A 288,358-nucleotide genomic window follows, 5' to 3' on the forward strand; every position below is an offset into this window, starting at 1 on the left:
GATTCTGGCTAGGGAAACCGTAGAGATGTCCCAGGAGGAGCTGGAAAATTGTCCTTGAAATGGTTGGTTTTGATGTTTCCTGGATGGATAGATGGATAGATAGAGGTACGCAAAAGTGATTATGGTAGCCTTTTTTGAGTGCTTTATGCTTTTATATAACACAAGGGGTAATTTAGGTATTCCTGAAGTGTCCAAATGGATGATTTCTTTTGGATAAAGGCTTTCTTAACATTACTTTGTTATTTCTACCTGCTTTGAGGTTTTTACTTTACATTTACTGAAACAGAACAGTCGTCTTAAACATATCTATATTAAAAAAATAAACGTTTCATCTGCTTTAAGTTCATTTGCAGCTTGAGAAATGTGTCCTTCTGTGCCAAATAATGACAATTAAATCCACATTTCATGATCTAATTGTGTGTTCAGTGTAGCCCCAAAGGGATTTAGAAGGGATGTGATCAAGGAAGGCTTGCTTGTCAAACTGAAGTGTCTGAATGCACTTTTGATCCACAAGCAACACGACATCTTGCTCTACTATTCCTTAGAGATCCCTCCTCAGCCAGCAGTGAACATTAATTAGCAGTGAGCTTACTATTTCTATTCTGTAGTCTTATCCTATACCCTACTTTGTTATTTTTGTATAAAAATGGTTAGATATAAGGTGAAGAGATTGAGGATTGCATGTATTAAAAAAACAATCTGGTAAGAAATGCTCAAGTGCGTTCCATAAATCAGACTTCCAAAGGAAAAACTGACAATGCTGATCAATTTAATTGAGTGTGAAGTTGGAAAAATCTGTTTATATTAAAGCAGATAAAAGCTGAATTAGAACCCAGCTTTTTAAATGAATAGCACTAATAGACTCATCGTGTGAAGCATGTTATTTTTATTGCTCATTCTATTAGCCCCTATATTTTTTTTCTAGAGCTACATGTGAATTATCTCTGTGAGGAAAAGCTAATTTAATGAATTTAATATCGCAATTTTGTAACTGTGACAATGACGATAGCGATCAGAAATTTTCAGCTTCATATTTTCTGTGAACGCAAAAAATAGATGCATCACACAGCTGTCAGCCTCAGTGTTTAACTGACTTTTACAAATTCTAACTCAAGTGACTTTAAAATTGTATACAGTACAAAAGCTGGTTTTCAGCTGGAAACAAATCTAAAAACCTCAACTCTGCAGTGCCAACGCTTCAGTGTTTCATTTACTTTGTTCATTGTGCTTCTTCCTCAAAGTTTCTACTAGACACGTTGGAACTTCAAGACTTCAACACTTTTTTTTTTTCACGAGATAAGACTGATGCCAAAAGTCTGCCTTTGAGATACAAGCTTATACTGTCTACAAGCTGATCAGTGCTCCACTAATGGATTTCTGCACACATACACACAAACACGTAGATAGATAGCGTGGGATTGAAAGAGACGGAGAGAAAAAAAAAACACAGAGAGCCGATCAGTGTTTCGCTAATGGAGTTCTGCAGAGTCATAGCTCTCTGGTCTCCTAATTGACTTCCCGTCATCTGCATGTCATTTACATAATGTTACCATGGGTGACGAGGTGCATGAGGGCCCGACGTGTGTGGGAGTGTGTGCGCTGTTGAGTGTGTACGTCTGAGCTCCTGTGTGTAGTTAAGTAGAGATGAGTGCGGTGTAAAAGCAGTTAGATAGAGCCATTAATCATGTGCTTAACCTCATCAGGAACTCCATACACATACGACACAGATGCACAGCAACAAGCAACAGGAGAGAAAGAAAAGGAAGAGAACCAGATAGACCCACTCACAAAGCAAGAAAGAGATGAGGGTGGGTGCAGCTTAGGTGGTACTACCAAAGGTGTTGTTTCATCCCTGCTTCCCTCTGGCTGTATATCAAGTGTCCTCGAATATTCTTTCAGTGTATTCTTCCTTATAAAGAATCTTTGTTGCTTTAAGGTGCAATTTAATTTAAATTTAAATAATTTTTTACTGCATTAAGTCATTTGAATATGCTCGTTAATCTATGTTACCAGAGAAAGCCAATCGAGCTTCTTTGCATATTTTTTTCAGACCATAAAAGGGAGTAGAAGAAAGTTCAAATACTGTACAAAACAAACATATCAAACAATCCTGCTTGATTAAACCATTGAATACCGGTATATTACTTGCTAAGAAAACTTGCATTTACACCTTTGTCCTTTACAGTTACGTCCAATATGTAAGATATCTAATGAATGAAATCGTAAAATGACCTTAATATCATTAGATTACTATATCTTTAGACATTAAGGAATCATGTTGAAGTGCTGGCTTCTCTGACAACAAAGCAGCAGCCAGTATGTCCTCCTTCTAAAGTTTAGAGTCCAGTGCAGAATGGTCTGTATTTTGTTTTGTCCAGAGAAGGTATAACCTCTCGGTTTGCCTTGGGAACGGCAAACCAAAAGGTGTTGCAACTATGAAAGTGGGCAAGAGAAATGGTTCAGATATAACTGATTCTACCCGACCTAAAAGCCTCTGCAGTTTTCTAATAATCTCAACAACCATTACATGGTCAAACTAGGAGAAATATTGGAGATGCTTTAGAAAAATGGTGAGAGGTTAGAACACAGAAGGGTTTCAAGACCGATGCAGAGCAGGCTAAACACTGAAGCTTCAGTGTCCACTAGGTGTCAGGAGTTACATGTGCTTCCTTTAAGCAGCTTTGTAATAAAAGTTCTCACTTTTTCTTTCATTTTGGCAAAAAAAAACTTTTTTTTTTTTTTTTTTTTTTTGCTGTTTAATGTAAAATAAAAGTGATTCAATCTTAGAAACTAAAAACTTTTTTTTTTCTTCAAATAAGCGATTAGCAGTTATTCAAATTCAAATACCTGAGACATAACTTATAAAGGGCATGAGTGTATTGCTACTTTTTCTTCTAGATATTGATAATCATACTGGAATTGTGTAGACAAAAAAATATGAAAAATAAACAACTCCACAATAACAGGATGATGTATCAGTGTTTTACCTATTTTGAACTTTAAACATCAACTTGTGTTGTTTTTTTGAAAAGGTTGATATGGTAAAATATTGCTTGTTTTATAGCATGCCTGAAATGGTGAACATAAAGACATAATGTTTCAGCTGAATGTAGTTTAGGCGGGTTCACCTATAATGCAAGTGAAGATAACATCAATACAAAAAGTATTGAATGAGTTCACTCTCTTCTCTGTCTAATTTAGGAAACATTTTCATCACTGCGAGCAGAGACAGGAAGCAGAAGTGACAGGGACTAATGAGAGGAAAGCAATGAAGACCACTATTTTGAAGAAAATGGAGAGAGAGACAATGATGATCAAAGACAGAGAGCGAGAGAGAGATCTGGATATAGAAGAGAGGAAAGCAGGGTAAAGTAAGGTAAGTGAGGCGAAATTACAAATTCAGTGAGGAACCTGTTCCCTGCATCCTAAAAAAAGAAACTAAATCCAGCCTGATCCCATTCCTGTGTTAATCTGCCAACAAAGCCAAGATGAGGCAGAGAATAATGAGATTTGGAAACAGGAAGCTGTCTGAGCAATGGAACACACACTTAGAAATGTGGACACAGTAGACCTTGTTTTGTCACCTTGTAGCCTCAAAATAAACAACTCTGTATCGAGGCATCTGCAGCGGATAATTACAGGGCACAGTACTCTGGTCTGTAGATACTTACATGGGCAAACAGTGACAGCACGGAGATACTTTTTATGAAATATTATACCATGAATTTTATCTTGTTATTCACCTCTTTGTTGCAGTGGCCATTTCAATCAAGTAATGTTTTCTGTTGGGAAGCTAAGTAGATTTGTCATATCTGCTAATTGTTTTCACTTGTTCCTAACTGATCAGCAACCCGAGAGAATTGTTTTAAAAGTTCCAGAAGAAATCGAACCTTATTTTGAAGTGAATTTTTGATTACTTGTTAGTGACTGTAACACCACAAAAACGTATGATAGCATTCAACAACCTTCCTGCTAATAGCAGTAAAGAATTTCGCAACTTAGCTTTTCTTGGTAATGGTACGAAATATTATCAATTCATATTGTCGTTCTTTTTACCCTAGCTAACGCTAATGTTGGCTAAGTGGCTTAATGCTAACCTTAGCTTCTGTCTAACAGTTGCTTACGGGAGATGAAGTATGTAGAAATAACTTTGGGTAATTTGGACGGGTTTTTTTCTACAAATTTCACTGTTCACTGTTTTTTAACCTATCAATCTAAAAGGGGTAGAATAATAACAATATGTCATATAACTCTTAATTTCTTGAACCTTGGACCCACAACACAGCCTTACAACATCACAACCGCATTAAAGCTTTCTTTTCTGGACAAGACAATAGAGAAAAAATTCTCCATTTTATCTGTTTAAATGTCCCTTTTTTTCTGTTTCCTTGTCCCACATGTCTGGAACACCTGTTTCTCTGTCTTTCTCTGCTGTCACTCATTGTTACACTTCGACTGACACTGACTTGAAAGCAAACTTGCAGCAAGGTGATGAACGGCTGTGAGCCGGAAAAACCGTCCTTCAGCTGCAGGAAGTGTTTTCAATCATGTGTGACAGCGAACATCCATCCTGCTCAAGTGTCCTTCAGCTAAACACAGAATTCCTTCCAAGTCAGCTTTTCCTTTATCGATTGGAAACACAACACGCGCTAGGAATACATGACGGGAATACATGACGGGAACACACTCCGAATTTGCTGCATGTGTGAGTTTGCGTGAGGATGCAGACATTTGACATGACTTCTGTAACGCGTGTGGCTGTAAATACAATCAGCCGCGACAACATTTATCAACCGTGTGTTTGTTAATCTGTGTGTGTGATACATGAATGTGGCATGTGGTTTGTGTGGATGTTAATGTGTGCGCACACAGCATGTGGTGAAATTTCATCTGATAAAAGGTGTTTTAAGTCTGTAATGACAAGATTGCCGTGCAGGGGCTCCACGGGAGGTTGAGAGGGAGGGAGACAGACGAGCTTGAGAGAGAGAGAGAGAGAGAGAGAGAGAGAGAGAGAGAGAGAGAGAGAGAGAGAGACAGAGAGAGAGAGAGAGAGAAAGAGAGAGAGAGAGAGAGAGAGAGAGAAGGTGTGTGCGGATCTAGAGGGAGATGAGAGAGGAGGCTAACAGAAACAAGATGAAAGAAATCTGGAGAAAAAAAAAATGGAAGTGGGACTGGGAGATGGAAACAGAATAAGAGGCTGGAGCAGAGAGAGGAGGAAAGAGAGGGCAAGAGAGTCGTTTGAGAGGTCGAACCTAAAGAGCGCTAATAAAAGAAACACTAATTGGTTGATAAATAGAGACTTCAGAGACACACAGGGGCCCAAAGACAGCAGATGTTAGAGCTGGATCTGATTTAATCAGGATTAGCTTCAGTCAGATGGAGTATACAAACATCGGAGGACTGCATTTTCTTACAAGACCACCAACAGTCCAAGTATTTTTGTGGATCATAATCAAAAGTCTGGTGCTGCAGTACAAGGTATAGAGAAAATTGTTTTTTTTTGTACACAAGTAAGCTGCTTTTGAAATGGTTTACATTTGCAAGGTATATGTGAATCATGGAGGCTTTAGATAACACAAAAGCACAATTACATAGTGATTACATATGGGCTGAACGTTTTCAGTTTGAAATTAAAGGCAGACTGCCAGCTTGCTAACCCCATCCATAATGCTAACATACTTATAATGCTAATAAGCTGATACTCAGAAAGAGTCATGCTTATGACTTAAATAAGCATGCATACCAGCAAATGCTTATTAGTAATGGATAAAGTACAGCTTATGCTGAGGGGAATGTCAGTATTTGTGCATGTTTTTCTTCATAACCTACGTTTTTGAACAAATTAAAGAGAAAACATTAGATGAAGTGTCGATGGTTCACTACTGTTATCAAAATCCATCCATTCATTATATATCTTTTATTTATCCCAATTAGATCAGGGATCTCTTTTTCAAGGGAGACCCCAAGACCAGCAGCGACACAGATTCAAAAACATTCAAACTAATACAGTACACATTTTATAAGAAAATGATCAACTAAAACAGTGTAGTATGAAGAATATCCCTTTACAGGAAAATATAAATATCTGTTGCAGTCAATCCAATATTTGTTACTTACAATGATTGAGGGCAACTGAATGCTTTTATATCAAAAGCAGATGGCTCTCACTCTCCAAAGAGCTGAGACCTGAGGCCCAGATCGTAACACTTACAAGTTAAACACACACTGAGTCCATGAAACTTTCTTCCCCTACTCTAAATTTGACCTTATTTAACACAAGATTCACTATAAAAATTTGAGGAACATTTCTGAATAATTATGTATTGATTGATTTTATTTCATAAAAATGTTGTTTATTTGATCTGTGCTAATGCAAATACACAAAAATGCTGCACCAGGCTAAACAACAGCGGCCCCTTCCAGCCTTTTAAACCAGGCCTAAACAAACACATAAACACACATGTACACAGCCTCCTCGTCATAACTCTAGGTACCAACCTCTGACACCGAGAAGAAAGCAGGACACAGTCTGTCATTCACCTCAGTGCTTCTCTCTATCTGCCATAGGAACATTGCACATTACTGACAGGTCAAATCACACAGCACTCTGGTCACCAGAGAGCAGAGGAGAGTGATGCTAGACTGCCATATGGTGTGTAGTAGAGCTTTTCATAGTCCTGCATTGTATTGCATCACCTTGGTGTGCAGCCATGTGCAGGTTATTACCTTCACTGCTGAAAGAAAAATGGAAGATATCCCTTTGGTGAATGGGTATGATTTTTTTTTCTTTTGTAAACAACAAAGCTACAGACGGTGTGCACAAATTCAGAATGCATCATTGAATTAAAAGAAAATATTGTGACAAGTGTACTTGCTTTCAGTTTTACTGATGGTTGAATACAGAAAGCGTATGCACACTGCCTTGGTCAGCATGTATTCAAGTAGGTACAATAGTTCACAGTGTACACTTATCAGAGCTGTGGACTCAAGTCACATGATTTGGACTCGAGTCAAAAATGTGAGGTTTGGACTCCACTTCCTCCTCTGGGTCTGGTGGTCCTTCCCTCTAACGTGTGTGCTTTTTACTTTTTAAAAAGTACTTTCCTTCTTTTTTTACTTCGTACTGAGTCCCTAATCAAAACAGGCTACTGCATCTGGGGGGGCGGGCTTCCCTCTGCTGGGTCTGGTGGCCACTCCCCCTCATGTGTGCTCGCTGAACAGGCCGGGTCCTGCAAGTGACAAATCCCCTCCTGAGGGTCTGGGGGCTGCTGCTGCAGGACCCGGCCAAAGAAGAGAAAAATAATAGCTTCGCCTCTCCCTCCATCCTACCCTCCAATCAAATCAAACGCTCAAACCAACCCCAAAACCCCGGCTGCAGTCATCTACCGCCAAAACATATACATGTATAGAGTTGTTGTATTTGCTGCTTTGATAAAAACGTCATGTAAATTTTACTTGGATACATCGTCTGTAGGCATAGTCTCTTCCTTAGGTCGGTTTCGCTCGTTCGTCTTTACTACGTCAAGGCGGAGGTAGTTTTCCTACGGGGGGTAGTAACAGAGAAAACTCCCATGATTCCCCGCCAACCTCAACTTAATTTGTTATTGTAGCATCGATTGAGAGCCCCCTGGTGGCAGAATCTACATATTGTATCTTTAATGGTCAAGGGTGACCCTGACCACGTTTTCACAGTAGCTTTTTCATTATTAAAAATCAGCACACTTACACTTGTAATAAATGTTAAAAAGAATAAAAGGACACAAACTGCTTCAAAATGCATGACCTACATACATAGACATGGATAGTGCAGAATCTAAAACTTGACCATCAATTATCGGTGTTGCTAAATGAAAACCTAACAAGCAAGCCTCTGCCTCATGAGTGCAAGATGACAGATTGACTAACATAAGCTGATCCAATCACCATCTCCCCTCTGGAGACCCTTTCCATCCGTCTGTCAGTGTGTCAAACTGACTGCTGCACCAAACTGCCAATACAACGCAAACCAATTAAAGGCAGAGAGGACCAGGACTGCTGAAGGAATTGGAAAACACACTCATAAACTCCTGACACACACTCCCTCACACACCTACATGAGTATAAGTAGACATCCAAGCACATACACATGGGCACAGCAGGAGGCTGTAAACACTCTTGTAATTGGAGTGGTAAGGAGGAACCTGTCAATCAAAACTCTCTTCAGTTCACTTCAGTATTCTGTTCGTTCTTGTCCAACTCAGCAGCAATTTAATCAGCCACAACTGGGACAACAATTTACTTCCTGGCCTCCATTGAGGAAACTGTATCACTGTGCATGTTCTGCAGTGAAAAGTGAAAGTAAACATGAGAGTGAAGGGCTTGGATTTGCACAATTTATTATTTCATGACATGTTTTCCCAACAACCATAATGCTTTTGCGCTGCACTCAAACATATATCAACAACACTTTTCTAAATGTTTTACTCAAAAATGACCTACTTGCCTTGCTCAATGGTACCTCAGCAGCTACCAGACCAATTTCCAGATATGGTCCGCACATATACTTGAACCGGCGACCCTCCGGTTCCCAACCCATGTCTCATTTGTGAACTCATAAGAAATAAGTTACCTTGTAAAACTCTGTACCCCCCAGTCAAAGTGATTACATCTGCATTCAAATCAATGTTTTCTATACACTGTATATGTCTGCATGTCTTGCTGAAAGTTCATTTCAATATAGTTAACAATACTTTTAGCATTTTTTGCAGGTGTAGAAAACATGTTTTTGTCTTTGAGTCAATGGCACGATCAGAAACAATTCAGCATGCACCTTTAAACAGCTTGAATGGATGAAAATGAGTCAAAATGGTGTTGACTCATCCACATACTTGATCATCTATGGTTCTATAATTTTTTCGTTTGCTGCCCTGCATGTCTACATATCTGTCTTGTGGCATTTAAAATTCACGAGTAGATCAGATAAGCCTATGTGCGCTACAGACAAAGGGAAATAAAACATGCGCCTTTAAACCAGACTTAAGACCCTTTTCAAAGGAAGCGGCAAGCTGCCTGCTAACTGGCCAGCTGTATTAACAAATGAAGGCTTAGCTAATCTCCCAATATTTTTCATATGGCTTTCTACGAATTCCTAATGAGTGCCATGATAGGATGATCCTATCTGTGTCGCGGGCACCCAGTGAAGGCAGAATGCCAGAACACTACCCAGCTAGAAAGAGGAAAAAAGCAGCAGCTTGTGGTTGTCTTTTCTACTCAGTTTGTTTTCTTTCATGTCTTTTCTTGTTCTCGTTCTTATCTCCAAACTCAAGTTTTCAAAAGGTGTGGGATATTTTGACCAGAAACTTTTTCGACAATGTATCTTTCCCTTTAAGAAACATTAGTGGTTATACAACTAACACACACACAAACACCAATTTAAAATGTCTTTGTTTCATGCAAAAAAAGCTGCAATCCATTACAATGCAATACAGCAACAGACACAAAGTTCTGATATAAAAAAAAGAGACTAATTTGGTAAAAAAGTGAGGTGGAAGTCAACTTTCCATGGATGTTTATTTTTTCTTTGGGGCTGAATAATCATTTAACCTCTGAAAAATAATATTTTATGACATATTTATTCTTAAAATCACTTCATACTTGATTGCCAAATTCACCCTTTAACACACACACACACACACACACACACACACACACACACATTCATATACTGCTGGCAGAGGACGTCATATAAAGCTGCCCATTAGATCGGGTCTTAACACATTTACAATCAGTCATACAATAATGGCTTTGCCTTTTAATAGCAATTTTGGGGTCAGTTTTATGTTTTAAAAGAGATACACTTTCTAATGCAGTAGGTGAGTAGTATCACATTGAAACCAAAAAAAATGCTGCTCACTACTCTTGCTTGGCATATCAAAAATCAAACAATTTCCCCACCATGATCTCAAGTAGACAATGCTCTGCCTTCTGTGTGCACAGGTGTGGGACATTTAGTCGAATTGGAATTGTCCCTCAAATCATCAGCAGTAACATATGTGGAGTTAATCACCATAATATCCACATAGCCTGTATGAAGGCCACACTTGTCTGGACATTCTCTGGAAACAGTGTGTAGTTCATATTTATAAGGAGCTTGACATTTTCCTAGCTTGACTTAGGCATGATACACACTACCAGATAATTGGCCCGATTCCCCCCTTCTGACCAAAGAGCGCAAACGCACGATTATCTTGTCAGATTCTCCAGTGGTGTGAGGTGTGTTAAGAGTGGTTTTAACCTCCATGATCTGCTCGGAAGACGATCAGGGCCGCACCGACTTGAAATATCAAATGTGATCAACATTTATGGTTGGAAATGGTGGGCCGAGCACAGACTCTGTGAATTGTAACGTGGAGCAGAAAAATTGCCAATATGGAAGCAAGCTGACTTAAGCAGGAAGCACAACAAACATGGCGACGGCAGCAAATGCGAAGCTCCAAGTAAAATGGATGTCATAAATGCAGGACCAACTTGTTTATTTGTGGCAACAACACAACACAGTGTTTCTACAACATGTCCTACAAACCACATTCCAACTGACAAGGAAAGGAGTTGGACCAAAATGTTTGAATGAATGAATCGGTAAGTGTTTGGTGTGTTGAGTTGGTCATCTCATTGCACACCACACAATACAAGAACTGAACTGTTAATCTGTACGTCAATCACATTTTCAATATCGTTTGAGATTTTAAAACTCTTTTAGTGTGTGCCAGGCCAAGCTTTTACTCACATGTCTCACAAGCCGATGATTTTCTGTGTCAGACATGTTGTCAATACAGTTAATAGTCTGCTATGATAACAGCATGCAGGATGAGGAGAGCCGTAATGGTGACCAAATTGTTTCCTAGTAAATATCACTTTAGTATATGGAGTATACAGTAAAGCAGCAGCGCACCTATTTGAGTGAATTAATCAGACAAGTGTTAATTTAATTTGGTTACATTAGTCAGTGAATATACATGCGGCTTGGTTTAACACACATTTCAATTATATATCTGACATACATCATGATTTTCACTCAGATTGTCTGCAAGCATTAAGCTTCATGGTGATAATTGAGGGAAGAGTTCTCTGTAATGTGTTGTGTGTGTGTGAGTGAGACAGTATATACAGGTGTTTGCACGCTTACCTCTTTAACATACTCTCACATACCTCTAGTCAATCTTCAGTAGGTTTCCTTCTTTCACACAGCTGTTCTGTAATCCTGTTTTACAGAGATCGGCATCATGTTCCTTTTAAGTTGTTGGATCTCTCATCACATGACTAACAGTTTCCACAAGCACAGTCTTTTCTCATCAACACGTAATGCACTCGAGTGTTAATTGGCAAACACACTTACAGCTTTCTCATTTATAACTACTGTATTTGCTGTGTAAACATCTGCATATGATGAGAATCCACATAACAACTTCAACCTCTGTGTCTTATCAGTCAACTTATATCAGGATAAGGGGCACTGGTAGCCTAGTGGTCAGTGTGCACGCCCATTGTACGGAGGCTCTAGTCCTCCAAGTGGGCAACCCGGGTTCAAATCCAACCTGTGGCTCCTTTCCCGTCTGTCATTTCCCACTCTCTCTCTCTCCTTTAATTTTGACTCTATCCACTGTCCTGTCTCAAAATAAAGGCATGAAAGCCTGACAATAAACTTTTCAAAAATGTATACTTTATCTAGGTTGATATCCTTTTTTCCATCCTTGTCTGTTTCTTATATGTAGCAATAGTTGCGGCGTTAACTATGAATTTAGGAAATGAATACTTGCGTCAAACAGCATATATATTTGGCCAAGCTGTTTAGATTTGTGTATTGGCACTACCTGTCTTTTCTTCTTATTTCTTATAGCTCCGATTTTAAGCATATTCACCCATATTTTCCCTGTTTACCTTTTGCTGTTCCTCATATCTTTTATCTTCATTTTGACTTGTATGTCTTCTTTTTCCTTTCTTTCTTGAAACCACCTGCAGATGGCAGAGAAGAGAGAAAAAAAAAAGAAGATGAACACGATGGAAAGTGAGCCAGAACACCAGAACAGGAAAGCTTCTTTCTGCTTTTTTTTTTTCCCGTCCTCAACTTTTGTGTGTTCAGCCATGTGAGGGAAGAACTGGGATGCAGGCCAGCCAAAACACTATCAAAGAAAACACACCACACTGTGAAAGTGCAACACAAACACACACACACACACAACTGGGTTATTGGTAAAAGCAAGAGGAGAAGATGAGGCAAGTGAGTAATGAGAGGACAGGGGAGCAAGGGGAGAAAGGGAAGAGGGGAGCGAGATGATGAAACTGGTGCTGAGCCAGATGGATGGAGAAAAAAGGCAGGAGTAGAATTGAAGGAGAAAGGTTGGAAAGAAAAGCTGATATAAAGACCAAAATCGAGAAGTTGGGAAGGTAAAAAAAATAATTTATTTCCCTTTCTCTTTTCCTGAACTCACATTTAAAAGGACACACCCTTTGGGACCGAACAGACGACCGAGATGAAGGGTAAAGGTAAAAGTAATAGAGAGAAAAACATAAGAGATAGAAAGGAGAACAAAAGGGCCAAATCCTGAGCCTCCATCACCACAACATTTTCCTGGCTCAAATTGAGGCAGCGGTGGTACCTTGGTGGTGAAAAACTGTGTTCTTCTTAAAACTTTTTGGACTTTCACAAGACGGTGGCGGTACGAATTTAGGCGAAGGCGGCCCACTCCGATTTTTTTAATGGAGGAGAAACTGTGTGTAACTGCATCACTGATGTCTAATTACCATCCTCCTTTCCTTTAAACATCGTTAATTCTGTATTCTCGCATCGGCTCACTCAACCACTTCTTGTAGAAATTTTTCTAGATGGCTGGAAGAAGTCCAGGTAGAGTCAGGGAGAAAAAGTGGGTGGATTGGTTTTAAACCTGTAGCTCACCCCTCAAAAAAAAATTCCAGGAAAGCTCCAGGAGTTTGGTTCTTGTGTGAAAACACTTTTTTTTCCCCACTGTTGCCAAATTTGTGCCAAAGTGCTTCATTTCTGGATTCTCTGAATAGCGGAACAAAAAGAGTACGTACGTAAAAGTACCTTCTCTTTGTGGTTAATCATCCCTGAGATTGATAAGTATCATGCCACATAAATGCAAGTCTTTATCCTTTATGCAGAGACACAGACACAAAGTGAAGCTAGTATTAGCCTAGCTTGAGACACAGAATGACCATGGGGGTCATCTGCGTCTATCGCTGCTGGTTTGCATCGGCGCCTCTTCTAGGGACTGTGTCTGGATGAACTTTGCAGCTGCCTCCAGCTTCTTGAGGCTTTCCCGTTCATTTTCTGTTAGCTATGTTAGCCCTGTTTTAGCGTCTTTTTTAACCAAGGTAGGCTAGACTATGTGTAAACATTCTTGGGACATCAACGCTGATAGGCTCTTGCAACACAGATTCCGTCTTGTCTTTGCTCAAGCAGTTTATTATCAACTTGTGTGAATGCTTGAATTACACATATTTGCTTGATTCAAAAAATCTTTGTTTTAGATTTGCTTAAATTTTACATGTTATCTATTTTCGTAAAGTCGTTTCACGTATTGTCTGAAAACACCTGAGGTGTGCAGAAAAACTGGGCTTTGTGTGATGTCCTGATTGCATCGACCTAAGCAGGTACTGAAGAAGCTTAATTGAATTAGATTTCTGAAAAACACGTCACATGGCACTTGATGATGATGAATTCCCAGAAGTACAGTACAAGTACCGCAGTCAATCAATCAATCAATCAATCAATTTTTATTTGTATAGCGTCAACTCATAACAAGTGTTATCTCGAGACACTTTACAAAAAGCAGGTAAAATACCTTACTCTTTGTCTGTTAACATTACAAAAGAGCAGGTAAAAAGACCTTACTTATTGTTATGTTACAAAAAGCAGGTAAAAGACCTTACTTATTGTTATGTTACAAAAAGCAGGTAAAAGACTTTACTTATGCAGTGACATACTTTAATAAGATGAATCAAAAATGTACACCTGAGCTTTGAGGTAATATGTTTACATTTTTACAGGAATTAATTTCTTTTTTTGACATGCCTACTAGATCAAAGCAAGTTTCCTCTTTGGTGCATGTAGTTATTTTTAAATATGGAAGGAGGAGGGAAGGAGGTACACGTTTGAGCTACCGTACTTGAATATGCCTCTTGGTTTAACACAGCTGTACTGCAATGCTGAGAAAACAAACAAACACCATATGGTTCAATAGAAGTATATGGATTGAATTGGGATTTAATACTTTAATGAATTCCCCTTTTGCTTTGGAGAGCCCTTTAGTTTTAACTTATAAGTAGAATCCACAAAATGTAAGAACTCTGTTCTTTAACTATGACTTCACACTTTTTTTTTTTTCATCAAGTCATTTTGGAGAGTGTATTTAATTTCATGTTTTTAAAACGTTATACTGTTGATACAGAGACAGAAAGACAATTTAGGTAATTCAGTTAAAAGTTAGAGCTAATGTGTCAGTTGATTGGATTGATTTCTTTTAATAACCTCTTTTGCCATTTTTGCAACACATTTGACAATAGTGTGTTGCTATGCCAACAAATAAGGAGAATGTTCAGGTGTTAATAGACCAGGGTTGCACCAACGTAACGAAAGCTCAAATGTAGCCTACGGACTACTGGGTTGCACCATTTTGGATAGTTTCAATTACTCTAAGTATAAAATGCACTTTTAATACCTATGTTTTCCTTCTTAAAAGTTGGCTGTCTTAAACACCGGCGCAACCAATATACCAGTATAAAGTGCTGTCACATGCGCTTTCATTACCATGATTGCAACCGCCACCATCACACACTGCACACGAGGTGCTTACTTCACAACTCTCACCATAAGCTGAAAGCTTACAATTTCATCTGTGGCACTGTAGTATATTGTTACACTACTGTATGTTGTAGTCGTTAATATTTTTACTAGCTGTAGATCAGGGCTATCATTTAGAAAAACCCTATTGTGCTGTTGTTTTGAGAAACAAAGATTCCACTCTGAATGGAGCAAGCAAGGGCAGCTGGAAAAACAAACTAACAAACGTAAACAACCTTGCATCCTCGTGCCTTCAGGCTCCAGATCGTCTCCACAGATGTGAAGTATGGAGCCGCTGACAGCCCTGGACTAATTTAACCCCTGGTAATATTAATAATAGTAATGTCAGACTCATATTCACAGACTTTAAAATAATACATGATCTATGTTTAAAGTTATACAGAGGCAGAATTGTTTTCCTGTTCACTGATAAGTTAAATGTGACATCTCCTATAAATACTGCAGTTGAGTCACCACCTGATCTCCACAGACTTCTTCTTGCTCCACTCTAAATGTGTGTGGCCAGTGTTTGTGAATGAGACACTTTTTTTTTGGAACGAGGCTGATTTGAAAGGGGTCAAGGTTTCCCCAAATCACTGCATAACGGATCATTTAAATTGAAATACAAACAGCCTAACGCACAGACACGCCTTTTGCTCTGCAGCGCAATGCATTTAACCCCCTCTGTGTGCTTTGTGTGATTAGACGGAGTCATTTTAATTCATTTGCACGGTTCAACTTAACAGGCACAAAAGCTGCACTGATCTGAATTAAACCGTGAGTTGTGAAAACGAGTCACACATCTGGCAGAGTGAAGCATGAAGAACTGTAAAGACTTTTGTGACATGTAATTCTTTCATGATAATGAATTAACAATAGCTTTTGTATTTTTATTTTAGTGTTTTATTGTTGCTAAATGGAGGTTTTTACAGATAGCTATTCAAAGCACATGTCTGGTAGTTGTGTCCTTAATTCTGGAATGCTAACGTCCAAATTGGCAGACAAAAGGTAAGTCCAGCGTAAACTCTGCTCTAGATCCAGTTTTAAAGGTTAAAGTTATCCCTTGTTTGTCAATTAACAGCAATTAATAGGAGTTATTTTCAGCAGTTAGCATGTTCAGAGGAAATTGGGCATGTGAGTCAGCACTTTAACAAACAAATGTATTTATAAGTTTTTTAGGATGCTGATCAACTCACCAAACAATGACACAACTCAAGTTACAAGTTAACATGTTTGTTAAGTGTGGACCAAGCTCCCTCAAATTAGACTGGACTTATTTTGCTGTTGGCGAAGTGCCACAGACCTTAAAGGATGAATGTGCGACTTTTTGATCCAGTAGATGTCGCCCTTGAGCACCAGCATGAAACCAAAACAAACTTCTGTTTGGTGACACCGCCGCTATTTTGAAGCCTCCTATCTCTTCCACCGACACACCTCCAACCCTCCCTCCCCTCCACTCACATTTTCTCTAAGGAGTTTATCAAAAGGAACACACCACCATTAAGCACCATTAAGCGAAATTAGTTGGCAATTTTGTCATGGGGTCGAGCTGCAATTGCCTGTGTCCTGCATTGTTGTGTTGGCAGGCTAATGTTAGCACACTTTGGTAAACTCATAGCTTCACATTGAACGAAAATGTACACAGAATGAAAAAAGGCTTACATGACATCCAAATAAGCAGTAAGTAGGCAATTCTTATTTCTATAGTCCTTGACTAAAACAGCTTTTATACAAAAGGGGAGGAGCCGGCCGTCCCATCCATGTTAACATGATGTTAAAACGGCTCCAACAACAAAGTCAGCCAGCGGGACTCGCGCTACTCCCTCATTGTAGTCAGTCATGACTCAGAGACATTTACATTCTGCTATTCTTATGTGTAAAATGCACATTCTTCCTTTAAATAAAAATATCTCCACTGTTGTACATGTATTGCTATACTTTTGCACCAGTGACCACCATATGTTAGGTGTGTCTATCCATCTGTCATTTTGTCTGCATCTTTACCATCCTTCTTATATATGAATGTACTTCAGACATATGGTATCATCCTTTCAGCTCTGATCTCTGACTCTAGCAGAGCAATGCCAATATCTTTGTATCAAGTTGTTACATAAATCTCAGGTATTTTTTTGAATTCGAGAGCAAGGAAGCAACTCCGCCGATCATATAGCAATGACTCATCTCTTGAAACCCAACACCTTCAAAAATACTCAACCTTCAAACATATTTGTTGTTTCAGTGGTCTCTCAACTTAGGAAAACGTTTGTGGGATTGTAATTTGACCACATGATATAGTTTCATGAAGCAATATTCAGTTAGTTAAATTCCTAACATACTTCCACTTATCTTTCTGTTGTTCGTGGGTCATGGTTCTCAGAGTTCTTTAATCACCATGGCAACATATCTTTCATCAGGGTGAACTTCATGTTCTTTTTCCTAGACTTCAGTCAGGGTAAGTATCTGTGACGTCAAGGTAGACTTATGTCACACTTTGTCATTTCCTGGACCCTATATTCTTCTCATCTGTTCCACTGCTCTCTCTCTCTTTCTAGCTCTATCTTCCTAATCTGTAAAGCTCCACTTCCTCTCTGTCCTTCTGGAATAACAGAAACCGCTTCTCTGCAACTCCTTCTCTTTTTTTTTTTCCAGCGAGTTTCTCACTTCCTTTCTCCCTTTTTCTCAAGTTCCCATCTTTGAGGCATCCTTCACGTTATGCAACCACTGTGCACTCCTTTATTCAATGACTCTTTACGAAAGTATCTGGTTGTGTCTGACAAAAAAACATACACTTTATTTTTCTTTCGGCAGAAGTTTTAAAAACATTACATGTACAGTCATTGCTAATTCATCAGCTAATCTTTTTATAGATGATGCTCATATGGTACATGCATGTTTTATTCAGTCAAAAGTAGATGTCTAGCATGGGAGGAGTCGCTTGTCTTTCACTATTACTTGAATTCAGCTTTGTTAAATGCATTTGTGGTGCTGCATTGATCCGGATGTTTCAATTAAGCATTGGTGAGACACTAAAATCCATAGTCAGGTTGAAGTAGCTGATTAATGCATTAAAATAGAACAACAAATCGTATTCCAAAATACATCACAATGCCATATAAGTATCAGTCAGGATTTTGAAACTCTGCACACTTGTCATCATATATGCATGAATTGCAATGTTGCACCTTCCAAGATTATATTTAGCCAGGTTTCACTTTTTTCGGAATGACCCTGCATGGTTTTCCCGGAGCTACCTGCATTGGCACCATGCCGGTTACCTCTTTCATGCAAAGCCAACATGGTTCTGAACATGGCCCTAAAATATTGTTTAATTAGCCTCTTCTGCCAAGTTCTCCCATGCATCTGATTCAGCTAGCTCACTTGTGTCAGGGGGAAACATGATTGTTTTTGTTTATGAATGTAGACCCAGAAACATGCTGTACAATAAAATGTAATGCAAAAAAAGTACGACACTTAACACAGCACTATTACTTCTTTGCGATGGCTGCACCTTGAAATGAACTTAGAGGAAATGAAAAAGACATTAAACAAACACAAAAGAAAAGGAATGTGTACAAGCTGCTACTGGCATCAGAGAGGCAGCTGACCCAGACAGCAGCAGATGCTCAGACAGCAGCAGGTGGAAAATGTCACTGATACAGCTCATGTCTCTGTAGAATCCAAAGGTAACTGCAGCCAAATCTCTTATCAGAGAGGAAGACGCTGTTCTGCAACAGCAGCTCTGTTAAGACATGTTTTTTTGAACCTACAACTCTGTCCCTTTTGTGAATGTTCAAGTCAACTTCGGCTGTTTTTGCTTATATCTCAACACACACATGAAGAAGAAGAAGATACACTTTATTTACGATAGGTCACCTGTCTTTTACCTCAGCAGCCAATCACATTGGGAAGTCTGCTGGAGGGGACTATTAAGGGTTTGACTGTTGTTGATCCTTGTCCAAAAATGGAATCTTATTATTCAAAGAATGTGGGAGGCAAATAGGTGAGAATCTACAATTGCTCAATACCAATGCAAAAATGAATGGGGAAGAGTGCTGCTGTTCAAAGTAATTATTCATGTTGCTTGGTTACTGCAGCTCTCTGTGACATGCATCACTCAATGAATGAATTCATTCTTATAGTGCAGATTATAGATATACAGTAGTTTGAAAAATTTGACGAGGGATGGGCAATTAATCCAGTTTCAATTTCAATTACAATTTTGGCTTCCCACAGTAATGAAAACAAGATATTTTGTCCATATGTGGTTAATGTTTCAAAATGTTTGTTGTTATACTTACTTTTTTTAACTATTGCTTGTTTTTCAAAGAGTTCAGAATGTAAGTGTTAAGAGTGTTTAAGTAAAACGTGATGCAGTTGTTGTAAAATCGATTAATTATTCTGATCTCAGTATCAATCAAATTGATCGGGATATGATTTTTGCCATTATGGAGCAGCCCTAACTTTGACACTTTGGCACATCAACATCTGTCAGGCAGGAAGTCAGGGGACAGTAACGTTAAAAGGGGTGCACTACAACAGGGACATGGTTCAATGGATTTTCTTTCTGGCCTCACTAAATTATTTCTCAATTCTGTCTGCAATATCAGACTGTAATATCCACCCAGACGCACACAGTTTGGACTCCAGGCAGTGGTTCATTAATTAGGATTGAAAGAACGAAGGAAAAGTGAAGGCTAAAGGATACGTGCACAAGATCTTGCATTCAAGTCCTGTAATGAGTAAGCACAAATCTGAATAACGTTTTCACTGAAAACAAAACAAGAATAAGATTTCCAAGGCTTCTCTTCAGTTAAACACAGGAGAGGGGGAGGGTTGATGATTTGTTTATTGCACATCCTTTAGTATTCATATAGTTCCGCAGCAGGGACCCAGAGATCAAAATTCAGGAACTTTTGTGTTTGCTTTGGGAACAGTCAGATCATTTCGATTGCTAATTTGGCGTTGGTAAATTCACATCTTCTCTAAATCCTCTCCCGGTGGGTGTGCTCCTCTGCTGTGCTGACACATTACGGCTCATTTGAGTAGGAGTGGAGAAGAACCCCTGTCTGTTTAGCGTCTGCTTTTTTTCCCAATTCATTAAATACAACAATGTGTTGTCTTAAATGGGCTTAGCAGCAAAGGATGCATCCTCACGGTTCTTCAGTCTTAATTACAAGAGAATAGTAACACACTTTCAATGATTTTATGATGTTAACCACGGATGATGTTACCATTAAAAAGGAAAAAAAATATATATTTTCTTCTTTTGTTTCATTTGAATGCTCATTGGAGGAAGAGCTCAGTATTCTCTGGATAACGAGCCTTTCCCCTAAAACTTGTCTCTCTTGGAATTAAATGGAAATGACACGGCGACAACTCTTCTCACCGATAAGCAAAGTTGCATTGAACTGCAAAATGTTATAGCCATGTTTGTAATGGAGTATCAGAGGCTCAACATCCTTTTTGAAACAGACTTCAAGACAGGGCGGATGGCATCGGCAAGTTACGTGCAATTCATTGTGTTATCAGTCGTGATAACCAATTATTTGTGAATTTTCCAAAGTTGGAAGAATAGTGTGATGACAGGGGTCAGTGTCTTAAGACTAATAGAATAGAATAGAATAGAATAGAATAGAATGTCTTTATTGTCATTATACAATTGTACAACAAAATTATTTGGCTTCACCTTAAAGTGCACACACATACAAGCATCCACAGCTAAAAACAACAAAAGAAAAAAGGAACTCTCATTCAGGTAAGATGGGCAATGTATGGTAGGAGTTATTTACAGGTGGTAGCATAACATAAAATAAATAGATATTGCAGAAATATAAAATACATATTGCACAGTATGAAATGTAACATTATTGCAGAAATATAAAATAAGATACATATTGCACAGTATGAAATGTAAGCTATTGCAGAAATATAAAATAAATATTGCACATTATGAAAATAAAATGATTGCAGAAATATAAAATAAATATTGCACAGTATGTGATGAGGGTGGGATGGTCAACGCATGTCCAGGTTCAGTGTGGTTATGGCTCTGGGGAAGAAGCTGTCCTTGAGTCTGTTTGTCCGTGCTCTGACAGACCTGTAGCGTCTGCCAGAAGGCAACATGTCGAACAGATGAAAGCCGGAGTGTGAGCTGTCCTTTACAATGTTTTTTGCTCTGTTCAGGCAGTGGGAGTTATAAATGTCCTTAAGTGAGGGGAGTGTGCAGCCGATGATCCTTTGTGCTGTGTTTATTACTCTCTGAAGCCCCTTTCTGTCTGCTTCAGTGCAGCTGGCGTACCACACTGTGATGCAGTACAGCAGCAGGCTCTCAATGGAAGAGCGGTAGAAGTTCACCAGCAGCTTCTCATTCAGGTTGTTCTTCCTGAGCACTCTCAGGAAGTGCAGGCGCTGCTGTGCCTTCTTGGTGATCTCAGAGATGTTGGGAGTCCAGGAGAGGTCAGCAGAGATGAGGGTGCCCAGGAACTTGAAGGTTTGGACCCTCTCTATACAGACACCGTTGATGTGGAGGGGCGCTGGGTCTGTGCGGTGCTTCCTGAAGTCGAAGATGATTTCCTTTGTTTTCGTGGTGTTCAGTGCCAGGTTGTTCACTGAACACCACGTTGTCAACTTCAGGATCTCATCCCTGTATGCAGACTCGTCTCCCCCTGAGATTAGTCCAACCACAGTGGTATCGTCTGCGAACTTGACGATGGTGTTACCGGGGTGGGTTGGGCTGCAGTCGTATGTGTAGAGGGAGTACAGTAGTGGGCTCAGCACACACCCCTGTGGAGAGCCGGTGCTGAGTGTGCGGGTGGAGGAGACGTGGGGGCCAAGTTTAACAGTCTGGGGATGGTTTGTGAGGAAGTATTTTATCCATGAACAGGTGTGTGAGTGGAGGCCCAAGTCCGACAGTTTTTTAACCAGAATGTCTGGGATGATTGTGTTTGTGATTGTGATAAGCGTCCTAGTGTTAGTCAGTTCGACATGAGACTGCAGGAGCTAATGAACCTTTTGAACTTCCGGTTTAGAGATAACCAGCTCTACTTCTGAGCCACAGCTGTTCCCATACAGTACTTGATGAAGGGTCTTGTTGTGTAATGGAAGCTTCAAATGATGAACTTGAGGCTTTTCAAACTGAAACATTAACTGCTCTGATATCAATGTTTTCAAAAGAAAAGGAATAAACTCCATGGAGTTCTGCATTGCCGTCTCAACTTTATAAAGTCAAGCTAGCAATAACAACGTAGCTTATTTAAATAAGTGTAACATGGAACACAATATATTGTTATTGTTATTAATTCACAACCGGTTTTGGAGTTGGTGGTGTTGGAATAGTTCCAATTGATATAAAGTGATGGATGGAACTGATGTATTTATATATATTTTTAGTATACATATGTTGTAACAATTTAAAATCACTGACACAATAGATTTGAAACCATTGGCTCACTTCCCACCTATCCATGTCAATGCCTCACCTTCGCCCCTGTCCCTCCAGAGCTGTTTGGTTCCACTTTTTTCGTCGGCTTTCCTCCTTATCTGTTGATTTATGTTTAAACTAAGTTAAACTGCAAATGATGTGCATTGATCTGGATCAACTGTTTCAAGTTATCGTGTTCAGTTTTATCTTTTGGCTTTTCTTTTCACCTTTTTCTTTTTGAAATGTTGGCTTTTAGAAAGGTTTTTCTTATTCTAGGACCTTTGAATGGTTAGCTTAAAATAAATGAGGAACTGACTCAACCAAAAACCTGACTTCAATATTGTTACACTAATGCAATATGGTTGGTTAAACAAATGCATATACAACTTCCCACAAGTTCCACCTCAGCATATATCCCATGTCAATTGAAGTCATTCACTTTAGTTTGCCTTTTTGTGAACTTCATTAAACTGCCCCTCCAGCCACAGTTAAGCCCATTTTGCACTTGGGTGAAGCCTAACTTCTTTATAATAGGCGTGTGCTGTAATAACAAAGACAGCAAATGGGATTCAGACCTTTAAGGGGAAAAAAGTTCAAACACAATCTAACAACCTACTTAAACACAATAAATTTAACAAGATACACTTTATTCCTAAATGTTAAGGCCCTTCTTCAAAGATCTTCAGAATTTATCAGCCTCTTCATGGTCTGGAATCCAGTGGAGCGTGGAGATTGATATACGGATGGAGGGCCTCAGATATGCTCCTCTTATATAAAGATAGAACGATCAGGGAGAGTGGAGATCGCTGATAAGAAATGATAACCTTTTGTGCACACAGACACACACAAACACACACACTCACATCTCAAGCCAATAGTGTGTGTGTGTGTTTGTCTAACCGCAGCTACTGGCAGTAACAACTCAATCAAGTCTCTCCACCGAGCCTAATCACTGCTGTGATTGGCTTTCCAGATTGTTTATCTCCGACAGGATCATTTTCAATAAAGCTGTCTTGTAACTAGACTCTGATGACTTGTGAAACTTTTGCCTTCTCTTCACTGTTTTCATTTTCTTCTGTCTTCACTGTTCACTGCTAGGCTATATCTGTAGCACATTGCAATCCAACAAAACAAATTAATGAATCTATTTTGCTGTCAAACAAATGCATATTCAGCAGCTCTTAAAAACGTATGTCAATAAAACAATCCATTTTCAAACCCTCCGAACGTGTTAGAGAAGTTTCTTTTGTCGCTGCATTTTCTATACTCTCCTGGAAAACTTGCAGACGATTGCGTTGGGCAGCGACTCAGTGTAAAAGCTCTGGCCTCTTCTGCCTTTACTCCTCATTAAAAATTAATGGAAGTCGGCGTCTTACTGTCAAAAATCCTGAGGGCCAAAATCAAACATCAGCATTTCTTTCTGTCTAACTTCTTGTCCATCTCCTCTCGACATTAAGTTACATACAGTTGCTGACTCTAGACAGAATAAGAAGATTAAAGTCGGAGGAGAGATTTCATGACATATTAGTGTGTCTTGATTGTATGCATACTGTGTGCAAAGAATTAATCTTTGAAGGGTAGCTGCAGTTCTAAAATGAAAAAGGAAAAGTATCAAGTTTGATATGAAGTGGGGGGGTGACATTTTTAAACACAAGAAACCACAGAGAAAACAGATCCTCTATTTACATTCTATGAGATTGTGTCTTTTATACTACAAAACACCACTTCATGTCTTTTATTTTTGTTGATTACAGATGCACACAGAATCCTCATTATGATGTTTACATGAAATGTTTGATGATCTTTTCAAATAAGCCTTGCACCATTTTGCCTTCTTCATTATTTACGCCATCATTATTGCAGTTGAAAATGTGCCCCAATTTATTTTTAAAGGTCACATATATCCTACTTTTCTTAATAAGTCTCAGAGGTCCCCAAAACATATCTGTGAAGTTTCTTGTTAAAAATCCACTCTGATCCTATATTTCAGCATGTCCCTAAACCCCTCTATATCAGCCCTGCTCAGAACAGACTGTTTCTGTGTCTGTAGCTTTAAATGCGAATGAGCTGTGTTTGACCACGCCTCTCTTGAAGAGCTTTGGTGGCTTGGACTTTCTTGCACCCTTGCTAGATTGTTTACAGTGGAAAGGCAGACTCAGAGGGCAGAACAAACACCTAGCTCTGGGAGTGTCACCCACCAGGGGGAGGGGTTACTGCCCTTTGTAATGTCACAAAGGGAAAATCTCCAAATGGCCAGTTTGAGCAGACATTTTCTGAAAAGTGGTGCAGGCAAAAGACATAAAGATAGACTTTTCTCATAATTGGGGCATTTGTAGAAAGGCTTGGGATACCTATTGTTTTACAAAAACATGGTCATGTGTATTTTGCATAATATGTGACCTTGAAAACCTGATTATTAAAAGCTTTGGACCTGTGAAGACCGTATGAAGTAGATCTACAGGAGCAAAGAGATTTACACTATGCTATTGTTCTTTGGCAGCTGACTTTCACAGCAATGTAGATTTCAGACAGCTTTCAGTGATATGTTCTCACTTTTCACAGTCTGTGAAGTAGATTAAAAAATGTATCCTGACACAAATTGAGTATTTCAACACCTGTGAGGTGTGCATGTCATAAGTGCAAATAATTAACCTATACATACTTTGTCTCTTCCTTCCTTGTACTGTATGTGGAGAAAGATAAAGTGTGTGAACAAATGCAATAACTTTGTATTTTCTTTTTCATACAGCTGCACTCACTTTACAGAAGTCACGATGCACAATTCATATCAATTAGGAATGACTGATATGGAATTTTTGGGTACAATACTGATATTGATTTTAGGGTAAGAAACAATAGATACTTGATTTGCTAAGATCGGACGACTTTATTGGCCGGCCGATTAATCGGTCGGTATCATGATAAAGTTTGTTTTATGTAAACTCCTGGTGTTCAGACATGATTTAGGATGAATTATGTAAAGCCTCATCACAGTAAGAGAAGTTTACCCAGTCATTTGACACAAATCAGCATGTTTCACTGGTTGGACAGGCTTGCATGCTGTTTCTTTAGGTACAGATTCAGATCACTGCAGCCCCCCTGCCTCTTCCTGCCACATGAGGAAAAACAGCACACACTTTGACAAGATTTAGCCCCAATTATACAGCTCTACGCATACAAATTCAGAGGATATTTCTTTCAGAATCCAACCTTGGTGTGTTTTTTTCCTTTGTGGCTTTCTCACAGCGGTTCCCTCATCTGGAAAATTTGTGCTGGGAGAGGACGGTAACTTTGGGTTTAATTAGTTGAACTAAACTTGATGAGATCTTGTGGTGTGCATCCAACCCAAGATAAAACCAGGGGAGAGCCGAGTCTTTCCAGTTATCTCTCGCTGTGAGCTGTCCTCATTAAAATACATCTGATGCTTGCGTGTGGAAGATTAAACGGAAAACACCATGAGGTGCCGTTATTATAAATACTGAGCTCTGCTGATTACAAACAATTGCATTTATCACTCCCACTCCCTTTGCTAAGCAAGGAGGTTGTCTCTTAAAAACCCATTCAGTTGTCTTGTACAAGTGATGAGGGACATTACAATTTTTGCCTACTGCTGAGGGAGAATGAATGTAATGGATGTGCATATATCTCTTTGTTTTAAATGTCAGTGTAACACAGAATAATGGGCAGAAATAATCACAAGAGTTATAAGATGTTTCCTCAGCAACAATGGAGGTTGTCCCTTAGAACTCCATCCAGTGAGAGAATAAAATATTCATACACTATTTTCATTGTATAACATGTAGGGTCTCAGGCATTAAATTCATAGTTTGGGTCTTTTAAAGTGGGTTTGTATGAGGTACTTATCAATACTAAGAAGGGATGTATTGCAATTCATTTTAATTTTAAAGGAAAATATACCGGATAAATGCAGTGTCTTTATGTACATCAATTACATTTTTAATCAAACAATTAAAATGTTCATTATTTAGGTATTTAAGTAATTTTCAGATTTTAAATAAACTAGGGCCCAATCGATACAAGATTTTTGGGGCCGATACTGATATTGATATTAGGGTGAGAAAAAAAATCAGATACCGATATACCGGCCGATATCTTTCCTTTATCTTTTTTTTCGATCTTTGGAAAATGGATATAGATACCAACACACATCTATTGAGTTGATCCCTCCATTGCAGTTATCAAACACTTTTTCAGTTGTTCATATACAATGAAGACAAGATGGTCACTCATCTATATATATATATATGTATATGTATATATATATGTGTATATATATATATATATATATATATATGAAATACATTCAAAATTTTCCTTTGGGACTATGTTTTAACCATCACAACAACCCTGTATTCTAAAAGTGCAGAGGTGCACCTGTTGTATCAGTGATGCTTATGGTGTCAATGTAACATTTAGCGCTGCTAGCCACCAACGTCTGAGGCCCATATCACGCAAAAGAACTCTATGTGATCTATATTTTGACCATGCCTTTGTTTGAATAGTCTGGAAAGACAAGCAAGCACCAACACTGACACCTTCAGAAATGTGAAGTGGGATTTCAGTCTATGCTGGTCACTGCCAGCTGACTCCATCAATTTCCTCCATGCACAGGAATACAGTGCCTATGGATGGAAACATATGATAAATAAATAATGATAAATAAATCAAGATTCATATTATTAAGTGAATAAACCACCAGTTTTATCCAGGTGAAATGTAGGCAAGAAGTTGGTTGGACATTATTTCATTGGCTGAGTCATTCCGTCCCTCTAGACATTCCGTGAGTTAAATGGTTTTGAAACATGAGGACAACTGGTGGATCTCATATCAGCACAGTGTGCAGGCCACGTGCAATGTGCGTCATGTGGAGGGACATTGACATCGAAGGGCAAAACAGGGGAATCAAGTGGAAGAAAAACAGAACGTAAGCCACTTGTCATCCATTTTCTGTTCCCATGGAGACACAATGAAGAATTTCCATCTGACTCTATTACAAATATAATTGAACCACTTGTTGCCATCTTTAACATCTCATTTAGGATCTACACATTTGGAGCTGACGGGGACAGGCTGATAGATCTTCAAGCAAATATGCTCCATGATGTTGAGAGCTTTCAGCCTCTTCAAAAAGCGACAATCTTTTTTTTTTTTTAGGATGAAACCGAGACATGTTTCACAAAAAAATAAATTGTGATTGATAGCAAAGGAGGGAAAGAGATCTGGATTGCAGATTCAATCCAAGGGAAGAGAATTGAAACTGCTTCTAAGAGTTACTAAAGGCAGATTGAGGTCAAGGGAGGTGGTTGATGTTGTCAAACACTAAGTTGTGCTGTCTAAGTTCATGGCTAATTCATTTGGCAGCTCATTAGCTTGTTGTATAGTGTTTACCCGCATATTGTATAGTGTTTACCCCTATCAGTGGTTGTATCTGGTGGCTGTAGATGATGAGGTAAATCAGTTATTTATAGTCACTGATTTTCTCATCACTAATGCCTGCAAATAAACACCACAAGTTAATGTTTGAGACCAAACATAATGCGTAAACTGCTACTAGCATGAACAAACAAAACTGTACCAAAGCCAAAACTTAAATATTGTATTATAAACATATCTGCGAATGCAAACAATAAATGTCTGGATATAGTTTACAAAACTGTTAGAATCCAATCATCCTTTCATTAGGCTTCATAAAGTTTGGGCCTAATAAATACATTTTACGTGGACACAACGCACCTGGAATCTGAATGGAGCCCAAAGATTTTCCAATATCTGGAGACTGGACAAACAGCCACTCAAATTGCCATGTCAATGTTTCCCCTAGATTTGGGCTTTGAGGAGGTGGGGAGGTGCGGGCAGACAGACGCCGACACAAACACTTGAAGGAATCTTGGTGTTCATGCGTTACTTTTAATGACAGCTGTCCTGTTCTATCGGAAAGGTATCCTTAAATGACTTCTTTCCCTGATTTCCAACTCTATCCACTATCCCATCTCTACAATAAAGGCACAAAAAGCCCCAAAATAAGAATTTGTTTTATTTATTTATTTATTTTTAAATTAACTTGGCCATTATATTAGGGGGACGGCCGCCCCCCCCCCCCCCCCCCAGAGGATTTAACCTCGTATTAAAATTGTTACTCTGGCAAAATTAATTTGCTAATTGGCACCTTAAAATTGCAAGAAATGCATGCAAGTTGGCTAGTCTCTAACTGAGTATGGCAACCAGTTGAAAGCAGTCCTCACAAGTTTTTTTCTCCATCATTTTCTGTGTCACTCTACTGAAACTACAGCTGTACCAGGAACAGAGAAAATACCTTGTACCTTGAAACAGAAAACTAGTATGTGCCAAGGAGCAAACAGGTATTGAAGTTGTTGGGAGACAGATGCGGTTTGTCACAGTTTAGAAATAAATCATTTAATCAACCAACCAGGAAGCAGTCAAACAGTAGTAATGGCACAAAGAGCAAAACACTAAAGAAGTCACCCAAGCATGAAGTCAGTTAATTCATCTCAACCTCTGAAGAGAAACTTCAGCAGCTTTCCAAACATATTTTCTTCTCCAAACCTTTGTGTTGGCATGCAAATGTGTCTCTGTGGACATCATTTCTGCGTGTGCATACATGCTCTACTTTCTGTGTTTGTATGCATCTTCATTTGAGGGAAGATATCTATATATGTATGCCTATATTACGCCTATGCGTGTGTGTATCATACAGACTTGTCAAGGCTTTTCCCTCCATGCTGAAGCAGTAAAGGCAAGCCTTTTTTATTTTGTTCAGTCACGCACAAATTGTATGGCCTTGTGGTAAATCTCCTGACCAATTAAAGTGAGTTTTTGTGTGTGTGTGTCTGTTGCCTGTTCAAGGTTTGGATTTAATAAGCAGCAAAGCGAAAAATATTCATTTCAACCATGCTGTTAATTCACACTCCGAACTACCAAGGACACTGTGACAAAAAGTTCCAATGCTCCTTGTATTTTTTTCCTACGAGGAGCTCATGTTGAAATGTCTTTGTGTAATTTTTTTTTGTGAACACATACACACAGAGTGGTGCAAGGTAGGAATTCGATAAGCGCATGAATGAGTTTTGCCTATAGTCGATGCTCTGATTAAATCTTGAAGAACCTTGAAGCATAGATTTCCATATAAATAAGCAGACAATGATTTCCCTCTAACTACTATAACTTCTACATTGCGTTTGAAACAGTTCTGTTACTCACAATGCAAAGTATATGTATAAATATTTGTCTTAATGAATAGATTCAGTAGCAGAACTGATTACTTGTAATGAAGTACCAAGGTGATCGTGGAACAAATGGGTCTTGTTTTATTCATACCCTTGGAAGAAAACTTTTTAAGTGTTCACACAGGTGACGTTGACCCTTTAGTAATTAATTCATCAAAATAAGAAGGACTCATCAGGATGTTTTCCGACTTTGTTTTCTACTCGGCTGCGCTGATTTCTCATTATAATCACCCTCTCTGCCTGCTACAGAGCTACAAGAGTGAAACATGAATCAAATTTTAATATTTGCATCTTTCTCAAAATGAGACCCCAGGTGCTGTATTTGCAAAGACTACACATTCTTTCTCCTGTATCCTTTCTTTAAAAAAATGTTTTCTTTCTGCTTCAACGTCGGAGTAGTTATTCCTCTGTTCTACCTCTGTTACGAAAGATATATTTTCCTTTCTCTTTCATTATATCCGAACCACTTTAATTTGTTCTGCTTTATTTGTCAAAATGGAGGGGGGAAAAAAAGACAGCGAAAGAAAATAGAGTTAACAGGTGGAGATGAGAGGGAAGCTGAGACTCCGTGGGGGAGCTGATCTGGCGCTGGCATCCTGCCAAGAACTGAGGAGCAGAGAACTGAGGAGTGGAGTGGATCTGGGGAACAGGATGAAGTTGTGTAGAGCAGATTGGGTACTAAGGTTGAGAAGAGAAAAAAAAAGAGCAGCAGGAGAGAGTCTAAGGGAACGAGGGGGTTTGGAGTTTAGGAGAGGAGAGACTGCAGGGTGAAAAGCAAACGGGGGGGCCGCAGGGACGAGGCAGACAGATTTAGGTTACGTTCACAGGAAGCATTCACAACTGGGGAAAAGACACATGCTTTTCACGTTTATGGAAGCCAAGAAAACTTAGAAAAGGGAAAAAGCTCATGTCTGTAATGTTGCTTCAGTGCAATCTTTCGTGGATTATCCAAGAATACACAAAACCCCAAAGTTGATTTTCAGTGAATGATTTGAAGGTTTATTTATTTCCAGCACAGCTGTACTCATTTTCCAGTCTGAAAGTTACAGTCAAAGAAGAGTGACGGTCCAGTGAGCAAAGCATTCATCCAGTCATGTGCATGGACGCTTCATAAAGCTAAAAAAAAAAAAGATGATGTGTCATCAGTGAGTTTTGCCTAAAGACTGATCAGTTGATCCAGGTGTGCGGGGGGGGGATGTTATCAAAGCTTTGTCCCTGACAACAGCTGCGAGGGAGGAACCATGAACAGTCAAGTGGGTTGTTTTAAAATGAAAAAAAGATAGTGTGCAGAGTCTGGTGGGTTTATCACATTGAAGGCATATTAATTTATTTTTTGCTTGGTGAACTGGCAGCTTTTTTTTACTCATTACAAGTAATAAGGTATCTGGACTTGTTGGGTGAATGGAGCTTATAGTAAATGCTACTGTATGATTAAGAATTTGTAATTTTATCATTTCCATGCAAAAAAATACTCCATATAGCAGCTTCAGACATATGGTTTGAAATCATTGAGATCGAGATTCATATTTGTACTCAACAGCGAAAGCATGCCTACCTTTAGTTTCCTGCAGAGACTCACCACCAATGTCATGGCCACTCAATGTTTATGTTAAATGGTACGTTGGCTGTTCTCATCGCTGTTATGGTGTAGCTCCGCTCTGGAGGGAGGAATGAGGTGGAGGAATGTTGTGCACACGTGCCAATTTCTGCTTATTTACAGAGCCCTGGCTGAGACCAAATGCTGGATCTCTTTTAACCTCAGACATAAACTAAACTCAACAGTCAAAGAATTTTCTCTGATTTAAGTTAGTGTATTTGATTGTATCTCAGACCTTTAATTGAACCAAAACTTTAGACATAAAGCCCTCTTAATATACCTGCAATTGCACATAGTAAGTTTGGAATATCCCATATTGTTATCTGGATATTTATGTGACTCTCTCTGGAGTCATAATGAGCAAAAAATCTGGATTCTTGTGAAATCTTTTTTCATGCTGATGCGTCAAATGATGGTGGGGAAGTGAAAGAGTGTGAATGGATAATAGTCAGTGGTATTCTTAAAAAAAACGTATATTGTCTGCTCTCAACCTGTGTAGTTCTTTTTATAATAATCCATGTCTTTGCAAGTACTTCCCCACACAGCATGACTTAAATAATGAACACATTTTATTGTTGAAACTGACTTTCATTAAAGCTGTCGAGCAGAAAACCATTACTCTTCAACGCTGTCTTCAAAAAAATCTTCACTTCCACCTATACTTGACATTCTAATCTGTGATTGCAGTTTGGAAATGATACATTTTTAATGATTTGTTTCACAAGCAATCAAACATTTTGTGGCAGAGAAATCTAATTATGGAGAGAGATTTGTTTTCAAAGACGAAAAAACAAAATGCAGCCAGTCCAGAGGAAAGTCTTCCATTTTTTGTTTTATTTTATTAGAAAAAATCCACACACCATAAAAATTACATGTACAAAACTATAAGATTTGAAATTGCTTTCTGTACACATACAAAAGATAAAGCCCAAAGAAAAAGTAAAGGGGGGGGGGGGGCGGACGACGACGACACACAGAGAGGGGGCATGTGAAGACAAAGCATTTGTGTGTTATTATTTTGTCCTTTTTTTTTTAAGGGGGGGGGGGGGGGGGGTAGTGTGTGTGTGTTTGAGGTTTTCTGTCTGTTTGCTCTTTCATTACTCTCTGCAGGGGACAGCCATGATGGTTATGATGGCACTAGTAAATGGTGGGGAGTGCAATTATGTGCACACATACACAAATGGATGGTATATATCTGAGATGGCACTTCATATCCAATTTACAACAACCAGCATGGAGCTCGACGTATCAGAATGATGAAGAAGGTGCTTATATAGAGCACCCGTGTCATTGGTTGATCTAAAGGGTTTTCTGTCAGACACATGTGGAGGTGTAACAGTTCAGGAATAGAGCAAGTGAGATGTTAGCTGTTATTTGTCATGATGTGTGCACATAAACACACTCCGTGATGGTAATGACATCATGATAAGGGCCTGTATGACTACAACCAAGATGTTGTCAATGCAGTCGTACACAGTCTTTTTTGTTTTTCTTCACATTAACATATTCAGATTCCCATTGTAGACCTGTGACATTCTCCTGAAGTGACAGATATGATGATTTTGGTGAAATTATTGGATGATATCAGTGGGGATAACGAGTGAAATTGTTGTGATTTGGCTAACTGGCACCCCTCTTCTTGATTTTATTTTTTTTTAACTCTTATCTGTTCATCCGTGTTCGTCTTCAGCTTGTGGCTTTCCTTCTGGTCAGTGGGTCTGAAAGAAAGGAAAATTGAGAAACAAGACAAGAAAATTAGGTTACATTTAATGATTCAGAGTTTGCTTTGGTTGCAAATTAAAACATGACCACCAAACTTTTTTTTTAAATCTCGGCTAATGATATCTGGGTATGGATCCAAATTGATTTAGAATATGAGACATGTAGTTCCAAATTTCAACAACTTTAAAATCACATAATTTCCTTGCTCAAAATAAGTATATCTGAACATTTTGATCACAAAGCTTCATTTTCAGCACATTTTCAGCCTTGGGCGGTCAAAACTGGATTCAGCTGGAATAACTTAGCTGTTTGCCTGTTAACATTTGTGTGGCGTTAGTCATTGGCAAAGCTCTGTCAGTGTGGTTTTTTTTTTGTGTGAATTTGTGTGAAAGCTTTTCTCAAGTGAAGGCCACCGAGCCAGAGTCAATTTCTATCTCTGTATATCAGACCGGGTCCAATCAGCAGCCGATTGTACTTCACATCATGAAGAGCACTTCACTTCACCTTCACTTGTAAAAAGGATGGTTATGATAGACAGATACTCACCAGGCTACTCTGATTACATAATATAAACAATCCACTTTATTTATTCACCTGTGTCCATCCCATTACATGTAGCTTTATTTTACTATTAGAAAATCCCAAGAAAACTGCAGATCCTGAAACTAACAAATCTTTGAATCCAGCAAACCCAAGTCACTAGTAAGACAAATTTCACAGTCTAACAAAGTGCCAATGCTGGAAAAGCCCTGAATCCAGACTTGTCAGTGCGACCACATGTAGAGGGCTGTCGATTTCCCTGTTCAAGCAAATTATGAATTGCTTTCTGCTAAGTGTCTATAGATTTATAGGAAAGGTGTTATGGAAAGTGACCGGGTGCTAAATGATTAGCTGTCACATTGTAAATGGTCCTTCGGGGGGGAATGCTGAGATGTTTCTGGTTTAAAAAAAAAAAATGTAAAAGAATACGATCAAACAAATAATTTAAATATTTGTCTAATGTCACCCAAAATGGCACAAAAGAAACACACTATGCATGTGTGTGTGTTTACATGTTAACCAAACAGCACAGCAAAGTATTGCAGATGTTGATGCATCATAAATGGTAAAGCGCTTATAGGTGGTGTTGGTGATTTGCCAGGCCATATTTTAATTTCAGATTGGGAACACATTCTTCTTCGCAAACTTATTAAAAAACAAAGAGCGGTATTAAAAAAATATATATGTTTTTTGTTTGTTTGTTTTTATCAACACAACAACTCATGTTACTTTGTCCAGCAGCAGTTCTGTTGATGGGACAGAGGGGGCAACAAGTGCGGGACAGGGAGTCAACTTTAACCCCGGTAGAATTCACACAACTTTTGAAGGATTACAATTTTTTCCTTCCATTTCCCATTGTGAGACTGACAAATCCGAAGAAACACAGAACAAGCAGATGATAGTCCTAAAAGTTCCATCCTACTCTGATTATCCCTCACAAGCACAGACTACTTCTGTTGAGACACGCTCATAAACAGACCGCACTGGGCGCTGCTCTCTCCTTGCTAGATTACCCATTGACAGCTCTCTTCCCCTCCGCTAAAGCCAAACTGGTTGCGGAGAGTTAGCTAGTAGTAGCCTAAGTCACTTCACATCAGAGAGTTACAGACCCTCTGCTGCTGCTGATTATCTAAAATATGTCTTTCTGGACGAGGATGAAAAAACACTTCCATTGTTGAACAGCTACGATGAGCAACTATCTATTTCTCAGACTGCATTCATAAGGGTAAATGGCAGCGCCAGACTTCTATTAGAGTTCCTCATTGCATACTTTAAATCAAAGCAGGGGTACGCAGCATGCATTATTTTGACTTTCAAGTAGTCATTCATTAAGAATTTGGTCCAAACTGCACCTACATAAACATCACGATCCCGGGCTGTAAGACAAATACTTTAAGACAAGATTACTGAAGGCTAATCCCCCCCAAATCCTAATTAGAAAGTGACAAATCTAACATCTAATACGACATAAGCATTCACCAGGACAAAATGAACCCTAGAAACCTTACCAATAAAAACAATGGAACAAGACCCTGAGCCTGAACTTTTGCTGCAACATAATCCTGTAATAAACTTAGCATTTAACAGCAACAACAATCACAAGAATGAAAAAAAAAAACACTAATTCCAGGGCTTTGTTCAGCTTGACATTTTCAAACAAAACCTCATCTCCTAATAACAGCCTTCCCTGTGTTACCCCTGACACCATTATATGGGTGATGGTTTAAATCCGCCCAATAAACTAATAACACACCACAGAGCACTTAATGCCTCTAACGCCTGAAAGACACCAAAATATCAACACTCTCTGATCTTGCCGTTGTCTTACTATCCCCCAACACAAATACACTGAATCAGCATTTATAGTGTGAAGCTGACAATAAAACAGCCAAAGAGATGGTGTGAAGCAAGAACCTTAAACCAGCAGAAGATTGTAATCCACACACAGTCCCTTTTTTTCTCTCAGGAGAAAATGGGATTCTGTTCAGATAAATAAGTGGAGGGGTGCTAACTCAAAGCTGCTGCAGTAGATAGAGGTGTGAATTCCTGCATTGCCTTTCCGAGGATTTCATTAACACTTCATTTTACCTGCCACATGTATCCCATTAGAAGACTTTTAAGGCAGGATAAAAGGAAGCAAGAATGATGGTTATGATAGTATGGGAAACAACAAAATGTTTACGATCTCACAAATTTAAAAAAAAGTGTGAGGGAAGATGGAGGTTTAACACATTTAATTTCCATCATCGTAAATTGAAATGCATCTCATTCTCTACTTTGATCATTAGTGTGATCAATGCAACATGTCGTGTTATCACTGCAGTTACACAGGCTACTGTACTTAACTTTTTCATGACACCTCATTTAAAGTACTCAAAGAAGTGCTGGAAAAGACAAACAATAAATTCTCCCTGGAGTTTACAGTAAGTTTTGGGAAAACATATCTGCAGCCATTTATATGTAAATGGCTCAAGGTATTTTCCTGTATCATTTTGTTACCTGCTGAATAACACTAAGCCATTTGTTTCTTTTTGTTCTTTTCTTTTTTCTTTTATTCATTACTTTGCATCTGTATCCTGAAGGTCCACAATGCGTCAAATAATTCCAGTTAAAAAAACAATCAGGTGTGTGGCAGAAAGCAGCAATGAGGAGATAGAGAAAGAGGAATAGAGTTTTATGTTCATGAATGTTATCTATAATCTAATACTTTGTGGTAATTCTGCCGCTTTATTCTGCATCTGATGTTGCTATATTACCTTGTCGCAAACACACGCACACAAACTCACACAAGCACACACTCTTCTTTGAGTTAAAACACAATTGACTTTTAAAAGTCCCATGTATCACTTAGATGTCAGCCAGCTATGTTTTTTTTTTTTTTTAATCATGTTTCATATTTAAAGTGGTAATGAATACAAGCACTGCCCCTTCATTTGCACCACAGGCCCTCAGTGCCACTTAATGATTATTCTGCAGCCCTCAACTAGTAGTTTCAATCACTTCCAGTGCTGCAGTATTCACGTATCTGACAGATGTGTTCTAATGGAAAAATAATAGTTAACAGACATGAATACCATCCAGTAGAGCACTGAGTGCAGACCCCTGCAGGGGTTGCGAGATAATTTCTGGGGGGGTCGCCAGATGGTTGTGGAGAAGTGGAAAAAATTGCATTTGAAAATTTAAGCAACATGGTGCACCAATGGCCTAGTGTTTATGTCAGCGCCCCATGTATGGAGGCTGAAGTCCTCCTTAACTCTTTGTTGCATGTAATCCCCCAATCTCTCCACCCAACACTTCCTGTCTGCCTTCAGGTGTCCTATCTAAAAAAGGCAAAAGGCCAAAGTAAAAGAAAATAGAAATTAAGCAACATATTTTTGACTGGAGGTCGGTTTTTACATCACATCGGCTGTACCAGTGGTATAATTGGTCTTATGGGGCTGTTTTAGTCTGGCAGTGTGCTGGCTGTGTGATGGCTCCTGCTAGTGTGTCATGGTATTCACACAGACTACTGGTTTGCTGTATGAGAAACTGCTGTCAGCCGTCACATTCTTTTTAAGTTCTGCCCAAAATAAGGCCATTAACTACCTGTTAAAAACATTTCTTTGATTAATTAATGTCACAAGGATCAATTGTCTCCAGGAAAGGGCAAAGAGGTGTGTGTTCAACTTACACGTCAATCAAATATACATATTAATCACTCTTCACTTAACAGGCTGTTTGCCATGACTTTACAGAGCTGGTTTTGGGGTTGAATCTTTAGAAAGCAATCATATTTAATGTTAATACGGGGTGTATAATTTATATTAAGCCGCAAAAAATGACTGTACAGAGGGAAGAGGGAGACAAAGTGAATGAGAGATCCTCTCTGGAGTCGAGAACACCAAAGCTTTTATTATCGGGGGTCGCGACTCAAAGAGGTTGCAGTGGAGAGCTGTCTTATGATTATGCATTGTGTTTATTGCTAAGAGGTGGTGCAAATACACTAAGATAAGTGCGTTGAAAGTAACAGATCAAAGTAGGAGAAAGAGGGAGTTGATGTGTTGAATTTCAAATTCATACTCTGAAACCACTTTGTTTGATGTGATAAGGGTGGTGGGATGTAGACTTCTATTGAATACACAAGTCGACAGCAGTGCTTTTTAAACATCTGAATATGCTGTGCTACTGACCTTCACAAGTAAATGCTGGAACACTGAGAGCGAGATCTTTTTTTGCGGAACAAATCCCAGTGGCGCTCACATTTGAGTGCAGTGTTTTTTTTTTTTTTTTTCCAGGGCTACTTCGGTGCAGTTTAGTATTCACAGCTTCCAGATGCTTTTCCAGGGTTGCAGAAATTTTAGTGCTTTTTAGTGCTACTGACACATGAATCCATCCACAGAATCACTCTCACAGTCCAGGAGGGACACACTCATTCATGCTGGAGTATCAGCTAATGCTTCATATGGTCCTCGTAAATGCACACATATCACATTTAAAATAATATATATACAGCCGTATCTTCTTTCTAAGGGACCAAAGACACCTCACAGCACAATGCAGCTGGAGCTCAGGCATGCTGGGTAATCCTCCACACATCCTGATTGCTTTTCTTCTTACATATTACACATCTATTCCTTTCTTCCAACTCCTCCTCTTTTCCTGCCCGTTGTCTTCACTCTCCTCTCTCTTTTTTAAATCCCTTTCTTTTCCCTTTATCCTTTCCCCTCCTTTTCTTCATAAAGCTGCTTATCGTGTACAACCCGTCTCCCCCTTTTTTGCTCCCCTCCCTGAACAGTTCAATTCAAGGAGCAATATTGGGGCACTAAAACCAACGCTGCGGATTATCTAATCTGTAAATATCTATCTATCTGCACATGTATTTACATTTGGAATGATACCACTGATCCTTAGTCTTTCTCTCTCTACCTTGAATACTCTTATGTTATATTTCCCCTATCTTATCCTTTCAAGTTTTTCTTTTCTCATTTAATTGTCTGCCTTTGTCTGCACCTTCCTAAAGCAAGCATTGTTCACCTTGTCACGCTCTTGTAGGACACGTATCTTTCATCACCACAGCTCAGACAACATGCAGCAGGATGCACAGACATATAAGCGAGGCACACATATTTCAGCTCCATATGGGTTCTTTCCTTTTTCTTCGTTTGGCTCTTTGTCACTCACACAGCTGGAAACTCATGTGTTTTAAAGAGAGCAGGATCCAGCAGTCATGTGTCAGAGAAACACCGCTGTCCTTTTAAGATACTGTTTTTAAGTGCATGTGTGTGAGAGAGATGAGACCCAAGACAGTTTGATATAAATGCAGTAATGTATGCATGGCCATGCCTACTTACATCACTGCACCTCAGCCAACAGATGTGACACACTGCAGATTGAAGTCAAAGCATGTCCCATCAGCCCACATGGAGAGAGCTGCTGCATCTCCTCTACATTAAGGTTGTAAAAACAAATATAGTCTCTAAGTGTCTCACTGTGCCCTTTTAGCCCACGTCAATGAAATAAACGGAGTAATTACCAGCAGGGACTCTTACATGTTGCTTAAAAAATGGCCGAATATGGAAGCTGTTGCAGTAAGAAAAAGACTAGATTATGCAGCAGTTGACGTGCACTGTTTGAATGAAGAGACAGTGAATGCTGTAAAGATGTGACATATGTTTTATGTTGTCTCCTAAGTCATTGCAAGGTTACTCTGTGTGGGTGCTAAAAGACATCGAAATGTCACTTTTCAGTACAGCTCTGTTTATGGCAGAGAAATGTAACATATGTCCCTTAAATCAAAAAGGAAAAACAATCTCATATTTTTCAACAAAATATTAAATATTAGCAATGTAACAACACCTTGCAATACAATTAAAACATCAATACACAAATGGACAATTTAATTTAAATCGATGTATTGCAACACTGATTTTTAACCAGCAAATTTTGTTATCTGCTTTTTGCGTCTGTTGGTCAAGATCAGTAGATGAAGAAGAGAGGCATACAGATTAAGTGGAAGTGAATGAAGATTTTGAGGATAAGAATTAATTTAGTGGGACACGAATGGCCTATCAGTTGGGTCTCGCACCATTTGCGGAGGCTATCATGCTCTAAGCGGGCGGCCGAGGTTTAAATCTGACCCGTGGTTCCTTTCCCGCATGTCATCCCTCTCTAACTCCATGGTTTCCTACTCAATCCACTGTCCTATCAGATAAAGGCATAACAGCCCAAAAAATAAATACAAATAATAGGTTTAGTTTTAAACTGAGGGTGTACAATGATAATGATAATAATAATTAGTATACAGCCTCAACATGTAAAAGTATTACTAATATCATTTTAAAAAAATTTCATTGTCTGAGAATTGTATTAAAAGAATCATATTCTTTCAAAAAAAATTACTTCAGTCTCATTTCTTTATAAGAAAACAAAAAATCCTAGATAATGGATATATATATATTGTATTTTAAACTCAGTATGGTGATATGTATAGTATTGTGTGTAGTTGAGTGTATTGTAACTTCCCAATTAAAAAGTACTCCTAGCAGCTAATAAACTAAGCTTAGCATACAGATTGGAAACAGGGAAGCAGTTAGCTTGGCAGCAACTTCTCTAGCCTGTTCCAGAAACAAACTCTGTATGGAAAATTGACATTTTGGTTTATGTTTGAGTCTACTGTTACTGAGCTGAAATGAATATGTGTTGCGTTGGACAGAGCCTGGCTAGCTGTTTCCTACTGATTTTAGCTTCAAGCTAAGCTAATAAACTGTCTGTAGCTTCATTTTTAAGAATACCATATACAGGATTTTGTTCAGCTAAAATCTCTGAAAGAAAAAAAAATGAGTTCCTTCTCCAAACTCTACCTTCAACTTTGTTCCCTGTACAAAGTCATGCTAACTGAAAACTGCACATATGGCCTCCTCACTCTCTCTACACTTGTAATCATATGACACGGACATATTTCAGTCAAGATAATCAGCCCTTAATGTTCCTTTCTGACCATGACACTTGATCACGAATAAGGAGGAGAGAAGAGCAATGAAGAGTGTCTTGAAGGAGGGAAAAGCATGTACCATCCGTTCATCATGATCATCATTATCAAGGTGTCTGCAGAGCATCTACCAAGCTTCATTCACTTTTACGACTGAGAAAGAGAGCAATGAAACCAGGATTTATGGCTTAAGGTGGCAGTTTTTCTAAAGGAATGCGATCGTAATGTGAACTCATTGTAATTTATTATGTAATCTCACATGATTCAAACAGGTTGATGTGGATAAAAAATATGCTTTGAATCACTGATTCTTAATTCTAAACCTTGTTGAAGTCTTTTTGAATTCAAATGTCAGAACAAAGGCATGAATCAGAATCATCTTGCCAATATTGAGCTAATACTGTGCAGTCTGGGGAGGTGATGCAGAATCAGCCATCATATGTTCGATTGATGATATGCAAATGGATGTAAGCACAGAACACTGAGCTACTGTAGTAGGTGCCTTTGAAAGATTTGTATAACCTTGAAACATTTTAATTGTAAAAGAATATCATGTTAATGAATACATCCCATTGCCTAATCCTGCTTCCCCAACTAGCCAATAAGCTTGTTATACTGTCCTATAATTAAAATGATACGTGATGAATGAAACTAAACTAAAACATCTGCAACCAGAGAATCTAAAGGCTAAGATAAAAATAGAAGACATGCTGCTATTCTCCTCTTAACTTTAGAGCATATCTGAGGACACTTTATGATGCAGTCTTCATGGAGTTTTTTTTTATTTTGAATGGGAACTATTTTTATCCCAGGCTTTTAGTTTGTGTCTCTTCCAATATCTGGTATGTGTGTCCGTCGGTGTGTAAGAAACAGACAAGATGGCTTAAACAATCACCAGCAATAACTGTGCGTGGGAACGTGTGTTTGTGTAACAGCTCCAAGTGTCTGACATCTGCAGTCACACTCATGATGTTCAAGCTGTCATTAAAGAACACACACACACAAACACACACGCACATGCACATGCACACTTTGTTCATAGGTGTAGATAATGAGATAGCTATGATAGCTTTGGTACCTGCTGTAGTTCTTCCTGTGTTTGTGTACAGGACCAGAACAAATGACTGAAGATTCATTGCTTTTATTACTGAGTGAGCACTGAAAGTGCTTTTGTCATTGGTTATTGATGTGCAGCTTTACACTAGAAACAGTTCAGATGATTGGAGGTTCCGAAAACATCTTGTCAACATCACTTACAAGAGAAATAGTCTTAGTCAAAACCTAGCCAGAGTCACTGTTATTTTGTTGCTTCTTGTCCTTTGAGTTATAGATAATTCATACAGACATTATACAATGTTTTGTTTGAGTCTGCTGATGACCGGCATTGACAAAACAAAGGCCAAACAACTAAAATAATGAAAGGAAAAATAGAATGGGATGTGTAGATATTTGAATAAACCAAGCAGAAGTTTAACTCTGTATCATTTCTCTCATTTTTCACATTGTTTTCTCCTTAACCAGAACACGATCCCAACAGTTTGTTTATGTGGGTGTACATTTCTGGTTGCAAGGCTGAATAATTTGGCCAAACTGAAATCTGCTTGGAATTGTTCAATCAAGTCAAGTAATACTGGGAATGGAAAATCGATTAAATGCACTTAGTTATTCAACACCACTGCACAAAGGATGAACCTGATTCAACTGCTGCAATTAAGGGACAAGAGTAACTGATGCTAATTATATTCAAGGGAATAATGGCGGAAGGCTTATTACATACACTTTTGCACATGAGGTTTTTCCATTTCTTAAGTTATGTCTAAATGAGTCAAATGTAGTTGGAGGGATGATTGGACCATTTCTTTAAATGCAGTCCATGAAAGACCACTGTAATGGTAACCTAATGGATTATGTGTTGAAAGATCAGGTGTAGCCCAGAATGATGACGTAGTAAGGGGAAAATGTAAAGGATTGGTCACCATATGATCAAACTTTTAGCACTATTTATTGAGTTGTGCTGTTTTTGGACAACATCTACATTCAGGTATATAACATTTGATAGTTCTATAACTGGCAGATTTTTTGGTTTATTGGTGAAGAAGTGGAGAGCTTCATTGCAGAATTTTTACCACTTAAGGGAAAACGACATCGACTATATTAAATTTAAACTAGACTGGGAAGATTTGCAATTCAGAACCCTGTCAAGCCTGAAACCATGGTGAAGCCCCCCTTTTGGACATCAAGTCCATCCCTGAGGCTGTGGTGTTAGTTCAAAACCACATCCTTGCCCAAAATATTATATTTTCCTCCAGTATTCGATCACTGCCTCAGGCAGACAGCAAAAATACATATGGACAGACAACTATGAGAGAAGGGGCGACTCAGAAACAAACATGGGGGCATGGAGTTGCATTCCCGTTGTCTGCTGTGATACTGTCAGCGGAGAGTAGTGACAAAGCAGATTATTTTGCCAAGGTATCTCTCTAATTGTCTCCCTGACAGCAATTAGATGGTGCTCGTTAAAGCGCTGCCCTCATTAGGTTACAGAGCTCTTGCAGCAGGAAAGTGGAAGCCTGTCTAAAACTATGGGGCAGGATCCAAAATTGGTGGACAGCCAAGGTGAATGCCTGGGGGTCACCGTATGTCACGCCAATTAATGAGACCCATTCTTTGGGTGAGAGAACTTCCCATTTGGCTGCTTGTTTGGTGAGGGTTCAGGGGCTAATCAGCAGATTACTCACCTGATAAGTGGACTGGAGTAAAGGTCCTTAAGGTCCTCAGCGGTCCAATCCAGTGGAAAGCAGTGGATATAAGAATAGACAAACTAGACCTGCAGACAAGGAGCCTGTCTAGTTTTGTCCAGCTAAGTCTGGTAACTGCAGTCTTAATCCTTTACCAGTGTAATCAACCAGTACAATTCCAGTTCAGGCTCCACTTGGGCTCAGGTCTGCACGTGTCAAGCCAGTTCAGTTCCCTTACTGGACTTCTTATTGGGAGAGAACCAGGTCCAGTCCAAGTTAAGATCACCAATTATTTTGAAAGTCCCTTAAGTTCAGTTGCAGGTAGAGAGCCATAATATGTTGAGTGTTGAGCATATGTTCAAATCCAAAGCCAGACCCATCCAGATATTATGTGATATTACTCACTTTAACATAATTTAGATCCAGGTTGAGTGTGATAATCTATGCATTCAACTTTTAATGATTATTCTTTACAACCATTTCAGCATCTGTCCGTGCTGTCAATGCTTTCCCAGACGGTGTGCAGTTCATTCACATTTTGTTTCTAGTTTTATGTTGACATATCCATTTTCTTCTTTATGTTGCTTTGAAATGACGTTTAGCCATTGTACCAGCTTCGACACTGATACAGTTGTTGAAATGCCAAAATGTCAGCATTTGAGTCTGCTCCATTTCAATATAATTGACTGAAGATGTACACCCCAATAGCTGGATCCTGCAGCAACTGGGTAGTCAACAGCCCAACGGATCGAGGGCCTTTACACAAATCCAGTCACAAGAACCGAGATGAGCAGTCATAAGTAAACCAGACGATACAGGTCTCTAACCGCATGGTGCTCATGGAAACAAAGAAATGGGTACAATAAACAGGAGATACAGGAGGGGAGCTATAGGGCCTTTTTTTCTTCAGAGTTTGCACCAGCTTCACCCTGGTGGTGATGTCTATTCTTCACATCTGCCACTCAGGTCAACGTCATCAGGGTTCTAGAAAACAATAGAGAAAGAATGTAAGATTTAGGAGTAGAACATTTGATGCACTGTCAATACAAGGATAACAACATCAGGGGCAAAGGGAACTTCTGTAACAAGGGGGTTAAAACAAAAACAAATTAGGGATCTGGAGTAAAACATCAGGATTTGAGAAAAGGATAAAAATAGACAACAAAATATTCCACTAACAGCTAATGATTTCCAACCCAGATTCCACCTCACAAACTATTATTGGCAGTTATCGTCCCAATATTATCGTCCCAATTAGATAGAGCCCTTGTGTTCGAACTAACTTATTGGGCTAGGCTGCAACAGGCTGAAATCAGCTTTTGCAGCATTTCTGTCCAACACATTGTCTTTTAGTGGTACTAAAATGTGACTTTTGGAGAAACATGTTCTTTTTGAGACAAAGTATAGTAGATAAAGCGTAATTAAATAAAGCAAGAACTTGTATATGCAACCCTAAAATAAATTCAGAAAATTACCTTTTGATAAAATAGGGTAAATGAATGGTCTTTGACACACTACTTCAGGCCCCCCTTCATAGCAGCCTGTCCTAACTACACAAGGGAGCGTAAGCAACAAAATCAGTGTAGTTCTATTGCTATTGTAGTGTCCTAACTGCCGTCGAGCAATGCAGTGTGAAATGGTACGCTTTATTTACCCTGAAGCCCAAATTCTATTTTCCTCTCTGTCGCTCCTGTAAACGGACGAGGAACAAGGTAGGAGGGTGCTCTACAAGGCACAGGCACGTGCTTTTCTCCCTCAACAGAGCGTCTTAGCTTGTTTTACAAAGTTGAGATAGTGGAGCATCAATAATATCCACAGCTGTGATTGAAATGTTGTGATCTGACTTAAGTTAACCACGGGCCCTTTATTGACAAGCGTTCGAGAGTTGTGATTTCAATAAACAGTATGTCGATTTGTCCACACTCAACACAAAAACCCTAGATATCATGCCGTTTGTAAGGGCAAATTGAATTTCACAGAGCAAAGAATGAATTAAATTTAATATTTATAGGCTGCAAAACATTCTGGACACGTCCCAGACTGAAAGCACAATACTGCATGTGTTTTTGAACTGGTCAACAAAAAGCTTTAGTCATGTTACTTAGAAGGTCTTTCCTTTTTTTGAGTCTTCATATCTGGTTCTTTTCATATATGACAGCTGTGTAAGGATGTCACTGCTGTGTAATCTGGAGATGCAACAAATGCCTGTGTAAGAGAAGCATGCTGACACGGGAAAGCAAAGAAGTGCAGTAGCTTGAAGTGATGAAGCTGTGCTTGCTGTTGTAGCATACTGCAGAAGCTGTTATTTGTAATGCTTGTGTCAGGAGAGCGTTTCTAAACTGTATTTGTCAGGAGGAATATTTCTTAACCACATTTATGTACAGCCGATGCTTATTGTGTCAGTTTAAGAATGAAGCAGAGCCTTCTTAATGTCTCGGTTCGTGTTCATCCGTCACCAATTCTGCACATCTCCACTCTTTTTCCTCCTCCATCACCCCCTCTCTCCCCCTCTTTATCCTCCATCACTCTGTGCATGGTGCAGATGGATGGCGACACAGAGAGGAGAAAGGCAGTGTGTGAGGATGATAGTGCAGTGTGAGTGGTAAGGAGATGGATAGAAAGGACATAAGAAATGAGAAATAACATTCACAGACAAAGGTGTTATAAATTGAAAACAAACAGGAATAGGAAAGGTAGGCCGATGCAGGATTAAAGAGAAACAATAAATAAATACAGAGCATTAGTCAAGAAGAATGTGGAAGTAGAAAGGAGAGAGCAGGATAGAGAGCACTGAGCAATACAAATTAATGCAATCGAGATAACCTAGAAAAGACAGGGGGGAAAAAAAGGACAAGCTTGGTGTGGAGTAAAATGTCGAGGAAAACTTTGAAAAGCATCAACTAATTAAAATTGAAACGAGATGTTCAAAGAAATAAAGAGATTATTAGTATTGACAAATACAGAGAGGGGAAATGTTATAATTAAATGAAGGCAAAAAAAAAAACTACTGATGAGGAGCAAAGGAATTGAATGAAAGCTTCAGGTCACCCACATAACAAAAAGTAAATAACCGTTTTCTTTTCTTCTACGTTGACATGCAGATGGCCTTAAACTTCCCAGAGACTCCTGCTTCAACACCAATTAGATAAAAGTGAAAGGAACTGCTTATGATATCCAAAGAAATACAACAAAAGAACACACAAAGCATTTAAGTAGTGTCTCTATTACTATAGCTGAACTACGTCAAATATGATCTATGGATACAATATAACTAGAGACACTAGGCTGCAATAATTATTTTTGTAATCACTCACAAATATGTAAGATTGTCTCCGATCCCCTAGCTCAGACATTCATAGAAGTTGAGAGTGTCTGACGATTAAATCTCTATTCTTTGGGTCCCGATTTGATTCAGAATTTATTTTGGATTCAAAAACGATTCTGGATTCATGATTCAAAATCTATTTTTCAATTAGTACATACTTCACGATCAACTCCAGTCATCTGTGAGACTGGCTGAATTTCTTGCTGCTCCATTGAGCATTCTACCGAGTTAAGAGCTAGCCTTCACATTAATTGATTTTTTTTCCCAAACTCAATTTACTGCAATACATCAGATAAACAAGCCTTGAATCTTCACATTCCAAATGCTGGATACAATACTTGGATTTCTTCTCAAAAATTATTTAAATGATGATTATTTAAATAGAAATTAAAAAGTCAATCTAGTTATCAGTAGACCAGCTAGTTATTTCAGCTCTTGTGTAACGTGTCTTGTTAAAATGTTTAAATGGTATTTGTCTGTGCTCTCAGAGCCACAGAGGAAATTCTATATTTCTAGTGGATGCAGGCAGAAGGCTCAAAGATTGATAACTCATAACCTCAGCACACAAAATCTCTGGAGGAAAGAAACAATGTTTTTATTATGTGAGTTGACCCTGACTAGATATCAAACAAGCCTAACTAAATGGTCAGATGACAGCGTGCTTCAGGAAACTGCAGGAGGGACAGACTGGTAAGGAGTAGTAACACGGGGAAGAAACGGGAATAACAACATTAGAGAAGGCAACAAAATCAAGGAGGTTCTCAAGATTTTTAGTGCCAGTCATTACTCTTTGCGTGTAGTGTTGGCGCACTCTCTTTGCGAGGACGAGCTCAGATCTTAAAGTCTCTCCATTCGACACTATGAAGGCGCCTGTCGTCTGCTGCTGGAGGCATCCGAGAGATAGAAAGAGAGCAAGAGCAGATATGGAGAAAGAGAGAAACATTGAACAAGTGAGAGAGACAATAAGAAATGGGGGGGGGGGGGGGGGGGCAGTGACACAGATGCAGCAAACCAGCACTGAAAATTGGGGTAAAGAGAGAGAGAGAGAACAAGGAAGCAAAAATGTCAGAACAGTCATGAAGTTGGTGAAGAAGAAAAACGAGAGGAAGTGACAGAGAGAGCTTGAGAAACACAGCAAGAGGAGAGAGAGAGAGAGAGAGAGAGAGGGATTTTCGAAGAGATGGATTTAGAGAGACAGACAGAGGTGAAGAATGAGGCCGGGCATATGGGATGACACTGAAAGGAGCGATGATAGATTAAGATACACCGAGGACAGACAGGCTACAGGGTCATGGAGGGGCCATTGGGAGAACACAAATATGCTCTTTGCACAAAGTTACACACATCTTGTTCTTTGCATGAAATTTATTTTTTCTGTTTGGCTTCACCTTGTGGGATGATTTTGTGACTCAAATTGGATAAACCTTATCACAATACACAGACGCATACACTGACCTGCGAGGCTTCAGTACTGGACCCTGAGCTTACAAACACTTGTTTTTGCTACGTTCAAGAGTTTATTTTTTTATAGATTTTTACAATCATTATCTGAAGGCTTGTCCTAAAATTAACCTAGATGTAACTCTCTCTCAATAAATACTTAATGATACACCTGCAGGGGACCCCATAATGTGACTGTGTAGAGATTTTTGTCCCCATAACACGATTAAAACAAGTATACACACACACACACACACTCACTCACTCCCTGTTTGCTTGGCTGTTCTTGAACTAATAGCACTTTGCTTGACATAATCATAATATGTTTGTGTCAAGCATATAATTACTGCTAATCCTGATAGAAAATTTCCCACTTAGTATTCAGGTTAAAGAGCTGCTTCTAGTGCTGAATCCACACAAGCATCCTGACACAAGCTAGATTTTGAGGAGACACGAGTGCCAAACATATTTTCGACTGTGTCTACTACTTCATTGATCTTCTCACTTGATTAATGGCTGGATTCAGATATTCTCTTTATTTGCTTCAGTGGGAAATGTCTTTTTTAACCCCACTGCAGAGAGAAGATAGAATTCTGTACGAAAAAGGATACAACTTGAGACTGTAACAGCTCTATAACCGATACTAACTTCCACAAATTCCCCCAAAAAATGGCTCACTTTTCTTCTTTGAAGTCAAAATAGGGTCAAATTAGAAGAAAAAAAGTTGTGAAGAATATTTAATGTTTCCTTTGTAAGGTTAACATACTTTAGTTACCATACATCAAGAAATATTTTCCATCCATGAAAAATCCTAAAATAATGGTTAAAAGATAATATTTTGATATTGCAAATTACTTACCTAATTTATATTGGCCTATATGAATGTTAACAGAAAAGTCCATACAAAGCAGGGGGAATATAACCCACAGTGTGTCTATTTTTTCATGTGAGGTCACCCATTTGACAACCGTGGGCCTTTAATGGGGTCTCACTGCATATCTGTCAGATGCTCTGTTCCTCAGGTGCTCTGACTCACTGTGGCTCTCTCTCTGATCAGATCAATGTTGCTTTTCTCTGCAATGCAGCAACCAGTGAAACACATCACAGACACAGCTACACCCTGAGAAAACCCAAACAGCCTTTGTACCAACATGAGAATGATCCCCTGTTGAAGTTTGCCCTCAAATTTCCAACAATCCCATAACCAACGAGAGGTAACAAAAGCACAAAGGCCAGCGGAGACCTTTATCCTTCTGGGTAAAAATAAAAACTACAATAACCGTCTTGTTTGTCTGTCTTGTGGTTGCCTGGGATGCCTTTTGGAAGTTCCTTTGACTGTCACGTCATTTAGTTGAGGTTAGCATGAGGTTAGAGCGGTTAATTAAGCCTTAAGGGGACTAGTGTTTCAGATTGTGCATATGGTGGCATCTCTTCGCGACAACAAAGTTTAATTCTAGAGAGTTCTTGAACCAAGTTTTCCAAAAGATTCCCCTGTTCCAGCCATAATGAACACTCTTCAGCTCCAGTACTTTGTGACTCCTATTTAGCTATAAACCTCGCAGAACATTTGCTGAACTACATGTGCCCAAACTTCTCCCCCTGCTTAGTTTGGAAAGAACTCTATTATACTGTTTCTTAAGCCAGTTAACTTCCATGGTAGCTTGTTAGATAGCTTTGCGGCATGACACCATCAAAATCAGTGTGACTCTTCTTTCATGAAATAATTATCAAATAGGATTTCAGCTATGTCCGGCAAACTTAATTGTGTTATAAATGTCAGACTGGCTAGCGATCCAGCAGAGTTCACTGAGGTGAACACTTTCCCTGAACTCTCCAGCTAAGCTGCTCAGTCTGCACAGATCCCTCATCTGCTCCCTTCTATCAATGTGAGGCTCAATGACACCTCATTTCAACCCATTCAGAGAGGCCAATTGAATGACATATCAGTGCTGATAAAGTATTTTGACTCAGCTGTTTAAGCCACTCATGTGAAAGTGTGTCTCCATTTATGCAATCAAATGAAACCCCAATTTCCTGAGTGGATTAGCGTTAAGGGGTAAAGTGCATTGGAGTGGGTTTAGTGTGGTGAAAATCTCCCCAAAAAGAACATTCAAATGCCCTTGTGGATCCCCATTATTACTAAAGCACTATAGGGCATTTCAAGTGATCTTTGTGAGCATGTGCAAGCCATTTTGATTCATGAGAAGAGCCATGGTCTGATTACATAAAAAGTAGACTTTATCTAATAGCCTTTGCTGGCAAAAACTAAGTTACATAAAAGCAATATACTGTGAGTTTGTTGCATGTCAAGTAAGTATATCATAATATTATGTCTTCCCCCACAATCACATTTTTTGCACTCCTCCATTATTACATGGAACTCCCAATAATAATCCTATGATATTACATTTTTACTTGTGAGAATGTGCCGCTATCACTCAATTTGTGTCTTACCAAAAGTCCATAGATGTTCTAAAACCAATTTTCTGTCAGTAAGCCATTGGCCACTACCAGAGAAGCTCAAAATACTTAATAACTAAAAATACAAGTTGGCACAAGACGCTTATACATGAGAAGACACGAGAGGCAAAAGATCAGCAGACGCTGAAAAGAGGGCCTAAACTCAAGTAGAGCAAATAGTTCTAAAGCTGGAAATTAATCATTTACAGTCCAGCAAATTGGGTTGTGACTGTGTCATTTACACTTACTGAAACATCTCACTGAAATTAGTTTTTGGGTTACACGAGGGACTTTTTAATTTCTAAATCAGAAAATAAGCATTCCATCATGAATCTTGATTCACTTGCTAAGGTCATCCAAGGTTTTATTGGTCTGAACTCTCTTATATAACCCATAATAAAACCCTTTATTGAGCCATTTTATCATGTAAAAATTGGTTTCCTCTGTTTCCACAGCATTCCTCACCATTGTGAAGGAGTCTTTGTAGATTAATGTATGGATATTTAAATCACAGCTTTCCTGCAATTACTGCTTTGCTTCTTACAGCCCACACACTGCATTTTACTGGTAATGCGGATTTCTAACTCTATTACCAAGCCCTCTCTTCATGCACTGTCTTATACTGCAATGTATACATTAATTATGTCTGTGACTGCATCACTTGTCATGTGCATTATGCATATCATGCTGCCACTAAATAATGTGTCTGCAGGTTTGTGCTTTGTTACCCCTGGAGAGGTTCAATTACACCCCAGCCATATCGAAAGCCAGTTTCTTGGTTTTAAATTGAGAGCACCCTAGGGGGGCTGAATCTGAACTTTGGGTGCAGCTCCATAAGAATTCATGAATTCACTGAAGTAAAAGGTTTACAGGGTTTGTTGTACAAAGGCAGGACACTCTGTTATGACTAACAAAAACACACATTCATTTCATTTGAACCTCCTTAAGATATTTTAATTTAAACTAAAGGGAAAATTAGGGTCATTGTTTCCTTTCAACTTAGACTTTGATTCGGGCAACCTTAAGTAGCCTTTGTTGGACTGAAGTAACTTTGTAACTTATTCACTCTTCAGCACTCTGGTTGTGTCATTCCTAATGGTCAACAAGCCTCCTTGGGGTGCTTGAAGTCTAATAGTTTGTAGCACCCTAATGGAGAACACCAGGAATGCTAACCTGAATTATGTTAGCTATGGTGCGATGGGTGATTCCACCTGCATTTTAAAATGCTTCACTCCTACACTCCAACCCACATAGATTCCTTTTTTACTCCAATAAGTCATTGACAATGGTCAAAATGGGTAATTTCTGGCACCAAGGTTGCAAAATAACTCAAGAGTTTCTCAAACTTCTTTAAAGGCTTAAAATATTTTGAGTTAAGATGTGACATCTCCTGTGGCAAGAGCAGAAAGCAGAAAAGGAAAATCAATGCGTAAGGGAATTGTAAGGTTATCGGTAAATCCCAATGCACTGCCAGAAGACTTTACTTTTTCTTGTTTCATGTCAAAGAAACTATGAAGTGATTGTTTAAAAAGCATACTTAAGAGTTTACTGTAAATACTGATGGGAAATTGAACATGTGTCTTCCCTTCTGTCTCTATCACTGTCTTCCCAGTGCATTGTCTTGCCATCTCTCTTATTCATATTCACACTCGCTCACTTCCTCATGTTTCCACCCCGTCATTATCTTGCGCAATTCACACCCTCAAGTGCACATTGTCTATTTCTCAGACTACATCACTTTTGTTTTCAACTGTATTATTTTGTTCTTCCTTCTTTGCATGTTTGCCTCTGTCAACTTCTCTTTGGCCCTATGTTCATCCCAATGAAAAGCTCCCTCTTTGCCCTGCTGACTGGCTTCTCTATCTCTTAGTCCCTGTCTCTCTTCCTCTACTACCTGCCAGTTCCTTGGGGGAGGTGGGCTCTTTGGCAACAGATGACGGTCTGCTTTTCATCTCAATGGCGACCCTGGAGGTGAAGCGGGCATTTGTGGGCGAGAGCAACTCCTCATTGGCCAAGGAGTCAGTCCTTGTCATTGTGCTCCGTCCACTGCTCTCTTCCTCAACCAATGCCACAGTGTCTCTCAGTGTGTTGCTAGGCGACATAGCCCTGGAAGGGGATAGCACTTGGTCCTCCTGACTATCAGGCATTTTTGAGGCAGAGTGAGGAAGGACTTGAACTTGTCCACCCCCTCCTTGTCCATTGCTTTGCGGTCTTGCCGCACTTGCCACAATGGCTCCTTTTCCATGGCTTGCCCCTTGGTGGCTGTAAACCTTGTATCGTATCATTAAGATGATAATAAACACCAGCACTGAGGCGACAATAATCCCTCCAATGATGATGATCATGGTGCCTCCAAGGAAGTGGCTGTGCAATGCTTGGCACTGGCTGAACTCTGTGTCCGTGGTGAACGACAGACAGCCCAAAGGACGTGTTGCAGTCAATGATGTGATGACATCATCAAACACAGCCAGGACACAAAGATCGTAGTTCCGTCCTGCAGCGAGATCCCGAACCAAGAAGTCATTGCTGGTAGACGGAATCATCCTGCCAAGGCAAAGACAAAAGAAACACCAATAATTAGTGTCAAGACATCTTTAGCTTTTCTCTAATGTTCTGCAAGTTTTCAATGAGTCCCCAACATTTTTCAAAAATATTTTGTACTTATGTTCTGTTTCCTTAAATGCACCCACAGCCCACAGAAAAAAAGGATTAGTCAGTGCATCAAACTTAATCCAGATAGAGAACTGGAACACTTACATTACTAAAATCTTGTATTTCACCTCTGGATTCTACAGATATCTTTATAGGAATGCTTTACAGATGAGATGTGTTTATTGCAGGATTCAATCAGGAGTTTTACCTGGATAGTAAAATGCTATTGTAAAACTGGAAAGTAAAAAGCAGTGTTTGTTTAACAGTCCAGAGACTCTGTTTCATTTCAACACACCAAGCATCACCTTTACTTATCCCTGTCCCTGTGAAATTTACCTTTATATCTCTTGAGCAGGGTGAGAAATGAAACTAATGGAAGTCAACCAAGACAAGATTTTCAGGTAGGGTTAAGTTACCCTCTAAGATCTCTTACATGTGTGACATTGAAATGCAAAGACACTGGGATATGGTCACTATGTTCTCCTTAAAATTCTGTTAGAATATCTTGCAACCTGCGTTCTATGACTTATCCCTGTGGGGCTGCTCTGATGGACGCCAAATTGATGAACAATCAGAAAAGAGCTAAATCAGAAAGCCGAAACACCTGCTGACACACACTGTCCATTTCAACAACACAGTGTACCAAATCGAAAAAACCCCACAGTAATAAAACAAAAAAACCCATTCCCCAAAATATCTCATGATTACATCTGCTTGTATCACTCCCTTGTATTCTGCTGTGTGCTATTATGCGAAAGCTGCAGCGGTGACACAGCCACTATCATATTTCCATGCAGTCAGTGCTGTCTGAGGCACGACTACGGCAGCCACCTCATCGCTCTTATTTCCCCATGGAGACGGAATTCATAAGCCTGTGATCTGACAAACGCTTGTGCAGATCTGTCCCCCACAGCTTCAGAAATCACCCTCCTCTGATTAGACACAGCTCTCATTCTCACTGTTGTCGACTTCTATTTTGGTCTTTCCCAAGGTAAACAATGCGGCTTGCATTTATTTTCTAAGCAAGTTTACCGCCCTTTGGGATATTCCAGAGATAGGGGCTCACCCATGTAAGCAAGGTCGGTGCTTTTTCTATGCTTACCTTACTTGTTTTAACTCTCTATCTTCTTGTGTCTCTGCTTTCTCTAGGGCACTTTGAAATAAGGAGAGGAATTGTCGAACACCCATGTGTCATTGCTAAATATTATCTAAATCATATTTTCCTTCTGCTTCGTTCACATTTTCCCCAATGCACTTAAAGTCTTTCCAACTGTTCCCTTCCCTCTCTCATAAATGCATTTACACCTCTGCACTGAGACAGACAAGCTAAGCAGTATATTCAGAGTGAAATAGAGCTGAAACGAGGTTAGTGTGTATGTATGTGTGTGAGTAAGAGCGAGAGAGTGAGAGAGACAGCCAGTGGGCAGCAGGGTGTAGTCTCAGTGCCAAGCTCATCGATGGCATTGAACCTCCACCAGGAAGTATATCTTGGCAGATAGCTGTGTGTGTGTGTGTGTGTATGTTTCTGTGTGTGTGTGTGTGTGTGTGTGTGTGTGTGTGTTTGACCTTGTGTGGTTGTGAAGTCTGGTGTGGAAGGATCCTTGGACTAAGCTCTTAATAGGAATTGAACCAGGTAACTTGAACTGGCTTGATGTCTTGCAGAAGAGTTACAGCATGATTTGAGAGCAGGACTGGACTGTGGTTCCCGTAAACAATTTAAATAAAGATATTGAAGGAAAAAAAAAAAAAAAAAAAAACATTGCAACCAACACAGCCAGCAACCTTATTAAACTGATAAATAATTACAGACTGGGAGGCCTTTTAATATAGTTTGAATCAAATTATACCTTTGTTGTTTGTCTCTCCTCTCCTTTCTTCCCTCTGTTTCAGTGAGAAAAACTAAATCATGGTTTATTTGGGGGATTGACTTGGAGGAAACAAGTAGTTATTCAGGCTGACTTTCCTTAAAACTACAAGAGGGCTTCTTATCCATTATCCCAGGTCCAAAACATATATATGTTTGATCAAACTTCCTCCATGTTTTAGCTTTTCGTGAAAACACAAGCTCACGACACAAAGTGAGGTGTGTAAAAAGCTTCCCCAGGAGCAGGATGATCTGAGTCAAAGCACATTATGCAAAAGTCGTGACTGATTCTAATTAAATTGTCATGGAGACAGAGAGCAGCTTTCAGCATTTGTGACTAATTCACCAACTTACTTTAAGCAATACGCCTATAGCTATAGTTTGTATCAGTAATTAAGGACATATAAAGCATTTCACCATGAATTCCAATGCACGAGTTCTCATGTTCTTGTGCAATTCCTTCAATCTGTAAAGAGATTGTCCTCAATTTTTAAACTGAGAATCCACAGGAGAGGGGTTGTGACGTATTAGTTTGCAAGTGGAGTGCAGCAAAGATGAACGCACTCCACACCAGGCCTTGACATTTTCCACTTTGTTGTGTTTTGTTGTCAGTTTGTTTCAATTAAGTGATAGTATGTCATGATTGTTTGACTAGTTTTATTTCTGTTTTATGATGTTATTTCTCTGAACAAAATATGACAGATTCTTCCGCAGCCTCACAAACACGCAAAGCAAAACAAGTCACTTGGTTTTCATTTGGGAAAGTGCTGTAAAGTAGTCCTTGATCTTTATTGAGGATGCCTGCTTGAATGTGCATATGTGGATCTGTGGATCTGTCAATCTTCCAATTAACCCAAAGTGCAAAAATGAAGTGTTAAAGAAATATTAAGGATAAAAGCAGATTGTGGGGAAAGAGCCGTGGCTACTGAAAAGTACTTACAGACAAAGCATGAAAATAGCTAAACTTCAGGGCTAGAAGGTGATTAAGTTTCATTTAAAAAGTCATTGGTTTTCATTGTGTGTGGTAAATAAAATGGTAACTCACGATAAGTTATGCAGCCCACAATAGGGATAATACCACAATGCATTAAGTGATAATTGATTAAAATGCAAGGCAATAATTTAATCGTACAACCTAATATCTACTTAACTGAAGGATAGAAAATGCTCCTTAAAAATGCCGAGTGTATGATTAATGTATTTTTTCACTGCAATTTTGTGTAAGTTTCACTTGTAATCAAGGTTCATCTTTTCACCGCTGACTGACATTATCCTGCTGTCTTCTTTTTTTTCTTTTTTATCCTGCTGTGAACTTCTTCGACCATTCAACGTCAGTTCCCGTAACCCTTATCCATGTCATAAGCACACCATGAGGAGTCATGAAGTGATGACTCGGTTAGTCAAATTGGCAAGAGAATTTGTTTAGAGCGCCATATTTTTTTTTTCTTTCTTTTTTTTAACGATATCAATGTTTGACTCAATTTGATGATTGCATGACACCAGTCAGGATGATGATATATTGCCAATATTCTGCCCCACCCCTAGTATTAATAGGTATGGACCTCAATATTTCCCTTTTCTCAAGTGGGGTAGGGGTATTAACTCACAATTTTGTGACCCCGGAACAGTGCATATGTCATGTTATAAATATAAATTATGTAATCAATGAGGCAATTCTGAGCTATCAAATCTCATCCAAACAAAACGGGTAAGACTTAAATTGAATACCCCTCACGCTCACAATACTATTTAAATCTTTGCCAAAAGAAAAGTGTTGTCTTTGCAGTCTCTTGAAACGCTGGTTGGCTTGAAGTTAGGATGCACGTCTCATGTACAGAGGCTAGGGTCCTCATGGGGCGAGTGATCTACTCTGACCCCTCTGCGCTTTGCTGCATGTCATGGCCATAGACTGTAAATATGAATCGACGAAGCCTGAGTGACGTCATCAAACTCTCATACAGCTGGAGTCCCATCAGTGGCGATTGCCATGCTGGAAATGCTGGCTCAACCAAACATTTAGTCAATCTAATAACAGGCTAAGGGCACGGTCACACTGGCCATCAAGAGCCATTCAAGAGCTGGAGCAGAGGCAGGTTTTAAGCCCCTTGACAAACCGCCTCATCACACCTACCTTTCAATCAGGTCAACTAAGAGCCTTATTGTGACAAACGCTCATCCTTCATCAAATCAAAACCAATGAGTGATCTCACCCCCATGACAGTGTGTGCTGACATGAGCTAATCACACTTTTATCCCTAGTGAGACAGCAATTTGATCATGAGTCAGCAGTAAAACATACATACATCCAACCAACCATCAATACAACATAAAAAGACACTAAGAAGGGAAAACAACAAAACTTTCTTTCATGAACGTCTAGTTGGTCAAATCTAAAGAAAATTGTTAAGAAACAACTGTGTAGCATCAGTGTTAAAGGTCCCATATTATGCTTTTTCTGGTTTTATATGCCCTTTAGTGTGTTTTCCAAGTGTCCTGTGCATGTTTAGGCACATCTATGTGCCAAAATTTTAAAGTATGCGGAAACGCGACTTCTCCTACCTCCTCCTGTTAGCTGTAGCATTAACTGCATGTAACGCTCGGTTCTATCCCCCCTCAATAAAAATTTGTCAGTGCGACGTCATTGTCAGTGTGAGATCACTGATCTAAGCCCATTGGCTCGTTGTGGCAAGCCCAGCAGCTCATGTTGAAATTTCCAAGAAGTGTGCTGAGCAACTGACCAATAACGACAGAGCGGATCGGCAGACCGTGGGGTCTAAATCCCAATTCACACATACTCCGTGCGCGCCGCGGTCCGTCAGCGCCGCGCACTACGTTGTACTTAGCTTCCACTCTAGTCAATCATTGTGTTCACACAGCACGCGCGCTGCGGTCCGTCTCCGGCGCGAGCCACCGACGGCACTGCACTCTGCTCCGTTTCAATTACGCAGCGATTCTATTTTCGCCGAAGTACACTGCAAGTTCGCGTCAAGCTGGACAGAATATGACAGCCCGGACAGGAAGTCAGACAAGGAAACGCACAGAGCATCCGGTCAATTTCAAAATAAAACACAATATACGAACTTGCGATCGTATTTTTCATCACTTTATCAACATGACGTCAAAACAGGAACCAAATTAACAACAATGCTTCATCAGAAAGACAAAGCAACATGTTGTTTGCATGTTTTTGTCTTTATTCCCACGGGATCTTGTAGTTCACTTGTGATGTGTCATGGGTGCGCTCCGCTGCGCTGACGTCCCAGAAACGGATCCAGTGTGAATGGGCGCGAACCGTCCGACGGAGCAAAACCGTGGCGCTGACGGACGGAGTATGTGTGAATTGCGGGTAACAGTGGGGGCTCAGCAGAGCGTAGCTGACGGACTCCAAAAGTTCTGCCCGGAATTTCAAATCTTTAATGCTGTTTCCTACATTTCTGTAGATGTGTTTCGTATATTTTCCACAGCTGTGTTCTTTCTTTTATTTCCTCCATGAATGATTCTAAAAGTGATCAGTTACTGAGCAGCCTTGCAGTAAGGCATGATTAAACGTCTTGTTCAAGGACACTTCGACAGGCTGTTTGCTGTCACAGGAGAATGAACCTGAGCCATCCACTTGAAGGACAGTTTTCTTATTCACTTCCCTGCGGTGTTGCCAGATGTATAAAACTGATCGCAAAAAAGTCAATTATATCTAATGCAATCAACATATGGCATTTATTTTGCTGATTGGCCAGCATCTGTTTGTGTTTTGTACATCCAAAGTTATACAGATGTGTGAGGACTGATTTCCATTTCCAACTGATCACTAGTTAGCTTTGTGTCATGACTTGGAAAAAAAAAAGGAAAAGAAAAATCAAGAAAGGAGAGGGAGAAAGACTGCTGGGCAAAGCAGGAACGGTTCAGCAAGCCCAGTTGACACTGCAATCATACTGGATGATTTATTCAGTTAATGGGTTCAAACGCGGACACACACGCACACACACACTCACACACACACTCACATAGTTACACAGCTTAATGGATTCCTTTTCCTCCCGCAATTCAGACTCACAAAAAACACACACAGCTGCTGAACAATTGCTGCTACTCTCTCTGACATACACACAGACACCACACAAACAGATCAACAGTACGTTATATTTTGTCACTCAGTTTATCCACACACCCACGGGAACACAAGCACACAAGCACACATGCAAACACACACACACATACACACACATCAGTGTGCACCCACACAAAGACTCATTCAAATACACAAGCAGATAAACTATCTCACTGTTTGAATTAGATTAGCACACGTCATGTGATCTGACTCATGTGTACACATGCACAAAAATACTGCAAGCATCACAATAGCCTGATTAATGTGTTTCAACGGTTGCATAAGCTGACAAGTTGGCAAAATAATCCCTCTTTTTTCTTTATTTAAAAAAAAAAAAAAAAAAAAAACATTTGACACATTATCACTCAGAAAAGCTCTGATTTAGGACTATAAATTGTTTTCAGGGCTGCTGTGGTTCAGTGGTAGAGTAGGTTGTCTCTCAACAGGAAGGTCATGGGTTCGAAAAGTTTAAATGAGGAGATTTCATTCATTTGTTTTTTTGTGAAGTGACCACAGCCGTTTCTTTACTGGCTATAAGACTCGTGATTTGGATTCGGTATTGTTTGTTGTGGGTTATTGATTGTGTATTGCATGGCCTATGTACCTCCATTTGAGGAAGCTCATGAGGGTTGGGGGCTGTGTGGTGGAGACTCCCTCTGTTGTGATGGAGGAGTGCCCATCTTGGACAAGTCTAAATTGATTACACCTGTGCATGTTTGAAAAATGTGTGGCAATCAAATACCCAAATTTGGAGTGCTGTCCTTATCAGTTTTTCTTGTCTAAACATTTTTCGGGATTCAGCACCCAGTTGTTTTGTGTTGAAAGGGAGTTGAGCGTGTTTTTGTCTATCATTAATGGGTAGGTGTAACTTGCGGTGTAAAAGCACTTTGAGTCGTTAGAAGACTAGAAAAGCGCTATACAAGCTCAAGTCCATTTACCATCCAGAGCTAACACAGAGGCAGTAACAGTACATATAATTAAAATGTTTCCCCAATGCTGCTGACTTTTTAAACAATGTTTCTCAGATTATGCAAACACTTTTTTTTTGTCCTTTTCTGTCACAATTAGGTTTTAGTCCAGCAGTCACAGCAACAGATAACGCACCATTGTTCACTACATGATCCGGCACCGTTTCAAAAAATCCCAATGGAGACTGTAATGCGCTTGTTTGATCCATTTAGCCTCTATGACATACATATTGCATTTTTCTAAATTGAACCCTAATATTTCAGGTGCACATTGGATAAGGCATGCATAATAACACTGTTACACATTATCACTGGTCGGCTTTGGTTTATAGTAGAGCGGGTTGTCTCTCAATCTGAGGGTTGGTGGCTGGATACCAGCCCCTGTAGTCTACATATCAAAGTGTCCTTGGGCAAGATACTGAACCCCCGGTGGCCGTTGGCATAGCCAGCAGCATGTTAATTTAGTATGAATGGGATTAGTTAGTCTGATGGGCACTTTGTATCGCAGCCTCTGCCATCAATGTAGGAATATACAGCACATGAATGGGGGAATGTGACATGTAGTGTTAAAGTGCCTAGAGAAGCGTTATACAAGGACAGTCCATTTAGAAGTTATCGTTTGCTATGATATGACTGGAAGCTGCACATGGAAATTGCAAATGCCACGTTGCCTGAAGCACAGATAGAGGAACTCAACACAGTGAAAGAGAAAGCTGGTCATAGGGAAGAGTAGAACACTTTTCTGCCTTCATAAAAACATGATCAAATGCCTTAACATTTGCTTATAATAAACCAATTAAGAGCAAAGAGTGTAACACGTGTCCAAATCTAGTATTGTGAATGAACTGGGACACTTCAAAAAAAAAAAAAAAAAACATTTTCATTGTTCATATCATTTTTCTGCCACAGCCAACATGTCCCAAAAAATGCTGTAATGAATTTACTTGCAGACATGATAGCAAACCATTGCTTTATAACAATACATCTTATTTTTGATGTATTTCATGTTTTCTTTTTTCATGTTCTGGTAAAGTTACAAGTTATTTCTCAGCTCCCTCGTAATGTCCTTTTTCAACACAAACATGAATTTACATTGATAGAAGGGTCTCTGCAACCTACTATTTACTATAAGTTCTCTCTGCATAATTTACCCTTTCACCCCTAATGTGAGTAATGCCCGTTCAAACCATTCAACTACACTGACTTTTTACAGCCCTTCTGACAGCCCTATTTTGCTGTAGCCAGTTGGGATTTGGAGCCCCCCCACACTTGTGCAGTGACAGAACAATCTCTCAAATCCCATGCATCATCCTGAATACTCAGAATGTTCTCATCGCTGCATATTTTGTCTATGTATGATCTAGTTATAAGAAATTGTTCTAAGTTTTATTTCTTCTCCTATACTATTAACTGTCTTGTTTTTTTGCAGATAGTGTGATCAATTGTGACGGCTACTTTTAGAAACTGATAGATAAATGCATAATGATACAATTACATACGGATAGGAAGCAATAGATAATGGATATAAGGACAAAAAGGTAGGTAGGTAGGTAGGACATGTAGAAACTAAACTATATACACACACACACACACACACACACACACACACACACACACACACACACACACACACACACACACACACATTCCACCCAAAACTCTATTTTGAAAATCAAGTCAATTAACTTCACAACCTTGTAACCAAAAAGACAAGAGATTGCGAGGAATCTCATCCTAACACACTCAGCTGTTGTGGATTCCACTCCTTTGTTCCAACTTATCTTTGATATATCAAATTTGCTGTAAACACAATGATAACACAGCTATAGATTCAGAATGTCCCCTGAGAACCCTATAGCTTATTTTATTTTATTTTATTGTTTTTTTTTCTGAAATCTGTGCTGTATTCACAGAAATGTACTGTCAGTAAGATAACACATTATCAAATAAACCCTGTGTCCATAAGAAAACAGTTGGGGAAGTCACAGTATTTTCTTAAAAACGTGTATGTAGACAATGAAGCCTATCCTATCATTTCACACTTTTAAGTTATGGAGAAAAAAATAATTTCACACTCACACATACACACAGCTGTGATTGTGTCTGCACAGACGAGGTGTAGTCAGTCTGAGGCGGACAAAGGCCTCTGTGTCTGCGGTCAGATGGCTTTAATAGATGCTAATGGAGCTCTTCTGGAGCAGCTCTACTTTGTTAACATGTCATTAGCGTTTTGTCTCAGGCGAGAACAGTGACAGGTTTGTTAGAGGCTCTTGTTACAACAGCACACTGACGAGGGTCGCCCCACTTCTGAGTGCCATGTGCCCGCATGTTCATAAGCCTGTATGTGTGTGTGTGCCCAGTCTTGAGTGCTGCTGACATTTCCATGCCCACTGCGGAAATGTTAACTCACGTGCACATCTGCGGCTGTGCATGGGGCTGACATTTTCCAGCTGTCTGGATTCAGTTATGATGACTGACGGGAGGACGTTTTGTTTGTAAATACTGTCCATCAATCAACCCTAGGGCTCTCAGAATGCATACCCACATTTCCATACACACACACACACACATACACTCACAAGTTGTCATGAAGTCACATCCAAAGCCCTGGGTTCTGACTGTTGATCTAAGCAGAACGTCAAGTGAATATTTATGATAATGTGCCCTGGCTGTTTTTAAATAATTTAAAGTGCCAATTATTCCTCCAGTGCAGGCAGTTCAGAACAGAAGAGGGCAAAGGGTTGACAGCATAGTCCCAGCAGCACACACACGCACACACTGTCCACTCTGCTTGACACACTGCAACAAAAAAAAAATGACACAAACGCCTCACAGAATTTAACGTAAATGGAAGGATGGATGTGCGGATCTTAAATACATTTAAAGTCATAACACAAGGTTTCAAAAAACATAGTTCTGACATCTCCTGAAGTGAATGAACGTTAACAGAAATAGTGAACTTGTAATAAAATCAGTTTAAGAGCTTGTCATTTTATGCAGAGCAGGGTGCCCATTAGGCAATCACAGCACCCAGGGGACAAAAGAAAATTTGACGTTACAAGCTTTAATTATGAAAATGCGTGCCTCATAATTAATCATTCTGCTTGGACTTCCCATGTGGGGCCGACAGAACGCTGAGGGGGCTCTTGTCCTGTCGTCCCCTCTTAGGTGGGCCTCCCACCTTCATCCACCTCTCGGGAACTGAGTCAGTGTTTTTCAAGGATTAACTGTTACATTTCACTCCTACAGTGTTTTGACACATCCCCTCTCTTTTCCTTTTTATCACAACATCTAACTCTCTCTCTCTTTATCTCTCTCTCTCGCTCTCTCTCTCTCTCTCGCTCTCTCTCTCTCTCTCGCGCTGCACACCCTGCATATTTATCCTCCCTAGCATTGCCCTCTTCGTTCACCGTGATTTTCCTTCTGTGAGCCTCTCTCAGCCCTCTCCTGCTTAATATCAGCCATCATCTCCAATTTCTCTGCCTCTCTGTATAATTTCTACTCATTTTCTCCTTGTCACACACACACACATGTTACCCACAGATCTGATTCCGGAGTTGTGTGTTTGCGAGGACATTTGCACTTAAATCATTTGCACTTTCATTGCGGATGTAGCTGGTGGTTAAATCATCAGATAAAATTCCTATTAACTGAGACAAAGATCTCGGAGACAGCTGCATACATTTGGATTGATAATAACTTGTTTTTTTAAGGCATAGCATCTGAAGTGACAGGCACATCAATATGAATAACAGAAGTCATAGTGATGTGCATATCCAGCCACTTGCTCTCTTTTTGGTACTCTCTTATATTCTCCAGTACTGAAATTTTCATGAATACTATCTTTAGTATTACCCACTTTATGAGTGGTCAATTAAGTTTGGGACAATGAGAAAATATCCAACTCAGGTCCTCTCATACTGACTTATGTAACACATAAGTTAGTAGTTATTGGTGCAAATACCTTTCATATATAGCGCTTGTTTGATAAGATGGATTGGTTAAATATTAGCATAATTGTGTACAGTAATGAATAAAGTTGGAAATGAAAAATGTATTATGCAATAAGTTTAGTATATGGAATTCAAGTGTTCCTTTTTCACTAGTAAATGAAGGTTGTGTGTTCCATACCTTTTTCTTTTGTATGGCCATATTGCACACATTATAGTACAGTGCAGTGTTAATCACAGTCCCGTACTGGTTCTGCCCAAGTGTTCCCCTTACAGATGGCCAATTTTGACTTAATACACAAAATGGTGCCGTAAGTAGATGATCAGCCAGGGGTCAATAAACAACCTGTTAGGTTGGCAGGTTGATCGTTTTTTAAATAGATGTAATTTGGCTAAATAAGTGCATGGCTCTGCAATTTTTTTCCCCAGCCAGAATGCATCAGACCCGATATGAGAGCAAAAATCATAGCTCTTAACTTGAAACCATACAATGAAAATCTTATCCACTTTCAGTCCAAACAGAAAGAGTTCAATGATAATAAACACAACACCAGTTAAACTTCAAATACAGTTTAAAAAAAAAATCTTCAAGAAATCCATCTAAAAAAAAAAAAAAAAGATGTTCCCTAATACATAGTGTATGTGATACTAACTTCATCTCACCTAACCCTGCACTTCATGTTTCAAAGTGATTTTGAGTCTGCCCACTCCCTCAATTTCATGGCTCAGCGTATTTTTTAGGACAGCTGCTGAGTATAAAAAGGTTTTCTTGCCAGCAAGCGAATGGCTGCTAGGTAATTGTAAAACTAGGATATACTGTTTCTTTTAAGAAATCACAGTCTTCTTTTTAGTGCCACATTTGGTTAAGAATTATTAATCAACATGCATTAACCTGATCATGCTGGAGGTTATAATGACTGCACTCTGTATGTGTCAGTCAGAGTGCCTTGAAGTTGGTAGCTATCATGGCAGGTGGGACTTTTCTTAAGCTTTTAATTTTTTTGCAAGTTCTTAAATCACATATGCAGCAGAGAGTCATGAATTTAATGTTTTCTAGTCCTGATGTTTTCTTAAGCGCCTGCTCTTACAGCACTAACAAAGACCTTACATAAAGGTTCATTTGAAGGCGTTCATCATTGGGGATGAATTTATTTTAAGGAAAAAAAAATCATTTCTGAGATGTTTAACATCCTCTTTGGCTGGGACAATACATTGAATGATTTTAAATAGTTCTGAATGGGTGGTTTATACTTTGGTTAGCAGATAATGTGTGTGAACTCTCAAGCAGCAACCTTAATCATCCTTGCCTTTCAGCTTCAATAGTGTTCCTCCATGTGTTTTTCTCTACAAGTTCTACTTGTTTACCTCCTCCCTACTCACACACTCCTTTTCTTCCTTTTCAATCCCTTCACCTCTCATCCTTAACCTTCTACTACTTCTGCCTCTCTCCAACACACTCCTACATGCACAAAATAGCAAGGCAATAGTTGAACATGTTTTTTTAAGGCCATCTATCTCCCTTACAAATGTTCCAACCTGTACTTTTGCAGAAGAAACAACACTTTCACAAGGACATGGAGAAAAAGAGAGCCATCTTCAAATATGTTTTTTTTTTCTTTTTTCTCTTTCTTATTGTTGTAACTTTAAAACATTCTGTCATTAAATGTATCAAGTGTCAAGATAGCAGACGGGCCAAGTTAGTGGGATACAGAGCTTAACAGAATCAGATAATTGGAAAGCACTTGTTTGCCTGACATTCCTGAACATGATACTTTGCAACTTTGCAACAATTTGTATATGTCGTTCAAGAAATGTCGCCCATATTTTTGCGAACCATCAACTTATTCTGCCCTTCAGGTTTGAGTACATTTTAAGCAACTCTTAGAAGAAATACCAGATGCACTTGGGTTCCAACAGTCCTACTGTACTATCTTTCAAAATGATATAAGCTGGGTTTAGTGTTTTTATAAAATTGTAGTTGTTTGCCAGGAGGCTTAAGACCCACCTCAGCTCCACCTCTTTGGCTGTTTCATGGTTGACTGAAAGTTAGTTTAAGACAACAATTACAATAAACCGCCATGATTGAGTTTAAACCTGCTTCAGAAACCAATGGGTGATGGCACTGAGACTGGGTCAAGATTGGGATTGACAGCCAATCATACATTCTAGGCATCAAATAATAGAAGTTAACAAGAAGTGAAAAGGCTATAGTTTTGTTCCCCTTTTATCTGATAAGTTCCAAAATCAAGGTCCAACCAAAAGACCTATATTATATTACAGATGGTGACATATTTAAAGAGGCTAAATAAATGACTGTGTGAACCCCAGCTGTCCCATTCTTTGACCATATGGAGTCCAAGCTAATATAGTGCCGGATCAATTATGAGTGCCATATAATGATGAACAAAAAAAATCCCAAAGTATAGATCTTTACAGTGCAGGAGGCTTGCTGATTTGTTTTCCTCTACATGTGCCCTTTTGAAATCAATTAAGTGTTTTCTTTGTGTCATAGAAGAAGGGTTTTATTGATTAATTCTGTGTTGATGGAAAATACCATGAAATTAATAACCAAATCCTTATTTTTGCAAATGATTTTGTGCCCAGTGTGGATTTGTGATTATAGCTTCTGTTGTTTTTTTTGGAAAGTTATTGTGCCAAGAGAATTATTACCACACAGTTGTTATAATAGTGATGAAGAGAAATATGGCTGGCTCAAGTCTGAATGTTCAATCTGTTACACACAAGAGCACACAGGTCGCTCACTCCCCAAAGACAGTAACAACAAGCTTTCAACATTGTTATTTGCTGATTTCCCATTTGAAAGACAGACAAAAATCAGACAGTCCATCACAAGTTTCAAGCGCGAGAGCTGAAAGCCATCCAGAATCCTCTGCTGACTGTAATTTAGAAAGAGAGGAAGCTGAGACACACTCAATAACGAGGCAAACAAGGGGGCAACAGTTCCAAAATAACAGTGAAAGAACCAGAACATATAATCCAGCTAATACAGGCATCTTGAGGCGAAGTATTTGTTGAAAAGGTTTTTTCTTAATTTCCCCTTTGTCCTCAATATACCCTGCCATTCCATTTTCTTCACCTGCCATACAAAAACTGACTTACTAAAAAGCCAATCCAATGATCAACTTCTCAATTGTTCATCATTGGCATACAACTTCAGTCCTTAATTAATTAGCCCAAGCAGTCATCATGTGCAGATAAGGAAAGAGGTAGAACATCGCAAAGAATGTTGATGTCCAGCTCAGTTATGAAACAGGGATGTGCATTCAAGTCATGTCATTCAAGAAATGTCGTGCATCTTTTTCACAAACCATCAATATATTCTGCTCTTTAGGTTTGAGGACTTTTTAATCAAGTCTTGGAAGAAATGCCAAATGTACTTGAGTTTCAAAGATCCGACTGTACTAGCTTCCAATATGATATATGCTGGATTTAGTGTTATAAAACTGTAGCTGTTTGGCAGGAGGCTTAAGGTCCACTGCAGCTCCATCTCTTTGCCTGATTCATGGTTGACTAGAAGAAGAACAAAAATTCCAATAAACCGCCATCCTTGAGCTTCAAAACCGCTTCAGAAACCAATGTGTGATCGCACTGAGGCTGTGTTTTTTTTTCTGTGTCTATGTACTGCATATGTTTTTTTTGTTTCGTTTCCTATTCTGTTTCAACTTATATTTTGGAACAAGAGCTTATCCCTATCTGTAAATTAGATTATTTGGATTGCAAGCACAGAAAAAGTAAATCTGCCAGTACCATCATATTTTGGATTCCAGCGCCAATTATTGTTCCTGTTCAATCTCTCATATTTACTTAGAGTATTTAGATTTAAGCCGCAGTGACAGTTTATGATACAAAACTAGAAGTCACATGAGAATGAGCAGGAACAGATAACATCTGTAATGACATTTAAAAAAAATGGCTTTTGAATAAAGGCACATAATCATGTTCAACATAATCATAATCAACAGGTTTCATGCTCTTCAATTGTAAATCCATGATCATTTGGCATTTATAAGTACAGTATGGTCACATCTTGCGTAACTTTCAGCAAACACTCAGAATACCAATCATTTTTTCAGACTATAACGGGATAATCTTTGATCTTCTTTAATGCCAAAAAAAGATGAAGCGATTATGGCATGCTAGAGGTTCCCGAAGTGCGTTGATTGAAAGCGTCATTGCAGACTTGTTGGTAAGACATTTGTTTTTTTTTTTACAGTGTGCACAACACATGGATAGGAATCAAAGCGTAATTTTCCAGTTTTGTGACATTCTGATGGCATTTCTGTTCACAAATGTTGCCCCCACCCCCCACCCTCCTTAGCTTAACAGACTGTGATTTCCTGTGTGCAGTGACGCATTTTGCTGCTGAATTTCAGATAGAGTCAGAGTCAAGCTCTGGTTCCCTTTCAAAAAGGAGTTACAGGATGATGTGCTGAGTAGTATTGGACTGTGGTGGCATACTGCACTCATCTTTATATACCAATGAGTTTTTTTTTTTCTTCTGACCTTCACCTATGTTCAAGAGATTTGGGATTGTGACCAAAAGGAATACGATTATGGATGCAGCCAAATTGTGGTTTATCCACACACTGACTGAGCTCTGTATCCGTGACACAGCAAGGATCGAGGCAGTCCAGAGGGCCTTAGAGCTAAGCTGTGCATTCAGGAACACAAGCTGAGGTTGTTTGGCACCTGGTAGGGATGATGACCCCTTGTGTGCACTCCTTTGAAGGTATACCAGCCACAGCAGACTGAGAGGACAGCCCAGGGCAGGCACCAGAACATGCTCGAGAAACCTGCTGGAGGAAGTTCCAGCTGGCAGGAGAGCTCGCTGGGATCCCCCAAAAGGAAGAATTGCTGTAGAAAAAAAACAAGGATGCTTCTCCTGTTGGTACCTCCAAAATGTAGTTGACAGTAAAGAAAGGTTTAAACTAATGTTTTAAACTTGTGCACTGTTTTGTTTCCTTCTCATAAATTCCAACTACTTTAGATTCATGAATAGTACTGCCCCTACTTTTGTTGAAAACTGACTTTATATTTCTAAAAGTATAATCTATGTGAGCAAGAACACATCTTTTAGTGTTTCAGTCAACAACCCTCTCAGTTTGCACTCTGTGGCATATCAATGCATTGACTTCCTGCAAATTTCCAAGACCACATTTTAGGCATTGAAGAGGTCCAACATACCCTTGAACGTGGTCTTGTGTGCAGGCGGAACATATTATCCCCCTGTGGTAGACAGGGGATTGAACATGACATCTCACTGCTCAATATGGAACAGACCTTTGGGGGCAGGTTGTTAGTGGGATGCACACAATGCAAAGTGAACAAGGGATGGTAGGTAAGTGGTCGCAAAAGTGCGGACTGGAATTGTCTTTCTTGTAGCAGTTGGAGCCTGCTGACGTAGCTCTAGTACACCTCGTAAAAGCACAGGCACTGGGACGGTTACAAATGGCACTTGTGAGTGCTGTTGTAAGTAGGTCAGTTGACTTAATGGTGCTCTCCATGTGAAGTTTCATTAAATCTACAAAAGCTCCCTGCAACATGCTCTAATACAAGACTGCAGTGAACACTTGTATTGCCTTTATATTTTCTGCATGAACAAAGCTAATTATCCCTATTACGTCTATGCCCTTATAGATACAATGCATACATATTTATCTCTGGTAGACAGATGATTTGATACGAAGAGAAGCATGACCTTCACTCATTGGGTTGGAGTGTAGAGGGTAACCAATATGAGATAGAACCTGCTGATCCCCAGTCCTACTGTCTATTACTACCAGCTGAGACTTATCGTTCAGCTTATACAATTCAAATACTGCATCCAACGATCAGCAGCGATTTGTTCTTGGACATCCTCTAGATAAATATAGAGGTAATCTGTTGTAATAATACAGATACATAGGATTTACCTATGGCTTAACCCTGTGATTAAGTTGAGATAATGTGAATCATTTGTGAGACAATGCAAAAGTAATTAAGTGAGTATAAACTCCGGATTGACCTCTGGGATGTATATATTTAGAAATAATAAACCAGCACAGGAAATGGAGATAAACGCACGTTAATGATGGATGTGATTAAATAGTCTAACATCTATTATTATAGATGTTTTCACGTCATGCTTGAGGAGTTTGGAGCTGGTTATGAGATAAGATATAAGAGGTATCACTTTGTCCACAAGAGGCACCAAACTTGAAGTTCATCACAGGAGCTTTAATAGCGGAAACTCTTACGTTCATTTTTAGCTCCATTGCCTTTTCCATTTTACTCCTTCCTTCAACTCATATTTCCTCCTACAAAAGTTGCTTTTGTGGGTCAGACCTTTACTCATACAAACACTGCGATAATTCTGCAATTCTGTATATAGTGTATGTTGTATAGTCTGACCTGCTTTTTCAAACTAACCTATTGTTCCTCTGTGGCTGATAATAGCCACATTTGATTGATTTCAGAAGGATAATTGCCCACCAATGTTTCCCACCATACAGAGTTCAATGGTCATGGTCAGGTGAAGTACAGGCCAGGCAGGAAGTGTCTTAATAAAGGATACCTCATTAGGACTAACAAACAAGAAGCCCTTGGTGTGGTCTCATTTCTAATGCTTTTCAGAAAAATAAGGCATTAAACAGGTAGCTGTATTTAAATTATAACTGTAGATAAAATATGTGTTAGGACCCGCTTTTCGCTTTAGATTGAAGATGATATCCCAGAGTAATCTCCTCTGCTGCTGCTCTAAAGTAATGATCTTTGAGTTAATCAAAATGTTGACCCTTCCCCCACATATCAGAACAATGGCTGACCTTTCCAGGATAAATACCTGACATAATGTAATTGTCTGTATAAGTGTAGAACCTTAGTGATGACCTGTGTCTTAATATCCCTCTATGGATCAACATGTTGTCCCAGAGCCTGTTTTAATCCTGACCCAGGAGAGCACAATGGGGGAAAATACTAAGCACATTTAAATTAAAAAAATGAAACTGAAATGTGTATGTAAAGGATTTTTTACTAAGGGCGTTTTCACATTAAGCACTATTGTTACGTACCGTGCCCGAGTACACTTGCACATGTAAACATTCCGACACAGCAGGTGGCAGTATGCACATAGCTTGCAAATCCCCCAAAAAGCAGGAAGAAGAAGCAACAATGGCAACCACTCACGGGTTGAGTCAATCCTGCTAACTGGATGTTTTTGCTACTTCTGAGATGCCAACAACAACCCTTTTCCTACATCCCCATCTAGTGTACATCTCAGACGATGCATCAGCCTGGGTTGCTTGGATACGACGTTTTTGAAGCAACAGGAGCCGTATAGAATTACCTGTCATAGCTGTCCAATTCCCTGTTTGAGTTTGGTTATGTTCATATCTCCCGCAGACCGTACTCAAGTACACCTGAATCGAGCTCGAGCACAGTTCCAAAGTCCGCACAAGTATGGTATGTTTGTGTTCCACACTGATCAAATGAACCTGGCTTGGGGGTCAACGGTACTCGGATGCAGGCCGGTGTCCCTCGTGTAAAATCACCCAAAATCTACTGCAAGGGCTTTAATCATATCGTAAGATGCCGACGCAGAGACTAGAATTGTGTTTTTTTCCATAAAGAACAATTCAGCACATTTTACATCTTGTTGTGCCATGAGAAAGATTCCTGTATGCACAGCTACATTTTCCTCAGGTGAGACCTATATATTATTATATTATTTCTTATATTAAATTTGCAAATTGATATTCATTGGACGCTGAAAAAGAAAGCTCAGCGAATCACACATCTGGAATGAGCCTAAAGTGTTTTAATTGCATCCCCTTGTTTTGCATACTGAAGGAAAAGCAGATGAGGTCTGAGCCCCGAGGACAATCCTGAGTCAATCTGCACTTCAATAATGCATTTCTTAGTTTCATGTGTCCTTGTGCGATGTATCCATTTATTCAGCTTTGTTTTTGTTTTTTTTATATCTTTTCATCAGTATTTTTTTACATTTAAACCAAGGCCTCCTTAAATCTGCACAAAAAAGTTAAAGGAATGAGAATTTAAAACATCAATTTGTTTAATGTGTCATAAAAGATTTGGATGCCAAACTCGGCGAAAAAGGCGGCAGCTTAAAAACACAAACCACCTCTGCGTGACTGCAGGGACTCCGATTTAATCTATTCTCCAAGCAGCCTGTTCATCAAATATTTATAGATCTACTTTTAGCAGCATTTATTTAAAATTATAAAATATTAGAGGCAACAGCTCTAAATAGACTATCAAAAGTAATAACATGTTCTCTTATAACAGGGTGCAGCGCCTTTATTTACTGTCAGTAAACCAAATCTGAGGATGTCTTCATCAGAGGAAAACAGGTGTTAAACTCTAATCTGCTGCTGTTTCATGAGACATTTCTGTGTGAATGGGAGAAGTTGTTGACCTCATAATTCTAATCTCTCTCTTTCCCTCGCTCACCATGCTGCCTCCCATTCCATCTATCAAATAAAAATGGAGGAGATAATCTGGGTCAGAGATTATTGGGAGATTAGTTGTGTCTACTGTATGTCGTGTGCATGCACTGTGTTAGGGTAGCTGGACGACTTGTAGGTTAAGGGAGGGAGGGAGCGAGCGAGGGAGCGAGCGGGGAGGGGGGAGTGAGCAGATGCAGGGATGGACTGAAGGAAAATAAAGAGACAGGTGGGTAGATTCAGAGTCAGCCTGACAGAAAGAAGGTGAGAGAGAAAAGACAGGAGGCAGACAACGACATGTGGCTCTGTCTGAATAAGGCTGACAGCTTGTCAAGTTGGCCGGCTACTACTTAAATATGAATGGTTGCCAGCCAAGGTTATTTTTGACGATCACCTTGTAATGCCTTAAAAGTCGCTAACTCACATTCATGTGAAATGCATCATGCATGATCACCCTATCTTTGTTGTATTTCCTGTTTGTTTGTATATTTTGTAAACATGATGAATATTTGATGAACGCTTGTGTTTTTACTGAACTATGCATTTACTGTGAGTGAAAAGCACTGTCTTAAAGAGTTAAGGTCAAACAGCTGAAACAGGAGAAGTGCTTTAAAATGCTTTTTTTTTTTCAAACATTGACTCCATTAAGTGGAGCAGGTATAACCTCTAATGGGACCACTCTATGTTAAATACAGTTTCTTCACCGATGCCATTGTTCAAAGCTCATTTCTTCTGCTGTCAGTTACATTTATTCAGTCATGGTGAATTGCCAACTCATTCTTATTTTTTAGTGCCATGGAAATCTTTAATCTCATATTATCCTTCATAAACATGATTGGAATCGCTCCAGGCAGAAATCTTTAAAGGGTTTTTTTTTATCTTAAGGTGTAAGAAAACACTGGTTTTAAAGTTGGGTACTCAATATCAGCAGACATGAGCGTTGAGTTTTGGTGTCAGACTCTGCATAACTATTTCACAATTGTAGTAAATTATCTTTTCACTCTATCTCTGGTATAACTTGTGATAAGGTTCGTGTCAGTATGATGTGGTTTGTCCTTGGTTGGTTGTTCAAGTTTTTACTTCAATTCTAGAAATGTGTTCGACCTGACAGTAAAGTGAGTGTTTCTCTGAGACAGATGAAAACAATAAATATATATATATATAACACCCTGCTTTTGCACGAGCTGTCAGACTGACATTTTTAAGTTGCATATTGGCCAGAATAGTGTGTTTGCTGCGCCCGTGTGTGCGTATTAGTGTTTGTATGCAGGCAGGTGTGTGTGTTTTTCTCTGCTGCCAATCTCGTATTGTTTGAAAGGGCAGAAATAGTAGCCTGTAGTGTCTGGACTGAAGTAAAGGCAATACATCAACTGCTGACGTGTAATGACATAAAAATGATGTAGGTGCTGTTGACACTTCGGTGAAAATGCTCCCCTGGTCATTATGATAGGCAGCACGGAAAAAGTTAGAGAAAAATAGCAGTAAGAAATCATTAACCAGGTCTTGATGATTTTTCCAGGTTAAAAATGGAAATAATACAAAAAAACTTGGTCGACTTGACCGCCGTGTCGCTCTAAATTATTAAAGTGCTAAAGACTAAGAAATAAAAACACATACACACAGGTGCACACACACAAGCCCAGGTTTCTTCTGTAGCTCTAAGTAAATATGTGCAAGGACAAACACAGAAACACACACAGTCAGTCACACTGTGACAGTCATAACCACGCAGGGGGAAATGTCAGTCTCTTTGTCAAGCAGAAGAGCCTGACAGAATCAATTAGCAGGGAGGGAGAATGGAGAATACTGGATTCAATTAAACTGACAGCTTTCCCCATAGGCACACCACTCACTGGGCCATTATTCAACCAAACTGTGTGTTTCTGAGAGTGTGTGTGCGTGTGTGTGTGTGTGTGAACAAGAAAGAAAGGGAAAAGGGGATGAAAGAGACAGAGTGAGAAGAAGTGTGCATGTGTGTGCATTCCTGTCTGTGTTTGTTGGAAAGAGAATCAGTGTGTGTTTATCTTGAGGATGAACTCATTTCTCTCCATGCGCCCCCCGAGGTCAGCTCGCTCTGTTTGGGATTTAGACCCGCACAAACAGCCAAAACCCTAATCCCTCCCTCAGCCATCCCAAACGAGACACAACCGCAGAGACTAGAGTTCAAAGAGCAGCTTTCGGTATCAATACAAGGGATTCATGGGACACATTAGCATGAGTAGCAAGGGGATTTATATTTCCATGAATCTTTGATTACAGCCACATTTACAGCCACATTTACAGCCACATTTACAGCCGCTAATGGCATGATGGTAGGTGTTTTAGACCCTGGGTGACAAAGGTAACATTTTAAAATCAATAGGCTGAATGTGGTAGAGAATACACATCAGGTGTGAACAGAGAAACAGCAGAGAAGCTGGCTGAAGGTGGGTGTGTGGAGTTTGCACTTGATTGTTGGTGTTATTATTCTACTGAGCGCTTTGTTCAATTTAACTGTAATGTGTAGTGCCTTAGAGAGTGTGGTTGTTACTTATTTACAGTAATTTAGGGGTAATGTAACAGTGCCTTTCTTTCCGTTAATGTGTTTTCTCCATGAGCACTGAATACATTTCTAAAACTGCACTTAAGAAAACTACCAGCAGTCTTTCAGACCGGTATAATATAAAGTGCAGTCCGCTGTCTCTTTCATTTTCCCTGTTTTTGAATTATGACCTCTCAGCTCTTCTTCTCTGTACTCATATCATCTCCCATTCAGTTCAACACTAAACACAGATAGACAGAAAGAGCGTTGAATTAATTAATAAAGCCTAATGTGTGGCAGACCCAACAGTTAGAGCTGAATGGGACCATAAACCTGACAAAATCCTTTTTTCTTTTGTAAATGTTAGTGAATGACTGGCGTCACAAGAGGTGTTTTATTTACAAGTATACACTATTATGTTGGCTGCTGCCAAACAGAACTCACCAGTATTCGATTTGTTTTATGCAGAGATAAACAATGGACATTGAGCTTGAATAAACATGAATCATTAAAGCAAATAGCACACTGCTGTATGCTAGTTTGATCCCAATAGTATTACTAGTATCTCAATTTTCATGTTAAATGGAATTATGCAATAGGTTCTAGGGTATCTATATTGTAAATCTTAATCGTATGGTCTGATAACAAGTTGAAGCAATATGTTTGATGGACTCTGATGGAAGCGGATCGGACTGTCTTTTAGTGTCGGTGACTACACTTCTGTCACAAGGCGGCTGTGGCTCAGTAGGTAGAGTCGGTCGTCTCTCAACCGGAAGGTTGGGGTTCTGATCCCCAGCTCTTTCAGCCCCTTATCAGATGTGTCCTTGGACAAGACCCTGCTGCTTCATCTTGGTGCTTGGTGTATGAATGTGTATGAATAGGATTAGTTACTTCTGATGGTCACTTTACATAGCAGCCTCTGCCATCAGTATGTGAATGGGTAGATGTGACCTGAAGTGTAAATTGCTTTGAGTAGTCAGAAGACTACAAAAGTGCTTTACAAGCTCAAGTCCATTTACCATTCAGAGCCAACGCATATAGGCAGTATCACTTTGGCTATTGCTAACCAGTCACGTTTTACATCTTGCTGCTGCAGTAACAGTACATATACTTAAAATGTTGCCCAAATGCCAGTAACCTTTTAAAGAATGTTTCTCAGATTATGCAAACTCTGTTTTAGTTCTTTTTAGTCACAATCAGGTTTTAGTCCAGCAGTCACAGCAACAGAAAACGCACCACTCATCTCCATTTGTAAAAGGTTTGTTAAATCCAATAGCACACCATTGTTTGTTGCATGATAAAATATATATATTTTTATACCATAATACCTTTAATTACTTGATAATTGAGATCAAATCAAATAATGAGAGAGACAAATAATTTTGGTCTAATAGCTCAATATTTGTGTTTCATGCCAAGACTGTTGGAGACATACGGTCTCCAGGATGTAGTTCTTAACCCTGATTAATGGTGAAGAAGTCCTATTTACTTCTGTTGTAACAACATTGTAAATATTTACATTATTTGCCAATGAAGGCAGCCTAAAGTATATGGTCTTAACAATGTAGAATCAATGTGGTTTGAGCACTGGTCACCAGATAGGCTGACAATAGAAACAAGCATTGTACCTTCTTTCTGGGGCAATAATTCAAAATGCTTGGGGCTCCATTTCCCAACATTTAAACTTGAACATGTAAGGGTTTTTTCTTAGAGCACAAACTCTAAAATTGCTGTTCAGTTCTACCCTTGATTCCAAAAACAGAACAGCTACTCAATCTATGAAGACTAGCTTAATAACGCTGTCCATGGTGCTGAAAAGGGCCATGAATTCATTTTAGTTATACGTATGGAAATAATACACATACACTAGTATGTAAAACAAATGCACACTTATCCAAAATATATTTACTTAATGAATAGCCATATAAGAAGCCAATCAAAAACACTTATATTTACATCATGGCAAGCCTGTTCTCTGCCCAACAGTGATGCTACTATAGTAAAATCAACTATTTTTAGACAATATTACGAAATGTTTCTTACGAAATACAAAAATGTTCAACATAAATATTACCTGATCCATTTAAAATTTAAACTTGCCGTTACACTTTTCATCCAAACCAAAAAAATCAACATTTCTTGACAACTAACACTGGAGATTCTGGGAAAATGGTATACATACTAAAACCTCCACACTCTGTTCAATATCACAGACTGACTGAGATTGATCTAGAGACTTACTTTAAAAGCTGTCCTGCTGTGCTTCCCTTTTGCCTGCCAATGACTCACCACTTACATTTTTGTCACAGTCAGAAGCTTTCTAGGCTAACCTTGTTACCATTGTATCTTTTAAATTCGAAAGGAGGGTCACATTATTTTATCGCAGTGATTTTTTACGTCTCTAAAGCCTCAAACTTCTTACAGGGTCAAACATATAAAGTGCCTTTGTAGTGTTATCATTATGTCATAATACAATTTAATGATATGCATGTTTGAAGAACTCAATTACAAACCAAATATTGTAAATATTACTTAGTGTTGTAATACTCGAAATCGGTCTTGATCTCAACACCACTTTGGAGGTGTCTTTTTCGTCTCTGAATCGTAAGCATTTTTACTCTGCCTAGTTTCAGTCTCAGGCCGGGCAGACTCCAGATTTCAAATCAAGACCAGTCAAGACCACCACTAAAAGGCTATTTTTCCTCTTCATTATTGTGATTAGAAGGAATTCCTGCTGCACACAAGATAATGATTTTTCATTGATATTTATAATAATAAGCTTAATTTTTATAGATGTATGGTCTTGGTCTTGTCTGTCTTGCCCTGTCTTGATCTTGGTCTTCACCATGTCTCGATCCCTAAATGTCTTTGTCTTGTCTCGGTCTCTGAGCACTCTGGTCTCAGTTATGTCTTGGTCTTGGTTACTATGGTTTGGCTACAACACTTTTAGTATTTACATTGTTTTATGTGGAAGGATACATACAACTGAAAAATGCTGAGGGCTGATGTCCAAAGTTGTATCCAAACAGGTGCTGCCAAGAAATATTCTGACCCAATTTTCACCCAACCCTAATCCGAACAAAGTCGATGTACTTTCCTTTTTGGCTGGGAGCCCAGATTTATAACGCTGTCCGTTTTTATGTGCATATTTTGCTTCTAAGTAATAAAACCACTGGACCAGAAGCTCATTATATTTGTTTTGAATCATACTCTCTAAGTCCATCTAAAGAGAGCAAACTCTCCCATCCGTATTTCCACATGATGTTGGCTCTCTTGTACCATTCGGACCTACTGAGGTCTTTTCAAAGCACTTAAGTGCAATTAAGTGAGTTTGTTTCATTTTCTTTTCATAATATTGATTCTGATTAAATATGGATACATTACTGTAATTTATGGGCCAACAGATATATTGTAACAACCTTTCATACCATAGTGGTTACTAACATGGCAACAATGCTCTCTGTTTTTCTCTGTCTACCTTCATCTCTGTCTGCCTGTTGTTCTGTCTTCCTCTGCATGTCCAATTCACTTTGCAGCCTTTTCTTCCCAGAGAAACACAGCATGTTTTTTTATGTGTGTGTGTGTGTGTGTGTGTGTGTGTGTGTGTGTGTGTGTGTGTGTGACCTTGAAACGCATGAGATTGAAGAACAAAATGGGAGTTGCATTCAAATAAGGTGTCCCACAGTAAGGTGCTGGTGTTTTCTGCAAAGTAATTGCAAGCACCGCGTCCCTCATCTTTTATAATTTGGTGAATTTGCCTGCTGCCGTGAAAGGAATGCATGTTAGAAATGTGCAACAGTGCCAAGGTAATACTAGATAATGGGAATAAACAAGAATGATAATAAGTTCTTTGAAATAAATAATAATAAAATAGCCTTTTTTGTGCAGTTGCAAAGCAACAACAGGGCATTGGTATCCACTGGGAAAATGGATTGTATTTCTGAGCCAGCTCCCAACAGAGCAAAGTAATACAGCCTGTCTGTCTGCTTCTCTTCCTGTCGGCCTCTGATGGTCTGTAAGTAATTTTGGCACATACACACACACATACAGACACTTAACCAGTTTGCTCCTAAACCAGCTATAGGTTAGATTGTCAAGAGCCTTTGCCGGATTCCCTCCCATTTATCACAGTCATCGATCCGCCAACCGCTCCTGGCCGATCAACCACAGAGAGAGAGAGAGAGAGAGAGAGAGAGGGGGCAAAAGAGAGACCGAGATACAACAGCAGCGAGACAGAGTGAGTGGAGATTAAATTCATTTAAAGTGCAGTGTTGACAGCAGGGGCTATGTGCTAAATTTGGCACATCTATCATGTATGGAAAGAGTAAACAGAAGAGGAGACGTGATAGTTTGAGCATTAGAGTGGGGAAAGAGGGAACATGAATGTAAATGAGAGGGAGAAATGAAATATTATGGAATAAGCAGTGTTGACACAGGGGAGCATGTATTTAGTTCAGCTGGTGGATTAAGGCCTAATTTTACATCCATCTAAGTGGGCCATAGGGGGAGAGAGTGGGGTTGAGGCTGATGCTTGTTAATGGCTTAAGAGTCTTGTAAGGGCTGGTATAGACTTCAGAGTTCAATGACAGGTTGTTTCTGATACACACCGGAGGTTATAGAAGCTCAAGAAAAAAAACATGTTTTCAGTTCAATACAGTTAGGCAGAGGATCAGGGCTGGCTAAGCCCTTCAGATTTAACATAGTGCTGGTATTAAATGAAAACCGCACACTTACAGTTTTGATCATCTTTAGAATTTTTGCTTTATTTGAATTCACCTTCACTCACACACTCAGTAAAATCCCTGACTTGTGTCTCTGCAAAGCACCAACACATATTAGATTGTTTGCACCAAAAAATTGCACTTAGTAGGTTGTTGATATAACCGCTAATAATACACAATCCTTACATAAAATACTTGGCTGGAAGCGTAATATTATTGATCCGAGAAAAGGTGTTATGTTACAAAAGAGCAGGTAAAAGACCTTACTCATTTTTATGTTGCACAGACCCAACATTAATCCATGATGAGCACAGCACTGAGCAACATTTAGCAAAGTTACAGTGGCAAGAAAAATCTTTCCTGTAAGAGACAGACATCTTGGACAAAACCAGACTCATGACGATCAGCCATCTGCTGAAACTGCACCGGGTTTGAAACATGGGATAGAGGGAGATACAGGAAGATTACCTCTTTCACACTGCAACTAAACACTTAAAGACATGTAGGAATGTAGCTGTAAAACAAAATGGGCTGGACTACTTGTCCCAGAATACATCTCACAATCCATTTGGAGCATTATCAAGGGTCTGCGATGACTCTGTATAGCTTTAGCCTATGAAAGACTGTACAATTTTTCAAGTGTCTGGCACAGAGAGAGCTGACAGTAACTTAATTTAGCCGCATTGCTGTATCTGTTCAAAGGAAATGTTGTGTTTCAAAGCTCTCCAACGATCCCCATACTGACAAAAAAATGCATTTCTCATTTGGATTATCCATTCCCGCCCTGATTCCAAATGCATGCATTAAAGCTAAATGAATTGAAAGACATTCACTTCCTGTGAGTGTGAATACAGAAAAAAAAAAGAGAACATGCCTAAAGTAGGACAGAGAAAAAAAAGAGATCCACTGCAAAGATGTGCAGATGAACAGAGGAAGAATGGATGTGCTGTTAAAGAGCAAAAACACAGAGGTAAAAATGAAGGCAGAAGGACGAATGAGTTTGGAAACTGGAAATAACACATTAGTACAGACGTGTGGCACGGGTGGGAGCTGGCTTGGTTACATCTTTACACCCTCTCACATGCAGTCTCTACGAATGATCTACTTAAGCTTATGCAAATGCAGTGTCAGCGAATGCAATAACAGTATTAAATCAAAATGTATCAACACAGAGACCTCCATACTCGCTCACACACATGCTTGAAAGCAACACACACTCTCATGCAAACACCAACCGTCACATAACTTATTAATATCTAATTTGTCATTATCTGCACACACATACATAAACAAGCACTCGTGTGCATGTACGCAGATGATGAGCTTTTTTTATTTGGCAGCATGCAGGTCTGAGTCTGATATAGAAATACACATGCACGCAGAGATGAGGGCCTACATTTTCACACATGTAAATTACGAGCACAGGCAGCACAGCGCAGAGTTAGTGGGTCGTGATTATTCTCCTCTGCAGAGTAAGGCCTCTTTCCATCCATCTTCTCTGCCCTTGCTCTCTCCATATCCCTGTTTATGAGACTCATAATAAGCACTCTCCCCGTTCCTTGTGCGTCTCTAGGACTGTGTGTGCATAAGAGTGGAGGTTCTGCCTTGTATAACTGGAATTGTTGTGCATGGTGAATATTTAAGAGCGGGTCATTACTGAAGCTTCCTGCTGTGTGAAAGCGAGGAGGTGGACACAAGTCCAGAGACAGAGCCAGGGCATGAAAGACGGTCGAAGACGAAGGCTGGGTAATAAGTGACAGATCCCAAGCATGAGCATGCATATGGGCAGGCGCTGACTCACACATTAACACATGGAACACACCCCGGTGGAGTATTACAAACTCAAATGGCCCAATTAAAAGCGAGCGCTACTGAGACATCGGTCTATTAGCAGTGACGAGGACACTGTTTTCGACAATTAGCAGTGATTGCTCAGTGCCCATGTGAGGCCATTAGCTCAGGACACCGGAGAGTCATAAAATGCTTAGCTTTGAAACAACACAATCAAAGGCAACTTGTCTTGAAGATTGCTCGACATTGTAACCCCAACACTTCACTGCAACTGTTTGAAGCAGCAATAGAAAAGATTAACCTTTCAGCTCCAAGAGACTACAAATTATAAAAGGCCTAACTTGGTATAGTCACGACAACATATGGCCATAATACGACAGTGCGTTGCTGTTTATTTCCGATATACGACAGGCGTTATCATGCAATCATCTGATAGAACATCATGTCCCTTTACAAGTTTTATTTATTTTATGGCAGGCCAAGTCTGCCGTTATTTAGGGAACCATCCTGTCATGCACAATCTTTAGCTTGTCAATGACACAGTGTGCGTTTTCATGGTGTTCTTAATGACCACAAATGGTGCAAAGCGCTTGTAGAACACATTGCAAGTTTCTCGCCTGCTGGAGTGCTTTTAGATGTGCTGACTTTGCAGCAAAAAATATGAAACGGTGTAAAATCATTTTTCAATCACTCCCAAGACTTTTGACTATCATTTCTAAAATAGTGTGTGGATGTGCTATGCGATTTCAACATACAGAAACAGCTTTTATTCCAGCTATAACAACCCACTAACTGTATATGTGTTTTCTCATTACATGGAAATCACTGAAGTGACACCAACGTTTGACTTCAAAATTATTCTATCGATTTAAAAGAAAGGGTTTATTTCCTCTCCTAAAAACTGACTCTACAGTCTCACCTGCTTCAACAGTAAACACTTTTTTATTCTTACCTGCTAAGCTCAAATTAAACTGAACATTTACATCGTTGTTGAAGTGAGATCAAGAGGATAGAACCCCATGAAACTCTGCGCCTTTAAACCCAGATGTATGCCATATCTCTTTAATGTTTCACTTCAAGTTTTAAGATTTTTATTTTTATTTATGCTCATAGAGATGTGCGGTGACATGTAATGACTCTTCACGTGCCTTCCTTGGTTCATTCTAATTTCTTGATGTCCATATCTGCAGTTGTGCATGTCTTCATGTGTGTGTGTGTGTGTGTGTGTGTCTTGTGACATCTTGTGTGTTTTGTGCTTTTCCCCTACCTGTCATTCAAAATACATCTAGTTCTTTTAAATTTACGTCCAATTATAAACTTAAACAACACAAATGAATGAGTTGTGTTACAAAAAAAAGTTAGGTTGACCGGATATAAATCTCCATCTAGACAAGAATCATGTGACACATTTATGTCAGGTATACTGATAACTTTAATGTTGTGCAAGCAGTTTCCAATAAATGTAATTAAAGTGGAGTGAGTGTATGGGGATTAACAGTGCACACAATATATAGACCAAGGTCAGATTCACTTGACTTCTTTCTGTGGATTGATATAATAACAGTTAGTCCTCCAGGGTCTGTGGTAAAATCTGCATTCCTAGCAGTGGTTTGTTCTTCTTAGCAGCAGCCCGCTATAGATACCCTATGATGCCGTAATTGACCAATCAGAATGGAGTATTCATACCAGCCATGTAATAAAATTAACAAAACAGCCAAACTGATAGAAAAACAAATAATGTTTGCTGTACTTCTCTACAAATAAACACAAACCAAACCCCAGATTTATTTCCAGGCACAAAGGACTTGTTAGAGCTCCAGACTGCCCAGCGTCTGGGCATCCTTCCAAACTCAGCAAGCCACTTCTGTGATAGCTTCGGTCACCCAGAAGAGCTTCATAGCCCCTTTTGTTTGCGAACATTCAGACTTGTTCTTCTCAGCACTTTTAACAAGAGGAAAACCCCCAAATTGATTGTTTTTTTATTGTACTGACATAATCCAGGACAAAGTTTCAAATCACTGCATTTCACTCGCACAGAAACACCAGGCAAGCGATGCAGATACCACTGAGAGACGTTGGAATTCAAGTGCAGAGGAAAAAGTGAACACTCAGCAGCCTGTCATGTACTTTTGATGATTTCCCACTGGCAGCACTCAGTCTAGGTATGTGTCTTCTAAAGTTCAGCTTAACTCTAGGTTTGTGTGTGCGTGTGTGTAGATGTGTGAGCATAAGTTCATGTTTATGTGCAGAGCTTTGTTTTTTTGTATCAGTTACTCATCTGAGTTTGTTGCACCTTTCTTCTCTCGGTGTGGATGAATAAGACATGGTGTTTTCTGTTTTCGGGTGGTTGGTGGATCCAGTTTAGCGGGACCCCCTGACAGCAGGTCCTCTGTGTTACTGACTCACTCCTAATGAGGCCTCCTTCCTTCCTTCCTTCCTGCCATCTTACCTCCTTAGTCTCCTTTGCTTCTTTCTTTTATCTACCACTCTCCTTCCACCTTTGTCTCCCCCTTCACCCTTTTACCCATCCTCTCTCCTCCTCTTTTCATCTTGCTCCTTTCCCTCTTCTCACCCCCCCCCCCCCCCCCCCCCCCCAGTCCCTCTTCTCTTCTTTCCTATTCCTCTTTTAATCTTTATCTTTTATCTTTCCTTAAAGCCAACATGTGATTCCTCCTGTTTTTTTTTCCTGCATCCTACTTTCCTTACTTCCAACTCTTGCCTTTGCTCTATTTCTGCCCTGCTCTGCCTGGAATTCTAATAATATGAAAATGAATGAGTAAAAGTGGAACGCAAATGAATGTTTGCACCTCTTTGAAGTAAGTTACTCCAGATAAGAGCATCAGGCAAAATGCTTGAGAAATGTTTATGTAAACGGGGATCAAAGAACACTACACTGAAAGCTATAATTGTCTGCTGGATGTCATTTGGACGCGAGAGAGAAGACATTCATGTGAAAACAGCTCTAAAATTACCTCTATATGTCAGGCAGACATTGACATTAGCTACAAGATTATAAATATTGTTCATTTTTCAGCCTTCCTCTGTGAAAAGTCAAAATCTGACATGGAAAATATGTCTCATAGGTCTGTCAGTTACCGTGTGGGTTGCTAATTCGTTAGCAGGGGTTTTATAGGATGATTATTAAACGACATTTAGGATGTAATGACTTCTGTCTGTAAAGGGCAGAATCAGTCTTAGAACTGCAAAATATTTAACTCATTTACAAGCTCATGATTAAACTGTATGGCTCTGTGGGAGCAAAACAAAAGGAAACATTTTATGATTGGAAAGCATGCATAATTAAGTAAGAGGTTTCACAGCATAAATGTATGAGCACGGTTGTTGTCATTATACCTTAAACCACTGACATGTTAGCCAATATCATTAGAAACTGTGAAAGAAAATGCAGGTGACAAATGAACGAGGCCGTAGTTGGTATTGAGTTGAACACCGTCCCTTTAATCAAACTTAATTAGTGCACAAGCTCCTGTTGGTGGAAGCAATTCTCTGCCTTTGGCAACCTTAATCTCCCTGTACTCATGTGTCAGGCAGATGTTATAAATAACTGATAAGTGCTCAGTAATACTCGGCAGTAATTATTCAGAAATAGTGATCAAATATTCATACGAGGTAGCTAGGTGTGTTGTTTTTTTTGTTAAGGAGCTGCTTAAACAGTTCCAGATGCCAGGACCTTTTTGTTTTAATTGTGCAAAGAAATGTTACTCTACACACAAACGCACACACACACACACACACACACACACACACACACACACACACACACACACACACACACACACACACACACACACACACACACACACACACACACACACACACACACACACACACACACACACACACACACACACTTTCTTCACAATAACTCCTTTTCTACTTCCTTGTTTTAAGATGCAAGGTTTGATCAGACTGGATGAGATAACAAAGTCTGATGTTGATGTCAGCTTCTAGATGTATTTCTTTTTCATGCACATAATTGCTTTCCGTAGGAATTCATGAAAAACAAGTTCTGCCTGTTTCCATCTACTTATCACTGAATTAGTGCTGGGGCAATTCTCAAATTAAAGTATCACACAACAAAACATGTCGTATCACTTTTGCATTTTCTACAGTGTACTGATTTCAATTGTTTGTTAAATATGTTTGTCTTTTAAAGATTGCATCTTCTTCCACCATTTAGAATATCTGCATAACACGAGTGGGTGGTAAATGCATTTATGTTCTTGTTCTTTAGCTGTATTATTTTCTGATACTGACATCCTGTAGGCATCAACGTTTTTTCAAACCCAGTGAAAACAATAGCTCTTACTGTATAATGACAAAATAAAAACAGCACTATTTAAAAAATGATTCCCTTGGTGTCTCTTATGCAGTCTTTCTATTGTATAACCCATTCTATTGTCGGCTCCTCTATAAATATCAGTTGAAATTAGAGATGCACCGTTAGAGAATATAACTCTTTCAAGGTCTGAAGAGCCAATTCAGAGTTTGGCTCTTTTTTCTTTTACAATTTTGACAACAAAAACAAACTTTTCTGTGAATAAGAAACCAATGCTTTCCCCCTCTACAGACATGGCTTGTGTGGCGTGTGCGGCTGTCGCATGAGCGTTTGTGCTGCTGTGTGCGGTGGGTGAAACCTTTGGCTCGTGTTGTTTAAAGTCTGTGGTCGACACTGAATCAGATATCTTTGAGGATAGGCCAGTCAGCGATCTTGGCTGAAAAGGCTAAAAAAAAAAAAAAATGGCTGAATTTGGTCACCAGCCTTCAATCAGTGCACTTCTAGTTAAAATACTCAGCAGTTACACAATTTACACCCTTCATTTTACATGAATAATGCAGCTAATCCCTAAGGGTGATTCACCACACAACCATGCTCGTGAACATAACCCGGATACACACTGAAGGATAAGTAGAGAAATGTACAGAGGATGCAGACAATAGCTGCTAACAGGAAATTCTGCAGATCAATGTAACAGCATGCACCGTTTGAAAATAGAAGAGTACAACGCAAGGCAGGATAAGACAGAATGGAGGAGCGTATGTGTGGAGGCATGTGTCTGTTTATTTATAGAGGGAATCTAGGATTAGAAGATAAAAGGAAATAGAAGAAGTCACCGGAGAAAGGAGTAACAGGACAAGTGCATGAATAATGGAGTGATCAAGCAACAGAATGACGGGAAGAATAAAAAAAAGTTAGACAGAAAAAGGTAGAGAGAGAGAGAGAGAGAGAGAGAGAGAGAGAGAGAGAGAGAGAGAGAGAGAGAGAGAGAGACCAATGGATCTCTCCCTGATATCTCTGACACCCGCAGAGCATAACATCAATACTTTTGTTGTAATCATGTTTCACATGACCTGCAAACAAGACGTGTTTGTCATTACGGGCTCATATATCTTGTCCTTGTTCTATAACACACACTCAGCATAACATGCAATGAATAAATAACCTATAATTAGCCAGGGTGGTGTCAACTCCAAACAAGGGAATGCTTTTTAAAAAAGGAGAAATGCTTTTTTAAAAGAGTGTTATTTCTTTGTTTAGCAGATTTTTTACGAAATAGAGGTACGGGGGAAACAAGGTTGAAATAATGATGAGAGAGCAACTTCAAATCAAATCTAATGGAATTTGGATGTAGAAAATACGAGGAATTAATGACTTTTGTTTCACAATTTATTCATACATTGCCATTGAGGCATGCAAAGTTTGAAGATGAAGTTCAAAATGCTTTTAATGCTCTTGTACCTTTTAATAACTGTCTGCTTCTAAGTGATTCAATATTTAAATCGTTTCTCTTTAAGAGCAGTATGGGCAAAGTTATTAAAAAAGCTAAAAACAAAATGCCCTTTTTATGTGCTTTAGTGTCTTTTTTTCTAACTCTCTTGCACTGTTTACTGTCAATCTTGTACTTATTGAGTTTTTTAAATTACAGTTGGCCTCCATGTTAATGCAGACCACACACATATAGTGGAGTTGTTTTTACAATTACATAACTAAGGTCAATTAGGGTTGTATTCACGCCTGTTCTCGTCTTGTAGAGACTTCCATATTAAGTTCCTTTTTTCCATTTTCATGAACAGATTCCAGTGCTAACAGCCCTTCAGAGCATCTCTTATGATACAGTTGTTATTACTTGTTGACGACACTGGATTGATTTGTTTCTAACCCTCTTGATCCTGTGTGCCTAATCTTTAACCTAAGCTCCATTAATAAAACTTAACCTTCTGTGGAGAGGAGGGGGATAACAGGATGAAGACTTCAATCTGGACTGTGGATCAAACTAATGAATGTCAACAACACAGACTGAGATAAAGTCACCAAATTGTCATTAAAGTAAAACATTGACTTGCTGCGATGTCAGTACTGAGAATGTGACTTCCATATGCACAGGCTTTAGCTCAAGTCAGCTGCAGAGAAGATGCAAATAGGACAAGGACAGAAATACTTTGTTAATCTGAGTTAAGATTACTGCTGGACTAAATTGGACTGCATTACACTCAATATATTGGATCTGGTTTCACTGATAGGAAATGGTTAGACTCGTCTTGTTTGAGATTGATCCTTTTTTTTCAGGGCCTTCTTCAAAAGTAGAAAACTGATCGTTCTATATTTTTTAGTTGCTCAAAAAAATCCTTTCCTGGTGTTCATTTTTCCATACATTATCCATTCACCCATTTCTATCCATTAATCCCTGCTCAGCATTAAAGAGTAGCCTAACACTTTCTTCAGTAATATATGCAATTAAATACCTGTTTCATAGTAACTCCAGCCAAAGTAAATGACAGTGTGCAGGGACAAATTGCCATGAATGACTAAGAATGACTCAAGTCACTTCTATACTTCTATATAATGTAACAATGACTGCTGTAAACATCACAGGTTATTGCGACACAGATCTTGGTAAGTAGCAGAAAATAGTGAATTAAAATGGAAAAATTTAAATATATTTTTTTTAGACATTATATTTTTTGTTCAGCTGACCCGCATTTCCAATGGTTGAACCGTGGCAGGAACATGAAGTGAAAACTTCTGGAGCTCCACACTCGTATACAAAGCCTTTTTTCTATGTTAAAACAACAACAGTGCGTGCTTTGTAGGTTTACAACATGTGTTTTTTTTTTTTAAATGTCCATGTAGTTTTGCCCATCTCAGTCATGCACCATTTTCTTCCACATCTCTACAGAGCGCTGGAAACACAGCTGCACAATGCTTCAAAGAATGTCGCAGTCCAAAGGAGTCACTGACTAAATGAATTAAGTTCTTGATATTGATGTTTGGCATTATGTACTGCTGTTCTGCTGTCACTTCAGGAAAGTTGGAGTTCAACCCTAGCGGGCAGATTTAGACATAGATTAAGCACGCTCAGATATTAAGCTTGTGCACGTACATGATGGGAACTCAATCATTAATGAAGACTTTGTTTACTCATATATCATTGAGTGTTGTGGGATGCAATCCATCTACCATCTCTTATCCCTGCTTACCGTCCAAATCCTCCTTTCATCCTCTTGTCTTTCTCTTTGGTCTGCTTACCCCCCCTCCCCCCTTCTCTCAAGGTCTAGTCATCCAACTCACTGCATCTTGCCTTTCATCTTTTCCTCTCTTCCTTTGCTCCCTCTTCTCCCTTCTTTCCCTTTCCCTTCTTCTTTCTCTTCTCCCGATATGTGTCATGTGTCTTTTTAATTACTCTTCCCTTCATCCGTGAAGATCTGAAGGCTACGGTGTGGGGCTGGGGAGGGAGGGAGGGAGGGAGGAAGGGAGAGAGAGAGAGGGAACGGGCATGGTGGTGGATGGGGAGAAGGGGAGAGAGAGGGGGGGATGAGGGCGTGTCGCGGGATAATTAAACATCGATTTGGGGCGATGGTGAAAACAGCAACAAGACGCCAAACAAGGGGATTATTGGTCGGGCAGCCGGCGGCATTCTGCTGAGCTCGGCATATTTCCGGGAGAAGTGAGGCTGAGGGAGGAAGAGATGGAGGGATGGGGGAGGGCAAGGTAAATATGCAACTTAAAGAAAGGGGACATGAAGGATGAGAGAAAAGAGGGAAAGTTAAAGCCACATTCAATATTAAGATTAAGAAGAGGACTCATAGGAAGAGCTCACATGAAGGGAGAAGGAGAAAGCTTCAGATGTGTAGAGAGAAAGAAGGGAGAGATGAATAAATGGACCGTGACTCCTGTGTCTTTGAACTTAACCTCTCTGATCTGACTCATTAGTCCTGCATTTCAATGGCACAAATACAGCAGGTACCAGTGATGTGAGGCGTGTGTGTGTACGAATGTGTGTCTTTGTGCGCATGTGTGGACTGTCATTTGTCATTAGGCCCTTAAGCTCATTAGTATGTACGCAGTGAATCATTCAATTAACGACAAACGACCTACAGCAATCTGACTGCTCATCTCCACCAGTGGGTGTTGCAAAGTGCATGTGTGTGTGTGTGTGTGTGTGTGTGTGTGTGTGTGTGTGTGTGTGTGTGTGTTTGTGTTTGTGTGCGTGCGTGTGCGCTCGTGTGCAGTTTTCATGGTAAAGTATGTTGTGCTCATATGAGCCTGTTTCTCCTCCCCTTGGTATTGTATACATCCAAAGAATATGATCCGTAGCTCGTTAGCGTACCGTGCTAATACGATTGAATGTGATACTTGTTTATTGTTCATGGCAAGACCTTCATTGCCTGTAATTACAAAATGTACTCTGAACTGCTTGTTGAAGTCATAGCTGTTGAAGATGTACATTTAATTTTCATCGTTTTGATGTGAGGAGACAAGATACATGTTGACGTCTGTGAAATACCAGCCATCATTAACTTCATGCTATAGAGTCTCCGCAATAGTCTTAAAGGGATACTTCATCCATTTGCATGAAAGGGATACTTCACCCGTTGAAACATGAATCTGTATTGAAATTATTGAAAGGGTGAAGTATCCCTTTAAGTACTTATGCATCCATACGCCTTGTTTTTTTTCCCTTGACATCTGGACCTATTTATTTTTTTACCTTGGGAGAACAAAACTGTTTCTCCCATGATCAATCATTAATTTATCTCATTATCTCCAGATGACAAGGTTTTCTCTTCTTCTCGTGATAACAGGGGGATCTCCTGCCAGTCAAACTACAGGATGGCCACCGTGATAGGTCAGACCTCACCATGCAATGCTGCCATTGTCCAACTAATGAGGTAAGTCAAGCTCATTTCTATGTTTGTCTTGTGCTTTTGAAACTCCAGGGGATATCAGTCAAATAAGAAAAGAAACCAAATTTACTCCTTGTCACAGGGAGTGAATAAAACTTTGATGCCCTCTAAGGGCTTCCGTATTATGCAGAAAATGCCGTATCAGCATTACTCTTACAATCCTATACATCAAACGCTCTTCTGCATGCAGATGTGAGCATGAAAGCTGCCATCATAATAGCCTATAAAAAGCCAGGAGCAGTACATTTTAGTGAGTTTTTCTTACTATTCCTCAACATCACAGTGTCAAGATATCAATAATAAATGCTTCCTGCCACACAGAATGAAATAAAGCAATGGTTGGCTTATTGGCCCCTGTGTTTTTATGAACCATGTAATATGATATTGTCCATTCCAAGGTCATACACATGTGGCCAAGGCTTACTCATTAAAATGTAATTTATGACGCACAAGACGGCTAACCAAGATCGACTCATTGTCCATTTCACTCAATTGAACTCATTTTTAACCCTATATGGTCTGAAACATTTGAAGTATTTCTTTATTTATGGTTCATTTCAACAGAATCTCAGGGTTTTTTTTTAGGGGTTGTGAACTTTTAACCTCACTGTCAGAAAGGTTCAGATGCTCATTACACATGAGCAAGACCTTTTTTGTGCTTCACAAACAGGGAACATCACAAAGTACATTCAGGCTGCATGCACCCACCTGCTCAACGTCCACACACTTTACTGTACATCCACACTCACTCTCTCATCTATTTTTCCCCCGTACTGCTCCACATGCAGTCACCCACATGCAGGCACACCTCAGCCCACCCAGCATTTGGTCCAGATGCTCACATCACCTGCTCCAATGCTTTTATCCCTCAACAACTTTTAACCACCCACCAACACACTCACACTCACACTCACACTCACACACAAACACACTCTGTAATAGTACTTGTGCACTGGCTTCAGTTCATTCACATTTCAATGTAATGATGCTTGACATTTCACCATAGATTTGATGTAAGTAATGGGTTTCAGCATTTTACACTTCATATTAAATGAATGTTAGATTCATTCAAGAAAAAGTGTTTCCAGGACAGTTTTCCCCAGGGAAAATAGCGGGGCATAACTCTGTCCCATGAATGTCCCATGACCGAGTCCGACAATCACTAAAATATCTTGTCAAAGCTTGTCATCACCCCTTTATTGATGAGGTACATGCTGAAAAATACAACAACTCAGAAAGCACCTTGACTCGTGAATATTTTGGGCGCCGGTGGCCCTGCGGTTAAACTGCGTGCCTCATGGACAGACGCTGATGTCTTCAAAGCAGGAGGCCTGAGTTTGAATCCGACCAATGGCTCCTTTTCTGCACGTCATTTCCCAATTTCTCTCCCCCATTTACAACTCTATCCATTGTCCTGTCTCTCCAATAAAGGCATAAAAAAGACAAAAATAATTTCGACTATTTCTGGCATTTTAATTGGTCTGGATTTCGTCATTGATCCTGGGTGTGCTGGTTTGCACAGATTTTACGAGTCTGAGTCCATTATCCAAAGAATCACAGCACCATGCACTGTGCACAATAAAGGCAGTCAAGAGAGAGGGTTAGCACAAAGGCATTTCTCTGCAGCTTGTGCGTGTGTGTGTGTGTCTTTTTGTGGGTGTCTGTATGATTGAAATAAAAGGTTCAAATTTACGTCTTTCTGCCCTTGACAATGTCAGCACTGAGGAAAATGTGTGGTGAATAGAATTCTTAAGATCAGTCACGACACAAACAAACCCAAATGGTTTCACTCTATAATCTAATCCCACATACACTCAAAATGTACTCACTTGTACCTGATGCAGACGACAAAGTGGTTTGGATTTAGAGAAGAATCGAAGTTGTGGGCTTCAAAGGAGGTTTTGAAGGGATATCAGTTTACAGGAAGTGTTTGTGTGTGTGTCCATTTACGCGTGTATGAACGCACTTTGCATGGATGGCAGGAGGTTAATGTACTGTGAATGCACCTTCAGACACTGTCATACTCTCACACCAGAGATGAAATGCGTGCTTTATGGAATTGCTTTGAAAGCTGAGACAACACGTCTGTGATCTTGATGGCTTTCAGGTGGTCACTTTAGATACAATAACTGTATTCACTTACTTGTGATGAGTTTCCAATAAGGAGTAGGTTTCAGTGTATGCTGAAGTTGCTTTGTGCCTACTTGTCTTTAATAGTGAATGTTGAGAAAAAGTAAGTAAAACTATTTCACTAAAAAAGACAGTTGTCTCGTTTGTGCTGTATAGTATACATTTTTTCTTTGTAATAGTTGCACTGTAGTGACATGACTAAACCAGTGCAGTGATCAGGTCTATCTTCTTCATATATAATGCATACTAGTGCCAACATTTATCATAGTTACTGTAAATGGTTCACAATAAAGTAAAGTGAGCTACAGTACACTTGCAGTACAGTTAAAGTTTTCATTGAAATATTAAGCATCTTACCGGAAGCTCTGATTGGCAGATATCCATGGTCAGATTCCACTCACGTTGCAAATATGCTGAGCAGGACCACATCCATTAGGGTGGTCAAGTCTGCAGTATGATTGTGAGTTTGCAAACCTCTGATATGTCTCCATTTAAACATTTGCAGGATAGGAGTCACATGCTACAGTCACACTATATTTACACAAGAGCTCAAGAGTTTTCAATCTTAAATCGAAAGGTATGACGTTATTGGTAAGTCAGTAAAATAAGAGACAAGGTTAAGTAACAGTTAGATTGTTGTGTACTATCTTTCGTTTTTTTTTTTTTAAATTGTGCTCCTGTAGTGCGGAATAAACCACAGGGACAACAGCAAAATGTCACTTTAGCATTTATGTTGAACAATGGAAATACTTTATCATACCTTTACTGGTGTAAGTGTATTACGACTTTGTGAAGAATATACAATCCCCACCAGTTACATCAATAGATATGCAAGTAAAAAATGTAATTGCATAAAATAATGTTTCATCCTTTGTCTTCAGTATGCATTGGCAAGCTAGCTGTCTCTCGTGGCAGTTTTCAGGGTATGGACTAGATTCATTTGTTTGTGATTAAAGAGCTCACTCATTCTGTCTGGTAACAAATATGCAGAACACATGCAGGTATTATCTCTGAACAAGACAAGAGTCGACGCTGTCCAAAATAGGCAGCGAGGTGAAATGCGTTGCAGTTTTGTTTTAATAGGGCAGGGTAAGACCACGTAATGGCCAAATATGATAATCTAGCTATACATCGCCACAGATCACTCTGACAGGAACTTCTCAAATATATTGAAAGAGAAGTGCATCGTAAGGAAAATAAAGCCATGGATTAGATTTGTCCTGGTCAGCCACAGAGACAGAAATCCAAGCTAATGCCAGCTTGTTTGGCAGGATAATGTGCTATCCCCGGTGAGGCCAGCGGTAGAATCTAAACTATTGATTTCCCTTGACCTCTTGAAGGATCCCAGATCAGTATGTTTCAAACTGCGATTGTGCCTGTCCCAAAAGCTCAACCAGCTACATACTTCAAAATGCAGACACACAGACCCACACAAATAACAGACACCTCTTTCAACAGCAACTCAAACCCTGCACTCCATTGGAATCAGGAAGATATTATGTTCCATCTAGAAATCTATATGTGCTTTCAGCACAGATAGAACAAAAGAGACTGTCTTAGAGGCCCACTCCAAAAAAAACAACAACCCCGAATAGAAGTACATTAATTTACAGGGACACATCTTAAAATTCTCCAAAATTAACCAATAAAAACAACAACATATTTTATTTTACAAGAGGCTTCAGCCGTTGATTGAGTCTTATGTAGACCATAGCTATATAGACCACTATGTCAGACAGATCTCTTAAAATGAATAGGGGACGATCACAAACTTTTGACTTGTATCACTACCGTTCATATTCTCAATTGTGTCCAGGGGAAAATGATTATTTCTACAATTCACCTTTTTATATATGCAAACAAGATTGCCTCAGCAAGGAGAGCTCTTTAGTTTAGTTTCAAATTGGCATTGGTAGAAAAAGAAACAAGAAGCTCATATAAATGTTTACCCTTGAATTTGTGTGGAGATTATCTTCCAAGGCCTTACTCAAGGCTGTGTTCCAGGGCTGTGTTTCTACTGACACACATGCACGGACACACACACACACACACACACACACACACACACACACACACACACACACACACACACACACACACACACACACACACACACACACACACACACACACACACACACATACATACAGATTCACTTTTTTTTCCAATTATACAGAAACATAATTGCTGTCTTCATAGTCAATGGCATTTTTTCTTCAGTGTAGAAATTGCAACATTTCCGCAATTCAAAATGTGTGTGAGGTTGGTGGAAAGTTGGGTACAAAATATAATTAAACAAAAATGACCTTGTATTAGTTGTGATGTTCACGTAACAAAGGTACCAAAAGTCACCCCTGACTTTTCTTGACCAAGACAACCACTTTTAAACAGCCTTAGCAAGATTCAATATCCTCCATTTAAATCTAACCAGGAATCATGGTTGGTTGTCTCTGACTCAATCCATGTCGTCAAAGATCACAATTTAATGAAAGGCAATACTAATACCAAACATTTCTATGTGAATAAATATATTTGACCATTACAATTAATGAAATACTTTCAGCGACTATTACAACCTTCCACCAAGTGTTGAGCCAAGCAACCTAAGTGAACGAAATATGACCTGTTATCTTTCTGCATTTTAACTGTCAAATGTTTCACTGACTTGGACTCCTTAATGTGGAAAATGTCTCCTGTTTTTTTTTATGCTGTAAATCACTTCATGTGAGACTGACCTGATCAATGCAGTGATCAGCATTAAAAAAGATGCCAAAAAAATAGTCAACTGTCTAGTTAACAGTCTGGTTTGCTTCCATAGGTCACATTGAAGCATCAGTATTAAAGGTCCCATATTATGCTTTTTCTGGTTTTATATGCTCGTTAGTGTGTTTTCCAAGTGTCCTGTGCATGTTTAGGCACATCTATGTGCAAAAATTCAAAGTCTGCGGAAACGCGGCTTCTCCTACGTCCTCCTGTTAGCTGTAGCATTAGCCGCATGTAACGCTCGGTTCTATCCCCCCTCGATAAAAATTTGTCAGTGTGAGATCACTGATCTAAGCCCATTGGCTCGTTGTGGCAAGCCCTGCAGCTCATGTTGAAATTTCCGAGACGCATGCTGAGCAACTGACCAATAACGACAGAGCGGATCGGCAGACCAATCAGAGCAGACTTGGCCCACGTGGGGTCTAACAGTAGGGGCTCAACAGAGCGTAGCTGTCGGACTCAAAGCGTAGAAGGAGCAAGGAGGAGCAGTACATGAAAACAGACACTTTTTACGAACTTTAGCTATTGTGAACGTACAAAAGTAAGTACATCGATTAAATATACGAACCCCAAAAAGGGCATAATATGGGCTCTTTAAACTTACTCTGTCACATTTTTTGTATTTTTATTATTTATTCCTTGTAAGTGTTATTTAACACGCACTGTGTGGAAATATATAAAAAAAATGTGGATAAATCAAACATTTAAATAAACGGCTAACGGGTTGTAGATGCTTCAATTTTATCCAATTTGTCTTTTCACATTTTTTGGGGAGCTTGTATAGTCTTACTTTCAATGACAGATACACACAGTCAAAACCATGTACACCCCACACATATGGAGACATGAGACACATACATACATGTAACATGCAGAGAGGCCACCTGCAGAGGTACAGTCAGTGCATCAGGTTTTAAGCTGCACACAGCTGCATGCTCGTGCAGTGTGCACACAGACAAACATCCATCCTTCTTGCACACATGCACACAAACCCACACTTGAATGGGCATTGATTATATTAGCCCGGGGGTTTGGAGAGCATGTCTCAGACACAGGGTTAACTAATAAACTGTCAACTGATGGTTTCCACGCACATGCACACAAATGCACTAGCGCAGGCACTCACACACACACACGCTGTAATGGCATTGATCGTGAGTAGTCAGGGGGTTTGGAGACTGCGTCAGAGAGCCCTCTTTATGCTCTGAGCTCCTCAGACAATCTCTTGACTACTGGTGGTCCTTTAAAGTGGAAATGCTTCTGAATTGGGCGGCTTGCTTTAATAAAAGTTAAATAAAGAGAACACTTGAGGGCAGAGTATAGATCACAAGATGCTGGGATCTGGATACTCTTGGTAGAGTAGTTGTTTTTTCAGAGGAAAGGTAAAGGATTTATCATGGAGTAAATCTAGTATGCATTCCATGTGCCTGGTACCTTTCTTAATGCAAGGAGGTAACATGTTTTTTTCCCTTTAAATTCTTATCAGTGTTCTAAATGAAGCTTCAAAAAGTGACTTTTCTTTTTTGAAACAACAGATCTAATTATAAAGGAAATCATGAAAAAGGAAAATAAGCTTGTTAAATTCATGGCCTCTCCTTGGGACACCATCATATTTTGTCTGTCGTTATTTCCTCTCTTTTCTTCTTCTCAGCACTTTATTACCATCTCCCTGTTAATCCTCCCCCACCTCCCTTCTCTTCATGGCATTGTGCCTCACCCTTCCTAATGGTTATTGACTAAAGAAAGATAGAAGAGAGAAACTGTAGACTCATGCACACAGACGCACTCAAGGCTGTGTTATTATTATTTTTTTTATTTTACTAAGAGAGCTGCTGCAATGGTGATACCTTCTAATAGATGTAAATCTATCACCGCCATGTGACTCTTTGTCTTGTATATCAAAGTCATCACTCAGCCGTGACTTTATGTGATCAAGTAAAGACTAGATAATGTTTTTTAAAGAGCAAACAGTATTTTAAACGGTAAATAATGTTTGTCATATAAACTGCAGCATCAGCATCATTGGACACTATGCAGGAAATGCAGAAGACTTCATATCAGCCTTTCGGATGGTGAAGAAAGTCAGCACTGCCAATAATAAGTTATTCACGTTATGGTAAACCCTGGTAAAGCCTTTTTCTTTTTATTGAAAACTCAGGATGAAACAGATAAGGAAATGGCAATCACTAATAAGACGCAATCTTCAAGCATTTGCTGCTATCTGCAGCATTGTTTTCCAAAAGGTCTTAGTTTCTGCCTGTGAACAGTAAAATAGAACCCCAGAGTTTTCAAGCTGAACAAGTATCAGCATGGTTTCAAATAGTCTCAGTCTCTTAATTGTCAGAGAAAGTTAGATGCTAGGCCTAAACAAAGATACCAAAAAAAAGGAAAATATAAAAGTGTTGATTTAACCTCATGCAACCAGTTGTTATTCTGGTTTACAATGTGTCACCCTTTTTACATCACATATAACAGTGGATATATGTAACTGCTCTGGAAGTCACACTGTAGTTAACATCTTGTTACTGTAGAATTTTTTTTATGAACTTTTACCTAAAAAAAAATAGGGATACAGATTTAATTTTTGGTTAATTGCCAACTTTAAAATTTGGAGACACTTGTGTTTAAACACCGAAATCAACAAGTGTGTTTGATGCTACAGCACACACTTCTTCAGCAGCTACTTGATCATAACTAAAACAGCAGTGCCTGGTGTAACCTTTTTTTTTTTAAGATTTTATTTTTGGGCTTTTTGGGCCACTAATGAGCTGAAAATCAGGGAGCGAGAATGGGGAATGACATGCGGGAAAGGAGACACAGGTGGGATTTGAACCTGGGCCGCCCGCTTAGAAGACTATAGCCTCCATACAGGGATTAAAGTTCTCCGTCGCTACGACGGATTTCTGTCAATTTCAAACTTGTTATATTTTGAGTCAGTGTCAATCAGACAAAAACAGTCAAGCAGAATGTGGGTTAATGACAAACGTGCAAACTGCTGTTTTTAATGTCAGGCATTTATCTGAACCCTGTAACACAAGAGTAGTTTTGCGTCTGTGTGGCATTTCAGTGTAGGCTGCAGTCAGAACCTTTATCTGTTACGTAAAGTCGGCTCAGTGTTTAGGAGGCTTTTATTGTGGTAGCGAACATCAGCGTGCACTGCCCGTCATGTCCAGACTTTTTTTTTAGGCTCCCGTGCGCAATTTATTTACCTCCAAAAAGCCTCATTTGAATTATTTATTCCTTAGATAGAAAACACCTATTCAATTTTTTGTATTTTCTTTTTTAACTTGTTTTATACGTTGAGAATTTTCAGTCAAAATTGTTTTTTCTGCTTTAATCCCTGCTCCATATGGGGCTCGGACCAACCACTGAGCCACCAGCGCCCCACCTGGTGTAACTTTTGACCATGCAATCAAACTTACTTGTCTTTTGTTTATTAAAGAAGTGTCTGGTCCTCAGAAACCTCAAAATGTTAAATTATATTCTTCTGTTGTTTCCTTGAAAATATTGACAATGATCCCCTGTTGAGATAATTACCAGCAATGACCACTGTCGGGTTTTTCAAATGATTTCTTGATTAATAATGACATGCAGGCAAACTTTGAAGACAAACCCATGATGTGGTGTCCTGTGGCTGCTTCACTGTTATAGTAAGACTTTTAATGAGAAGCAGCAGCTGTGAGACTTTAAGTTTGCAGGAGCAGTTATTGAATTCAACTCTTTCACAATGCGAAAAAGAGCAGAAAGGAAGTTTATCAGTTTGAAGTTCGTTCAATAGCATAAAATTACGCTGGGTTGCATGCATTCATCATTTTACTGCAAATCCCTATAAAGCATTGAAAGACTGAGTCCAGCATAGGAATGGCAGACCCCACCACTGCCGATAAGTACTGCTATGCAGAGAGATTATTATTCATCATAAATACAGTGAGTGGCTAGTGCAGAAAATGTTAAACATATTTCAGATTACAAATTAGGTTCACTTTAGGGGAATCCAAAGGATTGGAACATTGAGCTGAGGCCAGGCATTTTGAGAAGTATTCTATGACAAGTTATTCATACAAAGTTAAAATAGTCCTTACACTCTGAATGAGTTACTTTGTGGCTATACATAGTTAAAAGTATCCCATGTGCATATAGAGCACAGAACTGTTGTCTGAGTAAAAGTGTTAAGGTTCAGTATGGAGGCAATCGTAATAGTTATATCACAAGATAAGTACTGACTGCTTATGTTAGGTTTTCTTTAAATGTTACTTAACTTTTGAGGCTTGAAGTGGTGGTCGGTTCAACTTCCACAGCTTGCGGTTCAATTAGTAGACATCCAGACAATGTCTTTAATCATGTGAGTTTCAAAGAAAGAACTTCAACAGAAGCCCAAACAAACTCTCTCACATTCATTCCTCTTCACACACCAGCACTTGACCAGAGAGTGTTTTGTACCTGCAGGGCCACTGTGCCCACTAACTGCGTCCAACCTTGAACGGGCAGGTGCAGCTGGACAGTTGCTACCCAGGAGAGGTGTTGCCATGCCTAGAATTGTAAAAAGCTGCCTGTCTCCCATAGTTAGCTCAACTGTCTGAATATAAGTGTGTCCTCTCCAGCTTGGAAATAACATCATTATCACTTTTCAGCAGAGTCTTCCCTTCCTGCCCCTCAGAGGTGTGGATTTTTATTTTATTTTTTATATTTTCTGCGTGTAAGAGGAACTTTCTTAATCTGCTGTCATGATGGATGGGTTTTACATTTTCCCTCACAGGGTCTCCTTTCAAATTTCAACTTCCCATTTCAGCTTTTTTTTATAAAGTATAAAAAGGCCGAGGATATTATGTAAACTCATTGCACCTTTGATGAAATAAATAGTCTGCAGAACTCTGTGAAAGCATTAAGGCTACATGTCATTCATTTTAAGACCTGAGAGGTTTTCTCATCCTGTTGCCTTGAAAACTAAACATCAGAGGGAATTTCCTCCAGACTCGAAAATAAACAGGGCTCCTCCATGTTTGCAAAGAGAGCAAGAAATTGATGTTTGGCAGAGGTGAACTAAAGTCTAACAGGATTCTATGGGAGTTCTATGATACACCTGAACTACCACATAAGTATTCAAATAGTGTGCAGTAAATGAGGTTATTTCCAATCACAACATTATTGCATTGCAAGTTCTGCGGCCACACCACTTTCAAGAACTTTTTCCCTGAAAACCATGAACTGTTCTTTAAAAAGCTATTGGGATTATTTGTCTTTTTAGTCATATTTGGAGTTACACATGTATGCAGACAAAGCAGAAAACTCACTTGTTTGGTTGAGATCTATGACTCAACATGATTTGTTTTATGTTGCCCCAAATTGAACAGGGACTAGTCAGTCAAATGGAATAAAGTACAAAGGAGATGTCATTGAAAATCTTAATGAAGTCAAACCCAACAGAACATGAAAAAAAAGGAAATTCATAAAGCCGTACTTTTCATGCCAGAGATGAATAAATTCAACAACTATATTAGCAGATTGACGTAGCACTGTACCAAACTGACAGACAAGCATTAAAACTTGTTCAAAAGCTACATCACATTTGGAAAAGGTCACCAAGCATTCAGCGAAACCCAACAATGGCTGTCTCCCACTACAGATGTTATTATAATTTCAGTTGATTAGACTTTTACAACTGGATGACTGGCTAATTTCCACTTGTACCATCTATTATCTACTCCCATTCACATAGCAGAGGCTGATGTCTCCAGATTACCTCACACATAAGTAGGCAAATGCTTTTTACTAATGAGCCTTGAAAAGCAAATGTCACCAAAGATACCAGACAACAAATTCAACTCAGAGACAATTAATAATTTGACAGCATAGATTGACTGACCTGTAAACTAGTGTGTCATCTCCAGAGCTGTTGTACTGGACCTGGAACATTCTGACTCCAGATGTAGGAGTCTGACTGCTCCATCTTATGAGTGCAGAGTTTCCTGTCAGTTCCACCAATGAAACCCTCCGGTCTCCGCCTCTGCTCTCATTGTTAGGCAGTGCAACCTTAGAGGAAGTTAAGATGTCAGACGGGGCGGGTTCCGAGGATGGGTCTCGACTACGGCTTGTGCTGTTAGCCAGATGGGGCATCGCCGTGACAACTAGCTCCACCCTTCCTGTTGATTCGCCTGCTGCGTTGGAGGCAATGCAGGTGAAGTTTCCTGAATCCTTCAGGGAAGTAACATTGATCTCCAGGCTTCCATTCGGGAAAACCAATGTTCTGAAACAAATCAAGATATATAATAATATAAATAATAGTTCATAAATAAACAAAAATTCAAATGCAACAACAAAGTAAGAAACATACAGGGTGCTTTACATAAGTTCAGGCAGATTTTCTTTTTCATCTTTAATTATTTTCCCTCTAATCTTTAATTTTTAATATTCCCCCTCAAAGTCACATCTGTTGGCTCCTAGCCACTGAGCTAAGATCCAATTTTAGTTCTGACGAGAGCAGGCTGATACTTGGGTTGGCAGTCAGAAATGTATTTAAAACAGGCCAGCACATCTCGCCCAACATCTAGTTTAATTAATTAAGACATATTGTCTTCTGTGAACAAAGTGTTGATTTTAAATTTAACTCCTATCTAGTTCACACCACGGTTACGCAAGCGCTCCTTCTCTGTCACCCACACAGGAGCTAATCACTAATCAGTGTACTCCTTATTTGCCCATTTAGTAACACCTGTGCATAGCTGCCTGCAGCACTTGATGCTAATGCCAACTTCCAGCCAAAGCATCCATCCAGACACTCTGTCCAAAATCAATGCAATGACTGCCAGGCTGAGTGGCTATGTTGCTGTTGTGGGCTTCATCCAAAATAGCAGAGAAAACTCAAAGCTGTATTTGCCAAATATACAAATGTTCTTCACAAACTTAGCAGCATTTTCTGAGAATTAATCTAAACATACAATAAGAAATGCCAAATTAATAATATAAGGAATTAAAGGGCTGGGAAATTATCTTTCAACGTACTTGAGTAAGCCAATCGGGTTACCAGAAGGAAATATGAGAATGAGGTGATACCCCTCTGATCTAGGAGTGGCTAACACAAGTCATATACCTATGTCCTCCTACTACTATAGCCAATAAGACAAAAGTTGCGAGACGCACTGTATTTTTAACTTGGTGCCACATTGGCTCATAGCACTGAGCTGGAGTATTATAATTACAAAAGCCCTTTTTTTGGGTTGTCAGAATTCAGACATAATTTAATGCTGTGTAGGGCTCTCAGTGGTCAAGTTATATGTTTCCTTACTTAATACTATACCTTAAAATGTCAAGAAATGATACAATCCATTGTCCTAAAATGTTCTATAATTAATCAAACATGGCTTTAGGTCGAAAAGAAAAATCTTAATACCTTGAGCCATTGGATATAAGTCGCCCCTCAGGGCTGATCCAGTGGACTTCTGGCTCTGGGTCGCCGTTTGCTTTGCACTTAAGGCTTGCAGGCTGGCCTTCCATAGCTACAGTATGAGGTGACTTACGGGTTAGAACTGGTGGGTCACAGATAAACTCCTAGAAGGTAAAAAAAATCAAAGGTCAGTCTTATTGAACTCACAAGACCACTACTTTTTTTCTTTCCTTTATTCAAAAGCATGTCATTTCAGTTTGAAAGCATTGAAACCTGTAGTGCAACAAACCAGAACACTCTAATAGGGCACAACTACAATGAGTCAGGGAGCGCTTTGTCGGTCAACACCGCACCTGGCATTCAGTATGTTGGGGGATTTTGACAGATTTGTTGAACAGGACATGGCAGACCTGGGCCTTTATGAGAGCACAAAGCAGCATGAGCTGTTAACTGTTGTGTTAATACCAGAGGATGAGGACACACACACAGGCCTCCCTCCTCCTACACCAGATTCACCTCTGGGAGATGCCTGCTCAAACCCTGCATGGGCCTACAGAGAACTGTATGATGCCCAATACAAATACAAAGCATAAGCATTGCTGCAGTGACCATAATTCATTTGTGCATCACAATATTTCATACAGTGGCCTCTGCATATTCATTGGGTACATGGGCAAGTGGAGTTAGAGAAGCTACAGTACAAGAGTCAATCTCAGTCAAGTCTGTTTAAGAATATTTGCTCAAATGTAATGTGTAAAAAGGCAATGCCTGCCTGCCTACACTTTACACTTGAAAAGGGAGTAAGAGATGACACTGATTGGTTTGACTGTTACTATGTCCAAAACACAACTAATGCAGTCACTTTGTACCCTGCACTTTACTTTTCAACTAGATCGTGTAGCTTTTAACCAGCAATAAGTAGATGGATACACCTTTAAGGCCTTTGCATCATATGCTTTGAACCACATGTGTATAGGTTGTATCCAAGAAATATACAGGCATAGCAATTTCCATAGCAAGCACTGACTATCTAAAAGCAGGGTGGGTTTTTGAGGGAAAGCCTTACAAAATGTAAGTGTGAAACCATAAAATCAACTCTCAAATTGATAGACCATTCCCTTGAAATAATATTGGAAAGAAATCCCACAATTATTTCTTATCATAGCAAATGTTAAAAAATCTAAACGTCACCTCTTCAGGTATAGTCCAGAAATATTTGGCACTGAGGTCGGGTGGAGAGGCGCATGTCTCAAGGTCATCTTCTCTTGTCAGTCTCCTTAACCACAGAAGTTCACAGTTACAGTGAAGAGGGTTGCCACCAAAACTCAACACAAGGGAGGTGAGGGGAGAGCCTCTGGACTTGGCATAAACTGGGATTCTCAGGAACAACGGGTCCGGGGGAATTTTCTTTAGCTTGTTGGATGTCATGTCTAGCCTGTGAAAGTGAGCGTAGGGAGAAGTTGAAGGATGGGCAAGAGGAGAGAGGGAGAAAGAGACAGGCATATCATCATTAGATCAACAGAGTTCTTTACAGTTAGTCTGTATGCAATTAGTACGTGGATCTGTCTCGGCACACATCCTCTGCTCATTCCATATCCATTTACTCTGTTTATCCACTTACCTTGCCAGTTTGTGTAGGTTGGTGAATACACCTTGGGGAACATTTTCTATGAGGTTGTGATCCATATTTAGGGTATTAACATTGGTTAGCCGCCCAATCGTGTCCCAGGGCACCTCTGCAAGGTTATTGTAGCTAAGGTCGAGATCCTCCAGTGTGGACAGGAAATCATCAAAAGCATGGGGAGCTATGGCGTGGAGCTGGTTGTTGGCCAGGATCAGGTGACGAAGGTTCGCCAAGCCTTTGAAATGGTCATCCTAATTGATAAAAAATGTAAAATGCAAATATCAGCATCACACAAATATCTTTCCCATAAGCTTATAAATAGGCTATCTTACATTGTAGCTCTGTCCCCAGTCTAAACTGAGGATCCTTCATCTGTTTATCAGTCCAATGCTCTGTTTGACTTTTCAAATCAATTTACCATCATTAATCCATCCAGGCATTCCTCCATCAGTCTTACCTTGATCACAGTTATTCTGTTAGAGTCTAAGTGCAGGGCTCTGAGTCGCCGCAGGTCACTGAAAGCTGAAGGGAGAATCTGACTAATGGTGTTTCTGGACAGGGTCAGATGTAGCAGGCTGGTCATGTTGGCAAAGTCCTTTCTTCGGACAGCTGAAAGTGAATGGATTTAACACAAAGTCAATTGTATAAAGTCAATTTTAAATTGCTAGGATATTACATTAGTACAAAACTGTGGAAAAATATGAGTCTGTAGATGAATATGCAATATTTAAGATTGAATGCACACATTTGTAATGTGGTGTGGCTCCTTTTAATAGTATTGTCCTTGTAACATAATGTTTGTTAAGGCAACCATGGGACTTATTTCATATAAATCCTTTTTCATTTTACATGAACAAGGGCACACCTACTTACTAATGATGCAGCAATACAACTTTTTAAGCTCGGATAGCGATCCAGTACCTGGGCTTTGTGTATATGCCAATGTCCATGTTATACTGATACCTATACAGATCGGATACCAGTTATAAATTAACCATCTGTTTACCTCTCTATGACGATGAGACTGGGGATCACTTATACTGTATGTAATGCAGAATCTGGATTTCCCAACTTTGTATAACAACATTTAAAAAGTGAACCCTACTTGACTATGAGCTGCATTGTATGTGCAAACTGCTTAGCCTTTGTTATTAGTAACCTCAATGCTATGTTGGCTCTGTCTAGCAAAGTGCACAGGTCTACCAGCACACTAATGACAGTGATGTAGTACATGAGCGTGCTTGCCGTAAACACAGAATAGCATAGAACTGAAGTGAAAAGATTTACCTCATTGTCGCTGATACCCGATCTAGCTTTTTGAGTCAGTATCGGACATATCCAAATCCAGGATTGGGTGGGTGCATCTCTACTAGTTACCATCTAGCTTCTGGGCTGGACCCAATGAGTATTTATTTAAAACTTACTTTTTAGCAACATACACTAAGGACCTGTATTGATAGCAGAGATATACTGGTTTTCTACAAAATAAGATAGAGAATATTCTGTTTTTCATATTTGTAGTGCTGATATTGAAATGGACAAAACAGTGTTACTTTAATTACTGCATTAGGGTGATATTGCTCACGGTCTTACTTTCTATCTTTCTGGACCATATGAAAGACGTCTCTTATTCAGGATGTGTGTCTTTTGTTTTGGCGGACTGAAGGATAGAATTTCTTTCATGTCAAGCCTTGGAAGATTATTTAACTGCCTTGGTGAGAGCTAATGGGAATCCAGATTATAATAGAACGGATGAAGCAATACTTCAGTTCTTAAAAATAAGTACATTTCACACAAAGTATCCAAGAGAAGTGGAGATGATGAGTCATGAATAATATTTTGTAGACTGAAGTACAAGGCCCCCAAAAAGTAAAAAAAAAAAAAGAAATATGAAAATTAATGTCATGAGACATGGGAAATATTACAAACAACATGTAGAGACAAACCAAAAAGAAAAGTGACCCAGGGAAACATTCATTTCCAAGTGTTGTGTATATACAGTAGCTCTACATCCGGTCTCATAAAACCTCTACGTCCTGTACATTTGCGTTTTAATCTTAATTTTATTGATGTGTTTTTACTTTGTTGTTTTTATCCCTGCTTTGTAAGGTGACCTTCAGCCTTTTTGAAAGGCGTCTTTAAATGAAATGTATTATTATTATAGCTGATTATAAAACCTATAGCATGTTGCTTTATATACATCTGAATCACTCTACTTAATGCATCCAATGTGTCATTCAAATTCCTGTAGTATTAAACCTGTCCAATCATCGGTTGCACATCTGCTATAACAATGTAACTATTCACTTGCCAATGCTTCTGCTGATCAATATCAAAGCATTTTATCAACCGTATATTAAACCCTGTATTCATCTGTAGATGGTGACAGTAAATATATATTATAATGGTGTGACAAAATCATAAAACTTGTCCCCAAGCCCTGCCTTTATTTCCAGTGATATAAAACATTGTAGAAACTGGCAGGTATGTCACCTGTTATAAAGTTCTCCTGAAGCCGTAGCTCCACTGTGCGTCGGTCAATGGCAGCAGGAACAAACAGCAAGCCTGTTTTGGAGCAGAGGATAGCAAGCGATGGCGAGAGGCTCTGGCACATACAGCGTTTCGGACACGGCTGCCCCTTGCATGCTGCTGCCAGCAACAGCAAAGAGATCCAAAGCCGTTCCATTATCCTCCACTTGGAACAGGGCAACTGAAAGACAGGATGAAACGAGCAATTAATTGAAGGTGATACAAAGCTTGTGTCACTACGGAGAAAGCAACAGGCAGAGAGTAGAAACCCAGGGTGCAACGATTGATCTGCAGAGAAACTAGATCAGTCACAAAATAAATAAACTCTTTGAACATATCATCTTAAATGACAATTTCAATGCACCTGGAACAACATGTTTTTATTTTGTCATTACCTTTAGTGGAAAGACGTTTTAAAACAGGAACTATCTAAATAATACGGATCAAGTGACAAGTAAGTTTAAGCAACTAAAAATACAAATTGTATATTCAGTGTTGTGCTTCACTGTTCACTGTGTGTTAGGCAAACAAACCCATATCTTTGTAGCATTGTAAGTTGGTTAGTCTGCTTCCCACAATACACTGAGCTTGTTAATGTCTGTGTAACTTAGGTCAATTCAATAATTATTTGTATTGCTCAGAAGCACAATTTGCCTCAGGGCTTTATAGCTGACAAACAGCTGGCAGTGAGCTATAATATCTCGACTCCAGCCGTGATGCAGGGGACATTAAAGGAGTAATGTGAGATCAAATCTCACACTGTGGTCTTGTATAATGCTTTCACTGCCTTTTCATGCTGGGCAAAATTGAAAGCAGTAGTTGCTCTCTCATTTTTTGTTTTGTTTTGTTTTGAAAAACAGAGTGCATCTTTTTTTATTTATTTGCCTTTTACAAATTTAAGCAATTATACCCAAGCACTTCAAAACACAAAAACTAACCTTTAGTAGTGCAATATTGTTGGTGGTGTAAAGTACATAAAATGATGTGATTTTTGCTAAACCACTTCAGATACTTATATTTATTTACCATTTCTGCAACTTGTTCCAGTACTAGTATACAATTTAAAAACGTGGAAGATGAGTTTGAGGAACAGACATTGAACTTCTCAAAGCTGTACTGAAATATCAAATGCAGTATGAAAGTGGGGTATAATACATGATAAGCTGGCATATGACAGAGGCACACATGGCTACATTTCCTTACTGATGCTTTTTTCATATTTTGGGGAAATGCAATAGGTAGGTGTGGAGTGCTAATGGTCAATTCAGTTTCAGTGCACAGTCTGCAAGAATTGCGAAAGAATCCTGTTTTAGTTCAGAGTAAGGCAATCATTCCAGCAAACCAAATGGATTTGTATTCTGTGCCTTGCTTGTATCTCTTATCTACAGTTGTTTGTATACTGAAGGCTTTTTAAAGGTCATAAAAAAAAGTTGCAGCTTTGTGTTTTGTCTGTAGCCTGAAATGTGATGACTCCCTTTGTCTTACCAAATACAAACACCTCTGAGTATTCTAGAGCCGTTGTTTAATATGCGTAGTGCAAATAAGCAGGCGTGCTGGGCATGGAAACACTTGGCACTCAGGAGACATACACAATTTGACACCATTTCATCAAAAACTGTCAAATATTTCTTTCAAATTTACATCGGTTCACCTCCAACTTTCCTCACTTCGCACCTTATTCAAATTAAACATGTCATCCCAAAAGAATTGACAAAAAGCAGCAACTTGAGTGTCCCATTTAGGATTGTAATAGATGTTGATCGCTGTCTGAGATATGAAGTTGTAGAACAGACTAAAGGATAACTTTAGAGGCAAAATTGCATCTTTAATAAAACAAATGTTGAAGCAGCCGGCTATGCATGGTATTCAATCTTGTATTTTATTGTATTGTCCGATTCAACTAGAGTAGCTATTGAAGGCTTGTCATGGGTGTGAACCTTAATAACTTAAATGGGGTTTTCTTTTCCTTCTCTAAAATGTCTAGAAAACAAAAAACAAAAAAATCAGCTTTGAGTTGAAACTTGCAAAAATAGGTTGTACATTAGGTCAAATAAATTTACCTGGACAACATGAATTTAACACAAATACCAATTCAAATGGTCAACTACTCTTTGTGGACTGACTTGTCTTTTTTGCACATGTTGTAATATATTAACTAACCATATCACAGTTAAACCAGAAGGCTAAATATGAAACCATCTCCCAGTCTTTGTACATCACAGACACGACTCGAAACCCATGGCGTGATGCATGTGTGTACCAATGGGCAGCAGTATATTAGCCTCCTGAGTTTGACCACCAGGCCAATCAATAGCATTGAGCTTGTATTCAATAGATGCCCCACGAACAGTACTTCCCTACTACGCTGCTCCCTTGATATTCCCCAAAAAAAACCCTTAACAGAACATTTTATCAAAGGATGGGAATATACTACAGCATCACACGATAAAAATACCCAGTGTTGCTACCCTCTTTATCTTCATTTCCCTGCTTACGATCCAGTAAAGCGAATCTGCAGAGTATATAAATAAACAAACAAACAAAAATGGATGCAATCTTATGAGCCAGGTAATAATAGACATGCTGTTATTTGATACTTCATGTTCTCCATCCTCCCACACTGTGGAGCGCAGAGCAGAAACAATGATAAGCTATAACTTACGCACACACACTTCAGATCTCCTAACAGCCTTTCCATCGTATTACTTCAACAATTTTGTCTGTCTTTCAACATATGTCTCTCCATTTTTCTTGATGATTCCCTGAGCTTTAGATTCCCATCCAATTTCCCTCATATAACACATTATTCACCTGTTTCTCAGTCATACTCAGGTCTATGTCTATTCACTCTATACTCACTCAATCATACCTATTTTCATACCCATGCGCATAGATCATATACAACAGACCTTCCCATATAATATATATTCCAATCTCCTTGTCACTCCATCCATGCCCTCTTAACTTTGCTATTTTTTAATTTAGTCCATAGCTGTCCATCATCCTCTGTAACTAATGGATTTTCTTTCATCCCGAGTCATTTTTCTCAATTTCTGTCCCTCAACCCTCATTTGGCTGTTGTTACTGTCTTCTGACCTACCTCTCTGCTATTCTTCCCTTTGTCCCCTTCTCAAAATCTTTGTTTATGTATCACTTTTCCTAATGAGAATGTCATTCTGATTGCTAATCTCCCCCAAACAACCTTGCTATTTTCATTTCCATACTGTTCTCATTAACATCCATCTTGCACCCCCTTCCATTTATTCATATTTGTCATCTCTCAAGCTGTGCTTACTTTGTGTTTTACCCTTCATCATCTATCCATCACCCCGTCTCACTCATTTGATGAGGGCTGTATTGTCAATCTCTAATGTGTTTGCGTGGCAGCAATTGGTACTAAGGTGATTTGAAACGCATACATCCTTCACTTGGACCACCCACTCATCCCATTTTCCAGTGTACAGTCTGCATCTACAGCATAATAGCTCTTCTATTTAACACATTTAGGCACACCTGACTTGGTTCTCCCACGCATCCAGACTATGTGTGTTTTGGAGGCTATTCAATTATGGACATTTAGTTATTTTGAGTAATTCAGTGAGGGCGATGGCAATCATCCACCTACTGTTACTCACTGGCATGCTTGTTCAACTATGGATAGCTAATAAAACAACAACAACAACAACAACAACAACAACAACAACAACAAAAACAGGTCCTGTGCTGTCTGACCTTTGGACCAGTCAAATTGGGCCATTGAGGTCATTGTAAAAAGCTTGGCAGTTCTGTCCTATAGCTCAATGTAGCTCGCCCAGTTTGGACCAGCCACTGCCAGGGGACAGATGATATAAATGTGAAGTAACAAAAATTGCATAAAAATATCTGAAAATCTCAATCAATAATCAATGATATCACATGGGTAAATATTCGACCAACCAAGTTCACAGTTTTACAGTAAGCTACATCCCTGAACAAGACTTTCCATTTCGTAGCATGAGTATTGACTGAAGTGAAAGCAAAATTGGTCTTAGTTTGCCTCCACTGCAATGTGTTTTAACTTGTCTTTGACTTAACTTTGATGGTTCTAATGACAGCCCATGATAGGTGTATCCATCAATTTGTTTTGGTTTTGTTAATAAAGCTATTAGTCATATAAAGTGTACATGAGAAAAGGGCTTTCTGCTTCATACTGTATGTGGGTGACATACAGTAGGGGCAAAGTTATGTGGGTCACATTGGTCAAAATTAGAATGACCACAGTGGTAAACACAATTCTGCCTGAAGTACACTGCTATGTTAAACCTATCTCTGGCCACCATAAAACAGACTTTGTCTTTGTAAGATCAAAGTCGTGGGGCACTGCACTTATTATGCAGCAACATATCTTGGTGGCCAAACATTATGCAACGAAAGAAACCCACTCAGTACCAATTTCTGGCAAACACAACTGGGGTCTCCAAGGAACCCACTGTCAAACCTAGTTACAGCTCATAAATCAGAAAACCTATTTGGTATCATCTAGGGAAACCTCCCACTTCTGATTCCACTTTCTAGTGTATGATGGATAATGCTGAGACAGGTGGCACCAGTTTTGGCCAATGGGTAAGCATCCGTAGCCACTTCAGTACCTTGAGTTTCAACAACATTGAGTTTCAGCACCTAACTATATTAAAGCGTGCTGACTGATGCCTGAAATACCATATCATTCCAAGCCAACACAAACTCAACTGCAGATTTGAAATCTGAAAATTTGTAATTTTGCATGATGATTTAAGAAAGCTTTGACTAAAAGAAAACAAAGTAAAACAGGTCTTGAGAAAGCTGCCAGTTTGTACAACACTAAAAGAGCTGAAACATCAGTTTTAGCTAACAAATGAATAGCACATTGCATTGCATCATCACATTAGCCCAGTAAAACCATTGCAAAGAAATGTAATCTATCTGTATTCTATTTAGACACTCATTGTGCTAATTTGAAATAATTAATGTCATTCATGTCTGAAGGTTAGATGTAGCAGACATCATACACCATCCTGCTGCAGTAATTACACAGGGATCCTCTGCATTGACATTCATTGTCTACAAGTGCGTGTTAAAGCTTTCAGAAAAGCATTGACAATGTCTCCAGCAAAGACAAATGTGTATGTCTCTATATGATTATCTTGAAAAGTAAGGCACAAACACATACTGACAGTCTTTTTGTATTGCGTGACAGTTTGATCTCTGCTTTGCATTTATGAATCAGTCAGCTTCTGCCAGGCAGTTTATTTGCAATGTGTTTACGGCAGATATTGTTGCAGACATGAAAGCTTTATTGCTATGTGTGCTGGGGTTTTGTTGCACTATTTTAAAGAGAATGGTCATTAGTTTTGGAAAGAAAAGGCAAGAGATACAAAAGCGACTTGAAACACAGTTATAGGTGATTTTGCTTCGGAGGAAAGTAACACAGTAGCACAATTTCAAGTCCTTTCACCTCCATAAATACTGTAGACTTCTGTAGAAACCAGTGTTCAGCCAACTCTCCGAAGACACCCCACAACTCCATTTTCACGGGGAAAAATATCCTTCACAGGTCATATCGACTCTACCTGTGAAGATTAAAGACAGCCCCTTGAGCTCCTTACTCTATATTTCTTCACTACTTCACACCCAATCAATGCACCCAAGAATGCGTCTTTGCTAATGTGTTCATTGTAAATACAGCAAACTGTAATGCTTCAGTGTTTGAAGGACCCTGTTTGAAGCACCAATGAGCTTGAGTCACCTTCGGATCAGAGCAGAATTTCCTCTGATAAAGGCTGCGCTCTCCGTGCCAAAAAGAACAAGATGTGATAAAACAAGCCCTAAAGCCAGGTACCGTTCCTTTATTTAGTTGCATACATAATGACTTAGAAAAAGACAGCAGCAATGTTTACAGCGTTCACATTAAAGAATATTAGATCAAAAGCTAAATTTGAGAAGTGGTAAGATTTAGATGAGCAGATATCAGAAGAAAGGAACTTAAAAACAAAAACATTTAGCAAAATCCCCCTCTGAGAAATAAGCAACACACACACACACACACACACACACACACACACACACACACACACACACACACACACACACACACACACACACACACACACACACACACACACACACACACACACACACACACACTCAGTAAATAGGCTTATAAGAGGAATGGAGGTAAAAGACGAATGAAAGACTGAAGAGAAATGATCACAGAAAAGTCGGAAGACAGAAAGGGGAAATAATACAGGAGGTAGTAGCAGTAAATGAGGAAGAAATATTCAGGGAGTTAGAAGATAATGAGGTGAAAAGTAGGAGGATAATTACTATGGTTTGAAGACATAAGGAAATACTCAGGGTGTAGCCTTAGTTTTATATTTCTTAAGCTGCTCCCCACAGTTCAACTCAGTTAGTCTAGACAGGCAAAAAAAAAAACATTTTCAAGGAACGGCGATGTCCTGTGGGAGACACTCTTGGTCACCTGGTGGTATGACCCACATGCTCTGCTAATACCGCAGACTGATGGGATTATGAGAATCATTTTTCAAATCACATTCAAAGTTCCAGATATGAGTTCAGCTTCTCTCCCCCGTGCCCCTCCCCTCACTCACCACAGTTTGCTATCCCTGGCTTAACAAGCCATGATTGTGATCTATGAGTGAGCAAATGTCATCTGGTTTTCTGCCTTGATTTCCCATTGAAAGATACCTTTAGAATCAAGGCCCGTATTTTCTCCATGCAAATCCAGGCTATGTGATGTTATGGATTTCAAAAGCATCTAATTGACTGTATAGGCCTCTGGTGATAATTTGTACTCTCTGTCTGGCAACCTTTGATCTCACATTCAGAAAGACTTGCCCCCTGCTGAGTTGGCACTCTCTTAACATGAAAAAATATACGTTACTCTATGTATTACCATAATGTCCATATCATCTGATTTATACAGAAAATGTATGATGTGAAGACAACAACATATATTATCATATAATTTGAATAGCCTGGAAACAAAAGCACCTTTTTTTTGGATGATTTGAGTTCTTGCATTACCAACAAACAAAATAACAGATGGCAGCCATAATGACTGTGTCCAAATGCAACCTTTAACTGGAGATATTTAGCAAAGTTGGCTGTGTCTCTCTGTGAGAAATGATGGGATTTGCATATGAAGTTGGATCAAATTTCAAGGAATACTTGCTTTTGAGAGGTGTGGTTTTTAGACCAACGTGTTCCTACTGGAATCCTACAGCATGTGGATGCTTTACGACCAGCATCGATTCTGTATAAAATCGACTATTTTCTCTTAAATTTTGCATTCAACACAGAATAAATCAGATGTATAGAACATAAATACTGATATATTGCTCTTTTATCGAAGCCATAGTTGATATATTGTTGCTGTATCACCTTCAGCCTACTTCTGTGTGCTATCATTCATTACATTATAATTGGAAATAATCCAATGATGTGATCTTTGCACTCAGTAGCAGCAATTCATCCATGTCTGCATTTGTGTGTGTGCATGCATGTTTGTGTGTGTGTGTGTGTGTGTGTGTGTGTGTGTGTGTGTGTGTGTGTGTGTGTGTGTGTGTGTGTGTGTGTGCGTGCGTGTGTGTGTGTGTGTGTGTGTTCTGGCCCCATACTTATGCAGTGTCCAGCCTGCTTTCCCAGAGTACACTGCACCTCACAATGGAGATGGATTACCCTGTCAGCTTCCTTGCAGAACCACTGCGGAGTGCCTTATGTGTATAATTGACTGTATCTGTGTGAGAGCATGACCATGTTTTCAGGAACATGTGCACACGTGCTCTCCGAGGGTTAAGTTTGCACATATGCAAACTGTTTTAACACATACATTATACCGTGGATATGTGTGTGTGTGTGTGTGTACATGCACCTCTCTTTCTGCAGTAAGAACCCTGGGTTATTAAGGACCTCGAAAGCAGGATCATCCATCTGCTGCGCACACACACAAACATACTGTACAGTACAAAAACACACACACTGAAAGTTCATTCAAATTAGGTTTCGGTGTGTTAGTGTGTGTGCGTGTGTGTGCGCGCGTGTGTGTGTGTATATATGTACTGTATCCCTGTGTTGGGTTTTAAGTGTACAAGCTGTGCTGCAGCTTAATCTCGGTATTATACTGTCAGAATGGTGAAATGGAACAGTTTCTGCTGTCACATAAACAAATATGTTAAATTTAAGTAAATCAAAACAAAACCTCTGGGTATTCCTGTCTGACTTTCTCAATAATTACACCTCACTATGGCACACTCTTGGAATAGATGGAGGGAAAGTAAAATTCAGAAAATAAAAAAATAAAAAATGCATTACCATTAAATTAAGTGAATAAACAGGTGCAGGCCATTACAAAAAAATGGTAATTGTAACCTAAAGCAGAAAAAAGGTGCTCGTACAGAATGGAGTTTCATTCGAAAAACCAGTGGTGAAGGCAAAGCTTTTATTGGCTGCATTAAACTTTGGTGGGGGCCTGTAACTTAGCAACAGCCAATGACACACGGATGGTAACAGTGAAGAGGTGGGAAGAATATCTTTTTGTGTGTGTATGTGTGTGTTATGGTTGAGGGGGTGTTGTGAGAGTGTGTGTGTGTGGGGGCTGTGAGAAAGTGCAAGATTGGTTCGGAGAACTCGTAAGTAATGAATGTGGAGTGTTTCCGTCAGAGAGGGTGAACGTGGAGAAGCGAGACTGCACGCATTTGTGGTGCAAAAAAAGTGCAGGAACAGTGTAGTGGTGCATACTTTATTGTTGTCCAAGATACATATTGCACCCACTTGTCCTTTCGAAAACAAAACAACAACCCTAATGTGCTGCCAGGACTCAAGCTCAGAGGGGGAACTTTTACATGGGCACGTTTAAAAAAAAATAAAAAATACAAACAAATACAAATACAGCCATTTTGTCTAATTGTAACTTTCTACATAATCTGTGGGACGCTTAAGGAACTCCCAGGCTATATCCAGAGTCCATCGTCACATGGGGTTAAACATGTTTGGCTGTGTCATGATTCTAAAACTCACATCTGAGGGAATTTTGCAGCAGGCTCTTTAGGGCACCAGCAGAGCATTGCATACATCATAACCTGTGATAATGTGATTTAAGTATTTAAGCAAGTTGAATTAAAAGGCCTTTACTGCCGTTGGGGAATTTACCTTGCACCCAGAGCATGGCACCATAATTGAAAAAAGACATCAACTACCATACAAGACGGTAGAACACAGTCCAAACTGTCTAGGATAGGATAGGATAGTACTTCATTGATCCCCAGAGGGGAAATTCGGGCGTTACAGCAGCACAGACAAGAAAGCTCAGATACACATTAAACAGAATAGATAAGATAAATAAAAATAAAAATAAAAATAAAAATAAAAATAAAAATAAAAATAAAAATAAAAATGAAAATAAAAATAAAAATAAAAATAAAAACAGAGGGTATATCCAGTACAAAATGAATGATGAAGTTAACTGGGGGGAATTGAGAATTGAGACAGTATTTGCAGAGAATGACAAGATAAAGTGACAAGTAAAGTGACTTGGTATGATTAATAGCAGCAAGTAATGTAAACAGCAGAGAAGAGAGGCAGTGTTGTACCACAGTAATGCAGAGTGCAGTTATATAATATAATGTAGTATAATATAATATAGTGCAATATGAACAATATAGTGTAATATAATTAAATGTTATATAATATGGACTAATATAATAAAAATATATAGAATGTACAGTATATATGTATATATATATTGACCTAAATAATAATGATAATGGGGCGCGCTGGTGGCGCAGTGGTAGGGCGTGCGTCCCATGTGTTAAGACTCTCGTCTCGAGCGATAGGCCCGGGTTTGCTTCCACCCGTGGCCCCTTTCCACATGCCATTCCCCGCTCTCTCTCCCTGGTTTCCGACTCTATCCACTGTCCTCTCTCTGCATTAAAGGCACGAAAAGCCCAAAATAAATCTTTAAAAAAAAAATAATAATAATAATAACAATACAATGATAATAATGAAGCAGGTCATGTGGGTATTGTTTTATGGCAGTGAAGTTTAGTGTCAGACTATTATTGTTGTCATAGGCTGCTGTTGTACAATCTAATGGCAGTGGGCACAAACTCTGTTTTGCACCTGGGGGGGGGGATGAGGCGTTGGCTGAAGGAGCTGCCCATCTGCCACAGCTCACCATGTAGAGGGTGAGAGGAGTTATCCAGGATGGATAAGATTTTGTCCTTCATCCTCCTCTCAGCCACTGTCTCCAAACTGTCCAGATAAAGACCCACTACAGGGCGGGCCTTCCTCACCAGCTTGTTCAGCCTGTTTGCCTCACCAGTCTTGATACCACCCCAACAGCATGCCACAGCAAAGAAGAGGGCACTGGCCACCACAGACTGGTAGAAGGTCTTCAGGAGTCTGTTGCAAACACTGAACGATCTGAGTCTCCTCAGGAAGAACATCCTGCTCTGTCCCTTCCTGAAGAGGGCGTCAGAGTTGTGAGACCAGTCCAGTTGATTGTTGATGTGGACCCCTCTCTTCTGAAGAGAGCGAAGAGAAAAGGCGCCAGAACAGTTCCTTGAGGTACTCCTGTGTTGCCCGTCACTACATCAGAGACACAGCCGTCGACTCTGACATACTGTGGCCGGCCCGTGAGGTAGTTGAAGATCCAGGCTGAGATGTCAGGGCGCAGCTGCATATCCAGCAGTTTGTCCCTCAGGAGGCAGGGCTGGATAGTGTTGAAAGCACTGGAGAAGTCAAAGAACATGACTCTCACAGTGCTTCCCTTCATCTCCAGGTGTGACAGGGCTTTGTGGGTCTGGAAGATGATAGCATCCTCCACACCAATGTGCCTCTGATATGCAAACTGTCTATTGTCATGCAGGTGCCTGAAGGGAGGGAGCAGGGGGATGAGGGTGAGGGTGGGCTGTCCTTTGAAGCTGCTGATGAGGAGCTGAGAGAGGGGGGAGGGAGGTGGTCAGGACCTTGATGGGAGGAAGAGCAGAGTCTCCAGCAGAGGCGTGAATGGGGGCTGAGGTGGTGGGGGGAGACCTGACCCACTATTTGAGCTCACTGGGTCGGGGGATGTGTCAAACCTATTGAAAAATAGGTTCAACTCAGCAGCAAATACTGGGTCTCCTTTAATTCTGGGTTCCGGCCTGCTGCAGCCCATCATCTAGTTCATGCCATTCCACACCTCCTTTGAGTTGTTCTGTCCCATCTTGGCCTCAATCCTGTCCTTGTAGTTGTTCTTGGCCTCTCTCAGCTTCTTCTTTAACTCCTTTTGAACAGCCTTGAGCTCCTCACGATCCCTAGTCATGAAGGCCCTCTTCTTTCTGTTGAGGAGAGCTTTAATGTCTTTATTGATCCATGGTTTGTTATTTGAGAAGCAGCGGACCTTTTTGGTAGGGACTATGGTGTCCTCACAGAAACGGATGTAATCTGTAATACAGTGAGAGAGGCCTTCAATGTCATCACCATATTCCTCCTAAAACAGTTCCCAGTCTGTGACATTGAGGCTCTCCTGCAGGGCCTCCTCTGTATCCTGAGACCAAACCTTCAAAGTCCTTGTGTTGGCCCTCTGCTGCTTCACCAGGGGCCTGTAGGTGGTCTCAAGGTGGATGAGGTTGGGATTACACCATTTAGAGTTAATAAAGACAGCAAGACCTCCTCCTCTCTTCTTACCGCTCTCTCTCCCCCTGTCCGCTCGTACCAGCGTGAAGCCGGCCAGATCGATGTGACTGTCCGGTATATTCCCATGTAGCCATGTCTCCGTGAAGCAAAGTAAACTGCACTCCCTGTAGACACTCTTGCTGTTTACTAAAGCTGTAAGTTTGTCCGCTTTGTTGGTGAGTGACCTGACGTTCCCCATGATGACCGACGGTAGAAAGGGTTTAAATTTCCAGTCTCTCTCGATCCGCTCCCTGACTTTAGCGCCGGCTTTCTTCCCCCGGCGGACACCTCTCCATAACTCCTCAGGGATGCGTGTAGGAGGAACACCGGCTCCATGCCGGAAGCTCAGTAGTTCCTCACGAGTGTACGTGATCATTCCAACAGTAGAAAAAAAGTCCCGAAAGAAACACGTAATTCCACGAGTAATACCGCAACTAAAACGCTGCAGCAGTGTCCAACAATAAACACCGAAACAGTGCAAAAATACTTAATAAAAGCAAGAAAATATATGAACTAAAGAAAAAAAGAGTCGGAGCTGCTGCAACAGGCTGCCAACTCTCAGCGCCCGTAGAGGGTTTTTTTTCCCTCTTTTTTGACCTGCAATGAGGTCATGTTGCCTGACAGTAAAGCAGCGCTCAAGGCCACATTTATTTTACTCTCCACCTTTTCTTGGGTTATAAACAAGTTTAAACACAAGTTAAAAAAACAACTTGTACCCGTTTTCTACAGTGCGGCACTGTTAATTGTGCTATACAGTAGGTTAACAGGGTATTTACTCCTGACACAGAATAAGTAGCAAAAAGTGCTAAATCAGGTTCCCTTCTCCAGCCTTTAATCAAACGTTCTGTCATATTTCTAGATCATCAGTAAAACACATACTTTCATACACGGCCACTAGGCCAACAAATCAACAAGTTTATCCCTGTGACAACTGAGCAAACATCAACATCTATAATTTTTTATGTCAACATCTATAATTTTTTAATCAAGCTGTAGATGTTTTTCTGCACCACTGGGAACTAACTGTATTTATGATTTGATTTGAAAATAGGAACGACAGTGTAAAACAAGTTTTTGATCGTACAAAGACTATTTCAAACTTTCAAATTAAGTTTACATCAGCCAGCGTGTGCTCTTATTTACAGAAACATTTGAGCAAAATCTTGATGAAACGTATGATTCATGAGATATTTTTTGTGGACATTTTCTATTAGAAGTGTTTGTCTGACATTGAAGTGCTCAAACTGGCTCCGACTTTGGTCTGAACATCAACACTGTGGTAGTTCAAAGTACATTTCTCAAGGCCCCGGGAGAAACCCAACAAAAATCATGGATAAGCTTCTTTTAACCTTTCTCTCCCACAACTTGTTCTAATTTTCATTTGTCACACACTTGGAGCAGACAGCAGGGTAGGGGGGAAGCGGGGGCAGGGGGGCAAACCCCTGTGCCAGCAATGATGTGCCCCGCCAAAGTGTCCTCAAACAAGAGAGCCAATCCCTGTTGGCTCCAGCCGTGCTGTTCTGTGGCTGACCCTGACCTTCCTGTGTAGGAGGACAAGAGAGCAGACATTTTCTCTTTGGGGAGCAGTATTATTATAGCCTGGGAGGTGTGCTGCTCCCCTTTTGAAATCAATGGAGAAAAAAAAAAGTGTGTTAGTTCTGCTTCTTGGCAGAGGAGCAGCTGCCTCAGCTCTAACCTCAGAAACAGGGCGATATATCTTTCAGAGAGCTGACTGCCTTATTCCAACTTGACCTTTTCCAGAACTCATTCCCAATCCTTAGGCAAAACACATCTGTTCACACAGATAGGGATTAAAGAATGCCATCATAGCTATAACATGTTAGCCTTAAAAATCTTGTGCAGGCAACATTTTTTAAGACTATAGATAAGATGTCTACATGCATGCTGTGTCTTGTACTCTCCACCTTTTAGATTCTTTGTTCCAAACTAAGTTTTGATTTATAACTAACAGGCTCTCATGCTCTTTGCTTTTCACATTTGTGGGCTGGTCATCACTTGGTCTAAGTGAACATAATCCCACATGTTTATGACGTTTTTATGCTGAGCTGAGTAAACTCCCATCATAAATATGTAATGTTCTGAATCAGACCTCTTGTAGCTTCCGGCTAAGTAACACCAATTGGCTTCTTCACAAGCTTCCAAAGGTTTGCACTGGTCTGGAAAAAAATAGTTTTCATCCTTTTCACTTGGACTTAGCATAAGGTGCAGATATTTTAACATTTAAATTGGCACCCTTCGAAAAATCCAAGGCCCTATAAAAAGTCTGTGTAACTGAGGAATGCAATTGCCATGTTTGATCTGAATATAGTCTTTCTCTTGTGTGCTTAGCAGCTGTGTGCAAATGTGTTTTATTTTAATCTTACACTGTATACTGGTGAGCTGTCTTTACCAGGTCTCCTTCAAATAAGAAAACAATCTTTGACTTCCTGGTCAAATAAAGGTCAAATAGACTAGATTCATAAAAGTTTCCTTTTTTTTTTCTCTAAACCTTTTTCTACCTCACATATTTTCTTCAAAGTGTTGCACGAGTTGAAAATTAAAGTGAACCCAGTTTTTAATTACAACAGAATGGAATTGTTCCTCTGACGACTGTTTAAAAATAGGATCTTTTCATTTGAATTGAGAAATTGGAAAAGTCATATTTACAGTCTGCTAATGAATCTCTTCTAATTTTATTTTGCCCCATAAAATACAGCTACAACCACATTGATTGTATTCCTCCTTAAACACCTATGAAAAGACAAATTCCCCCGTGTACAGCAGGCCAACACAGTGACACACATAATCCTGTGTTTTACAAGTCAGTTAGCAGGCATTATTCAAGAAGTACATTACTTCTGACACTGCTTTGCTTTGGAATGAAAGGTTGTGTATTGATCAATACAGTTTCATATACATGCGTCAGATTTCCTATACAAATGTGTTTGGCAGAGTGTAAAACATGTGGCAACGATTTTGATCATGTTTCCAATAATATACCGCACTCTGAAACTGAAATGTCCCTACACAACAGACTTAAGGAAGCAAACATGTCTTTTCGCTCTGCCGTGTTTTTTTGCTATATTACTCATCTTCTGGATTTTGTGCTATAGTGGTATAGTAATAGTGGTTGGCAAACAAATACGAGGATTACTGCCACCTGAATTTGGGGGAGTGGATACTTCCATGAGTGACTGCCTTTTTCGCCCACTCAGACGTATTCATCATATGACTGTATGCATTGAACCATGACATCAGAATCGTGACAGATCAGGATGAATACGTATACGTTACGCCCTGAAGGCACTATGAGCCTTCAGAAGTGAAGACGAAGCTAAAGAGGTGCCACCAAATAAGAAATAATATTCCCTCAGCAGAGGCAAAGCAAACATAAGACAAGTGGCTTAGAAAAGTTAGTAATTTCACAGCCCAATGCACTCTTTGTTGGCCGTCTTTTTACAGAGGAATTTGAGGAAAGACTTGGCGTGTGTTGTTCTGTCCGCCAGAAAATACAAGGATTTTGGCAAGCTATGTAAATCGGCAGCATACAGTAGATCATTTAGTTTTTTGTGACAAGGACACGCAAGATAGCCTCCTCGGAGTTGTAATTACCACTGTGCCACTGACTTACTCTGAGAAATGAAAATTGAAGGCGACCTGGGGCCAGCTGTAAGGTCAGAAAAACCAAATTATACCACATGTCTTGTTGCTGCATCACTGCTCTTTCCCAGTTTTTTATTTTTTTTATTTTATTTTTCTTTCTCCCTATTATTGAAGGGTTTTTCACAGTAATGCCATTTGGTGCTCTCTCGCCAACTTTCCCTCTGCCTAGACTGGCTCTCTCCGTTTTTAGAAATTGTTGCAATGCTGCGGTAAATTGAATTGAACAAATATTGGCTTTTGATGCTACAGTGATCTTCTTGCTTTCAGTTTAAGCAATATCTGATTGCACAAAGTCATATAAAGACATCGTTTTGCCCTTTCTTTTTTTGCATGGCGCATGCAAAAATCAATCTCTGTCAAGGCTGCACTGCCAATACAACCAAACCACAAAGAGTAGCTAAAACAAAATACACCCTGCCACATGGGCAAACCAATGTTGCTACAGAAAGTTGCCCTGACAAACCCTTCATCTCCAATGTGGTACTGATACACCTCTGTGATCAGAGCATACACCATACACCATACACCGTACACACACACGACACACAGTAACAAAGATGCTATCTTTCAAGGATGTGAGCGCAGAAGGGAAACATGCATTTGCTAATGGCTCTTTTGTTACAGGACTTGGACGCTCTCCTGTCCTCTCTCCGTTTGCTTCTCTCTCTTTCATTTCACACTCTGTCTCCGGTTCTGTTTCTTTCAATCTTTTAATCTTGCTCTCCTTTTGTGTCTTTGTCATCCACATTATTTCTCCCTGTCCCTATCTGTATTTTCTTTCTAACACTCTGTCCTCTCCCTGTCAGTACAGCAGATAATGAGGTGATTTTGGCTGCTTGCACAGTGCATCAATGCTTGTCGCGCTGCACTCTATTGTCATACTAACCGCGGCCTTTGGTTTACAGTAAAATTAACTACACGTGCTATGACACACATAGGTCTCTGCTGCCCTGCATCTTCTTTATTATGCCAATCATGTTGACAGTTATAGTAAAAAATGAACATGTAGTTACATTTAACACCGACATTTAACACATCATAAACGTTACATCTCTCTCATTTTTGTTCTTTCCCAGTATGAGCCATCGCTCTTACATTGTTCTTCTTTTTCTGCCCTGATCCACAACTTCCCATCACCCTTCTTTGTTCCCTCCAACAGCCTCCATATCACTCCCACCAGTGCTGTGTGATATAATTATTAGCTCAGAGCATCAATATTTCTATTTTTATACTGATTATGAAGCTGCTCCTGTTCTGCGTCTAACCTTTTGTGTTACTGTATGTCCGTCTATTTGTTTTCCAAAGCCTTAATGGAACACCAATTAGCATTTGAAAGGAAACAATTGTACTCATCAAGCCTTTAACTAGCTTCATTAACCTGCTCTAACATTACAGTTTTACATCAGCAGTAGTTACTTTTCCAATAAAACAGTTGTGTAAGAGGCGTCGGTAGCCTTAGTGGTTAGTGTTTGCGCCTCATGTACGGAGGCTGCAGTCCTCCAAGTGGGCGGCCCGGGTTCGAAACCGACCTGTGGCTCTCATTCTCCACTTTCTCTCTCCCTGAATTCTGACTGTATCCACTGTCCTATTTCTAAGGAAAGGCATAGAAAGTCCAAAAAAATAATCCATCAAAAAAAAAAAGTTGTGCAAATTGCCTGTTTAGCTCAGTGGGTAGAACAGCCCGTTATAGAGAGGCAAAAAGAAAAAAATTGCATTGGGCTTAACCTAAACCCTCTGCCATGTTTTCCCATCAACTCCGCCCAATACATACTCTCTTCAACTGTCATATCAATGACAGCAAGTTTTTGCAATAAACATTAGCAAAAGTGTGTTTCCATGCCAATATTTCTACTTCAGTAAAATATTTATTGCCCATCACTGACAGTGTATTATTCATTGGTTTGTGGACAACTTAATTCTAGTAACAAGTTTTTCTTTTTGGCCATTGCCATCTTGGATTATTGAAGCCGATTTGTGACTGTTTGAAGTTTTGAAGTGGAGCCGAATAGGAGTGATGGGTTAGCAAATGTGAGCTATCAGGTAATGCTAATGCTAGCTTTGTTGTTTAGGTGCACATGTAAATCAAGGATTTTCTTTTCTATATAAAGAGATTTTTTTTATTTTGCTAGCAAAAAAGGTTTTATACCAAATGCCAACTCAACATGTCTTTTAGCATAACGTATAAACCTGTAAAAAAAATATATATATTTATATATATAATTTAGTTGTTACTAAAACTTTTATTTTATTTTATTTTTTTTACTTTTCTACTATTTCTTTTTTTTTATATTGCTATCCTATTTTATATATACTTTAACTTTTTTGTAGAGCTGACTCAGGGAGAAATGCACAAAAATTCCAATGTACCTGTACTTTCCTGTACCTGTGCAAATGGCAATAAACATCTATTGTATTCTAAAGCTGAGCAAGGTCATGATCAGGTCTTCTGTAGTGACTTGTCAAAAAAAAGCAAGCCATGGTAACCTTGTTAAATGTATTTTACATCGAAGGAGACCTGCTATTTACAGAATGAATATAATGCTGAAATGAAGAATTGCAATTTAAACTTGATCCTGTTGAATCATTAGAAAAATGTGTACTGAGAGAATTACATGCAAACAGCCCACCTGTGGCACCCTCTCTTCTTTTATATCCTTAACTTTTTGTCGGCTTTCTCCTGAAGGCCAAGCACGTACAACAATGAGTGCCCACGAGCCTGTTTCTTTGCAATAAAATTGTCAGAAACCACAACCTCAAGCTGCTCATTGCACATTATTCTCTTCTTTTTTTTACTCTCCGTACTGTTACAAAGTCAAACAAGGTGACACTTGTTTCTGTTCTTATTCCCCTTATTTAAATATAAAAACAAAAACAAAGACAAACTCATTACTCAGAGAAGTTGCAAACCAATGACGAAGGCTGCAACAGTAAATCCACGACAGGACTGTAAGAACAACCAAGGCAGCCATGGGATTAGAAAGATGTTTGATCATCGTCCGTTTGATATGCTGGAACATGCACAGCAAAGTCGACCTTGAAAAATGATCAACGCTAAAGAGATGACTGCAAGATGTAAGCATGCAGATTTTAATAAAGGCACAGGAACGGGAAAAGACAACACATACAACAGTGATCTGACGTGCCGCTTTTTCTTTCACCGTTATACGTGTGCTCCCTTATGTTTGAACCTGACACGAACAAGGTCTCTGATTCCATGGCCTTGAAGTTCGCAAGCCAACGGGCCATGAGGCTCACTGGCGCACCCTTTCACTCTCTCTCGCTCTCTCCATATATCTCTGCCTCAATGCCACACACTCACACTTTGTCTTATACAGCAAGATCTCTCCAAATACTTGCCGCTGTAGCTAATGGGGTTCTGACATCAAACGCTTCACCAATCTGAAACACTTCTAAATATAGACGCTTTACTTTAATCAGATTTCCCTATAATTTTACTCCCGCTTCCTCTTCTTAATAACTTCTTGTTAATGCTTTTTCATTCTGCTTGCCAACTTTTATTTCTCCGTTTTAATGTTTCCCTTTTTTGTTCCATTCGATGTGTTATTTTTTCTTGACGCTTTTTTCTACATTCCTGCCTTCATTGATCTTCCTTCTGTTCTTATGCTTAAAAAGGGATGTTTTTACGGATGTGTCTCTTTTACTAAAAAAACAGTCTTTGTGATTCTGTGTTCATAGGGATAAAAGAGTTTTAATAAAAAAAAAGGGAGGCATGTGTAAAAAAGGATGAAAAGGGTGTGTAAAAGTGGAAGATAGAGGCGGGTGGAAGAATAAGACTAACAAAAAACATGGATTTATAAGTATATCATCAGCATACAATCACAGAAAAAAGCAAAAAACAAAGTGAGACAACAGATAAGGAAGAAGAAATAAGAAAGGATAGGCGAAAAGAGGTTGAGGAGACGTGTGTGCCACTTGGTAGTCATCACAGAGAAGCTTTCCTCATTCAAGAACTCGGCCTGCAGCTGTCGCTTCAGGGAGTTGATCACACACACACCCACACACACACACACACACACACACACACCCACTCAGTCACAGATTCAAATACACACTATCCCCTTCTCACACACACATACACCCATGCTTTGGGCTGTGCTTTGAACTGATCCCTGCCACTGGAGAGGCACACACACAGAGAGCTGGCTGATAATAATATTATCCTATGGCCTTCATATGGTAATATGGTTTTATTGCTATGAAGGAATATGAATATTATGGCTTTCAGAGGCAGCTTAGGGAATTACATGGCTGTCATGGCTCTCAGCATCAATGGAATATTTAGATTTTCCATTCATCCAGGGTCCCTGGGTGGGAAATCTATTAAGTTATTTACCTTCGCCATGATACATTTTAGCATGTTGTGTATTCAGACCTATGAGACGGCACAAAAGGGAAACACAGGACACGGCTTCAGACGCCAATGAGTGAAGGTCATGCCCAGTGGGGGACGACAGGGACATATCACGATAGGAACTGTGGGCAAGTCATGTCATGATACAGCAAAGTAAACACAGCCAGTAAACACTACATTTAAAATCTGAACTTATCATACATAAGAAACTTAGTCAAACTCATGATCAAACGACATCTACATTCAGCTGTCTGTTCTGACTTATTCAGGTATTGAGGTCCAACACTTTTGTGTCCCGTTCTCTCTCCTGGCTCTCTCTCATGTGGAGAGGGCCATCAAAAACATTCTTAAAATTGCAAACATTTGCAGTAAGCCTAGCCATCCACTACTCATCATTATTTTTCACAAACACTTTCTCACCAGGACTTATCATCATTATTCTACACTATGACTCTCCAAATTGTTACATCTGCTGTCCAAGCCTCTTCTCCTACATTCACACCAGTGGGCATGAATCATGCTGGTGGTGAGCGATAGTCATATGTCTCTTCAGCCACCCAGACAAAAAAGCGTAGTGAGTAAGTAAAAACTTTTTTTTTAGGGCACACTAACTTTTTGGAGTAGTTGCTCTTGAAAAATCTCTTGACCTGACTAAAAGTTGTAGCGTTGCTTTTGTCAGGCAACCAATCACATAGGGAATGGGATCTGTGGCCACTGAAACCCCAGACAACCGTGGGTAATCTTGTTTGGCGACTGTCTGTGTATCATGAGACATGCAATATGTCAGACAGAAATCCTAATAACGCAGAAAAAAAGGCACATTTGTGTGAGCAGATCATCTGTAACCATGCTCCATCTAACAGCAGCAGATGATATTCAGCGCATCGTTCTCTCCGACATGCTGTGTATTGAACCCATAGTCTTCTGCCGTTATGGCTGTCAGATAGAGTAGTGACAGCGGCGACATCGACAAACTTATCCAGAGAAAGTATGAGGGGTGGCATCCTCTGGTTCATGCTCATAGTGACAAAACAATCTCAAACAAACTGATGATAACACAAAAAGTGGCGACATAAGTTAATTAAAGAAAGTTTATTTTACAAATATTGTTTTCATAGAAGCAAAATCATTGTGCAGCATTTTTCTTTTTCTAAATCAAGACACAGAGTTATCTTACCAAGTCAGTGCCTTTGTGTGTTTCCAGTTGATTAAGTGTTAATCTGTTTTATCTTGTAGTTGTCTGTTTGATTTCTGTTCAACCCCCGAACAAAGACAGAACATTTAATTTTGAGTAATATATTGTGTGTGGCATGTTTTCAGCCTCTCGGTCCAGTAACCAACTATTCATTGAAGCTCATATTAAATTAGCCTGTTTAATTAGCCATTAGCCTATGCCTATAAAAGTCATATTTTCATGGATGATCTCCTTTCATCAAGATGTTGACCTTGAACCAGCTGTGATAAAGAATCCAGCTGCAGATAGATTCTGCTTCAGGGTAAATTAACAGTCTGAGAAAATCATTCTCAAACGTACTCTGTGCACTTGGTGTAGTAAGGAGATTCTCATTCACCAGATGGGACTTCATCATTTCAGTGTGACACCAATGACAAAAAAAAGTCTGTCAGTATGTCACTGTTCTCTTTAATCTTTAGTTTAACCTCTCGCCCATCACTGGATAATAACTGTAGTCTTGTCAAATTGGAGCGGCCTTGCTATACAATAATTTGAATTTTGGATGGTCTGCAGAACTCACCATTTAATTTAGTTATAACAAATTAAAATATACATTTGTTTAACAATAATCTTTTTTTGTCAGCTATAATATGGTCAGATTAGGGACTAATGGCCACAAAACACTGTATCACATGGATAATTGTTGGCCAACAAGTTTTCTTATATCTCTCTAAAGTTTTGGAGATGACATTTCAGTTAAACATAAAAGTACCGTGAGTGAAATTGTAAAAATGTGCTTGAAATGAGCTGTACCTATCAAATATGTCATAATAACAATTTTAACAAGTTTGTGGACTGCACACTGTTTATGTACAGGTGAAATAAGTCAACTATAAAGGTTATGTTTGGCTCTGTTCTGAGCTTTTTTCTTGCACCGTCCAATCCCTCATTTTAGCTTCCATTATTTCACAAACTGCAGTGAATAACTGGAATAATACAATATCACCAATCTTCCACTTACAGTAATACTGCCTTGTACTAAAATGTGGGAGCTTACAACTGTAAAATACCACAATGCTCAGATTGTACCGAAATAAATAGTTGTGAGTTCTTTTGTTTATACGCACTTACTAAACTACAAGAGGATACCTTTGTGTAAGTTCCCCTTATTTAGATTCACCAGTGAAACGAGATGAGACAGCACAGGGAGGGTGCATTTGGAAACCATAATCAATGTTTACATGTTTGATTTGTGTGTTGCAGAGAGGGATTAAAATAGCTTAAGCTGTGAGATTGTTTATGTCCCTGACAAGACCAAGATGAAGAGTTGAGATAATATATTTAGATGGGTTTTGAGCTTTGTAAAGAACAAAATGGCAAAAACAATAAGCATAGATGTGTCTCTTTCTTTTTGCACAAAGGAAGATTTTAGCCAACTATGGATTTATTCATGATGGGAAACACACTTTAATAAAAGCCCTGGTTATCATGTGAACACTATTTTTCCAATGCAGTCCATTTTCATCCTAGATTTTTTTTTCTTCAAATGTATCATACCATCATGTGAGTACAATGATAGAGGGAGAACAAGATTTTTTATTCATTTTTATCTTAAAGTGGACGTGAATAAAATAATTCATGAGTATCTCGTAATGCATTCATGTATTCTGTCCCTTAGTCAACTTTTAAAAAGCTGTCTTTTGGGGGCTATTGCACATTTAGAGAGCAGTTCTGAGTACAGTGCATTTTCAATTACAATCCCAGGTGGTCAACAGATCATTATAAGATCACAGCTTGCAAACAGGCAAATACTGGTATGCAAAGACACACTCAGAGTTGAGAGCTGATTGTAAATGCTAGAGGTGATACATTATGGCACAGGAATAAAAAAGAACTAGAGAAGGGGATATTTAATTCAGTATGTGATGTATCTGTATATAGTTCACTATTGACCAGATAATAGCAAGTTCTGCCAAGCTTTTACATTGTTTAATGTTTTGTAGCTAAAAGATTCTCATTCCCTGTTAGAAGCATGAATATGACATGAATGGACTGTTAGCCGAGCTGCATACCCTAAATTAATGTGAATCTGGCGTCTGTCCAGAAGCAAAAGTACAACTTTGTGCAAAGAATTAGGACCCATTTCAATGGCATCTCCTAACAGGTGCAAGGGATGACTAGGCAAACTTGCAGAAATGCTCAAATGCCTTTGCCACTGTTCTACAGTTCACTAATGCCAACAACTGGTAAATAATATACATGAATAATTGTGGATTTCCATTTGGCATCTCCACACTTAACTAATTCTACTGCCAAGATTATCCATCTACAGAGGAAAATGAATGAACAGACCAAATAAGCAGTAAATGTGTTGAGTTAATATATGGCGATATCAGACTTTGTCCTTTTATATTTGGTGCAGGGGTTCTAGTAGGACAGCTTGAAACCTATGATAGATGTCTGAACATTTCCACAGAAAAACAGAGTGTACCTATCTGGGGGTAAAAATGCTGTGTGCATGTTTTTTTTCCAATTTAATTTAACAAATGTGCACATGATCCCAAACTAGATGGCAATGAATAATGACAAGTCAATAATTTCTCACACATTCGACTTATTCATTATAGAAGTAACACTTCTTAAGTTATACATTGACCTACGCACCTGGTGTTAAATGAAAGCACAACACAAAATGGAACTGTACATTATTCTTTGTCAATATATTGAGACAACTTGAGATGACAAACAATGCTTCAAGGAAAACAAGAAAATCACAAGAAAACACAAGCAAGAACAAACACGTTGAGATGTGCACCAACACAACAGAACTCAGCTTCATTGGCACAACAGCAATATTTCTAGGAAGGCTGACAATTGTTCTTCAACAATTTCTTTGTAAAAGGACTTCCCAAAGGGTATGCTTTACACAACCATCCGCCCACACACATACAACTCACATACACAAAGGAATCACCGTGACCTATTCCATCTTTTCTAGGCTCTGTGAACTCTAGCATTTCAAGCTCTAAATGTGTGGACTTTAAATATTGAATTCCTCGACATCAATCCTCTTCAGTCATTGAGATAAGTAATCTTAGATAAGCTGGATGCGCTCAGATATCACACGGCATGCTTTATTTGAATCAAATGTGCAATCTTTAAAGATTTCACAGGGGAAAATGAAATAAAAATGGACTGTTTTGTAACATAGTTCAAAGGAGAGATGTTGAGTAATCTTCAAACTTTGCGGAAGATAAGAAGTAAGCCATATATTTTGTGACATTATAAACTCTTAAAAAAGTTGGCTTAATATCGGACATGCCTTATCTAAAGTTTCATCCATCGATGTTGGACGAGTGTCTATTTCTGCCATTCTCATAGGTTGAAACAAGAATGTAATAATATGTCTTGGAAGTTTCAGCCGATAAGTTTACTCTTTTCTGTGATTGTTAGTGGTTTGTTTTAGGGATTTTCACATTTTGTCGTTTTCCCTTTTGTCATGATGTATTTGATGTCTTGAGTGAAGCATTTTGAATAGCCTTGTTGCTGAAATGTGATATATAAAAGAAAACCTGCCTTGCCTCTCAAAACTGCTCATGGCAGGCATTTCTCCTAGGTGCTGACAAAAAAATTAAAACGGTTAAGAAAAGGCAGGGAAGGCTACACGCAAAGAGAAAAAACATAATAGTGATACAAATTGTTCTGCAATGAAATCGTTTTTTTTCAAACCACTTCTGTGTGTAAGCCTGAGTTAATACGCTGTAATAGGTTGGCTGGAGAGAGCCTCTGTAGCAGAATCACACCACCTTCTGACTCCAGTGTAGTTCAGCATACAAGAAGACAGAGTCATACCAGAGAATCTATCATCCTTCAGCCTGCAGTTACTGTAACTAACTATTTGAAGATGATCAAAAGTCCAAAGGAGCAGGTCCTTAATGGCATGCAGCTCTGATTATGTCTTTAAGAAGTTAGAATAGGTCCTCCTAATATATTGTTTTTAGCATTGACAAAAGTCCTATTACAGGATGTTGGGTGTCAATCAAAGTAGCTAACATGCATTATGCTGCTCAACTAAGTAAAATGACAAACTGGCAAGGTTTGCTTTGTCAATGACTTACCTAAAAGAAAAGCCCTGCACACCCAAATAGTTCATAGCATTGGGCCATAGCTCATAGCAAAACAATATATGTGCATACAATATATTTATATCACCTTTCTGTAAACTTGCACAAATACATCCATCAATCCATCCATCCATCCCATGCTCAGTCAATCAGAGCCCTACAATAGTAGGGCATTCAGATTTTATTTTGTTCAGAACACCCAGATCTTAGACTTTGATGTAATTAATAGGGGTATGGTGGCAGCTCTTTTGATGAAGAACTTCCTGTGTTTTTGAAATATTTAAGACTGGATCAAGCTTTTCAATGTTTTAGTTGCCCCTGAAAACATAGATTTAAGATTAAGATTTACTTTTTTATTGATCCCCACAAGGGAAAATTTCAGTTGGCAGTGCTCAGGGGGTGATATGGCACCTCTCCAGCTACCAGACCAACTTCCATATTTGGTCTGCACCAGGACTTGAACTGGTGACCCTCTGGTTCCCAACCCAAGTCCCTACAGACTAAGCTACTGCTGCCCTTTAGTTATGGTGTTAAAGTGTGGTCTGAAGGGTCAGACCACACCATTTTCACACAGGCTCACTGACATATTCTCCACTGTCTATAATATTTCTCCCCGAACCCGGTCAATACTTCTGACATGAAATTGAAAACATAACACTGAATAACTAGAGGCAGTTGGTGCATTACATATGAGGTCAGACACTGAATCTCAGCCTTCTAAAATCACTTTACACAGAGATCTCAATATCTGTATGTTTGTTAGCATCCCCATGTCTACCAAACAAAGCTAAAATATCATTGTTGCTAAATGCAGTACAGAGATCTTGCTGTTAGAGTAAATGTTGAAATCCTTTTATATAATGTTGCAATACTTTCACTTCAGGCAGCAACAGGCAAGTGTCATAATTTATTTGTTCCTGTTGGATTTACAGCCATCCATCCATCCCCCATCTAACTAGTATTACTAGCGGCATTACTGCACCGCCTTGCCGCCTGCCTGCAACCCTGTCTGGCCTCTGTGCTTTTACAGCTCTGCCAATATGTCTGTAAAAGAGAACAACCCCATTGGACCACAGTTCTGCTCTCATCAGACATACACACAGCTGCAGAGACACACACAGTAACTCATTTACATTCACATGTGGATAAGTGCACTCAACCTCCTATCAGTATGGTAAATTAGGTATGTGGGCACATGGGTACATTTTTATTCACCCACTTGATTTCTATCTCTTACACTCACATGCACATAAACTCAGGTGCAAGCATATGTACTATGTTTTGCTTACGCGCTCCTGTTTACCTAAACCAATTACAATTTATTTAACACACATGGATTATTGAATTCCAAAGGAAAGACATTTTTTATTTTGCTGAGGTCCAGTTGTCGAGAGTGAGTGTATTTTGTGTGAGATTCTAGATATGGATCAAAACACAACGTTAAATCCTATATCTATCTTATTTCCCAAAGGAGATCATTAAACGTAATTGGCAATAACAGCTTAAGTATATTTCGGGTGTAATTTAAAAAAAAGAAACAACTGTGCAAGCTCCTTGTCACTGTTCCCAGCAGGGTCCATTTTGTGTATCCTTCAATTAGCAGAGATTAAAACTGTTTGGATTAATAGCAGAGTGAAAGCATTGTGCGAAAAACCATGCCTACCTCTATCTGGTGTGCTGTGATTTATTTAAACACAACATGAAGATTCCTTGCAGTGACTGGCAGATGGGCTGAAAAGATAGACGGCTCAGGGAAATGGATCCAGAGATCTGATAGAGAGAGAGTGAGACAAGATAAGGGGTTATTACATGATATGTTTAGCCATGTGCCTACATTTGATTTCTATTGACTACATCAAGCCTGCACATCTAGTCCTATGTGTAACCCAATGAATTCCATTCATGTCATCATTAAAACATATATAAAATGTTCTTCTTTCTAGTATATTGCAACGTGGCTTGAGCAATTAGAATACATTAACTACAATGACTTTTGGTAATACCATCCATACTTACAGTGCAATGAGTGACATTATGTGTACAAAATTTAGAACTACACTCTTGCAGGCAGTTATGTAAGTCTGTACTGAAGTGCAGCAATGCTTTGGCCAAATGTTAACATCAGTATGCTAACTGCTCACAATGAGAACGTTATTATTTTGAAGTTCATGGGAAAGAATGTTTATCTTGTCAACGTCTTGGTTTTGCACCTTTTCAAGTTTATAGCCTTTAAGAAGCAATTTTTTTTTTAGGTTCAATAACAGCAAGCAAGCTAACTATGGCTGATTTTTTAACCTGAATTACAAATGCAGTAATACTGATTGATCCTCGTGGAAAAATGTATGTGAGGACCTAATTTTACCGCTAACCAAAAAAACCACTGTGGAGATATTTCCCTGAAAAACTTCAAATGTAATCTCTAAATGGTTATTTACCCTCTTGGGATCATGACTTCATGTGGAAAATCTAATGTGACTAAACCTGTGGAAATATCCACTCTAGACTGACCTGTGCCATCTGTGGGAGTAAAGATTGAAGGATTTGATCACCTCCTGCTGCATTTATTTTACATCAATTTAACTTTAATGTCTGAAAACAATTAAGTGCATGTACGTAAATCAACTCCATTCTCTATTATCAAGTTGCTAGTCAGACTGCTAACAATGGCAATGGACGGAAAAGGGAATCTTGGCTGGAAGTAGTTTATTGCTAACTGCTAGCTACACAAGAACCCTTGAACTGGCCATCGCTCCCAAAGGCTATTTCATCAGACCATAGACAGTCGGCTCCAGGATTAATATTCGCTGTTAATGTAAAAAAAAAAAAAAGCCTGTTCTTTTTGTTCTTATGTCTAAACCTTAGTGTCACAACAGTTAAAGATCCCCTTACTTAAAATACACACAATACAAAAAAAGATGATCTGAAGCATATACCTCTTGCTGTAACTGCCTAATTAAGCTAAAAGCCGACATACACAGCTCTAATTTGGGAAATGTTAAACCTCCCACAATTCTCTTCCACTGTGTTTGAACACGAAATAATACTTTAAAAAGTGCTTCAGTCATATTCAATGTCGGTCATTAACAGTAACAATGTTCTTTACTATAATGAATCATTTCTTAGTCTTCTCAATTCTATTTCTTCTGAAAGCATTTTAAAATAAGATATCAAGACCCTTGTTCTTTGCGTACCAAGTAATTCTTAGCTACACTGAAAACATTTCTGACATCTCAAAATGTGAGCACTGATGCAAAAATGATGTCAGTACTTTAACAATTCATCCAAAGCGGATTAAAGTGCTATCGAATTGAAACTGACAGAAACTGTATTTCTGTGTTTGTTAAGACTGCACAATCATGCACACACTTCAAACAGGATGCAGACACTTTGGCAGTCAGTTCTTCCAGCCAGCTGAGCTAATAAGCTGCAGGTTATTAGGAAATCACATCTGAAGGCTCACCAATCACATCTGAAGGCTCACCAATCACATCTGAAGGCTTACCAATCACATCTGAAGGCCCAAAGGCAATTCATAATGAAGACATGAAACAGCAAACATGACAGTGGGACAGTGGATGGCCGATGCCCGACAAGGTGCTCAACACATATGTGGTGAACCTTTACATGCTAACAAATAACAACAATGATACTTCCTGTATTCCCTCACACACATCCTTACAACTTATATCAATATGCAGTGACAGCAGCGTTGAGTTTTCCAGTCTGCTCTGTGTGCTTGCTCAGGTTGGCAGTCACACACATAACAAAGGCTGATTTGGAAAAAAAAAAGTATAAATTATCTTCATGACATTAATCCTCAAACAGCTTTTCTATAGCACTAGCAGCTCCATTTTAATCATTTCACATTTTATATTTATTTTCTTAAATTGACTTTCCTGCTATTCATAGCCTGCCATCAATAATACGATAACACACAGGAGGATTGTATCCTATGCTGAGGCTGCAGCTACTGTTCGTTTAAGTCCCCTGTGGCTGCTTCATTGAGGTACTTAAGAATGTTGTAAAGTTTCAGAGTGTGTTTTATAAATCACCAGGGATCCATCATAAGATAATATATGTCAATTTTTCATGAGAAAATCTATTCTTTCACAATCTATTAAGCCTGGCAAGTCTTGGGAAAAGAAAAGTTATCAGTAGTGAAAATATTGTCAGCTTTTAAAAAAAATTTGGAACCTGGATTTACTTAATTAATCTCATAATTAAAAGCATGGACAGAAGATTTTGTTCCAAATTAATTGCTTAATTTACTTGTCTTTTTTCCCCTATATTGACTCCCTTTTGTCTTTGTGGACTCCTTTTTTTAATTCTTCAAACACACCCTCCCTCCCTTACACACCAGCCTGTCTTCATCTCAGTTACCACACATAAACCACTGCAGTTTCTTGAAGGTGACATTTTAATTACTGGAAAATGTGTGTAGTCTCTTGAAAGGCTTCTTCTGTTAAAGAATCTGTCATCCTCTAAAATATGTATGAGGATTGCAAGCGCACACACAAGTCCAACATAAAACAAATGAGCCCACAATCAAAACGATGCATGTTATACATGCAGTCCACTTAGGTTCTCTGACACATCAAATTCAAGGGTGTATTTTGTAAAGCGTATAGCTGCATCTGTGCAGAGGTGGGGTAAAGTAGTAAGCAAAGACAAAGAAAATGACGATGAAACAACCTCTAATGTAGCATCCATTCTGCATTTAAATTGGAGGAATGAATCTTTCATTGTGCCTCCCAGACTGACTATTTTCTTTAGTTGAGATAATCTCTAAAGATTTAGACCACTGAGCAATGTTAAATGTTTCCTTTAAAGATCCCCCTGAAATCTGCTAGGTTACAATTAAGATGAATGCTAAAGCTTCCCACTACCAATGACGTTAGATTTCAACGTAATTTGGTTAAAAAAAAATTGGGAACCCCAACCTGACAAGAACACCTTACAATTGGCTTAACAATATATTACTATACATGCAGGTTGTGTGCGACACTTGTTAGCATAACTGCTAAGCTTACAACTACTACAAAATGCTGCAGCCAGACGATTAACCAAGTCCTCAAAAAGGTCCATTTTAACACCAATTCTGTTTTCCTTACAACGTCTTTCCATAAACTTTAGAATACAATTCAAGATTATTGTTCTTACTTTTCTTTTAAAGACATTTTTGGGGATATTTTTTTGCCTTTATTAGTTAAGACATCTGAAGAGTGACAGAAAATGTTGGGAGGAGAGAATGGGGGATGACATGCAGCAAAGAGCTGAGGTGGGATATGAACCCACAGCCGCTGCACTGTTGCCTCCATGGGGTGCGCGTCACAACCGCTAGGGTATCGGCACCCCGGATTATTGTTCTTACTTTAATAACTGTGCATGGACAGGCATCAGCCTACCTCTCGGAACTTTTTACAGCCTTACACTCCCAGCAGATCTCTTAGGTCCTCCGATCAGGGTTTGTTGGTGGTTTCACACTCCAGACTTAAGACCATGGGACACTGTGCTTTTAAGGTTATATCTCAAACTCTTTGGAGTTCTCATTCTGAATCTTTTTTTTTTTTTCTTGTTCTTGGTTCAGGTGAAGAAGTAATGAATTTGAGTTAATAATGCTTGAAACCTAGCGATATTCCATTTGATACCTTCCCAATAACTTTCAAAAGCACAACCTCAATGAATTTCAGTTCCTTTTAAAAAAGCAATTCTATTAAAACCTATTCTTAGTGTCCCCTAAGCCACCTTCGGGTCTTGAACTAGTCTTTGAAAACCACTGCCTTATTGCCTGCTGTGAATCGTCACCCTGCTTGTTTGTATTGCATGATCTTGAGAGTCGTTGGTATTCTGCTCAGTTTTCTCCGTATTTAGCATCAGCTCTCTGCACTTAGCTATGTTAGCTTGTGGTGAAATGACCTGTCAATGTAGGTTGTGTGTGTTTGTCCATGTGAATTTGTGTGCTTTTGCATGTGCATGAAAACAAAAGGTAAAAGAGAGAAAGTGTGTGTTTGAGGACAAAGCAGACCGTTTATGTGTGTGTTTTTTGATGTGTGTGTTTTTTGATGTGTGTGTGTGTGCGTGTGCGTGTGTGTGTGTGTGTGTGTGTGTGTGTGTGTGTGTGTGTGTATGTGTGTGTGTGTGTGTGTGCACTTGGGTTATCTTTTCTCCAAAAAATATCCCAGATACTTCCCTTTGAACATGAAAGTAAAAGAAAAAAAAATCAAAAGTGATGTGAAATAGCAACCTCAGAGGTCTAAATGATTAAAATAAACAGGGCAGAAACACCCGAAAGGAAAGTGCATTTTCTTCCTACCAGACACATCTCCCAGTGAGTTTACATTTTTGACCTTTTCTTTGGTATTGTCTTTGCGAAGAAGCAATGAACATGAAACTCTGTCTCAGTATTTATCTCCTCCCCAAAAGCGTTGACGATCTTCTCTACACAACTAAACCTTCTCTCTGTTATCTGTTTTTCCACACTTGTTCAACATTTCAGTCAAACATTTCATCTTTTATCTGCAGGTTTTACAAAGGTAAATGTTTAAACTTTCTTGTACAAAATCCAAGCCTATAGGCTGAACCAAGCATGAAGCGTCTGCAGCGTTAGAGCCTGGACAGATTCATAATGAGAGCATATTGTTTAAACTTTCATCAGCACAAATACCAACCATCTGCTCAACGGTGGACCGCCATCAATTCACTGTGACACACTTGAAGTAAACACCAGCATACGGTGTTACAAGGGAGGCCATTTAATCCAAGTTGAACACCAGCAGGTAATAACCAACAACAACCTCCCAGCCTAAAAAGAAAGGAAAATAGACCAAAAGAAAAAATCTGGAATTATTGTGAAAAAAGAGATGACTAATAGGTAGCAATGTAGCTCTTAATGATGTCAAGTAGCACACAGACTTCTTTCAAATGAGTTCATTTGTTAAAGCTGTAAAATCTTGACACGTTGTGGGGTACAGTTTTTTATGGTACTAAAAATTTGAAGCTTAGGAACAACAACCATTCAAAGTAGAGAATATATAGTAAAGCGAAAATAGAATGAAAAAGTATAACTTTAAAATCATTAAAAAGAAGCAAAACCCTTTCATACAAGTGGAAGTCGCTCAGTCCATAGGGCACAGAAGGAGCGTAGCAGCTTTGAGTCCCAGAGTGGACGAAGTATGGGAATTGGGACAATAGGTGCTGGAGAGGTTCCAGGTCACTGCTGTGTCACTGCAGAGGTGCCATTGACTAATCCCCTGACTGCTCAGGTTGTTTCTCTGTGTACAGCTTCTTAACAACCCTGTTTGTGCATATGTGTGAGTGTTACGTGTGTAGCATTTCTTAATAACAGAGTGAAAACATTGACTTCCCCCTTATCTATATTCATTAAGCATTAAATGATAATGCCATGTTTTATGTGCATTTCCAGTCTGCATTGATGGTAAAATTTACTCATTTTCCTCTGAGATCTCCTGCAAACAGCATCATGCCAGGATGGCCTCTGTGAACCAGCATGCATTCCATGCAAGCAGTCCCAGCCTCAGCATATCGCTTGTTGCACTTGCTGCAGTCCTCAGGCTCAAATAAATACAGCTAAATATCCCAGAAAGCAGAAAGAAATACTGCAAATGTATCCTAGCTCTGAACTTCAGACACCATATTTTGGAAGGCCATTTTCAGTGTTGGAAACGTAGCTTTTATGTAACAAAGCTGAAGCAGAGGCCAAGAAAAACAGATGTTATTCTTTCTGGCCAACTACTTTGTAACTTAACACTTCAAATAATGTTGCTGTTGCTGCAAGAGCAAAACATTGTGCTTTACTAACAGTGCCTTGGGGGCTTAAATGACTATAGGAAAAAAAAGTAGGTAATAGTTTCGTAACTTTCTTAGAAGACTTTAAAGGCCTTGAACCTGTAGGCATTTCAGTAAGAGATATTTGAAGATTTTTTTAATGGCTTTCAAGTTCATTGCATCCCTCGCCCATCTTCCATTTTTACTACTCTCATTACATTTCTTCAAGCTCTCCTTAACCCCGCCTTGTGTACACGCACTTATCTTTCTTCTAATCCGTTTCACTCCCCTTTTAAATCCAGCGACACTGCTGCCACCCTTCCTCCCTCCTTCAGATGGAGTATAATTATCTGGTCATCATTATCAGAATAATTCTGTTTCCTCATTATAAACCCATCTGCTCTCTGCTCCGCTTTGCAATCCAACCAACATGATAAAAACACACAGCCATACGGATCCTGGAGCTCTCAAACAAGCACTCATCTCTCTTTCTGTCTGTATTCCCTTAACTCTTTCATCCCTGGAGCCTCTTAGGCGACTGAACACATCAGTGTAACTGGTGTGTGGAAATTATGGCTAAAGATGCTGTGCTAATCTTCTGGGATCACCGGAATGGGAAGATGTTGCTCCCCCTCTCGCTTTGAGGTGGATCCAAGGTAAAAGTGTTTAGAATGCAAAGATTATTGCAAGTATTACCTCTGTCAAAATGCAGCTCATTGAAATATCTGGAAAAGACGGAGGCGTCAACTTGGGGACAAGGACTGAACATGATGCAAGAAAAGTAGCTGTTACCATGGCTACCAATGGTCATACAGTCCAATTAAACAAAAAAAAAACACTGAAGCTACTTTTCTCTAAAGAAATATGTGTCAACCCTCAAAAGGAAGTCATAACACCTACTGTTATGTTTATTAGGACATGGTTTTAATTAGTAGTTTTAATCTCCTTGATGTCTTCATTTCAGTTTCATAAGTTCCTTATCCTATTATATTTTTTTTAACAAAGTACAAGAAAATGTGTAAACTGTTAGACAATGAGGAAAACCACAGGAAAAAAAACATGTAATTTAAAAGTATTTAGCAGTATATAAATGCAACCATCTTCCTTCAATAGTAGTCACTTATCACATTCCCCGAGCACTTAAAAAAGGCAGCATAAAAGAATGCATTTCACCAGAGTCCATTTTTCCAGCACTCATGCACAAGCAGAGAACAAACATGGGGTCTGTCAAATACAAAAAAAACATTAATGATTCCAATTGGCTGAAAATTACCAGATAAATTAGAAAAGTGCAAAAATGTTGATTGAAGAGCATTTCGTGTGGTTAAATGTTGCCGTTTTGACCTCCTAAAAGCTTCAGACTGAGAGCCGAGCCTTTTAGCACTACACAGAGAGCCTCACAGTGACACATAGTAAATGTCTGCAGTGTGTTTATGGAAGCTTAAACGTGTGTGAGTACGTGTTAGTACGTACACCATGGGCACACGGCGTGACATTTGAAGGCTTTCATGCTGGGTCAAAGGTCATTCTCATACATATGTTTTCAGTGCACTTAAGCACACTAACACTATCGTACTGATGTTTGTACCTACGAGCACACATACACATACACAGTGTTGGAAATGTATAAGCTGTCTCTGACACACTTTTTCATATACAGTAAATGCACCCTTTTGAATATATCAGCACATTCTGCTGATAGTATTTGAATTCAGATGACAATCGTTTTTGGTGTTTAAACTTCCTTTGTGACAAAGAATACTCCCTCAAATATGCTTCTACTGTGCTCCTTGACAATGCAACTTAATAGTAAATCTATTGGACTACCGACCTCTATTTTGAACAATATCCATTATGTTCATTCTTCAAGGAAAATAGTATTACACCCTCACCGAAACCCTCCTATCACAACAAAAACACGATGTGTAGCTTCGAGAGAGAGAATGTCTGCCATTTCAGTTGTCGGTCTTTAAAACACACACACACATTATCAACTTTATCATAAATAACAGTTGACTCGCTCATACTCTGCCTGATCTCCTGTCGCTCAGGAACTGTTTGTGTTATTTTTTGCCTTATTTTCTCACACAGCAAACTAATTAAAGCCGATCTACGTATGTGTGAAAAATATTTCTCACTAAAAGAGATGTTTCTCTGTCAAGGAAAACATTCATTTAAATGGGGGTTGATTGGATGGTAATATTGTTTCACTTAATGAATTCAAATTACTTTTTCTTTTTGCTAAGGGTTGAGAATCATCTTTTTTGTACAAAATGAGACGGCATACAACAGTGTGATGGATTCCCTCCATCCAATCACATCCATGTGATTTAGTGAACACACTTTCTCTGATGCAAACATCTACACACGTAGGGTCATAGATAGAGACATATCCGAATATGAGAGCAAAACACACACACACACACACACACACACACACACACACACACACACACACACACACACACACACACACCACAGTGCTCCAGCTGTGCGAGGGATTAGAGATTAGGAGAGGAAGCGGATGAATCTATCTAAACACAACAGCACATAATATTACCACACAGATACATCTCCAAACATTTATCCTCCATATCAGCAGAGATAAGTTGACAATGTACATTTTAGCTTTGCTCACATACATGATCACATTATGAATTCGCCTCACACTGCACTGCGAACCAGCAAATGAGTTCCTTTCATCTATGATAAACAATTGCAACGCCGAGCAGTGTAAGAGCCTGCTGATAATGTCACCCTTATTTCCCCGATGCAGTGCCTCCAATCAGTTCTCTTTGCTGCCTATACTTCTATTATTTATCAGATATGTCATTCCTTATCCCCCTTTCCTTTTGTGCTATTGTTTAAATAAAGCCTCTCTGCAGAGCTGCTGCATTAGGTGATCTGTTTGATGTTTTTATTTCCTAAATGCGAGGCGTGATTCTATCATTGTGTGGATTAATTGAAAGGAAATTGTCTGAATAATAACTACTGAGGAATTTTCTCTGACGGACAGCACATGTTCTTGGTAAGATATGTGTTTACAAGTCTAGATAAGACCATTGAAAGCATGCAATCTCTCTTCTGTGCAGGCGGATTTCTGCATTAGTGTTGGAAAACTGTCCCAAAACCATGATGAGTAATCTCTATTTTAATAATGAATAAAGGCGGAATGACTAATTCATGTAATGAAACCTGGCCAACAGCCATCTTGCAGCTTCTGCTGAAAAAAAAAACAGGTTGCATTGTGCAAAGAGATTCTTAGAGATAGCTGGGAGAGAGGGAAATAGATAAATGAAGGGTCAGAAGAGCAAAGAGAGGGCAGACATGAAGGCAGCAGTGAGACTTGAGGCTTATTAACTGTATCCCACCATTTGTGTCTGCTTTGGGGTCTCTTTGGGGGGGGTTGAGCGTGCATCGAAACAACTGCCTTAGAGTTAGTCTGATAGGTGGATGGCAAATTTAGTATTATTCCCACTAAAGCCATCCCTGAAACACCTTTTGATATGAATTCATCACATGACCAGCTATGAGGAGAAACAATCTAGAACAAAAAATCATAAACACCCATATATGATCCAGTGGTGTTAAAAATGTTTTTAATCTCTTAGGGCCTTCAAAGTCAGAGAAAAACCAACAAATATTGATCAAAAGATGGCTAGATTGGCCAAAATTGCAAGATTTTTTGATTGCAGGAATTTTCTTCATCACAACATCACAACTGCCCGGGGGGAAATTTAAGGGGCTTTGAAATGGAAGGAAATAAAAAGCAGAATACCTCACTCATTTGAATCAAAGTTCAAACTTCCAGCCATGAACTTGATCTTCTTGCATCCCCATATTGCTTCCTTTACATAATCCATCGACTGCAAATATAAAAGGCCAAAGCATGAGTTTTGAACCCACCTGTTAGTGCAGGGGACTTTGGAAGTCGGTCGATGGCGGTCGCCATGCTGGAAAAGCTGTCTCACCCTAACTTCCTGTCAACCTAGCGACAACCTAAGAGCTTGAGCTGAAGTGGGTTTTAAGCCTCCTGGAAAACAGCTAACACCGCGCCCACCCATCAGTCACGTCAGCTCAGTGCCTTATTATGAATAAATGTTATCCTTCACAAAATCAGAACTTGTTAGTTATCAACAAATCATCCCCCGATACAGTGTGTGCTCACAGAGATATGAGCTAGCTCATCAGATCCATTTCATTTTTCTTAACCAGGCTGTAAACATGTGCATTTCTGCTGTGAAAACTTTTTTTCACTGTGTGAGATGTGACTCCGGTGTCTTCTGCTGCCAGCCTCAAGCGATCATTTGGTCACTTCAGCATTGGCTTCATTTTCAACACTGGAGGTTGCCTCTTGACGTATGAAGGTGGATGTGTGTTTTGTCTCATGCAGAAAACTGTTTAAAAGAATATGGTTCAGACAAGGCAGTTTCTCCACATTGTGTTTCCTTTTGAGGGGACAATAATGTTTGTTATTTTTGCCTGAGTGGTCAGTTTTAAAGTGTAAATAATTAAAAGGTTTGTCATGTCTAATAAGAACAATTGTATTACTCATCCTGGTCTTGGGGGTTGGATACTAATTTTGCCTCCAACAAAACAAAATTCTAACATTTTCATGTCCCCCCCCCCTTGAAACTGGACCTTAATGCTACAGTACCTAGCAGTGAGAGGCCTTTCCTGTGTTTTGTGTATGAATGTTTTTTTTTTTCAATCAGCGCTATTGGCAACTGTACAATTGAATCAATATTTCCAAGAAGTCCCTCAATAGCTTCAGCTTTAGAGAAGAGAGCACAGATTTGCAGAATCAAATAGCACTGTGCTTGCCAATTAATGGGAATCTTAAAGCCTATGTCAGAATGACCAGTAGATTCCTTGCCATGACCTTGAAGTCAGCCAGACAGACAGATAAATCACAAGGCATTGAAAGAGGAGGATCTGACACTTCTCCCATTTGAAACAATTTCTTAATTCCCTCCACTTTCCCCATCCCCCAACAACTTACAGCACCACTATTTCTCTCTATTTAGCCTGTCCGCATCAATGGGTCAGCCATGTGTGTGTGTGTGTGTGTGTGTGTGTGTGTGTGTGTGTGTGTGTGTGTGTGTGTTAGAGAGAGAGTGTGTATGTTCCACCACAGTGACTTGATAGGTTGTGATAGGTCTCAGGGAGAAAGCCAGACCACAGCAGTTAACACTGACCTCTCCATTGCTTTCTCTCCACCTCCCACACAACACCACCACCTGTCTCTCTCTCATTCTGTCTCTACATCTCACTTGCACAGTCTGTCTCTAACCTTCCCCTGTCTTTTAATATATTGTACCCCCAAACACACACACGCCCACCCTGTCCTTCATCTACTGCCTCTCTTATTCTAAGTCCCCCATCCTTCTTTACTATTTTAACCCTGTTTTTATTTTGACCACCATCATTGATCCCTTAGTTTTTTTCTGAATTCTTTTGGAGGGCGTGATAACAGCAGGTTCACATCATACCCCAGCTCCACACTCTACGAATTTCTTCTTTCTCCCTCGCCATTGTCCCTTTCGTCCCACCCTCCACCTCCTGTCTTTCACCTTTAGGCCTAGACACACTGTGCGGTGACATCGATCCTGCAGGTTCACTGCATGCCTCACGATGTGATATGGATCTAATGAAATGACAGTGTCACAATCCCTATCACTGTGAGTCTGTGACATGATTTTGAGGTATGTCAGATTGAAAACACAGTGAACTGAAAAACTACAATGGACACACAGTAGAAAAAAACAGACTTTTACTTTTTGAGAGGATTTTTTTTCCCCTTTCTTTTTGTCTGCTATTATTGTGGCTAAATGTGTGCTGTGTTGCACCTGTGACCGTGACCTATTTTTTTTTTTTTTTTTAAAACAGACTCCACAGTGGTGTGACCCACCAAAAAAACAGCTAAACCAGATTTCCAGCTGCTGTGAACTTACTCTTTGACCTTCTTTTGCAAGAGTCTAGTGCTGCAATTGCACAGCTACAGCTGTAAGGCTGCTAATGGGATGAGTTGTGTTTGTAACAAAATACCCGTGACAGTAAGCAAAAAATTCAAACAATAGGGTCTTTAACATTGCCTGTTCAAGATGGGACTGTGACGACACTGTTAGGCCTCGTCGTGACTGTAAATGTCACAAAGGTACAATTGTAGTCTTTGTGTCTCTAAGTCGGCATCGGATGTATTAATAAAGCGTCGTGAGCATTGATGTCAGAGTGTGTGCGAATGGGAGCTTTGAGCTGGTTTGTTTTATTTTTATATTTATTTGTATGCCTTTATTGGAGAGACAGGACAGTGGATAGAGTGGGAAATCTGGGAGAGAGAGCGTCGGGAATGAAAGGAGCCACAGGTCAGATTTGAACTGCCTGCACACTAACCACTGTGCCCCCATCATGTTTTTTAACACACCATGTCTCTTGCACTTCCATAATGCTGTTCAAAGTACAACAACAAAGTAACAGCAGAATTCCAATGTTAAAAGTAAAATCTAACGGAAATACAAGCATGATCATTCACAGTTAGTCCAGCTGGTTGCCATGCTTACTGTATATTTACCAATGACTTTGCGTCACCGTGAAAGAAAATGTGAGCAAATGTTGCATCAATCGGTGTATTCTGCAGAAGCTCCTATTGTAGTCAGTTAGTTGGCAATCATGACAATCGTTCCACATTTTGGTGCAGGCTATCCTTGCTCACTATAGGTTGAAAAAATCTACACCTGAGATGCAGGATTTGATTTGACTGACAGATTTTCCCATTTTCTCCTCATTGTCCATGAAAGCCCATAATTGCACTATGGCGTCCTCATTATCGATACGCAGCCGTTTGACCTTGAGATGTCTGCTCTTCCCAAACCGCTCTCCTTCACTGCCATCGTTATCACTCCTCACTATCCCCTCCATCTTGTCAACCTCTCTGTCCATTAGCCCAACAGTCACCATTTGATCATCTGTATTTTCCATCCGTCTCTCCTCCTCCACATTTGTCACTCTATACCCCTCATTTGATCACAGACTCCTCAGCTTCCCTTCCCCTCCATTCCTTCACTGCCCTCACGTCTCTATTACCTTCTCATTTGAGCATACCACATATTTCTTAGCTATCAGAATTCGTCCTACAATTTAAACTTTCGAACATGTTTCACTCGCCCTTGCCCGATGGCTCCATTACATTATTGCCTCCTCTTGTACTTGTTCTGTCCTCTCCCTCCATGCCCTGACTTTAATTTAGCCTTCCTTCCACCCGTCTATCTCACATTCTCCCTCCAACCTGCTCCTCTTCGCCTCCCTCCACTGTGGAATGGTCAGTGCTCATACATTTATCTGTTTATTCAACCCATGCCAGTGTGTGTGTGTGTGTGTGTGTGTATCTGTGCAGCGACAATGAGTGGGCCGGCTGATCTAAACTTGCAATACGACCCAATCGACCCTTACTAATCAAAAAACTTCCATTTACACACACAAACACACACACAGCCACACAGTGAGCCATGGTCACTTTGACACACCATACTGTACATTCTGCGGTCTATTCCCCCGAACCTCATTACTGTGCGATATGAGAGGCACATTTTGTCTTTTGCCGCTTCATCCAGTGTCTCTGGTTTGTTTTTAACTGTCCCCCTGTTCACACACTTTCTTTTCATCCTTTTTTTCTCTCTCCTTGTTCTATCCCAACCATCTTTTTTTCTACATTTAAAGACCAAAACTAGAACTTATGTCTAACATGATCGAAATTGCCAAATGACTTGATATCATTTTAAAATTTTAAAAGTTTTTTTTTTTTTTTTTTTTTTTTGATGAGCTGACAGGTTATTTCCTAGAGATCCGCTATACAATTTGATTTATGTGAACCAACAGCAATTTTGTCTTATCTCAGAAATAGAAACAAGATGCCTCATATTCTTTCTTACACAAATTGAATCCTCTGTCAGACCCTCTTCTATGTGACTACTTTTATTGCAGCCTCTCTCCCTCCATACATCTTCCTCTGTCCCTGTGACCCTTTTCCACTTTTAATTAATTTACATGAATTCATCCTACCATGACACATAGATCCCTTACAGTGGCAAAGGAATGCATTCACCAAGGCTCACATTCAGGGCTGTGAAAAGCTCTCATAATGGGGATTTATCTGCATAATTGTGGGTGTTGGCAGTCAGACATAAGCCCTTGTGAGACACCTCTGAAGCTGCTACTTGTGCAGGGTGGAGTTTCTCACAATGTGTAACATGGACTGAAAAATCTTAATAATTTCTGACACGATGTCTGCTTTTGGAGACGATAAAAGGCATTGGGGGCAGAGGTCACTATGTTTTTTTTTTTTAAATTAAAATCCTTTTCACCACTTTAAAGAGAACATTTTTACTTAATCGATATCAACTTCATTCTCATACATGTTTAATTTAATCATGCAAATAAACGTTATCGTCTTGTCAAAATAAAGTTGAGGTATTACTTGATATTAGCTGAACTATTTTCAACAGTTTATTATTATTAAACAGGGTAATTTTGGTGGAGTTTGAGTGAAACAGTTAGGTGAAACACAAATGAACTGTGGATCTCTGCCCTCACAGTTCATCAGTTGAACAAAGCCAATTCAAAACTAATATACCAATACCTTGTAGGCCCACTGGAGAGCTGGAACATTAAAAACGTATTAAAAAACTTCTTTATTTAGCAATGAACTTATACAATGTACTTATACAATGAAAAAAAAGTGAATTAATTAATGAGTCACTTAGAGTTACTTAAAGGCTCACTTGGAGTTTTTGGGGCTGCTTAATTTCCTGAAAGTTTTCTTGGGTTTGCCCGGCCTCATGCATATCATAGTATATCATCCATTTTTCACAGCGTTTCAGTTTCACCCTTAATTTTACTTTCTGAATTTTCCATAAGTTAGATGAAAGCATCTGAAGTGACTGTAATGGAGCTCTTCCTGGTCTGTGTCAGACTGCCACCCACTGCGCTCTGTTCGCGGCCCCCGAAGGCTTAGTGGGAGAGTCCGGGAAGAGAAGTTTGCATTACTTTAAAAATCTCTCCTCAGACAGACTCTGAAGCACGGACTAAAATCCCTCCCGTACTGAGAGCAAATAAAAGCTGATTAATGAGACAAGGGCAGAAAAAAAGGACAAAAATAGCCTCCTGAACATGAGACAGCCTGAAGCTCTTCTGATATCACACATCTTAATGCTGGTTAACGTCCTAAAGCTGAATACTCTATTCTCCAAAATGTTAACTGCATCAAGTTAACTGGATTTGCTGATTCCAACTGCTGTGTGAGAAGTGAATGTTCTACATCTAGATTAAGACCACATGTCATTTGGTTGTGTGAGAGAAAATAACTAATTGCCCCCATAAAAGTGTGAGGAAGTTTGGAGTCAGTAATTGTATAAGGGGGCGCCTACTATGGACTTGGATTGTATTGATACGGATAATGCTCATGGAGCTAGACACTTATTGATAATCTGCTGGATACTACTCTCCATTGTTTGGCGGGGGAAAAATGAGTTAGAAGAGTCAACTTTCTTTTTGCTGTTGTTTGATCTCTATCCTCTTCATCTCCACATCTATAGAATATTGAAATTGTGTTTGGTTTTACCCCCTTTAAACACAAGTGCCTTGTTCCTATTGATATCAGTGGCTGAAATCACAGTGGAGGTCGTGATTAATCATGATGAATCATGTTTTTAAATTTGCCACATTGAAGAGAGAAGAAGGAGGTACTATCAGCCTTTTGCAGCACAGCCCAAATGTCTGATTTAAGTTTTTCAAGGGACACCTGAGGTTGCCAATCAGACTTCAAGTGGGGTCGTGACCACATTGGTAACCCCCCTTGATCCACCCCAAATTCCCCAATCAACAATTTGCGCTGCCTTGCAGTCTGCCCCTGAAGCCCAGCCAAAATCCCCATGTAGCTCAAAGCACTCACCACTGCTCACCTATTATGCAACAGTATGGATGCAAACACAGGACCACTTAGACGATTACGTTTGGACTTTGCACAATTGTATCCAGACTTTAACACCGGAACTTGAGTGCACAAGTGTATGTTTAGCTTACCATTTCTGCCTGAAGATGAAAGACAATGAACGGATTCCCTTGTGCAAAGATGTTCTATCTTCCAAAGTGGAGGTTTTAAAGTCAGACTGTCCCCGTTATAATGCATAAAAAAACGTCTTCATGTGCTGTAAATGACTCAAATAGATGTGACCTAGAATTTCGTGATAATGCATCTAACTAGGGTGGGCTTTTATGTCTTTATCATTTCCCACATACAATAACAGGTTGGGCTGTTTTCTATAACATTTGCATGGTTTTTTTCTGAATGTTTTTGATAAAAAATACTTGCTGCAGAAGCCCTTCATTCACTGTAGATAGAGGACTAAACACAATGGACAACTACAAAGGCAATCCACCTGATGAGGTAGTTTTGCATTTATTTGATGTATTGTTCTCAATCCCAATAGCACTAGGCATGTTGGAAAGTAGCTGACCTTGGGCCATACTAACTTGGGTGTGCAGGGAATCCAGGCACACCATAACATGATCCATAATGGATAATATACAATATGCATTTCTCCTCAGATTTCTACCTTAAAGTAGCAGGCTAAACTAATCACGTTTCACTCCATGTCTTGGTATGTCTCTGTCTCTCTGTTGGCATTGTTTCCGCCTGTCTCTTTGTCATTTTCCTTGGCATCTCTGTTTGACCACGTGTTTTATTCTTCTTTCCTGGTTCTGAAACAAACAGGTCAATAACAAGGTCAATAGATATGCAATGATGTATGCAAAATCTTTGAGAACAGGGATCGACTGTCTCAAGATTTGGCTATGCTCCCAGAAAAGAATCACCTGTGAATGTCTGAGCTGCCAGCATATATATATGTGTGTGTGTGTGTGTGTGTGTGTGTGTGTGTGTGTGTGTGTGTGTGTGTGTGTGTGTGTGTGTGTGTGTGTGTGTGTGTCTCTGTGTGTGTGTGTGTGTGTGTGTGTATATATATATATATATATATATATATATATATATTTTTTTTTTTTTAGGAACATGTATTGTCATCATCACACGAGTCGTTGCTGCTTTAAGGAAGCAATTCACTTCCTTTTTTAACACAGTCTGTTGAATGACGCTGTAACATAACAACAAGTAAAATACGAAATGAGTCTGACATGTTGAGTATTCCTACAGTTGGACCCTGAATCATCTCATACTGTACAACATTAATGTGTCATTTAATGTAATGTAGCAAGTACAAAGAACAACTTTGAATATGTTGTCTATGTTTATGTTTTGTAATACAACTGTGAAATATTGTGTAGCAGTAAAATACATTAAGTATGAATTCCCAAATTTATTAACTCATTATTTCACCAAATAAGACCAAGCTCTGCCCAAGATCTAACAATTTGTATCGTTGGCTTTGGTTTGTAGTTAAGTTACAAGTAAAATGTGGTCAAATTTCAGTAGATGTTGAACAGAAAACTCCCTTAATTTCAAGAAAAATACATTGAATACAGATTACCCGAGTTAATGTGAAATGTGCGCTCATTAATCACCCTCCATCCACCACTTCTACCTTTTATCCCACTGAATCTTTGTGATTTCGAAACTACATCCTTTTAATTCAACTGGGCTCTGTCTCCTTTTACACACTAATGATAAATTATCCTACAAAAATACTATTTGGCAGTTTTCATAACTATAATTACACATCCAACATAACAGAGAGGTGCAATTTTGTGCTAAGGGCCAATTGTACATCTCCTCTACTGCTTTTTCTGACTATTAACAGTTGGAAAATCTGAGTGTGCACTGAGTCAACCCGCCACAGACAGTCGAGTGACCACTTTCAGTGGGAACAGTTCAAGTATGAGTGGTTTAGAGTGGAGTGGTCGGTGCATGAAGATTTAACTAGTCTGTTAAGCTGCAGCACGGGGTAACAGGCTTACTATAGCACCAAAAATCACCTTTTAACTTCAGGGCTAAGTGGTGCCATGACCAATAAAGCAAACTAAAACCACAGAGCAGCATTCCCTGATAGGTTTGGTGGAAAGAAAATGAATCCTACAAAGTTATGATAAAGTCAGTCCCAAAAACGTCTCTCATTTGACAATGACCAAAGAGAATCTGTGTCAAGATGTAGAATGGAGGGATAACAGAAGAAAGCACGACAGGTTTACTCCACATGAGGCCCTCTAAACAGGCCTTCCTGTGGGGAATCCTTGAATTAAAAGGATGTAAACAGATAAAACAGATAAAAACTGCTGGAAACAGATAAAAACACAATACTACATCTTCCCCTTTTCTCATTTGGTTCTGCCAACTTCCTAGCTTCTTCCTTATAATCTAATTTTCTCTCTGCTACAACTTCCAGGTCATCAATTTCCTTATGCTTTTTTTTTTAAAAACACTAATTTTCTCCCCCTTTCTTCCCCATCATTGGTACATTGTGACAATTTAATCCTGCAACCAGTGGCTACAAAGAGTTGGCAGCCAGAAAAGTATGTATGTGGGAGCCAGAAAAACAGAAAGAGATAGAAAGAGAGAGTCTGTGTGTTTGATATTGTGTGTGTGTGTGTGTCAGTGTTGACTGGATGCCAGTTGGCCTGTGGTGCAGCAAGCTGTCCTAATGAAGTGATCCTGTGCGCACCCCCCCCTTTCTCCCCCACCAACCAATCTGAATTTGTTTTAAAACAGGAACCACGCTGGGACCTGCAATAATTATTCTTACCCGTAATGAAAGTTATCATCATTGATTCAGTCTGAACAAATATGCCTTCTAAATATGTCGCTTTGGGTGTTTTTCCAAATGATGTAAGTGATCATTGTGGGATAGCTGTTGTGAGATAAAAGACTACACCTAAAAGTATGCCTCATTTTGTCTAAAATCAACAAAATGTTTGATGAGCAGGCTTTCTTACATGATCTGAATCATTTTTACTTGGACAAAATTTCCATATTTGATGATATTGCACTTGCCTGGAATTATTTCCATAAAGGCTTTATTGACATCTCTCTACAACGCATAAAGAAAGCTTTATCTTATCTGTCTTCAGCAATACAAAAAACCTAAACCTGGGGCGCTGGTGGCACATTGGTTAGTGCGCGCGCCCCACGTATGGAGGCTGTAGTCCTCCAAGCGGGCAGCCCGGGTTCGGTTCCAATCTGTGGCTCCTTTCCTGTGTGTCGTTCCCCACTCCCTCTCCCTGGTTTCTGACTCTATCCACTGTCCTATCTCTACAATTAAGGCACAAAACGCCAAAAAAAAAAAAAAAAAAAAAAAAAATACAAAAGACCTAAAAGTTCAAATGAAACTTGGGAAACAATCAAGTCGTTATCGAACAGTTGAACCGAAACGAAAAACGAGAACCAGTTGGTCCAGACAATTTAAAGCCTTTATTTTACAAACTTGCATCAGATTTATTAGCTGATTTACTGTGTCATATGTTTAATCTTAATTTCAGTGCAGATAAAATCATTTCCTTGAGGACGGTACAAAAATACCAGTCTTCCAACTCTATTTAGTCTTCTTTACAGTTAGGATTCCAAAATAAACCCATAGAACTACACCTGCTGCCATGAATGTTATAGTTGTAATATTCTTGAAGCCTTAGACAGTAAACAATGTTGTTTGTCCCTTTTTATAGACTTCTCCATGGCCTTTGATACTGCTGATCACAGCTTCTTATTAGATCCTCTCAAAGATGGGCTCTCAGACCACATAGTTGGGTGGTTTGCAAACTACCTTACTGGTAGATTCCAGGCTGTTCAGTTAAGCGGGGTACACACTATCACATTTTTGGGCCTGATTCCCCCCTTCCGACCAAAATCAGACACGACCAGATTATCTGATGGTTCCAAAGATTATCTGGCCAGATTTGACTCTGATATGAGGTTAGTTAAGAGTGATTTTGACCTCCCCAATCTCCTGGGAGACAATCTGGGTTGCCTGTTATGTAGGAACACCCAGGACGGCCAAGCACGGACTCTGTGAATTGTCACGTTAAATGGAACAATAGCCAATAAGTAAGCAAGCTGACTGAAGCAGGAAACACAATTAACATAACCACCGCAACAACAGCAAACGCGAAGCATAAAGTTCGATGGATGTCATAAAATGTTCTCTCTTTATTGAAACCTGACCCAGAGTTTAAAAACATTAATAAATGGAACCATAATCTGCTTCCTGGAAATGGGTTCACAGACACTGTTTCAATAGAGACACTGAAGCACAGGACTATATGTGTAAATGTGTAACCTTAATGGAAAAGTTGTATTAAGCACATTTTGACAAGTAATAGTTCATGTATTGCATAGGTGCTAATAATTATATACTTCTATGCAGTTGCTAATGTTTTATGACATATAATCATACTCAGTTTAAATTAAGTCTAGATTAATGTTCACACATATATGATGAGTAAGTCTCACAACACTGAATATTTATCCATGTCTACCATTATTAATGACTAATATGTTTGGAGACAGTAAATTGTCTTACAAACTTATATCAGTAGTAATTGTATTAGGAACACAGATATGATCCAATGCACTAATCAGATAAACTAAGTGTGTATCTAATCATTGGTCTCATCCACTGACCTTAGACCAACCAATCCCTAAATCAATGCTTCTACTCAGAATGGTACCTTTAAGGAATTGCATTCCCTGGGAAAAGATGGCAATAATGCTATCTGCTTTAAGTCTTGCTAGTGGCTTGGACCTTGCAGTCGCTGTGTCTGTTTGTGGATCCACCAATTTGTTCAAGACTGAACCACTGAGTATCACCAATTACTAATAAACTGTAATGTAAAGTAATTAATAGTGACCAATTTATGATTTTTAATAACTTTATGGATCCCTTGAACCTCTCTTTCAACAACATATTGCTGGACTGCAATTAAAATTGATACAGACATTCACATCCCCTCCTGGATGAATTTTAATCATGTTGGTCCTCAATCTATTTCAATGAGGTCTCCATTGGGTTGAGGTTTAGTCCAATGCTTGGTTTTATCACCAAATAGCTTCAACAGCTTTAGTTGAATTTGTTTATAAGCTACTTATAGCAAATGTTACAATTTTAAGGTACTTGACTTGGCTTTGATAATCACAGGATACCAAGTAGGGTGTAGGATTCTTCCAGGGAGATTCCTGTGAGTACATAAAGTTTGTACTGTAAATGCATTATTTTGTGACAGAATTTTGCTTGAATAGTACAAAAGTAATAGTACTTTTGCTTGTCAGGCCTATCATACACACATACAAACAACTTGACAAATTATTTTCATAATACAAAAAAAAAGTTTACAAGTTTATGGTGTCTATCCTTTTTGCAGACTCTGGCTGGATCAGCTCAGGTGCACAAATATTCACAGATGCTGGCAAGGTTTAGTCACTCCAATACTCCGCTGTCTGGATTTAGCGTTAAGGTGCATGTAAACAGCTTAACCGGATCAGCTTTCACCTGAGCATACCAAACAGCGGAATTACTCTGTGCAACACGGCCGGTGCAAACCACACCTGAGAGAGAGAAAGAGAGAGGGGGGGGGGGGGCAGGACAGGATAGGCGGGATGCGAAAGAGAAATCATTAGTCCGACAGGCGAGCTGTCAGCACTCCTGCTGAGCCTCCACAGCTGTATGGGTGAGATGAAGCAGCTTCGGTAAAGTAGCTTCTTATTGCTCTCTGCTTGGAAAACACAGACCATCACTACACTACTTAAATAATAAATGTGCTTTGCATGATATATTCACGATAGAACCCCCAAGTACACCAAGATTTACAAAGCCCATGAATGTAACACAACCGATGTGTTTACATGCAGAGCTCTATTGTTGTATTCTATGAATGGATTAAAGTAATACAACTTTAAAAATGAGGCTTGTTGAAGTCTTCCATTTGTCCGACCCCTAATAACATACTGTAGATTACCTCTGCTGCGATAAATGTTTTAAGCTTTTTTCTTCAGGATTTGTACCTTTTGATAATCAAAATAAAGTCGCCATTTTCCTTTGACCCATCTGCGGGATTATGCATACAAACTAAGAATTTCTAGATTACTGTGAGCCTCAGAATACACAACGTATAAATACTAACATGTTTTCTCCCTCGCTCATCCTGGTTGTCTCATCCTTCCTCTCTCTTTTACTCTTGTTGTACATGTTTACTCAATGTTGAACAATTGAAAAGAAAATAACTTATTGACAAACACTTCTTCTCTGGTTACAATCAGATTATTTCAATCTTGAGTCATGACCATCCCTGCTACTCTCCTCTTAGCCCTTAGTCCTCTTGACTTTGACTGCAATTTTATTACCAATATACCACCTGACTCTAAGCTCCTTTTCCTGCCACTGCACCTACTGTGAGAGGGGTGTAAATATGCAAGCAAAGCTTTCTGAGCACTGAGGACACATGCTGGAAAAAGGAAGGAAAGTAAACACTATTTGACAAGGTTTCTCATCAAAGAATCTATGGTTTAAAGTGTTTGCTGCTAGCAATATTTTCACTGCCCCTGAAGCTCAACTGATGCCAGAGCAGACTGTGTTGCATTGCAGAGCCAGCAAAAACAAATGTATGCTGACTGATGCTAATAACAACTGGAATAATAAAATAGGAAATATATATATACTGAGTGTTCCCTACACACTGACTCTGAGTGATGCAAAAAGTGCTAGTGTTCAAAAATGGACATGACCTTAGTGTGAACATTTCACCAAGATGACAAAAACACATTGGGTGACTGTACATAGTCTCAAGGTATACATTTCCATGTCTCCAATTTTTGTGTCATTGGTTTTCCTTTAATGAGTCAAAACTTTTTCCTTGCAAAAAAATTACCACTTGTTTTCCTAACATAAAACTTTTTAACATGAACCGGATATCTAAGTAAAGCCAGGGAGGTGTGTAAAGATGTCAAAGAATGGAAGACCACCCCCCCCCCAAAACACACTAAAAATAGATTTTATCACAATTAATTAAAAGTAACTAGAAATAACAATATATATATATATATATATATATATATATATATATATATAAACAGCAAATATAAAGGTCCCAAAAAGCAGACATAATATAAACAATACGGCTCACATGTATCCAAATTCTATATCTCAGTTAGAGCCTGACTGATTAATTGACCGGCCGATAACATCAGCCGATATTAGCACATCAAGTGAGTGCCTATATATATATATATGTGCCTATATTACTAGATATATTCACCAGTCAAATAGCATTTCATTTCAGCATAATTGTATTACACTAGCAGTTCTCTTTTTGGCTCTCACCAGCGGAGTGTGCCCTATGTATTACAACATTGTCACACTCCAGATTGTCAAGCGATGATGCACGTAGCTAATGCGCTGTTAATTTCCAGTTGATTGACCATCTGTTCTTCATTATATATTTTTTCCACAAGTGTTTGATAACTGCATTTGAGCGATCAACGCAATAAATGCATCTTTATCTATTTATCCCCACAGATTGACGATAGAACCAAAAAAGATATCGGCCGACATATCAGTATCAGATTTTTTCTATCCCTAATATTAATATCGGTATCGGTCCCAAAAATCCCATATTTGTTGGGCTCTTATCACAGGTATGACTTACTTCATGTACATTTCGGAGAACCTTGTCACACTAATATACTATTATACATTAAACCTCTTACTAAGAACAAGAATTATGTCTTTGTTTAACCTAAGGCTTCCTTTGCTTAATTAAGAGTTCAATGTTGAAACAGCTGCTTGTTAGCACTGTACTCTGAGGGAAAGCTGGGACATTTCAATGAACGGGAGTTAAAAAGGTTTATAATCTTGATTTCCACCAAACTAGAGTAACAAAGGAAGAGGAGGAAAAATGACACGAATATAAAACGTTTCAAAGTATTCAAAATCATCATCTGAGGTCTTTCTTTTGTCTGTTCTAATGTTCACAATTGTTTCATGGAGAAGCAGCACAAAACCAAAGTAATGTATTAATGTTCAGACCTAGAAATAGCTCTTGACTTAGCACCACTGCAAGCTGCTGCCACTCGCTGCTTTACACATACACACACACACATCGAATACATAACCATCACCTTTCGCATGTTTCTCACACTTGAACTCACACGCCCTATGCTGAGCATGCAACACAAGTAACTATCTAGTCTGAGGAGGAGACATGGCTTTCATTTTAAATCCTATATGCATGAGTGTTTATATATGCAAGATGTGAGCAATTCATGTCAATCTTTAGGTAAAATATATGTCACACCTTAAATTAAGGTCACAATATTCGCCATTAACTAGTTCCTTATTAACATGCTAATTAATAGCGTACTGGCTGTTTATTAATCATCATTCAGCTCTTGTAAGTACCTTACTCTATAGCTGTTTTCACATATGCACTCCTGAAAATATTTAGATAATTTCTGGAGGACAGCTCCAGATAGTCTCCTGACCTGGCTGTTCACAAATGCACTTCCCAGCAGGAGACTATGCCTGTCAGGCGGGAGGGGTCCGCTACACGATGCTTTAATGAAAATATTTGCCTTTATATCAATGCTACATGTAGTTTGGCGCTATCACAATGTCAACAAAAAACCGGAGAACAACATACTGGTGAACAAAAAACGTAATGCAGCCGTTTAGTCGTGCACAGAGATCGTAGAGGTCCCATGCATACACTCTATGCGCCTTGCAGCAGTCACAGTATAGAAACGTCACTCCCTCTCCCTATTGGCTCGAGGTGAATTCTCGGGAAAATATCCTTCTGTGTTCTCACATCAGCCCACTCAAACATGTACAGCTCCTACTGTAAATATCAGGAGTTTTCTGCAAGTGTGAAAGCACTATATATGACCGAAATCTAAAGCTAATGGGCTGTTAACTAAGAGTATGCCCTCAATACCCTCCTGATTACTGCGTATTGATCGTACGTTTTTTTTTAATGATCTTAATATGCGTCTGATTACTTCTACCTTATGAGAGCCATACAAACATATTGTGGCCATAATTTAAAGTGTTACCAAAATATCACATATTCATGTAGCTACCCAAGCTTGATACAGCTTATTTCATCCAACCAGACCTGATTCAGCGTGTGATTAATATTTTAGCATCTAATGGCTCCAGTGCTTCGGTCCAAAAAAGGAGGTCACTCATAAATGTTTCCCACACAGCATTTTCCAAAGGGTCACTTTAGGGTTAATGCTCAAGTTACAATGAGCGTCAGAGAGAGAGAGCGTGAGAGATTAAAGTTTCCAAGTGAGTGTCTTTAACAGCTCTTCCAAAACTTAAAACTGTATTCACGGCCTTACTTTTCGATGCTGTGCATTTGATGGCTCATTAAATGATACAGTCTTTTAAACATAAAGCTATTGGCTCCATTTTTTTTCTTTTTCTTCAGCTCTTTCTATATTATTAAAAAAAAAAACACTACTTTACCAGTGCAGTGCTAATGGAGGATGGCTGAAAGAGGTGGACTGGGGACCTAATGGCTTCTACTGGACATACACTTGGACAAAAGCTGTTTAAAAGCATTCATTAACGACGTGAGGATAATTTTATATGGGAAATATTTGTGCAAAAAGATTTTTAAAAGCTGAAAATCCCATACCATCAAGACCTTAATTTTGCAACGTTGATCTATAATATCTACACAAAGGTTTATAATGCTTTACAATTTTTTTGTGCACAGTTTTGTTGAACGCGCTTTTGAGTTTTAGCCTGTGTCACACTGCACCATATAGACTTGCCTCTCAGCTAAAGTGGCAGTATATAGTTAGAGCAATGTGAGAGCAGCCTCAGGACAAACACACATTGAGCTACAGTTCCTACCATTTGAAACCACTCTGTGCTTCAACTCAGTGCTCGAGGGCACCCATTTACCCACCAATGCAGTATAGCACCTCACTGTTAGCAAAATGAACGGTAGAGTACCACACAACTCAGCGAATAAAGGGAGGGAAAGAAATCAAAGGCTGGAGGAAGAATCCGACACAAAGAAGGATGGAAAAGGAGCAAGGGGGGTTGAAATGAAGTGCACTAGAACTGAATTAAACTGAAAAGAAATGACAAAGATGGACGAGAGATCTGCTCTTCAGCATGAACTACAGAATGCATACCTTCCTCTCAACCTTTGTCTATCCTCCACCTCATTTATGTTCCTAATTTCTTGGTCTTGGCTGATCAGTTTCCACTGGATATTGATGACTGCTATAAGTGCACAAAACTCATCACGTGCCCTCTTGCCTCTTGGCTGGTTTTATTTTTCTGTGCAGGTCACTTTACTGAAGGACTATAATCCCCACGTAGTTTGTGTTAAACAGGAAGTGATCTCCAATCTCTTCTTCCTCTGAGATCCTTGAGGACATAAATCCAGTAATGGCCTTGTGCTATATTTGTTTTATTACCTACTAATCCGTGTGATCATTATTAGATGCTCAGGAGGAGCACTAAGAGCCAATCTCTGTTTACTCATTTGTTTGTGCTCTCATGTTTAATACTTTTTGCAGTGTTACTGTTTATGGGGATTTATGGTGTGTACTGTTAAGTCTGCACAGAGATCAGGAACCCCGTGTTGGGAAATGCAGAGCTCTTTGACAACAGACAAGTAATGTAATCAATAAAGACTGGGGTGAAGGGATTGGGGGGCACTCCTTTCAGACAGTTATGGATGACACAACAGTTGTAAGATATAGCTTCCCAATCCTCAACCCTGCAGTCATTTCAGTTAAATTTGAATAACAAATATTTAAAATAAATTTATAAGCCTGCTAGCAAGCACAGATTCAAGATAATAAAACAAGGCACGTTTGCATTACTTGAATCTGTGAGATTAATGTTTTTTGCTCTTTTTTTAGTTGTGACTTTATACATTTTAAAACTAAAGTAAATATTGAATTACATAAAAGGACATTAACTGGCTGTTTAATACCAACTATTTATCCTAAATTTGACAAAGCACATTTCATCCTCACATTTTTGTGAGATTTTGTGAGACCCACTAGCATGCTAGCCAGCAGAGCTAATTTAAATCATGGACAACTGTTTTACAGGTGTTGTCCAGTAGTGTTTAAGTGGTTTGACCAACACAGCTAAACATGCAACAGCAGCCAGAGACACCGGAAGTATAGCATGCTAAGGGTGCCGCGGCCCCCTCTACAATCTGTCACAATTAACACTTATCAGCTTCTTAAAATGTTTAAACATATGTTTACTCTGTTTGATAGGATTTGTCAATATATGTAAATGTATGTAATTGGTTCTAATACTTCCTGCAGAGTGATTCAATTCACAGGGGTCGCAGCATTTCCAACGTCGCACACACATTGAGATGCTTCAAGGAAATAAAGACGTCTGATCACCCTGTAAGGCAGAGCAGCGTAACTAGATGTTACCCTAGCATTTGGAGTTCAAGTTGATTAGTCTTTGAAATGATTCAACAACTACTCAGACAGAGAGAAAGAGAGGGAGACAGAGCTCACAGGGACGAGTGAGAGTGAGGGAGCGTGCCATTGCACACAGACGTGGAGGGACGAGAAACACAAATTGATCATCTGTTCTAAAGTAACTCAGTTTAATGACTGAAATGTGTGAGCATCACTGCAGACTGCAGTCTCTGTTAACAGACTAATGCTGTCCAAACAGCTCCAACATGCCTTGAGTGCACATAAATGTCTGTGTGTCCACGTGTCACCCTCACTCTGATTTGAATCAACTATTTACTGTTCAAAGGCCACAACTGTGTGAAATACTAGTGGGAGGTTTGTTGTCAGTTGAAGAGTTAAATGTTCTAAAATTGGTATGAGCTGCTGTGAATACTCAATGTATTGATAATCCTGAACATTCAAATGTATTGATACAATTTGAAATTGGGCACCACATAGAACGTCATCTTATAGAATGACTTCTCTCAACACCTCCAACCAAAACTGACTTCCAGTGTCCTCACTCCTCTCTTATCTATCACTTAATAGGTTACACTCAAGGTTAGCTTGATTGGTTGGTGAGCTCTGGGCTAAGAAGATTATTCTTCAAATCCTACAAACACATGAATGAAAGTACTTACAGTTACTCACAGCAATCCCATTTAACTGAAAATTCTTAAAGGAAGAATGTACTTTTTGATCCAGTAGATGTCGCCCTTGAGCACCAGCTTTTAGACGCAAGGGGAGGAGTCAGCTGTCCCTTCCATGTTAACATGATGTAAACATGGCTCGGACAACAACACAGCCAGTGGGACCATCGCTTGTCTCTAACTGTAGACAGTCATGACTCAGAGAGATATTTGTATAGGATATACTGACTTCTTCTATATTTATGTGCAAAGTGTTGCACATTCTTCCTTTAAGTTGTCAATTTTAAATCTTGGTTAGTCTAGACCTAAACTTAAACATGTTGCTACTGTAATGTTAGATATCCACGGAAAGAATTTTAATCAGTTGCAGTCTTCTCTTCAAATAAAGGCTTATACATATTTATTGTCATGCTTTTTCTCTACCTGTGTTTCCCGTCTTGCTCTGAGATTCTTGCAAACCTCACTATAAAAAGGGATACTCCCCTTTGTATGTCTTATTTGCATTTTTATTCCACTGCAGTTCTGTGTTTCTCATACCTCAGCCAAGTAGCTGACTTTCCTGTCCATCACAGGGAGCTACATCCCCAGAGTGCTCCTTTTATCTGTTTGTCCCATCTATGTTCCCACTTTCTGCATCTTTTTCTCTTTTTTCCTTCACATGACACTGTCTCTCTGTCTCCCAAGTTGTGACGATATCTCCTCCTGCATGCAGGCAGGTGTTTCAGGTACACCATCTCACAGGCATGCATAAACACTGGATTCTCAGCCATGAACAGTACCTAACGACTTCAGAAACTTTAACACCAATAAACTCACAGTCGTTTCAAGTTTATCCTCTTGGTTGCATACAGATATGTTTCATGAATCTTTAATTTAACACAGTTTAAGGCGCAAACTTTCCAGGAGTTATCCTCATGCTTTTAGTCTCCTGCATTACCCTTCCACATGTTTACTTGTGCAATATACGACAATATGATAGGAAGTACCTTTTTGATTGATCCAGTCTGTGATGTATTTCATAAGCCTGTTAAATTACAGAGTACTTTATTGGCTGACATGTCAACGACGAGCATAAATAACAAGCTTGTGACATATTCAGTTAGGAAAGCATACAAAGGATAACAGGACAGTGCAGGGAATAGGAACATGAAATTGAGAGCAAAAAGAAATCACTTCTTTGGAAGGGATGGTTGAGCAAAATTAAGAATTTCTTCATTTTGAAAAGTTGAGGAGTACAGCTTTAGAAGAGAGTGAGTAGAGTAAAAGACATGAGGGAGAGGGGAAATGTAGAAGGACCCCTGCTGGTCAAACAGGTTCAGTCGCTGTCTGATTGTTTAAATCTGTGTTCTCCCAGGTGTGTATTTATTGGGTATGAGGAGGAGCATCTGTCAGCGGAATGGAGGTAATACTACAATTCACTTTACATCAGAGAGTGAGTACAACACCAATTCATTCATACACCACCACCGAAGCAGTGGGAGCAATGTGGGGTTGAGTGTCTTACCCAAGGACACATCGGACATGTTGCTCAGCTGGGGAGCCCTCGACCTTCGAGTTGAGAGGCGACGACTCTACCAACTGAGCCACAGCCGCCCCGGCTGTAATAGGCTCAGTTACGTTAAGAGTTAGGCAAGGAGCTGTTAGGGTAAGTCTCCAGGAATGAATGTATGTCAACGCAGTGTCTGAGGTGATGTAAAATACGTCTGTCAGTGTGTCAGTGTTTTTTTGAGCAAGTGTTTTTTGGTGGGGCAGCATTTGAGTGAGTGTGTGTGTGTTTGACAGTTATACAGTATCTGCCGTGATCCAGAAAATCTCTCTGTTCTTTTAAGTCAAGCTGTCGCCACCTCTATACCAGAAGATGAATGCACACACACAACACTTCACTCTCACACACACACAGCCCTTTGATCTCCTTCAGCACCTTCCAAACACACCGAGCACAAGCACCTTCAGTATTACACCCGACATGCGATGTGATATAGCACAGCAGGGCAGGAAAAGAAAACTAATAACTCTGAAAACTTTTGTCGGTTATGTGTTTATGCATATCATCTCCCTAAACACACAGCTAGAGAAGGAGGCAATTTTAAGAGTGTGAAGGGAGAGGGTAGGAGGGAAGTATTTTCAAGCTGATTCTCGAGTGTATGATGGAGGAGGAGATAGTGATGAAAGAACATGAATGAAAGAGCAAAGGGAGACAGGAGAGTGCCGAGCTCGGGTGTTTCTGAGGTCTATTAACTGCAAACAGAAGGAATTCAGAGCAGAAGAACAGGACAGCGACATTTGTACAACCTCTGTCAGTTCAGATGTTTTACCTTAATTCACTCTGCAGGAGCAAGTGACTCAACACTACAGGTTACAAATCTTTCCCTTCAATCACAGAATTACAATCAGGGTGTGATTCACACGACATTAGTCTCCTCAGTATCTACCAATGATTGAGGTCTTATGACAATGTTCATCCAAAGATTATCCAGTCTGCGTCCCATATTGTGGTGGCGGGGAGGTGGTTTGCATGCACAAAACATCCTTGCACCTGGGTCCACTACTGCCTAGCAATGACCGAGAGTGGTGAAAGGCCTCACAGACTAGGCCAGGAGAAAAAAAAACAATCAAGAGAAAAACATAAAAAAATAATAATTGGGGATGTGCTATTTTTCAGTTTTGCAATAGCGATATAAATAAACTGAAAAATCACAGAATGCATATTAGCGATAACTCAGGTTCTATCTGCTGCTCTATCGTGTTTTACATAATACCTGTGTCCCTCCTTAGTCCAGAATAAATCCCCCCCAAATATGTCTTTCACCAAATAAATTGCACAGATCAAATTTACAGCTAGCTTGGGCATAATCTGACTGCATCCATTTGCAACTGTGGCCATTACATCCAGACCGCCAATGGGTGAAATGTATGCATGCTGATTGATAAAGCATTGCTCTTAAACACCTTTTTTTCTCATTTATTGGGAAAAAATATGACTTTTAAGATGCGTCAATCTGATATTGCAATAACAACGAAATTGCATTTTATAGCACAGCCAAGAAAATGATCAGTTCGTGCTCTGAATGAGTGGTTAGAGTAAGTCTTAAAAACTATGTAAGGTTAGGCAGTGATGCTACAATTCTCTGCAAGGAAGCACATGTGACTGGTGAGACTTGCTTTCAAAAAATGAAATGTTGACAGAGGCGATGCTATCCTTCCTACCCTTGGTGTAGTAGTGGATATAGGTAAGTCTTTCACTGCCAATGACTGCAGGCCAAAAGGGGATGTTGCTGCATATAAATCATATAATCTCCCACTTGAGGTGTTTGTATGATTCATGACATGTTCAGAATTCAGCTGAAGGGACCGACAGTCGGATATCATTCAATCAATCTAACCATCCATCCATAAAAGTATTGCTGCAGTATTCATGTGACAGTTGACCAAGAAACAGAGCCAAGACATCCTTCCCAAAATATCCCCCAGTTTCACCTTAGGACTGCAAAAATGTCTAGTTAGGATATTCTGTCCTTTAACCACATTATTCCAATGAGGTTCAAGGTCTTCTCTATGTGCCCATAGTACAGCTAGAGGAAAGAGTCTTGGAATTTATCTAAGTAGAAAATGTCCTGCGTAATAATCCCTTAAAGCTGCTCTACCCTGACCTGATCTGAGCTCTTAGACCTATATACTTGTCTCTAAGACATCAGGCGAGGGGTTCTTTATTCAATTCCTCTGTCATCACCAAAGCTCGTGACCATACTGTAATTTGGATTCCTGTGACAAATGTTGAATTTGAAGATAAATATCCAAAATTGATTTAACACAGAACTTGGAACTGAGGCCAACCAGTATGGATATTTTCAAGGCTGGTACTGACTTTAGAGGGGAACAATCCACAGATTTCCACATACAGGCTGCCATACAGTGCATTCCCTTTACAAATGCATAATATACTGTATTTTTTAAGGGGACTGTGCAATGATCGGTTACTTATCTGTCAATGCAAAAGTAGTTGGCTGCTTTATTGAAAAATACCTACATTAAAAAAATGTTTACACTTTGTACATCATCGATACTCATGCATACAAGCATCTGCTCGTCTGTGATGCAAGGCAACATCAGCTAAGAGAATTATACACTACAGCGTCTGAGCACATTCTGTAGACAAACTACATGATGATATAATTTCTAATCACCTCAGACATTGTTTTCTGTATTATATGATCTGTGAGAAAGAAGATTGGCACATTTTGAAAACCATGAAAGCCCATGCTGATATATGAGCCTGGTAATGTCTGCTGAATGATCTGTCAGTCGGGCTCTACTTGAAACAATGACCTAAAGGTATTTTCCAAAAGCATCCAATGTGTTAAATCCACTATGGCTCAGATAAAGCCAAACGTCAATTTGCCATAACTATCAGATGCTAAAGCGCTTGGTGAAATCTGTGCTTTTATGTTCATCATCAACATTATGCTTTCTGTATCACAGTATGAATTATAAGCTTACGTGATAAGCTCTGGTTGTCATTAGCATTCTAACACTTGGAACTGGTGTCTGTGGCAAACGCAAAAATAGCCTGCGCACATCCATTAGCCAACTTCCGTGAGTGAATAAATTCTATAAAGCTCAATGTAATTAACACACTTCATGACCCATGCCATAAAGCAATATTCTCATTACCATGTTAAGAAATATGTACTGTTTTGAGTGTGTGTGTGTGTGTGTGTGTGTGTGTGTGTGTGTGTGTGTGTGTGTGTGTGTGTGTGTGTGTGTGTGTGTGTGTGTGTGTGTGTGTATGAAACAGTCAGTGGAAGAGAGATAATTGGAAATAACAGTCTGTGCCGCATGCATTTTTAAACACATTAGAAAATATTGCTGAAGACATGAGCTGCCTTCTGTTATTCAATCCATTTAATCATTAAAATGTAATTTGCAGAATCCATGTAAGTGAAAGCTGGAGCTAAAATAGGACTTTTTTGTTTTGTTTTGTTACAGTGCCATGTGAATTTAAATTAATGCTTTTAATTATTATTTTTTAAAACAACAATGATATGGTTGCCAAGAAAAATTGAGACTGTCCTCTGTAGCAATGAATCACATCAATCAAATCCTGCAGATACTTTTCATGAGATCTCAGCGAGTTGCTATTAAAAACTGTAGTTGCTTGAAAGAAAGAGCTGTAATTCAATTAACAACCCCCAAAAAATATATTCATATCATCCTGTCTAATTACAAGAGCCTATTATCCTGTTTTTACCGGAAAAAAAACAGAATGAATAGCTGGACTCGCTATAAACTCCTCCTCTAAGGAGAATATGGAAAATAATAATTAAGACTCCACCACAGACTTCTCCCACATACCCTCCCCTGACACATTACCTCCTAATGGCAACCCTTAAAACACTGCACAGCAACAGATGAATTTCTAGGTCACTTTAACAGGCACATATCAAAATACACACACACACACACACACAGACACACAGAAGCAACAGCTATGCATCACACATATTCACAGCGGCACAGTGTGCTTGTCACAAATGTATGCAGTAGGTGAGCACTAATGCTGCAGTCAACAGTGGAATTCAGTGTCTAATAAGTCCTCTGACTCAGCCTGCTTGTCTACACAGTGGCCTAGGGAGCGCACAACAGATGTAGTCACTTAAATAGCATTTTTCATTCTGCTGCATCAAGCTCTAACCAGCCTTAAAATACAGTATATCGCAAGCACAATAACACCTTTTGTTTCTCCTATCTGTAACTTCATCTGTTCTGCTGTTGCCGCGGGTTCTGTGTCCTTGATGATGGAAGACTATCCTTGTTGTATTCAATATAAGAAAGGCTGCCGAGATTAGAATAATGTGGTTGCAATAATCTTTTTTCAACATTATTGCGGGTGAAGCTGCACATCCAACAATGACACATAGTAACAAGCAACTCCACTCTGCAGCCAGTGTGCTGTACTTTCCTTTAAGTCATGCAGGTTTTGGGGATTAACAGGGTCGGTAAGTCTCAACATGGAAAATAATGAGGACAGGACTAAACTAAATTAAAAAAATTAAGGACATTTGTGAAGTGTCTTTTACCTCAGTATTCAGTCAAACTGGATTGAAGATCATATGTGACACGCTCATCTTTTCTGGTTATTGTATGGTTCTTAATTTAATCAGATATGATTAAATACTGCACAACTTTAATGGTAGCTGCACGGTAAATACAACCTTTGCAAAAGAAAAGGCTCCGTTGATAAAGCATCCCCTTTATACCTACTGTCATTTCTTTTACAGTCTTAAATGATTATATGCATTTGTTTTATTCTTCGCAGGCTATTTGATGAAGCTGCTGCTTGTTGTAATTAGTTTTTTTTTTTTTTTTATTACTGGGGAGAGCTTCTGTTTCCAGCACCACTTACAATAAATCTCCAGGCAAGCCTGATGACATTTTAAAGAGTTAAATTTGCATAGCTTTAAACATGGTAGATCACTTTTCTGTGACCTTGTCATGAAAGGATTCCAATGTACCATAATATGTTTCTCAAGAACTGCAGATTTGATAGTATGTGCATGCTCTATATTCTGCTTTATCTGATGCCAACCACATAAGAATAGTGTAGAGCAAGATTTTGTGTCTTGTAAATTTCTGAAAGCCAAGCAGCAAGACTTTGATTGCATATACAGTATGTACTATCATGCACACGCATCCAAAATGCCTTATAGGAATGAGGTTAACATTAGGGCCTTGCCGATAATATTGGCCGATATTAGCATATCCAGTGACTGTCAGTTTTGGTTTTTGCAGATATGCACCGATATTACTAGACTTATTTACCAGTCAAAAATAATTGTATTTGAGTGTCATTGTATCACACTAGCAGTTCTCTTTCACCAGCAGAGTGTGCTATATGGATTACAACAAACATCATCACTATCCAGAGTGTCAAGCAGGGACTCACATAATGCGCAGTAACTTTCCAGTTGAGTGACCAACTTGTATTCACCATATATGTTTTCCACTAGAGTTTGATAACTGCATTTGAGGGATCAACACAATACATTTATTTATCTATATCTGTCTCTACAGATTGAACAAAGATCTAAGAAAGATATCGGCCGATATATTGGTATATGACTTTTTTCCTCCCCAATATCGGTATCCGCCTCGAATATCCCATATCGGTCGGGCCTTAGTAAACATGAAAAAAAAAAAGTTGCTGTGCTTAAAAATATCTTCTTTTTACTCACCTATATACGTAATGTAAACTGCAGAAAGCACTGGCTACATACACACCTTATAACAAACACACAAACCCATACACATCTAGCTAGAATGCTTAAGCTCAGTGTCAACCAAAATGCTATTCTAAACCCTGCACTCAGCAGGGACATACGCATAAAAAATGTCAGTACATGGAACAGATCTCATAACCACAAATAAATGGAATCTGATCTCTCTCTCCACCCACTGTCAACCTCCTTCTTTCTTTCTGTCCCTCTCCTCCTCCCTTCCTTAACATCTTTTTCTCCCTCCCTTGATGTCTGCAGGCAGCTCTGAGACACATGCAACCATGGAAAAGCTATTAACGAACCACACAAACACACACACACACACACACACACACACATACAAAGACACACTCACAACACACATACAGTACCTCTTATCCCCTGTCTGTTTTTCTTACACATGCAAAATTACCGAGACTAAGCTACACAGTTAAACAACTCACACAAACACACAATGGGGGCGGTATCCTTGTCTAGATGAAGGGGCCAAACCAGGGCAGTCCAGTTAGCATTGGAGCAGAGTCAGAATATGACACCACTTACATAAACTGAGAGCTCTATCTCCATCATTGCTTCTTGTAAAAAAGCTCCCACTGAACAAGGTCACACTGAGACTGTTGGGACACTCACTGAGCAGCCCCTTCATCTGTCCAAAATCTGCTAAGCACATACTTAATCCTAACTGTACACGGACTGAGCTGAATTTTGTCCAGCAGAAGGAGGATGGAAGTGCCAGAATGATGCCAACTATTAGAGCATGCTGGATTAAAGCTGGTTTAAAAGTACTTTTTAACAGTGAAATGGCCATGCAGTTTGTTACATTTTACAGGTTTGATTAGATTTTTCCGGTGTCGTTTAAGAATGAATACACTTTGGGATTTTCCTGCAACCACACCGGGAACCCATCTGTTATCATCTGAAGACAATAACGCCTCTGGGAACAGCAGCCAGCTTTTCAGTACTATCAGTGCAGTCAGCAGTTAGCAATAAATGACTTCTGGCCAAGACTCTTTTTTTTTTTCCCTGTGCTTTGCCATCGTCAACAGTCTACAACAATTATATGTTAGCTGAACTTGTGTGTAGATATCTGCTGATCACCATTAGTTAAAGGTAAATCATCATCAGATGTCTGCCAACAGGTTGCTGTGTAAGTGTATGATTTTGGCTTCTTTTGCGCTGAACACAGAGTCTTCTGCTACTGTTCATATAACCTATGCCAGATGAAACATTAGTGGATGGTACTACTCAGATCATCAGCATAAACCAGAATGCCCCTGACACCCAAAATAGTTTTATCTACATCCTGCTTCTATAAGTTATTGTATGTTATCTGGAAATAGAGATTATTCTGCAGCCTTACACTTGGTCATTTATGACCAACAGCTCATGGGCACTAAAGTTATCTAATGTAACCAAACCTTTCACATTCATCAATCTGTTCAGTGATAGATGGAAAAATGTTTTTTTTTCCAGTCCCCACTCCCCTAAAAAAACAACTACTAAAACCCAAAAGATTCACTCAGCATGACTGTCATACCCTTTTCATTTGTTTGTGTGTAATCTGTATAGGAACATACAGGTAAGACATCTAGATCTTTTGGGGATATTTTGTTTATGTCACTGCAATTTTGATAGACAATGAGCTGAATCTGTGGTTATAATATCTTCTAAATGTAGCCACCTGAAAACCTGAAATGTAATTCTCCAAAACACAGAGTGATTACTTTGGAAAATATTGACACAAAGAAAGAACCGATTAAGAGTTCTTTAAGATAAATGAGGACTCAAACCACTGCATCCAAAAAGACAAACCTTACTATTTTATTCTATAAAGACGACTTGGTGCTATTTTGTTTTTCTAACTTGCCGTTTCCCTACAACTAAAATGTAGAGTCAAAAGCCACAGCCATGGTGTATGCTGCCAGCGCTGGACTTCTTATTGTCCAACAGACGGTGGTATAGCTGCTAATGAAAAGAATGAAACCCTCAGCCGAGCTCTCTGACAGTTTATTTCCAAACCTAAGAGCCCAATGAGGCCACCTGTATTATATTTCAATCATTGACTTGGGTCAAAATGAATAGTTCACTCTATCGCTTGGCTTGTGTGATTAATTGGATGGATAGTCGGCTGGAGGCCTGGAGTTCATTAAATTGTTCAAATTAAAGCAGCTTTGTGATTCATTTCTGAAATGGAATAAATGAGAGAACAGACTCACTGTTTGCGTGTGAGGGCACGCTCTTTGTTGAGAACTTAACTAATGTTGCAAACTACAGTCACTAACACATTACTATAACCGTGGGTTTTTGTTTGATGAATTTGTTTAAAAAAAAATTAACCAAATTATACTAATGGAGTGTGTGTTAGTGTAGAGAGAGAGAGAGAGAAATTACAGCTTAAAAGCCCACTTTAATACATCGCTTATCAGAGCCGATGTTGTGTGCATGTGTGCGACTGTCTTAATCACTTTTAAAAACACTTACATTTACACATCAGCACACCACTAGATGTTGAAAATCTGTGTGATACGTCTGTGCGTGTGTGTCTGTAATAGGCTCCCTGCTCAGCGTTGCTATTGAAAAGCGGACGTCTCCTTTTTTTTTTTTTGGGACGAATCTTTCTTCATCGCAATATCACCGATGAAACGGAATGTGATGGACAGAGAGAACGGTGGAGGGCACACTGGATAAATCTCCCACTGTTTGGCCTTCATCATAGAAAAACATCTGTGATGTGAAATATTGAGAGAGCCTATTAGCATACATTAAATAACAGGGAGATGAACTCAGAGCTTACAGCCTGTACATGCATAAGCTCCTATAGTTTATACGGCCAAGCCGCTGCAGTAAAAACCTTTGAAGCTCAGTGAGCTGTTTAAGGATAAAGATGGCACGCTCGTCCACGGACAAGTCGTATTACAACCAGATGTATAGATGCCATTTGCAACACTTAAAATACGCATTAAAAAATAATCACAACTCTACGACATGTACTGGTGATTATATACAGTTCATAGAGTCGCATCAGTCAGACATGTCATTATCTAATAAAAAAAAAATAGCTTGGGAAGCCCTATATAGCAAGCCAGTAAAGCTGTGTGACGTTATAGCAACACTATGACCCCGCTAGCATCTACAGCCCGCTGTAGAGACAACCTTTGGCATAAAATGGATTTTTTAAATTATTTTTTACTCAAGCCTTTGAAATAATTTGGGTTTTTCTGCTCCCGCTTAAACTGCTAATTATGAGACAAAGATGACACTGATAACGACACAGTGTTACATTACGTCTCATTTAGTTAAGACTAATATCTGCAGGGATGTACACTCTGCTTCTTGATCGGTCCTGCTGTCTTTTTCTCTGCTTCATCTTCTGTCTCTTAGCCTAATCATTCTTTTTTTTTCAAGTTTTTTTTTGGGGGGGCATTTTGTGCCTTTTTTAGAGAGATAGGACAGTGGATAGAGTCGGAAATCAGGGAGAAAGAGAGCGGGGAATGGCATGCGGGAAAGGAGCCACAGGTTGGATTTGAACCTGGGCTGCCCGCTTGGAGGACCACAGCCTCCATACATGGGGCGTACGCTCTAACCACTGCGCCACCAGCGCCCCAGCCTCATCATTCTGTCAAACAGTACGGAGACGGGGCTAAATGGCTAGTGCCTTAAAGCCGTATGCACTTCTCACGAGAGAACTGCGGCCCACTGTGAATTTAGTTCTATAAAGCAAGCGACCGGGACGATCTGTGGACTTCAAGACGCTTGTCTCTATGTTGAAAGTTGTTGTACTATAAGATCAACTTTGAACTTACTACTATTTTGAGGTTTAAAAGTTCGACAAGTTTTATGAAGCACAACACAAAATCATAATACTGTGTAAGGTACTGAATAATCAATTTGCTTTGGTTTCATCACTGCTGTAGCCTGGTTAAGAGTTAGCATTTACTTGTGACATCTGTTGTCACAACAGTGTGGCACACGTTAAGGAAAAACTTTACACAAATTGATGTGTACTACTGCTCATTTAAGGCGACTGGGCCAGGGGCCCCATGGGGGGTTGTGTATGTTATAACATAACACTGAGTAGTGACAGTGGCTGCCACACCACACAGTCTTTCTCTGATGCAAAACATCTTCTGATTCTCCAAACAACATGTAGACAAGCTGCTTCAGGCTCATTTATAATGACTGTACGTCAAGGCAGGCTCGCTGTCCCGCTCTTTCTCTGCCTACTTAGGTCTGTAATAGAAATGTGAAACCTCTACAAGGGCTTCTACAGTACAGCTGTTAACACAGGCAGGGACTGGTAAAAATGACCCGTTTCCCTGCAGACATAAAGACATATTCATAACAGCCTCATTGCGAATACTGTAATAGCAGAACATTTCACAAGGCTTACAATACTACAAGAGAGGCTTTCAGAGAGAAAGGACAGGGTTGAGGGGATGAGAGTAGTCATCTACTTGCTGCTCATGTAAAAAGAAAATAAAGAAGACAGCTATAGGCGAGAAGAAGAGGAAAAATAGACATTTCGGGGTTGAAGTAAGAAGAGGGAGAGAGAGAGGAGAGAGTGAGAGTTGCAGAGGGACATGCTGACAGTTGCAGCATGGCATCACACACTAAAGGATTTTGGGTTGTGTTCATGTGTGTGCGCATCCATATGTGGTGTGATATTTGAACATGCACTGCCATCCGTCACTTTGAGTAAAGACACGTGACATATCCCGCTCCCCCTTCCAAAATCATCGCTGCCTAGCAACCAAGTGGTAGCCTTTGGGGCTATGGCAGTATGACATTTTTTCCCCTATACTTGTGTGCCAAATTTCACACTTACCCATGATTCAAACGCATGGCCAAATCAGCCTCATGGCTACTGCACCACCCGGCGAATGACTTTCTGCTAGATTCATGTTAAAGATTATGTGTGTGTGTGTGGGTGTGCTTGTTTATTGGCCCTACCAGACGTTCCAATCGCCTACAATCATGCCAGGACAACTGTTAGAGTTCGCAACTGCATGCTATGGGTTTGTAACAGCTCGATGTGTGTGTGTGCATGTTATCGCATGTGTTGTGCGAATGTGTGGAACTGTTGTAATTTCTAATAATGTACTCACACTTCAACCACATTGCACCAGGCTGTGCCAGGATTATGCATGTCCACAAAGTCCACATATATATGTTTGCCAGGATCTCGCTTGTGTTTGAGCAAACCCCCAGTTTCATAAAAAATAGTGCACTGTGTGTAATCCATACACATGCGTAAAATTAAACCTTGCAACACATTGCTAGAATGCTTTGTGCATTCACAAAAATTCAAAGTCAGACATTTTCTGAAACTTGGCCCAACTGTAAAATAGTGACAATTCTGAGTCTTCGGGTGGTGAAGACTCTAGAGATGTACGTCTGTCTGAAGCAGTTTACTCAGTCTCTAAAAGTGACTAAAATAAACATAAATTTTGCAGCACCATGGGTGAAGTTCCTGTTCCTTACTAAGAGACAAAAAATGCCAACCCTAAGGAGTTCATACTGTCACTCATCTTTTTTTAGAGCAGGTGTGAGGTGATGATTTCCAGTCTAAAGGCTTCTCCTTCTGCACCTACACACACAAACACACACTCAGCCCTGTATGTATTTTGTCAAGTACAACTCTCCATGTATGCGAGCTTCTACTGACAATAAATAAAGCATAAGTATGAAGCATGCAGACTGGGTCACAGGGCAGCAGAATATTACAGTGGGTGTGTGGGGCTGCTTGTGACTGGCCTACAATCGACCCTCTCAGGAGCTGAATGCACTGAAGTATGCAAGGTTTCGTCAAAATGTTACATTTATATTTAAGTTCGCAAGTTCAACAGCAGTTCAAAAAAAGCCAGCAGACCAGCAGCGTGAGATTGAAAGCACAATTCGCATCTCCAATAGTACAACTTCTTCAACCTCTCACTCAATGACATACAGCAGAAGGAATAATGATATGTGGATGTAAAGCTCCTGTTGCATCATCTTACTTCAGGGTTAGAATTAAGTGTGAGAGTGGACAAAAGTGTGCCAAATGTTTCCATTTTCACAATGCAGTAGTGAACTTAACCAAAGTTGAATATCTGAACGATAAATCGGTCTTTCTCTAACACTCTAGCAGAGTTCCTCACATACAAAAGTGAAAAAAATGAAAGGAAAATTAGCATAAAGTGTCTTAGCTAGGTGTAAGTACACCTTTTAAATGAAGCTATTCCTTATTTGGTGTTTTCCTCCATAGCTGTTAAAATGGATGTGATTCACATCATTTTCATCCTCATTAAGCCATTGAGTGAGGCTCAGTGCCCTTTGCAAGAGTATACCTGAATTCATTATGTGTCTCTGCTCATTTAGTCTATTTTTCCTTTCCTTTTATTTGACTATACACTGCTCAAAAATGTGGTGACACAAACGGCGCAAATAAACAACAGGCATTACCTTGTTCAGTCGATTGTGGACAAAACATGTGGTTGGATGTTCATTCAGCCCTATAGCATGCATTTAGAGCCCTGTGTTAGAGGATAGGATTCACTGTGATGTATTGTGACAGTCTTATTCACTACATCTCAGGGCAAAAAGAACACCATCGGGATGAATGGAAGTGGCATAACCACAGCATCATGGTGCTTTTTAAAAAAATGTAAAAACAGCCTGGTACTATTGAGTGTTAGGGTAAAAAAAAGGGGGGGCCTTTTGAAACAGCTCTGTCACCTTGTTGAGGGTCTGGCTCTGTTTGTCCCGTGGATACAAAAGTGTCCTACTTGGTTATATGTGCTTTAGGCTATAATAACAGGTACTGAGTTTCTGAACAACCCTTAACCACACCTATAGGATATTTTGATTATCATTATTTTTTTTTTTTTCATTTATTAAAAAGTCCTCATGTTTACTCCAGTATCTTTGCACTACTCACCACTGCACTATTATCTTATTTAGCCTTGTACATATTAGTCTTTGCTTATTTGTTTATTTTTGCGTTTGTAACTTTGTACAAAGAGAGCGCAGTTAACCAAAGTAAAAGTCCTTGTGTGTTTAAGCATACCTGGCCAACAAAGCTGATTCTGATTCTGATTCTGAAATAGATGAAAACAAACTGCATGTGTTTCTCATGCATGTCCTTGTTTTTAGAGCTGGATTAAATGTGTTTTGCACAAATGTCGTTCTTGCTCAGGCGTTGAAAAAGTTCTTCAGCAAAATATCCAATTAGTAACTTTAGTCACTTGCTTTGAGAAAAAGGTTCATTACAGCATATTGCTTTGCTTGTCATGTGGCATACCACAAGGGAAAGGTCCATGACCTATTTTGGGTCTTGTCCTAATGTGCTCAAAAGCCTGTCTGTGTTTCTGTATGTATGTGTGTGTGTGTGTATGTGGTGGAAAGGCAGGCGGTTTCAGTTCCTTTTCTCCTGGAGGGCTCTCAGGACAACATAGAGTACCACAGAGATACGGAGAAATAGAGCAGAACCGGCAAAATTAGATCTTTCTTCAGGCTTGAACATAGCTGGCTCCTTCCCTGAGAGTCCAGATGTAGGAGAGTACAGCGAGTAATACAAAAGCAAAGTAAAGGGAGACAGGCTGAGACAGAACGAGACAAATTAACCAATGCAGGGAAACACTGAGTGAGAAACAGTTCACTCATATAGACAGAATCCCCTTACAAGGAAGTTCGTGTTTGTGTTCCTAAGAATGCCACTTTGACTGACACTTTTCTGGTCACCTGAATGATTCCAGTGAGACTTTTGTTCCTTATATAGCAACTGGACATGTAATCCCACAGCGGTGAATACTGTTTGTGAGTATCTGTGACAGCATAGGCGAGACAGGAGATAATCATGAAGTAACAGCTGGCCACCAACCACCTTCTTTCCTTGTCTTGTGGGTCTCTCTCTTCCTGCCGCCTTCTCTCTCTATCTCCGTCTGTCTCCCCTGCCATCCTTTTCTTTACTCTCCTGCTGTCTTACTGTCTGCCTCTCTTCACGTCCTCCTGCCCACAACCTCCCTGTGTCTCTTTCGCTTTCTTTCAAACAGTCGGTGGTGTGAGGGAGGGCCAGTAACAGAATCCATAACCCTCCCTTTGTGCTTTTCATCTTCTTCTTTGCAACTTTAAGCGCATACTTATGATGCAGATCATTGCTTTACTTCCACCAATCAAAAGGCAAAAATGAATATGTTTGAAATAAATGACTATTCATGAATTCCAAGCAAGTTTCATTGACTCTAGTGTCATGGAAATTGCTTGGCATGCCTGATGAATTTTGCATTTAAAAAAAAAAAAAGAAAAGTGGATCGGAGGAATGGGTTGCCATGATTTGGTGATGAGGTGCTGAATTAAGAGACAGACTTTTTTTCAATAAATGGATCAATGGAGAGTAAAAAGGTTCAGACTGTGCTTAATCCCAATGCTCAATCCAATCATTCTATCTCCATCCCTCTTACTCTCTCAGTCTCTCTCTACCCCCCCACCCCCACCCAGTCCAGCCATCCATCCGGTCCACCTGTTATGGCTATTTTGTATGGTTGTGTGTGTGCTTGCATGAATTAATCCTGTGTTCAGTGACACACTAACCTTTGCACAAACTAATCCAGATGAAGCTTGTCTGTGATTCTACTACTGATCATGTTCCCATTGTGCATATTTAGCTTTCAAATTTAAGTTATCTTTAACACAGAATTCAGAGCATTATATGTCTTTCATTATATTTCTTTGCATCTAGGACATCTTAAGGGAGCCTGTCCTGGACTTACACACTGAGGATGAGACACTTGAGTGGGGGATTCTGTTAGGCAGCCCACGAATGCATGGAGCTAGTGCTAGCTGCAGTGCTAACTGAGCTTTTCTTGCTGACCCATCTCCCATGTACATGTCATTTGGGTCTGAACCATCGGGGGTTAGAGTTTTATGGCCTGCGGAGGGAAGGCGGCCAATCCCGGTTACCCAGGCATCCCTGGGCTACTCTTAAAGAAACCTTGCACAGGTTAATGGAGTTGGACTCCAACGTATCCACAGGAATGTGAACTGTCAGGAGATTTAAGTTGTCAGGCCTAAAAACCATGTCTCCCCCCCATGGGCCCTATTGGTCCATCAGACACCATTTCTCAAAGCTATGTGGGGTTTTGTACATGTTATAAAGTAGTGTTTTTGCACAGTAGACAGTGGGCATGGTCCCTGGAGAACACTCTGCTCTGGCTGTGTTTATTATAATGCTGTTTAATAATGAATTAACTTCCCTGTCTCCCTGCTTTGTTTTTTAGTGCCCATCTCCAGAGAACTGAGCGGGTGTTTGATAAGAGAAGCCCCTGAATGCTTGAAGGCAAGCCCGGCAAAAACCACTGTGCTACTGTCTTCTCTAAAGACAAACTGAATTCATTTGATCTGGGGCTACCGGAACATCGGGATCTGCTGCGTTTCTCCCGACAGGCCCTACAACTTTGACTACCTGAGGGTCCAAAGCCAAAATGACCAGTGTCCAGTAAAAGGGGATTAGAAAGCTCAGTTAGCCTTTCAGCTAGTGCTAGCTTCATGAATCCCAGGGCCTGCCCCGAAAACAAAACAAAACATGCTAAGCTGTCTCATCCCGTGTGCAAGTGCAGATGGACTTTTAGTTTTAAATGTCTCAGTTGCAGTCATTTTAATGTTACTCCCTGGAGCAACAAGGCTATGCAGCCTTCCCATCTAAACAAAACAGTACCTGGTCTACCTCACTCTCAAATGTCAATAATAAACTGTTCCACTGCAGGTCTGCTGTGGGCCACCATAATGTGAGCTACAAACCAGTGTATCAATCTGTCAATCAATATGTTCTCAATTAATTAATTTTCTTCTTTACAGCAACAAATATCAACAAATATAATCTCACGATACTGGACTTAAAGATGAAGGCTAGACCATACAGTTTGTTACATTGTTACCCAACATTAATCACCACATGTAAGCATTTAACAACAGTGTCAAAAAAAATGTAACAGGTGGACAGCTATCTGCCACGCCAAGAAAGTAGGAGTAGATGAAAATACAAAAACAGCATGATATCAAAAGACAAAAAGAAAGGTATAAATTGCGCGATAATGTTCTTTCCTTTGGTGTAAATTCCCTAAAAATATCAAAACAAACTTGCTTCATGGCCACTTTAATCACCAAAGAAAACATAACCAGTATCAAAGAACTCTAGTTCCATGCTGACCTTTTCTGTAAAAGAAGCGAAAACAACTTCACTCAGCAAGAGCAGTTCTCAACTGGTTGCTAAATGGACAATGAGCAATCCAAGGTTCCCGCAGGGCACGGAGGCAATGCTCGGACAAAAACAGATACGGTTGGTTTCTTTGTGCTGCGAGGAGTGCAGTGAAGTCAGGTTATCCTGAATCTATGCTTGGTGCCACCGGCCAGCTGGCTTAACTCTATTGCTACTTTTTAGAGGCCACAGTAATACTGTGCCTGAGCCAACAGGCTAACACAGTTCACAGCAGTCACACTGACAAACACACAGAGGTGAGCAGCCTTTGTGGAGCCAGATGGTGACACAGAGCAGCTATTTATAGTTGCTCCGAGAGGAAGATAGTGTCAAGGAAAGACATTGAAAGCAAGGAGAAAGGAGTAATAAGAGCAGTGTCTCAGCATGTGGCATTGATGTCTGCGTCTATGACGTGTGTCTATCTGTGGTATCGATCCACTGGTTTTTCAAATGCTCGGTTTGAAAACTCAGTGAGGACTGACAACATCTTTCCAGCTGATGGAGGAACCAACTGAACCTTTATGACAATGAAATCAGTAGCAGCAAGCCGAAAAGGAAAAACTAAATCCTGCAAACCTCCAATGCCAAAATGAGTAATAATGTTCCTTAAACAAGCCAATACACATTTTGTTTTCATTAGAATGTTCCTATCAGTTGGAGCATGCAGTGCCAGATAATGACTTCAAATTTAATGGGCCATTTTATTCATAGTCCCCCATTTCAGGGTGCCAAAAGTACTTAGAAGGATTAAGATAATATTCAATAAAGCAGCAATTTTTTATGTTGCAGTTAGACATTTTGGCCATGCAGTGACTCATCTTAAATCCATTAACGGAACACTTCATGGCCTATTATATTTTGTCTTTTGGGTCTATTTACTCCCTCCTGTTTGCATTACTTTGTCTTATAAACATTTGGATCTGTTTTTTAATAAATAAAATGAGGTAAAAATACTTTGTCGAGCTGCTTAAACTGATCATCCACCATGTTGAATAGTAAGCTACAAAATTACAGAACAACGGCCTTTCTCACATTCCTACTTCAGTCCAATTAATGTTTTGTATGGTTGTCATCCAATGAACCCTTAAAAGCTTGTTATTGCTGCACTGCTGTATCTTTGTCAGGGAAATGTTCCTTTCCCAGATGGTAGAAATACTCGGTGCTAAACATTTCTAAATTCCAAACACAAGACACTCCTGAAACAGTAAATCACTGCATGTGTTACTTAACTGGTGCTAAAGGGAAGACCTCTTGGATGTAAGCTATACCTTTGGCAAAGCTTTATTTCATCATTTAGAAATAAAAAAACCCACAATGTTTACATGACAATAAATATCTAATACACAACCACATCATCAGTCTATCTGTGACCATGTGAGTACATGCTTTAGTTCCCAATTGCACCTCAAAATTTGCTCATCAGTGATGTTCAGGATATTTTGGGATACAAATGCCACTGCAGGTGCAGCCAACATCGAGCTGTGACTGAGTCACAGGAGCCAAAACAATGGTGGAAAGTGTTCTCAACTGAAAGGTCAGAGAGGGGTGTTTCTGTGACTAACAAGCCCTAAGAACATGCCAGCAACTCTTCTCCTTTTTTGGACTTCCCAACAATATACCACATTTTTTTAATGTTTAAACTTCAGGATGTTCCCCCTGGCTATTCAAGTTATACAGTAAATATATAAAAATGGACTGTGCAAGACTTAATTTGTTAAATCCAAGCAGTGCATTCATAAAGTGGGGTTTCCATTGTTCTGTCCAAGCCCTAGTGTTTTTCAGTTAGACGCATAATGTACGTCCACCATAAACTGCAGCACCACAGATCAATTGAACAGGAATTTCCTTAATGGTTATGCTCATTGCAGTTAGCATGAATTATTTCAGCCAATTTTTATCTATATTTGTTAGAGATTATTCTTTACCTTTTAGTGCTTGTATGATAACACGCAGCAATTTGAATGAAACAGACTGCCTTGTCAATTTCATGCAGGGCTCTTTGGCAGTTTAAGACTATTCTGACAACTGTGGTATAGAGCAAGTATGCACAAATGACATAGAAGACTTCAATACAAATTGAAATTATATTCAACCACATACCAAACCCCCCCCACCCACCCCCACCACCCCCGCCCCCAACCCGCCACACACATATATTTCTATATATATACACGTGTATATAGGGAATTGAGCAGTAACTGGGTCGCTAGCCCCAGAAAGCAAGAGTAATATCTTAATTAAAAAGTTATTTTTATATATTTGATACTTTATCACTATCAAAAACACTCAATATATTTGATTTTTATTGCTTGTCCTTGTATGCTAGATTGATTGTGCAAAAATGTTGTTCAAATGCAAACAGGAATTTTAAATACTGTTAGGAAAGTCCTGCTTACATGGATATTATGCTGATAAAAATATGTTTTTATACTGACGACAAACTGTTTTTTTTCCAACTAAATCTCAGAAAAAGATTTTCCAATTATATAATGTATCAATCTTTACAGTGAATACAGACTAGAATCAGATTTATGTTGCTAAACAAAATAACTGAACACAAATTCTCGCATGCCACGCAAGCTAAAGTTAGCATTACAGTTACATAACATTATAAGCCTTTTATTATTTATTCAAAACACTGAACTTGACTACAGCATCAGGAAGACTGTAAATCTCAAAAGTAGCATCTGCTGCTGATAAAAAAAAGGCATCCTTACACTTCCCAGATTTTCTCTCTGCCCATTCATACTTCAAGCATGAAAGGAACCAGCTGAGAGATTAAGCTTTAATTGAAGTCTATTGGCAAGACACTAAAAGCTTCTTTTCTTGACTCAAGGCTTTTTTTTAAAAAAAACTGTTTTTTTCTTCAGATTTGACAGGAAAATTATTCAGTTTTCTAAAAGTGATTTTACAAATCATATTTGACAAAGACTTTCAGAGGAAATATATTCAGATTTTTGATGGGCGTTTTGGTACAGTACCCAGCTTTGAGGTTTTTTACGTGTACTGTATGCTGTTTGATTATGTAATCATCAGTGATGTGTATGACAAGTGCTGAAAATCAGGCTGGAGAGACATGCTGAGCTTATGCCCCCACATGGTGGTACATATGAGGCTTGTGACGAATTCATTACTTGTGATTCTCCACATCAGTCGCATATCAAGCCAACTGTCAGGTGTTTTAGATGGAACTAGTTCATAAGCTATATGGGCTTGTAACTCACTTTTTTCATTATAGAAGTTACTTGTTTCATGTGCAACCTTATAATTGTATCAGGCTTTTGTCTTTACTTTAGTCTAACATGACATTTTTCAGATGTGTATGAAATAAGACATTGAGTTTGACTTACTCAAATCAATGTGTGTTTGATTATGTGAGTAGTTCCTCTGAGAGCTTGCACGATACACACAATATGTGTTTGTGATATTTTTTCCTGTTTTGTGGAATTTATTGTAAAAGAAAAATAAAAGAAAAAAATTCACTATGAATTGAAAAAAAGATGTTGGGTTAAGTTAAACTATAATGACAGACAACTGTGTAACCGTTTAATACATTAGAAATAAAATTAAAGATTGTCCCCTAAGAAGCAGACTAATGTTGGTTAGTTAACATGTTTTTTTAAAACATGGCTGAAATTAGTTGCAAATGAAAGTTCAAGTCATGGCCCAAAACTTCCTGACAGTGATGCATCATATAGCAGATTTGCAGAGCTTGTCAAAGCTGTATTTTAACAAGATCTCAAATCGGTTAATGTAAAAGTCACCATATGATAAACTCTAAATGTGTGTATGGGACGATTTTTGGAATTTTAGGAAAAATATTTTTTGTTTTCTTTGAAGAGCCACAAGATAGACGGTAACTCAATCAACCCTGCCATCCTGTGTGACACCAAAATGAATGGTTTTTAACCCAAGTCCGATTTTAAATGATATGATTTCATCAAGTCATCATGATTTTTTTCATTCTTTTATACTTTATTGGACGCACCTTACTCTGGCCAAAACCATATCTTTTATATTAACCTAACCAAGCAGAGTTGGTGCCAAAACTAATGATTGAAGATCTTTTTGGGTTAAAATACAAATGATTATGGACTGTTGGTTTTACACAGGAGATGAATTGTTGTATGTTTAAAGATAAAGAACATCAGTGCAGAAATTCTTTCTCATCAGTTTTGTCACCACCACAAAACAGTAATTATGTGGTGATGATATACAGAAAATATTAAATTTTTTGGGCTCAATGTATGCATCCAATTCAAATACATAAAAAATGCAAATATTTAAGAAAGATCCATGTGTACAAAGAGATTATATTTGTTTGACTGCTTCACAAACTGCTTTGAGATTTGGTTGTGTATTCACATAATAATCTCAACTTCATGCAAATGAGTCCATCAAGGACATTGCCCCCAGCTCACAAAACTTAGATGAAACTGTCGAAGAAAGCAGCGCTGATCAAATATGAATGAAGATTCTGTTCCTGCACTGTTTGTTATAAACAAAACACAACCAGACAGAACTCTGTTTGTTGAGTCGTTTGATGAGTTTAGATGTGTCCTAAATGGAGGCAGTCACTATTGAGAAATTAGTATTTCCTTATACTTGATTAGAAATGTAAAATATTTGGCTGGGATCAGGCCAAATTAACTGGGGATTTTGTGGGATTTGTCATGACATATTTGGCACTTCTTGTTTAAAACCTTTTTTATATTTACTGTTCTGTGTGTTGAATAATGTAAACTTTTTCAGCAAGACTTTCTGTTGATCCACTGCTAAATGTTAATCATTTAGCTGCACTCTTTGGTATAGCACTGTCTGTTTGACTGCCTTATGTTTAGTAGTCGGTCTGGTGTTTTATGATTTATTTAAAGATCCCCCAAGCAGTGAGTCTTGTATTATAAATAAATTACAGGATGTTTGAATATAAGAAGAATAAATAAACTTAAAAAAGCAAATTCCTATCTGTCATAACCGTAACATGTTTTTTTTTTTTTATCTAAGCCTTGGACAACTCAGATTCCTAATGAACCCTGAACACATGAGTTTATATTTCAATAAATATGGCCTCACTTCCTTATTTTATTTTTTCCCACTAACAAGTATAAATGTCCATGCAGACAGTGAGCCTATGATTGTAGTAGATTTGTAATGTCGTACAATCTGTGAGGTATCCGGCTGCAGGGTGGAAACGTCTTCAAGCCATTTTTTTTATGTTGAGTGCCTTTATAGAATGGTAAAACTGAGGATGGTTGGCCCAAGGTGAACAAGTCTTAGACCAATAAAATATTACTTCCAGCGGTGGCACTCAAAGCTTCTTTAAAGACCCAATTACTACTGACAGAAGAAATAAAGACATGAAGAGAGACATAAAGGATGAGACAAAAGCAAAAGACAAGTGAGAGAAAACAGGAGACAGGAGGAGAAAAGAGATGAGTTGTTTATGAGCTGCCCAAGGAGAGGTCATCCGTGGCCGATAGACACTCGTTAATCTGTCATTACTCTCATCAGGCCTCTGGCACCGCCACTGTGGCACTCTGAGAGCATGTGCGTGTTTGTGTGTGTTACTGTGCGTGTGTGTGTGTGTGTGTGTGTGTTTGTGTGAGGGCAGCGAGTCTTATTGGGATTCTGGTCCCTGGCCGGGGAAAAGCTGAGTCACCATGGCGACCTGGAACCAAGGAGGGAGAGCAGAGGGGAGAGGAGCTTAGGAAGAGATAAGGAGATGATAAGAAGGGAGAGGAAGGAAAGAGGGGGACGGAGGCAAATAAAAACAGGAGAGGAGAGGGTAGTGTGGAATGTTGGAATAAGAACTCCCTCGGTGTTTGGGCTATTTTGTTCTATTTTGCTGGTCTGTGAGCGAGTTATCCCAATGGCAGGGTGTCTTGTAGAAAAATGAAAAAAGGCATAATACTAAGTACAAGTATGTTTTTAATCTAGGCCTCAATATGGCTGTTACTGCAACTCTTTCCACTCATCTCTAAACCTTTAACTTTTCCCTCCATTGTTCCTTTGTCCAAAATGTTACTGAATACAGGGAAGTCAGTGAGGCGCATTAATATGTACAGCATGTTGTGCATGGTAATAGCAGATGCTTTGACTGCAGTCTGACTACAATACCCTTTTTTCTTTCTATGAAATAGTAACATTATTTCATCACTTTTTTCACCTTTATGAATATATTCTCAACTTAAACTTTATGTAAACAGAAAATTATAGATGCTTGCACAAAATGAAGCACCAAGTGTTGTGAACAATCATTCAATCTATCTTCATCACGTTCATATGCAAATATGAGAAGACACACACAAAAAGAAAAAAACAGTTAGGCATAAACAATCAATGATGAGTCATAAGTAGATGATTATATATCAGGCGTGTGATCCATATCATTTTGTTTGCCTCATGCCATGGAGACTGTTTGCAACAAAGTAAAACTTTTGACAAGAAGCAATTTGCTCCAACAACTTTGTTCATTTTAAGTAAATTAGCTTGGGGGTTTTGGGCCAACACACAAGCTTGTGTTGAGTAAGGACATTCAGAATGATTTTGAGCAACTCTAAAAATAATACAGGATTGAGGTCTTATTGGAAACAGTCAGAGATAAGGACCCCTCTGGTAACAGGGAGCCAAAACTAAGAACAATAGCTTTCAGCATTTCACAGCAGCACTGAAAAAATACTGGAAGGTGACTTTTTGTATTTTGTTAGAGGAGAACTTTATACGTCCTGCGCATGTGCTGAAACGGTCGAAGCACTGACAACATTATAAAGAGTTTCAGATAACGATATAGCTCTAACCTTAAATTGCACTGGTATCCATTCCACTCTGACAATTGCTTTTCTCACATCAACCTGATCCATACATTTCCGAGTATATATATATAATAGCCCTTCCATCCAGTGCTGTAGCACTCCTGGGCATTCAATGGGATGTCACCCTCTCAGCAGTGCAAGGCCACTTTGACAACAGCAGAACAGAAAATTGGTATAGAGTTGTGAGCCTGATTTCCCAACCATATTATTGCTATTTGGAAATAGTGTATAGTTAACTGTTCTTTTTCATTTTTTAATCTGTATTTCATTACCACTCAAGCAGTTGTAAACATAATGAAGAAATCCTGATAATTGTTGTACCCTTGATGATACTAGATTTCAAATCTGGTGATCAACTTGGAGTAACAACTTGATCATTAGGTTTTTCTTCAAATATAACATAAACCACAACCTCTCCTTTGCATTTACCAGTGTGATTTTGTTGGTTAAACTTAACTCAGACAAGAATGTAGATCCCTGGACACCAGGGGAAAAGTCCTGCACCTCTGTACTCCTGTCATCCATCATCAGTTACATAATGTAGATGCACTGTTTGAGTTGCTCTCAAATCATTGTCTTTAAATAATCCTGATAGTGATTACGTTGTCATTGCAACTTCTTTAACAAGAAAGCTTAGTAATATGGACATCTAAATTGGAGGAGACAGGGTTGTGTGTTATGTTGGTATTAACATCTAGTTTAAAGCACAGATTTGCATAATTTACAGCCCCAATGAGTGGATACAGACACTTTCAGTTTGTGAAAAAAGTTATGCTCGAAATTTGATCCTTCCATAAAGATCCCCGGATTGCATCAAATTTGCCACCGCCGTATTTTATGTAATGACGAACGACAATTTTACGCCGCCATCATACTGACCTTTTGGTGGAGACCTCATTTGCCCTATTAGGACCTTCCATTCACTGTTCCCAGCCAATAATAACCAATTAGAGTCTGAGTTGAAAGGAGATGCATGCCCCTGTTCTGTTCCAGCCAATAGCATGCGACTGTGCCGATGATTTAAGTTATGAACAAGTGGATAATGCTGCTTGTGGTGATTTCTTCATGCACACACTTAGGCGATTGATTCAAAGTACAACACATTTTCAGAATTGCATTAAAAGTATGAATAAGTTGATACATACAGTATAACAAGATGGGCTATGAATAATGATTTATTTTCACTGTAAAATTAGACATTGAGCACCACATAGCTGGGATGGAATAATCCCTGTGTCATAAACTGTGTTGGGCTGTGAAATTGGCAATCGACTGAGACTTTTTCGAACTAATCGTTGGAAGATTCAACTGTATGGGGTCACACCAAGAAATCAGTATATCATATCTGTAAGCTTTATTGAAAGTGTTTACTCGGTGCAAGTTTTATAGTAGTAAATCAAGAGAAGACCTGAACTCCATAGGCATTTAATACACCTGTGCAAAGAAAGGAGACAGACACACTGACACAGCTCTGGAAAAACTGAAAAACATTACACTGCTGCAGACATTCACATGCCAGTCACTGGCTATAATTGATTTTCTTTTAGGGTGTAAAAAAGGTTTTAAACCCCCAGTATTGATGTAACCTCCATCTAACAAGACAAGGCAATGTGTGAATGTGCATGTGTTCAAAAGACACATACAGAGAGAGAGAGAGGGGGGGGGGGGGGGACTTTGAGAGATAAGTGTGGAAGTGAAAAAAGGAGAGAGGGAATACACACGAGGAAGTAGACAATGTAGAGTTCAGTAGAATAATGGGAGTTGATGGGATCAATTGTTAAATTACATGCTGCACTGATTATCAATCTATAAAGTGGCTGCTCGTAAACACAGCTGAAAAGAAGAGGGCCACATTGACTGAGAGTGTGCAAAAGATCCAATGTAGTCCACACAGACACACAAACTTGTTTATGTAAGTCCACAAACACATAAACACATGAACACACAAACACAGTGCAAAGTGACAAATGAGTCTCTGTGTGTATTGCACTGTCAGCAGCACCAAATTAGAAGACAACCCGACATTTTCAGGCTAAAATGCAATACCTGAATTGGAAAAAGGCTTTTCTACACTTCCCTCCCTGCAATTTATCAGCACGCTCATTTAGTTTGGACTTGATTTAATTTATGGAAGGGATCCTGAGGCACATCTCATCAATTTTTCATACTTTTTTTGTGATGAATTTGTGTGCTTTTTCATAATAGAGGTTTCTTTATGACAACAACTAATGAGTGATGTGAGAGGAGAGACAGACGCTTCAACTGCAAGTATGGCGGTAGACTTTTCTTTGCCAAAACGAGATTGACAAAGGGCGCTGAATACTCGTGCTGCAATTACATATATACACCCCTTATCGTGAATTAAATAATCATTGACAACATGACAACAAACTTTGAAGATTACAAATTGTCTAATTAATGAGATATGTGAAGCCACAAGAGAATCTGTAATCTTCAAAGTCTAGACTCCAGGTGATACATATCTAAACCATTATAAACAACTGTCAACAAACCTGCGCCCAAATAACTTTTCTAATTAGTGAAAGAAGTGACAATAACATTCTAGATTAGCAATGATTTGTTTTGTGCCTGCAGTTATCACAGTAGACACATCCTTACCATCCTATTGATAATAGAATGAGTATGTCTTGAGCTTTCATCTACAAAATAGTACAAAAAAATAATCAAGTCCTATTCTTCTTGATGTATACCTGAGTCAAGGCATTTTGAGTTAGCTTTGATATGAAAATAAAAACACACTTCGGGTGAAGGAGCCAAACTGCATTTCAGTATGCTTCTACTGACACATCAAGTTATAGAATATAAGGTCAATTCAAAATCAAAAGGAGATGGTGAATATTTCAAAATGATGCACAATGTGGAATGCAGACTGTTTTTAATCTTAAACATTAATATTCCAGATCCCAGACAATTACAAATCCAACAGTTTGGTCTAGCCTCAGGACCCACCACAAACTCCTTAATATGAAATGGCGACCCAAATTTTAGATATTTTTCAACTAACAAGATTTGTTTTATGAATAATGGTGCAGTTTGGGCCTCAGACGGTACAAAACTTGTGCCAAAACAAAGACATAAAGCAAAAGAAACATGTTTTTAAAGTGTTTTTTTGTTTAGACTTTTTGACACTTCAAAAAAAATCCAGGCACACCCACTGAAAACGACTTAAAGACCCACTTTTGGGTCATGACCCACCAGTTGAGAAACCACTGATCTAAACGATGCTAAATGAAACAGTTGTGCACACTGAAACACAACCAATCAGGGAAATCTCCTGTACTTCTTGGACACAGGAAAATGTAGGTCCCAAGAGATACAGTAAAGTTAAAGAAACAAACACTGCTTAATTGATGGCAAATGATCAAGCCTGTGAGATGTTGTAACCCTTTGCAGCAAACCCCCTCACCTAGCTTAAATACAATAGCAATGATCATGAAACCAAACATGCATCTAAAAGTCCTTCTTTAGAGCACAGATGGTAAATACAAACTGTCTTCTGTTCACAAAAAATAAAATCACACTCCTTTGGAGCTAACTCTCAGCTGGGAGCAGGTATTATACTCTATACTCCATCGCATATCCTCAGTTGAATTGCTTGTTAAATAAAGGGGACTCGAAACGAGGGGGCAAACAGAGATTCTGACTGTTCATTTAAATTCAAGCCGACATTACCCATTTTCCTGTATCTGAAAAGGAATTAAAGAGAAAGAGAATAAAAGATGTTAACTTTGGTTTAAAGTGACAATAAGTTCCTTTGGTAATTTGAAACCCTTGGGACCGGCATCAGAGAAAAAGCCATGATAAAGAATATTTCATAGCCACAGTTTCTGTGATCCTGAGCAGTGGAGTTTATGTCCGTGAACATTATTATTCCTCAAAGCTCCAACACACACACGCCGGTGGGGACTGTCAAGCTGATTTTCTATGTATTAAAAATGTAAAGCCTTAACCGAAACCTGAAAGAATTAGGAAACAGTCATTTAAGTCCTTAACCCTGTCCAATGTAAGTGAAGTAGACCCTCACAGTAAGTTTCCTTTTAAGACACTCCTCATCAATCATGTCTTAGCATTTCTTGAATAACAAACTTTTTCAATGGATGATTTCAGAAGAAGCCAGTTACATATTAACTCTTAAGATTGTCCTTCAAAAACCTATTTGTCCCATCTGCTAGGGTAGGCACTGTGATTGAGTAACCTGAATACTTTCCACCATTCACTTAGTTTGTTGAATAGTGTCAGAAGTGTAAAGTCCATACAGCATCTTTACAGACGACACTCTGGTTAATCCATCGTAAAGCAAAGTTATTAACACGCAACCTTCAAAGTAGACCAGCCTGACCAGTTGTTGGTGAATATTCATTTGAATTAGGTAACTCATTTTGTCTCTGATCTTGCTCCAACTGAAAAACATTAAGAGGCCGTGATGTCTGTTTGGTTTAACTTTGCTGTCATAAAGCATCTCTGCTGCTGTGTGCCTTAGTTTCAACCAGGTTCAGTGGAAATAGAAGTTTATGTGCAGAACGATTTGACGTAGGTTTACAACCAATTAATCATCGCCTTGCATTGTGGGGATTACATTTGAATTTGAAATATAAGGTGTTTTATTTGTCCTTTTTCCTGTAAAAATGCATCATCCTAGTTTGATCTTCTGTATACTAAAGGCTGTCTTTTCAAAGTAAATACATTGAAATGACCAGTAATGTTAAGAATATGAATGTTCATGAATTATTGCCAGCCTATCCGTCCACCCTTCCTACAGTTAGATTAACCGCTTACTACATGTGATCACATATTGATATAAGCTAGTTGTCATTCAAACAGCAGGATTTAAATTAACAAACAACACTGTAAAAGAAAACCACTAATTCATGAACCTGTTGCATGATGTAGGAAACAAAGCAGTAAATGTGTATACCACACCCCCAGTTGAACTTTTGGCCTTCTAGTAAAACAATTTAACACCATTAGTAGCATCGTTTAAGAGGTTAACCTTTGTCATGGCAATGGGTCGTCATTTATAATTTCTGATTGGTTGCCCTTCTCCGGACTCTCTCACGTAGAATGAGTCTGCCAGAAGGTACCAACATGGCAGACAACATAGTTATAGCCGAAACGTGATGTCAGCTCACAAGCTGTCTTGGCTGCTAACATTGTTCTCAGTGCTCTCAATATATGAAGAGACAAGTTTGACAAGTAAATGTTCTTCATGCTGCCACTCAATAGCCAAAATAGCTAAATTCACAATACATTCCCTATTTGTTACAAAGGGGTTCTTACTTTGGGTTTCACTCCAGTCTAGTCTTCACTATATTATTTGAAAGTGTCAAATTATCATTTGACCTAAGAAAAGCTCAATGAAATGTGTTAAAGATCATTTTTTATTCTTAACATTTTTCACAACTGATTGCAAGAATGTAAGTACACAGAGGAAAACCTAAAGAAAAGGATAACGTGTATTTATTCTAAACTTACAAAATACCGTTAAAATTACAACTTTTTGGCTGATGCAGGATGGGTATTTATCAGGAACTTGCCAGTGAACAAATTTCATGATCATAAATCTATAGCCTTTTGATCACGGCGTGGGAGAGCAGGTCTTTTGAAATGACACAGATGATGGATCTTTTGTTTTATTGTCCATTCAGAACGGGATGGTAGATCAATAGAGGGATGAGTTGTGCGTCAGTCAGCTGTCGTTGTCTGTTGTTCTGCTTATTTGTACTGGTATATGATATGAGCTCGAGTTTTTTAAACCATTCCCAAAGTACTTCGCTTTCATTTTGCAGACCCTGCATCATGAATATGGCAGGTAGGTCCAGCTTCCCTTCATCTAGAGACTGTCTTGAAATTAACGATAATAATTGCATTTCCGACGTGAATTGATTTTTTTCCCCACATCTTTAGCCCCCAGCGGTCAGGATTTGTGAGATTTCTGACTGAAATCATGGACCTTTAATGTTAATGACTAATTTTTGGCAAAAGCTAGCTTTTTAGTTGTTGAACTGTCTATTTTTCAAAGCTAGATGTATTAACAATATCTCATTGTAATTAATACATACATATCTGAAGTCTTAACCTCATGTGAATCTGACAAATGCTTGAACTAAATCTAAAAGTAGAACATGAAGGTTGTGAATTTACTAACTGAAGGGTCAAGTGATATGTTCTCACTGTATATCTATTTAAAACGTGTTCTTGGCTGGTGCAATGACCCACATTAAGGCTCACAAATCTCTTGAGTCCTACATGACATTAACAGATGTCTTTTAATTAACTAAACATTTATTTATTAAATTACAATTATATTCCATTGAGGGTTAGGGTTATCGATAATGTCCTAGTATCAAAGACGGGCAGTTCATGACTTCCTCCTTTCATGTCTTGATTAGAGCACAGACACACAGCTAATTGTGATCACTGCCAAAAAAACAAGACCTTTGTGGAAGTAGCTCAGTGGTAAAACACTATTTGCTGTTACAAAAGTGCTTACACAAGGCCAACATGCATTACAATCACACTTTCTCTGAGTTGCATTTCTGTAGACTGGGAGCATATGAATGGCAAAAGCAGCTTAACAGCTGTTTAGCATCTAAAGGCAAGTTCAAAAAACTGTCAGAAGGTTGCCTAAGGTTTTGTTTGTAATTTCTATGGAATGCTGTTTTATATTAAAAAGCTAAACTTGTGCATGTTTTTATTGGATTCTATACATAGAAGACATGTCTGCTCAAACTCGCCAAGAAAAGCCATCACTAAGCCAATAGTTTTTGCTAAACAGGCTTTTAAAATAAATGAGAATATGCAAATTGGTTAAAAAAAAAAGAAGTGCATCCTTGTGTAGACTGGGTCGTTACTTATTGATTCAGATCACACAGCTTAAATCTCCACACAGGGACTATCAGAAAAGGGTCAGATAAAGTTTTAGCTTTGCAAAGGACATAGGCTTGTGTAATTGGATGTTAAGTTTGATCCTGAAGAAGTAATTTCACACATTATAATTCCGCATATGTTCCGCATATCTTTAAATTATCTTTTTTTTTTGATCAGTTAATAAGGACTCAGTGTTATATGAGGCGCTCATGTTAGCTATGCATGAAATGGTCTGCTCAACATGTGGTAGTAATGTAGACAGCAGTAGCTTTGCAGAAAAAAAGTGATGGTGTTGTATCTTTGGTCACTATGCTGGTGCCCTCCTTGCTTCAGTCCAACATAAGCAAATTATTAGTAAGCAATGGAGTTCTATTATAGCAAAGCCTGAAAGAACTTCTTAGACCAGTAATTTGTCTTCTAACATTGTGCTCTATTTATTTGTTATATAATGTCATCAGGTCATTACTCATTCTACTTAGGGAGGGGAAGCCAATTAAATCATTGTTTGCAGGACAACGGTTATCGTTGCTAAATCTCATTATGACATCCACCAGAATGGACTAGCAAGGTGTTCACCCAAGACAAATATTAAATGTCACAGAACGAGCGATCCCAACAGCTTCACATTTCCACTGGATTATTATATGAGGGCATGGAAACTACACTCTACAACTTGACTGTAGCAGCTGCCTGCTCAATGAGTTGGCAGCAAAGCACAACAGCTGGGAGAAGGAGTTCAACAGCTGCCCCACACATACACACACATGGATACACACTCATGGCATGACGCCTGTAACTGTTGAAAATCATTAATCAGAGAATGTCCTTTGAGAACCATCATACATTATACTTTCAGACCAACACTGAATCTGAACACTAAAGTTAAACAAATCCTCACAAATCAGACCGATCAGGGTTTATTTGGACACAGCTTTTAATGGTAGCCATCTTGGCTCTGACAACCTTTCCCTACGGCTGTTGCTGAGTAATTTCTGCTTCACTATCACCTGATTTATGAGGTGCCGGCACATTAGCGGCAAAATAGCTCCCTGATCCAGAGAAGGGACCATCTTCATGGCCCTTTTTTGAAACAGGGCAGAGTGGGAGGCCCCAGCCAGATGTCTGACCTCAGCCCACCTCTGCTGCTCCAGTGAACCAGTTCATGGCCCTGGGTGTCATTTATCAGAGCCAGCATCTATTTCATACACACATTAACCCTGACTTTGTCTCGACTGGACACCAGCTCTCTGAAGGCCAGTTTGAGTTGAGCAATATGAATATGCAGCTAGTTGCAGCCAAAAAATTGTGTTATGAGAGTGTTGAGATTGACCCATAACAATAACAGACAAACACTGAGGTGAAACTTACAATGAAGCAATATAGAGCCAAGGGTAATTGTAGATTATGGTAATAATTTTTAGTCTGTTCTGTTGAATATAGTCCCAAGAGTCCCCCCCTCCAAAAAACAACAACACTCCAAACAAAAAAAGAATGCTTGGATCTTCCTAAATCTATGTGACCGAATGAAACCTTGAATAATCTTTCTTCTACTGTTTTATCTTCTTGAAGTGAAATGGCCATTTTCTTGGCTTTGAGTTCACCAAAGGTCAGCAATTTGTCCATCTTAACCGCTTTTCCTGTTTGGGGTTGTGGGGGCTGGAGTCAATCCCGGCTGTCATTGGGCGAGAGGCAGGGTTACACCCTGGACTGGTCCCCAGCCAATCACATTCAAACCTATGGCCAATTTAGAGTCACCAATTAACCTAACAGGCATGTCTTTGGACTATGGGAGGAAGCCGGAGTACCCAGAGAAACAGGGAGAACATGCAAACTCCACACAGAGAGGATCCTGTCAGGCAGAAATTCAAACCAGGAGCCCTATCGCTGTGAGGCAACAGCGCTAACCCTAAGTTCATGATCAATTTCAGGTTCACCTTTGTTGACATGTTTAAATTGAGTGATGCTCACAGTTTACTGCAGAAGATCCCTGTTTAGCCATGTGAACATGTTACAGACATCCCTTAAGTGAGTTACAAAACTGATTCAACAACGACGATCAAAGAAAGGGAATAAGACATGAGCCTGACAGTCCCACTGTGAGCAGGTAGCATCCTGTCCATCAAGACCCTCTTCATAAATATTGATATCACATTAACAGGGTGATTATTTTCAGCAGTTAGAAAACATGACATTGTTTAAGACACATAGTAATAAACACAAACAAACATCTAATTATTAGAGACTTTTTTTAATGGGTTCATAATCGAGCCATATTTATTTGCATTCAACATCCCACTTCCATAAGCGGTACTCCAATTTAAGGCAGTGTGTGTAATCAACAGTATCGGTGCACATAAATGACTGCTTCTTTTCTGTCTGCATGTACAACACAAACACATACGCATACACACAGCCTTTGCTACTGTCAATCAATCCCTCATCACCAGGAAGCCTCACAGGCACCTGTAAAGTAAAAACACGTTTATTTGTGTGAAATAGATCTTACAAATTGTGCATAGAACTGCATGTTCTTGAGAGCGTATATTTGTGTGTGTAAGACATTTGTTGTAAGATCTACATACTAAACAGCATCTACAAAATCAGCCACAACTCTAAAAGTCTCACATCCATACTCTTAAAAAACTAAAAACTAAAAAAACTAAAAAACATCCATACTCTTTTCTGAAGAAAAAAAACTCAACCCATTTTTGTCTTAAGGATTTATGTAGCCACTGTTATCAAAAAAGTCAAGTATGATGGCTTAGGAAAATAAAATGTAGGATATGCAAAAGGTGAAAAACATATTTACAATTTTCATCCCAGATATTTGAAACAGTTGCACCATTGGAACTAAATATGGACTAAAAATAGATATTAGGCTGGAGGTGGTCCCAGGTGGTTTCCTATGCAACATGTAAATATTTTACTCTCTGCTACTAAATCCTCAAATTTGACACTCATTTGGTAATTACCCAATCATGTGTGTCCCCCTATTTTAATTTATACTTTTGATTCATGTGTGTTTGTTTAAAAGAACATAAGAAGAGGTTATTTCCAGTCCACAATTATTGCACATTCACTGAGCACTTAACAACTGCTGCACCTTTGAGAGAGAGCAAAAAGTGCAATGTCTGATGTAAAGTCTAATTTAACCACCGTCTATTAAATCACTGACAAGCTTTCCGGAAATCTACACTGAGATCATTTCCCCAGTGTCTCGAGAGGGAATTGTAACTAGCTAAACAAGCTTGTACAATGACAGCACAGTCGATAGTACAATGTCAAGCTACAAAGCTAAGCCACGTTAAACAGATACATAGATTAAAGCAACCCGGGGCGGTCCAGATAAAAGCTAAGAAACACTGATGTTTCTCATTTTCCTGGTTTACCAGCGTCCTCTGCACTATCCACGACTACTGCTGAGCTTCATGAACCTACCAGCGCGGCGGCCCTTGGAGCGCTATTATCTGCAGTAGATTGCCCTCTCAAGTCTAATTATTTCTCCTGACTATCCTGCAGACTATCAAGCTCATGGTGCACTGAGTGGGCCATTCGAATCAAGCAGGGTCTGTCCTTTTAGCCTCAGTTAATAAACACTCATTTCATGAAGTGCTGAGCGGGCTACACACAGGCTGCAGGGTCGCCTGTCCCTTCAGCATCTGCGCTAAAATCAATCTCAAGGACAGAATTTATGACTAATATTTCTGTGAAGTAGGCACAGTACTTTCACCTTTTGTCCTTAACAAATAAAACAGTATTCACATAATCGCCTGTAATGGTAAATGTTCAAATGATAGCATCAAAGGTTATTGGAAGCGTTTAAGAGCTTAGGAAGTCTTAAAAAAAGATGGCCCCTGCACATTTATTACTTTGGGCGTTCCCTTTGTAACACTATTAACACTGTGCACCGGTTTGCTGAATCAAGTCATAAAGCAATAAAGGGCCCCAAGTGGCCTTTATATGAAAATACAGTGTGCATTTGGAAACCATGCAGTTCAGTGGAAGCATCAGACAATAAGTTAGTGTCAATACTGGGGTAGTATCATCTTGGATGTATTTTCAGTGGTTAGCTTACCAACATTTTAGCATTACAGAAACAGCTTAAGGAACAAAACACAAAGATATTCTTAAGTGAACCCATCGCAGGCTTTATTTTTTCTTTCAATTCCCATTTCTCCTCCAGCAGCAGTTTGGGGCCTGATAAAAGCTTTGAAAAGTAAAAAGAGAATACTCATATTGTCCAGATGATCACACAGACATATATCTGATTACATGTTGCGAATGTGATTAAAGTGGTGCAAGGTGGCACTTCCACTGATCTTTCTGTTGAAAATGACGGGCTTGAACTAAAAATTGCATCTTTTGGGGGGGGAGTGTGTTTGAGTGTTAAAACTGCTGCAACAAAAATAATAAGACAGACTCTTCCGTCAGTGACATGATCTAATAAAAAATCAGATTTGAAAGTTTTCTCTGTATTTCTTTAGAGTTTGTGTGTTTCAGGCCTTCATTGGTTTTGTTGTTTCTTGTTGCAATACGAATGGTATTCATTGCATATTTCACAATCTTTGCAGCAATTGAAATGTCTTTTTGATGTTTCACATTTTATTATTGAGTTAATATTGTGCTCACTCTTGATATGGTCATAATACTGTGGTGTATCTGAGCAATGAGGTAATGAGGTCTTCTGTAATACAAATATTCTTGGCATCCTGCACATACATGCGTGCCATGCTACATAAAAAGACCCGGTCAAGCCTGGAAAAAAAAAAACGCTGCCAGTTTTGGTTCTGCTTGTAATAAATAATTCATTTAAAATTTGAGATTTACGTCGGGCTAAATTGCCAGAGGAAACCTTCATTCACACACACACATGTCAGTGTGCTCATACACACCAGGGGGATGAGGAGAATACTTTAGAAAGAGTGAGCTCTGGATAGTAAACAAAGAGACGTGAGATTACATCTGGTGTATAATTGGAAGTGATCGCCCTTCACACTCAGGGGGGTTAATATATTTCTTTCAGACTCTACCCTCTCCATCAGGAAATTAATAAACCATCAGCAAATTCCCTTCAATTCACCAATTAAATATGACAATGAAGACCAAGGCCATTTTTCTTTCTTTTGTACTCAGTACAATTTTTTTTTTTTTTCTATACGGTCATTTCAAAATTCCTAGGACTTTGTCTTGTACTCAGCATGTAAAATTAACCACTAGAAAACCACTGAGTAAATGTGACTGTGTTACTGCTGCAATGTGTGCAACAACTGTGGCTATCCAGAGCCAATATACTGCAGTGTACTAAAGACTGATGAAGGGATTTGTTAACAGATCAGCATAATCAGGTTTTACACCCTGATCCCCTTTCAGTCATTTATTTATTGTTACCCGCTTGCACACTGGGATGGCAGGCGTCAGACATGTTCCAAAATAGATTTGGAGTGAACAAGCAGATATCACACAGCAGTTTTGATGGAAGACATCCACACTGACAGCGATTCACGAGTGGAGATTGACGAGAGGCTGTCCAAATCCTATCCAAGCACCTCCGGCTCTTGCCATAACAATTACAGTCTGACGCCGCACTGTCATTGGATATCATACATATTTACAGCTGGACAGGGTCACCAAAGGAAAAGGATCCCTGGGTGAACTCTAACCTATCTTCCATGATGTTTCAATGGATCAAAGTGCATCTAAAGAAAGAAAATCGCCACAAAATAAGGAAGCTATACTGCAGAATGTTTTTCTCTGTATTAGCATGACACAGAATGTCTTTAAAGTTGCATTACCTCCAATAATTTTAATTAAGGCTTCCTTTGGGATATGTTTGCCCTGCACTGCTTTGTGCTTATTTACGACTGAAAAGTCTATCTACTTCGCCTGCAGCACTCAGTTTAGAGAATTGAATATGAGCACAGATAGCACACCCTCCTTGTCTGTAAGACATAGCAGACTCAAAAATGAACAACAAACAAAGAATGATAGATGACTATGCCCTGATAATTAATTTTTTTGGTGGATCTCAGTAGCACATACACTATCATTTAAACCCCTGCAAACAGCAGATGATATCAGAGAAAGTAATGTCGGTACCTCTTGGAGAAAGAAAGAAAGATGGAAAAAGAGTGAGTAAGAAGAGAGTAAGCATAAGGACAAATAAGAAAAAGATGAGAATGAGAAAGTGACGTGATGATGAAGCGAAACCAAGTGGAGAAAAGTGAGTGAGTGAGAGCAAAACCAGAGTGAAGGGAGCGAGAAGTGAATAGAGACAGAGCGAGGCATCCATCCATCACGCGGCACTGCTTCTGTCAGACGCGAGTAATAGATGAGGAGAGATAGAGAAGAGAGCAGACACTCCTCTTCAATCTATCTCCACTCACTATCTGGGTTTGCTTGTCAGATCTGCTCCGTCACCCCAGACCAAGACAATTACAGGGGAGAGGGGCGAGAGGTACAGTTACAAACAGAGATACAAAAGAGAAGGACTGACTCACAGTCAAACACAGAACTACTGTTCAACTATAGAGAGGGGAGGAGGAGGTGAAGAAGAGGAAGAATCATTGTGATCAGTCATCTACATATGTGACTTCAGAAGAGGGTATGCATGTTTTATACTAGAGGCAAGACTGGATGCTATATAAACCCTCTTATGATACATTGTGATACATGTATCAATAATATATGATGAATTTTAAAATAATATAGCCAAAGTTATTTCTCATCAGTGATACAATAAAAGCTGCAAGACCTTCAGTCGTTCCTCCCACCTTTGTTTTTAAACTAACACAAACACCCACACAAAGCTATTTCTATACAAGATGCTTTCCTTAATATAAAACTGAGAGGGAACTAATAAACCAGATTCATAAGAACAAGGGGAAAAAAAGGATCTGGAATCTGTTCTTCAACAGCAAAGTCCCCAAAAAGCAACGGTTTTGTGTTCCTCAGGTCAAGCTCACATTGGTGCAAAGTCTTGAATTGATGCTCAACAAATTATACACAATGAAATCAACTAAAATACTTTTCAAATGAGTCTTAACTTAAAGGCAGGGTTGGTCATTTTCACAAACTAGCATGATTTTGAAAGTAGCATTCCCTCAGTGCTCCATCAACACCCGCCCCCCTCCCCTCTGTGCTCCCTCTAAAGCCACGCCCCTCACTTACATGCACGAGCACTGTTGTCTCTTGTCTCATTGAGCTTAGGTAAGTAAACTCGCAGTATAAACTCTGTCACGCGTTTTGAGTGTGGGCTAGTGCACGCAAGGGGTAGATAACGAGCAGAGAGACAGGGAGGCGTGATTGGTTCATGAAATTGGTACCTCATGGCAGTCATTGGTCGAAGCTTTTACAGGCTTAAATCTGCTACAGATGACGGATTTTTGTCGTTCTTTTTTCAGAGCACATTAATTATTAATTTCTTTCAGGACCTAAAGACAATTTCAAACAAAATCTTAAAAAAGTGTATCTGGAGAAAAATTACCAACCCTGCCTTTAAGTTTGACTACAAATCCAAATACTACCAGTTTACATGCTATTTAACGTCTCAAGCCAATAGTATGTGTTTATTATCAAATGATAAACACCCTTTACACACCATGGGAAGGTGTTCATTTAATAACGGTCTTTTCAGGGTTGTTTCTCGCGCCTGAAGTGTAACATTAACACCTCGAGTGTTGCTTGGAGACATCAGATGAACAAGTGTTTGCCAAAGACTGTGCCTTTATTACTGCCCACCCCTCCTGCTGTGTTGAACCCATCTGCACATGATTAATCCATTGAGAGAATTTACCTAGCTGAAAAAAAAGGGGAAATCGTTTGTACCCTATTATTAACTTTTCCCGTTTACATTTTTTTACATTCTCTTCTTAGGCTCCAATAATTGGAGGCGTATTATTTTATGTCACAGATATATTTCAACTGTGTCAAATACTCTGCCCTGTGGGGAAGTAGTTCATATTAGGAGTTATTGCCTTTCCACAAAGATTCAGGGTTAAATTTGAAGCATGCTTACACTGACACATAGTCCATTTATTAGACTTTTTTAGGCTTCAGCATCATTCATTTATCTTGGATATTAACCTTTATGATCGCTTAATGAGATACTAATTGTAAACCCCCCAGTAAGAACTAGCATCTTGTCATAAACTAATGAGGGACTACTTCGTCAATTCTCAGTTTGATGTATCACTTCATTTGACAGTGTGGAAAAAGAGAAACTAATGACACTGTAATTTGTACTAAAATAGAGGTCTCTAACACTCAGATGCTCGTTTATCAGTTAACCAGGGAACTACTTATAAAGAAAGTGGTCATCTATCTGAATCACATATATTTAGAAGTATTATCTGATGTTTTCATATGTATAAGTGTGTATAATAGGGAACTACACAAAAATGATTTATTATCAGGTGGTAGCTCGCCGAACTCTGGGCCTGGATATGAGTACGCTTGACCCCAAAGTCCGGGTTCATTTGATCAGTGTTACAATATCCTAATGCATTACTGGTAAAATATGTGAAAAAACAAAATATAAAAAAATTATCTGAAATTATGTAAATTATGTCCGACACAAATTACTTTATAAACCAAAGTCTCCCAAATTAGCTTAAATTTTTTTTTATTTCTGACTTAAATTGTTCTGATTGGATTAGCATCCACGCTTTACTAATTTGGTCAAACAGTAAATCACCAAACAGTGACAGTCAGAACGCCTTTACCATTGCTATTTATTATTAATGAGAAGTACCAGTCAGCCACTGCAGTAATAAAATATGCTTATATAAAACCACATTTATACTGATATATGTAAAACTCTAGACATGTGTCTAGACAGTTGTCATAGGGAAGAATAAGAACTAATGTTTTCACCAGTCATGGCCAACTAAATTAACTCTTCCCATCCTAGCTTTAAAGCACTTTGTTTTAATGGTGGGTTTCTAATTTGTTCCAGGAAGAGGCATCTAATATTTCATGTGTCTGTTCAACAAACAACATGTTGTCAGCTGGGTAAACAAAATATACAAAATCCCTCACGTGTGAATATAGTTCTGACTGCAACCCCCATTTAAATCATCAAGACATTCAAAACTGGCCTTTATGCTGCAATTAGCATGTATTAACTCTGGGCAAAAAATGAAATACAACTCCAATATTTTTGTAATAGCACAAATGCCTTGCTGTGATATGATGCAGATGGTATTGTGCCTTACCTCTCTTTCGCTTTTGAGTAGTTGTCTGATAAATGTAATCTAGAGTCTGTTGAGGCCCTCCCACCAACATTCAGCAGGACAATGAGAGTGAGTGCTGTCATATGGGGCCCCCTTAGGGAAGTTTTTAATTATATACATACATGTTGTATGACTTGAAGAGGCTGGTGTGCATGCTGCTTCACCTGATAAATGTAAGCTGGTCAGACTTCTCGGCTTTGTAGAAGTAGGAAACATATTTGGCAAATATATGTAGGTACCCTTTTCAAATGCTCAGTTTTTCTTGGTGCATACAGTCTCAATAAATCTTCAACTTCCCATTTTGTTGTCATTAAAACATACAACAAAAAACAAGAAAAACGCTGTCATAAATCAGCAAAATCTGTCACCAGTTGAAGAAAGAAAACAAAAGGTAATGAATCTGTCTTTCTAAGAGAGGAAGTTTGGAAACTTAGAGAGTGCTGAGATTTAGCTGAGCTGTGTTTTATTCCAGCCCCTGCCTGCTCGACACAGCACCATTCTAATAGCAGGCTACTTGGCATTCAGCACACCTTGCTCTCTTTCTCATGGCACCTCCCCTCCATCCTTCTCTTCACCTCTTCTCTCTCTCTCTCTCTCTCTCTCCCTCCCTCTCTCTCTCTATCTCTGTCTCGCTCACACAGACTCTCTCTTTCTCGCTCTCTTATCTTTCTGCACTATCTCTCACCCACTCTCCCGCAGTGAGGTGGGATTGCGCCACTGAACCGGCATCTGCTGCCACACATAAGCACACGCGCAGCCACACACACATGCATACAGAGAGTGTGTCAACATTTAAACCCCTACTGTAGTGGACAGCATGTCGCAGTGTTGAGAACATCATGATGACATATTTTGGACATTAATACTATAAAACAGCGTGTCGTCCTATCGCAGACTTAACACCTAGAGCTTCGTGGCGAAATATTCTCACCTTATGTGCCTCTTTTTTTTTTTCCATCTTTTAAACTTCTTCCTCTTCATCTCCTCTTCCTTCAAAGTGTCGTCTATTCTTTCTCCTCTCTCAGCAACCGTTCTCTACTGTCTTTACTGCTCATGCATTTCATCTCTCCTCCTCCTTCTTCTCCTTTGTTTGCTCCCCTCAAACACGGGATTGCTTCTTAATTGACCTGCCTTGTTGAGTAAAGGTCAATTCCTCCCCAACAGTCCCCTATGCTCCATTCATCTTTCCTTCTTCCTTTTATCCATCTTTTCTTCAGGGTTTCTGGTCTTTCATCATTGAAACATCACCTTTTTTCTCCATCTTGCAAATAGAAGGCCCCTTACTGCAACCATACGGCAATGTGTAAATTCACACATTGAATTTATATTGAGTGAGAAACACATTGCACGAGCCTTATTTGTACCTGCAGACCCATACATCACAACCCCACTGAGATGAAACTGCATTTTCCTTCTCTCCCCAAAAACTCATTGAATTTCTCGGTGTGAGTTCCATTTCTTTTCCTGCGCTGTCTCTCTCTGGCCTTACAGACACATCCATCAATTAGACTCAAACCCCCCCAGAAATTACACTTTCCGTCAGCCTCATTATTCAATCTGATGCCGACAGAATGAAAGATGTTTTACATTGTGCCCAATGTTTTTTCTAACCAATGAGACTTTATGAGGAAATCGTGATTACTGAAGAGTCAGTGCCACACAGACAGCACTGGACCAAGGGTTTTAAATTGTTAAATCCATTATATGGCTTTATTAAAAGAGGAAGTCCCAGATCATGTTGCTTTAAAATTGATTCCATGCTTATAAATAACCTGGAAAAGTGTCCTTAGAGTCAAGCCTAACTCTTCATTTGTTTGACTCCACACAGCTCAATAAACTGTAAACATGACAAACCACCATGCATTGTCAGCTCCCGTAGTAGCAGAGGAAGTGTTATGGGACTGTCACTCCTTCATCGTTACATGCAATATCTCCTTAATCTCACACCTCTGCTGCATCTGCTAACTTGACTTACAGCTACCAGAGTGTTTAGGCGGCAGTGTATGTCCTCACTGTGTTGGTTTTAAATAAAAGGAAGGTTGGACGGCAGGTTTCTCACGCCTTCTTGCCCCGGTTATCCCTCTGGTATGTTTTCTGAAACCTTCAGCCTAAGCCCCAGTAAGCCAGAAGGATCATGAAGCGCCACTTTCACGGCCTGTTTTCATACTGGAAATCGGGGTCAAATAAGTGTCTGGCCTTCAAATCTGCAGGAAATTTCTGCCTTTTTTGCTCTCAGCTTAGAACTGGTTGTGCTGTATATGTGAGACATCCAATCCAGTCAGTCCTCACTCAATCCATTTGTGGCTTTAATGCTGAGACTTAGATGAAACATACCACTTTAGAATCCAAATATGTAGCTCAGCCCAGCAGCTTAGCCTATAGCACAAAGGCTGTAAACAGCTTGACGAGCTCTGTATAATGACAGAATCTGCTTAACAGCATCTAATAACCTGATAAAAACATTATTGTCTCCAAGGCAACACATCTAAGTGTGGCTTACACGGGCCTAACATGGGTAGGTAGACTTCAACTGGGCCTCACAGTGGGCGTTAAGGTGGTTGATTTTGGATGCCCCATGCACACATGAGCTTCTTATCTCTATTTACAGATTCTGCATAAAATTGTAGAACTTGTAGGTGAAGGACCAGATTTTGGTATTGGAAGGGGTATAACTTCAGTCTGGAGTCCAAATAGTATTGCCCAGTAGTGTTTTGGCGGGCTTTGACTGTGTGCATAAAACCAAGCTGCGTGGAGAGCAAAGAGAGACAGAATGCAATCCGCTGTAATGCAATTAGTCATTGCCAGTAATCCAACAATGATTTATCTACAGTTATTAACCGGCTGTGTTAAATACTGTAACTGTAATCTTATCAATATGTGGGATGAAGTCCAGTTAATTGGACATGGGTTTGTTGGGTTGGGGTAAGAAGAATGGTAGCAACGAAGGGCTGAGGTCACAAAACGCAAAAGTGTACGCTATGACAGAGAAATCCACACGACTGAAAATTACACTTCAAATAAACACATAACATAACCTGCAATGGTTGTGTTTAAATACTGGTGCAGAAAAATCAAATGTCAACAGGTTGTGAGTAAGAGGAGGCAGAAAAACTCTGTCAGGTACTGCGCAGATTTTTTGCAGATCTGTTCACCTTGTCTTACTTCAGCATCAGGGGAAGTGTTCAGTTTAAGGTGCGTAATTGCAGCTTAGTTAGCTCATTCTGTGAAGGCTACAGAGTTAACCGTTGCTCTGGACACAGCTCTTAACTGTAGATTCCAACCAACTATTTGTTTAGCCGAATAAGTAGATCATTTTTAAATCAATTAAATGATTTCTGAGTCTATATTTTGTTTCAAATGATTGATTTCCTAAGTAAGTAACTGGTAATAAGCAGGATAATGTATAGTGACTGAGTTATCATGAAGGAAAGTAGATAAGACCCCTCCGCTTCTGGACATGCTGTCAGGGTTCCAATTCCGCTACAACAACCCGCTCACTCCATGCAAGTGCATCTAATACTCCCTTCTTAGATGTTGTCTCTCAACACCATTCTGCCTTTTTAAGGTGCTCGTCGGACTGTAAATAACGCAGAGCAAGGAAAAGAAAGTTTTGCCTGGAAGTTGTTTATCCCTCACCTACACAGGAAACCTGAAAGGTTGGTTGTTGCTTCCAGAGGCTATATTGCTTCAGATAATAACCAGTGGGTTCTGAAGTAGAGGGGCTTGAAATGGGCATACTGTAAAACAGTAAACACTGAAGTGAGTGGGTAACGTTTCACTTCATGTGCTCATAAACCCATCAGGGCTAATGCAACCTGGGCCTCCTTGATACTGAAGACAAAATTGGCTGGCATCCAGTTGGGTGTCCCACTTTTGTATGAATTTGTTGGATACGCTTTGGAAAAAGCTAGAATAGCTGCTTACTTTATCTTTTTGCTACACTAAGTTAACCAGCTGCTGCTAATGATGTCATGTTTGTTAACGTAGAAGTGATTATCTGTCTTTTCAGCATTTCTGGGTGAAAGAAAGTTCAACCCATATTTTTATATGAAAAAAAAATTGTCCCCATATCAAAAAATACTTCAATTAAAAAACTTTAATTTGAAATTATTTTCAAATAAAGAACCTCCATTTATTCTATGACTTTTCAGGTCAAATTTTAGTTATTTATAATCATTGTGCGGAGACATTGGGTTTGAAAACAATAGTGTTTTTTATTAGAGTGTTTTCCTGCACGTATATATATATTCAATTTTTTTCAAGAAAGTCACGTCTTCTGTTTTGGAGTTACTACATATCTATTCCTCCTACAAAAATCCGCTGTATGTAATGCCACTAGCAAATAGGAATAAAAAAGATTGACCTTACAGCATCTCCCTGACGTACTTCATCCAATTTTAGATTTATTTTTAAGCGCCTCTGAGAAATCTGTTTCCATGGCAGTGCATGAAAATTCTGTTTACTCATGTATAGTGATATTAATGTGTGGGATAGGAAGATGCAACTGAACTAAGAGCTTGTCCAGAACATGAGCTTTACCTGAGAATACTGTGTGCATACTGGCAAAGATGCAAGTAACAAGGAGAATTCAGAGAGTCAAAGCATGGCTCATTACAGAACACCCCAGGAGTGCATCCACTCCTGATTACTCAGGCATGATTGAAATGTATTTTTATGTTGGTTTGGAGGAAAAGTCAGTCTTCTTGTTTTTGGCATATTTGTTTGAAGCTCGAAGCTAAATCTTAATCAGATCTTCAGTCGGTATTTGAGTTTATACGATTTAAATGTTCTAGTGCAAATGGGGTCATGATACAAACTGACAGCAAGTGCTCTTTATGATTCCGCTGTTTCACTTTGCATTACAGCACAGTAAACTGCAATTACAATCATCAGCATAAAGATTGGATGTAATTTGCATTAAAATCCCAAATGAAATTGCAAAATGTTCTGCCTGGACACTATGTCGAGCCAAATTCAAACATGATGCGTCGATACAAGCAGAATGAAAAAATGAAAAGATTGAGGTGGGAAAGATGGAAAAATTGAAAAACAGGGCTTCAGCTAAGCCACAGGTATACACATCTGGAGACAGGACCAGGAAAATCAGCGTTGCACTTCTTTTCAAAAAATCATTTACTCTTGCATGTGTACATGTGTTTTGAGGAGGCTTAGGGCTATTGAACACCCCCATCAAAATGCAAATGTGGCTCTTAGGAAGGAGGAGAATATTTACAAGGTAAAGACGAGCTGTTGAGCTGACGCTGCACACTAAATAGTTGGCTGTGGTTTCCCCCTCATCACTCTCTGCGTCTCCTCTGTCTCCACGGTGCAGGTGCAGCTGCAGCGACCATTACGCAGCAATCCATTGGATAATACCACACAGTAGCTACAGCACAGCTCTGTAAGAGTATTCTACACTTGGCCTCCAGCACGCTATTGTTAGAGCTTACCTGCTCTCTCTTTCTCTGTTTTCTTTCCTGTATCTTCCTTTCCTTTCCTCTCCCATTTTCTCTCCTCACCTTTACAGCAGTCCTCCCTCTCACCTGCCATTATGTCCCCCTCCTCTCCTTTCTCTTTCCCCTAACAGCCTCACTCCCTCTTATCACCAGAAGTAGCCTCTCCTCCTTGCTCCTTCTCTGTATTCCAACCCTGCACCCTTTCCTCTGCCCCTCACCCCCTAACAGTTCCCTCTAACTCCCTCCTGTCTCTTTACCCCGCATGCCTGGGCTCCCCAAGTCCTGCTCCCCTCTTTCCCTTATTGCTTCCTCCAAATGATTTAGAAATCTTCTCCTATCTTTTCTTTACCTTTTTCTTTCCTTCCACCATCACATATTCCCCTGTAAACTCCTTGACTTCTTTTTGCCCCCTCATGTCCCCATGCTGCTTTATCCACCTGCTCTTACATCCCATCTTTGCTCCTATGATACCCTTTAGCCATATCTCATCTCCTCATCTATTTCAGACCCATTTATTCCCACTTCCAATATTTAACGACCGCTTCAGCTTCTCGCACATGTCCTCCCTTGCCTCACTCCCGTCTTCAATCTAGAAAAGGGATATCAGCATCTCTAAATCGTATTGGAGCGAGAACACCAGCGCCATTATCTCCCCATCTGCCTTCTCCTCTCGTATGTTCGTGCGTGTGAGCATGTGTGCGTTCATGAACTAAATTCGGCTCTTCCAAAATTACAACTCAGCCTCCACTAATAAGTGAGGAGACACGAAAAAAGAGAAGGCGACGGAGGGAGGAAATTGTGCGATATTAAGACAGACGAGAAAAAGTAGATAAGGAGACAGTCATACCTGAGCTGCTCCCTCTCCTCCTCGACTCCGGTTAGGTGGAGATTATTTCCCCTCCGGTTATCAAGCCAGGTGTAGAACTCCACTCTGGAAAAATGTGTCAAATAATCCTCTTTCTGCTCAAGTAGATTTGCAAACCAAATAAGAAATCATATCCACTTTTTTAGAGGGTCTTGCACCTTGCAGGGATGGATGCGCTGCCGGGCTCCTAGAGAGGTGGTAGGGCAAGCAAAGGCTTTTTAATTGAGTTTCCGATGAGTTTGCATGAAAGCCTATGGTACGGGTACAAGACTGGTGGTAGCCTGAAACCTAAAGCAGCCCAGTGTCCACCGCTGATCCACTGGGACCGAAGTGTGAGCGTGGAAAAAACGCCGTTAAACCGGCGCACCGCCGCGTTGCGCACTCATTTGGATTCCGCATGAGCGCCCCGCGTTACGTTAAGACTCCGTTAATTGGCCATTTAAAGCAAAATACCAATCTTTTTTTCACGCTGCAGTCGTGGGAATTTGAGGTTGTAATTTGAGAGTGGAGGAAAAGCAACGGATAGGGAGAGTGAGAAAAACGTTCTCTCCACTCGGTGATACCGGGCACGTTCTTCGTTTTCGGCTACTCAGCCGGTCTCAACATAAAGCTCCCCTATAGATGCTCCATGCTCCCCCATTCAGCAGCTGTCATTCCTGCACCAGCATCACCATCTCACTCATTCCGCGCCCTTTGCTTTTAGTGTGGACTTGGTTGCAGAATATTAATCCTTTCTTGCCATAGAAGAGTATCCGCCTCAAGTAGAGCAATCGAGTAATAAGTGCGCAAATGAGGGAAAGGAAAGATGCGAAAGTATCAAAGAAGGGTGGTAAATTGAAGTTATTCTTTTGTGCCACTGAAGTGACTTTGTCTTGACCTCTCTCTTGTCGCGGACAACAGCGCGTGCTGCCCGCTGGATTGCACGCTAGATAGAGGCGTTATAGGTCAAGAAAAAAAAGGCAAGCTCCAGACAAAATAAATAAATCCCGAGAGAAAAGCAGCCTCTAATCACATCCCTCTTTTCCCTGTCGTTAAAGAGCGCCCTTCTCCGCCACGGTGAGCATCTCCTGCAGTTACTTTCACACTGTGCGGTGGTTTGTCCCGGGAGGCGATCCGCCTACAGGCTCCTCTCCCTGTCTGGCTCCTTTCCTCTGTATCCGTGTCCTGCTCCGTCTATTGACAACTCGCTGCTCCGGGATTACAGGCTGCTAATAACGGATGGATGCGTTATGACGACTGCTCGTGATGCCATGGTGGGGCGTTTACCTGCATGTGGGAAGAAGCTGATACAGTTTGTGTCTGTAAGGAAAACAGACACGGACACGGTCAGAGGTTCCCAAAGTGAGGGAGGCGGACTTAAAAAAGGCCGTATAGAAACGCAAGCATGTCCTGACACTTAAGTTGTATTTTATGAATATTTCGTTTTATGATAAGTGAAAGTTCTTTATGGTTTTAATAGCCTACTACACTAATGTAATTCATTTCTCAAATACCCTTTAATGTGGAACGTAACACTAAATATATAGAAAGAACAATATAATTGTGGTTAAATGATTTAATGCAAATCTGCACACATGCTCCAAAACAAATTATTTTCTTCTTTTCTTCTTTTATGTGAATATTTCATAGTTACAATTCTATGAATGTTCAGGGCCACTAATCTACTCTATATCCCTTGTTTCCACTCTTAACGCTATGCTTAATCGACTGAGAAACAAGCTGGACTCCTTGTGGCTCGGCTAGCTTCTGTTCCTCTTTCTTTTCTTTTCTTTTTTTTAAACAGAAAACATTGTTTTGCTTCTCATGCAAATAATTTGATGAGAAGATTGACGATACTCACATGACTTTTATATTCAAATGATATAAAATGCATTGCAGCAGTTAACAAGCTCACACTAACATGAGTATTGGAGAAGTTCTTGTGGCTGGCCAGAACTTGCAATGGCACATGTCCTACTTATTTTTTATTTTTTTTAAACAAGATATGTTCAGAAAGCATGTCATGGATGAATTTGGTGTTCTCTTGACAGAAGCAGGCTAGTAAACAGGGTATTTTACCAGTGTAGTGTGTTGCTGATAGTTTTCATTTCATGATCACCAACTGGCAACTTTAAATCAGTTTACCATACATCATGTATTGACACATGTGCATCATTGTGTTTGGTAACATATTTCTCCATGTAAAATAAAACAATAAATATCCAGATTGTTTTTACCTTACCACTGGGGGGAGGATTGGAGCAGTTATGTCTCCCTAGTGTTCAGGTGACTTTATTTTTGATGCAGATTATCAAAGCATCTGTTGGTGGGGTTACTAATGGCAAACGCAACTATAAGAAATGTACAAAGGAAGCCGATTAGTATGCTCACTTTACAGATTCTGCGGGATTTCATGGATTATGAAATTACAGAGTTCTGTTATTATCTGATTAGCAAGAGATGGGATAAATTTGATTAGGCACAGCTGGTAGAAAATAATATAATTCAGGGTTGTGGTTGTTGGCGTTGGTGGTGAGGCCAGGAGGGCAGGAGATAATGAAGAGATGAAGCAATAACAGAGGAAGTCAGAAAATAACCAGACAAACAGATTAAGAGGATCGACAGAGATCAGACAGGGGCAGAGAAAATGAAAACTCTTACTTTATGTTTCATGATCTATGACCGCAATGAAAATAGAGACACACCTCTGGGCTATATAGGCGCGAGGTTTGTCCAACGAGAAATAAATAAATATGTGTGCGTGAGAGAGTTGGAGTGAGAGCAAAAATGTGAGGTTTAGGAAGTTTATTTTTGGAAACATGAATAACCGTCACTTCTGGTGGCATTTGAAGGTCTAATTCGATGAGATTTTCATAAGCCTTACGCAACCTTTTCTTAAACGACTGGTCAGAATAAGAAACTGGGTCAGAGGCTTGTTTCTGATGGTTCCTAACCACAGTAGCAATGTTTTAATTAGACCGTGTGTCCCCAGGGTGGAACCAAATGTACTCATTCTGGGATCCTGGAATGAAAAATCATCGCTGACCTAAAGGAACCCTGTGAGTTAAGTCATCAGAGCTGTGTTAATATTGGTGCAAGCCCTGATGAACACCACTTTCTTCAACATGTAATTATAGTATTATCTTCTTAAGAAAGAAAGAAAGTGTCTTTGTGTGTGTGTGGGGGGGGGGGGAGAGAGAGAGAGTTGGAACAATAAGGGGAATGGAAGAGCAGCAGAGATGATATCATTCTATTCATTACTGCTCTCTGAAATGCCCTCACCGCTCTGCATTCAGGGATTGATTTGTGATGGTTTTGGTGCTTCCTGTGGACAAAGCAGTACCTCCTATCTCTTAGCTGATCTTGTCTTGTGCATGCCTTGACAACAGTGGTTCTCTACTGGTTTAGCGTCAGGACCCACCACCAACTCCTCCAAAAGAAATTGCGACCCAAATTTTTGTTTTCTGATATGTAACAGAACAAAGAGGGGGCGGCAGTAGCTCCGTCCGTAGGGACTTGAGTTGGGAACCGGGGGGGTCACCGGTTCAAGTCCCGGTGCAGACCCAATCTGGAAGCTGGTCTGATAGCTGGAGAGGCGCCAGGGCACTTCCCGAGCACTGCCGAGGTGCCTGTGAGCAAGGCACCGAACCCCCAACTGCTCTAGTGCGCTCTCTGCTTAGCAGCTTGAAGCAGCCCCACTCTGCCATCTCTCCATGTCCACAGGTCCTGTGGTGTTTCATGATAGAAAATTTCAATATTTCATCCTGCTGCTATACAGTTGAATGTATCCCTCACAGTGAATCGTTGTTGTGCAATATTTAAACAAAGGCTCTCTCTGCAGCATGTTGTAACTCGTTTCTTCACTGTCTGATACAAACATAAAAAATTACTATATTGAAATGATGAATCATTTCACTGATTGCTGTTGTAGGTCATAGAGAGGCTTCAGCATTTATTTCAGTCTGTTTCACTACAAACTAATAACTGCTCACAGGGGCTTTAACATGCTGTGTTTTTGAGTAAATGACCTGTGCTGTCTTTTTTGGTAGGCATTCTTCTTGAAATGCAGCCCAAAAAAACAACAACAAAAAACTGCCTTCTTCCTTTCTTCTTTTTCTGATTGACTAATCTTTGCATCTCATTTTGCATAGCCAGCCTGCATTATTAGGCTGTTTTGCGCTGAAGTTTAGCTACTGTCAGTTCAGTGCTGTGTGTTGACATTGCTGCGGCAACAAGCTGTGTTTCATAACAATAAAGTGCCTGTGAAGTTGAGAGGGAGAGATAGAGGGTTACTTTGAGCGAGCACAAGAGATAAAGAAAGGGGAGAGGAAGAGAAAGTGTAAGGGAGGAGAGGAGGGAGGGGAGATAAAAAGAGACACAAGACCCGGCAGCCGATTCAGCACCATGGACAGCGCTACAGCGGGGATTCAGCGGCACAAGGCCGGAACAGGCTTTATCCTCGAAGAGAAAAGCCAAAAGCTCTTCTCAACATGCTCTGATCTCTTTGACTCTAACTCTCTAGCGCTCACACACACACACACACACACACACTTATCTCACCTCCATGTTTTTTCTCTTGCTCCATCTTTTCTCCTCTCCTACACACACTCACACTCCTCATTGCCTCTCATAACTCTGTCACCTGCCTGTAACCCTCCACAGTCTGTCTTCCTGTCACTCCTTTGTGTGACTGCTCTCTTTGTGGATCAACATCTTTAAGAAGTTGACAATAAGTCTGGCATACATGTGCGTTTCTGTGTGTGAGTCATTCAGCCTTTAAAGCCTTTGTTTATGTGTTGTTTTCCCCCTCAAAAAATTGGAGAGAAAGAGTTCAAAAGGACACTTAGCACTAAAGCTGTTAGGTGGTTTATGAGCAGGATGAGTGTGTTTGGTCCTGGCAGAGAGGGCTATTGTCTGAGTTATGGACAGTGAGGGGAGGAAAGAAGAAAACAATAACTGTAGAGAGTGAGAGAGATAAACGATAAGTTTAAACATAATTTTACAGAAACAGAAAGCACTTCACCTGACATAACCAGCACATTCAAAGGACGGTAGATAAGGTTGTTTCAGGTCAAGGAATAAAAGATGACATTTGTGTAGAAATACGGTGTCTAACATTCATGAGTCACAAAGGAATTTTCGGATCCTGCACTAAAGGACGGATCTGGAAGTAAATGAGTAGTAGTGTTGATTCCTCCTTTTTGATACTGAAAAATGTGGTCTCGCTATCAATAAAACATTTTCTTTTAATAAGCAAACTTATTGTTCTACTGAACTCTTCAAGTATGGAGGGAAAATAAAAATGGGACTCGTGCTGTACATTGTTAATATCAAAAATTGAACTCAATAAGTCGAACTGCCCAGGTCTCCATAAATGCTGACTCACAGTACACATCCAGAAATCCATACCTGACATTTCCCCCTTTTGGGTAAACAGATTGTATAGCCACGTGTTTCGGTAACTGTCAAATTCCTGCCGTTCACAGTAGCTGATGTGAGGATTCTTTTTTGTTTTTGGGGGGTATGAGTATGTCACTCTACAATAATAATATAGTTATACAGATTAAAACTGGAGGAGCCTTAGTGCCTCTGTGTGTAGCTGCTAGGCACACACACACACACACACACATTTTGTTCCAAGTGTCAATCAAACATCAGCACCCTGTCAACTTCCTACAGCCTCGCTGCCCTTGTCAGTTCATCATTGGCCAACTAGTCATTGAGACGATCAATCAGTCAGCTGATCATGAGATCAGTGCTTTGGGCTGACAGCTGATCGAATGTCCAATCACATAATTGATAGGCATTGATTAGTTAATGCTTCGGCAAGTGATTAAGAAGCCTGCAAGATGGTTTCACAGAGATCATTATGGGTGAATATTGGAATAGGAGCCTGTTCATCGACTTTGCTGAGGAAGTACACACTTTATTATGATCAATAAGATACATTAAGACCTATCCTTTTATAGGTATAGCATGGAGGGGGAAAAGAAGCTACTTTTATTGATAAAGACAAATTAACCAGAAGCTGTAGAATGGAAAGGGCTCTCACACCGCTGCCATTAAGTAGAATCCCAATTCATGTTTCCCTCCATGGTTTGCGCTCGTGAAGTAGTTATTTAATAGACCATCAACCTGTTTGCCTCCTTCAAAACACTCAAAAATAGTCTTGGTGATATTTTCTCTGACAATACTTCTATTTGTTCTGTCAGGGCAAAAAGATCACAAACCAACACGGTGTTTCAAAACAAATATAAGTTATCCTCAAGGTGATTGAAAGAATCCCTCCCTGGCAACATCTATTAAGAATCAGTACTGATGGATGGTACAGTGTGATTGTTTTTCCTCACCTCCACACAATACTGACGCGCAATTGAAACAGAGAAATAGAGAACAAAGGAAGCAAAACAATGACTTAGACAGCATCCATCAGCTTTTATGTTGGGAGCACCATGTTGGCTGATAAAGAAATAAAGGGTACGGTGGATTGACCGACCAACACACCTAGCAGCATCAGAGTTGTAAATTAAGGTCACACCACAATGGAAAAAAAAGCTCTGACCAGAACAGTATACCAGCAGCCTAAAAGCGAGCCACCACACCTCCAATCTGTAAACTGCAGGAAGACAGAATCAGAGAGGTTTGAGTTTCAGGGGCTAAGAGGTCAAACAAACAAAAAGAAAGCCAGATACGTTTGAATAGGATTTGGACCTGATGTGTTGTTTCATGTATATATATATATATATATTGACGACTGTGCAGTAAATCCAGCTGTCTAAAAAGATGTGTCACACAGCAAACCAAAGCATATTAAATACTGTCAATGTAAGGGTGACCTAGACTGCAGAACTGTGCCTGAACACAAACCCTGATGTAAAAAGTTGGTTATTAGCATAATGTTTGGCCTAACCCCAAGTTAAACGTAGATGTGACCTTTGAGATGATCTTGTATTTTATTTTTTACCATTTATTTAGAAAGTTAAACTAGGGTCTCATAAAGGAGCCACTGGCAAGTAGTAACACATGCAGACATTCAGATGTTTTGCCAATCCCAAATTGTTATGAATTGCGGGTTGGAGGCCTGGGTGTATGACCAACAGTTGTTTTTTGACAATCAAGGGACTGCCTAAGGGTTGCACCGAGGGGTCTTGCAAAAACCAGCCAAGTTACCAAAGTGACAACACAGGGAAAAGCAGGTCCTTACAGTGTATCTTTGTAATTTTCACGAGAAGAATTGAGAGTGAGAGGAAAAGAGACTGGGATGTTTTAGCATTGCCCTTCAGAGAAGCAAGGTTGCAGTTCAATGGAGCCAACACCATTGTCTCTCATGACACATCCGCCTCAACATGGCCATGTATTAGTGGAGAGAAAAGAGAGAGATAGCGTGTCACATCATGGCCTTGTATCACCACGCTGGTGCAGAGAGGGAGACAGAGAGAGTGAGTAGCGGCAGCAAGGTACAGACCCTGACACCAAAACAGCACGGTCATCCATTAGTCCTGAATGTAGAAAGAGGGATAGAGCACAGCAAGAGAGGGAGAGGGTTAGGTTTATACAACATGGCTACAGTAAGTATGCAGTAGTGCAAATGTAAAAGTAAAAAATCTTACATTCCTAATCGTTGTTGTTAGATTTTAAATACTGTATAATATCATTTGAAATACCCTTGCTACAACATGTTGGGTATGAACAAGAGGAGTGGGAGGCATGTTTTAGGGAGGAGTGGGAGTTTGATGTAGAGATAAACTAAAGGAGATCAGTAAGTGGAGGACAGGGGAGATGTAGAAAACAGATAGAGAGAATGTCTATCTCCCAAGGCTCCAGCTTGGAAAGAGTGATGGGAAAAGAGATAAAGAGGAGAGGAAAATTCAATACTGCGAGCGTGACTGAGTGACAGGTGGAGCGAATATATATATATATATATATATTTTTTTTTAGCTCTGGAAGTGTCAGCAAAGGTCACTCTGTCCTCACTCCAGTGAAGGTTACTATGTGCATGTCACTCTATGCTGTAATTGGAAAAAACAAGCACCTATATGTGGCTATATACGACAAGTTGGGAGTTCTGGAAATACAGTTTGTGTGACAGCCAGAAATATCACACATAAGGTTTTAATATATTGTATTAGTTGCTCGTGTTGTTGTTGTTGTTGTTGTACTCCATGTGAAATATCTCGCCAAATTATTAAATAGCAGTTTATTTTAAAATGGTAAATTGACTTTTTTCTAGTCTTCTGACCACTCAAAGCGGGTTTAGACTACATGGCATATTCACCCATACACACAACATTCACACACAGACGCTGCTACGTGAATCGGTACTGCTCCATTCACACGCGTTCACACGTTGCCCATGTAGCAGCATTAAGCCACTGGGAGTTCAGTTTCTTGCCCAGTGAGACTTTGACCTGTTACTGCAGGAGCTGGGGATCAAAGCCCTGACCTACCTGTTGAGAGAAGTCTGACTCTACCAACGGAGTTACAGCCGCACCATTTTAAAGGAACAATACTTAAAATTATTATTATGTCTAACATTAAACAGACATCCTGCATCAATTCCATGGCATTGAGGCTTGGAGCATGCACTAGGCCTGCATAATATACTGTACATGCATACATGTCATGAGCATTTTATAAAAATATACAATAACAATAAATGTTGAGATGTGAGACTACAATTAGGAATTACATTAAAATGTAATATAACATGTGAATTAAGATGTGTAACAACAGATGTGTCTTACTTGTACATTTATTCCCTTTTTATCATCCCTTTTTTAAACAATATATGATATGCAAAGCACATTCACAGCTTCTGTACATAAAATAATGAGAATGAGAGGAAGGCAAATTACAGAACAACCAGATGAAAAATAGAGAGTTTTCCTAAATACATTTGAGGGACAAACAAACAGAAATAAAGTATGAAGCTATAAAAACACTTAAAGGTCCCATATTATGCAAAATACACTTGTTTTTCTAACACTAATATTAGTCCCTAGACTGTCTTCAAACCCCCCAATAATAATAAAAGTCCATTCTCTCCGTATTTTGCCTGCTCCACTTTTCAGAAATGTAGTGCTCAAACTGGCCATTACAAGATTTTCCCTACATTACATCACAAAGGGCAGTAACCCTTTTCTTAGGTGGGTGACACTGCCAGAGCAAGGTGTTTGTTCTGCCCTCTGAGTCTGCCTTCTCACTGTAAACAGGAGGGCATGGAGCGAGCAAGCCCAAGCAAAATCCCTTTCCAGAAGGTCGTAGTCAAACACAGCGCATTTTCATTGAAAGCTATAGACACAGAAATAGTCTGTTCTGAGCAGGGCTGAAATAGAGGGGTTTATAGGCGTGATCAAATACAGGATCAAATACAAGATCAAAAGGGAGCATTATGTGTTTGTACATGTGTGTGTAAATGTATGATTTTCTAGATATTCTAACCATTCTATTGGTGTAAAGCACTCAGCCTGATAGCCCTTGTGTTTATGTGTGTAGGTGTATATTTACAAAGTGAAAGACTGCCAGTCAGGTAAAATATTAAAGCACTCAACCAGATAAGAAGGGTGTGCATAAATATGATTATTTCCTCTGCTTGTGCCAATAATAGGCTAGACCAGAAAACCAAACAGTATGTGCCTGCTTTAATGTTTATGTTGTGTTAGTCAGAAAATAACTAAACGTCAGAAAAAAATTCAACATTTCCATGAGCATACAAAAGACAAAAAGAAAGATGACACCCGTGTGTACTTAGAATAACACCAGTTAAGTGAATATTGTTAAAGGAAATGAGAGGGAAGACAAACTGTTTAAAGTTATGCTACTCTAGATTTAAAATGATAATATGGCCTCTTGAGGAGAAAACAAACTGAATAATGAAGTAAGTTCAGTGTTTTAAGCCACACAGGCTGCCAAGTCTGTGCAAAGTATCTTTGCTTCATAAGAAACAGCGTTTATGATATTTTTCAGGGTATGCACCTGAGAAGTATTTCCTATAATAATGATAACACATTAATACTTGTGAGTCCTAATCCTGATCCTCATTACAGCTTAGTGCATTATTGTCTCTTGATATTGTCCACATCCTGTAATTTTGGGAATAAAAAGAAGTCCTTATAATTCATGTCATTTGTATTTTCACCATCAAAGCTTTAATTTTTGGGAAAAAAAAAGTTTGAGCCCTCAAATCAAAGTACCTTTCTGAAATGAGCGCAAACGTGTTTGTGTGTGTTTGTATGTGTGTGTGTGTGTGTGTGTGTGTGTGTGGGTGCGTGTGTGTGTGTGTGTCAAAGCCCAGATTCCATCATTCTCGTTAATTAGTAGCAGATGTGTGGCTCCCCAAATTAGAAAGTGATGATTCAGTGAAAGCATACCAGCTCTCTATACTGTCTCCCTCAAATCCACAAGGAGGACAAAAAAAAAAGGAGCGAGAAATGCTTTGATTTACTGCAACATGACAGGACTAAATCATGTAGAAAAGTGCTTAAATTCATCACTCTATTGACTGTCAGACATTAGATTAGACAAATGGATGTTTTCTGTAAATGATCATGTTATCAAATCTTTGGATTTATTATCAGAATCAAAAATAATCAAATATTTTATAAGTATCTCTATGAAAGTTTAGAACTTATTTAAATCTACATGCCTCTGACACGCTGTCATTGCACAGTTCTCTCGCTATAGTGCTCATTAAATCGCACGGTGCAAATTTAACTCTACTTAACATGCAGCATTCAGAGAGAAGATGTAAAACAAACAGCATCAGTACAATAATTATGTTTGCCACTAAAGCCACCTGTTTCCCATCGAAACCTTCCAGAGAGCTGGAACTGGGGTAAAAACTGTAATTAGCGCTTTTGTTTCACATTTTCAACAGGTGAGATTACACAGTTTGACATTGCTCTTCCCTTTCCCCAAAATAATGCTGTTATACAAACTTCTCGACACTTTGCCAGTGGCTGTACATTTCCCCACTCTGTAAATGGTTCAGTGAGTCAGAGTTGCTGTTAAACAGTTCTCAGGACTTGAAAATGGTTGTGGCGCCGCTCCAAAATGCTCATTAAAGAATTTCATAGTTCTGATCACTGAAGCGTGTGGAATTTAGCTCTGCTGCAACGCTGTGGCTCCCAATTCTAGGGGAGGAGGGCACAGTATAGGACAGCACAGCAAAGGGATAGCCACAGCATTACACGGAAAATCCCATTTCAGCGCAGCATGGTATGGTACTGTACAGCTCAGCATGGAGGACCTATAGTGAAGTGAAGCACAGCAAGGAATAGCATAGCATATGAGTCTGCCTTTAAGTGCGGCACAGATCACTGCCTGTTTCTGCTGCTGCTTGAAATGGCATGTCACAGTTTCACACGGCATACACTGTATTGAAAGGCACTGAAAGTTGCACATATCAGATTAGAGTAAGAGAGAATAATGAAAAATGGTGCATTCTGGGCTAGTGTGTGAGTTGATTAGGCTGCTTTGGAGCGACACCAACCCCACTCAGTATTTTTTTTTATATATAATTATGTTAATATGAAGTAGTGTTGGTTCACAACAGCAGGTACTCATGGACTCAGACACGTTAATGACATGTAGCAATGTGTGGCAGAGGTGATTATAGAGCACCAACCCTTTTTTTAGAACGTTTAAATATGAAATGTTACACATCATTTTCCACTTGCGGAAGACATTAATTATCCCTTATTTGCCTTGTTAGCTTAAGTTAGATATTCATCCATCCATTATCTATACAGCTTTTCACGTTTGAGGTTGCGAGGGGCTGGAGCTGATCCCAGCTGTCATTGGGTTTGATGTTGTCCTTTATATTATGCACTGTATATTATTGTCCTGCTGTTATTTATTGTGTAAGGCCTCTATACATGCAATTGATCGATTTAAAACCACATATTTTGTATATTTTACGTGATTTAGTCTTAATGCTTCGTAGCGAGCAGGATATACATTGTTCCACAGTGTTTATAGCATTTTAATGTGTGGTTTAAAGAGTTTGTGTGGTCAGGTGTGTTTCTCTGTTTTGGAGTCTTACTGTATGTCTTGTGTCACTTTTATGGGTCTACAGATGGAAATCAATCAATGATCAATGTCATTGTACACTGTCCCCTGATAAATCAAATAAATTAAATTGGTAACACTTTACAATGAGGGTACATTAATAAACATTAGTTAAGGCATTATTAATCCTTAACTAAGTTAACTTAGTGTCGAAGCAAAAGAACAAAGTTATGAGGACTTATTGTCCTGGAACCGTGAACATGACATTGTATTTTTTTTGGGGTACATTTTTAGGTATGTGGATACACTAAAATGCCGGTGGAACTATAGAAAAAAAAAAACATGTGATTGCTAAAGTCCCCTTAGATTCCCCCTCTGAGAACCTTATGAATGACATTTCATGGCAGTCTTTCCTCCACCCTTGGTGTTGTGTCTTTCTTTTTGTCTTTTTCTGTTCAGTACAAATGCATCTGATAGAGTTCAACAAAGACTGAATGCAAAGCAGGTATGTGAGAGAGAGGAAAGTGGAAACAATGTGCAGTACCAGGTGACACTGTGGACCGGAACTCATAACCTGACAAGTATGTGCGGTGCCCCTCCTGCTCCACGGAGGCCTCCGCCCTGCTGTGCTCTGTGCTGTTCCGTGCTGAGGAGCTCTGTTTCATGCCAAGCTGGCTAACTACACTGTTATGCTTCGTTGGTGCAGAACGTCAACTGCATCTGCTCCACTGGGCTGCCTGCTTGTGTGTGTGTGAGAAGGAATAGAATAAAGGGAATGAATAAAGAAGGATGAGGATGAAATACGTGATTGCGAAAGAGAGACTGAGAATTAGATGACCGGTGAGAGAGAAAATGAAAGTGTGAGAAAATTGTTCACAGGAGGAAGGAAAAAAGATGGTGGAACAAAAAAAAATGCAAGTTATAAAAAGCAGATGGGGAGAGAAGTTAGACAGCAGTTCAGTGCTCAAACCATCCACTTTCATCTGCTGTGTTTTCTTTTGCTTGATGGAACTAACGGCTGCCATGGCTGACATCCCTATCATCTGACTGTTAAACATCTGTTGCTGTTTAAATTTAAAAAACACATTAATTTTCAATTTTCTGAAATTTTGCACAAGTTTAGTTCCTCTCTCTTTGCCTCGGGCTGTTTTTTCTGCTCTCACACAATGTCGTCTGATCCGCTGAGGCTCTCGTGTCTGGTCTCTCACATGAGCTCCTTGGCAGGCGGCGGTGTTGCTCCTGAGGGCTTTTGCCCCCTACTTTAGACAACAACTAACAGCTTATCAAGAAAAAGAAAGAGTCTCGAAAATTGCTTAGTCACGCTGGAGCAAGAAAACAAACTGAATCCCTTACACGACCTCCTTCACTTACTCTCAAAAATAAGCACATATTTAGAGAGATCATCTAAACATAATTGTAGAATGATAAAAAAACACTCCACATGTACATCCAAACAGCATTTTCTGACATCGTGTTTTATTAATGTTCCTCCCAAAGCAAGATTAGCAGCAGTGCTGTCATAGCGACACTAGGGTCTGTTGACTTCTGCTCCTGGGTCTGTTTTTATTGGATCTCCAAACAGCAATCTGAACCCTGCTGACAGAAAATGTACAGAGTCCTGTGCAGGTTCCTTCCAAATATATTTAAGAGCAACACAGCGACTGAGTAGAAAAGGAAAGACAGGGAATGAAAAAGAGGGTAGAAAGATAGAGAGACATCATAGGCATACATACAATAAACATTCTCGTATAAGGCCACAAAAACAGCTCAGTGACAGCTACTAATCTATCATTTATGTTTTCAGAATGGGTCAAAGGAGTTTAAAAAAGAAACAACCCAGGGTTTTAACATTCACTGTGTAATTCCACACAGCTCTAAGGAGTATTTTAGCAGCAGTGCTACCTGCTTCGTTAAATACGAGAAACAAAATAGAAGAAAAAGTTACCGGTGAAGACAACGGAGTCATTAGTTGCTCACTTGCCAGATCTGTTCCTCAGGATTTAGTGGAGACTCTGGACTCACATTTGTCTGCTTATCCTCAGTATGATTGCTAATGATGCTCAAGTTTAAATTGACAGCTTTGGTACAAGCTTTTGTGTTTATTGTGTACTCTATGGATTTTATCTGAAACTATTGAGTTCATATCTCTGCTAAGCTTTAAGTTTAAGGTTTTTTTGGTTTTTTTTTTTTGTTGCTTTAAAGGCCAAGATAACAAAATGTGCATATGAGCACATTAAACACCCCTGCTGTGAGTCTCCTTCCATGTTTTCTCTTGGAACAAGGACTCATTAAAAAAAGCAATTATTTATGCAGCAGCAATAGCCTCCATTAGAGATAAACACCCTCAACCAAACGTTACCATCAACAATCAATCACCTGTGACCTTATACTGTAGCTGAACAACTGCTACTCACAACAGAGCCCAACACCGTCACCCAGGTACAATAACATCTGCAGAAACAAAAGAAAACATTAATATACATATATATATATATATATATATATATATATATATATATATATATATATCTTTATATAGGGCATGGAGCAATATATTTATATAAGGGCTTTCAAACAATTACATTTTTGTAAATTTTGTCATCGCAAAATTTCAAATTTCAGTGATTAATCACATTTTTAATCACTTGTTTGAAATTCCATTGTTTTGAATCTAAAAATAATTTTAATTTTATTTTGAAATGTTTGTCCTGGTTTTAGCTGAGAGTAATTTACTTGCTATTTAAAGTCAACCCTGATTTTATTTTGAAATAAAATAAGGGACCTTCTGATAGATCAAAGGGTACGACCTTTACCATGGAAAAAGAAGCTCGTTATGGATGAAAAAAAAACAGCAAAAACAAACGTTAAAAAAAAGGTGAAATGTTCGATGTCAGCTTTCTTGAAGTTTTTTGACGTGCAGTAGGACATTCAAAGATGCAACATTGTCCTTCTTTACCATCACTGTGACTACATGGGGATAAAGAGGAGGCTTATACACAGTGCGCCTAAAGGGACAAAATAGTATGTGACCATCAGACCTTAATTAATTGTGATTAACTAATTAATGCTAACAGCACAAATATATATAAATCAATTGCCTGTAACTGAAGAACCTGCTACCTCAACACAGTATCTGTTTGGTCTTGAATAAATCTTGGTATCATCAAGGCCCAACTACTGTTTAGTGCAAAAATCATAATTGCTTAACCACGTCTGTAACTGACTCCGATCATTCCCTAAAATAGGCTTTTACTTGTTCTTTGGCGTTGACATTACAAATCTGTTGCATGCCATGTGTGACATAGAGGCGTCAACTAACATGATTGGAAAAAGGCACAGCATGTTTGGGTTTTGGTTAATCTTCTGTAACCTGAGTATGAGCTGTGTTTTGCAGATGTGCCGTCAGTGTGTGTGTCTAAATATTCACATGCAACCCTCTGTAAGAGGAATATTGTTTGAAAAAAACCCAACATGTAATGTCTTTCTGAGCTGTGGAACATATTCAGTCAACAGGCACTTAAACTCTCTTCAGTTTGGCCTGTAATTTATTCAAATTCTCCTGACACACTCACACACACTCACTCTCACAGTTTTTCTCATTACACTGCCTCCCATTTAACTGAGTCCCAGCCATCCTTCTGTCCATCTGTCCCATCATCTTGCTCCAATGCGTCCCAAGGGCGAACCCCACACAGTTATACGTACCAAATAGACTTGTGGTTATCTTCTTTGAAGACATTTCTAATCCATCAGAGATATGCACAAGTATCTTAATCCATTGTCACAGAGGATTTTGGTACACATTCACATGACCTTTGGGACAATGATTACATGATAATTGTTTTATTTAAGCTTCCTGATTCATTACTACATTCTATCATTATTGGCACTGTGTAAAAAAAAACTGGCTGCATTGTACATCTATTTTGAGAAAATGAAAAGGTAACTTGGGGATACAGAAAGGGATGGCATGTAAAAAAAAAACTGTCAGATTCAAACTGTGACATGGTTATGGTAATGAGTTTGATACTGCACAAAGTAAATTATACCGTTCCCCGTTCCATGCTGAAATGAATGAAAGCTACATGGGAATGCACTGACACTAATATCACATCCATTGGAAATGAAAGTTCCTCTGTGCCCACAACTCTACTCAGGGAAGCATCAGGAAGTGACACTAATTTCTGTCTCAATTTATGAAACTGTTCACCTTTAAACTGAGCATTTATACGTCAGGTACTTTCCTGCTGGATAATCATATTTACATAAATACCTTGTGCACTCTTAAGCCATCCATTACAGACACAGCTGGCCTCTCCCCACCTGGCACTGCCTTCCACAGAGAAAAGGTGAAAAAGGTGAAGTTCAAGACACACACACACACACACACACACACACACACACACACACACACACACACACACACACACACACACACAGGGAGAGGCATGCACACTCCAGACCAAACAGTGGAAGAACGAAATCAAATATGTGCTTATATTTATTTATTTTTTGAACACGGAGGGCTCTTTTATTTTTCAGGTTATGATTTTTCTCACTTAGGAGTTGTCAGTCTTTCTCTCTCAATGTAGTTGCTTTTTAATGTCTGCTTTACAGACAGCTGAATAGCAGCTCCCCCGCTGCTGAAGCACAACTTCAAGGACAGCAAGCACAACTCCACTAAGACTAAAAGCACATACACCGATGCAGGTACACACACACTTACATGCAAATATGCACACAAAGAAGTGCACAAAGGCATTCACACAAGGTTTTTAGCATACTCAGACATCCATCCTCTAATGCACTTCCTCCACACTGCCCACACACTCTTAAACTAACATCATCACCGGTGCACAAACATACATGAGGAATGGATAAGTTTATCTTATTGTTCTTTGTTGTGTAAATGCATAATTAATGCTTCTTATACAAGCTGTATATTTTGTGATTTGGGATAATGTTGCAGGAGTTCTGAAAAGGTGCGTGCATGTTTTATTCCCCCCATGAGTCAGTGTGTGTGCTTTCCCGTGTGTGTGCATGCATGTTTGCATATGCTTGTGGGCCTGATAATAGGAGGCTGTTATCCCTTTTAGAGCGACTAAATGAAAGGGTTGAACAATAAGATGAAAACAAACAGGGGAATATGCTAATTGGCATTAGGACCCCAAGTGGCTGCAGCAAATCAGCTGCTGGCAAAACAAACATGTTATCAGGGTTGATCAAAGTATCACAAGGAGGTGAACAATTTCATCTCATATTAAGGGAAGAATTCATGCTAAAAATGCAATTTTTTGCATGCACTTCCCAGATTTTAAAGGACTTTATTCCACAGTAGATGTGTACATAAACAGCTGCTTCTTACAAGTAATATGTTAGCATGTTGTTTATATGATATTTATTTTTATAACTCTCAGATTTAAGCCAGGATTATTTCTGAAAATCAAAGCACAATGAACAGACTTTGTTTGGCTGACAGGAAGTGTGTAACTCCTGACAAGGACATAGGTGGTTGATTTCTTTTGCCTGGTCCCCCTAAAACCTCCCCCGAAAAAAACAAATTGCCTATTACTAGACAAGATCATAATTAAAACAAACAAACAACACAAAGTATTGACCAAACTTCACAGCCCTTTGAGAGACTATTTTAAGATAAAGTAAAACAGCTACCAGCCTTGCTGCTTAGGCCACTGGGTTGATTTGTTCAGATGCAATAATGGGACACAAATGGTTCCTTAAGAGAATTACACAGCCGTTACATAACTAACCTAATAAAGGGAATGTCATTCTACTTCACACAGTGCTGCTTTTTGTATTTCACCCTGCCACCTTTACCTTTGCGTAGCTTTTAACTCCATATTTAATAGCCCTGCCTTTTGTACTTTTAAACCCTGTCAGGATGTTGATCTCAGGTCAGATCCAGAAGTCCTAGGCTAATTCTAAAGGTTATAAAAGGCTTTTTTTAGCAGCATGCATCCTCTTCCCAGAGCTTGTAAAGTCCCTTGCTTATTCTCCAGCACTGATGTCAGAAAGTGAAATGAACTAGGTGTTGTTTCCTGTAGCTGTAGCACTCATGCTTATGCATCTGTTTTTGAATTGCTAAAGTGAATTTAAGTATATTTTAGTAATGCCAGTATATGTGCTCATGTTAATCTTGCAGGGATAGCTGAATTTTCTCCTCCCTCTTAAGAGTAAAGTATCCACACAGCCCATCACCTTTTAATACATTAAGCTCGTCGCCCTGGGTGAAACATGCAAATTGGGAGCCTCAGACACAACAATTTTAAGTATGAATAGTCTGACGACAAGCAGAGCGCTAGCCGAGGCTAGCGGAGGAACGCTCAACAGTCTGGGAAACAACACTGGATCTCAATGTGAGTGAGGGATTTCTGAACTATCCCCGACCTCAGACATAAATATTATACATACAGATATGAGAATAAACAGACCATTACTTTGAATTTGCAGTAGCTTTCAGTAAATCCTGAAATATAAGACACCTTAGACTTCACACCATGGTTTAAATAAATTCTGCCTTGTGGGGATGAAAGGCTTTACCTTGGAAGTTTGAATAAATCCTGCAGATGTCAAGACAAGTTCAGTCCAACAGGTAAAATAGTTAGCACTTATAGGAAATTAGCATAAAAAGCAGCCATATTAAGGCTACTGCTTTGGTTATATGTCTTTTTAAATCCTTTTTTGTACTACCTGCTGTACGCACTCCAGCCCTACATTACATAATGCATTATTTCCCCGTTCAAAAGATAACATTTGCTGTGAATGGTTTAATCCTGTTTTGATTTGTTCAGTAATGTATTACAGGTCAGTCTGGCATGCGTGAGGCTCTCTGGAAAGTACAAGTGCTAAATGAAATCTTAGCTAACAAGACAAGGGCATTCGAGTTAACATCAACTCCCTAACCCAAACGGATGTGGTGAGAGGATGATCCAAGTAATGAATGTTCCCCTCGGTGGACACAGCCCTACCATCTGACCTTAAAACTGGAAGTCTCGCTGAGAAAACTGATTGCATCTTGAGAACTGTGTCATTACGGTCGCTGAGACAATGTTTAGGCTAAACGACACATTAGCGTTAGCCAAATGAGTTTCTTAAATTGGATCAACTGCAGCTGTGCGAGGGAACATGAGACTCATTATCAAGTGTGTGTTACATTTTCTGATTTGTATTAATGTTTCTTGATTGGGCTCTTTCATAATAAAGAGACAAAAAGAGGATTGTAATAATGATTAAAAAACACATCTTTCCATCCTATGAATAGCACCGATGGTGGTCAAAGGTTTTTTTTTTCACTATGGTCCCAAGCGGTGGAAAGAATTTCTCCCTCTCTCACACCTGGATACTTTCAATTACTGAGCCAGCTTGTATTTGCAAGTTTGCTACTCTTACAGTTAGAACACTGCACCAATTGCATGCTGACATGAACTGATCAGCAACTCTCAAACTTTTGCTCTGGTGCACTGTCTGTGTTCAGCTCTCTCGTGATTAGACTTTCAGAACAAAGCGATGTTTTATTGTGTTTTTTCTCTCTCTCACTTTTCTTCTTTTGTACAGAAGCAACAGCAGACGGAGTATGAGGTGACATGCAGATTCTATTAAGGGGTTAAACATGCAGTGGGCCACCTGTATTATGTGAAAACTGTTAATTATTCAGGGGACCTTATACATTATACAATGTAAAAATCCAAGAGAATTGTACATATAGTCCAAATAAAAATCTAATTTTGCATGCTTATGTTCTCCAAGCAGCTCTGCTATTGTCCATGAATGAATTCAAGAAACAAGACAAATACTCCCATAAATGAATTGTGTTTTTATTTATTAAAATAAATACCCTTAACTACGAGCAATAGTTAGTGGGCATAGTTAGTAGGGAGTAAGAGTAAAAGCAATAATATTTTGCAAACAATTCTATTATCTTACAATAGGACTTCTCTGTTATTTTGTTTTTCTCTGTTATTTTTAGATTGCCCCTTCCCCCCCCTATCTGAGTTGGGCATTTGTTCCCCCACTGCACCCTATCACTCTACATCACCCACACCCCATAAAACTGCCCCATCACCCTGGAGATAGGTCACAACATCACTCCTAGTATCAACTAAATATTACAACATGTCACTGCGTCGGTGTCATAGGACATCATAACATCATCAAATATCACACAAAGAGATAAAATAAAACTGCAGTTTTTCTGCCTGTAAGTATTACATTGTCATTTTATGAATCCCAATTAATGAAAGTATAAGTAAGGCATGTGTTGCTACAAAGGGATTAAATGAAAAGTGTCTTGTAATGTTTGGGGATTTCTTTCATAAACAAGCTAAAACGTGCGGTGATGTAGTTTCTAGCTATTCTGTGCACTCTGGTCACCCTATTTATTTCAAAGTGCATTTATAAATCATCGACAAAATGTGTACTTCATAAAACTCAAGATGAATTATACATTGTGATTTTAAAATATTCAAACATATTTCATGGAGTCTATATGCCTGCACTTTTCACCTCTCAACATCTGCTGCTGTCTGTATGTCTGTGTGTTTGTCACATTCCATTATGCTTTGTGATCTGACAAACAGCCTATGGCTGCTATCTAAACAGCAGAACCTGCAAATCAATATGTAGAGTGATGTTTGACATCAACACACTATTACAAACCTTATTGAAAAGTGACTACATAATTTACTTCTTATCCTTGTTTTTTTTTTTATTGTTGTATTGTCGCTGCTCTTCCAGCTGTAGCTACTTAGTCAATCAGTGCATTTCAACTGTTCAGCCAATAGTAACTCAGCTCCCTCAAAGAATAGGATGGTGTGTAGTGAGTGTGTTTGAGTCAGAGAGGGTGTGTGTCAGTGTGACAGCTTGTACGGGTAGCAGATGGAAGGTTAAAGTTGACCATCATGCAGTATAGGCTTTCATTTAATATCGTATTCTTGGCTGCAGCCAGCTGCCTATATTGCTTATGCCTTTACCAAACTCTTAGAAACACTTGGACAGATTTATATTTAACATGGACACAGATTATATCATGAAAAAATTTATACTTTTAGCGTAATGAGAAATGTGGCATTAAAAAAAATCAATAGTGAACACTGCTGTATTGTGCAGGAATGCATTTTATTTCATGGTACGTTGCAACTAATATATTGAACACGTGTTGATATGTTTGATCTCATACCTTGAAAATCCACTGTATTACTTTTGCTCAGCTAAATGCTGTATGACCTCTTAGAGCCCTGTCTTCTAAGTAAAACTCCGACTCAGTGCTTAACCCCCTAGCCTTTGAAATAGGCGACACGGCTGTTGCTGTTAAGCTATGCTACAGCTGGTAGCTAACGACAGTAAGTGCCAAAGCCGCAAGTCGTCTTTATGACCTACACTGAAGAAGGTTTTGGTTACATGAGCTTGGGGCTAGGTGTTAGCTGTTTAATATGCGGGCTGATGGCATTAACGGGGTACGGCTGCTGGCGCTGTTATTAATATAAAGCATAAGGCTGGTGATGCAGAGCTCTAAAGCTGCTAGCTGTGACGCCCTGGGAAATCCCTGCTGCTGACCTTTCACTGACAGGATGAAACCTGACACAGACACACACACACATGATAATGAGGGCTGGGGATGGAGGAGACGGAGGGAGTTAGAGAACGCAAGAGAGAAACACTGATAGGGGAATTAAGGGGAAAAAAGGGGAAAAATAAGGAAGCAAACAGCTTCAGAGTTTGTGCTTTGGGCGAGAACAACAGAAAGGGGAGGGAGAATTACAGAAGTGTTAACTGCATGCAACAAAAGAAGACATCCGCATATAAGGCCACAGTTAGAACGAGTTACAATAATGACGCAAAGAGGGTCAAGAAAATAAAATAAATTGGAGGGATCATGTGAACCATGTGGACAGGTAAGCAGAAAGAGGGATAGCAGGTCATTGTGCCGAGGGCGGCTGTGGCTCAGTTTGTAGAGCAGTCGCTTCTCGACCAGTAGGTCTAGGGTTCAATCCCCAGTTGAGCAACATGTCCGATGTGCCCTTGGGCAAGACACTTAACCCTGCATTGCTCCCGCTGCTTCATTGGCGGTGTATGAATGGATTACTGTTGTACTTAATCTCTGATGTACGTCGCTTTGGATAAAAGCATCTGCTAAGTGAATTGTAACATTGTAACATTGTGGAAAGCTGGATTTCGCTCAAATGTATTTAAAAAACAAACAAATCCTACAAGCATGCAATGGAAAGGAAAATAATAATAACTTGGGGGCAGGCTGTAAAATGACTTGAAAATTAAAGTGTGATAAGGAAGCAAAACATTGGGTCTCTACATCTAAAACAAAATGGGGTTATCTTGCCATATCGGATTCAAGGAAGCCATGTTTTTTAGGGCAAAAACAGAAGTTTAAATGAGATGCACTGAGAGACCGTAATGATCTGGCTGGAAAATTAAATTAAAGATCTCTGACAACTGGAGGAGCAGTGTCGTTTCAAGGAGAGAGAAAAGACAATAATAGGAAAGCAAAACAGAAAAGTGCCAAGGTGCAAAACAACAGGTGGCAGAGGAAGAGGACTCAGACTGGAGAGGAAGATCTGTAGAGATAGATTAGAAGACGGGAGGAAGACAAGGGAGGGTGAGAGGAGGAGAGGATAAGAGACAGCAAGCAGAGCACACAGCAATTCCCTCTCAGCAGTGTTGGTGAGGCTGTAATTTAACGCTCCGCCAGGTCGCAATCAGAGCCTGTGTGTGCATACATGTGTGTGTGCATGTGAATGTGTGTTAGTGTGTGTGTGTGTGTGTGGGTGTTGGAGAGCGAGCTTGGGGGGACAGTTAGACACACACCAGAGTTGGAGAATGAAAAGGGGAGGGGGGCACAAACAAATGAATAGATGAGCAGACAGAAGGGACTTGCAGGGCAGATCCCTGGGCTTCAACAAACTTCTCTGTTTAGAGACACATCACTTGGGGATTGGAGACAGAGTTTGGGGACAGGAGCTGGGTAGTAGAAAGGTCGGTAGTGGAAGGGAATTAGTGGGAGGAAAGAAGAGGGAAAACAGATAGTATTTACAACCATGTAGGCAGACATGAGGAGAGGATGGAGCATTATACAGTGTGGAGATATAAAGAGGAAGAATGGAGAGGAAATGAGAGGAGAGACAGCGAGGGGGATCAAAGCAAAAAAAAAAATGGACTGAGGGAAGCAGAGAGGGGGCAAGGCACATGAGTAAAGAGGGCATTTGGAGTCAAGGAGAAAAGTGGACAAGAAAGGGAGATGAGAATTGAGGAAAAAATAGAGGCTAAGTTGGGACAGTAATTTAGAAGAGAAGAACAAGAATACGGAAACATGGAGAGGAGAGGAGAGGAGAGGAGAGGAGAGGAGAGGAGGTGAGGAGAGGAGAGGAGAGGAAAGGAGAGGAGAGGAGGAGAGGAGGGATTAGAATAGGGTTGGAAAGAGAAGAGCAAAGGAAGAGCCATAAGAAATGGGACAAAAATTAGTTTCTTTTCATCCAGAGAAGAATAATCCCCAAAAACTAAGGAGATAAAGGGAGTTCAAAGGCCTAGTAAGAATGGGAGGAAAAAGAAGCAATTCCTGGCATCGTAGCTCAGAATACTTAGAAAAGCAAGGAGTTCTTTTTCCCATCTGAATGTTGTTTAAAATAACTGTTAGCAGATGGCAAATACAATAGGAAAGCTTGTCTCTTTAAATTTTCATTAATCTAAAAAACTGTGGCTTGGTCACATTGTTCAAGGTAAATTAAACACAAACAAAAATACAGCTATTCCAAAGTAGGCACCATGTCCACCTAGTGTTTTTTTTCCAGGCAGAAAAGTGCTGGCTATGCGCTCTGGAGTGCTTGGATAAAGTGTGTGTGAGCTGAAAAGAAAAGCACTGCCCGTCCCTCCTGTCTCTATGACAACAGTCTGTTGACAGTGGCCACCGTATGACCGCCACCGCTCTGTTACTTTTTACTGTGTGTTTTTAATTTTAGATCATTTATTTCCCGATAAGAGACTGAGCAAAGAGGATGTGGGTAATAGACATGATCTGTGGACGGCAAAACTACAGGTATTTATCATACATTGAGTCTGAAGCGGCCGCACAAAAAAGGCGGAGCGCTCGGAAAAAAGACTCTGGGCGCTGCGCTTTTTTCTCCAGGCAGCCACCTGCTGCTGCAATTACTCTCTCCTCATTAAAAACAATTGAAAAAAGATGCTGGCGCTCAGAAAAAAATGCTAGGTGGACAAGTGGCCTTAGTTATTATTGTTTGGTATTGCTCTGAAGTCTCTTGAGCAGCTTTAAATGGACTGAATGCAAAAGGAAGGTTTTTGGTTGCTGTCTCGAAAATCAAGAATGAACTTTGAAACTAGTACCTGTAATACCTATATATTTTTTAAAGCAATCCAAACACTTAAAATAATATGTAATGTTTAACTTGTGCTAGCTATTGCTACAGCTGAGAAAATCATTCAGAGTTGTGTGATAATCTTCGACCGCTTTCAAAAAATATAACTTATAGTATGGTAAGTAAAAATTTGGATATAGCTTTGAAAAACTGGATGGATGGTTGGTTGGTTGGTGGGTCGGTCGGTCGGTTGGTTGGACAGATGGATGGATGGATGGATGGGTGGATGGATGATAGATAGATAGATAGATAGAAACAGACTCATACCTTCGGTCCTCATGCACCAGGCACATTCACAAGTTGAGATTTTCATTTTCAAGGACAACCCAGTGCCTTGTATTCATTGCTGTCACAAAGCTATTCACTGTCTGAATTGCGCTATTCATTTGTAGAACATCTTTTCATGTTGGAGTGACATTTAACACATTTAGCCACACTGAAGCTGCTGAACTGAGGGCCACGCTGACACACACACACACACACACACACACACACACACACACACACACACACACACACACACACACACACACACACACACATATATACTCACATTTCTTCTTATTGATTCATTTAGATCCACATAATGTCCAGAATATGGGAACACATTAAAATTGCAGACGCAATCATAAATGATATAACACTGCAGTTACAGATGTGGACAAAAAAGAACATATCTCATGCCTGCCAATCATAGCCGCCTTTCAAAGGTATAATACTCGATTTTTTTTCTTTTTCCCCTTTATAAATAATTGGTTGCATGATTAAGTGAATTCATACATTTTGCAGCTAATTGTAGACAGAGAAAGCGTTTGGCCAGCTGCTTGTATAGACAGATGGAAAGCCAGGCAGCCAAGCAGAGAGACACAGGCAAAAAGAAAAACTTTACAGTATTAAACACATCTTTTTTTAGCTTGTTTCCTCCTTTTGAGCAATGTGAGCTGAAGGCTGTTTGCTAACACCGTGCTTAATTCCAACCCACATTTAGGCCGAGACATAAAAACTGCCAAGCAGACATATCGATTGCTGTGAAATGTCACATACAGTGATATTATGCAAAAGGGAAGCAAACACTGTGTGCCGCAGGGTTCGTCTTAAATTGCTTTTAGTTTGAGAAAAACACTTAGGACCTATTTCCATTCAATTTGCCTGATACACTCTGTAGACTACCAACTACATCAGAGAAAAGCGAGTCCTACTATTTGTCTGAGATAAGGGTCATTAAAGAATATGTAGTTTAACAGTTTGAGTATTTGGCCATTTTGTCATAGAAATATTTTTTTCTCTATTCATCTTCTTTTCCTTTGACAACAATAATTAAATGATTGCATGTCACCCAGTTGTGTCTCCTTGTCAGCTCTCTAGCCAGCTCTGGGATAGCCTCGGGTTTTATTTTCCATCCCGAGGCACATGTTGTGGTTGTGTGATGAAATAAGCATAGCTATATTAGTCAAATTAAGAAATAAAGGACAGAAGAATCCCCAGTGTGCATCAAGACATCATGTAAAGCCCAGAAATCCAGATGTCAAACTGAATTTGTGATTGGTCAAATATGAATACAGAAATAAAATACAGCAATATGCTTGCATGTAAACAGTATGTGGGGATATTTGCATATACCTGATGAATGTGTCCTTGTTTTGTGTCCCAGTATAGGCTTCATGATTGAACTCTGACAGTAAAGAGTTTTTTTTTTCATGTCAAGGAGAAAGACAAGATGTGAATGTGTAGTTTTATTGAATGCATGACAAAAAGATGCGATACATGCATGTTAATGACAGGAGCAGATTCATGCCTTTAGTGTTAAACTGCATAGACAGATTGATGGATTTTTCACAGCAATGCATCTACTACATTTTTCCCACCCAATGGAAATGTGCTTTATTACCGTCATGTTTGTTGACTTCCTCTTTCCCATTACTGGCAGAGAAAAGGGATCAATATACGCCAATATGCCACACATAATTTATCATATATGCCGTATAATGTGGTAAATATCCCATAAACGCAGGAATTGAATCAGAATAAAGAAGATCTTATCACACCTGCTTCTAAGAAAACAGGTAAACATATTGTAACATGCCTCCACTACACACACAAACACTAAAGTTTCCACAACAGTAACAAATGTAGACATGAGGCCCACGGCATATTAATCACGATGGCATAAAGCTGTGGTGTACACAGACCAGCCTGTTCGAGCCTCAAACACACAGTGACTAATCACACCCGTGCTCTTCATGCAGCTCATTTTTCATGCTAAAGAGAGACTCAGCAGTGTGATACTGGAGTCCAAATAAACAGCACGTACACAAGGACAGAGGAAGAATTTGCCGAGATATCTTCCAACAAAACAGTCAACAGCAACAATGATGTGATTTATCCTGTAGGATTTTCCAGGCAAGCGTGTCCATTGAGTGTTTTTGGGTGTTTTTTAAAAATGTCCCATGCCTCTTTGTCATTTGTTTTGGGCTGCTTTGTGGATTTTCATGGGGATGAGAAAAGCAAAGTTCACTTTTTTTTGTATCACTATGGAGTTGATGTGTGGTGCACAGACTAGTGGAAAGTGGCTTTCAGTGTGTTTACAAGCACTTAAGTAAAAAAAGGTTATTTGGAGAACACATTAACATACACTTTAGTAACCTGGCTGCTTTAAATCCACTTACAGAGTGCACGCAACAAGTCAGTGGGGAAGACCAGGGATGGTTGGCACACTTTTCACTCTGCTCTGTTTCTGTGTCATTAAAATGTAAATAGTACACCTAGAAACAAACAAAAGGTTAAGGTCTTGGCTTGAATGACATTTATGTTGTTGTATATAAGGGCCCATAGTATACCAATACTTCCAACAGTTGACTGAACCTTGTGATTTGGCCTTTCAGATCTTAAATCTAAATATGGCTGATTTGTATTTCTACTTAGAAAAGACAAACCAATATCTTTACGTATAATTCAGCTTTACAATATGGTAATGGTATATGAGTCTGTTGTTGCTCTGTTGTTAGAGTGGGTCATCCACTTTGAAGAACTGTTGTTGGATCTGCCTTTTTCAAATCCTTGTGTTTAAAGTGTCCTCGGTCAAGATACTCCAACCAAAGTCAAAGCCTCTGGTATGTGAGTGTGTTTATGAATAAGTGGTTGAAGGGGCATGTGAAAAAAAAGACTGACATGTAGTGAGAGATTGCTTGACCAGAAAGGTGCTCAACAAGTGCAAACCATTTACAGATCTCTCATATGCCACTTCTAGTATTTTTACAACAGAAAACTCAAATTTGTTTGAGACTTTTGAATGCCTGAGCATATAATGTAAGTGCAGGTTCAGTAAGCACGTATTTTGGTGTTACATATTACAGTCTAAGAAATATACCAACATTTGTCAACTAACCCTGGTCGCCTTTATCCAATTTCTCCTTTGTCGTGATTTGTTTTTTGACATCATACCAATCTCAGAATCAATCAGCCATCACCTGACACTGAAATAACTTTAAGGAGCAATGGCCATGGGGTTTCCTCTATAGCCAGTGTTGTAGTGCAGTAGCAATGAAGAACTTCCAGCATGGTTTTAAGTCAGAGCAGAGAAGCAAGAATGGAGTTTGTGTTGAAAAACAACACCCAAGGGGGGAATATTTGTTGAAGAAATTACTAAGACTTGACTCCATACAATAAGACTCAGTTGACTCAGATGGCTTACGTTGATGAAAGTTTATGCATCAAATGAATACTCGAGGAGACATGATTCAACATCACACTAAAGACATTATCATTATCAGGGCCACCTAGACTAAACTGTGACGTCTATAACACTGGAGCAGACAACAAGTCTACCAAGCATCCGTGCAGATATGAGGAAGAACAGTTGACACTCTCCAAGCTGTACTTGGTGTTCTAATAACAACTGAACTCTGTCAGGTCTGACTGATATTAGAGAACAGTGAATAAACCGAGTGACATCTGTACATTATAATCTAAATAACTACAGAAATTCCACCACAATGTTAGGGTTAGGGTTAGGGCTGCACTTTTATAGATCATTCATTTAGGCCAGTGGTTCTCAACTGGTGGGTCGCAGAACCGTTTTCAGTGGGTTTGCGAATTTGTGCCAGGAAAAAAAACTGTATCAAAGTCCATAAATCGATTTGAAAAATATTAGTTTTGTTCCATTTTGTTGCTCTGTGTCCCATGTTTTGTACCGTCTGTGGACAAAACTGCACAATAAGTCATTAAATAACTCTTACTGGTTGTAAAATATTATCAATTTGAGTCCCGATTTGTCATGAAGCAGTTGGTGATGGGTCCTGAGGCTACCCCAGTTGAGAACCACTGATTTAGGGGCATTGATTAAAACCAAACCATTACTGCTAAGGGTCTCTGGGTTGCATTATGGCCGATGCTTTCAACCACTTTTGCTCTGAACACGGACTGTTTTCCTGCTGCAGCCGAAGCCTTCGGAAACTGAAGTGGAAGATATAACCTGCGATATGAAACCATTACCAGAGCACTTCTGACATCAAAATCTTGTCCAGCATCTTAAAGAGCCTATATTATGCCCTTTTTGGGGTTTGTATATTTAATCTATGTACCTACTTTATGTTCACAATAGCTAAAGTCCGAAAAAAGTGTCTGTTTTCATGTACTGCTCCTCCTTGCTCCCTCTACTCTCTGAGTCCGTCAACTACGCTCTGCTGAGCCCCCACTGCAGAGTCCCCATGTGGGCCAAGTCTGCTCTGATTGGTCTGCCGATCCGCTCTGTCGTTATTGGTCAGTTGCTCAGCACGGTTCTCGGAAATGTCCCGTCTCTTTTACCATGTTGGGAATGCAGCCACTGGCTCCGTCCGAGGGGAGCATAAACATTAGCACCTTAGCACTACTGTGCTACCGCAGGCTATGGCATATCGTGGGCGTGCTACAGAGGTTAACGGGTGTGCAACATGAGCTGACAATGACGTCGTACTGACAAATTTTTATCGAGGGGGGCTAGAACCGCGGCTAATGCTACAGCTAACAGGAGGACGAAGGAGAAGCCGCGTTTCCGCAGAATTTTTGCACATAGATGTGCCTAAACATGCACAGGACACTTGGAAAACACACTAAAGGGCATATAAAACCAGAAAAAGCATAATATGGGACCTTTAAAGAAAGATTACCATTCTATAGGTGTCTTGAATGCAGCTCTCTCGATAGAAAAGCGGCATAGAGAGAGTTATTTCGTCCCCAGGTTTCACTTCAGGAATCAGGAGAATCAGGAGAAGGTAAAGTGCCGTTTCACTTACAGCAGCTCAAATGTGTCCAACTTCAACTACAGCCCATGAGTGATGAGAGCCCATATATCCAGAACTGTGTTATAACCTCTAACTATGAAAACTTTAAAAGAAACAATAAGAGTGTTCCAGAGGCCAAAACTCCTCAGGACTCTGGCCACTCTTTTCTGCCCCTGCCCTCCAGGTTCTGCTGCAGGATACGACTGATGAGCTCCCCCCTGACGCACCTGCTCTGCCGGGGCTGGGAGGGGGGGTGGAGGAGGGGGGGGGGGGAGGGGTCTGTGTGGGCTTCTCAGACAGACAGTGCAGAGAGTTCATGTCCCCAGGAGGTTGGAAGAAAAATGTCTGACTCATTGCACACACACAACCCCCCCCAACACACACACACACACACACACACACACACACACACACACACACACACACACACACACACACACACACAGATCAAGATACTTGAGGAAAAGTAGAGTACCAGGAGTGGAAACCAAACCACAGCAGGAGACAGCAGTTATGGTAGAAAGAGTTAATCAATAAAAGGATACATTAGAGGAGGAAAAAAAAGAAGTCCTCAGTAGGCTGTTTAACACTGGTTAATAGGACTCTATAAGTGTTGTGCCAGGATAAATTTGTCAAAATGGTTGTGTACTAAGCAGGAATGTGTCGTATTGCATAGGAAATATTGTACAAGAAGGCAAGAGCATTGGGGAAAACACAAATCAATAACTAAGAGCTTGAATAACACGCTAAGTGCTGGATGTAAAGCACTCAAAATAAAGACAAACAAGCTGACAAAGTGAAACAGGATGATGTAGACTTCATTTTTAAACACAAAACAGAGGCATTTAAATGAAACTATATCATGGAGAGACCGTTATACTGTAGATAACAGAGCATTTGTGAGGATGAAGCTAACCCGCTACAGATATTTTTAAAAAGTGTCACTTGGTTAAAGAACTTCCTCAACTATGACCAGAAAAATGTCTCTACATGTATCAAAATATAGTCTAATTATTCAGTCACTTTTTTTGAGAACCAATGTGTGCCTTTCAGTGTATGTTACTGTATTTCGAGCAAAGTCTCAGAAGGTGATTCAAAATTGCAGTACATGTAGCGTCAGGGCAAAAGCAGCTTTTCCCTCTGAAAGAATAAACTCTTTACCCACCCAAGGACACTTCTACAGATGTGGACACTTTGTCCACATCTGCACTGTGGACAAAATCCTTCAAATCTTTTTCAATTAAAAATTGGACTCATGTGAAAGGAACAATAGAGCAAGAGCAACATATGGTAAGAACAGTGAACATTTTTTAAGTAAGTACATTATTTTGTGTACTTGATACACATGAATAGAATTATACAATTACATGTAGAAAGTTGATTAAAATGATTGCCCAGAAGTAAAGTTTCAAGTTTCAAGTGTCATATTAGTGCCATATTTGACATGGAGACTGAATGTGAGGAGCTCAAAATTATACATTTTGTTGAACTTTGTGCTCTGAAGTCCAAATAAATCCACCAGCTTGATTCAAGCAGAACATACTGTATGTAGTTAAGCGCAATACAAGCTCAAGTCCATTCACCATTTGCATATTATGTGTGCAGACACAAATTTTTCTTAAACATGTGTACAGATTCATCGATATCCCAGAGGGCTATGTGAAAAATGTAGATTTAGATTGCAGGGACTTGTCTTCACGAGTGCATGCTTTGTCACGTTATCTAAGAGACAAGGGAAGCAGCTGTCGAGAATACAATGTTACTGTATACATTTATAAATGATTGATATGTAGGATGCTGTTACTTCTGCTTACTTAATCAATACCTTTGTGTTTAACACTTGCCAACAGTGCTTTACATTATTCTTACATACTACTATAGGATTATAGTACCACAACAGTTTATCATTCCAGCTAGTTCTCAAAAGAAGTCTCATCTCTGCAGCTTCCTGTTAATTTCAGAATTAACTTTAAAATGGTGGTGCTCATAGACAGGATCATACCCGAACAGGGCTCTCTACTATATTATGAACCTCCTGCAAACCCCACACCATGAGGCAAGATCTAAAGTCCTCTCTAAAGTCCACACATATTGTGGAATATTATTGTCAGGAGAGTACAGTAAATCTTCAAATGAGTTAAAAAGACGTTGTTTGTTTGTCAGTGGTCTGACAGATGTGTAGATTGTGGCTGCTGTGGTGGTTGAATTTGCACACACAGTGTGTGCCTTCTTTATTGGACATGTGTAATATGGTTATTAGGTCACCTTAATAGAGACTTAATGATTGAGAAAAAGGATGGATCCAGTCCTATCATAGAATACCTTGTTATTCCAAGTGTAGAAAACACATAGTTTAATGACATAGTACAATTCAATTAAGAATATCGATCAATTGCCACAAAAAAAAAAACAACAACAACAAAACATTCAGTTGAAAATCTGACGAATCAGGTTGGACTATGTCATTGACCTGTTATTGCGGGTACAACACTTCATCCCAGGCTTGTTGTCTGCATTGTCATAACATTTAGGACTAAACATTTGGTACAAAAACAACAACCCAAAATGCAATATGCAATTAGAAAAACATGTGTAGATGAACTATACTGTAGGTGATGCAAACACATTTCCTCTTACTGTATATGTGGAATAGTTGGAGGAAATGATCAATATCAGCAGTAGTTCAAAGTTAAAATTGTATACTTCTATGTTGTGTTTAAGGTGTGAAATCATTGCACCTTGGTGCACTGCTGTTGGCAGCCTAGGTGCTTTGTAGGCGGTCCAACACTCACTCTCAGTCTCCCACTGAGACTCGCTGGAGGGTGAAGAGTGTAAAAATATAACTTATTTGCATCCATTTCCGCAGTACTATTAATAAATGCAATGGTTTTTCCTTTATAAACCTGGATCTGGCCTTATGTATATAGAAAACCTGCCCACATGTGTCCATTCTCTGAGGACTATGGAAAGCAATATGTGCAGTAAAAAAAAACAGCATATGTAAAGTTTATTCACTGTTACAATGACAGAGGCATTGTCTAAGCCATGTGGAGCCCAGCTGTCTACCTCCCTTAACTCAAACATTAAGAATATGTTCCTTAATTGCTTGTATGGCCTTGATATGAAAATAGCATGACAAAGGGGGGAAACAAAAAGCATGATCAATTCCAAGAGTTGTGGGACATGTTTACTGTAATTATTTGCAGTTAATCAATCTTTGTCCCTCCCGATAGAAATTACCCTCATAAACATTCCAGGATCAATCTAAATGCTCAGCAGCACCATGTAAAAGCCATCTATCATTCTTTAAGACCAATCTGTCTTTATCTTCACCAGCTTTCTGCACATTAGCTGTAACTACACCGTCATTGGCAAAGAATGGAGAATGGGTTGAAGGGGCATTGCCATTAAATTCCCCTCGCTTGAATGGCTCTTTCGCAGACAAATGGAAAATTGCTGCTGCAAAAGTGTCATAATGCTTTCATGGAATTCTGTGAGCTTTGTGACGAGAATACTTTCTAGCTCATGTAGCACCATCAGCTCCATGAAACTCACCACTGCCCATGTGGCCCATGATTCTTTTCTTGATTTTTTTTTTAGTCTTTTAAAATGTGATACCTCTGTGTCACCCTTGCTTCCCATCCTCAAGAGGATTTGCCTTTTTAGATTTGGTAAATCATTGCAAGTTCATAATGGAAAACCAGGTCAAAAGCCTGAGCTTGAGTAGATGTATGTATAGCCAAAATTCCCTCTTCTGTCCCTTAGATTAAGTCAGACCAATTTAGTTTTTCAGCTTTAAGCCTGGTCAGCAGGCCCTATTGGTTGACAAAAAGAGTAAAAACAGCTTTCAGAGGACAAATTGCACAGCACAGGTAATTCTGACGAATTGTTTCACAGCTTGAGCACGCCTGTATCATGGACTTACTCGAAGAACTGAAGTTTACATTTGTTTAAAGAGCATGCTCTAGAAACAGTGTAAAGCAGCTACATGTAATTTCCTTCTACGAAAAAAGCTTTTCAGAAACTGAGAGCTCATACTCGCTATGTTTTCATGGATACAAATCATAGGATCTAGCCCGTTTGGAAAGAACTTTCATTCTGAATGAGAGGGGAGGGTTTTGCCGATCATTGTGCAGATCAACATCCATGTAAACACTTTTCCCAAACATTGCTTCCTGGTCGGGGTAATACTGTTCTAACTGCGCTTGTCTGCCTCTCTCTTAGTCTGAAGGCCCTTGTGCACGCTCCCCGTTTATCGATTGCAGGACATGATGTAGATCTATTCAGAAGAAAAGAAAAAAATAAGAAATACAGACATTGAAAGTCAGAAATGTGAGAGAAAAGGAGGAGAATTAAATCTCTTGCACACAGCAAGGTGCAAGCGATGGAGCAACATCTGGAGGCGTGCAGTGACAGCTCTGCTTGTGTAGACTAAAACCAGTGTTTGGCACATTAGTGAAAATTAGTTACTAGTTACTAGTTACTACTATCAAAAAGTAACTTAGTTTCTAACGGACTTACTCCTTTTTAAAAGTAACTAGTTACTGGTGAAAGTAACTCGAAGGTTACCTTTTTTTCTCTAATCCTTATATTAATGTTCACATTATTTATTGTTGCGGTGGCAGAAGTGAGCTGTGACAAGGTGTAGGTTTTTCACGAAATGGATTTCTGAAGTCAACAGATTCAACAGCTGATATGAAGCACGTCGCCATCAACATTACTGTCTTTAACTCTTTACTCCGGCTCACAGATCGTGGAGCAGGCGGTGTTTTAAATCAAGTCGGCTGTTTCATTTTCATTTCATTTTTTCATTTTACCTTTATTTATTCTCGAGAAATCATTGAGGGCAAGCTCTAATTTACAATGACGTCGAGAGTACAATTAAAACGAATAAGAGACAAAAAAGATAAAAAAACAGCGAAGACAAAATACATAGATTATAAGACCAGAAGAATAAGCAGTAAGCAGGTAACTACAGTTAATAACATTTACACTCATGAGTACAGTGAGCTGTGATCAAGTTTTTAAATTGACCCATGGTAACCATTGTATTGAGTGTTCCAGGTGTGTGCAGCACAATAGGTGAAGGATGTTTTCCCAAAGTTCGTTTTTACATGTGGAACCGTTAACATTAGCCAGTCACTTGATCGAGTCTGATACTGATTATCAGCCCAGATTAATAAAGAAGTGATGTATGCTGGTAGATTACCCGCAAGTGATTTATAAATAAATAGCAGCCAATGCCGTTCACGTCTAACTGTTAGTGAAGGCCAACCAACTTTATTGTACAGGATGGTTTCAATGGAGTGTCTCCTCCTTGGTCTGCTGAGCTAAAGTGCGGTGAACCGGGGTCAGCACAGGGCTCTCTGACAGCTAGTTTAGTAGCAGCGTTTTGTTTAGCGTGGTGCTTAATTCTTGTGAGAGAAGATTTCCTTCCTGCACACAGACTCCAACACACCGCGTGATTATTGAAAGCTCAGGGCTGAATGATCACCTGCCCATGTTTGTTTACAGTGTGCAACGTTTTTTCTCCCGTGATGCTACTGTGCTGACGTTAGTGTAACCTGCCCTGCCGAATCCATGTCATTAAACCTTAATCTGGTGTTGTTGTTGGCTGTTTCACATAGCCTAAAGTAACGAGTTACGCAGGCTTTTAAATGTCAGTAATTATAACGGCGTTGTTGCACGGCGTCTCTGGCGAGCATGACCCAAAATAGACCGAAAATAACAGCGGAGGGTTAAACACAGAATGGCATTAGTTCTGCTTGAACTGGATCTGACCCTGGAGAAAAACTGTATTCAAATATGTACTTGTCTTGTCGCAGTGTATCAATACCAGAGCATTTCATTGGCTGCTGCCACTGTCGACTTTGTTGATTCGTTAACACAGAACAGAGATCTATTTCTCACAATTTTGAGCCCATTTTTTGTTGACGTTAAAAGGAAGGAACAGCTTCTTCTTCTGCTGTTTCTGGCAGACTTGACCATCGGGACAGCACTGCACATGTCAAAATGCTTTTATTCTGATTAAATGTATTGATTGATGACGTACATGCACGTCATAATCAGATTGCAGAATCAGAAGCATTTATGTAAGCAGTGAAGTTGGAATCACAATGATTTGAATCAGACTGAAAAAATGTTGCACATGCAAACATAACTACTGTTTTAGGAGTGAAATTGAGAATGGCACTACTTGTAGCCTATATATTATATATTTTTCTGCAAAAATAGAATTGGTTTGTAGAATCTTCATCCTCAGTTTTAGTCAGAATGTAAAATGAATTCCTACAATATTGAAAAGTCTGTATTTAGTAAATTGTCAATATATTGTTTCCTAATTTCTCACATTAAACTGAAATGTATATTATTATAAAAAACTGGGGTCGGCCTTCAGAGATTTGTGACTGCCACTACTTGATTGACAGGCCAATTTACAGTGTTAGCAGCATTGCTTTAGGTGCTAGAATTGGTTGATGGGAATACATCTCCACCAACAGTGTTAGTTAGCTGACCTAATTTGACATCTTACTTTCACCTATGATGCTCTACCTCTCTTAACCCGGGTTAGAAATATACTGTAGGTATCTTGGTAATTCAGAAAAAAAGTGGGCAGCTTTTGTTACGTATACTTTCATTTTAATACTTTTATAGGTACTGTAAAAACAGAGAGATTGGGGTTTTAAATGAATCATTTAAGTGAAAGTCCTTGTTAAAATAAAATGCAGTGTATTACACATCAGTAAAAACATCATGTGCCAACGTGCTGAGAAGAGTATGTAGTGCCTGATATGAAACACAGTTATCAACTCCAGCTCTGCACACCTTTATTTAACTTTCCCTCAACTCGTACTTTTAATTATATAAAACTTCCTGCCAGTTAGCAGTGCTTTTCCCTCAAAGAATAATAAGAAACCTTTAAACTTTGAACAAAAACCCTGAGCTGCTAATGATGGATAATGGCTTCTTGTGTACAAAGTAGCTGTCAGTGGGGAATAAAGTTTTAATAAACTCCATGATGGGAGAATCAGCAAGCTGTTTCTATACACTCAATTGGTAATTCAATGGAGTTGAGCCCTAGATCTATCAATGTTAAAAAAAACAACAGGACATTGGGTCTGTCATTATATAAGCACTCAATGTTGAGTTAATGGAAATGAGCAAGCAAGCGTGACTGATACTTTCCCAAACTCAGCGCAGAGCCAAAGGACTACATACCTAATAGCCGCTTTTTATTTTTTGGCCTTTACCATGGCCTCTTAGGGTACAAAAATGTTGAATCCACTGAACCATTCAGACGTAAAGTAGTTTAAATTCCCCCTTACAGTACATCCCTCATCTGCTTTAAAGGAAGAATATCTGAGCTTGAATTCAAGACAGTATGTTCAGTGATAGAGCAAGAGAAAACAATGTGAGGAACATGGGTGCTATTAGTCCTCAAGAGGCAGATTTGAGTTCAGGCTATCTGTAGAATACATTCTATCATACTGTCACTATACAGACATAGGACACATCTTTACCATAGGGTGGAGAGGCAATTGTTTTTATATCTTTATACAGGCTTCTTCTACTCATTTGTAGAATATAGAAAGAAGAACAAAAGTGAGGCACCTAATCTGTTTTAATACATTTAATGCAGCTTGATTGAAATTAAGTTTAATATAAAAAAAAAATCTGCTCATCTACATAAACAGGCTTTCCTTAAAACTCTCACCTATTATAAAGATATTCAACATGTTATTTGCTTGCAGGTTATTTTTCTATGCTCTTTACGCACGACCTCCTACAGAAGATGTGCTGTAAAAATCTATTTTCCTACTTTCATCGTATTGATTTTTTTTTGTTGTTCAGCCCAAGGCCATCTATAACTACAGCCAAGGCTGCATGTGTCATGTTAAATATGGATGCACACATGTACAGCACATTCACATGCAGAGACAATCCTTTTCTGTATGCCCTCAGTGTTGCTTCTACTATTTGTTCTCTTACCATTGGTAATATGTCATTCCTTAAATGAATCGCACTCATTTTGATTAGTGAAATCTATCTAACTATTGATTAATAAAGGACTACAACATTTTTCTACAGAGGGTTAACCACGATGTCATGGACCAACATCTGATCTAATGAAATGCAGTCCAATAAAACAGCCCTGAAATGAACACTTTGTGAATTTTATAACAGGAAATTGTACCTGACACCGAGCCACAGAGATGTTGGCTCAGCACTATGGTAATATCTGATGCTGTAGCTAATAAAATTGTATTGGATTACATCATAAAACATCATCAGGTGTTAAAGATACTTTCTCTCTCAACTGAGGTGGTGCCGTGTCTTACCGTGCAGGAGCTCTGAGGGATCTTATGTTTAAGCAGCCATTCCCAAACTTACAGATGTGGTAAGTTTAAATTTCACAGTGTAAAATTAGGAATTGGGTCCACCAAAACTCCTAATCGCAGAGGATTTAAATCTTACATTTCTAAATTCCCAATGTTTGTAAAAATATATAGACAGAAAGGTTCCATGTTATGTGGGGATTTGGTAATGCTATAAGAATAAATAATCCATTCACAAATAGAATCAAGAGGAAATACAAATTTCATTCATTTCCTCCTTTTATTACTGAATCTTCAAAAACATACACTTAAAGGTTGATACATTCAAGCATCAGCAAGACTGTCTCGATTTAGACCCTAGAGAGTTGTCGCCTCACTGTCGTCACACCGCTTCTCTGTCTCTGGAGAGTTCGAGATACACTTCCATCACTGCAGCTGTCTCAACCAACCTTGGCAGCCAGCGTAGTTTGCAGGGTCTGCAGTCCCAGAGGTGGTATGCCCATGGCTGACGACAAGCTCAGGATCAGTGACTGTGACCAACAGGTACTGAGTCACCCCTGCTGGATTCACTTGTTGTGTTAGAAATCATGGCCTTTTCTTTTTGCCAAACTGATGGCCAGACAATTTAAGCCAATATTTTTCAGGTACTCAGTCACTTTTTCAATCTAAAGTAGAGTAATTTAATAAAACTACAGATTGTCTGTTAAATATATCATAAATGTTTTCAAGGTCATAGTTTCGTACCAGTTTTTATTTTCTCTTGTTTGCTGTAGAATGGGTGTTAAATAAACCTTTCTTGGGAGTCTGTGATCAATCACAGCAAGAACTCTGTTTTCATTAAACCAAGATTACTTTTTTCCCCCAATATTTACTGCGTCCCAAATTTAGTGATGAGGCGAAGCCAAAATGCTCATATGGAAATCGGGAGAGGCACTTCAGCTCTGATCAACATGCTAATAAACCAATCAGGTTCTCATTTGTGCTTAATCAGCCAATCAAACTATTTGTTCCAGAACCCTCTTTCATGATCGGACCGGGCTTGGTAGAAAGAAATGCTTAGAGAGATTAGGGGAGCTTCAATACGGAGTTGATGTTCAGATAACTAACAATTCAAAATGTGTGGGAGGAATGGGATGAGATGAATGTGATCAATCATGAAAATAATCATCGACGCCCATGTGTCTCACTATTTTTCAAACCATAGGTAAAAAAAAAGGCATGAAGGGAGGTCAAGTTGCAAGATTCAAAATGAATTTAGTGCAAAATTACATTTTTTTTCATGTTCAGATTAGCCAGGTCGTACTGTCCTTGATTTTGTTTCTGTTGATGCGAGGGCTTTAATGAGCTTATGTAGGGATTGCATTTAATAATTACACACAATCTGCAGAGTGGATTTGAAAGCAGATTTTTTTCCTAATGTTTTGTATGCTTAAACTTGTCTTTCATGGGGCAGATGATTATACAAATAAATTGCTTACAGTATAACTTAACAGAATAACTGTATACTCCTGGAAATGTGGAAGTTGTGTTTTTGAAGCAGAACGCACACAATATGTTTGTACCATGTGACTGGAAATTTACAGGAAATGTAACCATTAAAATGCAGGACATTTTTGCATTATTTATGTCGGCAAGTCAACTATTTCCTAAGGGAATCTGGTCATATTGGTTGGTCTTGGCCCTGTAACCCGGTTCATTGTGACAGCCTTGTGTTGGAAGCGGTCCTAAATGTTGTCTCCTTGCCTCAAACCATTACATGTGCTTGTCAAATGAAATCAGAGCAGTCAAAGTGACAAAGTCTGTTACAAGGAATAGAATAAATTCCATCTTTGGTGAAGCTCAAGGATTAAAGGGGTAATATGAATATGTTCTGTGTCTGTCATGTATCACAATAGCTGAGTGAGAAGACACCAGGGCCATGGAAATACAAAGATGTCTTCTAAAGCTCAGTGGCATGAATACATTTCAGTGAGTCTCAGCAGTCTACTTCATCAGCAACATGCACAGGCAGTCACAGGTTCAATAAGGAATTTACCATATTTAGCCGCTGACAATGAAGTTAGATTTGGTAGAATGCTTTATTTAGGGTGCTCACAAAAAACAAAGATGTCTTATTAATACAAACATGGACATTACATTTTATTTAATCAATAACAGTACCAACATGTAGAAAAAGGGAAGGTGCCAGGGAGCAGAATCATGAAATATCATTAGCACAAGCAAATCAGCAGGGTAGCAATGAGCAGTGCTCTACGGCAAAGTGAATGTACAGTAATTGGACATGTTTTGTTAGCTGGTTGCCCAGCAGCTGATGAATGAGCTACTGAAGCATTAATGACACAGCTGATGCCAATCAACTAATGTATGACTTCAGTGGTATGCCTGACCTAACTGCATGAATGCTCTGCTCCATTAACTGCTATGATACCAAATACATAAAACTATTCATTCTAAATAATATAACTTTCTCCGGGAGTTGCTCTGTCTCAAATTAGACGATTAAAATAAACTATTCTTACCTCTGTCTTACACCTGGTAATGCTTACATTGGTTGGTAAGAATGTTAATAAGTGCAATCCCCCTGGTCCTTATCATGTTTGGCTCTCTTTGACAGAGAACCTTTTATGTCTAATTATCTTAAAGTCCATCATTAATGGCTTTCCCATTGGATCCCTAGAGTCATTAGAGGTCCGTTTAAGTCTCAAGCATTGGGGAACTTAGTAGGTCAAAGCCCCGGATACTCCCTCTGCAGCCACTAATCACCCACTGTTAGATGCTCAAGGGTAATCTCCTTAAACAGTCACATTTATTTATTTTTGGTACGCATTGATTAGGACGCTGTAATCTTGCTGCACAGTCATTGTCATTGGCTTACCTGTGGTTATGATGCTTACCTAAGAAATCAGATTAAGCTGTGGCCTCCCAGGAAATAATTTGGAATTCCATTTAGAAAGTGCTGGATGACCCATGCAAATAAGACTGTTATTTAAGGTGTCAATGTTTGAAAAGATTCTTAGTCTAAGCCCTATTCATCAGTAGCTAAAGGATATTACATCATGAGGAGAGAGATCTACCTGCCTGATTGCATTCAGCCACCAAATGACCTTTTCCATCCCTAAAGAGCTCCTCAATCTTTGTGAGGAAACGTGGACTGAAGCCAGTAGTCTTAAAAGTCCTCTACGGGTGCCAGAGTTAAACCCAGTCAAAACACTTTTCTGTAATGGAACAAAACAACCGTGAAGGCCAACCAATGTAGACAACCAGCAAATTACAACAAATGGTTTTATTTGGCTAGCGGGGTCTTTAAGCATGTTTTTTGAAAGGTTATAGTAGTTGGTGCACAAAAAGGTCATATTACTTTTGTCGTAATAACTGTCAAGATTGCATCATAAAACACACCAAAAAACTGTGAAGTTTGCCATCATGATTTTCACATATCTGCAGAAAGACACTAAACGTTTGGCCGTGGCAAGAAATATTTCGGTCCCATGAGATGAAATCCTACATTGCTGGATTGACAGGTTAAAACACTGGATTGTGTGGACCTGTCATTAGTATCCTTCTCTCCACAGATGTCTTCACTTTATCAGTCCAGTCCAAAGAGATTGCTCAATCTATTTCTGAGGCGGAATTATCTCACAACCTTCAACTTCCTCCCATCAGTCACCCCACACTCATTTACTGAGCTATTCCCAGCAGGCACTCAGTCTCACACACTCCTATCATGCAGCCTACATAGAAAGTGTGTGATAGAGACAGGAGCGAGGACAAGAAGGAGGGTGGAGAAGAAGAAGGCAGCGTGGGGACAGTGAGTGGTTTTGCTCGCACACAGCTGAGTTGAATGCCGATTGCCATCCATCTCTGTCCCAGCGTTTCCGGCCCACTGATGGAAGACATCCTGATGGCAAGGATGCATTTGTGTTTGTTATTCTGCTCCATTATGTACAAACCCTTTGATCTGTAGGACTGAGACACAAAAGTAAAAGACTAAATGGAGAAGAAATCCAAACACACAATAGAACAATGCAGAATAGGACAGAATTGAAAGTAAATACCAGTGTTGGGAGTAATGCGTTACATAAGTAACGCAATTACAGTAATGTATTTCTTTTTGCTGTAACGCAGTAATATAACACATTACTAATACAATTTTGGTAATATTATACCCGTTACAATGCATTTTAACTTGAGATGTGTTGTTTTTTAAGAATTCACCAACACCGCGACTCTGCGAAATATTCCGCCGACAGAGAAAAATACAGCGAATAAGAGTCCTTCCTGTTCCTTTTAAGAAGAAGACGGAATACGCTAAGATGACAAAGACAGACTCAACATTTGCGAGATGGACATACTCGCATTATTTTCAGTTCCTCCGAGAAAAGGACAAGAACATTATTGTCAAGTGCAATCTGTGTGCGAGTGCGACACCGAGGGAACTTTCAACATCCAAAAACAGCACCAGCAACTTGAAGAAACACCTGGACCAGTGCCACGCTAACACCAAGTTGACAGAGAGAGATGCAGGCGCGGAGAAGAGAAAGAGAGCAGAGGACAAAAGTGCGGGAAAGAGTCAGACAAAGCAGCAGAAATTAAGTTTCTCTCGGTCTGCCGTGCTACTTGAACCAAGAGAAGTGAGGAGACTGGTGGCAGAGTATGTGGTGGAGGATATGCAGCCTCTGTCAACAGTGGAATCGCCGGCTTTTAAAAAGCTTGTCAGCAAAATCCCCACCAACGCCAGCAATGACAAGGTAAGCTAACGCTGTCATAGAGAGTGGTTCATATAGCATAGGTCACTGGGTCATGCAGCTATCTACCGTGTTATTATTACAAAGAGCGGCCGCCGCCGCCGTCATATTGACGGCAGTTGAAAATGATACATTTCCCTGGATTGTTTTCACACTTAGTTATTGTTTCTATCTATAGACTTCATATATATGCGTGGGATTCAACAAAGAGCGACAGATAGATAGGATATACAGACAGATAGATAGAGAACATAGACAGATAGATACATGCTCATTCTTGAGCCGGCAAAGGAACAGAGAGAGGAACACCTGCGTGTCATCCTGCGTGACTTCGGTGCCCACTGAGCCACAGCATCCACAAGAGCTGAGAAGGAGGCAGTGTCAGACAAACACACACTGCAAGAAAAATGTGACTGTTGTCTCCTGCAAGGGGTGCAGACGCCCTGTGAGTGGGAAGTGCACCGTAAAGTTTGAGCACTTTCGCCGCAGGTATGTGCATTACGTGCCGCGGCGCTGTCCAAGGTGCCGATCGTTCATTTGTTCATCTGTTTGTTTGTTCGCTGCTGCGTTATGGAGTTCTGCAGTTATTTTTGTAGGTTATATAGTTTGTCATGCCCATAGATAGCCGTGTTGTTGTTGTTGTTTTTGCCGTGCGTGTGTGTTGGTCAATGATTTCCTCTATGTCGGGGAAACAAACCCAGTTGCAGAGAGGAGGAGGAGCATCGGTGTTTATCTCTTTTTTTGCAGTGTTTTTATTAAAATGCATAGCCTAATATATCCAACAATATAATAGACTAAAAGTCATGTCTGTTTCATTTTTGTAGAATGTGTTTTAGAAACAGGAGACGTGGAGCAGCAGTAAAAAAGCCGACAGATATTGAAAATTGACATGCAACATTTAAAAGGTTACCAATCCTGCCTTATGCTGATAGCCTATTTGGTTTGTAGATAAAAGTAAGTTGTATTTAACTTCATCAAAAAAATGCATTATTTGTGTGCTTCTGAGCACAAACAATTAAATTTGCATATAGCCGTCTGAAAGACGGCTGCAGCGCTTGGAGGGGGGTCTAGAATGTTGGTGGTCCTAGTGTTAAGGAGGACTGGAGATATTCAAAGTGTTTCGGGCAGAGGGCAATTCGGGCAGAGGGCAATTTATGTGCTTTTTAGTCAAACACATAAATTGTAATTATAGTGTTGCAGTATTGTTCAAAGTTGTGTTGAAAGCTATTGCACTGTTACTGTTTACATAAAGTATTTTCACATAGTATTTGAAAATAAATCGTGCAAAGCACATGCTGTTGTTGAAGAGAAGTGAATCTGTGCACTTCAGGCTCAGGATTTTTTTTTTTACTTTAACCCCTGTACCAGTATCCATACATAATTAACCCATTTAAATACAGCATGAGTTTAACATCTAGCTATCTAATTCATTTTTCAGCATGTACTGCCAGACAGAAAAACATTTGCCAAAGATTTGGATAAGGCATATGCTGTCATGGAAAAGGAGCTGAAGAAAACACTGGATGTCCAGCAGTATGTATCAACAACAGCAGACATATGGAGTGCCAACAATAAAAGTTTCATGGGGGTGACTGTGCACTGGATCGATGCAGATGCCTTGACACGAAAGAAGGCTGCGATAGCTTGTAAAAGATTTAGGGGTCGACACACATACGACGCAATTACAATAGAGCTAGAGGACATTTTTTCTCAATATGGACTGACCAACGATAAAGTGACTGCATGTGTGACGGACAATGGGAGTGACTTTGTGAAGGCGTTCAAGGAGCATCAGCAGCAGCAAGTGGAGTCCGAGGAGGAGGAGGAGGTGGAGGGTGATGGCGAAATGGAGTTCACAGACCTTCACAGTGTGCTTACTGCCGATGATGATACCCAGCATGGGCTATGTCTACTGCCTCCCCACCATAGATGCGCAGCCCATACACTTAATCTAATTGCAAACAATGAGGTTGTTAATTGGCTGGTATCTAATCCAGAATCTAGAGCTGTGTATCGTAGTGCTACAGCCAAATGTTCAGCACTGTGGACAAAGGCCAGTCACTCCACAGTCGCATCAGAGTGCCTGGAAGAGGTCAGTGATAGAAAGTTGATTGTCCCCACAGTAACACGGTGGAACTCATTCTATAACGCCTATGCTCGGATCACAGAAATGCCCCTGACTGACATCAATAGCCTCTGCACACAGCTTCAGATTAAATGTATGAACGACAGGGAATACCAGTTTCTCAAGGAATATTGTGCCATTATGAAGCCTTTCACAGTCGCACTGGACATCCTACAGGGTGAGGACACTTGTTTTTATGGAACGCTTCAACCAACGCTAGAAGTTCTGATGGCCAAAACCTTAGTAATGAAAAATGGCCTATCACAAATGACCACTGGGCTGCCTGAGGTTATTGTGGGAGCAATCAAAACTCGATTTGCCACCACAATTGATTCCAAGGATGCACTTCTGGCTGCTGTCTCTCTGCCAAAGTTCAAGCTGCGCTGGGTAAAAGAAGAAGTCAGAAGAGACCACATCAAGTTCCTCCTCACAACAGAGTGCCGCTCCCTAACAACAGAAGAGCCTACAGCCCTGATGCCCTATGCCCCTCAACCTGATGGTACCAACGAGGATGACTTTTTTTCCTTTGATGTACAGCCCAATGCCACGGCTGATGTGCCCATGTCAGTTGAAACAGAGGTAATGTCTTATCTAAATTCTGCCCCTGTGATGGAAAGCCCCCCCCCCCCCCCCCCAATTTTCAATTTGTGTGTTTAATTTATTTTTAGTATTCTTGAAAAATGTGGTCATTAGCTAGAGTTCTAGCTATAAGTTATTTTAATTTTACCAGCCTTTGTTTGGTAGCCTATGTATCAGCCATTTTTTGGCAAATTGGCCTGTGTTTTATTGATAAGCAGTTGTAGACTTTGTTTAACCTACATGTTCATTATTGTGAAGTTGGACTGAAATGACTGAGCCATGTTCATTGAGGCCTACTCCTTCAAGAGTGCTTTTTGATTCTTGATGAAGCATAAGTTATGTCCGTCCAGTGCATGCCAGCTTTGTGCTGTGAGCTTGAATTAAAAGAGAATAAAAGAATAGACACAAAAAGAAAAAGAGATTGTGCGTCTTGTCATGTCACAAGGCTATAGGTTACACTATAGTGGTTTCTAGCTCTATTGTGTTTCATATGAATAGGCCTAGACTTTAAATATTTACAGTATCTTTATCATAACTTACCAGACTTTGACTTTGTCTGCTTTTGTGATTCTGACGGTCATTGTTACTTGTTAATTGTATTGCGCCATGAGCCTTCACTGTGCCTATTATATTAAGTTGTTAGTAGCCTTAGGAGCCTACACAGTCATTATGCTACACCACATCACCCTCCACTGGATATATAATCAGCTGCAATAAACTATATTTTAGCATTTTAGAATGCTAGTCATACTTCTGCGGTTATTTTGGTGAAAGTAACTCAAAAGTAACTCAAAAGTAGTGTAACGCATGTCACGATTTGGTCTTTTCTAGTTTTGTTTTTCAGTGTTTAGTGTTTCTTTATGTTCTAGTGTGTTTTCATCAGTATTGAGTTCTGTGTGTCCTCAGTGTTTCTTGTATTCCTGCCTCTGTGTGTTTCCCTGTGTGATTGCCCTGATTGTCCTGACCTGTGTCTTGTTAGTCTCACCTGTGTCCCCCTGTGTATTTAGTCTCTGTGTTTCTTCCCTTCCGTGTTAGTTCATTGTTGTATGTAGTCTGGATGTCGTTCGTTGGTATGCCAGTTTTTGCTCGTGCTCCTCTGTGGCTCCCTGGTTTTGATCCCTGTGTTTTTTAGTTGAACTTTTGTAAGTAAGTTTTATTGCCTTTGGCCTTTTTGTTTAATTAAAAAAATGTTGTTTTCCTGCACTTGGGTCCACCTCCCTTGTTTTACACACCGCACTGTAACAACGCATTACAATTCAGAGGCAGTAATATTGTAATGTAACTAATTACTTTTAAATGACAGTAACTACTAATATATAATGTATTACATTTTGAAAGTAACTTGCCCAACACTGGTAAATTTAGGCATAGAATAGTAAAGGAGGTTTATACATAACTGAGTACTGACTATGTTCACCGCAACCAACTTCATACCTGTGGTGCCTGTTGCTATGAACACCCTTCGATTGATTAAGGGTTTGTCCCTCTCTGTTGGAGGCCTGTGTCCTTTATTTTAGAGAAAGCTACATTGAACATTTACAGTGGACTGTGGACATTTACATTTGGGCAGATCGGGGATCCTGACTTGTATATGTGCCTATTTTCAACCCCACGTCATTAGCCCACACAAAGCAGGTCAAGACAAACATAACCCTGGTGCGATCAGTGATGGATGTGAAATGATTTAAACCTTGCAGTCAGACTAGGGAGATTCAGTTGTTTCTCTCTATTTCAGGGATCCAGTGGCTTGCTTAGCTTTCACTAGTCTGTAAAAAGATCGCTCTGTGTCAACCACACAATGGATGAATAGAGATTATATGTACCACTGCTTTCTAGGAGTTTAAGCAAGTTCAATTTTAATACCTGATAATCAGTCTGCCTCCCATTAATTTCTCAATTAATTGAATTAATTTCTAATGTGAACAACCACACACATTACCTCTCAGCTTTAATATTATTATTATTATATCTGTAGTGAATATCTATGGACCAAACTTTTTTTTAATCTTCTATTGTTAAGCCATGTTAATCAGACTTTGCAGGTTTTATGTCCTATCATAAAAACATAATCTGTTGTCCTCAGATGCTTTCTCATCTTTCTTTTACGGTTTGATTGATCCGCTAATATTTAAGCTCTTAATTTTCCCCGAAACCCAACACACCGGTAAAAAGGAGAGGATGGGGAATGAAGGGGGTTCAGATGACATATATCATTAACTAAATACATGTAGGCTCCATGATGCAATTTACACAGACTGTTTACAGTATGTATTCCTGTCACCAGTAGGAGCTTTTTCCACTCTTTGGATCGGAGTGTAGTGACTCCGCCCACCTTAAAGTCATGTACATACCCTCTATAGAACTTGCAGCTTCCCCTCTCCAAGATGGTGGTGAGTGGCCGAAGAGACATCTACATGTAGATTTATATATTTGGCACTGAAGGACTGTTAGGCTCATGGCCAGAATGGTTTTGGACTTGCACAGCAGCTGGACACAGAGCATAAAAGCTCCACTCTGCCTGGCTGCCTCTGCTTTCCCATGGACCCAAGGCAGTACAATGGACTGCTGCATCAACCCTTGTTACACTGACAGGCTTCTCCTTGCACTTAAAGCTGGACTAGGATAATTATCATACAAACTTCTGGACAATGTTTCATGTTCTTCTAGTGTTTTGTAGTGTGATATATTATTAGATCTTGTGTTTTAAAGAGGACATATCATACCCCTTTTCCACCTTTTAAAACAGTCCCCTGTGGTCTACATGAAACATCTGTGCTGTACTTTGGTCAAAATATAACATGAATCAAGCACCAGAGGAGGTTTGTGACCCTGTATAAACCAATTCTTTCAGAGCGCTCTGTTTTGGTGTGTGTGTCTCTTTAAATGCAATGAGCCCCCCTGAGTTTTCCTGGTAGACATCAATCCTCTGTAGTAAGACTAAAAATGGCAGACCTTGTTCTAGGCTGGGGATGGAGTCCATGGCTGGAGATATCAGGTGAGGGGAGGGTACTTTTTTTACCAGAATTCAGCTTGTGACATCACAAGTTGAGAAAATTTAAAACGTAACACTTTTCTCTGTTTTGTCAGATTTATGCAGACTACAAACAAAGGACTGGATGGATTCATTTCACATTTTGTGGGTCAGTAGACTCTCAGGTTAACCAAATATATGTTCAAAAACACTATACAAGTGGATTTTTCATAATATGTCCCCTTTAAGGTGCTCTTTTTGGAGACAATTACGAGCGGTTTACTTTAATTACACTTAACTTTTCTTAGTAGAAACTATTTTTGACTACTCCCATTAGGAATAGTTCTTTGGAAAAGTATATTGGAATCAGTCACCGTTATCCTTCCCAGTGTTAATACTGGCCTGCTTGTTGATGCACTTCACAACATGGATAAATGAGTGCCTTCTTCACTACTTTAATTCTGTTTCGTTCATTTGGATTGAAAACATTATGTTGAGATCCTGTCAACAAATGTTTTACTGCTTCATTTGGTATAGATCATAAGGTAGGGATGAGCAGCAAACTGGAGAAACAAAGAAACATGACACGATGGGTTGGTTTTCTGCCACTGTAAACAAATGGATAAGGCTGCTGTTCACACGAGAACCACTTTAGATAATAAATCCTAATAAGATGCTTGGCTGAAACCAAAGTGCAACAACGGTACAGAAAATATTCTTTAAGGGGTTTACTGCTAGAGTCTCAAATGACCTGGCTACCTTAGGCTGATCTGTGCAGCCCTTATTACTTAAAATACGTGTGATATTCATGACACAGCAGCTGCGTGGATGTGAGGAAGCGGTGTCTGTGGGGATCACAGATTCTAAACACACATTGCTAATAGCCACTGGGTACTGACTTTAGTGCAAGGTGTGTATGCATTTGCTCAACTGCTGATTTTATTAGTATTATATTGGATATCACCAGTTCCTCTGAGGCTGCAGCTCCTGAATCTGTGAATGATTTTTTTTTTCTTGAATCTGAGTGTACACATCAAGAGACAACACACACTTCTGGAAATTGCTAGAACATTTTAAGACAGTCTGCAATAGACTCATTTTGTATCATACGGGCCCTGTTTTCACAAATATGCAACATTTTAGCAGTAGTTTACATGTTAAATATAATAACCCTAACCCTAGTTATTTCTTCTTCTGTTCATTCCATCCGTAGTTTTTTGTTTGATTACATGCTATTGTCACATCACAATTTCCTGTCCGGCCATCCGGCCATCCATCCATCTATTCATCCATCCATCCATCCATCCATCCATCCACCCATTCATCCAGTCATCCACCCATCCAGCCAGCCAGCCAGCCAGCAAGATGTAATTATTCAAGTCAGTGGGCTTGTCTGTTCATACCAGATTGCAAAATGGACACATTTCAGGAGAGGGTAGATAAGCTTTTATGTATGTAATTGGTGGAAAAGATTAATCAGAACAGGTTGGCCAAAATGAGTGTCAGTTATCTTGTTTTCCAATTTCTTCATTCCGGCGTCATATCCCTTTGATCCCATATTCTGACCTAGACTTCTTTCATCACTCTCTTGCTTTTACCTCACTGCATAACCTTTTTCAGCAAAAGAAGCTCTCTATTTTTCACCTTTTATTTTTGGGATATACCATCAGAGCTCTGTTGTAGTCCAGTTTTTACTAGCTAGCCTATCAAACATGTAGAGCTTCTTCATGTAGAGAAGCAGAATAGTCCCCGCAACTAATGTATGCATTTACATGTTATTTATTTATTTTAAATGTCAACCTCTCTACTTTTATGGTGCAATTAATGATAATTACATCTTCAAATGTATTATTAGCAATATCTGAATAACTCAGTAGGTTCAAATTTATTTGAATTCAAGAAGTGGGTGTCGAGCCTTGTAAGAGCCCGAAATGGATCAATGACCCGAAATGTAATAAAAAATTAAAAAATAGAACCCGAAATGTAAAAAATGGTCAATAATGTAACAAAATGCTGAGCCCAAAATGTAATAACTTTTTGCTATTACATTAGGGGTCAGGAAAAATATTTTTCTCCTAATAGTATAATGATTTTATTACATCAAAGAATGAGTCAATAATTTAGCGATAAAAGGGCTTATTTCATCTATGAAGAGTGTAGTATCATACAAAAATGCCCCCGCGACATACAGTATATATATATATATATATATATATGTAGGCTATATTCACTGGAGTTGAACTGCTTTGATTTCAATAACACTGGAAGAATGGGGCTGTTCTAACACTTTGGTCCTAAAATATTAAGATACTTTATTCAAATTCAAATGTCTTTATTGGAATTAAAGCATCAAAATCTATTTCTCCAATCAAAAGTACAAAATAATGTATACGCATTAAACACATTAAGATCAAATTCAAATTCTATTTCTATGTGTATTATTTGTATGTCTCTATAATTGACCTCTTAATGTCGCGTGTGTTAACTTCTCTCTTTCTTGGGCTCTTACAAGCCTTAATTCTCTAGTTGTGTAACTCATAACCTGAGTAATATGTGGAACAGGTCAAGAGAATACAGACTTTCATGCACCTATTATGTGGATGTCTGCATGTCTTTGAGTTGTGTTTAAAACCGTTTGCAAATCGTATTCTCAGTCAGTCGGTACTTTTCTCTAACAGCCAATGAAATTAGATTCTTTATTAACATCTCAAAAGAAGGGCACAAGAACATAGAGCAAAACAATTATTTGACTGGGTTTTGTGCAGACCACCCCACTAGAAGAGAGAGACAATGTGTGTGTGTGTGTGTGTGTGTGTGTGTGTGTGTGTGTGTGTGTGTGTGTGTGTGTGTGTGTGTGTGTGCGCGTGCGCGTGCGGGTGCGTGCGTGCGTGCGTGCGTGCGTGCGTGTTAGGATATTGTCCAGCCCACAGGGTCCATTAAAGGAATTATGAAGATGTGTGTAGCCTTGCTGACAGTTGTTCAGTGCTTGGGTTCACATTATTATGGCTGCCATTATCAGATCACTGAGCCGACGGGACACGTCACACATCAACCCACACAAACAGTAACAGTACAAAGTAAACAGCATTTGATACCATGTTTCACAGCGCACTAGACCCATTAGGAGGGACACTGACAACTGCTAATGGACCATCACTCGTTATAAAAGTATTAAACCAAATGTCAGGAAGATATTACACATGCAGAATCTGCAAAAAACAGCAACAAAACATCACACATTAGAACGTATAGGCCAAATACAAAGGAACATGGCTTAGTGCTAATGTATATGAAAAGTCTTGGACATAATGCAATCTCTCATATGAAAAGTTGGTTGTGTCTATCACAAGCAGCATAGGAAAGCCTTAGGGAAACAAACAATTCAGAACATGTTACAAAACGTACAAACTTTACAAAGAATATTTAGTGGGCTATGGCCAAAACAAGGGGATGAACTTTCTTCACGCTTCTTTCCATCACACATTAGAACAGGACATTGCACACAAGCAACAGGGCAGCCTAATGCAAAGTAGATGTTTCACATTATGCTTAGCAAGAGCTGAAATAACAAGCATCATCGTGTCAGACACATTTTTAGCCTGCCTGCCAAAGAGCTGCTGCATGTTGACTCATTTTTCAGAGATGAGACGTAGAAAAAGCAGAGTAAAATGTGAGTTACTAATGTCAGGTTATCAGAACAACCAGACAGGATTCTTGTCAGATGTATTTGGGAACAGAGCCTTACAATGAGAATGTGCCACAGTCAAAAAACGTTGCTAATGGGATCACATATACCAACATTCATTTAGACAAAGTGGGTGAAAATTGACATGAAAAAAGGTTTATGAAAGTGTATGAAATATAGTTACATAAATTGTAAACTGATGCATTCATTCGAAGCCCTGACAAACAGAAGAGACTTTTCTTTGTACCCATTTTATTGCTGTGGCCTTGAGTGAAAAAGGACGATAAAAGAGTACTGGAGGACGATGAGGAGAAAGTAGAGATGTGAAGTGAAAGAGAGAAAAACAGATGGAAAAGGTTAGGAGGAGAGAAAAGACAACAAACGTAGATTTCCTTAAATGGGAAGAGAGGAAAACGTAGAGTGGGGTTGGAGTTGTTTAATTGACTTTCCAGTTATTGTTGGTCTGCTTAACATTTTTAATCCATGATGTAATTATTTGATTACACCTACTAGAAATGTTAACAGATTGTCATTGACCTCAACACAATAGCAAATTGAGTGGGAATGGACTCGACTTTATGTTTTCATCAGCTGCTGTAGGAGCAAAAAAAAAAAGGAGACAAACAGAAACAGGAGTGGGGTGTTTTCATGTCGAGTATGTAAATTCTATGATTTCATGCTTTGCTTCTTGTTCCCTGCTCAGCACCAACCGCCCCTCTCTTCCCCCCCTGAAGTCAAGCTGTTTATAATTTGTACTTAACATGATTCATATTCTATCTTAATTAATTAATCTTGAAAACGTAGTAAAAACAAGCGGCACCCAGAAGGATTTCCACCCCTACAACAGAACTGAAGGCATGTTCTGTGCTGAACAAATACAGCAATTTACCCGGAGATAGAATTTCTTTACATATTCCTTGACACATTATCATATTTCAATAACTTAATTCAATTAATTAATTCCTGTGGAAAATATCATTTGCATTCGCTGCTCATTCCACTGATTCACAATTGAACCATTTATGAATTTCTGTGTTATGTTTGACATCTTTAATGGATATGAAACAGGGTCACTCATACCAACTGGGTCATTGGCGCCATTGTCTTGAACATACTAAAAGTACACTAGTCCCCAGGACTGAGTTGGGATTTCCATTGAGGGGAGAAGTTCCTTGTAATCCTCCAAATTACTCAATGAAAAAGTCGATTTTTATGCTTGTGTTAAAGTGTCCTTCAACAGTTGCTTCCTGAGTTTTTATTATTTCTGTATCTTTCTGCCATTTTTCCTGCAAAATAGTAGCTGCAAGTGTATAGCTGCCTTGCCTTGCTCTTTATGCACTCTTATCACTATCTCTTTGAAAATATTTTCCCCGTTTTACATTGCTTGTTACTTAAACTACTTATTCAGACAATGGGTCCTAACATCTTCTTTCTGTTGTGATAAACAAGAGCAGCTCGGAGAATTTTCAAACTGGCTGATTGAAGACTGCTCTTAAACTCTGTTGTTCATCCCCCTCCACTGGCTCCCAGTTACAGCTCGCATCGAATTTAAAACCGTGCTGCCCGCTTACAAAACAGCTCATTCTTATCTAAACTCTCCCATCCAGGTCTACGCTACCTCCTGCCAATGAAAGGCAGCTGATCAAACCGACCAGTGCCCTAAGTTTCTAGCTAGACTCTTCTCCTCTGTCGCCCCCCGGTGGTGGAACCAACTACCAAACTCCATTCAATCTGCAGAGTCCCTTTACACCTTTAAGAAAAAAACACACATCACAGGAGAATTACAAGATCAAGTGGGAATAAAGAGAAAAATGTGCAAAAATGTTGCTTTGTCTTTCTGATGATGATTTGTTGTTCAGGCAGTGCATGATTTAATTTAATGTTGATAAAGTGATTGAGTCTGATATTGTGTTTTATTTAGAAAATGACGCTGTGTGGGTTTCCTTGTCTGACTTCCAGGTTGTCATATTCTGTACAGTTTGAAACGTGCCTGTAGCATACTCTGTCGAAAATAGACTTGCAGCTTATTTAAAACGTAGCAGAGCGTAGCAGAGCGTAGTGGCGCTGGTGGCACGCTCTGGAGACGGACAGCGACGGTCGCTGTGGAAACACAATGATTGATTAGAGTGGCAGCGAACTACTGTGCATGACATTGACAGACCGCAGCGCGCATGGAGTATGTGGAAATGGGGCTTAGAAATCCTTATCAACCATATTTTGAAGCCTCTGGAAACCCAAGTATATAATATCCTTCTGACTGTGTAATTTAGAGTATTTTGTTCAAACAATTAACATCTCAACAGTACTAGAGCGTAGTTTCAGTCTCTTCAAAATGTGCTCTCTAAAGTTTATTGAAATTGGGCTGGTTTGGATGAATGGGGCACGGTTATATAGAATTTCTGCCATGAAAACGAGAGAATGAATTGTGGGAATTAGCCATAAGAAAAGGAGTCGAGACATGACATTAAAAAGAGATCTTTGAGTTTGACACTACACAGTTTTTTGCCTTTATATAAATGCTGTGTTTAATTTGACATTTTCACAGTATGGGTGATCAAGTGGAAAAAGACTGTGCTGGCAGACAGGAAGGAATAGAAGCAGCATTAGTTTGTGCACGACTCACCAACAGGTTTCAAAACCGTCGCAAGGATGAAAAAAAACATCAACTCCACCGATTCGCTTCCGGTGGATTTTCCTAAAAATATCCTGCTGAATTCACACATGAGCTGACCCCAACACATAGACATTTGTGGGGGTTGGGTTAGGGTAATGTTTAACTGACAGATGGTGTAATTTTAACTGCCGGGTCAAAAAAAAAGACAATTTTTGTCCCCTGGTGGTGTACAGCATCCATGGAAATATAAGGAAAGACAACGGTTCACGTTTTCTGATGTTGGGGTCACTTCAGGAAAATGAATAGAATTTCATTTTGAAGAAGTTCATTTAGAGTGTTGTGGCTGCTGTTAAAGATTGGGACAGGTCATTTTTGACTCAAGGGCTAGGTACTTGACCCTGTCTCAAAGTGTCTTAGCATTTATTTCTTCTTGGTATGATTCCCTTTTAGCTCCATTTCAGCCTGTGTATTGGCCATATTTGACCTTTCTGCTCCATATGAAATTTTACTCATAGGCTAAGGTCCCCCAGCAGAGGTATTTTTTTTATTTTTTATATCTGCTCCAGAGTCCAAGCTTAAATCTGAGCCTGTGCCATCAGTGTCCCTGAGGCTCTGGAATAACCTTCCACAGGAAATAATATTGCTGTGTCAGTAAAAACTTTTCAATTTCTTCTTTTTTTCTGGATAACACTCCAGCTTTCTTTTTTGTTAAAAACACTTCTTGTATTACCTTAACCATTTACTGGTGCTGAGGTTATTGCCATGTTTGTGTGTGCATGACTGTGTGTATGTGTGTGAAAGTTTGAGTAGCAACCAGCGGAGACTGCTGACCTTAGCTCAGAGACACCAAGTTTATATTTGGTGACGCAACCCCTAACCTTCAACTTGCCCTGCAACCACCTACACACGCGTCCAATAGTATTTCCCACTTGTATTTTAAGTCTACAAAAGCCCACACAAACACACTCTCCTCAGTCATTCTGCCGAAAGCCTACTGTCCTTTAATTGATAATTAGTTCCACTAGATTTAGGAGTAACACTAGTGCCGAAATACACTGCATGCACATCAAGCCTGTGCTTTTCTATTTGGCATGTTACTTACTCTGCATTCTGTGTGTTTTTGTGACTGCGTGTGGACTGCTGTGTTTTTCTGTGAAATAGACAAACAGGTCTAGTGCCGCAGGCGATCACAGTCCTGAAACATTTATATCTCATTACCCTGAGAGAGAGATGGCTGGAGAAAGAGAGAGAGAGTAAAGAGAGGGAGCGAGAGATGGACAGATCAAAAGAGGAGAGGGGGGACGGCAGAGACAAGAGTAGAAAAAAAACACAAAGACAAAGAAAGAGAAAAAGGGTAAGAGTTGTTGAGAGAAGATGAAGAAATTTGGAGACATCTGATGACATTTCATCCTTGTTCCTACAGAGACTGAAGCAGGTACTGTCAGCCACTTTGGACATTTACCAAATGAATGGATCTAATCAAATGTAGTAACATTAACGGTTATTGTGTGTTTGGTGTGTGGAATGAATGATCTTTCTGTTCCATTCAAGTGTACCACACTCTAAGACTCATATAGACGAATGGAATTCAACCGTCATCAAGACAATAACAAATGATTCATAGACTGACTACATGCTTAATAAAGTTTTCAATACAGGCTATGCTTCAGTGTGAAGACATCCTGCAGAGAACACATGGCATTAATGTAAAATAAACATGGTTATCGTAGCTTAGTTTTGAATGTAAACAATAAATAGTAATGTAAAAAATCATTCAGGGATGTGATCCAGCTGTATTCCTAACCTCTCTTTTAGTTACATTGTTGTAATTGGTATTTAATTACATTGCATTAGATGTGTCTACATTGCAATAGATGCAAATGACTTCACAGATTTGCAGAGAGCAAAGAACAGAAAAGTGTGTATAATGTCAGAACTAAAGTGCACTGGGGAAGGATTTCCACTATTGCTTCTTATTTTCTTCCAACCGATGCATTATCATTATGAGTTGTTCCATTATTATCATGACATTATCGTTATAATTAAAAATTACATTCATCAGTATGCACATATTCTTGGATTTTTGGATAAAATGTCCCCACACGCACACACACACACACACACACACACACACACACACACACACACACACATATTTGCGAGTGACATATCCACAGAGAAAATGTGAGGGTGAACAGCCGGTCAGATTGACGTGTTTGGATTTCATCTTTGTCTTTTCAAGCACTGCAGCAAGCTGCGTGCAAGTGATGCCTAAAAAGCCTTACCAAGAGATAAAAACAGGTTTAGTTAAAATTTAATCTGGAGAATGATAGGTTGATCCTTGGCTTCTCCAGTCCGCATGCCAAAGTGTCCTTTGGCGAGCTACTGAAACCCAATTTGCACCCAATGTTGTGCTATCCGGGTCTGATCTTAAAGGGCATTACATTACTATCTATCCTCTCATTTAAATGTGTGTGGACTGTGGGTAAATGTTGGCATGCAGTTTAAAGCATTCTGAGCGGTTGTAGTGCTAAAAAAATCACTCTATATAAATTAAATCTTTAATATACCTGTTACATGGAATAATACTGACCTAGAGGTGGCACAAAGTATGTTAAAAGGCGTACTGGCACCCTGGAAACGATGGCAATATGGCATGGCTAGCATGTGTTTGGTTAAGTTTATGCTCCAAAACTTTGGTTGTGGTTAAAAGTTTTGCTTCAAAAGTACATTTTAGATGTAGTTTCAATTTAAGAAAGTTCCTCTGATGTTACTTGTGATGATTAAAGGCCACAAAAGCCCTCTGTTGATTTCATCTGACCTTTGCTCTTGCCATCTTTAGTTATAACATAAGGTCAGTGTCAGTAAGGTTGGGGTTACCTGACTCATATACTGGTAACATGAAACTCGAAAAGTTTGGACCTTGTAGTATAAATAAGTACAAGAGACTGGAAAACATACAATAGATGGCCGTAACAAAGGAGCAAGGATCTATAGAAGACACTAATAGTTGCTTATTTTACAGATCATCACACTTAAAAAAAATGATTTGGGCTCAAGAGATTGGCAGTTATTCTGCTTGCTATTCACTGTGTGAACCATCTTAATGCTGGGACACCAGGATGTGTCAATGTCGACAACCTCTGGTTAAAGTGATCTTCTAGAAGTCCATCTTGGAGATCCAACTTTAATAGTCATGTTAGATTGTGCTTGTATGTGTCAAACCAAGTTTAATTTCTGAGTTTTAAATACAATGGACAGCAGCGTGAGTATGAGAGTGGGTACAATTAGCCAAATAAATGAAATGATTGGTGGGTTTCCCTTAAATATGTAGACGTGTGTGTATTGGATTTCTAACTTTAAATATGCAGTTAGGTTTGTCTGTTCATGCTCAGTCTGTTGCTATAGAAATGACGGTTTGGCTGAGTCCCTCCCTTGAGCCTGTATTGTGTGATTAAGCCCATATGTAAAACTAAACCCTTCAAACTTCCATCTGTTCATTGTCGCATACGGTGTCTTAATATTTTTCACGATCAAGCATACCTCATTTTTTTTGCACATCTCTCACACTGCCACAACAACTTACATTTTACAGCAATGAAGTATGAAAACAAGCTATGAAGTTACTGAAACACTGATAGAGAACATTCAATTATATGACCAGTTGCAATGCATTTTTATAATGTTGCTATAGCAATGACCCCATTCTCTTCAAATATACCAGGACAATGTAGAGATTAAGCAATATCAAAAATAATATTGAGCTTTATCATGGAGAAATTCATTGGTAAGCTCCTTACTTAGTTTAATTTGTCCTCCCTTTCCCCCTTTTTAATAGTCTCAGAAACACAGCCAGAATAGCAACATAATGCAACAAGCCGACGACTGAAACAACAAATTATAGGTCGTAATGTGTGGTTTTCAGATGAGCGAAACTTAAAAATCGAAGAAAATAAAAGTTCTTGGCTGTAAAGGGAACTATTGAATGGATAAATGAGGCGACGCCTGTGAGCTAGTTCAGGCAGTCAACTCCAGCTGCACTGATTTCACACTTGACATGCTTCATTCTCAACAATTACCTGACAACACCTCCTTCCAATTAGCTGTCTATTTAAGCTCTCCCTCTGGTCTTTCATTGCCAGCTTTGACCTGCACCAGTACTGCACTATTGCTCAGACCCAATCACCACCACCCCAGCAGTCACCTGTAAGGCTCCGACTGGGGGGTTTAAGATATCATCCCATCACTCCTTACATTTCTGCATGTAAATTAAAACTGTGAGGAGTGATTAGTTCGGAGCCTAGACTCCAAACACAAACTATGTTCTGCTGCAATATACATATTAAATGATACAAACGTGATTTGTCTGATTAAACAAGCGGTTTTGCTTGGATGGTGACCAACCGTTGTACACTACTTTTCAAAATGCATTGTGGGATACAATGATTCCACTCTATAGGGTGTGATCATGCTCACTCAGAATCCAGACACCACTTAAAATGGCATATTCACTACTGAGCCAGCCTTTCGTGCCAGTTTGTCTTGCTCTCGTGACAGTGTACCAAACTTCCTTGATGAATTTGTAAGCCACATATGACCTTTATGTGTTGTTTGACATCCTTTTTATCTCACGATTTTTTAAAAACTTTGCTTGTGTTTTTGATCTCCTTTGTACCAAGCCTTTTCTGATTGAATGGACATTGTTTTTTGTTTTACTTCCTGTCTCGCAGTACCGACACTGTCCACTTTCCACTCTGGCTTAGTGGTAGTGTCGGTTATCTCTCAACCAGGAGATTTGGGTTCCATCCCCAGACAGTCAGTCCTTAGGCAAGACACTAGCTCCTTGTGTTTCCTGCTGCTACATCAATGGTGTGTGATTGTGTATGAATGGGATTAGTTTACACTGATAGACACTTTGTATAGCAGCTTCTGCCATCAGTGTGTAAATGACTTGGTTTAAAAACATCGAAAGTGGTCACATGACTAGAAAAGTTCTGTTCGTGCTTAAATTGTTTGACCAGTTACCATTCTTCTCCATTCACTATTCTTTCTTTTTGGCAGTTTTAGCAGCACCTTTTGTGGGTTACTGGACTGATTGGGATACAGATGGCGTAATGCCTTCTTTGCTAGTGTATGAAAATGTAGCAAGCTAAGCTACAGCAGCATGAAAAAGTAGCTTGCTATATCTAAGCTTTTTTTAACTTTAACACACCTGCTTATTAATATGATCATTATTACTATTACTCCCCTAAGCCCAGATCAAACTTCTCTACTGTTTCCTTCGGTGTTGTGCACTTTTTCCCTCCTTTGTGTTCTGTATTTTGTTGTTGACAAGTTGCTAGCTGGTGTTTGCAAACTGCACTGGTGGTTAACTTATTAGGGGTTGGTTATGTTAGCATGTTCAGAGATCGCTTGCACTGTCGCCAGCAGCAGGGACGTCGTGGGCATCAAGGATCAGACTGTGATGTCACCGTCATGCAGAAGTATTTAGTCCACTACAAATACACGTCCTGTATTGCCTTGCGTCTTTCACTCATCCTTAAAAGTTTGATTTGAGACCTAAAAGAGTGCTCCACAACGTTTCAACTTGATGTAGGAAAATATAGCTTGCATTATAAATATATATATATATATTTACTTGATCAATAAAACAGCACTAATGAAAAGCTTTATGATTCCACAAAACAGCAATGCACTAAGCAACTGAATAATGTAGTTAACGTTGCTATTTGTAGTGCCATTACTGCCCAACACTGTTGATTGCAGTTAGTAAAGATGCTGTTCTTTATAAAAACACATTCCAGACTCTGATGAAGGTGGGGGCAGGAAGACATATGGCTGAGGCAGCCGTCTTGTAATTTACTGTACAGGAAAACCCTGATAAAGAGCTGGCTGCAGGCCACATGCTTTCTACATCCAATTTATATCTTTGCCTCTTCCTAAGGAAGGACAGTAGGTATTTGCTAGTCTGCCTAAAGTGGTATATCAGGGACTTTATGCAGTCTTGAAAAAGTAATCACCAATGCAGTCTCTGTTTCTGCCAAGGGCAATCTTACATTTGTCTCTTTTGTCCAAAATGTGAACATACATTTAATCAGTCACTGTGAATTCAATGCGATGATGATTTCAGCCACTTTAATACTTCTGCACTGATGAATGCAATCGACTGCAGAGCGGCAAACCTGGCTTTGTTGAACATCACCATGGCCCTTGTTGGTTGTGATATGATTATTATTTTCATCAAATCTAACTGATCTCTGGTCTTGTTCTACAGATTCTACATAAAAATGTAGAATTTGTACAAATTGGCATGGATTCTAGTATGAGAAGTGTTCTTGTTTCTGTTTCTAGTATGTTTGAAGTATTGACCAATGAGCCATAGCAGGCTTTGGTGAATGCTGGAAAAATTGTCCATAAAGACAGCAAAAACATGCAGAACGCAATCCACCATAATGACATCAAGCTCCCTTCTGTAGTAATCTAATGATAATTAATTTATCTCTTTTAACAGATATCTACACCCAAGTGCAGCTAATAATCAGTTCTACATCCAAATGTTCAAATTCAGCATTTGATCTGCTTGTTGCTGATGTAAGCCAATCAGTGTTGAGATTGTCATCAGAAATAATTGATCTGACCTCAATTGAATACACAATCATTTCATGTTTTTTTTAAATTGTCAGACTTGACAAATCTTGGATTTTTCTTTCAAATCTTTTTATTACATTTTTGCAGACGAAATCCAAATCTTGCATTTTAACTTTGTGCAAATCTGCACTTTGCTATTATTACTTTGGCCAAACTTTGGCCTCTGTAACTAATAGTTTAACTGAGACTCACTTGATTGAATGTGGGTTCTCCAGGGGAATTTATAAAAAATGTATTTGGCAGCGTTTATTTTGAAGGTTTATCTGGTGGGTACATAAATGTAGACCTGCAAAACAGTGAGCACAATTACACATTGTGTACTTCAAAGACAATTGAAGTCTTTGAAGTCAGATTAAGGTTCATAAAGCACATGGACACACTCAAAAAAAAGAGTCAATACTACAAAAATGTTTCTTAACTAAGATTTAGTAAATGTGATAAATGGTGAGTAAATCTGTCCTCACTAGAGACTAGGACATACACTGAAAACACTTTCTGCTCTCTAATCATTTGTACTAGAATCTGTATGAAATTCTTTACCAGTTTAGTGCACAGAAAGGACAGAAGGTTGAGTGCTGATTTTTTTTGCCAGTGCCTCGTGCTATGCCTTAAGATTTAATTAAGGCACGCACACTGAAGCGTGCATAATTGCACAGTGCTTTAGAGATGCACGGCACATCTCTCAAATTAGAGGCTGCAGACTGATATATATTGATGCACACCGATGCAGAAGAGTGTTGCATTACAGAATCCAGAAGGAAGTGGCACTACTGGGCAGTGTGCTGTTGAGTCTGGGCGAGTTTAGCCCTGACATTTTTGATCAAAATAGAAATGTGGTCCAATCAACACTCCTGTTGTGTATGTTTTATACGCAAACGCAGAGCCTTTCTTTTCATACAGCAGAGCTTATGCACATATTACTGCTGATAAGAGAATTTTGGACTCACCCAAAAAACAAGAAAATTAAGCATGTTAACAGTTTCATACTATTTAGAGAAATGTATTGGAACCCTAAAATAAAACATCAAGTCTTATTATAATTTTTGAATGAAAGTAGTCTCTTGGCAAGCGACTGAAACAAGAACTTTTATCTAGATAAATAGATCCACCAGTTGCGTTTTTGGTTCTTCACATGACTTACATTATTGTGAATGTTCCTGACCACTGAAGAATCAATCTTCCCCTTGGTGTGCTGGAATTTTAATATGCTCATCTGATAGGGAAATTAATTAGTATTAAATGCCACAAATGGGTGATTCACCTGAAAGCCACCGAGATCCTTGATATAGTGCCGCAGTATGAAGGCCATTCCATTCCCACGCCTCTTCTCCCACTCTGTCAGAACGGTCTCCTCCTGACAGCAACCTTCTGGCAGTATTTTATGGCTTTATTATAAAGTTGATCTCACCTACACCTCTCTCCGTCTGGCTCACTGTCCATCTCTCTCTGATATTTTATTCGTCTCTCTCTCCCCTCCTGTCTTTCTCTGTCTCTTCGGTATTTTATAGCTGTTGTAACAGCCACCTGACCTTTCTTCTGGGTGATTACTTTATAATGAGACCACAACTCCCTCCATCTCTCTCCTGCCTGCCCACCACTTTTCCCGTCACCTCTCATGACTGTACATGTGTCATTTCTTCATTTTTTTCTGGATAACTTTTGTCTGCTAGAGAGAGAATGGTGTGAGTAGCATGAAATAGAGTACAGAGAAGGGGCTTGGTGGAATTTTGCTTTCAATCATTACAATAAAAAGTTCCTACCAAAGTGTAAAATTATATCATCCAACCTACAGCACCTGTTAAAGGCCAAGGACTGTGTTAAGTACTTTGATTGATAGACTGTCAGCAAATGTGAACTAAAAATAATTAAATACATACAGTCATGAGGCACGTTAGCGGATCCATGGAAACTTGGACCAGTAGTGTATGTAAAAATAGAACATACATTTAATCAGTCACTGTGAATTCAATGCGATGATGATTTCAGCCACTTTAATACTTCTGCACTGATGAATGCAATCGACTGCAGAGCGGCAAACCTGGCTTTGTTGAACATCACCATGGCCCTTGTTGGTTGTGATATGATTATTATTTTCATCAAATCTGTGAATGTCCTCATTCACTTGTGTCATGTGTGCATGCTTGCACAAAAACGGGTTGTTCAACCTTTTTACTAAATAATTGGTCTGATGAAGATAAATAGTTGGCTCTATGTGCTGCCATGGCAACCATTTGCATTAGTATAATTGCTCAGATTAAAAGAGGCCTTGACACTGGTTACTGAATACTGATAGTACAGCTTGGTGGTTTCCTTGGCAAACAAAATGCTATTCCTTTATAAACGTGTCACAGAGGAAGCTTTGTTTTAACTCTTGTGTTTAATATCGAATATGAAGAATGCATCTGTAATTCAGTAAGTGGATTAGAAAGACTCCTTATACATGTGCATATTATAGACCTTTACCATACCTGAAATACATTGTGGTTATTGAAGAACTAATTAGAAGAACATAGTTATTAAAGCATAAAACGCTACATCTGCCATGAGTGGCTAAATCTATAAAGTCGATACTCTCGTATGTAGAAATGTAGAAATGATAAATATTTTTGGTTCAGAAATGTCCGTATTCAAAGTTTCCATTATTTTAGAGGAACTTAAAATACCAAAATTAACTCTGGCAGCTGGGTTGTTGATTTGGTTGGTTGTTGGTTGAAGAATAACATCTCACATTGTGTTGGTTAGGGTATCTTCAGAGAAAATTCCTCAAATACAGTAGTAGAACGTAACTACTAATACAGTTACCCTGCAGTTCTAGTTTCTAAAGCAAATATTGGACTACCACAATTTGGGACAGGAGTTTTTTAAACAGTTGGTAAATAAGTAAATCCCATACATTTTTCTTAATTGTAGTTTTTTAATAGACAGAGTTTTAATCTATTTATTATCCAAAAATATGATATGTTGTTGTGTTATACAGTTATAACACATGTTTCACTTTTTTGGGACTATCCGGAATGTTCCTATCTTTGGGGTGGGCCTGTCACTGTCTGTGTTTGATTGTAAGCTGCTGGCAGGTTGGCAGAGTGTATGAGTCCTTCTGTAGGGGACTAGAAGTAAACAAGCTTTCACTGTCGCCAAGATGCCGGGCTGACAGCATGTTGTTAGTGCTATTGACCACACCAGAATCTAACCAGACACAAGTGACATTTGAAGCTACTTGAACATGCTGTTCAATCTGCTTCAGCTGAGCAGTTAATTAGCTTTAAAACAGGTGGCAGTGTGAATCTTTGTTTGGTCATTCGTTCAACAAGCTAAGGGGAGGTTTGTGTGTTCATGCTTGTAAATTCAAGATAAGAGACTTAAGCATGAAAACTCCTGTGGGTTGTTGTTGTTGGTCTGTGGCTCTCGAACAGGTTGCTGTTTGGCTCAGTGTGACTGTCTGATATTAATATGATACAATTTGGATTTACACATGATTTGATTTCAAACCTTACGCTGGCTTAGGCTACAGGATAATCGGGCTGATTCCCCCTTCCAGACAATTGCTGGGGTGTTCCTGACTCAAGGCGACTCGGAACAGATTATCTGCCCAGATTATTTTGTGGTATGATTGGTGTAAAGATCCAATCTTAACATCCCCGGCCTGCTCAGAGATCATCAATCAATCAATCAATCAATCAATCAATCAATCTATCTATCTATCTATCTATCTATTTACAATTACCGCGAGAGACAAGGGAGGACAGTAGTTTGTGGACAGTCGTTGTCTGTGGCAAGACACCTGAAATGCATGTGACAGTCAAAAAGCTCACCTCCAGCACTCGCTGAAGAACAAAAAAAACATTTTGTCTGCGTCACCTCAGCCATTTCTTCACCCAAACTGTTTTTTGGTTTTATTTTCCTCTCTGCACAAAGCTTTTAAATAGCAAATTCAACCCCCCTGCTCCATTCTGTACGTGAGAACCTCCTCCTGGACACGATCATTTTAATAAAATCCTGTAGTATGTGATGTGCCATTGTTTTGTATATATGTATTTTAAATAATGGATTTTAAAACTCCTGTAGTCTGAGCCAGACCTTACATTGCTTTCTTATAGAAACATGTCTCACTGCTGTTAAAGTGACAGGAAGTTAAACACAGCTTATTAGAACAATGAGGGAATAAGGGCCTTTTGCTTAGAAAACCACACAAGATGATTAAGTGCAGCAGAGTTTAGACAGTAAAACTTCTAGAAAACAGCACGTGGAATGCTAACGCAACAGCACAAATACAATCAGCAGACTTGTGATGTGTCAGAATCACTGAAAGACAGACTTTGGCTTGTTATGACTCCCACTCATGCTGGCCCATGTTTTCCCCTCGTCCCTGACAAACACCACCCGAGGAGAGGGAATCAGAAGAGAGCAATCAAGCAGTGAGGGTACATCTCCATAGGGGGGACAGACAGAAAGAGACAGAGACAGGAGAGAGAGAGGAGACAAAGGAAAAAATCGAGTGGAAAGGAATAGATTAAGAAATACTGAGGCAGAAAGAGAATCAGACGGACAAATATCTGACAGAGGAAAACTGTCTGAAACACAGATGGTAGTTGAAAGATTATCGATCATGTTCATCCACCATAAAAAGAATCCAAATACTCAATTTCCTTTTTTTTTGGTTCTGCCTATGTCTTTATTTCAGGTTTTGTTTTATACACATTTTGATATGTCGCTGCTGAATGAGAAACAGATTGACCTAAATGAAGCCATTTAGGAAATGTTTTTAGACAGCTTCTGTATCCTTGCTGCATTACTTACTGCAACATTTTTACATTCAGTACTTTTTTTTTCTGTAACTTTAAAGAAGTCAGACTCAGGGAAATAAAAGCAGAATATTTTAGCAGGCTGATGACAGTTTTGTCTCTTTGCTTTGTTCTGTTTCTGCATTCATATAACAGCTGCCCCTCCGGTGAACACCACGATGAACTCTCTAGTTGTCAACGATGAAGACAAAGTCTGAAATATGTTTTCAATGCTTAAAAAACATCCCTGAGTTCCTTTAAGGAAATCATTTATCTGCTGTTTTACAGTGTTTTTATTTATTTATTAAATCATTGATTAGAATGGAAAGAAAAGGGTTCCAGTGGTGGTCGGAAATCCCCGCTGCAGGCAGCTATTGTTTAAAGGTGAAAGCTACTTCTGATTTAGATGTGTCTGCTGTAACCTACGATATTGCACCTTATTGGAATATCACTTTAATGTGTTTTCATTTGGCTTGCAGAGTGTTCTCAATTGTATTGGCAGGCTACCGTAACAATGATGAAGCTCTGAGTACATTGGGTCGGGCAGCAGATTAATGCATACGACTGCAAGGCTCATTCTCTTGATTTGAAATCTCTGCCTCTCTCTTAACACCGCTCAGACAACCGCAGGCCTTTGCTTTGAAACTTCTACAGCCAAATGTTTTAATCAATGGGGCTGACAACGTAGTGTCTGCTTCAACTTTTTTTTGTATCAAAGATCTAAATGGGAAATTTAGCTTGTTGCCAAGGGGCACATTGTTAAATTGTACTTCATGTAGAAAGGAAGGCAGGAACAGACGCTGGAACTGCTGGGAGGAGAAACCGACCACCTTGAAGTGCCTTTTTTTCCTCTTCTTTTGTGTTGAGTAAAGAGTAAAATCTCAGCCAGTTTTAATCCATAGATTGACTAACTTTAAGGTGTATTTGATTTCTTCTACCCAGCCATGGGGCTATGCATTAGTTATGAGTTGGTGCTTCCTTACTTTGTTGTTGGATGACTATGCCATTTTCATCTTGAAGCAAGGGGAAAAGAACCATATGTACATTGAGGCAGTGACCTTCCATAGCTGTAGTAATAATTTCAGAGAACCCAGCGGCATTGACCCATCACCTTTTTTGATGGGGTTGTTCCAACCTGGGCACAGACTCTAGCGGTTGCATGAAACGTGTGCACAAACACACCTCTCTGAATAGTGTGCAGTATATGACTATTTATGCAATGACGAGTGATATCCCTGTGAACTACTAACATTAAAGCTACAGTGTGCAAAATTATTTAATTAGAATTTTGGTCAAAATAATACATTTAGAACAAAACATGTCACCAACAATAGTATTTTGCTATAGATTAAAGTTCCAGCCCCTTTGTATTTGTTTTAATCATCCAATCAGAATCAAACAAACCATTCAGTTTTAGCTTGTAGGTAACAAGCCAATCAAAATGACTCTCTCTCTCTCTCTCTCTCTCTCTCTCTCTCTCTCTCTCTCTCTCTCTCTCTCTCTCTCGCTCTTTCACTCACTCACTTATAGGCAAACACAAACAACAGTATATTATTATGTTTTGTTCAATTTATATTGATTGACTATCAGGGAGTATGTTCCCATTATGTTAAAAAAAAAGTTTATTTGTTGTGTTACTCCGACTCAAGCTGCACTTTTAAAACACTTGGTAACAGGTTGGTCTGACTGAAATCATACTTAATCAAATATATCTAAGTTGGACAAACACACCTAATGCATAAAGTATCAAACAAAGAAAAATGTGCTTCCTTTTTTATTCTAAAGAGGCTATAGAAGCTGGTTCCAAATGAGCCCAAAGTTCATTTGAGTTTAGGATTTAGGAGATGGCATCAGGGCAATGAGATTTCTTAGGGGTCTTATGAAAGCCCAGGCCGTCCCTGGACATGCCCATTGCAGTTGACATATATCAAAGGGTGAGAAAGTCAGCATTGGCTGGTGGTTTGGGTGAAAGAACGGGTCAAAGAATCACAGGTCTGTCAACATGGAGATCAAAAAGGAGACCAAGAGCTAAAGTACGTAGATGTATTTTACCTGATGTCCAAAAATGTCCGTTGGCCTGGCACTGTTCCCTCAATAATGGGAGTTAAAAAGCCTTTTAGGCCACTGGCATATGAAGTTGGATTAACCTGGATTGTATTTAGTAACCCCCTCTACAAGCAAAGGCTACTTTTTACTTTTCTTGTGTATGTGACTTTAAGAGAGACCTTTTCACCAAATGTCTCAAATTCAACGGTGAAGTGATCCATGATTTACTCCAGAACACTCAACGACCTTCTTCCTTGATCAGCATTTACTTGTTGACACCACTTACATCGCAAGCTCAAATAATGAGTGTATATTTATCCGCTAAATACATAACAGGCTGCAATTATCTTAATTAACAAGTCAATGTAATGACAAGGGTACACCAGAGGAGGAGAGAGAGGGAACGGAGGGGTGAAGAGTTCAACATGGAATTGAGAAGGAGGACGGATGAAGTGATCCGTGTAGAAAAAGGCTGATAGAGGAAATTGAATAGAGAATGGTATTGAAAAGAAAGATTAATACAGAAATTAAAAACACTGGGAATATGGCTCCATATAAAAAAAAACAGAAGGTTAGGCCCTTTCTCACAGTGGGGGACTACTCATCTGTGAGTGGTTGGAAAATCCGATGATTTACTCTTTAATGTCTGTGTTCCTGTGTTATAATGTTGTCTTTGTCGCATCCTTCACAAACAGGGGACCTGGGGAATTAGGTTCTAATGATATGATGCATGTCTCTAGGGATGACTGGTGTTTCAGAGATATGAGTTCTATGTGTGTGTTTCTCAGCAGATGGGGATGGAAACTGAAGAAACAGAATAATTGAGAGGAAAGATGTCAGGGAGAAAATCAGGTGCAGAGATCAAAAGAGGGAGTAGGATTGCATAAAAATGCAACGCTTCTGCCCTATCAAGCTTTCTGGAAGAAATTTTTTCCCATTCATCTCTAACATAAAGACTACTTAAAGGCTGCCTGTGAGAGCTTTCACACATTTAGTTCCTTAAATGGCCGTGAAATTCATGGCGCTTTAAAGATTTAAATGCCCCCGGGTACAGCATCGCTTGCAGTTAAATAGTTACGGTAAGAGGTGAAGGGGATTTTAAGTGTACTTATGTTTAATCACAACATTTAAGGCTGACGTGGGAAATGTGTAATGCAACTCAACACCAGGAAATGTCTCTTAAATAAGTGTCCTATAATGAAAGAAGGGTGTGGTTGGGCTGCAGCTAAGACATAAGTGACTGATTATGCTACTAAAGATTATTTACCGTTGGATAAAGAAAGAGATTGATGTAAAAGATTCTAGATACAAGGCTGCAGCAGAGTTGGAAGAGAGCGTTTGAAGAAAGAAAGCTACAGAAACATGTGAAGTAAAAAGGTGTCCTTCTGAGAGTAATGATCAGCTCGAGTTGAATTCAGCTTTTGTGTGGCACAACACAGTCATGACTGCCACTGTACAATGCACAGAAATAACACACACGCACACACACAAACGCATACAAACATACACACACATGCAGGAGAGACCTGTCTGCCCACCGGAGACCTTGAGGACCACAACAAACCCAGCAGAAAAGTCTCCTAGATGTCTCCTAGCAACAGGAGAGAGGTAATTGTACAAGATAATATAAATGAGGACGGGTCAGTGAAACACAAGGACACAGGAGAGGAGCAGAAAATGAAATTTGAAACTCTTCTCTGTGCAAAATATCACTGATTCCATCAGTTAGTTTTTTTTTTTTAACCATGCACGAGTCAGCCAACTTAGTTTAACTGTGATGTAAATGACTGGACTTTTCATGGAAGTAACATATTTACAGCGCATAAATAAATCTGTAATCCATCCAGATAATAAGCAGCTCTATCGGAGTGTCAGACTTACTCTGTGATGTGAAGCTAACTTCCATTACAATCAGCATCATTCTGGAACTAATTGAATTACACCCCCCAATTGTCAGTGAAATAACAGTTATATTTAAATTTAAATTCTTTATCAGGCTGACATATTATGGGACTGGAATAATAATGCAATTAACTGGAGATAGGCAGCTAAATATTGATATTGAGGGCGGGGGGAATCATTTGAAGCCTCATTACACGAGTACTTTATTCCAAGAGAGGAACCCTAAAAAGCACCAATTTACATTAATTTTTTTCTGTCAGAGCAGCTTCAGTGTGTATTATTAATGCTAATTTCAGTAGAAAAGCACACACATAATAAACCTATAAAGTCCGACTACTGTCAGAAAAGAAGTTCAATAAGATATCTGTCTACATATTTGCGAGGAATGATTGAAAGCCATTAAAAACTCAGGCTTTTGTTCTTCTTCTGAAGCTTTTATTTGCAGTTTCGGGTTGGCAAAGTAAGCATGTGTGTGGCTTGGCTAACCATCATTTTTTTCCTTATTCCTCAGTGATCTCTTGTGAAACCTTTGGCATATTCATTGGGCCGACAGTGAACAGACCAACTTCATGTATACTTTGGGCTTTGTAGCTATCGACTTCAGCACAGAGAACTAGCAACATGAACTAGCAAGGAGCGTATGTGCAAATCAAACTAACTAACAGGACAATGAGCATAAAACGTGGAAATTATTGAAAACCATCTCATATATCAAAAGACTTTTAAGTGTGTTACAATAAAGACAGTTGTGTTACTGTATAAGCCCAATAGAGTATGCAATATGCTAAACACCCAGCTTGAACTTCAGCTTTAACCTCAGATGACTTTTAGACATGTTGTTCTCACAGTACCACTTAAAGTGTGGAGATAAGATTTAACCCCCGGATTGCTACATGTAAACACAAGACAAACAGTTAAGCCATTTTGAACTGCTTCTCATTTCTCCCAACCAAGTACACTGTCTAGCAAGCATAGACACTGTTTGAAGACACAACAGTTCTCCTATAAAGGACATATTTGCACAATATTCATCCTGTTAAAAATGCTGGTTTATGTTGCACAACTACTTAAATACATATGTGAGAAAAAATATTGCATTTCAAGCTGAACCAAGGAGTTAAATAATATCTTAATCACCTCATTCTGATGCTGTGCTCCCTGTCTCTACTCAGTGGGGACTGGGTAGATATGGGTGTGGCCCAGTGATGTGACAATACTTTGGAAACAAAGAAAGAACAATGATAGTAGCAATGGCGTTGGAAATCCCATCCAACAATTCACTTGATACTTTGATGAGACTTTCTTCAAATTCTTTTATAGTTGTAAAGGCAAAAGCTTTAAACAAAGCCGAGGACAATTAAAAACCAAAAAAGGTTTCACAGCCTTGTCAAACCTGTACAGCTGCTTTGCTTGGTTTCTGAATACCAAATTATATAAAGCAAAGTTTCACTGACAAATACCAAAAAGATGTACACATACTACACAAGCAGATACAGATAATAAAGAGGCTTTGTATTCAAGTTAAACATAAAACATATTTATTCCTTATTAATGATTAAATGTGAATTGTAACGAGGCTTGCAAAGGCAATGAAAACATTCAACTTTTCAGGGACAAAGGTTAAACAACCTTATCTAACTTGGTGCAGACAGGCCTGTCTGTCTCCGGGGACAGAGAGGGCAGGCCTGGTCTCGGGGTTAGGGGCCCAAGGGAAATGGCATTAATAGAGCAACTCTTTATCAGGGACGTTTTGTTTTCTTTTAGGCGAAAGTGGTACCATTTAGGTCTAGGTCAGTCTGTTTTGAGACAAAAGAGAGCCGTGAGAGGGGGAAATGACTTGTTTTCCATTTGAAAGGAGCACTTTTGCATTCAAGGCATAAAGGTCAGGGATGACACAGTATTGGCTGTGATGACTGTAACGCTGGATTAAAACTGTAGCATGATGTTTATTTATGGACCACATCTGCTAAACTAAATTTCTCACTAAAATCTTTTCAGTTAATATTTGTGTGTCCAAAGAGCTTGTCCTGTCCCTGAGGCCCTCCTCTAAATGTGTGCACACCAATCACATTCCCCGGAGTAAACAATGTTAGCTCCCTTTTATTCTGTTCCGTTTGAATTGCAATACCTTCACCTGTGCAACGAGTCCCAAGGGTCAACATTACTCAACACAGAATAACTGGGGCCTAACAATGTTGACTACAACTTGGACATTTTGTTACACACTCACAGGTTCCTGAAGGCATGAATCCACTAATTAGTTGTCCATTATCTCCTGTTAGGACGAGATTTAAGGATCAAGACCTTCTTCTACAACCTAAAATGATCCTCCTCAAGTGCAATGGTTTTAAAATCACAAACAGTAACTTATGTTGAAAACCTAGGCTTTCAGTGGAGCTTAATAATGCAACAGGATTTCAAAGCAAATATCCCGCAGCTTAAAGTTGGATATGTGCATGTGTATCACTGGAATTCATCACTTTGAAGCTTCTTGTTTTGCTGTCTGTCTCTCTTAAGATTGACGTCCTTGATTGAGAACAGGGACCAGACTGAGCGAAGCTGTACTTAATTTCGGCACCTATCATTTTTTGAGACACTTCTCACTAAAAAACAGTTGTTTGCTCAAATGCTTGCAATAGCCGTTGTTTGCAGGCTCTTGTATTTGTGTAAATAGTGACAGGTCCTCTCTCGGAAGGAAAGTGATGATGATGTCAAGGACCTTTAACCATCTTAAACTTTAAAAAATGACTAAATATTAACTTCATATGAGGCAGATAAAAACACTGTTATATTAGCATATGCATTGGAATTATTGGTTGTTTTTTAAGGTCCTAACCTTACCCTCCAACATGTAATGTTCTTCATCCTGGATCTCCCCATTCATTTGACCTATGAGAAACCAATTTCACCAAATTTCAATAAACCAGAACTAGAGTTCACTGTAACTCTACACTGCCATATTATCTATTCAGGAAACATTTTCAAGCAAAAGGCAGTAGTATATTCATTCCAAATAGTCAGGCGGATTCGCAAAAATTATGGGGACACGCCTGACAAAAGCACCAAATTTCATCCACATGTGCCCATCACCATAGCTTTTAATTTTGGGGGGCAGCCGCTTCATCAAGATGGCAGTTCCAAGATGGCGGCCATGTGAAATCGCCATGTGAAGTGCCAATATGTCTGCCAAGCCACTTAGAAAGTCAATCTTGTTGTCAATATATACATTTTCTGGGTAAATATTATGTAATACATTGCCAAAATTAACATAGGTATTTGATCTTGGCACAAATAATAATCTAATGATAATGTATAACATGTCCCCATTCTTCCCAAATCTGGTCCGAAGCCGCCTGACTAAAAGTTTCATGAAAAGCTTACCTGAATGTCAAAATGTAGCTTTAAGACCTTGCCTCCAAAGCCCTAGAGACTGAATATTTGCAATTTTGATGTTTTTCACTGTTGTTTGTTTGGCCAATTGGGTTTATGATCTTCATTAAAAGCAAACAAAAACAGGCAGTAAGTGTATTCTTTTCTCTTAACGAGCAGCTTTAAAATTAGCGTAATATTCATCGAAAACTGCTCACATTGTAATTCCTCCAAAAATGATTCTAATCTATGAACATTCGCCTCCAACATCAATTTTTAATCACCTCTTATTATTCTGCTCAGACCAGGCCTTGACCAATAAAGCAATGTAATTTAATTTACCCAAGAATTAATAAAAAAATAATTCAATATGCCTTTGAAATATGGTGATTTTAATAGAAAGTTACAGGTCGTCACAGTGTGCTGGAGTGGGTTTAGAGCAGGGTTATTATTCTCAGGGTGGCCGGGCTGTCTGGTAGTTATAGAGACCGTCCAGGTGTGAAACAAGCTCACATTATTCCCCTGTTTTATGATGAAACAAATCTCCTTAATTTTTAATACCTGGACTAAGTGTGCTGGCTCACAAGGCAAGAGCCCATATGTGATGTGCTTTGTTTGAGTCTCTTCTGTCTGAAATCATAACGTCTCCTGAGTTTACTGTCCTCCATGCTTTACAATCTTGCAGCATTTTTGACTCCTCATTTGTGGTTGTAGAAATGTTGCTTCCTTTGCAGTTTGATTTTGATTTTGTTTTTGGTCCCATGACTCAAACTGAGTCGGTCTGATGTAATAGTTTCATAGCATTAACTAATAGCTTCAGCCTTTTAACGTGCCTGCTTATGTTAAGATCTCAGAAAGGCAGACTCCAGGCTGAGACATACAATTAAACTGGAATCACTGAAAGTTTCTGATGTCTCTTTTTTTGTCACGCATCTGAGAATTTCCTCATGAATATATTGTATTGCAGGTAAATGTTTAAATTTACTCATTTAAGGAATACTCAACCCAGGTGAGGAGGGAGATACAACACACACTCAATCCTCCTGTATGTTCACCAATTGTCAGCGTCATTTGCATAGAGTTTCATCATTCTGATTTCAGACTGACAGGCGCTTCTTTTTTTTATCCTTTTTCTCATAACCAGTTAGTCTGTTGTCAAGTTACAGTTTTTTTCTCATAGCCATTCAGATATTTTCTTCATTTGGTTAATTTTTATTTTGTATTTTTAGTACCAGTACACTGCCCTTTCAGAATGTGCTTGTTTGTAATGTGTTTGGTGAGAAGCTGGCCGGTCAGGATTGGCTAGGGGCAACGTGTAGTTCTGTGGTCAGCCAAACAACATAACACGCGATATTGTGCAACCTTAGTCCTTGACCAATACACTTGCCATTAATTAGTTGTCCGTTCTAGCAATGGTAGAGGATATGTGGCATGCCGATGAAGTTGGAGTTTGATTTATCCATGTGTGTTGTTTCTGCAAAATCATACAAAATGACATGACATGCCTAGAACGGAGTAACGTTAGATAGCTAACTAAGTTGCACAACATAGGCCATATGATTTCATCTGACTTTTTCCAGAACCAGACAGGACAAAAAAGGTGTTTAGACAGCAGACAGTGCAATATTAACCAAATTAAACAAAAGTCTGAAGTCTTTTCCAAGGCACAAAGTCAGGAAAAATGGAATTAGTTCCAGGTAACTACTTTTTCTGTTGACTAAACATTGGTATGTACACAGACGTGTACAAGCACAGATGCTACCTCAACTTGTGGAGTACCATCTGTGGTCTGGTTTGTGTGTTTGTGAGTGTTAGAGGGAGGACACATGGGAAGAGAAAAGAGGTCAGAGAAGAGAGAGACAATGTGTGTGTGTGTGTGTGTGTGTGTGTGTGTGTGTGTGTGTGTGTGTGTGTGTGTGTGTGTGTGTGTGTGTGTGTGTCTGTGTGCACTGCTTTGATGCTGAAAGCAAAGTTCTTTTATAACTCAACTGTAAATAAGCAGGACAAAAGTGGATGAACACATGTGCACACACACGATCTCTTTACAGTCACACATTCACGCACACGGAGGGGGCTTAATATGAAGTACCTTAAACTGATGTATACTGTAACAAACTTGACTTAGCCAAAGGGCCACATGTTGTCCAATATTGAATGCATTTTTTGTATTAATGATAGAAAAAAAAACTTTAAATAATTTTTTTTTGTTTATAGTGTTCACCATAGTTCATTACCTTAAAAAAAACAGCATTTCTACTAATTCAGCCAACTAATATCACTACCCCTAGTGAAACACTTAACAACAAGAAGACCTAGATTCCTCACTACCGTAATGTTTGCCAAAAATGTACATTCAAGCTAACGGAATTTAGGCTAGGAATTCCTAACAAAATGAATTAGTTTTACATTGTTTACATGTTTACATTTGTCCTACAGTAAAATGGTAATTCAGAAAGACCACTCTCAACAGAACAGAAAAGTTTTGTCATAGGATAAATGTTATAACTCAGAAAAATAATGTATTGATTTGTAGATTCCATTTCCTGTAAGTGGCAATTTGAAACATATCAATTCAAAAAATGTCCACATCAGCCAATCAGTGCCCCTTGATCATGAACATCAGGTTCTTTCCTCTAAGATGACTTGCACCTCAACATAGGGCAGGAGGGGTCACTATGGATCACTTATGGTAGAATTTGGACAGACATTGCTCGGCCAGACCATCCTCAAAAACAAACAAACAAAGAATATGTTATTGTAGATATATGTTCCACCGGTAGTTTCCAGAGGAATGTACAATCAATAGCAAGGTGCAGTGATACTTTTAAAATCAGAGTAATCTAGCACACACCAGGATGGTGCAGATTGAATTTAAAGTTTAATGCATATAAAACATTGGAGTAAACATGAATTATATGCATTCAACTTTAGAGTCAAGCTGAACAATCCTGGTCTGCGCTAGATTACTCTGATCCTGAAAGCTGTCTTTTCCTGCTCTAGCTGCACCACCGATGAGTTGCACATGGTGGCCCAACAGCTTACTAAATACTAACATCAATACAAGTCATGCTCAAAAGGAATATCAAATGCTAAGCAGTTTATTATGATTTTATATAATGATTAGAAGACAAAAGAACTAATCTGACTTAAAAAAAGATGCTTGATTATTGGGGCGTTGATGGCAGAATTTTTGCATTGGAATCAGAATTTATTCATCTTTATTTCTGCCAAACTGTATATTTTAATCCATTTTCACATGATTATTACAATTCGTATAATGACTTCTATATCCATTCAATTTAAAAATGTTTAAATAGGTCCATATCTCAGAGAAGATGACTAATTAGTGGAAGGTCACTGTTCTCCAATATTCAAGCTCTCTATATGTTCAGAGAATTGTGCTAAACTTTTCTCACCCCCATTACTTCTGTAGTTTTGCCCTTATGGATGCATTTAACTTAAGGTCATACTTGAGGGATGCAAAATTACTTTACTTCAAATTAGCTTTGACTTGGACTCTTGGTTAAACACTGCCGATAGGGCTTGAGGCTGCACCTTTAGGGAGACCTTAGTCTTGGCTACGGTAAAGGTTCAAGGAAGGGTCTGAGTACCTGGTACATGATCAACTCAGAATAAAAGAAAAGGGCCAATTTCGTAAAAGGGTTGTCGAAAAGTGGGCAATGACTGGAAACACAGAATTAATTGAGATGTTGAAGAGAAAAGAGGGATTGAAATAGAATAAATTGCGTTACTAAAAACTGTTCTCATTATTAGGAGAGTGCTGAATTAAACTTAAACTCCTACCCAAGTTTACCTCAGCCAAGTCAAACCCTGTAAAATCAAACCTAAGTCCAACAGCAATCATCTTTGCTAACAAAGTTCTACCACTTAGTTAACCAAACATCACACCAATGCAGAAGGAAAGTTCAACCCCAATGATATTTTGCATCATTGAAAAGTCATAACAATTACATCCAATGGTGTTCATGGCATGTGGATAATCACACTGGGCTGCTGGAGTACCTCAGTGATGCCATATTTGTTAATGGTGCAGGTGGCCATACTGAAGTAGCCAAAGTATAGCTCTGCTTGGCTCAACACCAACATCATCAAATGGGTTTTGAATGAGCAATGGTTCACAGAAGCATATTAACCACAACAACACATTAACTGAATGTGTTAGCACCTCTCCGGGGGAATCTTAATGCTACATGCAGTGAATGTGTACATGGCAGAAGAGGAGGGAGAGTGTGTTGTGGAAATGAAATATTGGTTTCAGTTGGATGTGTTTGCGCTTGGGCATAGGAAGTGTTTGGGCTGGTTCATCCCCAGGACAAATGTTTAGGGCCCTGCCTCTGACTGTTTGTGAGGCACTTGAATCACTTTAGCAGAACCCTGTGTTGTACTCTTCTCTGGAGGATTTGCTGTTGTGATGCACCTCAATCTCCCCTGTTGTTTTGACACTTTTTCGAACAGCTTTCATATTTATTTATTTATTTATTTGGATTTCTGACATGGGATTGCAACAAATGAAGTGGACCTATTCCTGTCAGGATGTTTATTTCCCAAAGTAAGTTTTAACTCAAAGGACAAGTTTAGTTTAGGACAACTTGGATCTTCTCTTTTAATCGATTATGCCAACACTGTACTTACTCAAGTCAGAGTCTCAAACTTGGAAAGAACAGATGTCAGAGGGGGCATGAAACACCAGGAGGCAGAAACTCTGTTCAAAACCAACAATAATACTAACGGCCAAAGCCACAAAATCTTCATGACTTCTTCTCCCTCAGGCCAGGATGCTGAACTTTGTCCTCTGTATATCTGCAACACATCGTCCTCTCTGAATCAATTGCATTACCTTTCACGTTTACATATTTGCAGTCAAATTTGTGCCATATTTGATTTGACATTAGCCTTTTTCACATAGCCTTAAGAGACTTTCCTTCACCTTACATATTGTGTGAGCATGCTACAAATAGAACCTGTGAATCTTGAATCACAGCAAAAATAAGGCGCGAGTTGTATTCAACTTCTGGAGGAAGCCTTTTTGTTTCCATATCCTTTTTTCAACCCAACATTGTCAAATTTAGTTAATAATTAAACACTTTTGTGTTTTATTAACATTTTCTTTGCACCTTTTGACATAAACATACAACTTTGCTCATAACTATCAAACTAAAAAAGACCGACTTAACTTTTTCCTCTTGGGCAAAAGACACTCTTGGGACACTGAACCCCAAATTGCTTGGACTGCTATGCAGCAAGTGAATGCGTTTAAATGGAAAAGTACTAATAGGCAGTCGGGCACTTTACGTAGAATACCTCCGACATTAGTGTGTGAATGTGGTGTGAATGTGACATGCAGCAATACAGTGCAATACAAGTCCAAGTCCCTTTACCATTGTCTTTGTTTTTATTATTTAATGTATCTTCTTATTTTATCTTAAACAACATATTATGTATAAGAGCTTCTGTAAAACTGAAAATTCTTTGTAAATAGCTCTGCTGCCTCTTGTCTTTTCAGTACTCATTGAGCTCGACCAATTTAATGATGTCAAATGGAAAGACACAATGAAGAAGTGGGAGTGCATGGCAAAAGAGATGAGATGGGAGGGGATGGGGCTTTAAATGTCAGAACTCATTGAAATGGATTTCACAGCACGTGCCACATGCGATCTCATATATGAACAGCGACCAAATCGTGTTTCTGTTTCGTTCTACACTAATTGTCTCCCTTCTTCGAACTCTTCCGTAATCACCTCTTGAATTGTAGAATCAACCCTTCTTCAAAATTTCTGTCTCCTCTTGACTGAATCCCATTCAGTCTTCTACCCGTTCTGCCACCATCTTTCCCTTCCACCTTTCCCTCCATCTTTTAGTCATCCTTTGCTCTCCTTCCACCTCGCTGTCCCCTTATGGTCCTCTCACCCCCTTATTCCCCATCTATCTGTTTCCTAACCACATGTCCTTTTCTTTCACTGTCCGTCCCACCCTCCCTCCATCTGTCCCACCACTCTGCGCTGATATAAACTGATGTGTCAGCTGAGTTGATCATTCCCTCCAGCTGCTGTCTGCCAACAGCAACTCTCCTTCCCTCATGTGTCACAGCGACTCTTCCTCCCTTCCCCTCTGCCTCTCCTTGTCACTCTCACCGCCTTTCTCCTCTCCACCATCTTTCACTCTTCTCATGTCTACTCCCAGTCTCTTTCTCTCTCGTCCCTTACCCTCCTGTCTCTGCTCCCACCGTCTCCTTTATTTCCCTTTGAGACAGGCCCGTC

General features: G+C 39.4%; 1 protein-coding gene across 4 annotated transcripts; it reads right to left on the reverse strand.

Moving 5' to 3' along the window:
• Window positions 1–43,445: 43,445 nt before the first annotated feature.
• On the reverse strand, window positions 43,446–209,947 carry zgc:172282 (leucine-rich repeat and fibronectin type III domain-containing protein 1-like protein). Of its 4 annotated transcripts, none has more exons than XM_065960392.1 (11): window positions 208,618–209,947; window positions 133,669–133,775; window positions 106,946–107,162; window positions 104,910–105,061; window positions 104,450–104,703; window positions 104,020–104,263; window positions 102,835–102,992; window positions 101,311–101,691; window positions 52,208–52,857; window positions 47,201–47,293; window positions 43,446–44,072 (listed from the first exon to the last, which is right to left on the reverse strand). In XM_065960392.1, the coding sequence occupies exons 3-10, from the start codon at window positions 107,136–107,138 to the stop codon at window positions 47,244–47,246; spliced, it is 2,082 nt and encodes a 693-aa protein (XP_065816464.1). In that variant the 5' UTR covers window positions 107,139–107,162; window positions 133,669–133,775; window positions 208,618–209,947; the 3' UTR covers window positions 43,446–44,072; window positions 47,201–47,243. The 4 variants fall into 4 exon arrangements, with proteins under 4 accessions (XP_065816464.1, XP_065816462.1, XP_065816463.1 ...); XM_065960390.1 differs by having other exon boundaries at window positions 47,201–47,296; XM_065960391.1 differs by lacking the exon at window positions 133,669–133,775 and having other exon boundaries at window positions 47,201–47,296.
• Window positions 209,948–288,358: the final 78,411 nt, after the last annotated feature.

Source organism: Labrus bergylta, chromosome 11, assembly GCF_963930695.1.
Source record: "Labrus bergylta chromosome 11, fLabBer1.1, whole genome shotgun sequence".
Classification (NCBI taxonomy): Eukaryota; Metazoa; Chordata; class Actinopteri; order Labriformes; family Labridae; genus Labrus; species Labrus bergylta.

Bases quoted from the DNA above. Each gene is read 5' to 3' on its own strand.
- zgc:172282 (XM_065960391.1), bottom strand. From the start codon at position 107,138: ATGGAACGGCTTTGGATCTCTTTGCTGTTGCTGGCAGCAGCATGCAAG. The intron at 105,062-106,945 runs GTGACATACCTG...ATTCACTTTCAG, and splicing joins TCAGGAGAACTTTATAACAG to CTGTCCGAAGAAAGGACTTT. The intron at 52,858-101,310 runs GTCAGTCAATCT...TTGCCTTGGCAG, and splicing joins GATGACACACTAGTTTACAG to GATGATTCCGTCTACCAGCA.